This window comes from Rhamphochromis sp. 'chilingali', assembly GCF_963969265.1.
Source record: "Rhamphochromis sp. 'chilingali' genome assembly, chromosome: 13".
Lineage (NCBI taxonomy): Eukaryota > Metazoa > Chordata > Actinopteri > Cichliformes > Cichlidae > Rhamphochromis > Rhamphochromis sp. 'chilingali'.
The window spans coordinates 36,319,119-36,607,476 of NC_137940.1; the positions used below are offsets into that span (position 1 = coordinate 36,319,119).

The following is a 288,358-nucleotide window of genomic DNA, read 5'->3' on the forward strand; positions in this document are numbered from 1 at the left end:
CAGCTTTATATCTTCCCATACATTGTGGGAGCATTTATAATGAATCCCATTTGCATGCATGTGTGCATGTTTATTCAATTTTGAAGGTCACTATATTTTAAATCACATAAGGTACCAATCCAAGCACAGACTATGTCCTTTAATATTTTCCTAAATGCCCATAAGACTGAAAATATCATTTTTCATCCCATAAACTGAGACAATTCAAAGTATTAACATGTCAGTTAGGTCTGAACAGCACGGCTCATGGTTGGCAGGATAGGGAATCAAAAGGTTGAAGGACATAAGCAAAAAGAAACGAAGATAGTGGATCACACAAAGGGCCTTTAGAGGTGTATAAAGCTGTGCTGCTGGTGCTAATAAAATACTCTCACTGGTTGGAAGAGTTTCACTACACTAACTATGACTCTATGGTGACTTGAAATTGTCCTCATGTAAATGTTAAGACCTCAAGCTCAGCTGGCTTTGCAAATAAAAGCTTCACTGAGACTTCGTAACGAGCCAAAGAAGTCGGGTAACGGCAGTTTACAAGCCTCAGCCAAGCACAACAGGATGGGAAATAAAGCCACCCAACACAGCAATGCAGCTGCAGCTTAGCTATAAAATGGACCCATCTTTCTACACTCTCCTCGGGTAAAATGGTAGCATCTACAAATTAATAGCTCTTCTTTTGAAAAAAAAAAAAAATGAAAAAAAAAATTGGGGGTAGAAATCATTGTGCAGAGAAGGGCTTTGTCTTTGCTGCTGATATAGTCACAGATCAAGACACAGCTCCTTCCACATCAGACTTTTGTGCACCTTTTTAAGATGCTTGCCTTGTCATTCAGGATAAGCAACACCAATTGTTACAAATGTCTCTGGGTTGTTATCACAGCATCAATAAAGGAAATCCTAAAAATACTTGTAAGGTGGAGCAGCAATGAAAACGGAGACCATCCAAAGTGCATCTGGGACACTGGCCAAAAGTTTTCCCCAAGGTTTGTTAACAAAAGTTAGCACCTGTATACTGCATATTATTATTATTACGTATGCTGCATTACAGTGTTCCCCATAGATCTTTGAAACATATTTATCTGGCTTTACATTATGGAGTATATACCCAGTGTTTGGGGTAATCTGTCCTGTGCTAAACATGTAATACCAAAAGTAATATGGGAGTTTTAAATCTATCTAATAAAAATACACCAACTGGGGGTGAAACATGTAAAATTTTCAAACTTTGAGAAAGACCAGATGTCTTTTACCCATTTCTCAGGCACACCACTAGCAACAGGTGCAGTGGCCACTTTGTCATCTCCCAAGCAGTTTCCCTTCACCATCTTCAGTCTAATAACGAAACGGTTTAAACTGGAAGAGACAAATTATGCCTTCAGTCTGGGAGGATTTATGGAAAGGTTTCATTGATTTGCTGAACTAACCGAAGCCTTTTTGGTTTTTTTTTTTTTGGGTTTTTTTTTGGGTTTTTTTTTTTTTTTTTTTTTTTTTAAATGACATCAGAGACAGCAGTATGCGACATTACGTGATGGCAGAGCTTCAGTTCATCCTTTGTCTTTTTTTTTTTTTTTTTTTAATAAATAGGACAGGGGGAATGAATGAGAGAAAGAGGGGGAGAGAAAGAAAGAAAACCAAAGGGGAGAAGAGACGGTGAGAAGGGGGGGGAAGAGAGACAAAAAAAAAAAAGAACTCCTGGGTCACCTGTATGGAGAAAAAAAAAAAAACAAACAAAAAAAACAAACAGAGGAGACAGCAAACAACAAAGAGTAACATAATAATAGAGAAAACAAAGCACCATCACAATAAACTAGCTAGTCATAGATATCAATATTTACTAAATAATAAACGATATTGTGCAGCACGCAAGATAGACAGCGCACAGTGTGCTTTGAGGCAGCAGCCAAGAAAGCTTTAGTCCGCGTCTGTGAATACCCATGTGTGCATACCTGTGTGGATCAGCATGCTTGCATTCCAAAGGTTTCTCCATGTAATGATCTGCTAGGGAGTGTGGGGGGGCCACAGCCCCGTCCTCCAGGGTGTGAAGCGGGTATGGAGGAGATCAAAACTCCAGACATCCAGAGGCCCCCAGAACACAAGAGACCATGGAAGACCAACAGAGGGGCAGCCGCGCCACTGTTCCAGTAAGAGCTGAGGAGAGTCCCAGATGAGGGCTCGCCCAGCAGCCGCGGAGCAGAAGTCAGGGGGAGTTGCAGTGACGCGCCCGTGAGCTCCGCCGGCCCCCAGCTGTGCCTGAGTGACCGAGCCCCAGGCCGAGAGGCCGGGGGCACCCCACCTCCAAAGGGGCCCGAGCGAGCCCCAGGCCCCAGGCCCCGACAAGCGGCCGCCAAGGAGTGAGCCGGTGTGTACCCGGACGCCCACCCCCAGACACAAAGAACCACCAACACACCGACACCTGAGGGAGTCCGCCACCGGCAGGGGAAGTGGTGGTGGGTGGAGATAGGCCTCCAAACCTTGGAGGGCCTGAGGTGTCCCCAGAGAGGTGGCGTCTGATACCCAACCTGACATATAGACACAGACATACAGGCACACACAGACACAAACATCCATTCCCACCCTCATGCTCTCATATGCACTCACTCCACACTCAACCAACGTGGAGACAGACATAAAGAGACGCTGTACACACAATCACACTCCCCAAGCGTACTCTACAAACCGGGTCTAGGTACCCTTGCCCCTGGAGGGGGGAATTGCACCCAGACCCAGGTGGTGTTACCCTTTTCCCTGCGGTGGAGAGAGGCAGACCACCCCGACTCCGCAGCAGCAGGGAGGCCCCACACTCCAGACCGCAGTCGGACGGCCAACTCCTCCTACTAGCCCTCCCGCTCCAGCAGGCCGCAGAGAATGGGGGTGGGAGAAGACTCCAAACCTCCCTCCACCCGCTCATTGTAGTGTTGATGCATATGTGTTCTAAGGTGCAATTAAAACCCAGGAGGGCATGGAGCTACCTGCCAAGGAGCAGCAGGTAAGCGCATGGTCCCTCCTGCTAGCCCTCAATGACTAAGTGTATTTAAAATTGAGAGGTGGGCAACGACGTCAGGGGTGAGGTATACACCCTGATGGTGATTTGGACTCCGTGATTGTGCCCACCCCCAAGATCCTATATGCATGTGTAATGAGAGTGTGAATAATGTGAATGTCTAAGTTGTGGGATAAAATTGAGGCAGAGGCAGCCAGAAGGGGACGGGGGGGGGGGGGGGGGGGGGTAGCCTCCTCTGCACCCTGGTGACATACCCCCACTCCAAGGCCCTGTATGTGTGGGTGGTTGTGGAGGAGCGGGAAGAGGGAGGCAGCTGGAGATGGGGAGGGAAGGAAGGGAGGGGCAGGTAACCCCTCCCTGGGGCCAGCTCCCCCGCTGACCCCAGTAGGCACTCCCACCCTCCGCGACCCGCCAGGGAAGGGGGGCCCAGGCCCATCAGACCGGGGCCCAGTGCAGTAGCGCCCCCCGGCTCCACAGAGCCCTGGACAGTCCACCCAACCCCACCACAGAGAAAACTGCACCCACCCCACCATCCACACATCTTCCAGACTACATAAGACGGTAAACGCCCAGGCTGAGATCTTCCTCCACCTCTCCTGTATCTCCCCCTCCTGCAGAGAGTTCCTGAAGAGAAGAAAGCTCCTGCAAGATGTGACCATCGCCCCCACCAGTTGAAGAGCCCCCCAGGCGGCTCGACGCACCGGCGGCACCCTGCTCCAGGGCCGGGCCCCCATGCACCCACCCGCCCACAACCCCGGCAACACACCAACCAGGACCCAAGCCCCCGAGGCCCGACCCGGGCCCCAGCCCAGAGACGGAGCGCCCCCAGAACCTCACGCCCATCCCGGACCCACCCAGGGGCAGCCAGGTTGCCAGGTCAGTAACCCACGTCCGTCAGCACAGACCCTCCCCTAGCCCCGCTGCACGCAGCCGCGAGGAAACAGTCACCTGAGAGCCAACAGAGCCCTCAACCGGACGTGACCGCTACCCCGGGTTGAGCCCCCCAAGGAAGATGCCTCCGGGGAACCCCCCGACGCCCTAAGCCTGTCCCTACCCCCACACCAATCACAACAGTGAAGGCGGGACCAAACTATGACCCCCCACCCCCACTAGGTGATGGAGCTGATAAAAGGGGCCCAGAGCAATTGATCTAATGTGGTGGCAGAGGCTGTATCAAGACTAATGTAATCTAATAGATAATTTCTATATTGGTTAGAATTAAGATTATTTTTATTTTTCCAGTTCATGAGGACTGTTTTCTTGGCTATGCATAGGGCAGTGAAAACCATATGGGCTATATTCTTTTCTGAAGTGACATTATCTAAGCTGCCCAACAAACACACTAAGGGGGAAGTTGGGATGTTACATTTCAGACACTTTGATAAGTCTTCACATATCTCGCGCCAAAACTTTTGCACTGGTGGACAGAACCAAAGAGCGTGGATGTAATTGTCTGGTGTATTGCCTTGACAGTGTGAGCAGTTGTTGGAAGATGTAAAGCCTTTTTGTGACAGCCTTTTGTCTAAAGTGGATAAATCCGTCTGAATGGACTGATTTTTTAATTTTCATGAGATTAATCCAAACATTATTGGAGAAGTTCAAAAGTTTTAAGACTCCACCTATAATTATTTTGCAGCATTTGTGCGATCTCGCTGGCAGCAGAGAAAGAAAAAGAAGAGGAAAAAAAGCAGTACACAAAGAAGAAAATCATCGATAGGGTCTCACTTTACTGAGCTGGGAAATTTGCTGAACTTCTGCAATCAATGCTCTGAATGTGGGCTTTGCTATCAACCTCCTGAGACTTTTAAGATAGCGACCACGCCGTAGTTAAGTCCGGAGCACAGTACAATCACACAGTCCTTTCTTTTCTACAATTTAAGGAGGACTGGTTGACCATGAGGGACATGTTCTGTAAAAGGCTTGCTATACACGGTGGATTTGTACAAGTACATTTGAAGTGGGAAAGATCCCTGAGTCTAAAGCTATGGACAGATGAAATTTACACTAAGTGGAGACTGGAGCTTCATATGGCCCTTTTTCACTGCTTCATTTGAAATTTTTCATCTTCTCGCAGCCCTCACACAATATCATCACACAGTGCTTTACTATATGAGCTTTGCTCTAGGCTAGACATTTCCACTGGTTATGGCCAGTTGGGGCTGCTGTCAGAAATAAATTGGTTTCTCTGCCTCTTCTCTGATTGTTGAATATACGTGCAAAATGGTGAAAAGGACCAGGCTGCTCCGCCGTTGAGTTAGAGACAAAAAAATATATATATACACCTCACATTTACGTACCACTTATGTTAGACGGCTGACTTCCATTCCATTAAACTGCAGTGTAGCTGCACCGGAAAGTTCACCACATGATAATATGCTGACTTTGTTCGATCGGTTATTCACAAGGGGGGGGAGAAAAATATATGCAGCACATTGCCGATAGCTGTCATGGTTTTTTTTTAACAAACTCATCACTCCTTGATGATACCTTAAATGTTCCCACACATAAATGCGGCGCACAGCCTGTCTCTTTCTTTTAGGAGAGTTGTCAAATGCCATTAATATTCATAAATCTGTCAGTAGCTCTGCACATTTTAATTAGTTGGCATTTATTAGCAACTGGGGTTCTTAACATAGTGAAAATGTTGCAAATGTTGCATGCTTTCGTGCAAGGAAATTAACCTACAGCTGACATACAAGGTCGAGGCCCTTGGATTATTTAAAGCAGCAGAACACGTCTCTGAATATGTATCGCCACGACTGTAATCATTATCTTAGAGAAAACTCAGAACTAACAGAAGCCCTTGGATGAAAGTCTGAAAGAGGCTTGGCCTCTGTTTGTAAGCGCCATCTGAAAATGAATCTCTGTTTGACTCATAACTTTCCCCAAAATGAATTTTCTTGTTTGTTGTGTTTGGTGCCTCAGTGTGCAGTTTCATTTCATTTCAAGACGATTCTTTTCATTTTCCATCCTTTATGCATATGCAAAAAGCGACTTTGAACGCGACATGGTTGTTGGTGCCAGACAGGCTGCTCTGAGTATTTCAGAAACTGCTGATCCGCTTGGATGTTACCACACAAACATCTCTAGTGTTTACAGAGAACCTTCTGAAAAAGTGAAAACATCCAGTGAGCAGCAGTTCGCTGGGTGATAATACCTTGTTGATGCCAGAGGTCAGAGGAGAACGGCCAGACTGCTTTAAGCTGATAGGAAGACAAAGTTAACTCAAGTTACTCGTTACAAACGAGGTATTAAGAAGAGCATCTATGGACACATAACATGTTGAACCTTGAAGCAGATGGGTGACAGCAACAGAACAACATACCAGGTGCTACTCCTGTCAGCTAAGAACAGGAAACTGAGCCTACAACTTGGAAAAACGCTGCCTGGTCTGTTGTCTGTTGGTGTTGATTTCTCCTGCTATATTGGCACAAGCAACATGAATGAATGGATCATCCTATCTTGTGCTGTATCAATAGTTCAAAAACAAGAGATAACTAGAAGTAACTGAACATGATGCACAGAATTCAGTGGAGAATAGTCTAGACACTGGTTGCAGGTGAAGATGGAGGCTGACTGATGAGCGAGAGGCGGAGACGGAGAGGAGGTGGGTTGCACGGAGATGTCTGGAAGGGAGAATGGCAGATGCACAGGAAGCAGGAAGATCATGGGACTAGACCAGTGATGTCAAAATCAGCTTGACAGTGTAGGAAGGTGGGAGCTTAGATTAGCCGCCAACACTTGGGAAGCAGACAGATGAGTTACTACAGATCTTCCTTATTGAACCTGTGTACACTTTGGGCTCCATAGTACCAACTGGGCATTGTTTGAATACCATAGCCTACCTGAGTATTATTTCTGGCCAAGTTCATCCCCTTATGACACTTACACAACCTCCCCTTACACAACCTTTGAAGGCTCTTTCCAGCGGGTAACACGCCATGTCGCAAAGCTCAAATCATCTTAAACTGATTTCTCAACCAAGACAATGAGGTCTCTGTCCTCAAAAAGCCTCCACAGTCACCACATCTCAACGGAGCACCTGTGAGTTGTGGTGGGACGGGAGATTGATGTCATGGATCTGCACCAACTGTGAGATGCTATCATGTCAATGTGGACAAAAAACTCTGAGGAATGTTTCCACCACCTTGTTGAATTCATGCCATGAAGAATTAAGACAGTCCTGGAGGAACGGTGTCACCAACAGTTCAAAGCCCAACAATTATTTTTTTGATGAAAAATATTAAAATAAAGGCCTCTATACTGATTATAGCGTGCAAAGAAAAACATGTCTTTGTCATGTCTGGCAAAAACTACAAATGTAAAAGCTCGCTGCTGCTGAGCTACATGTCTCAGAAGCTGCGAAGATCTGAGCCTGCATGCTGCTTGTTTCAGCACTTTTTTTTTATTTTTTAGAGTTACTACAAAATCCCTGACAGTGACTCAGAGCAGAGCTTACACGTTGACAATAAGTCTGGTTTAATAAAGGGTCAGTCATGCATTGAGTGAAAGCTCCAGGGCTGTCCGTGTTGATTTTCCTAGAATGTATCCTTGGGATCTCAATCAAGCTGTGCAGCAAAGAATTAAAAGACATTAACTGACAACTGACGCAGTGCTAATGACAACCAGCTCCACAGTTCCTAGAAAGAAAGGAGTTACAGTACGTTTTACAAATTGCAAAAAAGAGTTTAAATATATGTTTTCTAAATTTGTAATTTGGGAATGAAACACTGTAATATGTTATGTGTTAATAAGAAGGAGATGGACAGGTGCACACATAACAGGCATGCAGTCAATCTTAACGCTTTACCCTTAACAAGGTTATTGATATTACTGAATAAACAAAAGCTACAGCATACTCAGATTTTTACACAAGTCCTAAAAGTGGAAACAGAATCCAATTAAATGACATGATGCTATTAGACTTTGCCATTAAAAAAAAAAAAAAAAGAGTAGTGCAATTAGATTAACCACAAATGGATTCTTTAATTCTTAGAAATGAAGAAGCATATAACAGATGGATATAACCTTGACGTGTATTACTTTAAATGGCCAAGACTTCTGTTCAGGTAGGTGGTGACTTTAGGGGGTCAATCACTAGTTTTAAGTGATATTTAAAACAACCGGAAGTTTAGTTTTTGAATAACATTCTTTATTAGAGTGACAGAAGAATTATCCAGGGTATGATCATCAGCATACACATAGGTCATTAGCTAATCGGCATGCAGTGCCTTTGGTTTGTCAGGCAGAGCCAACCAACCTCATAATGTCTGGTTTGTTTGATTGATTTACAGTAACGAGTTCAATTTCAGTTACTGCTAAATACGAGATATCAGAGGAAAGTTCAGATACTTTTGCACCTTACAAACATATGTTTTTAAAAAATATATTTCTTTCTTTTTCCTCAATAAATCAACAACCAAGTCCAATATTTTCATGTCATTTGTTTAAATTAATTGTCTAAGGTGAGTGAAACACCTGAATTCTGTGATTTGGATGGTTAAGTGGACACGTTTGGCAATAAAGTGCTAAACATACACCAACCTTTCTTGTAACTGTACTGGGCGAGGGACAATAACAGCAGCTGTCTGGTTTTCTTGCATTAGAGGTCAGATCAGGAAAAAAGAACCCACACAAGACTCTTTTACACACCATTTTTAAAAAAGGTGGATGAAGCTACTGTAATATCACTCATAGGTTAGTGAAGTCCTGTTTTAAAGCCTCAAGTTGTGCATTTCCACCATGCTAGTTCTTTTGAAACCAGATGTCAGAAGCTCAGGGTGTATCTGAAACCACCCAACAACCTGCGTAACAGCTTGTCTTTAACAAGCCATTAAACAATAAGCATACCTGGGTTTATTATCCAGCAGAGACCATATTGCATGAATTTTCCAGTTGTATAAATGAACATCATTTTGAATATAACAATGGGTTTTTAATACTTGGGTAGAAGTACTTTAGAGTTAATGACTGCCTTTACTGCAGGCAGTAAAGGCTTCAGTTGCTGCTTATCTGTGGGTCTCTCTGCATCCAGTTTCGTATTTAATAACTGAAAAGCATGCTCCATCAGACCGAGATCAGGTCACCGACTTAGCTTTCAGGATTCTAGCAGGACTGACATCATCAGTAAACACTTGCAACCTGTTTCCATTGGCAGCCATACTGTACGTGATCATACCACAGCAGTGCCTCCACCTCCTGAACAGTTAATCCAATACCTCTGCAAGCTGAAAGTCTGCACTGTTTGTTCAGTAGCAAAACTACAAAAACTGTCTTTATCCAACCAATTAATGACCGACTGAATGACTGTAGAACATTGTCTTTGTTTGTATTCATACAATCAGTAGAAATACACCAAAGTCTGTAATGTATGCAAGTCTACAAACTTGGCAGCTATCTGGAAATGCTTCCAGGCAATTAGATGTGTTGTTTTGGGGGTGTTTGAGTTATTTTGAAGCATTATGTAAAATAATTGCACCTATAGAATAAGAACTTAAATATTCTTCCAACTTTTCCTCCAAATGAGTTTTGTTTTACCCCCCCATATCATCATATGGATGTGGAATTCTCCCATACATTTTAATTCAGGACGCTCTCAGCCTCCTTATGCTATGTTGTACCCGGTTATGCTAATCCAGCTGATGTTAATTATACATTTACTCAGTGGCTTCCATGCATGAAATTCAATTAATTTGCAGTTGTTCATGCTATATGTAAATTACCTTCAAATGTGCTTTAAAATATTCTATTTTTTTTTAACTATTACACACCATTTATCAGGTTTCAAGTTAGATATGTGGAGTGCAACTGTGTGGTAGAACACACTTCCCCTCAGCAATTTACTAAAAAAAGGAAAAGAAAAGAAAACTTCCTGTTTTACTACAGAGAGCAGTTTGTTTACAGATCCTCTGAATCCATTTTCTTCAAATGTTGTACAACCATTAGTCTGACCCTGCTAGTCAGACAAATGGTTGCATCTCATTTGTGATAAATTATTTTTTATTTCACAGACGATTCTTGGCATATTGGTTTATTGAAGGAGGAGCGTTGCCAGTCTACAAGGAAAAGCAGTCGGACTTTGTGCTTTAGCCAACGAGGGCTCCTTGTTCATCTGCAACCTGGCTCCTCCAGCCTATCCCAGTGGCGAGAGGCGAGGTATGCCCTGGAAAGGGGACCAGCATATGGCAGGGCGTGATGGAGAAAATATTAGTAGTATGTAATCATATTTCTCAGTGTCAGCTGAGAGGACTTAATAAGCTGATTTTGATTATGAACTTTAACTAATGTGATGTTAGCATGACACTGGTCATCGTGTGCTTGTCAGGAGTTAAACTTGTCCTTAGCGCTGTGATGTACTTCCCCTGCTGTGCTCCACCTTCATTAGTCTTTATGATCCACAGCACAGGCCCTTCTCCATCTTCTTCTAATCCGCCCACCCAGATCTCAAGTTGCAGTGCTGTGAAAAAGTATTTGTCTCCTTCCTGATTTCTTTCTCTCTTTTGGCATATTTGTCACACTTACACGTTTCAGATCAAATGGATTTTAATAATACTGTTAATAAAGTAGCCACATCAGAGGGGTTTAGAGTGTCTTTGTCTAACGTTCAAATTTGTTTGATGATCTTAAACATTTAAGGGTGACAAATATACTAAAAAACGAATAAAGGAGGAGGAAGCAAATGTCTTTACACAGCACTGTACAGACTTCTCAAGTCGTCACCAGATCTTCTGTTTTGATTCTGATTTCATTCAAATATTGGCTTCTTTAGTCATGCATATGCACTCACATCATATTAGTTTTTTGCAGTTTATAGTGATAAAGCTTTGAGTTTATTCTAATGATCACTAACCACTGTTTTCAGTTGGTAAAAGCCACGGTGCACAATGCTATGTGGTAGCTCCATTAATAGTTATCTTAGATTTCATCACTGGTACACTATTCAAAATTAAATATACAATCAATGGCATTTGTATGCAAACTACCAACTACTTTCATCTTAAATATTCATTTCATGGACACAAAGGTGGTTTTTTAAAAGTGAATTCTTTTTTTCAGGCTCAGGGACTGTTGTTGAAGGCTGTCTTTGTTTTCAGGAAGCTGATGAAAGTCTTACATTCACTTAACTCGAAACAACGCAGCGATGCTTTGCTAGCTCCGCCGTCAAACACAAGAATTACTTAAAATGAGTGTGTAAAGAAAAAACCCATCTGCTGAGGAAAAAGTCAAAGCACTGACGCTAGCGTAACCACTTCTCCTTTCTAAAAATAAACCTCTTTCAAATAAATGTCCGCAGTGCAGATAATTGCTGTCAGTGCAAAGCAATTCTTCTCCGGTAAAGGTCACTCGATTCATATCAGCATGAGAGTCCATCGCTCATCAGGCAAGGCAAGGCAAGTTTATTTGTATAGCACAATTCAACAACAAGGTGATTCAAAGTGCTTTACAGAGACATTAGAAACAAGAACAAATAAAAAGCATGATTTAAAATTGAATAAAACAAGCAAATAAACTAACTAACTAATTAACAAACAAACAAACAAACAAACAAACAACAGTATATAAAATCAAAACAGATAAAATCAGAACAGTAGATAAAATCAGTAGTTAAATGTAAGTTTTGAAATTTAAGCTTAAAGTGTGGATTTGGTGCTTTATTCAAATGCAGCTGAGAACAGGTGAGTCTTCAACCTGGATTTAAATAAACTGAGTGTTTCAGCTGATCTGAGGCTTTCTGGGAGTTTGTTCCAGATATAAGGAGCATAAAAGCTGAATGCAGCTTCTCCGTGTCTGGTTCTGACTCTGGGAACTGATAAAAAGGGAGGGAGTATCACTGTCCCACCTTACCTGGCATGGGCCACACTGTGTTGGCATTCAGATCAAACACACTGGTTTCATCAATTAATGGGCCACGAATACCAGTGTAGGACCTCACCCCAGGAGGATGTTCGGTCCAAACATCTTATTACCAGTGAACAGGGTTAAAGAATCCAATAAATATATTTCCTGAACTACACACAGAGAGTTTCCCTCCAACTTTTTCCACCAAACCTTTCTTCTTACCTGTAGGGTTTCAGCATTTGATGTTGCGGACATCTGCTTAGCGGTTTCAAATACCTCGTGGGCATTCACCACTGTGCTTTCAAGTTGTGCCTACTTTGTATGAGGAGCGATGTACAAGGAACAAGTGTGGGACGAGGGGGATGAGGAAACCGTGAGCGGCGCTGGCATTGCGTGACATATGCCACTGAAATCCTCAGCTTGATATCCTGTACTCTGACACCCTGGGGAGCACAGTGTAAAGCAGTTATTCTAACACTTGATGTTCATTCAGGCTAAAAGTGGATGCAATTCTCCGAGCTTACCAAAACACAGTGGGGAAAAAAACATACAAAAAAAAAAAAGATTTGCTACCTGCCAAACTAATAAGCCTCAGAGAAACAAATCTCTTTAGTTCTAGCTTTAATATTCCATAGTTTCCTGGTTTCTAAGATGTCATTCCAAGTGCCTCCAGGCAAGTATTTCTGGAGCTGCGCTGCAGAACTGGCACCTTGGATATAGAGTACAATTTAGGGGCTTTTATGCATACATAAATTAATGAGGACCGTGGAGCTTCTATTGAGAAAGAAACCTGCGTGAGCATGTCCCCCGGTGCTGTGGCCGAGCTGTCAATGCAAATCACCCCTGGTGCTGGACTGCAGACTGAAAAAGAATTACAGCGTGAGGTGTACTTGCTGTTAGGCTCAATAGGAGGAGCTGTTGACTTAACGCTACAAGTCAAAGAGCCATCTGAGTTTTTTTTCCAGTGATATATCCAGATAAACTGTAGCTTATCTGGCGACAGACAAAACAGCAGTGCGCCAGGCTGCGAGATGCCGGTCAGAGAGTTTAAACTCCTCATCCAGGTCCATAACGCAGACGAGCTTAGAAGCGAAGCCCCTCTGTGCTCTTCTAATCCACTTCCTGAGGTAATCGTTTATCTTATTTTGGACCACAAATGTTGCACACACAGACAGCATCATCTTACCTGCTCGCTTAAGGGAGGCCATAATCATAATTAAGTAGATGAAGATGCCTTCAGGACGCAACATGAGAGGAAAAGGTAATTAAGGGTGTCTAAAGCATCATCATGTCACCCACAAGAACCTGGTTATCTCCTCACGTCCAATTATACCCATCTTACACTTATAAATGGATTTACAAAATCATTTGAAGAAATCCCCCCAGTATGACACCTGTGCCCTAAAATTTTAAATTCACACTAAGAATTTGTTCAAGCTCAACGTGAGCAGATGCCCAAGGACATCTCCAAATCTCTCTCTCAGAGGCTTTACAAGGTGGGAGCTGTCCTCCGGCATCGTCATTGTTGGTGAGTTAGATCACACCCTTTTCCCCTGCATACACCTTGAATCGAATTAATGAGGAGTCCCTCGCCGTGCCACAGCGATGAGACGACAACAATGGATGGAGAGCGGCATTCACCAGGGACTGCCGGTGGATTTAATTAGTCTGTTTACCTCCTCGTGTGATGCCTAAGGACCTGATGCACAGTCACAAGAACGTCAGTGCGTGCACGCTCGTGCACAAACAGCTGTAAAAGAGATAAATTGCAAGCGCCTCCAGTCTATCAGTGCGTAGGAATGGCAACTCAGTTGGGAGAAAACTGCAGACAGAAAACAGCTTCTGAAAAGAGAATTCGCCGTATTAGTGTTTTGTTTATGTCAGAGAGCGAGCCTAGTGAGTGAGAGCGAAGAGGCTGGTGTGAGGTGTGCTGGAGTTTGCCATCAGGGATGTTTCTGCTGAAATCAAGCCTTGCAGCGTGGAGAGGAAGTGTAGCGATGCACAACTCTGCGCAGGCAACGTCTCTCACAATCCCAAAGTGCACCATCACACAGACGGGAGGCTAAAAAGTACAGATTCACAGTTCCACATCTATCAGTAACATCATTATCATAACAAATAACTCTAGCATGCTTTTATGAGAAGAGAGAAGGCTGGATTTCCCTGCACATAAAAACATAACGTCCTGCATTACAGCACCAGCATTTCCTCTCCTTCCTAATCACGCTTGACAGAGGCCTACAGGCTAAGTGGGTTGGATATTACATACTATATTTAACGTGCAAACAGTTCCACTCCCATGACAGACAGTTTACTCTCCATCCATGAAACTGCCGCTCTTAATAACGGACACATGCGTACAGGAAGGAAAGTCTTGTAAGAGCTTGTAGGCAAAAACATTTCTCATTATTAATTCAGCTACAAGACGAAGTAGTATGCTAAGTGCATGAGTGCTAATTTTTCAAATGCAGTGAAAGCAGGAGATGGAGGAGGCCAATGAGAGCAAATCATGCGTAATAATAAACCTTTGTTTCCCAGAGCAACTGAGGAAGAGAGCATGCCGCCAAAAAGCCCAGTGGAGGCGTATTAAGAATGCTTGACTGGGCTTCTGGGAGGAACCACCAAGTCCTGGCGGCGAGAACTCTCTATCTAGCGAAGGTGGAGAAGAAAACTCCCCTCTGTAGAAAGAGTGTTGTATAACCACTTAATATATGGATCCAGGCAAGCGGAACACAAACACAAACATTTCATGTATGCCAGAATGCTCACAAACTAACTGCCTCACCAATTAAACATCATTAACATGATCCCCTAGGTGTGCTTCCTAGTTAAGTGCGATGTGGCTGCACTGTGCCTTTAGTCAGGCTGACAGCCAGGCTTAATTGGCTTCTGAAAGACACAAACGTCCTTCTCTAAGGTTCTAAAACCAGCTTCGAGTACAGCTTCTGTAAGAACAGGAAGACTAAAGAAATACAGCCCTTCAAGCAAGAGTGAGCACAAACTGAAGTGGACCACCTGTCTTGTTCTGTGCAGGTCTACGTATGTGTCTCCCAGGACTGATAGTAAGGGATGACAGGCATAAAGATATCTGAACAACTGCACCTGAATATCATATATCCACCCCCCATACAACCATCTCTGAAAATCACACATGTATATATAAAAAATAAAATAAAATAAAATTTAAAAAAAGGATTTTTAGCCAAGATTGCTACTTTTAACAGAAAAATCCCAAAAGGCCAAACCTGTGGGCTGTGCTCTGGAACATGAGTGGATTTTGTTAGAGGCCTAGAAACCTTTCTCTGGTGTCTGTCATGTGCTTACTTGTGTCTGCAGCAACATGAAGGACACAAAGCTGAGCTGTAGGCAAAGGAGCAGACAGTACCCTGTCTGGACAAAGTGATAAACACGCTTTTTGTTTCAAGTAAAAAATACTCCCTAAGGGTCATACCATGAAAAAATAAAATCAATCGTTGCCTCCCACCTCACCCTCTCAGAATAAGCCCATTTTTTAAAAACATGAGCACATCACTCCAGTGCTGGCCTCTCTACATTAACTTCCTCTCCAGTTAAGTTTAAGAATTGATTGTTTTTAAGGCTTTTTAACAGTCTTATTTGTTTACATTCAGCTCCCAGTTCTCTCAGATCCACTGGTAAAAACTCAGAACACCTTTACTCTCTGACCCTTCCAGCCCACTAACCCCTCATTTGTTCTTATGTATATTCAGTTCAGTCCAGTTCAATCTTATTTATATAGAGCCAACTAACAGCCACCTCAAGGTACTTCATGTCGTAAGGTGAAGACCCTGAAAGCCTCCTAATTAATGCTTGTGTGTATTACATACTTTGTTAAGCACTTGGTCAGTGAACACTGTTTTAAATGTGCTTTATAAATAAATTTAGCTTGCTGTCAACTTTTTATTTGTAGCTTTAGCATTTTTAATGAAGCCATGCAAATTTTTTACCTTTATTCTATGAAACTGCAAGTTTGGTGCTTTTTAATTCACTGTATTTTTCCAGGATTTCCGAGCTCTTATACCTTCATAAGTGTGTGCAATTTCCAGGACTGAAAGACACGCTTCAGCTCTGTTCAAATCTGCAACCAGCTCAATTTTACACCCACTCCAGCGTCACAATTTAAAGACAAAATCTTTTTTTTTGTGAGATGTTCCACACTGCACCAATTTTAATGTCCATGACGTGGGCTATTAGGAAATGGATTTTTCCCTCCAATTTTCTGATAATACCCTGGAGAATAACATGAAAAGTGCTTTTTTTTGGAGCAAACTTTTAGAGGGCACATCATCACATTTTGACACTCATCTTCTAGCCGTGATTTCATCTGCTTTAAAATTACTTTCTATTAGTCCTGGTTTTTTAAATGAAGAAAAAAAACGGCTCTGTTTAAGGAGTGTCATGTGCCCACACTATTAACAGGTCCTGAAATGTTTTTTCAAAAACCTTCTAGTTTGAGAACAGAACTTATTTTGCTGAATTAAAAACTTTATATGGGATGACCCTTCCCCAAGTATATGATATCCTCCTATTAGCAACCTGGAAATCTTCTGAAAGTTTTAAGACAGCTGAGGAAAAAATATTTGATTCAAATCCCTCAGGATAAACGGGGAGAAAGTATTAAACATGCAAAAAAAAAAAAGGGGTACACTTTCACTATGGTAGGTGTGGCTCTTCCTCACAGTTGCCCAAATTTACATCAATTCTGTGTATCCACATTTTTCTGATATTTTCAACAGTGTCAAAACGTATCAGCACTAGAACCAGAAGCCGGATCACTCATCACCCGAGTTTGTGAGGCTCTTTTTGGACAAGCTGACACAGCGGGCTTGTGATCTAACCTTTCCATGTGGATTAAACACGGTAAGATTAAGATACACTCTCAATATAACATGTTCAGGAATCGTTTCATATCATACTTTGCATGTAGAAGTTCCTAATCTGCAACCTAAACTGATCCTGTCTTGAGATCTGTGAGTAAACAGTGAGAAATCAGAAAGGTTTAGGTATTTAAAAACACATTTTTATGCTTTTCTACATATCTGTAATGGCATAGAGAATTGGTAATTCCTTATTATACTCCTTGGCTCAAAATAATACTTGAAATATGTACAACCCTAACCCTGCTAACCTTCATTGACACATATAAAACATATATATAAAAAATAAACAGACTCATTTATGTATACTCAAACATCTTTTTTATAATCAAAAATATCATCCAAGCATTTACAGTGTATTACAACAAATGATTCTATGTAACTGTTAACCGCCTTTACAGAAAATGAAGAAATATATCTATTTTTTGATCTATGTTACAAACCAGGAACAGCAAAAAAGAGAAGAGAGGGAGGCCAAAGGGTTTGGAGGATTGAAGTGTTCAGGCGTACCCTGATTACCTCCCAGTGTAGCCCTGTAGACCGGGCCCACACTGACACCACACAGAGCCGACTGTAGGCTTTGAAATCACAATGCCCTGCCCCTGTGGGCAAAAAACTACAGAATAATCCAGTGACTGTAGGAATTGGTGCTGTTCTGCGACTCGCGGGGAGTCATCGCGTCTAAAAATATTTAGCCGACATCGAGAAACTGAGTTCAAGCTCATGAAGACTGCATCACCAGGGCTTGGTGTCAACACTACTGTAGCCATAGAAATGCAGCATTTGCACGTCTCTGCCACCCACACAGAGTCCCTGAAATGCTGTTAACTTTCCTCTCTGATCTGTGCTCAGTCTGCTGTGTCCTCGTACAGTCCGGTCTTTGATAGCTGTGGACTTTACATGGTTTCTTTCACATGTCTACAGTATCTCAGTGTTGCCTTGTCCGCCTGTTTTCTCCTCCACAAGTGCCACCGGCCGTCTCTACGTGCTCTTGATGCCCTGAAAGCCGCAGAAGTTCCAGCGTTTCTCTAGACTGGCTCCGACACCAGTTAGCTCCTGTCTGAAGGTGCAGGGCAGCCGAGAGAGAAGAGACTCCACCTCAGTGGGGTTGATCTGCAAACACAGGTACAGATTATAAGCCCACATTGTCTAAGACATATCCATCTGCACCTGTGCACCACACAATCACATTAATTTAAAAAAAAGAAGGTATTCCTGAAACAGATCTTGCACAAATCACACTTGAAAGTAGTGAAACCTCTGGAGAACCAGCATCAGACCACAGGTCACATCCATCTGCTGTCCCACTAACCTCTTGTGACTTCACTCGGCTCTCAGAATTCTGTTTTGACTTTCCTCACATGAGATAAAACACTTACACAGTTATTAGAAGCCAGATGTTGGAGTTAAGCAGTGGAACTATTAATTATATCATGTCTTGATGGACAGCTTATCACTAAAATTAAAACCCCTTGATTTATTTTTTGATTTAAAATCATTTAAAAAATGTTTTAATTTAAAACTGTCAAAGTCTGCTCATGGCACTGAAGTAAGCAACTGTGTTTGAATCAGCTGGGACACGTGACTATGATCGGTTCATTGCTCTTGTTAGCAGACCTGAGGAAGGTCATTCAGGCCTTTATCTCCTCCAGACTTAATTATAGTGATGTGCTTTTTTTCAGGTTTTACAGGAAAAACATTAAGAAACTACAGCTAGTCCAGAGTCGTGCTGGTGGAGATAATCTATCACATTAGCCGCGTCTTTACCGTCCTTCACTGACTTAGAGGAGTTTAAGATTTTTGCTACCTTTGAAAACTTTGCGGGAGTGGGAACCTTTGTGCAACTCAAACGCAGCTTTGCCGTCTCCTGTCACTGCCGTACAGACTCATTAGCTGAAGAACTCAATGCTTGACTTATTAACCAACAAAAAGGGTTTTTTAAACCCCTTCTAACTACCAAACCTTTTGCAATACTTTAGTAGTTTTAATTGCAATCATTCTAACTTACTATTTTACAGATTTGTACCAAATTGCAAGCTGGTAAGTTGACGGGCGTCCATATGCCGTAAGAACATCTTTAATCAATCCTGGTACTGATTCTGCAAGCTTCCAAAATGTACTCAAGGCTCTCCTGGTATTTTAGTTATAATGTGGGAGACGCTGGCCACAGAATCTTTCTTAATCACCTGGGCTTAAATCTGGTGGTTGCACAGCGTAGCATGTGATTCATATCCCTTTCCTACTCAAACTATTCAGTGACTCATGGTATCCTGCGGATGGAGACATTGTCATCCTAGAAATGTTTCGACCCTAATGGAAAAGTTTCATTATAGGATGAAGGATAAGTCATTCAGAGCAGCTATTTTCATCTGTTACGATGGGCAGCGCGTCAAATTACGCATGCTAGAATAATAAAATCTCGACCTTCCCGTGAGTGTGAGACAGACTGCATTGCTCCCCATTTATAGGGACCGTCTTTCTTTACATGTGCGCGGCCTTTGGACTCTGTCTTCTAATGTAGAAGAAACTGAACAGCTGTGTGCTCATATTGCTTAATCTCACAGAAGTGCGCTGAAGTAGTTTCTAATGTTCTAGGCTTTTTGTCAGGAGAGCCGCGAGAAGTCCCAGATGCAGTGTCGGTACTCATTACGACATATTATGCAAGATAATGTGATCAATTTTCATGCGTGATGGCCATCTTTGTTCCAGACATCAACCAACACCCAATTTCATCTGGATCTGGTGATTATCGGGCTGATTTTGTGTAGTCTGCAGACTGCAAAAGGGGGCGAGTTAACCCCAAACCATGCTTTCTACGGCTTAACAGAATCTCTGGATCCCCTTAATGTAGCGCTCAAACCTTCAGGCTTGTCAGTCGTCTTTGAGCTAATTTTCAGTTATATTTGCACGACGCACATCAAACTCGGCACAGATGAAAAATATACTTAGCCCCTAATTATAACTTTGCAAACATTTTAGTCATACCCATTAGTGAGAAAGTGTACTCATGCTTTTCAATTCACTTTGTTTTCAGTGGAAACATCTTTTAAGGCAGGAAACCACTTTGGGAGAAAAATGCTCACCAGCCCTTGTTGGGTCACCCAGTGAGTTGTTCATAACATTCAGGCTTTATTCTCTTACACCTCCTCTACACGTTCAGTCACATGGGTGGGCTGAGGATCAGTCAGCCTAAATCCTGAGGTGACGCTGCCAAGATTCACTGTCCAAGCTGCTGTAAACATCCCACAGTGACTTGAATTAATAAGTAGATTGTTTAAGAGCTGCACTCATGTCAGGACGCATTAAGAGCCATCGTGGAGATAGGACTAGAGTGTCATTACACACAATGAAGCCGTGCGTGATTGTGTGTGTGGAGCGACCAGATAAGGAGAGAGGATTGGACTCGTTGTTGGTGAGTCCAGCCAGTGATATTGACAAAACTCTGTGGGCTGCTTAATGTGTGTAGCGAAGAGTCTGTGTGGGAACAACAGATGTACAGGCAAACTCAGACGCACACAGACAGACAAGCGTGGGCGTCCGCTCACATTAAAACACACTCAAGACAAAAAAATCCCCAAAAGGCATCAGAGAAGTCCGTCACACTCTTTGCATGTGTGAGAATGAGTCAGGCTGGTGATGAGCATATTTAAAGAGTTGCTACAGAGAACACGCATTTCTCAGGGCAGCCACGTCGATGCGCTTGAGACATCCGCATTTTTGCCAATTAATTCTACTAAATGATAAGTTGTCAGAAAAGGGTTTAATGTTTGCTCAGCGCTGGGAATATAAAGGGATAGGCTGCCATTTTTTCCCCCTGAAGGTCTTCTTGTTGGGGCGGAGAGGAGAAGTGGCCATTAATCTTAGTGTTGCTTTTTTGGAGGTGACACTGAAAGTTGGCATCTTGAAAGCCTCATATAAGTGGCAGTGAAGAGCGATAATGTGTCTAAAACGCCTCGTCGGAAAGATGGGGATGGAATAGCCTCAGCGGACAGAGTGGAAGCTGAGGATGTGTGAGGATTGGGCGGTGTCTGGCTTCAAGTGACATGAAGAAGGATCTACTTTTAATACGTTCCCGCATCAGGAAAAGTCAGATATGAGAAGACATGTTTGAAGTCCACATACAGAAAAGTGAAATTGTCAAAGTTAAACTTGCTTGAAAACCATTTTCACCACATTATTAGGTACACTCCTTCAACTGCTTTTTAAGGCAAATATTAAATCAGCCAATTGCACGGCAGCAACTTAAAGCATATCCAGTCATTTTTCTGATCTCACAAAGCTCAAACAAACTAAGCTCAACGAACTCATGCATTGGTGTCCTGAACATGTCAATGAGTTCATTGTACTCAAGTGGCCTTCACAGTCCCCAGTCTGACGTTTACTGTGACTGGTTATGTATTTGTCTCAGTAAAAGTGGAGTGTCTCTTTTCCAAGAGACCTTTCCAAAACCCACAGTTAGCTCACAACATTTTTCTATATTTAACAAAACATTATAATAATAATAAATACCAAGCTGTACGCATTTAGAAGGCAAAGAAGAATGAGCAGTGTGGAAGTTAGTTGTTAGATGTGTTGGTGTGCACATGTTGGCACTGCTGGAAAACACCACCAAACCTTTAAATGACCCAGCGTATATAGGAAGCCACTCACATGACCCAGGTGTCTTACGACATCAAAATGTACACATTTGAACTTACAGGGAAGCGTTTACATGGCTAATGAAAAAAAAACATATGTTAAAACAGCAAGCTCTCGGTTTATCCCAGTTCAAGTCAAAGACAAAAGAAATGTTGCTAAATACCAAAGGGGGCTAAAACACAGCGCTGTGTAAATCTGTTTGGACAGACACATGTTATCCTTCCTCTCACCTATCTCTTGGGGAGAAAACAAATATTTGTATTGTCAAAGGGCTCTAAAAGCAATACAGCTTGTGTTGATGGCACAGCAGGGCCTTGGCATACAAGCCCATACATCAGTCCTATACAGGAAAGAGACACGCTGCCAGTACAGGTGCATACAATCCACAGTAGAAGAAGTTTTGATTCGTGCGAGTCTGTTACCTTGGTGTCCAAACGCTGCAGGTATGAACAGATGTACTCGATGCTGGCTCCAAACGGGTGGACGTGCAGGAACGTTGAAATGATCCCTGAGGTAGAACAAACAAATCGTGGGAAGATGTTAACACAGAGCCATGTCACAAACCTCCTGTCACCCATAAAACGTCGATGAACTACACCAGTATGTTCACAACGCCGCTTTATCTGACTCTTTCTCCTGTCCTCTGACTGAGCTTCGAGTGGCGTCTCCCAGAGTCCCACTACTGTTAAGAGCCTCTTGTACATTGTGGCTCCAGATTAGAGAGAGTGTTTAATGGTGGCTTTGATGCCGTTGTCTCATCAAAGCCCAACTCTCCCCTAGCTCAAACATACCATCTGCTATCAGCTCACAGACAGGGCCAGGAGAGAGGTAATCCTCCACCTCTGTTTACAAATCACCTATGCAGCATTGAGGTACCCTGATTTGAAAAAAAGAAGCAAAAACAAGTAAAAAACAAACAACAATAACAAAACAAAGTGAAAGCAACAATGATTTCTGCTGGGTCAAACACCGAAGCAAAAATATGATAAGCATTAGAGTCTTTTTAGAGGAAAACAGTATGCCAAGACTTCATTTTTGTCACCTGCAGGAGGTCAATCGATACTTGAACACAAACAGCGTGCTCGTCTGGAGCTGCTCCACTGACAATGATTAAGAGACCGACTGAGAATCTAATGGTGCATTTAGATAGCACACCGAGTTAAAATTCACGATGATTTATTTGCAACAATTCGCCCACTACAATCGTTTTGCTGTCCATGCTTATTCACCTTAAAAATCAGCCAATAAACACCTTCTCCAACTGACAGCAGACGTTTGCTGGAGCAATATGCACCCACTCTCTGCGTCTGTGTGTAGATTACCAGAATGTGCTAGAGTCAGAGCTCATGATCATTACATTGATGAGACCATAAAAGATGACAAATGGTGATTTTCACTTCCAGAAAGGAACAGACACTGCTGCCATTCCTCTTATTTTACACCACATTTCTTTCTAAGAATTGTATAACTATTACGTCTGAAAGCTGACACAACTATCAAGCACCTGAAGAAACAAGCCAATAAATATAAACAACACTTGAACTTGATTAAAAGTTTCTGTAAAATGTTCCATGAGGCAAATCCAAAAACAGGTGATCGCTCTATAGAAAGGAAGCTTTGAAGCTACAGTCACACTAATGAAAACAGTGGTTGGAGACCGAGACACAAACTTGCAATATTGTTGCCAAACTCATAGATTAAAAAATGGAATTCAGAGATTCCTTCACAAAGAGTTAAAAAGTATCTGCAGGGTGGTGATTTACCTGCACAGTGACAGCCACTGTGGAACCTGGTCTTTCAATAAGATTATAACCAGAATGCAACCAGAGTTAAATCTCATAGTTGATCATTATTTGCCAACCTCAGCCAATCTGTCTGAGTGCGACTGCAGTCAGTCTAAGGAAGAGTGCAACTGTTTGGAGACATGTTGCCTCCCACCAGGCAACCTGTGCTATCGCATTTCAATCTTAAGCAGTCGAAAGCAGCTGGTCACGGCAACTATTTGCAAAAATGAAAAACAACGCAACCCTTGATTTTTACTTGTTGCAAGGAAGTCGTCATCCTTTTCCCCCCCCCCATAAGCCATAAATGCAGCGGTTGGTGCAGCATCCAGACTTCCCATGTTTGGTGTTTCTGAATCTTTATCCAAATCTTCCTACTTTCTGCCTTCAAGGCACTCTGACACTTTGTGTGCAGCTGCAGGGCCATGAATGCTGAGGGCAGCTCGAGTAAGGTGTGTGTTATAATAATAAACTCTGCATATAAGAAACACACATTTCTGGAGAAAGGGGCATTTGAATGTAACCAGGAGCCAGCGATCAAATGTAGCTGTAAGCTTGTGTCCTGGTAAAGGGCACAGTGAAAAGACAATTTACTTAGCATGTTTTGGTGAGAAACCAGAGCTCCCGGAGGAAGCGTGAGGAGAGGATGCAAACTCCACACAGAAGGGCCCGGGCCTGCCACTGAGCAGTTCATGGGTTAAGAAATGTCTCAGTGAGAGTGCTGGGAAAAAGCCAGAGTGTCAGCGTACCAACTAGCAGAGCTTCCCTCTCGGAGTGGACAGGACTTGGTGGATTCCTCTCTGTGGGACCTTCTTTCTCCTGACTGCAGGACACCACCGTCGACGCTGTGGCTTCCTACACGTGCACAAAACACACACACGGTTAGCATGAATCAGTCTGCAGACAGCCACTGGCACTGTTTGACTGAGTTATCTGGCGTAATGTAAACAAATTCAAATTTAGGCTGATGCATGGGACACAATAAAAAGACAATCATGCACAAATAAGTGCGACGAGCACACCAGAAAGTTTCACCACCAACATGTCAATCCAGAGAGACAATGAAAACGGGGATAATGAATGAGGAAGGGGATAATGAGGCGAGGGAGGATATTCAGCCAGCAGCTATATTTCTAATAGAGGGAAGCGTGTCTCGCACATACACAATGACAGGACAGAGGAGACGAGTTTGAAAAGAACAAATAGAGGGAGAGGGGAAGAGACTTGGAAGGCGAACGATCAAGCTGCTCGTTTCAGATCTCTGACAGGTGGCAGAGAAGAGGCAGCATAACAGAAGAGATTTTGTCTGTGTTTGTTGTTCTACATAGTACGGTGCGTACCATTTCCACTTCTAGTGTGGGATCTCTGGTGGCCTTTTTTTATCCATCCATAACACCCTGTGAGTGTGTCTTGGTGTGTGGGTGTGTAGACATACGCACATGTGCAAGCCGTTTTGACTTTATGACTCCTTTATTTCCTAGCCCACTTGTGTCTGTGTGATTTATTAAATGACACATGCAGTTGCAGTGAACTAGTTTGGCCCGTAATGATCTGTCATGTCATTGGAAGAGGAGAGAGGGGGAAATCGGGAGGAGGAGGAGAAGGAAAACAAGAAGAAGAAAGGGAGAATGAGGACAAAACTATGTGGAGGACTGAGCATTTTTCCCCACTTACGCTGCTTTGATTAGCGCTCTCCTCGCTTCCTCTGTCGTCTTGCTTCGACATCTCCAGCTGTAGCACATTAGAAACATATGAAGAATAACACACTGAGAAACAAGCCAGGCACCAATGTATGCAGACAGGCAGGAGGGAGGTCTTAAAGTTGTTTATTTTTAGAATAATGTCCAGATATGAGCTGATTGTGAAGAAACAAGAAAAGCTAAGACAGTAAACTCCATATGGATGTAATTAACTCTTCCTGAGTCAAAACTGGCACAAACAAGTCAGCTATTAAATATGTAACAGTGTGCGTCCTGATTTTTCTGGAATATAAAACAGCTCTAATGATACGTTAGTCCATCAACAGCAAAGTAATCCACAGCAGACCTGCTAAATGATCAGCTTAAAAAACAAAACAAAAAAAACAGCCTGTCAGGTGTAAGGACGGGTTTTCACGGATGTACAGTCTGTGTATTTAATTTGGATTGGTGGACTTGCTGGTGTGTTTCGGATCACTGTCCTGCTATGTTAACAAGTTGAGTTGAAAATATAAAAATTAGGAGCTTCAGAAGCTGTCAGAGTGTCAAACAGACCCACTGTAGCTCACAGACAGCTTTATCTTGTGAAAAGCAGTTACTACAAATAAAGTCATTTATGTCTATAAGTTATTATGGACTGTTATGGATTCTACATACACATCAATTTCTTTACTGATTTATAATCAATATTCTGTCTGGAACAATTTACTGGCTCTGGACCCAAACACAGCAGAAAAACAGTGTTTAATAAAGGCTTGCATTTGACTCAGGTGTGCAAAGCTCCAACGCCACAAGTTAGACTGTCAGATAAACCCGCCAAGCTTACAAAGAATACAATTAAATGGAAAGGACTCAACTAGAATTGGTTTTAGATTGCTACCCTTATCTCTGGCTCTAAATTATGCTTTTTATCATAAGGAATAATTGTGGGTGATGCTGAGTTTACATTTACAGTGTGGGAGGCTTCCAGTGAAAATAAACTATTGAGTTGCATAATGGGAAGTGCTTTCCTTATATTAGGTACTGAAAGTCTGAATATCCTGGCTTTCTCATGTATATCGTCTCACAAGTGGTAACTTGCGATACTAAGTCAGCGAAATGCCCCTTTACTCACAAAGGAAAGCAGCCGATAAATCCCAACGGAAAACTCTTAGTGACGACAATAAAATACATACAAAGAAATGATAAAGATGTTTGTTGTGATCATAATAATAAGGTTAATGGCTTCAATGACCTGCACTTGCATCGGTGAAGTGATATGTGGCGACAGCTCGCTGACAGTAAGGACAGTGACTGAACCAGTGAAGAAGAACTGATGGCATGAGAGATGTCCTCGGCATGACAAATCATCCTACATTGCCTGCTAATCTTCGGAGAAAGCAACGCCCCAAAATTGATTTCTCTTTCTCCCTTTAATGAGACTGTCTTTCATGATTCATGTTTGCCCATATGCAAGAATTTAATTAGCATATTTCCCAGGGCTCACAGTTGTGGAGGGACACATTTCTAATCAAACCCATCACTCTTAACAAGCTATTGACAACCCTGTCATTCCAGCTGATCGGAAGAAGAAGAGATCCGTTAACAAATGACTAACTCAGCTCGGCGTCGCATGAAACCTGTTATCTCCGAGCTAACAGACAACACACGCAGAGGCTCCCACATAGTTTGAGAGCCTTTCGTTTGTATTATCATCCAATTTAATAGGCGATTTAACCCGAGGCTCATTTTAATGACAGCCATTTCTCTCATTATACCGAGCGAGAAGGAACATTAACAAACATGAGCACTTTAGCACTCGGCGCATGGGACAACACCTGAAACATTAGTAAACATGACACAGCAAGCAGAGAAAAATGACCCATGAAAACTGAAATTATTTATAAGATTGAGGATTGTGCGTCTGTCAGTGGAAGAGTGTAGTAATACAGCTTGACACGAATCAATATTAAATGGAAAAATGTGTCTCAGTGGAAGAAGCACATTTAACTAATGTGTTTTTTTGGGGTAGGCAGGGTTGCTCGATGGTGGCAAAAATCCTTTTATCGTGATCAACATTCAGATGACCATTTACCACAATTACTCAGTTCGGAAAAATACTTAAGGCTTTCTGAAGGTCTTTCAAAGGTTTCACTCATTTTCATTCCAGTCCTTGTACCCGACTGCTTTCAGAGGAATGCTTTTGTTTGTTTGCGGAACCACTTAACATTGACCTGTGAATCACTCAAGCATTACAAAGGCACCTAACTCAAGGGATGAGCCAGTGTTATGTCAACACAGACGACTGAGCAAAGAATCAATTTGAAATTGCATCTTTAGGCACTTTGTTACTAGCAGTCTTTTCCCAAAAACACCAATGTAGATTAATAAAGCAGCAGGTGTGGCCACGTGGCTCCTATCTGGCAGGTAATATCCCCCAATCTGGTGACCATACTCTGACATCGCTGTTAGTTACAGCCTCTCTGAGAGAAAAAAAACACTGCTTTGTGTGATGCCGGTGCAGATGCATGACACAAAGGACAAAATGTTCAGGACTGAGAGCGCGTGACTGGGTAAGGCTGGTGGTCGGCGTGACATAAAATCGCAGCTGCAGAAAAGGGAAGAAACCATTTGAGTTTGGTCAACTGTGCTCAATGTGTTTCTAGTTAAAAAAGTGAATTAATTTCTTTGGTATTTTTGTCATGCGGGTGTTGTGAGAACATACAGTTCAGATGGTTAGACAGCCTGCCTCACAGAAGAGAAAAACCCTTAAAAACTGCATTATCTGGTGCAGACGAGGGCACGGTGAGATGGGAGTTGCTGCTGGCGCTGCCTTACTGTTAGACAAACAGGTTACAACCTAAAGGCTGAAGGTATTTATTTTGGCAGTAATCTTTTTGCTGGCATGGATGTTCTGCAGAGAGCTTTTAAAAACTCTGTTTACACCTAGGTATATTACTTGGATAACGATAAGGGCCTTGAAATACTCAGCATTGTTATAATGAGGCAGCAAGGGCAGGTTTTCATTTTATGATAGTAAGGATGTAGAGATAATGATTGAAGAGCCTGTGGAGACTGATTAAATGTACCCGACTGGGCAGGATGCTGTTGAGGGTGCGTGCGGAAAGTTGGCCTTATGGGAGTTATTTAAAAGAAAAACAAGCCTTGCTACGAGCGATCGCTGTTTTTGGTGAAATAACGCTACATTCTGGTTCAGTGTGCTGTCACCCACTCAAAGATGAGACTCTGGCTGACCAAGGGAGAGGTGCTTTAGAGGCACCACAGCCCAGTCTTCTGTGTAGTCCAGCTTAAACACTGAATAAGGTCTGAATTAAAAACTCTAGAAATGGGTACATGAAAATCTAAAGCCTCGTTTGATTTACATTTAGCTCATGTCATTTTCTCATAGGTCATCTTCTTGACCATGTGCAGAAACCATCTACTACAGATTGGTCTCTGTAAGCCTTGTTCTGATCACTTAAACTGTATACTATATGAATTCGCAGTGGAGTCCAAACTTTCCACGGCTTAAGGCGGCGCTTCAGGTGAGAAAACACTCAGACAAATCCCATTTTTCCCCCACTGGGTTGTGCATCGTGAGTTGGTTCCCCAGGGTGAGACTGTTAATGTGGACTTTTACTGTACTGTCCTGAGGTGTCTGCCAGAGAAGTTTCAGCTGAGAAAACTGGAAGTGCCACTGTGTGCTGGTTCACAGCGCGCAGTGAAAACAGAGGAGTTTGTTGGCTGCGCAAACACAATCTTCACTCACAACCCGCATCACTAGATTGCCAAATTTGCCTCCCTTCATCTAGATCCCGAAAATGAAAATAAAGCTGAAACATTCCCATTTTGACACGTTAAAGAGGAAGAATGCATAAGAAGCACTTCCTATGAGAGAGCCAAAAATAGCATTCCCACTTGAAAGTAGTTCAGAAGTGAACAAGATGGTGACCTTCAAAGTGGCACTGGCCAAATTTACAGCAGGTCAGGCTTGTGACTCGTGTGCACCTTCCTCTCTGAAGTTTTTGTGCACAGCTGTACAGATTTCAGTTTCTTGTGCAGGTCTGAGTTTGGCCCCAAAACAAAATGAAAATTTGTAAAGAAAGACTAAGTGAATACCAGGTTGTGATCTAGGTCAAGCTTTGCTGTGGACTGAATTTTTTTCAAACGTTTGATGTAGCCAGCACAGTCGAAGCACAAGCAGAAATGGTGCAACCGAATAAACAAAACAGAGGCTGAAACTCACCAGTTAGTTTTGCAATTAACGTCGACGGTCATATTTCTGCTCTACAGTCAGCTACAGCAACAAGCTGCCATTTGGACGAAATGATTTGGAGATGGAGAACAATTACATTCAGTCTGTTACCATTTACAAGGGGAATAATGCCACCAAACATCACTTAAGAGAAGGTAAAAGAGAGAAGTTCTTTTATTTTTTGATTATTATTTTATTATACTTTGATTTTCAGTCAACAAATCAAGTGATCAGAGCTGAAAGCAGCTGAAAATGGAACTACCTGGAAGATATGGTGCAGCTATAGTTTACTAGCTCAATTTGTTTCTATGGATGCCTGCAGACACTGAAAAATGTTTGAATACACAAATGACACACAGGCCTTTAAATGGGTATTAGTTAAAATGTTCTTTTGCTTTTTAGTAGGGCACATTACTATTACATAAACAGAGGGAATTCATAAATGTCATTTTACTGAACTACTTACAACATGAACGCTGCAACATTAATATTTTTTGGAGTAAAATTACAAATGAAAAACTTGATTATACCGTGGTTTAAAAAACGAATAAACACTCCAGGGAGGAAAATGAGAACGAAACCTCCAGTAAAAGTCAGAAATCTCATTGCAGTCTGTCCTTTTTTCCCCAGTTTTGATATTTTGAAGACCCCATTCATGCTAATGGTAAATAGCCTGTATTTGTATAGCGCTTTACTTGGTCCTAAGGACCCCAAAGCGCTTTACATATCCAGTCATCCACACATTCACACACCCATTCACACACTGGTGATGGCAGCTACATCGTAGCCACAGCCACCCTGGGGCGCACTGACAGATGCGAGGCTGCCGGACACTGGCGCCACCGGGCCCTCTGACCACCACCAGTAGGCAACGGGTGAAGTGTCTTGCCCAAGGACACAACGACCGAGACTGTCCAAGCCGGGGCTCGAACCGGCAACCTTCCGATTACAAGACAAACCGCCAACTCTTGAGCCACGATTCATGCTGAAGTGCATCAATTTCTTTTTTCAGACTTTATACATGTAACTGTGAGCACAAAGGTTCTCATGTATAGTTTGATATTTATATGGTTCAGCCACCATTGAATGGTTTGTTTGCAGTCAAGCACACTGGTTTTTCCACCCAATGTGGCCATTTTGGGATCCTGATGAGTTTAGAAGAGCTTTAAACTAGTTCAAAGTGATTTTCTCAACCCCAGACTACGTACTGCAGCATTCACATTGCTCGCTGTTTATTTATTTATGATTTACATCTTTAATTTCTTTTGTGCACTGAAACTTCTTGAAGGCCTCGGACTAATTTCTTTCCCATTAAAGTGCAGAATAATAACTGTTCTAACAAATAAACTCACTCTCCTATGAAACGCAGAATGGCAACACTCACATGTTCCCAGTGAAAGCGTGCATGTCTGTCACCTACCTGCATTACGTGTGCGTTTTGCAGGTTCTGGAGACCTTCCTTCAGGTTCTGCACTTGATTCTTCAACTGTTGTTTTTCCTCCAAACTCTTCTCCAGCTCGGCCTCCCGCTGTTTTAATTCTTCCCTCATTTTTAACAGTTGCTGTAAAAACAAAAAAGCGAGCACATTAAGCCACTAATGCCTTTGTGAGCTAACTAACCGTGACAATGCTAACCTCATAATCAACCTGCTCTGAAAGCAGAGGAACAATACGCCATTTGTTCATTAATATTTAGCATCTAATCCCCATACTGGTAATTGGAACTTCAGCTCAATACAAAAAAGCAATTAGATATGGATGTGAATTATATGATTAATAAACATTTTTACAGAAAGAAAAATTCTGCTCTCGTGCATGTGTCCAAGAGGAATCATTTTGCAGATCTTTCAGTCAAAAATGAATATGCATGAATATAGAAGAAAAACTCTTAATAGGGATGTTAATCGGAACGCTCATTTGGGTTTCATGCTTGCTTTGAGTACCAGAAGAACCAGTTTTGAGAAAGCTTTGAAGGCTAACACCTAGATTTGTGTCCAATTTGTCTGACGTTTCTTCCTGAACACAGATAAAAAGATCCACCTTCTGTGTTCATTTCAACACAAAGGCGGTACGCTTGTTGGAGGGGGGTCTTTGCAGCTAGAAATGTTCGCCTGCACTCCTAATCACTCAGTGCTTTTTGTCTGTTACACTATAATTCACAAGAATACGAGACAAGGTTGTCAGTATGTGCTGATATTTTTGTTTACTTTCTAGTCTGAGGGACTCTGCAATACAACGTGTGGACGCTGACAAAGGAGAGGTATCCCATTGCAGCGCCTTCCAGTTCATTTAATCCATTCACCTAATCTTTTCATAAACACACCACGGGATATGCAAGTTGGAAAGGTAATTACTCTCCGTGAGCAGAAATGAGCAGTGGGGGTTTAATGGATTTTTCTTCTTCTAAACATGAATTGATCATAATTTCCATTACCTGAGACACCCAGAGTGAGTCAAACTTTAGCATTGTAAAGGCAGATTTAAGGATTTCTGACAGCCTATGGCTGCTCATTTCAAATTTAGAAAGATTATTAAGCTGTCAGGTAAAGATCTAGTAGTTAAGATAATATTTCAGTGATCGTTTTGATCTTAATCAGCAGATCCGGTTCACAATGCTGAAACAGAATTAGAGTTAATTGAACTTACGCATGTCCTTGTTTCCCCATTTTGCTGCAGAACGACTCAACAGACCTTATAAAACTGTTTGCTGATCTGCTGTTTTCAAGGTCAAGAATAAAAGGCTCCAAAGGTAACCCATACAAATAATAAAAACTTTAAATGACTTAACCAATATAGTCTTAAAGATTATCTTCTTTACTTTTGGACAGCTTTCAGTGTGGCTGCTTTTCCCCCTAAAACATAAAAAAATACTAAAGCCAATTCCTTGTAGAGGATCAACAGCGGTGATGAGAGGTGTGTCCTCAGCTGTGACCCAGCATGTAGGCGTGTAGGGTCAGGAGGGTGATCCAGGGGATCTGGGTCACTTTGCACCTTCACTTTGTCCCCAGACTGTTCTGACTGCAATTTTCCACAATCTGGAAACCAGGTGGAAACTCTGCAGGCACTGTGGAGGCACAAGTGCAAGGGGACCAGAAAAAACACTTCTGTGTAGGGATGTAAAACATGAGCTGAACGAAAATGGGTCCAGAGGTGCATGAAAAGATAATGCTGCATGTGAGGATGCATGAAGTCAAATTATTTTTGGAGTTTTAGGAGCCTATTAACTAAACTTTGTAGACTTGAACCTGTAAAATGTCTGCACATGCTTTGTGACATTACTGACCACCTCAGCCTCCTATCTTTCAGAAAACTTGACCTCACTCCTTGACCTTGGGGTTGAGGTCTTTTTTTGCCTGTCCCGTTTGGGTCTTTTGCCATCAGAATTATTGTCTAAAGGCAAAGAAAGATGCCCAAATGTTTTAAAACACTTAGATGGGTTCTTTTCAAAGTAGGAAATGTAAAAAGTTATTCAGCAACTTTTAGATTGAAACCTAGTTCATGTCATTAAAATCCTAATAATGTTTTTTCAATATCTTTTTTTGATTAAATGGTCTGAAATGGTTTTAATAGGCTTGGGTTCGTTCCAAGAACATGCTGTTCGAATCGCAGCACATAGCTCTCAAGTTCCAAATAAAACCCGTTCTGACAGTGAACAAGTGTTCCAGTAAAAATATTTTTCAGCTGCTCTTCACAGATGCTCCAGACAACTGTGCTTCTCTACGTGCTCCCAAATAGCACTTAGCTACCATTTAAAGTGCTGGGTCATGGATAAATGACAGCGAAGGTTTCAGCTTGCATAGAAAATTCAACGAGTTAACCTGAGCGACCTTGTTGGTACAAAGTACCCAGTGCCGACAGGAACCAATAGGAGATTAAACCCACTGATGGACAGAAGGCTGGAAGATGGTGTCTCTGTATGCTTCTGTGTAGACAATAAGCATCACCTTCTGCATGCCTTGTAGAGCCTGCTGCAGGAAGCTGAGCTGCTGTGAGTGAGTGTTGTCCTCCTCGCTCCTAATTGGCTGATTTTTGCCTTGTTCTTGTTTTAGCAGCTCCACCTCGTTCCTGTAGGCGTCCAGCTGGCAGCGTAGGGAGTCGTTCTCCTCCTTTAATGCCTCTGCTTGGGAAACTCCTACATAATAAACACAGAGAAAATTAAATATTCTGGTTATCATGGATCGCCACCGGTCATTCCATGTATTCATTTAACACCCCTAACAATACAAATTCCAGTTGAGATAAGGCTCAGTTTTACTGTGTCACTCCTGATACGGTGCTCTTGAGTTTTCCCCGAGCTGTTTGTCCTCTGAAGACGTATATATTAAAACACAAAGAAGATAGTAAAGGTTGCACCTCTGACAGTGACATGTGCAGTCATGATTGCATCACTCCTCATTCACAGAGGCAACAGCAGGAGGTGACTATTAGAGCGTTGATAACAAAAGAGTTAGGACAGAGCATGACAGAAAAAGATGGTATTTATCTACAAAGCAGCTGACATCAAAGCTCCAGAAAGCTTGGTTTACATCCCATTATTTTACCCACTGTTATTTTATTCGCAGTTGGAGGATTTCTTTCACTTGGATAGGCATGAAATTTACATACCATATTCCTGATAATATAATGAAGCATTTTCTGTTTGCAACCACTTTGATTTGCACCTCTGACTGGCTTCAGCTACCCAACAATAATGGCTGAGGCACAAAGGCAGCCATCAAGGTCAGAAATAATGGTCAAAAACTGATATCTCAGAAATAAAGTTGAAGAAAAAGCTAAAGAATGTGTAGTGATGGGATCGTGTTACCTGCGACGTGTTATGTTTCTGATATATAATTGGTAAAAATCTAATTTAGTAATAAATATATCATCGAAATAGTACTTTGTGTTCACAAGTCAGGCTACGGTGATTTTTGAGATGTGGCTTCTTTTTGATCTAAACTGAACACCTGGAAAATTTCAGATCTGCTAAAATCCAGAGGCAGACACGCCCTTTGGTGCAGGTTTTGCCAGAGAAACATTTTGCCACGTCTGCACACAGACACATACAGATTCACAAGATGAAAATCATGCCAGCTAGAGTATCACGGCTGGCAACAACTCACTGCTATATCCTGGACTTCAGCTCAGGCACATTTACTTTTCACTGCCATCAGGCGACACCCAGCCTCACAGATCTATCTTTAACAACGTATGTAATTCTTTATCTTAATAATTCAGCCAAGGACTAAAATACATTTTCAAACAAACCATTGGGTTTAACAGTGAACTGAATAATGTAGTGTGCATGAAGTGTGGTCTCCCAGTGAGTTTGTCTGTTTTTTCATTCAGATAAAATAGATGCCAGGAGAAGATGGACTCAAGCTAGGGAGAGACCTAGGTGAGAAAAGTGACACAGAAGCTTATTGTAGTTTCCTTTCATGAAAGTAAACCGCTATGAAAGTCTATTTCAGTTAGCCAGTTGCTACAATAAGCTAGCCAATAGGTTCCACTGCTAGCAGGGTTAGCTTACATTTGCACACTGTTCAATACAAAGTACTGAAAGCAGTGAAACATCACTTATAATGTCTATAAAGAATTTTCCTTTTGATGTAATTATAAGAAAGGCTGGACCATGATTATTAATTCCCATCTTTAAAGTTTGATGCTTCAACTTTTTTTACTTCAATATGGACCTTTTGTATGCAGAAATATTTTTCTGCCAGTCACAGTTATAAGTTACACTTATGAACCTCATACAAATCCCAATTTAATCCCCGCTTATAGCAAAAGAAATACATACGATGTTTGATCAACTGAGAAAGTGCTGTGTCTCCAGGTTAACAGTGAGGATATCATTCAAAGACATTTTGAAATTGGAACCAGAGGCTCCTTCCCTTTCATAACTTGAATGACAGCGGCTTGGCAAGATATTAAAAAGAAAAAACAACTCGCATCACATTTTGAGTAAATCCAGACTGATGAACAAGTTCACTATATGAAATTTTATAGCTGACCCAGGGAGGAAAGCTTGGAGAAAACTTTACATTGCTACCCATAATGCTTTTCCTTATTTTCTGTGTAGTGCATGCTTACACTAAGCACTGCAGAACTTTCAAACACTGAGGTCAATATATATGAAAGTTATCCCTGTGAGCCAAAAGCTCGGGCTGCTCTAAATGTTTACTTTGAGGCATATTTTCTACTCTGGGCTCTGTAAAATGTCAATGACACTGGATAAACTGATATGGCCACACCAGGCCAACAGCACTAGCGGTGAAAGACGGCCCCAACAACTCCAAACAACTAGCAAATCAAAGAAACGCTGGGAAAGGAAAGAGGAAGGGAACGAAAGCAGCTTGTTTTAGACCAGTGACTGGCTGGACCAAGCTGAGGGGTTTGCACTAATCCACAGTATAAGATAAATACAGATTTTACAAAACTGTTACTGATGCAAAGCTACAATTTTAGAGTCCACGAATGAAAACAAGACTTTGGAAATGAGCATAAGGCAGAGGTGGTTAGTGTCCTCACAGGAGAAAAGGTTGCTGTAAGCTGCGGGCTCGCTTTGTGGTGTTTGAATGCTCTCATTGTTTCTGTGTAAGTTTTCTCCAGGCACTCTGCTTTCCTCCAGTAGTCCAAAGATGTGTGTGTAAAGCTAATTGGTGATTCTAAACTGCTGATCTGTCCAGGATATACCCTTATGTCAGCTGAAAAAGGGGCCTCCCCCCATCCCCCTTAAACCAAAGCAGAAAGGGTAGTTAAGCAAACAAGCATTGTAGGTCCCCTTTAGAAAGCAGACTGGGTAACCAAATGTAAATGATATTTAGCTACTTTTCAAGCATTCTAACACAAAAGGGCCCAAAGTCCAACAGTACAATGCTGTCAAGTTGGTGGAGCACTGTCACTTCTATATACCATGTCCAGGGATCAAACACCTGTAGTATATATTAATGTACTCAAAGCTGTAATAATACCAGAGTGTTCTAGCCAGTAGCTCTCATCTGGACATTTGACCTGACCTACTGAGTAAAGGAGTAGATTGGGAGGAGGTATTATTCCATGAGATCTGCTTAGCTCCAAAGATGTCCACTACTATATCGGTTCTGCTCTCCTACTGCAAGCCTTGAGCAGAAGCTCTTTGGGAAACTGCAACACACTGACTGGACTGGGGAGATAAGCCCCATCCTGTGTGAGTGAGTGTGTGCATGAAAGCATGTCTTGTTAGGTTTTGTGTGGGTGTTCACGAGTGCTGCCTGCAGTCTATCATGGAGGACCATTGGCAGTGTTAATGAACTCTTGCTGGGCGTGTGTGTGTGTGTGTGTCCACGCTGGGTTTGTGTGTGCTCTTTCCTACCAGCAAAATGAAGGTTTGAGGTGAGAAGTGTATTGATCTGAGAGCCTCATCAGCTTGGTGTGAGGAGATGTCAACTGCTTGGCCAGATTCTGTTACGTAACAGGCAAAGCTATCGACCTGCAGATATCCGCGAGTGTGCACGTAGGCATACACCTTCGGGTGTACAGTCATGCACAGAAGCGGCTCTTTTGCCTTCTATTCTGTACATGAGTCAGATGCGGAGCATCGATTCCCTTTTTAAGAGGCTGCAGTCATAACACAGGTGTTTTTAGCCGGGATGGTTGACGTGTAAACATGCCCGTTTGCTTAAAGGTTAGTGAGTGTGTGTGTGTGTGTGTGTGGGGGGGGGGGGGGGGGGGGTGCAACACTCAGCCTGTTAACACAAATACGAAAAAGTGTCACATTAACACCTGCCACCTCAGCCAATCCTGCAGCATTGAGCGAAATGACAGGTCTTTGACAGCAATGCTAATTAATGATAGCTAAACTGCAAGGCTGCAAAAGAGAAGGGGCTGAAGTGACGAGTGCATTTACATACATTTGCATGCTAATTAGAGATGCTGTCATATTAGCAAAAGGCAGAGATCAGGCTGATTAACAGCCAAGAAGAAACCACACATCTGAGACATGAAAAGAGGCACAGAACATGGGATGAAGAGGGCTCACATGTGGTTCCCTGCATGTTGCACCAATGACTACTATAGAATTATTGGGTTATTGTTATGGGGTTTGAGGGATTAGCAGCATCATTAACTTTTGTTGCTTCAGCAAACACAAAGAGTCTCCTTTGAGGGAGCAACAGAAGATTATGGCACTTCAGTGATACCCCAATCTGAAATTAGATGGCAGCTGGCAGATGTGGACAGATTGGCACATGTACATGCTCCTATGTGTACATTCACTGGGGTGGACTGAGGTGAATGACATTCAGCACTTATGTTCAACATTAACTCAGGCTAGCCTGCATATTGTCAGCAACTTGATGTAGTCTGAATGTGTTTTTTTATTCATGCAGGCATGTCAGGTGCTTGGGGGATGATTACTGTCGTTTCAGTCAAACAGAGCTGTCTCCCTCAGTTATTTAACAGTCTCTGTGCTGATCCTTTGGAAATCGTGATCAGTGTACTTCCTGTCAAGATGACAGAAGTGCTGAACTGTGGATGCATATGCATACCTGAGTCCTCAGAGTCCTTGCTGTCAGGGGCATCCTCCATATCATCATCAGACATCTCCATCTCCTCCTCTCGTCTGATGCCCATCAGCTGCTCGTTGTGCATGTTTCTAATCTCCTGCAAAACACAGTGAAAAGAGCGACGGGTCAAAACTGCAAAGACTCCAGAGTGATGCACATTTTAGCAGGTGCTGATCAGTAAACTCCTTCAAAGTTGACGCTAAAGGAAAACTGAGCTGCAAAGGAAAACTTTTAACATATTGGTACAGAACAAAGGAGTGCAGCTGCAGAGAGATAAAAAGGATGATATCAGAGCTAGGGCTCAGTTCCTTCTATGGCTCGGAAATGGGGTATATGGTAGCACATATACAATGAGACCTCACCGTTTTGTACTTGGAGAAAAACAGTACACATTAAAGCAGCCATACAAATGCAACTCTACCATCTGTCAATGAAATCAAAGCTCCTCAATTTCACTACACACTGATTCACAACAACAAACCATGATAAGTGTCTCGGTGCACATTGCGCCTGCTGCTGGTTTTTATGCCCATGTTTTATTCTAATTGAGGGCACATCTGGAAACACCAGCAGTAACTGTAAAATACCAATCTTCTCCATTTCATTTCACCCTCACAGACAGAATCGCTAATGACTACATCCATCTGGAGACCAGTAACCAGAAGCAGGTTTCAAAATGGTTTAAAGATTAAGGTCATACCACTGAAATGGAGTGGCTGTAATTGAGACAAAACCTTCCAGGTTTGTGCTGAGAGAAAGTCAAAACCAACAAACGAATAAACATATGGTCGACTGTTAATACTAAGACTATCCTACCACATCTTCATTGTTTGGTCTGTGTCTGGACCTTTATGTAACATGCTTGCATTTTAGTGTAAAATATACATCTCGAAAGAATTATAATGCACAGCTAATTTAGATGTACGATGCATTAGATACACGATTACATGCTCTGACAGGCCTAATATTTTAGCTTGTGCTGCAAAAGGGGTGAGGACTTGATTCACACATGTATGCAACACATATTAATGAATATAATAAAAGCAGTTGTTAATATGACAGCTGCACAATCATCTATAGAGCTCAACCTTTGTTGCAGCTTAACGGTTGAACTTTGAGGCAGCCGATTTAAAGCCAAAGGCATCGATCAATATCATCTCACCATGATACTCCTCTCTCCTGCGACTTCACTCATTTACAGCATTTAGCGATCAAAAGTGATTTAAACTTTGACCTCCATTTATTTGTGTTGTCCTCGGGATTCCCATACACTTGTTTGCCATACACCTAGGGGTCATTTTTGACCCGAGGACAACACAAGGGTTAAATCATTAAATATATGATTTATGCTTTAGAACAAAAGCAAAACATACAAGCCATCACTTAACAAGCCTGCATGAGCCTCTAGTGTCTTTCAAAGGAGTTTTTTCAAAGCACGATATTCTCTTCATGTATTACACACAACTACACGGACACATTATCAACAGGGTGTCTCTTAGGCAATCAATGAAATAAAGACAGTGAAACATGAAAACAAGTATTTACTGAAATAAATACAGAAAGACACATATGGGGAGTGCTGTGTTTACAAACACCATCAGTAGATAAAAAGTGCAAAATCAATGAAATAACAATTTCTAAGGGAGGGAGCAAAAAAGCCGCCCAAGCAGCCCAAGAGTAAATACATTTAAAACCATCTGTCAGCTGATGTTATCAGCCTGAGCCCGTGGCACAGGTCAAACAGGTACTCGAAACACACAAGCACATGTGGAGAAACAACCCTCTGTGCACAAGCACACATCCACTGCATATACACAAACACACCACATAAAAACAGAGAGACAGCTGTTGTCTGATTCTGCCTGTGAGCTGCAGCTCCTCAACAGCGCCGCCCGTTCCTCTATTATTCGCCTTTAGGCCACAGAGTGATACTGGCTGCCTCTGATGTTAAACTGTCCCCAAACAAACACACTTACTTACCTATTCTCTATACACTGGACAGCGGCTGCAAGCACTACAGCCTCTAAGACAGATAGGCAAGAACAAAATAAAACCATTATTTGATAGTAATGTAAAGAAATGATCAGCTTTAATGGTTAAAGTCGAAGCATCCACCTCTACAGCCACATGCAGTTTTTGACTTTTTAAACCCATTGTTTTGGTTCTCTGACCTTCACACACAATGTGTAGTTGCCTTTCACACTTCTTGTTACACGTCCATATATAACTAAAGGTAACAGCTTCCGGCTCACGCAGCTGAGTGCACTGTACCAACCCAGCAATATAGGCGTGGATGTGTTTCTTGTAAGCAATCATGAAATGCAAGTGCACTTTTTGGAATTGTAAGCATTCGGTGAAGCATAAAGGAGCATTGCCTCCTTAGAGGTTGATTTTTTTCTATACCTAACGTGAGTAATTGTTCCCTATTTATTTAATACATTTTAGAAGAGTTTTTTTTTTCTGCCTGCTGCAGGTTAAGCTCAAGTGCCAGACTGATCCAAAGCAATGAGCTGACAGATACTAAAACACCTCACAGTGTTTGAATGTACAGGGAGTAAGGGCACCGAGTGATTTATTAGGATAATCTATACTTGAAGACGCCTACCGGTTGCATATGACCTCGCTAGTTACGATTACTTTCCCCCAGGCCCTGAGCCCTAACAGCCAGAGATAAAGACTCAACTCGGGTTTATGCTAACCCAACAGCTAGAGTTGAAATTACTTCACTTATCGCTCACTTTGAGACAAGCACACAATGTCACGAAGTGTCTAAAACGCTTCTCAGCGATTGTAAGTGTAAAACAGCCTGAAGAGAAAACACTTCGAAGGATGTTTCAAACAGGGATGTTTCCTTGTATCAGGACATATTTAGCAGCAGTGTCCACCCACCGTGGTCTCTTTTGTTTACATTTAGGGTCATACTGTACACTCAAATGTATGCAAGGCAGGAAAAGAACAGAAAAAACCCCAAGGCCTGATGTAAACACTGTTCACAGCATAAGAGATTTGAAAACTTTCAATATCTAAGAGTATGTTTTTATATATGTACAAAAGTATGATTCGCCAGTGAGTGTATTGCTTAAGGACTGAGTGAGGAATGGCAACAAAACAAAAGGGTCTTTCCTGATGGCAGCATGTGCAATTAAATATGCATCATTCTGCTTTCTCTTACTCAGAGGCCTTAACATGAGTCATTATAAACACAATTTCCATGCTCATAATTCTGCAGTACATCTGATAATTGGAGCGACATTTCTGATTTGCACCACCACCTACCTTCAATGTGAAGTTTTTTTGCACAAGTTGACTGCTGCTTCTGCTATGACTTATTTTGTTATTAATGAGCATCTTAGCTGGGCTTTAACTTGCATCTTAAAACGGTTGTTTTTCATACTATGGTTCAAAGAAACTTACCAATCAGATATGCTCATATATGGTCCATTAGACGCAGGACTGCAACACATGCCAGACCCTCCATTACATACAACCCATCATCATGTCAATTAATGTTCCATTTGGCAGAGAGAGAAAATAGCAAGCAGACAGCAGATGACAAAAGTGCTGTTAGACTTGAAAATGAATATGCTTTTAGCTCTCAATATATGTCCCTCAATCATTTACTTCAGAGAACGAAAAAAGCCCCCCCAAAATCAACATCTTCTAATTTATTGGTGAAGAGGGCAGGGAAGGCTTGTACAGATTTACCTTTCTTCTTGAACACACTTAGGGGTGGAAGAAACAGACTCACCAAGCACCTTGTATCTCTTCATGGGGGAGGCAAGGCTGGAGGAAGGAGTGGAGGAGGAAAGGGCAGAGGTCTGGGCCTCAGTCTGTGCCTGGATCTCGCAATGACTCGATTGAGAAGGCACCTGCTCTGCAGCCTTGCTTCAGTCAAAGTACTTACTATTACAAGGGCTCTGCCCTTTCCTATTATTTCTTTATTATTACCATCACCTCTTTGGTATCAAACAACATTTTAAAGAGCTTTACATTGAGAAGGCGTAAAACAAAGTGGGATAATGACTAATTTTTTCCATAAATGATGTGATTGACACAGTTAAATCAAAATGTACCAACCTCTGCTTGTTTGCGCCACATGTCCAGATTCTTGCGCTGAGCTTTGGAGAAATGGTCCCATGCCTTTTGTTTGGAAGCAGCTTGGAATACAGACACAATCTGTTCAACTGTGGCAGGATGCAGGGAAGGACCAGTGACCACCCAAAGACAGAGAGAGAGAGGGAGAAAGAGAGAAAGAGAGAGAGGACAGTTGGGAAGGAGCAGAGGAGTGAAAAAGCGGAGTCAACTAGGGATGTAAAGAACTGTGTGTGTGTGTGTGTGTGTGTGTGTGTGTGTGTGTGTGTGTGTGTGTGTGTGTGTGTGTGTGTGTGTGTGTGTGTGTGTGTGTGTGTGAGAGAGAGTGTGTGTGTTCGTTCAGTGGTATATGCATGCGTGTGTTCTACTTACCAGCTGATGCCAGTGCATCATCCAATGGGAGAGTGATCAGATAGTTCCCACAAGCAAAAGTTCAATAAATTATACAATTTCCGCAGAGCGTGCTTGAATTATATGAGACAAACTGGTTTCTGCAGAGCAGTTGCTCTTTAGCACATGTCTACTCTTGACTTTAATTACCAACACGGCTCTATAGCACAAATTGATTATTTTAGTTCAAGCTGACACAAACATAACCACTGGATCACTAAACTTGGCAGTTATTCATGAACCCCAGAGGATAAACTCCCCTGAAATTTTCTGAAGGAACATCTTGTAGTTCTGTAGCTATCTTGAAATATTTCCAGGCACATATTTGGGAAGCTACTTCACTCAGCTTCTTACTACAAGCAAGCAAATTAATGGGTAATCTGCATTTAACAGGTATGGTATAATTAAACCGAGTGGCTTACGATTAGCCAAATACACCACCATGTCTAACAAATTTGAACATACCGAATTCAATCTTGACACTGACTGAAGAGTTACTCATATCTTCTTTTTTCCTGTCAGTTCAGGTGCTTTTAAATGCCAGTTGGGAATATCACAGGTTTCCCCAAAAATGTCAGCTTTCCAGTCATAATTACATCTTGGATGCTGAAGTTAATACTAGTTAAAAAAGACAAATTATAGTACCTCACATGTGACTTGAAGAAAGGAAGGAGTACAGTGTCTCAGAGCTGCGAGCATGGCTGCAGACTTATTGTTTAATGAGGGACATTTTGCTCAGCAACTGCCAGCTGCCAAAAATAACCAAGGCCGACTCTCAGTATGCTACCGTTGACCACAATGCAGCTCCACTGCAGACGTGGGCTCTCAAGAACCTTGCCCAAGGACAACAAGTTGTTCAAGTAAGAGTGTTCCTGATTTATTTTTCCTGTGCAAATGCCATAAGCTCCATGCCGCTGCTAAAACCTTTTACACGACTGTAACTACAAAGTCGTTTAAAGGGTAGAGACTCGAGTCTGGACTTTGAGTTTTTTCGGGTCATCGTGCCTAATTAGCACGAGGCAATAAGCCAGAACCTTTAACTTTAGGGTCTCCATTTACTCTGGAAGCGATGTGGTTGGGGACAGCTGCTCTGGGTCTAAATATATTCTGTGTCAGATTTTGTCTTATGTGCAGTACATCAACTGAGTGATTTTTCCACCACCAGCTACCCGTCTGTTGTCATGCAGGTGGTCATGGGTGGTCTGTGTATCTCAGAAGCCCTAACTCACGCAGAGGGGGAGCCAATAAGACCTCCAGTTAAGTGTGCGTTGGTGTGTGTGTGTTTGCAGAGTGGTGAGAGATAGCACAGTTCAAGGATCAATATCATCTTCCCAGCACCCTGTAATTTGATGGATCCAATCGATGGTCAGGGCAAAGAAGAGAGGCACATGTTCAGACAGGCTTTCAGGCCTGTGAGCATATATGGAAATATTTATACATTTTGTATACTACTCGTCTTCGACACGGCAGAAAGTCGGTCAAATACAAAATCTTCACTGTCAATTATCTGGAGTTTCTGGAGAAGCAATGTGCTTTTGAGTCTGTTTTTTTCAGGGCTTTAAGTAACACAACTTCAAATCTAGTGAGGTAGCAGCAGAAGCCAGTATCTCAAAACCTGGGCATATGCAATGTGACTGTATGCAACAATAGATACCACTAAAGATTAAGTGAACATGTTTTTGTTAAATTTGGGATAAGAGACATCCTGTAAGGTGACATATAGCTTCACAAACTACAATTTGTGGACGGCAAGTAGTAAAGCAGACAGACTTTAACTGTTATGACAAATAAAGCCTCCCCCACAGGCTGAGTTACAGTATCAGGAAAAAGCTAAGAATTTATGTTTGGCTGAAATAATTGAGAATGGCCAATACAAAACAACAATAACAACAACAACAACAACAAACAGGCCTGCCTCTCTTTCTGGTTTATACAAAGAACTATATACCCACCATCTGTGTTTTCCATGTGCATTGTTTATCTAATAAAAATGAAACAGCGAAACTAGCGACCGTCTCTAATGACGTTACGTTGTATTTAACATGCATGTGGTGACAAAGTGTTGCAGACTTTAGTGTAAATCAGCAGCTGAAGAGCTGAAGCTGCCAAAGGTGGGTTTCTCCATTTTATTATGCCTTTGGCTTTTTATCAACATCAGTGTGCAAAGCATTCCCTGTACATGCTTGCTCTCCAGTGTATTCTTGCAGAAAGTATGTTACTACGTCCATCCTGCAACCTTAACATTCCACTCCTGTGTTTTCTTCCAACAACAATATGAACCTTTCATTCCTCTGACTTTTTAAAGAAATATTTTGTATTATAGATGCAACAAAAAGGGAGCAGGAGCCTTACAGGGAACATTTCGTGGCGATCGTGGCTCAAGAGTTGGGAGTTCGCCTTGTAATCGGAAGGTTGCCGGTTCGAGCCCCGGCTTGGACAGTCTCGGTCGTTGTGTCCTTGGGCAAGACACTTCACCCGTTGCCTACTGGTGGTGGTCAGAGGGCCCGGTGGCGCCAGTGTCCGGCAGCCTCGCCTCTGTCAGTGCGCCCCAGGGCGGCTGTGGCTACAGTGTAGCTGCCATCACCAGTGTGTGGATGGGTGGATGATCGTGTAAAGCGCTTTGGGGTCCTTCGGGACTAATAAAGAGCTATATAAATACAGACCATTTTCATTCTTAGGAAAGAAATTAAACTTACCTTTAAGCCATGGTCCCAACAACAATTTAGTACAAGACAAGAGGGCAGCTATGACACTATTAAGCCTAACCTTTAAATCCGCAGTGTGTCGGTCAGTAGTTACATTTGTGTGCAAGCACACGGTCTGTGCATCATGTGAGAGACTGTGAACAATGTCATACTTACTTTTTAGTGGATTACAGTTCTCCAGAATGCAGGCTTGATTTGGATTCTTGGTGCCTTTGCCTAGCTTACAAACTATTTACATTCAATGTGGGTGTGCTATCCTAAAACTTACACTGAACCAAAAAGGATTTGACTCATGCCATCATATCCTCTTCCTGCATTGCACAATAAGGAGCTTACTTACAGTATATACAGTGTAAATATTGAAATATGCAAGTGTGTGTTTGTGAGAGACAGACTGTAGTAACTCACATTGAGCCAGTATACCAGCCAGAGCAGTCTTGAACTTGTCTTTGGCTTCTTCCATCTCTTTTTCATGCTGACTCTTCTCGCTCATCAGCCGGCGGATGTGGCTGTTGGAGGACTGGATCATGGAGTAGAAGTTGTTGGCGTTTCTGCGGTTAACTTCGCCTCGTTCAAGCCAGGTCAGGAGCACACGAACCGCTTCAGGAAATTTGCCGTCATCTGGGCAAGAAAGAGTAAGAGTTACGATTGACACGGAAAAGAAAAAACGTGCTGTACCCTGTACAGTCTCACGAAAGGAGAGGAGTAGGAGAGGAGTGCACCAAACACCAAGCATGATGATAAAGCAGAGACTTCTCACCTATAATCCCATAAGGCTGAAAATATGCTCTGCTTTCTGGTCACTAATAAATGTTTCATATAATAAACTGTGAAACGCAGGAACATTGTAATATTAAAAACATGTTCTCCTGTACTGACCATATACAAAATAAAAGCAGGGTTAATAAGAGCAAGGAAACATTAAAAGCAAGTGCCTCTGGATGAAAGAAAAACAAATTATGACACACAGTTATATATTTGGAAACAAATAACTTTGTGGACTTCAACAACAGCTAAGGGCAGAGACAAGCACCCATTTATAGGGATCTTGGTGAAAACCTCTATAGGTGTCTTGTCATTAAAAGCAGGATCTGAGTTATACAACTGCCTGGGAGAAACGGCTAAATCCTCTTTCCCCTTTGGAAAGAAAACCTAAATCTGAAGCAATAGTTGGGATAAAAGTTTTCACAACAGCAGCCCAAAGTGATCAGAAACAAATCCTTGGCTAGAACGGCACAGTGCTGGAGTTCTTCGCACCAAAGGCTGGGGAAGGGAGAGCTGAAAAAGACTCACGCAGATGGTTGAGAGGCACAAAGTCACAGCCATTATGTTATTAGGCAACTGTGACTGAGACCTGGAAGTGTCACTGCTCATTAGTGAAACAAGTTTATTCAGCCAGAAACTCGACAGAAAGCCGAGAACGGGAGAAAGAGCTGAGAAGAAAAAAATAGAGAGGATGAGCAGGGAGGAGAGTAGAAGAGAGAGGACGAGATAAGAGAGAAGCATTTGCTGAGGGGAGAGTAAACTGATATACTGTGTTTAACAGCCGTTTCGTCTTTTGAAAGCAAATTTGTTAGAACATCAGAATTACTTTCTCAGATTTACCGGCTGCAGTTTATGGCTGTTCCTGTAATGTCCTGCTCTGGGAAATCCCTGCAAGCACACACACTCGCAGTACTCAACCACTGTCATGACTTATTATCTACCTTGTCAGTTTTTGGATTGCATGAATAAAGACAGTACCATGAGGCCTATTTTTGTATTCTCTCAATAACAATGTGACAGAAGCAAATGATTTTCTTCCACACATGCGACAGGTTCTTCTCTTCTGCCAATCTGTGTTTCTTATGTTTGTGTTGTCATATCCTGCATGCTTTTCATTGTACATGCTTCACAGATTGCCAGCATCCATGTCTACCTTTGATCTTGTCTCCCAGCTGACCGCACTCGTGCTCAGAGTAGTGGACGATGGGAGGAGGGGATGGTGGCCGGAGGCGATCTTCTTCCATCTTGCGTCTGTGACGCTCCTCTCTGGCTAACATGCGCTGGCGACATTCCCACTCATAGAGGTCGTCTCTGGCCTGTGCGAAGTCGACGTGGAGGCGTCCAGTGTCTTTTTTGTCTGTGCTTGAACCCAAACGGATACGATAACCTAGGAAGGAAACGGAAATTGTAAATAAAAGAGAAATAATGGTCGAACGAAGTAGGAGGCGCTTAAGAGAAACTAATGTGGAGGAGCAGAAGGAGCAACAGTAAACGTACCAGTACAAGTGAACAACTTTGTGCACACAGTTTTTATAATGTGATGTGCAATCTGCTTAGTAACAGCGTGATCACAGGTGTTACATGTTAGCCTAACGATTTCAGAATTTAGTCTAAACCACTGCTACATTTTTCCTGTCTCACAAAGCCTCTGGTTTCATTTGTTACTTCACAGTTCAGAACACGAAGGGAAAAAAGTAGAGGGTAACATGTGACATCACTCGTCACAGAGTAACAGTTACGCAGCCTCCTGTGGCACGTAGACTGCTGCAGCAAAGCAATGCAAGGCATGAATGCTTCTAATCCCGGACATCTGTCAAATTCGTACGTCCTGTTTACATCAGTTTCTTATTAAACCGTGCTCATTTGTCTATGGTACTCTCCATTAGTCTTACACCTTCTACACTGCTCGAAAAACTGAGAAAAATGATTTAAGTTACACTTGACTGAACTGAAAAGCAATACATTTGAAAGGAGTGACACTCTAAAAAGGTATGTGTAGTCGGTGCCACTGGGGATTTCCTCTGAGCCAACAGTAAAACACTTTCCATTACTTTCAACAATGTGTATTTAGATCCAACAAAATCCAGTGAAGACACTTTTTATTGGGATCTACGAGTTGATTCACCTCCAGCATGCCCTCATCATTACTCTCTTTTTCTTGTTAGATCTCTTGGTTTGAGAAGATATATTAGCTGTAGGGTTTGTGGAGTACAGAAGGCCTGCATCCTTTTGGGAATACACAAGGGAGACTTAGAGAGGCCAATTACTTCTCTAGTGGCACTGAAACACCACAATATCCCTCATTACCCCCACTCTTCTCCACACTAGTTCCCACTTATCCCCACTCTCCCCTCCTTACTCAATTTCCACTAATGGCTGGTTGTGGACTGAAGTGAAATCTGGTCCATTTTGTGATTTAATTGCTTCGAAATGATCAAAGTGCATCCAACGTGTGTTTTCGGTCACACGTGTAAGAGTGTGTTTTCCAACTGAGCAAAGTAATGATGTGCAGAGTGATTTACTGACAGACACAACACACTCTCATCAAAGGAAAAATAAAAAGAGGGTGAAACAGTGTTGGATGCCAACAACAACAAACAAAAAAAAAAAGCAGGAAAAGAAATGAGCGCGATTTCAGGGTCTCGACTGTCTGCTCCCTCTGCTTCAGGCTCCCAGTCTACTACTGCTCCAATATTTCATATGAGGAGATCTTGGTGTGGGCTGCTTGAGTGGGTGTCATCTCTAGGTAGTGTTTGCACAGTGTGTGTATGTGTGTGGTATTATTTATGGGGGAACTACACAGCTCTGTCAACACTTTAATATATGGACCCCCACTCCCACATCTCACTGTAAGAGTATATGTGGACGAAATCGACGGGTCTCTCATTCAAACCCACACTCAGACATACACACACCTGCCTACCTACCTGCATGGACACACAATAACGCAGAGAATATTCCTGAATTGGGTTAAGAGTTTGGGGGGAGCAGGAACACAGGACAATGTGTTTGCTCTGAGAGATTTAAGATGTCTGTAGTCCAGAAGCTACTGTGGTAATATAGGAGCCTATAAGCCAATGATACATGGTTAGTAGAGGTTTTTTGCCTTCATGGTAAATGGATTTTTTTGGCACCTGTAGTAGAAAACTCCGCTTAGATCTCTTTCCTTAAGTGACTTAATAGAGACTAGCCAGTTTTTGATTTCTGATGGTGCTCAGTCTAATAAAGAAATACGAAAACATTTTTAATAATTGAATGCTCTTCTTTGTGGTATAGCCACAAAGTTTAACCTTGGGTGCTGAAGGTGAATTACAAATGCACTGATCTACTGGGATTTCCCTGTACCACCATCTCTAGATTTTACAGAGAAAGAAAAAAATATCCAAAAGGTCTTTGTTTGTGGGATTTTGAATATTTAACCACTTGATATAAACAAAGTACGTAGAAGAGCATCTCTAAACGCACAACACACTGAGCCTTGAAGCAGATGGGCTACAGCAGCAGAAGACTGCAGCAGGTGCCACTCCTGTCAGCTAAGAACAGCAATATAAAGCTAAAATTCACACAGACTCACCACAATTGGACAATGGAGGACTGGAAAAAAACTCTGCCTGGACTGGTGACTCTCGATTACTGCGGCAACAGTAGGGTCAGAATTTGGTGTAAACATCATCTATCCTGCCTTGTATCAGACTGGCGGTGTTGTAGTGGTGTGAGGTAGTGCTGGGCGATATGGAAAAAATATTTATCACGATATGAATTATTTTATATCACGATAACGATATATATCATGATATACCACCTGACCTGTGGTCATCTAGAAAGTACGCAGTCTGTAAACAGCAAGTGCCGAGGGTGCAGTCTTTGTTGTGAGTTACCGTAAAGTATGTCGCAAATCCGGGTGCACGTACAGCAGCACCAGGTCGCAAACCACAAGACGGAATTTCTTTGCAAAAATTATCATTTTTTTTATACTTTATCTTCTCTTGCATAAAGTTAAGAGCATGTATAGTGAGAAGACAACACTAATATATTTGCCACAGGCTACTTAACCCTTTAAGACCTACCATAGAACCAAGTCCGCCAGAGCTTATCTTTATGTTTTTACATGCTGTAGTGCCATTTGTGGGAGCATTTCAAGTTTCCATACATCAATACAACCGTTATAGCCCAAATATTAAAAATATGTATGCATTAAGTCCATAGTAACTATATAAATTGCAAAAATTTGTAGTGCAATAAACTACAAAAAATTTAAAATCGTTTTTGTTTTTTTGTTTTTACATATATTTCTAGTAAGAAAAATTTAAGAGGCTTATCCCTCAAAACTGTAAATACAAAAAAGTTGCACAAAATAGTTTCCAACCACGAGAAATTTATTTTGAGTGTCTTCATAGTTTTATTTCTGAGATACACTAATTTTTATATACTACAGGAAAAATGAAAATAAATATTATAATTATAATTTCTAAGCATCCCAGAAACGATACAGAAAAGCATAAAATCAAACATGACTTTTAAAAACACCAACATAGGCTTATAAGGCCCTTTCGCGGAAATGACGTCACTTCCGGTTTCGGGCAGGTAATGGCGGATGTGCGATAGTTCGTGCTGACGTATATGCCAACGTAGGAAGTGTTATGAACATCAGCAAAGCGTGTTTCTGGAATATTATGCTTTTGTTGCTGCAAGTGCTTCTTATGCAATGTTTGCAAAGCTATATGTGGAAGGAAATCGTGACCTAGGGCAAGCTGATGGCATTAGATGTAAGTACGACTCCGGTTTCACATGCAAAAAATTTTTTTTTCGCTACCTTACGTGGTTCCAGTTCTACAGGGATTTAAAAATAGTTAGGTAAAACGGAGTTTGCCTGCTCCGACCGGTTGTAAAGGGTTAACTATATATTTTATGTAATAATTTATAAAATTTGGGTTAGAAACGATAGAAGACACTTTTCTCTCGTCCACACGATACATATCGTCATATCGCCCAGCACTAGTTGGAGGGATGTTTTCTGGCAATCCATTGTTTCAACACCGCAGCCTGAGTGCTGCTGCTGACCATGTCCATCCCTTTATAACCACACTGTACCCATCTTCTGATGGCTACTTTGAGTAAGGTAACATGCCACGTCACAAAGCTCAAACCATCACAAACTGGTGTCCTTAAAATGGAAATTAGATCACTGTACTAAAAAGGCCTCCACAGTCACCCCATCGCAATCCAGGAAAGCACCTTCGGGTTGTGGTGCAACTGAAAAAATCTGCAGCAACTGTGTGATGCTATTACGTTATCGTCATGCTATGTTAACATGGAGCAGACTCTCTTATGAATGTCTCCAGCAGAATAAGGCAGTTCTCATATCAGAAAGAGGGTCAAACATGGTACCAGCAAGGTTTACACAGCGAGTTGTTTTAGCAAAGGTCTTGATATTTTCTGACAGTTGTTTTGTTTGTTTTTGGTAGGCATTTTACCAAAGCACTGAAGTGCTCAATGAAAACACGGATGGCAGCAGGACATCCACAAGCTCACTTTGTGATTCTTTAAGTGGTACTTGAACTACAGAAATTCACACCACTGCGTTTCATCAGTAAGGCCTTAAACAATAAATAAAATTAAGGCTTTAGATTTGCGACCTCTTACCTGACAGGAAGAGCGCCTTGTCCACAGTTGGCTCCTCCGCAAATCTGATATGGCAAAAGTTCTTCTTGCTTTTGCGTATGGCTGTGATATCGCCACACTGTCCAAAGACCTCCATGATGAGCTGCTCTGTGGCATTTTCTGGCAGACCACCGACAAACACAGTCTTACATCCCGGAGGGCGGTCTCTGGTTGCCGGAGGGGGCAGGTCTGTGACAAAGAACAGCCATGTGTAAGACATCATCAAGTTGAAATATAAATACGAGGCTGGAAAAACTAACAACTCTAATTAGTCGACAGCATTTCTTAATGTTTGCAGTTCAAAAAAGTCCTCTGCAATGTTTCTTAAACTTAAACACAGGCAACCCGAGAACAATTCGGGTAAAACACTTTATTTTGAGCATGAATTTTGCTCCTTGTGAAGATGAAAACAATACAAGCAGCGGTAACCATTGATTGGACTTTGCCAGAGAAAAGTGGTTTTCTTTAAAATTCATTGCAAGAAAAAAACAAAACAAAAACAAAGTAACAAACAGAACTATTATCAACAGCACTGCCTGAAAAATGAGGGAAAATGATTAAAAAACCTTTCATCACTTTGTAATAATAACATTTTGTTCAGCTTTTAATCGAATAGGTGTTTATTTTGTCTTTTTTAAGACATCTGTGTATTAAACATGGAGACAAGTCAAAACTATAGATGAAAATAAAGCAGAACTGCAGCCAACCATAAAAATAAAACCTGGATTATCATGTTGTGACGGAGTGACCCGTCTCAAGGCAGAGTCCGCTGAGTATGGCACCGCCACCATTAGATCGCCACCATTAGTTCGATTTGGCACCCGGGGCGGCGTATCTTTCTGACGACCGAGTAGAGGAATAAAAGGGGTGAGGAGCAAGTTGTGAGCCGCATCGGGGGTGGCTAGATTTTGGTTCCCACTTACTTGTTAAGGGCGTCGGTCGGGGAGACGTGCGGGGGGATCGCCAATCGTGCAGGGTGACGCAAGCCGATGGTATGGGGGTGTGGGGTTTAAATAATGAGTTCACGTGTACCCCGTGACACATGTACAATAAAAATATCCATTAAAATAAAGAGAAGAGAAGACCATTGGTGCTATGAGAAATGCAAAATTTTAATAAATAATTATAGCATAATAAAGGATCCCATCACCAAATAAGCAAGACTGACAAAAGCAAATGCAGCGTAATAGCAGGGCATTAATGAAAAATCCATTTTAGAAAAAGCCTCTACATTCAGACTGAGAATAATGAGGGCCAGATCACAGCAACATTAAAAGAGCAAGATGGCATCTGTATATAATACAAGCAAAAACCAAATTCTCAGGGTGATGCTGTGCATTTTCAGTGAAGTCATTCTAGAATAGAGCACTCATGACCTAAAAAAATTATGAAGCTTAATCATATCATTAATGAATAATGACCTCTTTAAGCAAGAGTTTTTTTGTAAGAGAAACTGAAAAATCAAACCCTCCCATCCATGAAAATGAAATTCTGTTGGCCCCAAAGTGACAGATCTTTTAATGTGAAGGGTCCCTCGCACTGCAGAAATCACTTATTCATCACAGATGAATGTTGACTGATTTAATCTCCAATAGCTACGGCTTCTCATCCATGATGAATATGATTAGCGTGGTCTACGAGAAGTGAACCAGCTAATCAGTGTAGTGCAGAGGATGCTGTATTTCTAGACGTCTACTAGGAAATCTCTGCAATGGGGCTGAACCTGGTTGGATACCTGAGATATAGGAGGAAGATTGGTCAGGATATAGGTGTTTTTAGTAGTAGATTTCAGTAGTGGCATGAAACGAAAAACAAAAAAGTATTTTTTCCTAGTAACAGCTGTTAAGAAAGAGTCTAGCAGCACCCTGAGTTTCCTATTCTGCCTTCTGGATCAGTCTTTAAAGGATTCATCTGTTGACACAAGTGCACACATCTAGAGTGCAGTCAGAAAAAAACTCCCCTCATATTCTCATTATTCTCATATATGCACTGGTGAATACAATTTCAGATTCACGTTACACATGGTTCATGTTTCTTTATATTTTGTTTTGTCATTCAACAACCAAACAGTCTTCCACTGATGCTTGTAAAGCAAGAACTCAAACTTTAATGAAAGCTCTGGATTCAATGCAGCACAGGATTTGATAAAAGAATGACGGAGAGGACGGCACGAGCTGCTGTGTTCTCAGCAGGGTGGCTCATCTCATGCTCAACAACAAACTAGACTGGTAGTGGACTCCTGATGCAGTTTCGGTTTTGGTAACAGTTTAGGATCATTATTAGCTACTATGAAACACTAATGCCTTATTCTCGATCAATAGCCTCCTACTTAACAATAAGGAAGAAAGTCGTCATTAATAAGTTATGTTCTTATATATGTTGTTCTATATATGCTCTTACTTTGTGCTGTACCACAAGAACAGGCATTCTTCGTTCTGCAGCCTCAAACATTTAAACATGTTATTTGGTTACGTTTAGACACCAAAATGACTTTTTGGGTTAAGTTTCAAGGTTAACATATTTACCTGAGGTTTTCTCAATGCTCTGTGTTGTTTTCTGTTCAATCGCTGATTACAGTGAATGATAACTGCCTACTAATCTCTGCAGGCAGGTTTGTAGGGAGATTAGCCTGTTAAAGATCATTCCTATGAGACTCACGAGAACTGATAACAGGAACTCAGTGGGCATTAAACATCTGGATTGGCTGTGCACATAGATAATCCTGCACAACAAAAAGCTCCGTCAGCTGAAAACAATGATTGTTTCGTAGCCTTGAACAATTGCAGCCTCTTTCAACTGCTTTTCAGAAAATCTCTGAAGTGGACGAGTATGAAATGGGATCGTTCTACGTGTAATGACTTCTTGTTTAACTGGAATAAACCCTGTATCATTTTAATGTGTTTACGGTGTTACAAATAGAACTTGTTAACTGCAGAAGTTGTGCACTATAAAGGATTTTATTATTACTTGGTTCTGGGGAGGCAACTTTATACCAGACAGTAGGAAGCTTTAATTCTGAGCTACTTGGAGACTATTAACACTTGGAGGTTTTGTAAAAGTTAACATCTTACCATATTTATTTTAAATAATTAACCACATGCTATTTGGGGAGCCTGACTATTCGCGAGATACTACTACCTTAGAAAGTCTATACTAAACAAAGCATACTGAACATGTAATCATGTAAAATTTCATTGCTTACTATTAACAACAAGTAATTACTGACTGACCTAGCAGATGCACAGCATGATCATAAGGAACAAAGGTGAAACAACTGGTTCATAATATCTAATAAAAAGCCAACCGGCTATGCACTTGGACAGTTTAAAGCCAAGCCTTGGTTTGGCAATAATAAACAATATATTGCTAACTGTTACATTATTTAGTTATTATAAGCACAACAATATACTACAGCATCATGTAACACACAAAGAAAAAAGTTAGGGGAAGGAAGTTTAGTTGTGAAAACATAACGATCCAAAGTCAGAGTTTTCTTTTGGCTAAAAAGCTTTATCAGCTCATAATCCCCTGCTGTCAGAACTCCTTGTACTTGCATGCAGCACTGTTAAGAGCTGCAAACAAACTTTATGTCTCTGAGCCGGAGCCAGCACCATCTCTTTCTTTTAATTTTTCCCCCTGTATCTCTTCTACCTTTACACACAGGCTCCAACAACCCATCCCTCCCCCTGCCTCTCCTTTTCTTTAAATGCGACCGTTAAAGCAAACATCGTCTGTTTCATTCCTTGACCTCTAGAGTTGGCGGATTAGACTAGTTTTTCAGTTGAGATGGACAGAAAAAGTAAAGGCAGAGCAGAAAAAGCTGCGATAGCACAGAAACGCTTTGTTGGCAGATGCAACAAAGACTTCCAAATTAACTGACCTTTTCGGTCCACGAGCGGCCGATGGAGCAAGGAGGACAGAGAAGGGAGAACAGGTGCAGTGCAGAAATAACCTAATGTGACATGCTGTAAGTTATCTAAAAAGAATACAATGGAAAGTCTTGGGTTTTTTTTTGGCCTAAATCTGTGAATTTCTGTGTATCTTTTAAAACTTAGCAGGAGTGAAATCATTTTGCAATCCCCTCGGCTGCCTGCTGTGCTACTGAATCGCACTGTTTATCACAATCGAACATTTTATGCAAACGAATTAGAAACAACTCTCTAGATGAGCTATTTGTGACTTCCAGATTACAGTAAATACACGATATCAGAGGATATCAAAGCATTTATGAACAGTGCATGTGATTGCATTTTATGCAAATATAATGAGCCAGTGAACCTGAGGCTAAGGAAGCATAGGAAGAGGATGGATGGAGCAGCTTTTGCAGGATCTTTTGTGGAAATCATTTGGGAAATCATACAACACAAATGACTAAAAAACATTCTGTGTTTTCGACAGTGCACACAAAGGAAAGCAGGAGAAACAGAAAATTGAGCAGACGGCTAAATGGAAGAGACAAAACAGAATTTTAGCAGGTTAGAAAGTACTAATAATATAATAAAGGACAAACCAGTGGCTCAAAAATTACCCTGTGATTTTCTCTTGTATTAGACCGAATTATTCTGCACATACAGTTTCATGAATGTGGCTGTAAAGCAAACAGACTGGCTAATTTTTAGTTCAGCCCTGTCCCAATGGCCTGCTCTTCATATGACCACCCAGTGGTTTGCTACACTGTCACAGGTTATTGTAATCCATCAGCTCGACTGACCAGACACCCTTTCATGGTCTGAGAAGATGCCACAGAGAGGAAGCTTTGTCCCTCAAAGGCCAACAGTTTACAAGAGTGTGGTGTGAATAAGGCACGGCGGGACCGCAGATCGTCATTTTGAGCCGTCTTTATTTGCTGCGGCTGCAGCTCACAGGCTGCCAGCCGCACATGAACCGCACCACAAAACACTCCACCAACCCCTGAGTCCCGTGTTTTAACACGGCGGACGTGATTGCGGATGCTGTGCAAGTGCGTCCGCACGGCCCCGCAGACCACACCCCACCACAAAAGACAAACTACAATCTACACACATTCAAGTACCTATGTTTAGCTGATTCTTGTCAGGGGTAAACTAAGCCATGTGCACGAAGAATTACGGTGAAAAATGGCACAACTGTCTCACAACTGCACACACTGCGATCTGCACATCAGTGTCTGTTTGCTTTTGTTTGGTTTAATCGGTTTGCTTACTACTGTCTGAATAACTGGTTGTTGCAAACACATGAAGCACTGGCATGTACAATGGGGCCCTGCTTATGGCGCGCAACGCTTGCGCGAAATGCATCAAAATCAATAATGAGCCAAGAAACTGGGAAAAAACAAACAAACAAACCAACCAAACATTTCTGAGCATCCTTCCTAAATATTTTATACTGTATGTGTTCATATGTCGAACTGGTACACACTGCAAGAATACTAAAATCTCTTTAAAGATAGCTATACAAACTCTTCTCTAACAACATCCTCAGAGGGTTGGATAAGAAAAACAGTTATCAAGCTTTGAAGTGGGTCCATAGGTCCAAATACTGGGAGCAAAGCCTTTGCAAACCATTTACAATACCACCGAAGCATTATACACAGCAAATTCAAAAGTGTTAAATGTTTTGGTGTTAATAGTCTTCTTGCAAAAGTAGAGTTAATTTTACTCTAAGCAGAGTCACATTCTTTTAATGTAACTCTGAGGTGTAAAATGATAGTAGTTAAAATCGAGTGTTAAAAATGAGTGTTTCTCTGTCAAATCTGGAGGTGTTACAATGGAAACATTAACTCTTGACCTCTTAACTCTGAACTCCTACAGGGGCTATGACACCAACAGAGTACATTCACAGACTCCGCCCCCAGCACGGCTCCAATCGAAGCTGAAGTGAAGCCGTTTCAGAACATTTTGCTCTACATATTTGAGTTGTTTGCCATGCTTGGTAAGTCATTTTTTCAAAGATTGTTTCAATTATTATTATTAGCTTTTACTTCTGTGGCTCTTTGGAGTTGAGACAAAGCTGTGTGAAAGGCATTAGCCATGTTGCTCGGTGATAGCATAATATTCTGTTTTAGCTAGCTGAAAGGTATTGTTTGCAGGCAAATACCACAGCCTTGAAAAAAAGCTTGCATGTGAATTTTCAGTCAAACTTTTGGTCAAATACACCTAAAACAATGTCTAGAATGTGAAATGTTGGTATAATGGTGCTACTGGAAGCCTGAAAACGATCGCCCATAAAAATAAAAAAACGAGCAAACAGCAGTAGCAGACGTCCTGACTGGATTCTACGTTAGCATAGATCCCTCCAGAGTTTTGTGCACACGGTTTAGGTAAAAATGAAAAAGGTTGAGGTTTTACATTTAGTTCAGTATTACCTGTTGCCTGCGTCTTTGTCTTTTGGGAAAATACTTTACACAAGTAATGGCTCAAAGAGGATTCCTTTTTTTTACTGTGCTGCAATTGTTTACTGGATTATTTGGGCCGTTAATTAGTGTCAACTAATTTTTATTCAATCTCCGCACAGGATATGCTTGTGAAGATGGAATATGGGGGAGAGCAGAAGTGCGCTGAAGTTCCACAAAGGGATGAATGAAGGACATGCATATTGTATTGAAGAAATAAGTGATGAGATGCTGTTATTTGCATTTACCATGTCAGACCTTTTGATAAACAAAATTCTAATGAAAGTGAGAACATGTATACTGTTACATCTTTCAGAAAATGTTTTGAAATTGTGGTGCACAGTTCAGAATAAATGTTTTTCAAAAACCATTGCATCTTTTTAGTAAATGTTTATTTCCAAAAGAAATTTCTAGAAGTTAAGAACAGTAAAATTCCCGCTTTTTAGAATGAATTAGAAGATAACTCTTACATAGTTAAACTAAAATACTCTTTGAGAGTTAATATATAAACTCTTAACACCAAGTGTTAAATTATCAACTCCAGACAGATTTGGTGTTTAACACTAAATCAGAGTTAACGTACCAACTCTCCAAAAAGAGTTAAATTAACACTCTCTGGTGTGGACCCATATAGAGACTTTAATAGTGTTGAAATCAAATCCGACAGTGTTAATTTGGACATGCTGGATTTGCTGTGTATAGTCGACCAGGCAAAAGAGGCAGTAGAGAAGGTGAACCAGTGATCAATGCTGAATTGAGAGGGTTTGACTGAAGTCAAGAGGGGGGACGCATTGAGAAGAAGGGCTTGATGAGGATGTACGCTGATTGTAAGGTTATGCACACTGAGAAGACAGAAGAGCGAGAACACACAAGAGCTGGGGGAGGGCTGAAAGGGTTGTTGTTGCTCAGCTAAAAGGTCAGTGAGCGAGGATGCTGCATGCGGTGTCAGGTTGAGTGTGTGCAGCTAGAGGGTAATGACTACTTGTGATGGACACCATATGCAACCTTGTTGCCAAGATGCGAGTACTTTCCTGTGATATTTGCTTAACGCCTCAATGCAGCTAATGCCAGTGTTTGCTTCGCTGTTACAGTTCAAACCGTGAGCAACATTAATATGGCTCTGGTTCCAAGCAGCAGTCCTTAGTTACTGTAACAGTGATTCATGCACATTCCATTAACAGCAAGCTTTATACTGGCTCAATGGTGAAGTATAATCCAACTGTATTATATGTTCTCTGGGTAAACACATGACAAAGACTTCAAATAACTTCATCTCCCAACGATTTGTCCCGGCCACCACTATTTTGCATCTCAAAGCACTTTTGACAGCATGCAGTATGAAATAATGATTCAGTGCTATCAAAATGTTCTCCTCTCACTCACCCGTCAGTTCTGTCATACTGGGAAGACAACACAGCCTTAGCGAGACAGATGCTGACAAGATCCTATTCTCAAAAATAAAACACCACTTTTTGATATGAAAGACTGGGTAAACTTTCTTGCCTGTTAAATAAAAGCTGATACAGTATCCGGTGCAACTGTGCATTTAACTATCTGACAGTATTGACTTAAATAAAGCGGTTTTCTACCGTTTTCTGCACGTCAGACTCTCTTTTTAGCTTCAGAGGTCTCCAGATATATCCCCACATGCCACGCCCAGCCCTGTCCTTTAGCTGACTGAATTTTTCAGTCGAGGTGAGATAATCGTCACTGACACCACATATAAAGACGTGAAATTAATAACACTGATCCTGTAACAATGATACCTTTCAGGCTTGGAATGTAATAAGCAGCAAGCAAACAGACAGGATTTCAAGTTTGTGTTGGAGACAGGAGAAAATGGATGTGTAAGAGTTCAGGCAACTCTGACAAAAGGCCAAATTGCGATGGCTAGACGACTGCTCAGAGCAACTCCAAAATGACAGGTCGAAGTTAGTAGCTTCAGAAAGGTTATCAAATGAAGGACAACGAGTGATGTGGAGTGATGGCTGGCCCGTGTGGTCCAATCACATACACAAAAGCAGAAGTAGTGTAAGTGTAAGATGTGTCAGAACAGAGTCCACTGCAGTTTACTGTGTAAAGGTGATCACTGCCCATGCCTTAAAGCTCCTACAAGAAATGTGAGCATTACACTTAAGACCACAGAACAACAGCAGGAAGAGACCAGGTTTGACTTATCATCCATCTTTTACATTATAGTGATCGCCAGATGTTCACACCACATCTGGTAGAAGGGTAATTTACATAGCAAAACCTCCCAAAGAAGAAACAAGACAAAGAACAGCGTTACGTTTGCAGTCTGTTAGATATGCTGGCCTTGCCTCGCTCCATAAAGATGTGTTGTCCAATTCCTCAAGACACCTTCAAAGGTCCTGTAATGGTCTGTTAAGTGCAAAACTCCTTTGGGGTTTGGCCTGATAGTCATTACCTTAAGGCTCAGCAACATATTTTTAATATTATTTCTCAATTAACAGTTTTCGGGATGGAAATAGAATGAGTCAAAGTGTAGATGAGATATTGTAAATAAACTGGCGACATACCACAACCTTGCCAAATACCTGAACTGGTTTTAGTCAGTTCCCTTAGCTGGAAAATGCGACCCTGACAGATACACCTGAGATCGACACCAGAACTCTCAGAGCCACAGAAACACAAAATCAACCCATTTGATAAGGCGCCAATTCTCACTGGGCATTAGCCATTCCTGTAGACCTCCTACAGAGCTACTTAGCTTTCATGAGAAGAATCAAGCTAGACAGCTTCTCAATTGTCTGCCTATTTTAAAATACCTGGCTTATAGATGGACTGCTTTTTTGTGACACTGGAATAAGTGACACGCAAAAAGATCATAAGTAGAGCTGGGGAGCAAAAAAGCGAGAGAAGAGTAAGTGGAGCAGAGTAGAAAGGCAGGGAAGTAGAAAGTAACAAGGAGGATGAAAAAGGTTACCAATTAAGCCTCATGTCCATGTGCCACCAAGGATTGAAAAGGTTTTGGGAAGAGATCATTTTCCACAAAAAGTTTTCACTCGCGCTTGTGAGTGACTGTGACAGGCTATAAAGTTGTTGGGTAATTTCTTGACAAGCTGATCCCTCATTTAGCCTCAGGGTTTGTAGGTGCCCCTGAACAAAGTACCTGGTTCATTTCTGTACTTGCTCCTGACAACTAGCTCGAAATATGATCCAAGGTGAAGTTAAACTTTTAATCTGCTTTTCTCTCTGCTCTATTTTGTCACATATACTGAGCCAAAATGCATACAGCAGATGCACAAGAATATCTTAAAACAGCTTTATGTGCGCCGTGAAAAACAATATTTGCCTAATAAAATTCAGGAGTGTGTTTTGTTTTGCAAAAGGATTGTAAACTAGTGAATGCTAATGTGGTAAGGAGCTTTTCTTTCAGTTCACCTTGAAGATGACATGTAGCACTTGTTTGAAAAAAGTCCCCAGGCAGAGAGCTTTATGCAGCAGGAAATCCGTAAAGCAGAGGTGGGATCAATCAAAGTACCCCCCCACTATTTTGGTTCCTAACTCAGAATAATTGGAAGGTGGCGGTGAGATAAATATAAACGCCACTCTGGGAAACACACATACCATCAGATTATACAAAGTGAGATTTTTGCCCTGAGAATTTCCACTGTGTTTGTCAGAATGTAAATGCAGCTTAAAGTGAACAGGTGTATCTTCTCTTGTACTGACATTGTTTATGACAGTGTAATACTAAGTCTAAGCAACATTTTAACAAAACCGTATGGGTAGAAATCCTGCAAAGCAATAAATCACCTAAACTGATAAATATGATCAAATCTTCAAGAAACAACTCAATTTTTTTCTTTTTTCTTTTTTTCATTTCTTTTGCATCTGCAGTAAAGTGAAAAAATAATTTTGGCGTAGATGTTGTGGGACTTCCCTACAGTTCTGCACATGGATCGAAAGCATAAGGACATTGAAGCACGAAAGTAGAATCACAAACAGAACAGACTGGAGCTTGATGTGGGTTGCAAAGTGGCTTGCACGACAACTGTCAGCAGGCTAAAGCAATGTAAATAAAAGGGCTTACTTAAGATTTTACCAACATGATCAGTGGTCAGCTGATGTCAGCTGGAATTGAAACCAGCTGATGAGATCAGCTGTTTGGTCTCAACTTTGTAGCCATCTATGCTCAATCTGAACTAATGTTCCGATCAATTTAGCTGAAGATGCTGTCCAGGACACTGGGAAATTATTAACAAGATTATTAATTAAACCAAATTAAAAAATAATGCACTTCAAAACCTGACCCTTCTTTGAGGTATTTTTAATTAAGGTGCTGCATCTCAAGCTCTAACACAAGCCGATGTCTGCCAAAGAAATGTGGTCTTTTTAGCTGTATTAGAAGAAAAGAGCCGGTGTAGGATTAGCATAATACTATGACTTACTGGGGTTGGGGGGGAACAAGGTGCAGCTTTTGCAGTGGATGATCTCCTTGACAACCGGTACGTCTTGGGAGAGAGCTGCAGGTACCATACCGAGGCCGGGCATCATTGGGTTCATGGGGGTAATTCCAGCCATCATACCAAGGCTAGGGTCAAAATCTGGAGGCAGGAGAGAAATATGAATGAGCTCAAACAGTAGTTTCCTTCCAAAGGGAAAAGGTAACACCTACACAGTAACAATAAACAGAGTTGCACTGAATAACCAACCTTTGGTCAGATATCACCTCAGCCCATACTAAATCTTTTAAGTTGCATTCACATTGCGTACTTATTCCCTGAGTGATTCTCTGTCAACAACAGTGACACACAAGCAGCCTACACATAATGGAATACACAGCCATGCATGAATAAATAATCTTGCAAACCACATGCATATTTCAAGAAGTTTTTACTGAGTCATTCTTTCTCTGTCACCCCTGTTGTTTGAATGATGAACTTACAGATAATGCAAGTGGGTCTACATATCAGAGCAGCTTTATTTACAATGCTGATTCACACTGGGGCTGGGAAACATGGACACATCTACTCTCATACTGAAACACAGGCAAACACTGCACTTTTTTGTGCATACTAGTCTCAATATGGAACTTTATAAAATGGAAATGATGCTCCTCACCACATCGTCCAATGTGTCAACATCATCTGCAGAGGATCTGGAGTTTACAATTATGCCGCGGGGTGAGTGAAGCTTTTGCATTTGTGCATGCACATGCAAGAGCGCTGCTCGCAAATCTGTCACAAAAGGTTATATGCAAAATGTGATGCTCGAGATACTGTATGTTTAAAAAAAGTGACACTAGTTAAAACTGTTTTACAGACGGTGACATTTACTGATTGCCAGACATGTTGGTCACCAGCGGAATCAGGAAATACATAAATTAACCAGCAAAATAATGAATCTGAGACATCTTACAGCAAACTAATTTCTGGGAGAATTTAATGTTTTTCCTTAGTTTATTTGTAGATATGCAGATGCGGTCCTATCAGTCAGCACAGTGGGAGGGTTCAGCAGAGCAGACAGGAGGAGTGTGGATCCCCACAGTGTTCGATATCCAACAAATTAAAAAGAAATTAAACGACATTTAATAACCAAACTGTGTAAAATATATAATGAACCATGAAATTACTAAAGAAAGTATTAAAACTCGACTAATTAATTTTCAGTGACAGATTTTTCAGAACTGTGATCATGTCACAGACATGTCAAAGTAAGGCTCTTCAAAAGATGATGTAACAGTTACTGTTTCTGCTGATTAATCTGCTTCTACTAAAATCAAACACCGACAAAGCAATACAGTTCATCTGACGTGTAACATCCTGCAGGCATCTTTCATCTACTCCTTAAACACTATTGTTTATCTTTCTTGCAAACAAAGTTAAAGTGACAATCTGGTAGCATGTTGTGCTTTTAAAATCAGTCTATTGTTAACCACATGAATGTGTAATGTGTCAGTCGTTTCCTTTTAATTACAGGTTAATTACTATGTACTACTTCTATGACAACTACTATTTTATGACATGGCAAGGCAATCAAAATATTTGCTTCTGACTTATATAATAGGCTTGTTCTAAAGGCAGCAGGTGTTAAAAGCTGTTGAGTTATCGTCTTAACTGCTTCTGATTTTTGATGAAAACCCAAAATGTCTTCGTCATCTTTAAACCATTTGCTGGAGGTCACTTTGTTCTTCTTGCTGCTGAAGACAGTCCTTTATAGCTGGGGTAGTAGTCATGATGCAGACTTAATTTGGGGACTATCAGATTCATCAGATGCCTCATAGGGCTGTGCCATGCTGTCCACAATGATAGCAGTATTTAAAAAAAAAAACCATGTCTGAGAGCAGTGTGCCAGCCTCTGATGACAATTTAAGGCCTAAAAAAAAAAAAAGGAGCTGCTTCAATAATATGCAAGTGAGGTGGCTACAAGAGGTCAGACCTCCAACTAAGCCCCATATTTTACAAAATATATAAGGAAACTCTTCCTGGTAAAGATGGAAATAAACCCGTTCCACCACTTAAGGCAAAAACACAGCATTGACTACAACCAGCCTATTGAGGCATGTGAGGAGGAGATACGAGCAGCTGGTGACTCAACAGGCAGTTGCTGGAGCACTCGCTAGTAGCAATCCAAATAACAAAAAGAACAAACAGCGGGGACTGATGCGGTTACGGTGGAAAAGAATGGCTTTAAGCAACTAGTTAAAGAGCTCAACACAAGATCCCACGCAGAAAATACTTCTGTTTCAATTTTACTATTCTATGCAGGCTCCTGAAGAGTTACAAGGTTAAGCTAGTATAACAACAATTAAAGTAAAAAGCTGAGCAGGTTTATTAAGGAAACACTTCCTAGGTTACCGTTCTGTATCACTATTGGACTATAATGCTACTGCTGGCACCTGCTGGCAATACAGTTGCACTTCAAACGAGCTGTTTGCTGTTGCTCATTAAAAAAAAGAAGGCTGGAAAATGACATTCACTTTTTTCCACTAATAAATGCCACTGCCTGCAAGCTGCAGTCACCTTATTTCAATATCATGAACATTATCACAGATTTCCTCTCACAATATAATCGTGATACATTTTTGAGGCGATATCGCCTGCCCCTAACGGGTAATAATGTAAAACAAAAAACCCTTTTGCATCTACCTTGGCAATTTAAAATATAAAACGGAGATGTCTCGCTTCAAATACCACGCTTTGATTTAATTAAATGCACATTAAACAGACATGTCACTGTAGTGTCAACCCTTAATATCTCACTTCTGTCATTGCCACCTCTGAGGTCCACGTTTCACACAGCATACTTAATGATGTGAACAGACAAGTCATCCATCCCACATGACATGATCACGGAATTAAAACTGACAGTTTGCTGGGATATTTCAGCTCCTCCTGACATGAAACATGATGCAACTAACTTTCACTGTCGCTGCAGTCTTCATGTAACTGCACTGTGTCGTTCTTACAGTACCTTTGGGTCCAACTCATGTTTATTGAATCCTGATTTGTAATCGGGAAATTTCAGCCTCTGATTCACCAACGCTTCCAGTAAAACTACATCGACGCATAACTTGCACTCACTTGCATCCAAATGTCAAATGTCTTTTCACGACTTGCTGCTTCCCCGCCTCTCTCTTACCCTCTTATACTTTCCAGGCAATTAAATTCCCCCGTCTCTTAACCAATTCGGAATTAACCAAGTTGCTTTGAATAAACAGTAAAAAAGAAAACAGAAACATAATAAATTAAAAAATGGTTATGGGGAAAAAATGCCATTATGAAAACAAATTAAGTCCTGTAATTTTATGTTAAATTATGAAAATAAATAAAATGTATTATATAGTAATGAGTTGAGTTTTAATTATCTCCTGAATAAATTTGCAAATTATTGCTTAATTACAGCCATTCATATTTATTTATTTAATGCTGAGCACTTTGGGGGCTCCATATACGATGAGTCACAGTTTACAGCAATGCAAATAAATCACTGTGATAGGGCCCACCACCAGAAAATAATAGTAGCATGTATTATCTGTGATCTGAAGTCTGCTCATTTGAATCTTCAATAGCAATAAATCCATTGAGGAAAATATTATTTACTGTTCTTCGGTCTGCAGCATTAAGTGGAAATAGATGGCTATAGATACATTTCCTCATAAGTGATTCCCTCTAAATCTACTGTAAGAGAGGGAAGTAAAGGAATTAAATGACACTTAGTGAAGGCGAATAAAGAAATATGCATATTATCGAAGGCTCAAAATAGGTCCCTTGAGCAGGGGAGGGTGTAATGAATATGTTGGGCTGATAAAAATGGCTGAAGGATAAAAAGGAAATAGAGGCTGGATACTGAAAAAACAAACCCCCAAAAACACGGCCTCAAAAAACTAAAATGAGCAAAGCGAGCTACATCAAGGGAAAATGGATGGATGTGTGCTGATGACCTCAGTCTCTAACCAGGTGTCACAGTGAGAGGAAACAGGTGATAAGGACCCCTGTTGCCAGGCGATTGATGAGTTCTACATGTTAAAGTGAAGAAAAGGAAGATGGAGAGCAGCAAGAATGATAAGAAAAGGTTGATAGAGGATGGGGTGGTGGTGCAACAGCCTGAATGCCAAACAATATGTCAAAAAGAAAAGATTCAGAACTTCAGGACTGCCCAAGCTCCACTGTCCCCGTTTTAAAACAAGGAAACATGCTGGTGAGTTTATAACATATTTTGATACAAATCAAACTAGATCTCAGCTCATATGGAGAAAACGATGTGGCTGCATCAGGCTGCAATTTCACTGCAGCGCCGTTCATGTTCCCTCTAGACAGGGTGAGAAAATGTGAGCCTATGAATTTATCCTTAACCATCAAATGCCTGAGACCTGAAGCACGTATAAAGCAGAATCAAGTGTAATAAAGACGATTATTTACTTCTTCCCAGAGATTTACAGCACCCGCAGCTTCCCTCCCCATCTCCATTTTTAACAATACAGGTCAAGGAGCACATTTCATCATGAATATAAACACACATAACTTTCAGACAAATTCTTTGTCTGAATTTCTACGAACATTATTGCTAAGGATTGTCTTATTGCATTGGAGTCACACTGGGTTAAATATGTACACTTGGGTTTTAAGGGGTATTTATTATTTTCTTCTTTTTTTGGGGGTTGTATGGAAGCCCCAAACGCAATTTCATTGTTCTTGACAATGACAATAAATAAATAAATACTAAATACTAAATAACATATTTCCTCCTATGCTACTTACAGTCTATTCTGTAAATGGACATGGATGAAAATTTAAGCTTTTGTTTTTAGGATCTGCTGTTTTGTCAGAATTTACACTTACATTAGATCTTATGCACCACTGTTTATGCCTGCTACAGAAAATATGTGTCAAAAGTCTCACTCCTACTAAGGTAAAATACCACTACTACTACTACTACTACTACATGTCCATACTGTAATGGAGATCATGTGAGCATATTTGGGATGCTGATTGCAGATATCAGATTAAAAAAAAAAGAAAGAAAAAAAAAGAAATTTGGCACACTGTAACTAAGATGGATATTAAAATATCCACAACCTGATAACTACACGCAATTATGTGCATTGTAAGACAAGAAAAGCAAAAAAAACACAAAAAACACAAAGAACACACAACCCCAAAAACAATACAATCTCACCAGACTATTACAAAATCATGACCAGCTGTTCCAACCACAGTGTAAATAATAAGCAGAATCTGTCACACAGTTGAAGGAGGAGATCTCATCGATCACACAAATCTAAGCTGGAAGACCACAGTTTGTGTGTTGTTTGCAAGCTCTGCTTTCACTCTTTGTTTGGTTACGTTCAGGCACCAAAACCATTTGAAGTGCTTAGAAAATATTGGTGGTTGCACCAGTATAAAAAAAACAACAGGATATCCAGTGTGCTCAAATGTGACAGGAAGTGGTGACCAAGTCTGTGGAGGTGAGACCGAGGGTGGGCTCACACATTGCCTTATCATTTCTACAAGCCTCAATCTTCTCTTACTTGTAGGAAAAAGAGAAAACAAAAACCCAGTCATTAATAACTGTGAACATGGCAACACTGCCAACTATTGGAGATAGTTCAACACAGCTCATCTAGCTAGCTTTGGTACACTTGGCTGGTAATCAGGGAAACACCACGTTCTATTAGAGTTTCAATTCTTTAAAAGTTTTTCCAGGAACGTAGCCATTAGTGTATGTGTTACTAATCTGCAGGAGTATTCAGCCAAAACCCGAGTTCAAGCTTGAAATATATAGCACATGCAGTGGATGAATCCTTCTTTGTTGCCAATTTTACTTTTGTGGTTTTCTTCTGTTAAAGGTTAAAGTGGACCGATTATGCTTTATAGCTAAAGTTTTAAATAATAAAGAGTGTCTGTCTACAAGTAATGACTTTGATCCAAAAGCTCAAAACACTTCCAAGCAGTCAGATTCCAACAGTTTTCTTCTGCTCCTGGATGTGTACGGCAATGAGACTGCATGTCCTTAATATGGTCATCTCAGGCACACAGCTCAGTCTGCCAGCAGAAGCGCTTTATCCACTCGCAACCATGTAAACCCTTCTGTTTGAGAGGAGAGGAAATGGCAAGGTGCTAAAATGGCTTGTTTCAGACGGTGGATGAACTGAGAGGCTACACAAAGGCTCACTAAGAGAGAGGAGGGGGAAAAGATTTTAAAATGTGAGCCATACAAAGCTACTAGAGCCCAAAAATAAAACACGAGGGTGGAAATTAGCAAAAACAGGCAGGCTTTAAATTGCTGTCGGAAAACACAGGAAAATGTCCCGTGTTTGAGGTTACTTGGGTCATTTGTCGGTCATCTGTTGTTTTCCTAAGTCATCCTAGTGGGGGAGAGGAAAACAACAACAAAAAGACAGGCTAATATATGCGGCATTTAAGAAAATCAATACAAATTTAAAATCAATCTGAAATTCCATTCACAGCTGGCTGTGTCAAGGTGAAAGAGGTTAATAAAGCCCTGTTCCCTCTAAGTACTAAGCTCCACTGTGATAATCATAAAAAGACAAGCAACCAAATAGCTCCATCGCCATCACCCTTCACACCTTTAACACAAAAACCACAGTAATGGCTGCCAAAACTTGTATTGAGAGACGAATTAAGGAGAAGGAAGACATTTAAAGGATCTTAGAAACTGAAGAATTAAAACAAACACTAAATTAAAGACAAATGAAGAGAAAAAATTAATCTAGGATTAATGATTCTAGGCCATTGTGATTTGCACAGTTATAAAAAAAGAATGTATAAGAGACGCGTGTGTGCTGCAGAATTGCTGCAAAAACAAATGATAAAAAATGATAAACTGTCTAAGTCATGTGGGTTAAGGCACAAACAACTGTTGCTCCCAGAAACAGAAACATCTTCACAACGATGTCAATTCAGCTTTAATAAACGAAGCTTCGGAAGCCTGTGGGTGTAACAATAATGGAATGATACTTAATTGCAAATTTACAAAAAACCGAGGGGCAGCACATGCAAAATAATGAGGACATGATTGGGCACAGCTATAAGAGGCTATTACTTACGTTTAATTCAGTCAACCAGTTAAGCAAAAGGAGCACTAATTCAGAGGCAAGCCCAGATAACAAGACCCAGATTTGTGATTCAACAATAGCACAATTGGACAAGGATGAGATGAAATGATTAGTCAGTTACTCAATCAGTCCAGCAACAGAATACAAGGAGACCATTCTGAACTAATCAATACACACAAAATATTTGAACCGTTTTAACAAAACAAGAAATTTAAAGAGACCGTCTTGGGCGCTGAGACTCTGGATTTGTAATGTAAACATTAAACATGGCTGTTTATTTGGCAGCGGACTAGCTGGACTACTACCGTCTAATATTCAAAATATAATCTTTAAGGTAAAAATGGCGTTGAGTGATTTTCAGTGCAACTTTTCTTGTGTTTAGAAAACATTAACATTTTTGTATAAATGATGCATATTAAACAGTTTGGTGGAGATACACGTCACACTAGCAAAAATAGTGTGAACTCATTGAGAGCTGAAGGAGAGGTCTCTCTGACTCGGTAGAAACCCCACAGAGAGACTTAGAGAGCACAAGGGTCCTCTTGTGTAAGAAAAACAAAAGATACCTGGGGCTGGGTCCACCCACACGTAGCCGCACATCTGTCTGATTGTGTTTACTACGCTTGTCTTTCAGCTTTAGTCTCTATTTTCTCCCAGTGTGGAAAACTGAAACGCACAAACATCTTCCTGCAACACCTCTTTCTTGTACAGTCACATGCATGAGTGCACACACAACGCTGGCCTCTGAGGTTATTCTACTCTCATTCATTTTCCTCTTGTTCTTCTTGATGATGTTCTTTTGATGTTAAACAATCTAGTTCCTGAAGGTTTGTTCAAAGTAATTACATTCTGAGTTGCCCGTAAATCAAGACGCGCAGATTTGATTATGTGAAGCTCCTGGCTATTAATGTCATCCTCCTCTTCCCTCCCCCGTTCTCCTCTCTGATTTCCAGGGTAAACGTCCCTTCTAGCAGAGTCAGCGGTGGGTGGTGGTGGGGGGGCATAGGCAGCTGCCGTGAGGCAGTGCTGGATAATATTCTTTAATGAGGCGAGCTACCCATGCCACCTGGAACCTTACCAGAGGCCGCCTCGCTCAATTTCTACCAAAAGTCACCCCCTTTACATTTTCATATGAACATCTCAGACTTAATTTCTTTTACTGCAACATTTCTTGTGAGCTGCAAGCTGCAGGATAGAGAGAAACTATCTACTTGCTGTTCATAAAAGTTATTTCATCTCTCTATTCGATTACATCCAAATAGGAATCAGTTCTCTTATGCTGCCCTCCAAAGTCCATTGTCTTCATCTGCTGCTTGTATACTCAAATCTCCATAAGAAATCCAGCTTTTAACAATATATAGCCTACAACAGGCAAACACATTTGAAGTAGATTGGTGAGAACGGTCAGAAAAGTCCTATTTCAGCAGCTCTATAAGTACTGTTCTATTTTTTTCCACATGTATTGTATAGTCGAGGTAGGGGAAGGCTTTGCCTCTCCGCTCTGTCCGCCTACGTGCAGCCAAAAACCTCTGGCATCGTCCCACTGCTGCTTCTGAGCAGTCAGCAGAAAGGGACACAGCTTTCAGTCCAGGGATTGGAAAACGCTTACGGCAAAGGAATGACTGTCATGTAATGTATTTCCTGATGTTAATCCAGGTGAGCTAATGCGTGAGAACGAGAGAGCCCAGATTCATATCCTATCATATGAGGAGTCCTTTTTAAATGAGTAATGAGGCATGACACTAACTTTTTATATATTCCACAGTGTGTACAGTGGTGCAGGGGTTCGTGGCAGCTGTGGGGAAAGAAAGAGGATGAGTGGGAAGCGACAGACAAAGGAACGTTTGTTTATTCAGGGAACACTTGTCTGTCCCTGGAGTCTGCTTATATATTCTCCAGAGTGTTTGAGCTTGTGTGTGTATTCATGCAAATATATGTGCATCTAAATTAATTCTGACAAACTTGCAAATACGTGTGTGTGAAGTGTCGAATGCTTTCCTAATGTGTGCGGCCAAGCCAGCATCTGCTGTTAGTCCTACAAATTTCTCTTTTGTCCAAAGAGTAGATTTGTCTCCAAATGTGAGAAACTAAATTAGCTAATCAAAGCCATCATTTGTGTGAAAACAGACATCTACTATAACGATTATTACAGAAGTCTTTTACTCGTCTAAAATGTGGTGCGAGCATTGAGCCAGTCAAAAGTTACTGGTTAAGCAAAACAGATTTAACCTTATAACCTTATAGCCAATAACTGGCAATTTATATTGACCCTAATAAGAGTTAAAATGTTACTTGCTGTGGTCACTCTAACAGTGTATTCATATTATTGGAAAGAAATTACTGCAATGGTTATTTCTTTGTAACTGGGACTTGATGGGCAAAGCCAAATTAATTTTGACCACTGTTTGATCTGAAAGACTATTTATATATAGCATATTTGTATATCCGAATCCATCAACAATATTCTGAGACCAAGAATAAAAACAACAATTTTACGTATATATGTGTTTATATTCTTTGCAATGTGGCATCAGGCACCAGCTGTTGGTTGGTGCACATATTAGTTGAATAGTTAATTCATATGAAAAACAAACAAAAAAAGAAAAAGAACATGAGATAAAGTCTGTGAAATATAGTGATCCATTACTGGCATTATTAGAAGTGCGAGACACTGAGCGACAAGTAATAATTATAGAATCTCTCTCAAAACAAAGCCTAATAACTGTGTATACAAAAATGAAGGAGACTACTTCGATTTTCTGTATCAGAAACAAACAAAGATCGGGAACTTGCGCAGGCTTCAAATCAGGCCAATTGCTCTGCAGAATGGCGGTTACACTATACTGTCTTAAATAACTAAAACCATCTTGGGAGGTCTGTATGTAGTGAGAAATGTACAGGGGTAACTCTATAGCCATGAATCTGGTTCTGCTTATACTCTGGATGTGTGGGACTAAAGGGAATACTTACGAAGGGAGGGGAAATACAAGGTGAAGCCCCTAGGAGGAGGACATGCGGAGGATATCTGTGTCAGATCTCAAAAATCTTGAAACCAGATGTTCTAGTTACTGTTTGCAACATTTGTTCCATTATCACAGTTTTCACTATTTTAGCTTTGTGAATGTTAAAGATGTCAACTTATCCACGAGCATTCAGCTCAGACGACTGCACCATGTAATGTATTTTTTTTTTCTTTTTTTTTTGCCTGTCCCATTTGGTTCTTTAGCCATCAGAATTGTTGTCTGAAGACCAACAAGGATACCCAATGGATTTATTTTGCCAAATGGATCATCGTGGCATTGCCGTATTGGTCCATTTGGTCGATCTTTGTTTTTATTATTTATTATATTTTATTTTCAGATGTTACAGACGGGACAGACATGAGTGAGGGATAGGAAAGGGAGAAAGAAAGAGGAAGGAAAGGAAAAACAGAAGGGGAGAGGGACAGTGAGAAAGGGGGGGAGAAAAAAAATAAAAATCTCCTGGATCACCTGTTGAGAGAAGAATAGAAAACAAGCAGAAAAAAAAACAAAGCAACATACTAAACACAACACCATCGCATTAATCTAGCTAAGTGTAAACAGCAGTAAATACTAAATATTCAATGTTGTTGTGCAGCACGCAGGACAGATGTGCTTCGAAGTAGCAGCCAAGAAAGGTGTAATTTGGGTCTACGAGCAGTGAACACCCGTGTGCATACCTGTGTGGATCAGCGCGCTTGTATTCCAAAGGTTTCTCCATGTAACGATCTGCTAGGGAGTGTGGGGGGGCCACAGCCCCGTCCTCCGGGGTGTGAAGCAGGTATGGAGGAGATCAAAACTCCAGACATCCAGAGGCCCCCAGAACACAAGAGACCAAGGAAGACCAACAGAGGGGCAGCTGCGCCACTGTCCCAGTAAGAGCTGAGGAGAGTCCCAGATGAGGGCTCACTCAGCAGCCGCGGAGCAGAAGCCAGGGGGAGTTGCAGTGACGCGCCCGTGAGCTCCGCCGGCAGCCAGCTGTGCCTGAGTGACCGAGCCCCAGGCCGAGAGGCCGGGGGCACCCCACCTCCGAAGGGGCCCGAGCGAGCCCCAGGCTCCAGGCCCCGATAAGCGGCCGCCAAGGAGTGAGCCGGTGTGTACCTGGACGCCCACCCCCAGACACAAAGAACCACCAACACACCGACACCTGAGGGAGTCCGCCACTGGCAGGGGAAGTGGTGGTGGGCGGAGATAGGCCTCCATACCTTGTTTGTAATGTAATGTAACCAGTTGTATTACTGCTGGTTATAAGAACAAAAATAACCAGATTAACAACTTGAGCTTTTTTGTTTTTGACTACAACCTCCCCTCTAAAATTCCCATGGCACTTTCAAACACTGGATCACTCCCCATGATGTTGGGGGAAGACTGACTGTCAAACTCCATTACCTCTGAGTCTTCTGAATTCCTGACAAATGAAAGGTTTCACCTTACTATTTGAACTGCTGGTATTCTACATACTAGATCACACTGCACACAGTCAGCAGAATAGCACGACTTCACTAAAAGTGACACTGTTAGAGTTCAGGACCATACACTCCAATCAATATTTCCTACAGATACAATAGACCCCACCTTCGCTGTCACACGTGGGTCAGATTCTTTACATTCAATTGTCCTGAAGTCTGGCCTTCCGATCAATAGAGTTTGCCATTTGTACTGGATGTGCGTTTCCTCCCCTGCTGAGATGCAATTTGCCCTGCTGCCTCTTCTCCTCAGATGATTTGTGTTATTTGCTTCCAGGACTGTTGTACTTCTCTGCTGAGCTGTGTGGAAAAGCTAGGCCTTGTCAACAACCTCCTGTACTAGTAGGCTCCAAGCTATCGTGTTCATTTACCCTTTACACTAAAACCTACCACACCTAGCTGGTACCTTGGGGCTTCAATGTGGCTGTAATGTGAGTAACTACTTCTTTGGCTTATTTTATTAGACCTACTGAACTAATATTAGCACAATGGCATAAGTTACATCTACTGCATATGTGCATGCGTCTGGTTTTCTAGTCTCTGGTTTCTTTCGGTTCTCTGCTCTTTTTTGGGGGGTGGGTGAGAGTTTTCTTAAATATCTCAAGCTGATGCTGGTCTGCACAATTCAATGTAATTTACATAAGCCAGAAAAACACTCCTTCCATCAATGCAGCAGGCTGTAGTTTGACATTTCCTAAACTAGGCTACTTATGGTGCACTGTTAGTCCATCAGGCAAGGCGCTGAACTCGTCAACTAGTGTTTCTTTTCAAAGTTCTGTTCAAGTACTACTTTGTGCACATTTAAAGATGGTAATCAGTTACTACAACCCAATTCCTGAAGAAAAAGGAAAAAATCAAAGTTCAGCATGCTGATTTTACAGAGGGCAGTTTTGAGTGTAATTTTTCTTTTTTCCACATCCACAAAAACCCTTTTAAACAGGAAATCAAAGAGTATGAAACCCCTGAAAAGCAAGCAGATCCCTCCTGTAGGACATGCATAAATGCAACAGATATATTCATTTATTCAGAATTGACAGAAGCAGCAACAGTATGGGGACACTGAATTAGTTAGGTAAATACAATGCAAACAAAAGGGAAAAAAATCAATCACAAAAGCCTTCAAGCAACTTCTAGGAACCATCCAGCACCAGTTGGAAGCAGACCACAAAAATCCTCTGCAGCATAAAGATCATAAATCATACAGTATGTACAACCTCACGCCTATTGCCCGAGTCCAATCTCTCTCTCTGTGTAACACAAACACACATCACAAAACTTTCTAATATACATAACCATTACCCAGTCCATCTACAGAAATAAAACTGTCATCATTGTAGATGTGCACTAGACTTTGAGAGGCTGCAGAGAGTTGAAGGCTATGCCCACAGAAGTCTGTTTATCCAGCTGTCTGTCTGGATAAACCCACTTGGCTGGAGGCAGGGAAAGACTCTGCAGTGTAGAAATACATTCTGGGCTCACAGTGGATGAAACAGAGGCAGACTTTAATGTCTCGGGAAAGTGGTCTGGCACAGGCAGTCCGTTTAATGAATGAACCTAGAACTGACATAAAAATCTCACATAACTCTACATGCAGGAAACATATGACAAAGTGTACTCGTGCAGAAATGCCGTCAAAAATCAAAGACAGACAAAAAGACCGAGAGAGTGTTCTCCCCATTGGTTAGAGGTGAAAATAAAAGGAAAAAAAGATGATGTACAGTCATGATGGGGAATCAATAACTAATCCACCTGGATTTCTTCAAAGGCAAAGGTGCCCTGGCAACAAATGCTGCATGACAGCATAAGTCTTTGATGAGTGTGTGTGCCTCCTGCTTCGTGTTCAGAGATTTCATAAGAGTTCATAATGAAACGGAAGAATCTAAATTTACCAAAAGAAACCTCTACGACAGAACTGAACAGTTTATGAAAGCTGAATGCACATATGTATAGTGGCTAACCTTGAGCTACTTTGTCCTACTGAGACAGGCAAAGAAGATGGTTGTGCTCAAGTGGATCCACTTGCATGTTTTTTTTCATGCTTTGAAATTAGTGGAAAATGCACTGGAGGAAAATGTAAAACTCCTTCTGACTGGAGACAGATGATAAGACAATTCGCACATTTCAGTATTACATATAATTATTTTTGTGGCGTTTATCTGGTTGAGAAAGCATCAATTTCCATTTCTGTACAGCCTGCTGACAGAATACTATAAGTTAGCTGTCAGCTGTGTATTTATTTATTTATTTTTAAATAGGGTTCGAGTCCAGATGTTCATTGCAGAGTAATTGAATAAAGTCTGAGTGTTTAAGAATTTACTGGGATGAACTCCGTTCATAAAGAGCAGATGAACAGCAGATCTTCTGATTTGGCTCAACCCATCACCCTTCTGAAATTTCTTCTGACATCTAATGTTTCACTCTAATCGAGATTTAAATGCTTTGAAAACTGAAGCTAAACCCACCACATGGCATTTGCCTGATGAAAACTCTTCCTAAGGTCGCGTGGGTGTGAACAAACAACACTTGACCAACATCTTCACTCCCTTGCTGGTTTATTGCACCTCTTGGAGTGGAATAAATTACACCTCCCTCTCTCAGCTCCATCAACATGATACTGCATGAAGTCAGTCAGCTCGCATTAAAGGCAATCAAAATGTCAACATGCAAGCTATAATACAGCTAAAATAATTTTAATATTAAATGAAAGCGTTATTGTAGAAGTCACACCCATGATTGCCTAACCAGTAAGAATGTGGTCGGATGAAAGCACATTGATCAAACCATTGATCAGTGTGCTACAAGCCTGGTAAAATATACCTAAGAACCGTACTGAAGTGTAATTAGCTACTTCCAGTTATACACTACCAGTAATCTTTTATGATGGAGCTGAACTGAGGCATAAGTCTAATGAGACAGCAGAAAACATCTGTGTGGGTGTGTCGGCCTCGAAGCCATTCTTTCATACACACGCACAAACACACAAACACGCACACACACCGTTTTCCTTCTTACCACATCAAAATCAGGTTGTAAGATCGACCTGAGGCAAACTTGTCTGAGCGTCTGACTAAGTTTAAAAGCAGTTTAATTGGCCTTTCTCACAGCAGACATTTTCCTTGGACACACAGGTGCGGCTAATAACACTAATTGCTGCATTCCATCTACAGGTGCGAGTTTCACAGATCTCATATTGTGCACCCTGGATTACTGGTACAGGCATCATTAGTGTTTTAGTTGTGTGCCTTTTCTGCTATGAATTTAAATTACTGCTCTGAAAAGGTCTTCAACTGCTGCAAATAAAGTTCCAAGAGAGAATCTCAGTAGGGGGCCATCAGTCCGCTTCACACATACACTTCAGCTGCAATATAGACTCTTGAAAAGATGTGTTTATGTCCACCTTCCAGCATTGGTTTTCATCTCAAATCTGTGTTGTTTATTCTGACTGAACCAGAGTCTGGTTTGTTTCCCCCTTGAACTGATTTGTTTGGGGAAGATCTTAAAACTGTATTCGTAGCTGGATGTTGACCAAAATGACCACCAAGTACACCAACTGACTTCGCCAGTTTAGGCTGAAAAGCTACCAAAGGTGGGTATGTTTTGCAGAAAATACAAACCTTATACAGTCAGTCTTCCAGCAGCTAGCTGGAAAATGAATTAAGGGCTGACCTCCTCTGTAAGCAAGTACATTGCTCTCTTGCCATTTGGTTGGACAGAACCGTCTTCAAGACCTCATCCCTGTGTTTACTTTCCTGATGCTGCCCCAGACACAGAAGGAACCAATAAGCAAAATGAATGTTTTTTTGGCTGACTCCGTAAACAGAAATCAAATCAAGGAAACATGTATTTTTCATTCTTAGTCAGCAATATGGAACTTGTCTGGGATGGTCAGATCAGTGTTAAAACTTTCAAACAGGCAAAATCTGTCTGGTTTCCATCTTTATGAGACTTTTTTGGTGTCACTTCTGACTTCTCTTTCTCTTTACTGGAAAGACTTCTATATTTGAAATACGCAATGCCTGCGTCTGTGTGTGTTTCCCTTAATATTTCCCGAGGAGTGCATTTGGAAGACAGTTCGCCTCCAAGTGCACACACACACACACACACACACACACACACACACACACACACACACACACACACACACACACACACACACACACACACACACACACACACACACACACACACACACACACACACACACACACACACACACACACACACACCAGCCTGGCATATTTCAAATATGAAAGTGCATTTCAGCTAAGAAGTGGGAAGTGATTTATAAAAGGCTTTAGGGAAAGGCTTTCAACTGAGAAGAGAGAAAAGACATGGCAGAATAACTCTTCAGAGATGGAGAGTGGGAGGTTGCTGCTGAACCTAATGTTATAGATAGCAAAGCAATCGGTAAGGCTGGACATTTTAGCGGTAGATCGGGACACAGTAGCTCAACCTGGCGCATACAAAATGCACTTTGAGGTTGTAAGAGTGTGGGATAAATGAGCAAATAAATGAAATTTCACCGTTCTAATCCCCAAAACGGAGAGGTTCCAAACAGTTGAAGCAGCTGCTTTTAAACCAATGACTGATTTTTTGTCATTGCTTGGTGCTGAGCGATAATGCAGCAGGTATAATACAATACATGCCTTTAGTGCTGATACTGGTGTATTTCATTAAAACAAAGGGAGAAACTATGAAAACGTGCGTGAATGTTCTTGTTTGATAAGCTGATACAGGTGTTTTGTTTTGTGTCCTAAGGACTAGTTCGGTAATAGTGTTTCATATGCATCCTTTAATGCATTTAATTAATGGAAAGCAGAGCGTACAGAAGGCCATCGGTGTCAGCGTGTACACAAATATATAGGCATATGTGAACCTGCATTTTATCAGTACACAGCCGCCTGAAAAGGCCGCAAGGAAACGTTAACTTGCTAAAGGTGGAAGACAAAGAATGACCGATTACAAGTCACCTCAGCATACATTTGTTTTTTAACAGTTCTTTTATAACTTGCATGAAGCACAGAGTTTGAAAACAAAAAAAGCTCCTTTTAACTGATCCTAGTGGGACTGAGTCATATCAGCATCTGTCAGACAGACTTTGCTTGTGTGTATGCCAGTTTGAAACAGATTACCAGCCTGCAATCCCATCTTGGTGACTCAGCTCATGCCGTTTAAAAAAAAGAAAGAAATATGCTTACTCTAAAATGACCAGCGTAGCCACACTGATGACAATCCACTTTGCTCCACAGCAGCAGTCAATCCACACTTGACAATGCAGTCAAAGAAAAAGAGCTACAAATCCACAAAGGCCCCACTTCACACATGAAATGTCATCTTTTTCGTTCTTACAATGACATTAAAATGCTGTGCTTGAGAAGCTTTGGAGGCGAACTCCAGGTAAAAAGTTAGATTTGCTTTCGTATAGCACTTTCCTTCCACGTAAAACGCTGTTGCCCATTGGCACATACATGAATACATCAGTTTGACGATCCCACACACTTAAACACTGATGACACTTCCACAAGAAGAAGCTGGAAATCTGACCAGTGAACACCTGATTACAGGTTGACCCGTTCCATCTCCGAGCTACAGCCGCCTACACGCTGCCTTTTCTTCTCCAATTTGGTTTAATAATCTCATTATTTTTCCTGTCTTTAAAAGGAAAACAACCAGAAGGAAAACACTGTAGCCATGATGAATAAAATAATTATCAAGGGAATGGATTAACAACTAGAGCTACATTTCTGAAGCGAGCACTTCAACATAAATCACCATTTTAGATGAGAAGAAATCAGGTAATTATGCCAAAAATGCAACTGCAATAAATGCAATAATTCAATTCAACAAAAACAAAACATACTTGGTGTTGGGTAACCAATATCTGGGAACTGCAGACAGCAAAATGATGTTTCCAACATGTGTAAAATCAAACTGATGCAATTCAACTGTGTTATATGAGGACAACTCCTCCCATATTCATATTTCATGCTACAGAGTCACATTTTCAACACAAGATTGGTTCTTATATGGAGAAATCTGGTACCTGGCATGAGTGGCTGTCCAGTTATTCCCATGGGAGGCATCCCCAGGTTATTCATAGCTGTCGCCCAGGCGTTGGGGTCTGACATCGGCATTGTAATCGAGTTGGAGTCCATTGTCATGTTGCAGATGCCTTCTGCAAAAGGACAAACACACACAAAAAGGGATAAGGAAAAGCGTCAGCATCAGTCAAGTGACTTTCAAATCACCATGACAAAAAGGTAACGGCAGAAGAAGAGCCATGTTGTGGTGAAGACCGAGGTAAACGACTGTTTTTAAGTGTGCAGCGCTGTCGTGGCATGTCTAGTTGCCAAATTGTTGCTTTAAGTCTGTGTTCTGTCTGAGGCGAGGAGAGGTGAGGCTACCGTGACCCTGCAGTCAGTCTGACCACAGTGATTTCAGCAGCGCTGTCACAGAGAATCTATTTTTCCTCGTGTTGTCGTTTGTTCAGTTGGTGCACAGAGGTTCAACAGCCTGGCCTTTTGACACATTCTGCCTCTGTGAGTGTGCTGAAATGGCGCCAGATGCCTTAGAAAGGCACGAGGAGGAGGGGGGGGGAGAAGGAGGACACTCGCACATATCAACACAAAAATGTACACCAATAAGTTCTCCAATGAAAGATCTGAGCTTTCTTTTGCAACCAGAGTAAGAAAATAATAAAGGCTAAACCAAGATTATCAAGGCGAGGAGCATAAATCCTGATTCTATCACACGTTTGCCAGGCAGTCTGCTACTAAACCTTGACAAGCTGAAAACTCTCCAACTTAGAAGGACAAATATGCACATTTCATCTCAAACAGACAACTCCAGATCTGTGGTTTTGCTTCCAAGTGTTGCATAATAAAGCATATTCTGGTCACCATAATAAAAAAAGCCAACATGAACACAAACCAGGGACCTATTCTCTCCATCTGCAGTCCATCCAAGAGCCCTAAATGCTTCTGAATTCTTTCCTCCGGTTGACCTTTTTCTTTCTGACAGACCTGTAAGTTGTTGTGGCTCCAGCATGAATGCTCTTCTTTCCTGATGCCAAATCCAACAGTCCTAATAATGAGAAGAGCTGTAGCCTGCACATACTTCACGCCTCAGAAGGTCTGTGACAGAGCTGACTATGGTGCTAACTGTCTGCTCCGCGTGCACGAATGTGTGCGTCTGACGAACAGCAACTGCTATATTGGTATTCCTGGTGTTCAGACACAGCTGGGAATGTGGAATAATGCCGTGTGCCTCTTTGCTTTCCTCTCAGAGCTGCTAATTTCAGACCCGTCTGCTGTCGCTGCCATAGAGAGGCCCGATAAAACCCACATTGTGTGTGTCGCTGTGATAATGCTGCTGACGAGGACTTCACAGGCTTGTTAACTAACACAACCCTATTAACTGGGGACACTTTTGAGGCGTTAGAATAAAGGAAGAGAAGAGTGGCTGTGAGCTCTGGTGAACAGCTGTGCTGCAGTTTACAGTACAGAAACCTGCAGTGCTAACACAAACACACACCCAGGGCTGACAGGTGACAGCCTCAACCGAACAGAGTCCTCTTGCCTGGTTAAATAAAAACTAGCTTACAACATGGTCTTTTCATACCATACAGACGCAGACTGTTACAGACTCAGTGGTGGTCTTTTCCGAGTTTCCTGTGATGGGTGGGGCTTTGAACAAGAGGGGAGAACTGCAGGAGGGCTTTCATTTTTCTTTCTAAATTTTATTCTTTTGCCCAACACTCTAAAAAGTACTTTTAAATCCTCACTAAAGGTCAGTGTACTTCTTGATTGTGGTGCTCACATTCAAACTATCATGCATTTGACTAGTTAGGTCAAAGAAGTTAAAGTATCAAGTGGCAGGTCAAGTAAATTCAGCTGCAGTAGCCTGTTCCAGTCTTTTGCTGCCCATCCTGCATCGAACCACCCTGCTATCCACTGTCTCGGAGACATACACTCTGTCCTTCATAAATCAATTATATTTTTCTGACTTGCATCCCCTGTATGTCAATATTTAAAGGAATTTTAATTTTGTTATGACCCTAAGGACAGGCCTTGGCTCCCCCTGAAGCAATCATCCTACACCATCGCATCGATGTAAGTGATCTTCGGGGAGAAACGGCAAACAGCTGCTGAAGGATCAACACAGGGAGACACATGTGTGAGCACACACCAAAAAACAGATAAACACAGTGCACAAGTTCACCTTGGCAGAAAAGAGGAAAGGGAGCCTGGGATAAGGGAGCCAATAACAGAATCAATGTTGGTAAATATTTTTAACTGAAAACACGGATTAGAGCACTTTGCTTTGCAGCCAATTGTCTGCATGGAATAAAAAGTGCCTAAATAACTCACAGAATCTAAGAGTATTCATCAAGGTCAAATGACTTGGGAAAACTTATAGCAACTTATATACAGTTTCAGCTCTTAGCTTAAGTAACATGTGTGCACCACATAAAGCTGAACATTTAATATCTAGGATGACACAAATGCCTAATATACCGAGTCCGGTTACGAGTGTCTAGCTTCAAAGACAGCAAGGCCTATTCACAGCATGTCCCCATGTCTTCCAAAGTAGTGACATCTTATCTGATTTGATTATTAATCACTAAATTATTATCCAAAAAGGTCCAAAATTCACAGCAACAGCTTGAACAACTTAGATGAAAATTGGGAAGGTCAAATTTCAAAAAAGCTATTTTCTTTTACTTTTACTGCATAAAAATGATTAACAACCGCTTTGTATTCTTACTGATTTGTTAAGCAGCAAAACTCAAAATGATGACTGCATGCTAACAGTAACAAATACTAATGGACATGCTGTGAAAAGACCAACATGTGTGCACCTCCACATCACTATGACACATGTCTGTATTACGGATTTTGCCAGTGGCAATTAGAGCAATAGCGATTTTGATTCAGCCGGGGTCCACCCGTTCCAAGTCTTTCCTGACACTCTCTGCGGGCTGTGACCAGCTTTTAGCTTCGCTAAAAGGTCCCCCAGGAGGCAGATAGGAAATTAAGTCATTTAAAGGCCCATTGGCCGTAAGCCCCAACAGCAGGCACAGGGACGCTGGGGGCCATTTAGTCAAAAATGCACACGGTTTTAACAGCTAACTACAGGTTTATTACAGCCCCTAGAGAGTGAACTCAAGAGGGAGCATAAAAGATACGGAGCAGAGACAAAAACAGAAAGAACAGGTCACTTAATAGATGTGATGCTGACGGAAGAGTAAAGTAGAAAATGGAACCGAACTTCAACATTGCACTAAATAAAGCACAGAGGACTGATGATAGTCATTACCACAAAGCAGGAACAGCAAAAACCCACAATCATGTATTATATTATTCCATTGCTGAACACAAAGTGGTTGAGCTGACAGATAAGCACATTTAAAGTTCACTGCATGTCCTCCAACCAAATGAAAAACCAATACCCCAAATATTTGTTCCACACTATGTTCTGACTTGTTAGTTTCAGGCAAAACATTGGAAGAGAAATCTGCCACTTTCCATCAAGAATCATGAGTACAGTAACATACATTTACAAGGAAAGAAAAAATGACTGCCCTAGATGCCTTTAATGCAGAAGACGCAATGTGCAGAACAACTGATACATCTTTAACCTAAACCTCTCCCGAAGTCTCCTGAGGTCTGTGTGTTTATCTGCAACTGTCTCTGAGTATGTGAGATAAATAATAAAAAAACTACTTCATATGTGAAAAATACTTAGAGCCTAAAACCACGAAGATCAGACTTACGCAATAGTAGAAAATCTCCTTTTGAGGACAATTTGTACGACTTTATCTTTGATAAATTATGAAAACCTTCTCGAAACGGATAAATCGGTTCATAAAGATCACGATTTTTTCAATGACTTACGTGACTAACATACACAGGCACATATACGTACAGAGTGTGTGTGTTTAATAATGCATGACTGCCCTTCTTTCTGCGTCTTTGATCTGTTAATTATGATAAAACTAGTAGGGGTCTGGTGATTAGTGGTAGCAAAGGCAAAAATGCCCAGAGTGTTATACTGCACTGCGTCTCACTTAGGACCCAAAAAGAGGACAACAAAGTGAAGACGTAAAGATGACAGACAAGGCCTGAAGACAGTCTGGCCTCATGGGGGGGGGGGGGGGGGGGGGGGGAAGGGGTCAGAAACTCCCTGTGCTGTTTCACTTTCAGTCACCTCGGTGTTTCTGATACATAAAATCATTAATGAGAGACGAGTGCTGAGAGAGAGTCTCAGATCTGTTAGGTTAGTTTGACGTTGCAATCATTTAGCACTGCTGGTGATGTCGAGACAGATATTTTTTTGTGACTGCTTATCCAACTTTTTCTTTCAGCATCTTGCACTTGTGTCCATGACTTTTTCCCAGACATTAGCTTTATTTGAAGAAAAATAAGGAGAAATATTATTTTACAGCAATACAAAAGCCAAACCGCCTTAAATACAGACGCTGTCTGTCAAATAGCCGACTACAAACTACAAGATTCATGGTGCTGTACGGTGACGTAGGAAGAAATTTCATCACCCGGCAAATGTGAATAAGAGGCAACCTCAGGCATTGTTCATTGTACAGAGGGCTAAACAGCCTTAAGATTTTAACCATAATGCAGTGCTGCTGAAAATAGGTGTTACAAAATACTCCCAGCAACTGACTGCAAATAAATTCATTGCAATTTGATGGCTGAGAGTGTATCTTTGTGTCCAACAGGTGACTGTGGGTTTAGTGAGGTGGTGGCAGCGGAGGTTGTCAAATCAAATTACGGACTCTAAAATTGGATTGGAAAAACTAACCCCAACACTAATTCTCAGCAGAGGTGAAATTCCAGCTCCACAAAAAAATACTAAGAGACCAATGCATATCTAATGACTAATGCATAATGTATATTATAGTCCAATCAAGCGCTCACGCTTATAAAGACTCCACTGCTTAATCAAAGTGCAGGAAATACTACTTTCTCTGCAGAATTTTTAAATAAAAAGGCATTTCCTTATAAAAATGTGCCAATTTTTAACTGATAAAGGAAAACGGGTTCGTTGTTCACTACAAACCACATGAAACTGTCGCCACAAAGCAAAGCACAAACAGTCAAACTGCAACACCCTTATGTACTGATGCTGCATAGATCTTCCCTTTTAGTAAACGGCTTCTTTTATATAATATCTGTAAGACTACGAAGTGTTGATCATGCGCTGACCCATAATAACGTAAGAATCACAGTTCAATATTTTCATTCTAGCTATGAATTACAGTTATTGTGCCACTGCGAGCACACTAGTGAGAGCAAAGACTCAACAAAAGCTGCTATTGTTGCTAATATGTTTGTAATAAAAATGATAAAACCCATGCTTTAATTCGCTCATCCCAACAAGTCATCCACGCTGAGAGTAACTGGATAATACTGCTGACATAATAAACCAACAAATTACTGCTGCTCTCTCATGACTCCAACAAGCTTTGCTCAGCAAGTACAGCTAAATGCCTAATTTCAATTCCCCAAATGAGTTTCATCGCTGGATTTGAAATGGCTCAATGCTGCTGTTGTGTCTTTTAAGAAAATATTGCATGATTAGACTGCGCTATGAAGCAAAGACGCCACACTAGCGCACATCGGGGGGGTTGAAGAGCCATAAACCCACAATATGACAAGTGGCAATGACTGAGAAACAGAAACAGACGCGGTGATGCACAGTGGACATCAGCATTCATCTCACTAAAAGAGGTCTTTCTGAAGACTTCAGTGATAGGCATATTACTTATAGTAAACAACTTCAATGTCTACTTCCTTATCTGGAGCTATTTTTATACAAATAGAGCAGAGGCCCTTGTGTTTGCGTCAATGTTGTCAAGGAGAAACATCCGTTCCTGGACGGGAGCATGGCTCTTCCCCTCCTTATCGGGTTGAGAGAGGTGACAGACAAGAACAGATTACTCCGACATCTTGGGGTGGGGTAAGAGGGATGGGAGATAAAAAGCATGAAAGAGAGAAAAAGAGAGATCACAAACAGAGTAGAAACCTGACCACATCAATATTATCAAGGCATTTCAATAATGCGATGGGGGCTGGGGCCTCTATCGGATGCTTGTAAAGTATCGTATGTCTCTAAAGCTGGCGCTTGGTAAGGAAATCAATGAAGACTCTCTTCCACACTTTCTTTGGAAGTTCCTGAAATGTATAATTTACTGGTTTGCATTGTTGGATGAAATTGTGCAAAAGCTTCAAACTCACAGTGCAGTTTCCTGCAGTGCTTTCCCACATACACAGGTGATTCTGAACATTTTGATTGGTCGAAATATGAAGTTTTATGCTAAGATGATACCGGTGGATGCATCTGTACACCACCAAGCAAAACAAGCTTCAACTTGCTGCACAATCAATTGTGTTGCAGAATCTTTGCTACGTCGGCTTCAGCCCTGGTAAGCAACAGCAGGCAAATGATTTCGTTGTTGCTTCCTCCCAAAGCTTCTGGGCTCTGCCTCTTCTCCCATACAATCCCCTTGACTGCTAGCTCCTTAATTACTGCAACACAAAACAATATCTGCCGTCCAATAAATATCAGACTTCTGAGGAGCCTGAAATAAATCAGAAACCATAACGCTGGCAAACATTTACAAACAGCTGCAGAACAATTCCATATCAAAGTTACCCAGGTCTGCTGCTGTAATGGTCCACTTGCCCAGTTCTTACTGAAACTAACATTTTCCCTATGTATTGACTGACGACAACTCTATGAAGGAAAAATTAAAAGCACTAGACAGAAAGTTTGGGCAAATTATACATTTTAGCTGGAAGGGTGCTGACCCTGTGAAGCGGCCTTGGATTGGGGTAGAAAGTGGATAAACGGATGGATTTATGGATGGCTGGGAATAAATACAACAATCAAGTTTTTCCCCTTCCTCCTCTGCCATATACCTCTCAGAAGAAGTCATTCTTTGGCAAAACATCAAATGCACTGTGTTACTTTGGAAGTTAACGCACAATCGATTATTCAGAATCTCTTTAATCATCACAACTGAAAACATCCTTAGCTGAAATATTGCTGGAAGCAGAAGAAGTGCTGCAGGCCTGACTGGACGCAGGAGTAAACTGATTGTAGGACTGACTTTAATGATGAAACAAAAACAGCTGCTGCTAATCTGTAGGAATGATGAGCTCTGAAAGACAGGAAGTCACTTTAATGAACATATCTACAGAGAAAGCTAACATCGTTCTGTCCACACTGACAACAGTGTGGATTTGCCCAATTACAGAGAAGCAGATTATTTTCCTGTATTTCTGTCACACCTGGGACAAAAACACGAGACAGCTGGGAAATCTGTGAGACTAACATTAGGAATGGAAGTAGGGCTGCGTCTTCCTTTTCATTTCTTGGCCTATTAATTTGAACATGCACAATGAATCACTGACGCGATATATAATGTAAAACTCTATTGCCAGCTTATTAATTTAAACATGAACAATGAACAGTGAAGCACTACATTAAACTGTATAAAGGCTGACGCATGGCATACGCAATGTTTGTGAGGTGCATTTCATTCCAGATACCTATCTGGCATTTAGACGGCACCCGTTAAAAAACACCAAGTCCTAGATCTCATTACTGAGTGGAAGAAATGGGTTCTCATTTTAATGTGCAAATGATGTACAGCGCCTATTCCAGTGTCCTGGAGAGGGTATGAGCGACAGCGGCAGAGACTATGAATCTGGAATATTTTAAGCTGGCCGAGCTGTCACGTCGTTAAATACTGATTTGCGAGTAGGTAATCTAATGGTACAGATGTGAAGAAACGCAGTAATACAAGAACATCAATCTCAAGGAGCGAGGTGTAATAGGCAATTTGCTCATTTCAAGTTGTGCAAAAGAAAAATGTGAAAATGGTATTAAATCCTCCGGGATCTGTGCCACCAATTTATGTGCTACACAAAGTTAAGTGCTTAAATAACAAACTACTTGAACCAGATGAACTATGCTTCACCCTACATGCATTTTCTCTACGCACAATGAGGGTTCATTACAACATCTTTTTACTTTTGTTCTCATATTTCCACAAATAGCGGGCAGGGCATATAATTATTTCCTCTTTTTAATTTAGGATATATGCAGTTTTACATGGAATGAAGCTTTGACATGATGGGTTTGCATTTGCCCAGTTAAAGTTATCATGTTATAACTTTAACGGCCACGGTGTCTAACGGTGAACTCACGTGTCACAGCTCTGTCTTAACCTCAGGTTAAGAGCCTTGGTGTCATCCTAGACAGTTCGCTTTCCTATAAATCTCACATCAATAACCTCACCCGTTATGCCTACTTCCATCTACGTAACATTAACAGATTGCTTCCTTCTCTTTCCACCCAGTCTACGTCCATTCTTGTACGTAGTCTTGTTACCTCCCGTATTGACTACTGCAATTCTCTCTTGCATGGTCTCCCCCAAAAATCCCTCCATAAGCTTCAACTGGTTCAGAACTCTGCTGCTCGCATTATCACCAGAACCCCTCCTACCAGCACATCACCTGTTCTTCAGGAACTTCACTTCACTTCACAGTTCCGGATAATTTTCAAACTTCTTCTGCTCACCTTCAAGGCCATTCATAACCTCGCTCCTTCTGACCTTTCTGACCTGTTAACCACCACCTGTTCTGCCCGTTCACTTCGTTCTTCTTCTTCTGTCCAGCTTACTGTACCTTCCTTCCGCCTCACCACCGTGGGAAGCAGAGCTTTCAGCTGCTCTGCTCCCAGGCTGTGGAACTCTCTGCCCCCTGAAATAAGAAACACTGGTTCTCTCCCCCAGTTTAAATCCCAACTCAAAACTCATCTGTTCAAATCTGCATATTCACTGTGAATCCACTGTTTGTTCATTTTATCTTGTGCTTGTATTTTATTGTTCTTATTCTGCCATTGTTTTACTAAGTGTTTTGTCCTATTGTAAAGTGTCCTTGGGTGACTTGAAAGGCGCTCATAAATAAAATTTATTATTATTATTATTATTACTGTTGTCACAGTGCCAGATTTCGATATCTAGGACACAACCTTATGCCTGATGTCATTTTTGATAGCACATGTGGAATGACAAAAAAATTAAGAAGTATTATTTATTCACTTATGCATTCTTTTTAACAATTAAAAACAATCAAACAATAACATCAGTGCATAAACGGTGGCACTATTTTTAAGTCATCTGATGCTGGGCAAAAAATAAAGACATACACTCATAACTGTAGGGCATCTCCAGCAGTATTATTATTAGCAACATTCTCTTTGGCAGTGCATAACAAGAAAGGACAGAGTTTTAGGCTGTCTCACGTAGTGCTGCTCTTATGACTTGGCACTACAGCTCCTTGCTGAGCAATCAGAGTTGATATGATACACACTGTACACATCTGTTTTCACATCTGGGACTTTAAGAGAAACACTTTTTGGACACAAATAATTATGTTATCCTGTTAAATTATGATAATGGCCTATTTATAAGCTTAGTCAAATCACCGCTTACTTGCCTCCAAGCTATACAAAATGCTGCTGCTGCCCAACTATCAACACCTCTTAAGCTCACATTAGTTCTACTTTGTATTCTTCACACTAGCACCCAGTAGATTTTAGGATTTACTTTACAATTCCTGTAGTGAAATACAGAGTACCACAGGGACAAGTTCCAAATTATTTCAGCTTCCTATTAAACACACTCGGGCTCAGAACTTGGTGGTTGTGACCGGGAGGGGCAGCTTTTCAGCCTGTGGCACAGAGTTTACTCTAACTTTGGTTAGCCGACTCTGTGGACTCCTTAAAAAAGCAGTTCGCTGCTTTCATATTTAAGGAGGTCTTTTTTGAGATACTTCTTGAGTCACTGTTTTCAGTCTTCTTTCCTTTAGTGTATTTTTATGGGGTTTTGTATTCCTGCTCACTTTTTTTAGCTTTCCATTTTATTTCTAATATTCTTAATCTGTTATTATTTTGATTGTACATCACTTTGTAACAATATATCTCTTCAAAGCGCTTTACAAATAATCTTTACCTACCGATTAATGTTACAGATGGGCAGGACTGCCTCCAACATTAGTGTTATTGTTTTATTAATTAGCCACAGCCGCTAGCTGCTACCTTTATGATAACTAAACAGATGGCTAATGTAACATTCTGCATGTCTGGCATAAACGAGTATTTGTCCCCTTGCTCAATATACGCCGGAATGCAAAGTAAGAACCACTAAATCCAAGCAACATGTTCTGCATGTCACCAGACTCCACAGATTTCCAGGCAGTTTAGAGTTCTTGGAGTAGCTGAGAAACAGGATGTTGTTCCGGTTGACCACACTCAGCGACACTGTGGCCTGGTCTGTGTCGGTTTTTCTTTTGTTTTTCCTGAGAGTCTGTGTTTGGGTGTCCAGTGGCTTAAAAGCCAAACACTTCTGGTAAGAATCATCAGGGTGACAGAGATGAATGTGACACATACTGTAAGGTACCAATGAGAGCAGTCACAGATCATGTACTCCTTAAACAGCGCCTCTGGTCAGACCAGAAATGCGCCACCCTGACTCTGTAACAGCGCTCTCTCTCTTCTTTTTATTTATTCTTATTTTTTTACTATTTGGTAAGCATGCACTGAAAGTACCAATACTTTTAATCAGATTTCAGATCAGCTTTTTCTGACGTGATGATAGCTGGGACAGGCTTCGATGACCTAAGTGAATAAGCGGTAAAGAAAACAGAGGAATGAATGGTAACAATTAAAAACTATTATAATGTTTGCTTGGCTGATTACAATGGGAAAATAAGTGAGACCTTTTGTGAGACGTAATTGGGGGGAAAGTCCTGGAGCGCTTTCACGAAAGCTTAGTACAACGCGTACGTGTCGTTAGATATTAAAAATGGTGTTTAACTTTCCTGTGACCTAATCTACTTCTACTTCACATTACTCTGCTCAAGCAGAAATGTCAATGCATTTAATGTATATATTATTATGGACATTGATGAAATAAGACACCCAGATTCATGTACATTTTAAATGAACTCTCTCATTCATTAATAATCGTGTCAAAATGTTACTTATGAGCAATTTGTATAACTTCGATCTCTCCTGCAGAGGCTGTATGTTCACCTGAAAACAATCACGTACACGGAGAAACAACAGTAGTTGAGCTTCATCTAAACTCAACATCAAAGGTAAGTCCATAAGGTAAGACAGCTGAAATAAAACACGACTTTAAACAAAAGCTGAATAATGCAACAGAGCTTTAATTTATACCACAGAGAAAACATTAAACACTACAGCTTCTTACTGTCTCGCACTGGTTCACAGACACACCAAAGGAGAACAGACCCAGCAATGAGTTTTCTCTGCAGAGTAATGCAGGAGCTTAGAATAGGTAGCTAAGCATCACTCTCATTACTATATCCTTAAAATGAGGAGTCAACATTTATGAATTTGTTTCTGACTTCATCTAGGTTCTAACAGGTCCTAAAGTTGGTAAGTATTAAACACTTACGTGCTCTGAGAAGAGCTCTGATATTGAATTCAACTTTTCAGTTAAAATTTCTGAAGTTTAAATTTTAAGTGCATGACTTAACATTAAATATTTGTATTGATGGCCTCTGGTTCAGAAAAGGTAGGCCTTGGCTCTCCACTCTTAAATTAAAATGACATCTGAACATCGCTAAGTCAACAATCTACTCTTGTAAAGGGAGGCTAACCCGGTCTCTGACACTCCCAGCTCTCTCTGTTTGCCACGGCCAACTAACTGAAACAAAAAAAAGTAGGTGCCACTAATCGGCATGTGAAAATATTCATGTTAAAATGCAATCATGCAGACCAATTGTCAGAATTTAAATTGTTCAAAGGAAATGTGTCAAATGTCTTTCACATACTGCATATCTGTATTTTGAAATTCTACAACTTCAAGAAACGCTAACGTTAATTAAAAAAAGAAAACGTCATCTTGGTGGTTTCTGCCTTGGCTTAGTCCCCTATAATATGTATGAAATTGTCTCTAATGACTAAACCATGATGCCAAATCAAAAGAAAGCAAAAACCAAGGATCAGTGAAAAATGCTGCCAACTGAGGATGGATCAGATGGCAACTTGGACAAGGGGGGAAGAAAAAAAATGGAAAGCCTCCAGTTTTAGGGGAAAACAATGCATAAAATCCCAATTGTACTACAGCCTGTAGTTCAAAGCTGGTTACATCTGATGAGAAACTGAACAGCTGTGCAGTATAATTGATCCCACATGTGATGTCAAGCACACAGTCTAAGGCAAAAAAACCCCAAAAACATCTCTCTGTGCTCAGTTATTGGAGGTTAGTGCTACTGCAGACAAGAGGCAGTAGTAAGCCTGGCATTCCTGGATGTACTATGAAACCTATTGACGTGCAACATGATAACCCTCTTGGTGATTAAATTAAAAATCTGAACCTCCTTCCGCTACTCACTGCACAAGAAGAGTAGTGGAAGATATTACTTTGAAAATTAAATTGTTAAAACAGAGCTACAATCAATACAATGGCCTCTATCATGGCCTTTGAGACCTTCCCTTCAGAATGCAAACACTTTCGCCTCTTTGTATTTGCCAGTCAGTGCCCTTTAACACTCTTGTAAACATCATCTCAACACAGAAGAGGGTTAAAAAGAAAGAACATACTTGATACTGGTGTTTACTGCCCTTCAAATAAAGCTTTCCCCTCTAACCCTGATTTATCTTTACTGCACAGACACACAATTAGCTATGGATCTTATTTATTGTTCTGAAACACAAGCTTAAAGGTTCCCCCACCCCTCCCTTCTTTAAACTGTTGCATGACAGCAGAGGAAAACCTAAAAACAAAGGTAGTGTCAAGAGAAATCTGCAGCCTTTTTTCCACCCTCAGGTTTCACAGGCAGAAATCTCAAGAGTGACCAAGTGTGAAGTTCAGAGGGCCTTATTAATCTCCTCAGTTCTGTCAGTGCTCATGTCTTTCATCATCCCAAGAGGATAAGCAGGAGAAAAGGATACCCTAAGTAAAGATTTATGTGAGTATTTATATAGAGCAGATATACAGTATATAATAATAAATTTGAAAAGCTTAAAGAAAATTTGCTAACATGCCAGGCAGCCAGAGGTAGACCTCGATCAGAGGATGTGAGTTAGGGAAGAGATTATGCTATAGATGAAACATAAAAACCAAACCTATAAAACATGTCTTCTCACGGTAGTACAGTTTTAATAGGTGAATATTAAAACATAACACACTGTGATGCATTAAGTGAATGCGGTGACCGCTATCCAATCAAAGCTTCGGGACTGATACTTTGCAGTCAGCCTGTGCCCAATTTGAAGCCTTTAGCTCATTGTTTAAAAAGTAGTCATTATGCAGCCAAACCCTCGGTTAGTACAAGAGACATGAATTGAATGTAGTTATTGATGCCTGAAGGACAGCTTGACAACTCTGAGAAAGAAAAACAAGTTGAAGCGCTTCATATAATCCCTTTTCTTTCTTCTTTGAAGTTTAAACTGTCAGAACTAGAGACCAGGGCCTGAGACAAAAAACAAAAAAAAGTTGTATGACTCATTCTTTGTTGCGGTAACAGTGCTTTAGGTCCCCATTGCTTGTTATGCCGTTCTTGGAAAGAAAATGCGTTTGATGGTCGTGGTTAATCAACAGCTGGAACAGTCCTGAAGCAAACTGTGAAACAATTACAAGCCTCTGACAGACAGTGTGTCTCCATCAGCTCAGCCTAAAGATAAAGTGAATGTCCACCGAGTTACCTTAAAGAGTCAGTTTTATATCGTTTCATTGGTATTTGTAAAATCTTTATAATTACATAAAGTCACTGAGAAAAAATTGTTCAGGCACAATTATTTCATAACTTGTTGACAGCGAAGGCTTTAAGCAACTACAAGTATTTGTATGATCGATTTCATTCAAACCAAACCATGTGATCACCAGTCTACTTACACGAATTTAAATTTGATGGCAAATAATTTGTTGTCAGTGGTTACCATGGCAATTATAGCTCGCACTCAGTCACTTACTCATTAGTGTAACTCAGGTGATTCCAAGTGTGACTATTATTGGCCACATGGACAGCTTGTTATTCTGGCTCCATATAAAGAAACACCAATAGCAATAAACTGAAACCGATAGTCAATAGAGAGCTGTGTGTAAGGAGATATCAGAGAGGCAGAGAAGGGCATTCAACACTGTTCTTGTTCAATTTTGTTAAATGGAAACGCTAAACTTTATTGAGTCACATTTGGTCGTTGACCTGAAATCGTCAATCAGAATTTTTAAAAAAAAAAATGTTTCCTTTAGGAGAAAATATAAGAAAAAAGTGCCTCATGAAACAATTTTTTATGTGTACATGGTCAACAATAAACCTTAAACTCGTGTTTTCTCTGCTGTTGCTAGGTAGAATAGTAGGCAAAGAAAAAGGTGTGAAACAAATCTTTAAGATTGACAGATAACAATTTACTGTGAAGCTGAACTCCAGTGACACTGGACGTCCTGGTGCCTGTGAGCAAAAGCATTTGTTTGAGACATCTACAAACAATGACAAACTCTGGGAGCTGTAGCAAGTTTCACATGGAAACTCTGCCTGGCAAAGTCGCTTATGTATATAAAGACAGAAGCATAATTACTTCCTGAAGATCAATCAAAAAAAATTATACGGACTGCAAGAAACTATGGCCCGCAGTTCAAGGAAGGCAGAAAGGAAGTAAAGTCAAGAGGAGTGTAGAAACTTTAGTCAGAGTTTTGAAAGCATTAATTACTTGGATTTTGAGGCTAAGGACACAATAGTGCAAAAATGTCTTTATCAGCAGTTCCAGCTCATACCCATGAGACCTCAGGCTACTTCTGCCAGCAAAAACATCTGCTAAATCTATGAGTATAGCCTGAGATATGTCCAAATAGACCAAAATTTCTACAGAAAGAAAGTGGCCCGGATTTAGCACAGTCAGCTGCACAAGAATGAGTAAAGACCTGGGATAAGGTGAAAAAAATGTGAATCTTTGTGACATGACTATCCCAGGAACTTGGACAAATTAAGTTCAGCGTTGTTAATGACAGCATGGACCTGTAAAGATTCATGGTCCAGCAAATATGTCCATCTGTGTAGACATTTTTGTTCGGATAGCAAACAGAGTGGTTTTCACCCTCTGCAGACATGCACCCGTGCAATCCTCCAAAATCCTAACTGCGCATCAGTGCATGTAGGTGACCTGTACACCTCCCAAATGCTGACCTGTTGACAGGTGGGCCAAATAGGGAAGTGAGTGACAATGGAATTTGCTGGAAACCGAAGAACCGATACAGAAGCTGTACCTTACATCAGATACTTCCCTTATAAGCTCATTCTTTGGTAACGGTGATTGTATCAAGATCCCCACAAAGGTTCCAGTGTCTATAAAACCAAGTGACCAGAGATTAAAAGCAAATAAAATTAGTTTTACACCAGCCCAAAAGGGATATTCATCTTCAGCTGGAACTGAACCAGCAACCTTTTGCTTTTTAAGTAAATGTGCTTCACTACAAAGCAGGCGAGGAATTACAAACCCCTCATCATCAGTGGCACGCCAGTGGAGAGAGTGGACAGTTTCCGATACCTGGGTGTCCACATCACTCAGGACCTGTCATGGTCCTGTCACATCAACACCCTGGTTAAGAAAGCCCGTCAGCGTGTCTTCTTCCTCAGAAGACTTAGAGACTTCCATCTGCCACTGAAGGTGCTCAAGAACTTCTACTCCTGCACCATCGAGAGCATCCTGACGTCAAACATCTGCACCTGGTTTGGGAACAGCACCAAGCAGGACAGACGAGATCTGCAAAGGGTGGTGCGCTCAGCCGAACGCATCATTCAATCAGAGCTCCCTGACCTGCTGTCCATCTACACCAAGCGGTGCAAGTCCAAAGCTAGGAAGATTATGATGGACCTCTCCCATCCCAACAATGGACTCTTCTCACTGTTGAGGTCTGGGAAGCGCTTCCGCTCCCTTAAGGCCAAAACAGAGAGAATGAGGAGGAGCTTCTTCCCCCAGGCTATTCGGGGCCTGAACCAGGTGTAGGACTGGACTCTCCCACACGTCACCACACGCACCACCACACATTTCCTATAATCCTATAATTCCTATAATTTATAATCCTTATCTTTATAATCTCTTCTGCTATTTGCACATTCTTTACTGTAAATTCCTAAATTAATTTGTACATTTTTGTAGTAAATTGTAAATATTGTAAAACTTTTCTTCTGTCATTTAATGGTCGGGCATTGTACAGCTACAAGCATTTCACCCCCATGTCATACTGTGTATGGCTGTGTGTGTGTGACAAATAAAAAAATTTGAATTTGAAATGTGTAATCCACTACAATATGGAGCCCCCAAAGTACTGGGACCTTTCCTTAAGATATTTTCACAATTAAAAGTTTTTTAGTTCATTTAATTGAAAAGAGAATATTGTACTCATAAATACACATTGATTAGTGTGTAATTCCATGTTCCAACAAAGTGATGTTCCCACAAACTGAGAACTAATGCATTGAAAATACACAGGAGCAGGCACTGTGGAAGCCCCAGTGTTGCCCTGTCATAATGAATAGGATTTTGCACTTGATTCAGTTGGCTCTGATCTACTGAAATCTAGTTGTGATATTTATACACTGAACCATTAAACATTCTTAATTGTAATTCTGGAGTTCTGGTTTTCAATCATTTTTATGCAAAGAGGAGTTTTGATATCACAGCTCCACCAGATCTTTATGCCATACTTGGCTGGTTTAGCAGAGATGCATTCCCTGAAACTGCACCTGCTTCTGAAATCGACCAACTGTTCATCAGCACAGAGAAGTAGCAGGGAGATAGTAACTGGATAACTTGGCTACAAATACTGCCCTGCACAGTTGTCTGTGGCATGTAGTTCAGGATCTCTTTGAATCTTGTTTGAGCTCTGTTATGTCTGCCATGGTCTACTTCAAAACATTACAGTTTACACACAATGTCCAAAAAACCTAGATACAGTTAAGGAATTATAAATAGCCAGACAACCTACCCTTGTCCTCATGGAAATGTGCATGAACAACCTGCTACCCCCAACACTTATGACAGATAAGTTTAATATGGATATGATTTCATAAGATAATGGCCTAGCAGCAGACAGAAACAACCCACAAAGCAGTTTGTACCCATTTAGATTTAAATAGTGCTCAGATGTTATTGTTACACAGAAATACAGCTTTTTCAGAATTACTGCAGCCCTTATCACAGCAATGACAAGAGCATAGATAAGCACAGGCAGAGACAGATTGTCTTTAAAAAAAGGCAGAGAAACTGCATTTTCATTCATATTAAGAAACGAATTGATAAGACGTATTTTTAGGTTCTTTAAGCACCTGCTCCCTGGTCTGCACGATTGCCATAGCCAGCGCCAACCCCAGATTGGAATAGAATCTCTGGAAAACAAGGTTCAGGCCCTGGATTTAGCCCTGTCCGCCTACTGACTGCTGAGTCGTTGTCATCTCCCCGTGCTGCTGACTACTGCAGCAGGTGACAGCATCTTATCAGCAGCTGCCAATTACAACATGGGAATCTTATCAGCAGTAGCCAATTAGAACCAGGGGACTTGCTGTGAGGAAATGTCAACAGCTCAGTGAACTTGCCAGGGCTCTTATCTGGCCACGCCTCTTCATCCAGGCAGCTTTCTTTGAGCTTGTCACTGTAACGACTGCCAGTGCAATGTTGTGACAAGAAGGGCTGGAGGAATAGCAGGGCTTCAAAAGAGCAAGCCTCCCAGAAAGACTCCACACTTCCTGAAAGCTGCAATATTTTAGTAGGCTTCTGACAGATGATGACTGGAAAGCTTCAGGATTCGTTCACCTTTCCCTGGGTGGGTGTCCACGCTGAATACCTAAGCTAAAAGAATATATTAAATATTTTGGAATGTAACTCTGCGCATGGGGTCACAGCCCGGTAAAGTTTGAACGCAGCCAAGGAATAGAATAATCTACCTGACATAATGCCAGGAAAAAAAAGTTCTTAAAATTGTAAGGGTAAATTCTCAAATATATAAAAAAAAAACCCCCCAAAAAACCCCAAAAAAAACAATGCTAACCCCCCCCCCCCCCATTAAAGCCTGCATTGAAACCTCAGTCTTTGAACTGTGCAGTAATGTTGCCTTGCTTTTTTTTCCCTAAGCAATAACTTTGTGTTTAAATAGCTTTATTAAAATTACTGGACAAAATAGACTAGCATGAGCTCCACATCATTGCCGTTCAGCTTAGCTATGCTCATGTTTTGTGCACATCCCACACCAAAAAGAAGTCTCACATCCTGTGACGAACACAGGTGCTTCTATACCTCTATCAAAAAGTAATTGAAATAAAACTGGGTTGTGGAACACACTGGCTTTAGATCAATTACTGTGTAAGATTAGAAAGACGTAGGGAAGTTCAAGAAACTCCAGTGGGGATCAATGGACGACATGCTTCTGCATTTCTGTTCCACAGCTGAGGAAAAGCTGTAACCAGAAAAGATGTTGCAATTTTTGTATTTCTTACATAAAATGATAAAAACGTCTAGATGTCCAACTGGTATTTCAGAAATGTTTTTACACTTTTTAACTTTATAATGTTTCTAACATGTTGTATGCCGAATTTGCACTGTTTTCAATTAAATATATAATTTCACACATTTTCAAATCATTGCAATCTTTTTTCTAATAGACATTTTTACACAGCATCCAATTTCCTGAAACCACTTTAAAAGTTTCTTTTTGCATGGTGAATTTGTGGTTTCTTATCATGTCACACCATGGTTACAGTAACTGAGTGTTCCAATTACAACGTTACAAAATAATCTAAATGATTTTTGGACTTTTCATTTTTTTAAAATATAGCAAAAATGTCAATTGTATTGACTGTGGAAAATGGTTATTCAAAAAAAAAAAAAAAATTGAAAGCTATGCAAACTACATTATACACCTGATTATTTCAGTATATAATGAAAAATATGTTGCAGGCTGAATCTTTGCTCGCCAATCTCTGTAAAGAAAGATTAAAAAAAAGAAGCTATCTTACATGTGTACATGTAAGTGCAATGGCCCCCTCTTTTGAATTACTCAAGGACAGATACCCAGGCTGGTACTGATAAACGAAACAAAGGCCAACAGTACATGATCAATACCGAAACAAATTAAAGGACATCACTTTTTACTATCACTCTAACAGCTGGAGGTATAGACATTTTTCTGTTGTATGTCATCAACTGCATCACCGGTCGTGAAACTTAATGGGAGACACATATTAGTATGGATGGGTTTTTAAGACCATATATAAAAGATTCTAGCAGACAGTGACCTCCACAGAGACGTGAAGCATTCAATAAATCATGGTCTGATGCGTTCTTTAGTAAAGCTCGGTGGATGGAGGTCATTGGCGTTATTTCAATAGATCATCTTTTTTCTAATGGAAGCATGGTTGACTAGAGCCATGAGAGATACCTTCCCTCGCAGAAGCACATAGCTCATGGCAGACAAAAAACCTGAGCTGCCTTTGTAAACCCCCTTAACTGGCTTGGAATAGCAACAACGCTGCAACAAAGACATTTTCAGCACCATATTGTGGTACGGCGTTACTGAACACAATGCCACTGCATACTCACAGCTGATCCCCAATAGAAAGGTTTAAAAGGAAAGCAAGGACAAACCGTGTTTCTGTCTGCAGTGAACCAACTTTTTCTATCAGGTCATGTTTTCATGCATGTATATTTTTTAAAGAACCACTTTTGGATGAGGTTCCAACAAACTCGTCGTGAAGAGAATACAGCTGACGTTTCTTTATCTGAAATCACGTCATTTTGACCGTGTGCATGCAGTGTCTCCACATCTCCTTCAGCCACTTGAAACTCTACTTTTTAGTTAGACAAAAGGAAACGTTCTAATAATCAAGTCTCATTGCACCTGCAGGAAACTGTCAACAGAGAAAAAGATAAAGGAAGGAAGGTATGATGGAAGAGTGGACACACTTGGCAAATGTAAAAAGGGGAGCTTCCCTTCCAGTGGCTTTGACAAATGACTCAAAACGCTTTTCCGGTCGATGCCATTACAACATAGTTTGGGATTTAACAACACTAATCATCTGGCATGCTGACTTTAGATTAAACCTATTAACTCCCTACCTGAGGGGGAAGTCAGGCCAAGGAAGAGAACGTCAAAAGAGTGTTAATAAAGCCAATGCCGCATTGATACAATCATCATCATGCTGCAATAACCCTACATCTTCCAGAACGCATATGAGAAGTGACACTTCAAAAACAAAGGTTTGATCACAACATGCAATCTGTGAAACTCTAGTCAGACAACAACCATGTTTTTCTCATATAATTGGATTAAGAATATAAATTGGCCACATTTCCAATATGAAAATGAAAGTCTTGTATAAATATACAGTACAGATTGAGCATGCACAACCTACGCACACAGTACAAAATATATGCAGGTAAAGACAAGCTTATGAACTCCTTAGCATATCATCTAAATCATCCACCCAGAGGATTATCGCCTCCATGTACTAGGAGAGGAATATGGGATGTAGTGAAAGAAGGAAAGGGAAAAGCAGCAGCGAAACCCTGGGCAGAGAAAGTCATTGTTAAGGAAGGGGGTTGCTTATGATAAGATGTTGAAAGTGCAGAGTATATCTGCCCCTCTTAGATGTCTGGGAGACTTTGTGAGAGAAACAGAAAAAGAGACACATCCAGAATTTTAGCAGACTTTCTTCTGATCCATCAGGCTTTTCAAACTGCAGACCAAAGGTACCTGCATGATGTAATCTTGAGCTCGTGTTGCCAGTTGTTGCTAGAGAGCAGCAAGACCGGTGTCTTTTAGAAATTGGAAAAGGTGACGAATAAATGAATAAAGATCACTTCACAAGTAGAAACTGAAATTTAGCTTTCAAAAGAGAAAAAGAAGTTCAATAAATTTGCAAATACTTCTGTAATTGCAGCTTTACTCAATTATTATAGGGGCTTGAGTGTTGAGTGAGTGACCAAAATTGCGATTGTATAAATTTCAATTAAATCTACCTCACTAAAGTAGAAACGATTTGATTCTTTCTGAATCTATTGCATGAATCTGTTCTTGGTCTAAACACACGCACCCTCATGTAGACACTTGTTTTCTTTACTTTTTTTTGAAGCACACGTATCCCTTGAGAAGAAGGGTAGTTTAAAGGCTTTTTTTCTTTGCTTACTTACATGCTGTACGTGTTTCTTCAAAGGAGTCCGAGCACGTGATCAGCCACAGTGCAGCTCTCCCGTGACATTTTTGTTTTTCAGACTTTGCTCAAACGTAACAAAAAAAGAGAAAGACCCTGGACTGTCTGTCAAAAAGTAATCCTGCTTTGGATATCTTCTCTCTGATGTTTTACTATGTTGTCTGCACCTGAAATGTCTTTCAGATAGACTACTTCACTTCTGAAAAGCTCTGACATCAATAACTATTCCTAGGCTGTGCGCACACTGGTACAATCATGCAATAATAACAGATGGGTGGCACTTTATGCGTATCGCTGAACAGGCCTTGTGATGAAGCTGCAAGGATGACGGAGTACACAACTCATATTCATGAGTACTGAAGAAAACAATTGAATAGAAAATAAATTAGCGGTGAACTGATTGTCTTTAGATTTTGAACCAACGTTTAGATAAACACAAAAACAACAAAAGAATCATAAATATGTCGTAAACCTCATGTTTCTTATTATATTCTGCGATCTAGCTGACCTGTTTTTTCCTGCTATACCACAAGCTATGAATCAAATAATAATAATAATAATAATAATAATAATAATAATAATAATAATGGAAACTTTATTGATCCCCATGGGGAAATTACTTGTTTTTCTCTGCATTTGACCCATTCACTCAGTGAAGCAGTGGGCAGCCCACTAAGCAGGCGCCCGGGGAGCAGTGTGTAGGGACGGTACCTTGCTCAGGGGTACCTCAGGGTAGCCGTTAAGTGGATTCGAACCGCCGACCTTCCGATCATGGGGCGACCACTTTACCTACTGAGCTATCCCTGCCCCAAATCCGATAATCCAAGATAATTTGATTGTTACTCAATAATAAGCATCTGTGCTCTGTGGAACAGTAACTGAGCAAATGATTCACCGCTGGGAATTTTTGTTTTGGACGAAGATGTTTTATTAGCGCTAGCCTGAAAAGGCCACACTTCAGCTGTAAAGCTTGTGTTTACAACTGTAATGAATATAAAATACCAATTTGTTTCGGCCAGTCACAAGCAACTTATGAAAACAGCTGATCCAGCTGTTGTGTGAATGGGTGATTGATCCAGTTTCATTGGCTTGGTGACCATCGGTTTGTCAGCCTCTCGTCAACCAAACTGTCAGTCCTTCGCAATCTAAATTATATTTTTAAAATGCTCTGATATTTGCTAAGATTCAGGTGCAAAGAGGTCCCTTCCTAACCGAGCAAATGCATAAGATAAATTCGTCACGTTACCCGAATCTCAAATTAGAGAAGCATACACAACCTACATGCCGTTATGAATCTAAGAGTCAGATGACAGCTCACATTTAGTCAAATAAATTAGGCTAATTTATAATTGATTAATTACTCATCTTTCTTTTTTTAGTATTACTTCTGAACCACTCTCTCGAAAGATGGTGGCAGGATGACGAAGAAGAGGCAATAATGTCAGGCAGTAAGAGGCAGCTGGTGTGGCTGAGTTAAACTGGCTTCAGGCTTAGAGGGGAAAAAAGACGAAGGAGAGGAGGAATGGGCGAAAGGCGAGGCGAGGCGGGGCATTAATAGAAGAGAAGTGGAGCTGTGGAGCGTCTGTGATGAACATCCTGCTGTGAGCACAATACCGGTTAAAACAGGGAGTTTCATTCACACGGAGGCAACGAGACAACAAGGAAAACTATGACGTGTCCAAACTGTATTTTCCATGTTTGCGCCCCTTCTTGTTTTGCTTAGGTTCCCAAGAAACTCAAGCTCTGAATGTATGAGCCAAACATACCACTTCCTGTATCATGTTCATCTCCGATTATGTGGTGAAGGAACACTGTGGTCTGTGTGTTCAACAGTCTTCTGGTACCATTTAAAAGAGTTTAAAAAACACACCAAAGGATTGTGTAAAGCAATTTTGGTTCAGCTGTAATAGAAACAAACCTCATCCACATAGACAGCATAAATAATTCATCTAGTAATCCGACCTTTCTGAGAGAGCAGTTATTCTTTGGTGTTTTAAGCAATCTCAGACATGTAGAGATCTGACAATCGCTGGTGGCTTCATGAAAAACACTCTAGATAAAACCTCTCAATTGCCTTTACATTTGTAATTGAACCATCTGAGCCTTTGAATCTCAGGCCAGCCCTCTCTGTTAGAGAAACATGCACTCAACAGGAGGAAATGGCAGCTTCTATTTCAACTAAATTGAGGATGGGGGTTGGAGGGCTGAGATACAGAGGAAGCGCTGGGTAGATTACAGCCCTCTTCTGGAGATGTACAACCCTCTTTTCAAAACGGTCGGGACACTGACGCAAGCAGCTTTGTAATTTAAAGTCTGTATTGTGCTAAATGGTAAAACATACTAAATGTTCTAAATCAAAGAGAACGTACAGGCTTTCTGTATTATTATTCCACATGTTCTAAGGTGCCAAGGTGTATGCTTCTTGTTCCAGTGTCCATGAAAGTTCTCCAGTGACCTGGGTTGGAAAAGGGAATGGATCGGTAGGGGATACATGCATGGCAGTTTAGCACCAAGACCATTTTATTTTATGGCCGTCATAGTGTAAATAATTAAAAAAAAATATAATTTGCCATCATCTTGCTAAAATAAGCAATGCTTAAGCTGAAAAAGACATCATCTTGATGGCAGCATATTTTCCTCCCAAACCTTTATATGTATATATAACGTTAACAGAACCCTGACAGATGTTCAGTTTACACATGTCATGTGCACTAATGCACCCCTATGAATGTCATGGATGCAGGCTTTTGAACTGTGTGCTGAAAACACTCGAGGACAGTTTTCAGCTTCACTTCTAAAATGAGCAGTGTTTCTGGATTTTGTTTCATGGGAGTCTTTTCTTTACAAGATAAAGTTCTAATTTGTGGATGTAGCTCTGAACTGTGTTCACTGAATCAGTTTCAGGAGAGCATCTGAGCCCACGCAACGATTTCCAACAAAGAAGTTTTTAATGGATGAAGATTATGGCTATTCATCACTGGTAGTCAGCCCTTGCACACATAAGTTTTTTTTTTCAAAATTCCCCAAATTTCATAATGTTTTAATGTGTAGTCCATATTTTTAATTGCTTATCCAATTCAGGGTCACCGGGGGATGTAGCCTATGTCAGCTGTTATAAGGAGAGAGGCAGGGTACACCCTGGACAGGTCGACAGTCTATCACAGGGCTAACAAAGACACAGTCAATTATTTGCTCTCAGACTAATTGCTGGCCAATTAAGAATCCCCAATTAACCTCATGTGTATATCGCTGGACTCTGGGAGGAAGCCAGAGTGTGCAGAAAAACTCACATTTCCAGCAACTCCACTCAGAAAGGCTGCAGCCATGTGGTAGATTCAAAACAAGAATGTTCTTGCAGTAAGGTGGCAGCGCACCATCACAACGCCCTCTTTTATTTACTGTAGATGATGAGGTCTTCACACTGTTTGCAGTCACATGTTCAAAAACACTTCTTAAACTGTGCAACTGTGTGCCCATGAATTCCTTCTGTGCTGCTTACGAAAGCCCATCCTTACTTGTGACAGACTCTGCCTCTCTGGGTATATAAAAAAAAGAACATCCCAATCACACTGCTGACCTGTTGCAAAATAATTGGTTTTCCAGCATCTTGATGCGCCTGTCCCTGTTTTAGAAACATGTTGCTGGCATGAAATTCAAGAGAAGCATATATTTTTTTAGTGTATTGAGTTTGGGGGAAAATAACTTGCCTGTTAATTGGAGAATCCATTAACCAACTTACTGTTGTAGCTTACAGTCTATAAAAGCATGTATCTTGCTGCAGCTTATTATGCTAATTTATAGTACGTCTCTGCCGAGATCTGAAAATACCTGTTACTGGCCAACGTTTTCTGTCATGGCCTAGATTTTTTTAAATCCTAAAAATAGAGCCAACTGGAGAAGAAGAAGCGTAGTTCTTTCTCAAAATAATGACGAAAATGTTTTGGGTTTATTGTCAAGTGTTGCCAATAAATGCTGTCTATTCCAGCTTTAGGAGAACCAATGCATTTAGCATGTTGGATAAAGCATTATGTTGTTTTTATGCAATAATACTCCCAAATCAAATATTCTCTCTGTATCAATTAACTGTTTATCAAAGTTTATACCAAAATGAACACTGAGCATTTTATGGGCTGTAGGTAGCTCACTGCTAAACTCTAAAATTTAAGCCTGCAGGGCATGTGCTGATTTCCCCGAGGCTGAGGAATGAAGAAGCAACTAATTGTTCACCTTTCTTGTTACACTGCATGAATTATAACACCGAGAGGACCATTTGCAAAGCAATGCAGGTTTTTGGGTTTTGTTTTGTTTTTTGCTTTGACCATGAACAAAAATGACAGCCAAATGAATATTTCTGTTTTTATACTTTCAGAGCTTGAACCTTGCTTAAGGCTTTACCATTAACTTTAGTGCAAGTCTAGAGACACGTCAGAGCTGAGCGCCTGCTGGCACTGAATTATTTAGGTCTCATGTTTGCAGGCTTTGCAAGATGGGGTGAAATGGCACTAAATCCCTGACCACTGCAGCTGAAAGAAAAGTGGCAGGGAGCAAGACAGCATGATTAAAAAAATATAAGGATGACAAATGGGAAAAGGAAAAAGGAGGACAAACATCAATTTAATTTTCTTGCTCGACGATCATCAGTGGAATAGATCTAGAAACTGCACGTTTACCTGGATCAGACGCTTTGTATACGTGGTCTTTTTGTTGGAACTGCTGTAATTAACAGTTTCCTAAATACTAAAAGCTGCTTGACATAACTGTGCAAGAACACACTGTTCACAGTGACACAATGGCACTCTCCGTCTTTCCCTCAGCAGGAGTAGAGATAACTAAACTGTTATTTTGCAAGTGAAATAGAAGAGTCCCAGAAGAATAAGGAGCTGAACATGCATTTCAATCACTATTCTCTCCTGGAGTTAAAACACATATACTCTGTAGATACTGTGCGTAGAGTATGTCTTCAGAAACTTGCAGCTGCTCAATCTAGAACAATCACTTCAGAACTCAGAAAGTCATTACACTTTAATTCCCCTGCATGGCTGCATGCATCCTGTTAATCTCTTAATGAGTTCTTTTTAACATCAATCTGTCATTAGTGTCTCCAGTCCATCAGCATCACTCTAAATCTTCTGTGTGGCCTTGGCATCACAAAGACTGACATCCCGCTGCAGATCTGCCCCCACCTCAGCACGCGCCATGCAAGTCAGCTTACCCGCACACATACACCTCTACAGGACAATGACATAGTCATATATCTCAATGGACTGTCATCCACGACAGCTTGAGTAGCCCATTACAGAATTTACTTTCCAATAGACCCTTTGCCTACCAGTGGTGGGTCAGTGACATCACATTACATCTTTTATACTCAAATCCATTACCCTCCCATGTGACAACCAAAAAGGGCCACAAAAAGGCATACTACTGCCTGTAGTTCTCAAAACTATTACAAAGCACTTTTCAACATTCAGCTTACTGAACGGAAGTTTATTTCTGGTGTTTTGGAGCTCCACACAGTCAGAGTGGAAACCATTTATCACGAGCAGGCCACAGTAGAAGACAGGGTGTGAACTACACGCTCAGACTTTGTACTGGCTAAATGGCATGACAAAAAAACGTTACGACATCGGGTTAGTCAACACTACTCTCCTTTATAGCGCTCAGCTGTTTATCAGAGGCAAAAATAAAGTGCTGTGCGATGGTTTGTTCTTCGTCAGGATTTCAAAACTTAAATCACTGTGGTTGCAAAACTACGTAGCACAAATACATCCGTCACATTATGTTAGTCAGTCGAGTCCAGGCATTTTTTTGGCCAGCGCAGATGACGAGATGAGCTAGGTTTACCGTTATAGCTCGGACACCTTCATTTTTTTTGTTTCTTTTTTACTGACTAGACAAGCTTCAGCAACATGAGAGAGATGCACCTGCTTCCACAGGAAAAAATAAATCTGTGTTTTAACATATCTTTATTGTAGCTAACACTTTGGTGGCTCAGGAAGCTACAAAGCACTCCTACTTATATTGAGCTTCCTGTCTGCATGTATTAACAGTGGGACATAGATTCATACATATATGGGCGTCCAAACCTTTGTGGACACGGGCAGGTGATGCATTTTACATCAGATAGATCCGTGTGGATATGCATACATCAAAAGGTACAATTTCAGCTTAAGGCTCAAGGAGACTGAAGACTGAATACAGCGAGGCACAGAAACTGAGAAACCTCTCCAAACAGTAGTTGTATAAATAGTATATATGAAAACTTGCTGAGCCATTTGATGGTTGTTAGGATGCAAGATTGTATAGATAAATCTGCACATGTCGAATATTTAATATATGTAATAAAGTTCTCTCTATAAAAGAAAGGTAGGATACATGTTTAACAGAAAGAAGTCAGACCTACATATATTTTAATAACATTTTTAACATTAATAACATCCCACTAGGATACAATAATATATACTGTCCATATAATTTTGCTGCTATATTTCAGATTATGATGCAGAAGCTGTCTGACAATTGTTACCACTACCTACCTGCGCAGCATGTATTTTTATTTTCCTTGGCTAAATGGCATTAACCTTTTTCCTGCAGAATCAATAGATTCTATTCAATTCCTTTCTCACTAAAGGTTAATGCATACGTGATTGGATCGGTTAGAGCACAGTTCTTTTATTGGCTAAAACAATGCTAGTGAAATGGCATTCGTGTTGAAATTTAATTAATTGATTTTCATGCAATGAAAAAAAAAAACCAATAAAAAGAAAAACATTTCTTTAATCTAGGCATTGGAAATGCGTCGGATAAAAATCACACGCATGGCCTTAGGTTTGAAAATATACCTCCCCTCTGATCACTTCAATATTTTTCCCAGTCAACCAACCTTGTTACAAGGGTGCTTGAAACCCAATCAGCCAAAGGGTAAGTGTTCTCCTTCAAAGAGCGTTTTCCACACAAAGTTATTTGTTACTGCAATGAGCAGACACACTGCTTGCAGCGGACATACAGATGTCAAACTATGCTAACTAAACTCGCCAATCCAAATAGTCCTTTCTTTACGAGTTTGTCCTCATGTCAGACATATTTGGGTTACATGAAAACACATTTAATTCAAAGTCCTTTAAGTAGGAGTGTTTCTTAGTATTGTGTTAACTCTCACTAACACACTGTAGACTGCATGAGATCAAGAATGTTAGTTAAAGAGTGCTGGAGGCACAGCGCTGCGATTGAAATCACACCTCATTACCAGAGTTGACAGGGCCTCCCCACAGCAGAGGAAACCCTCATTTTAAGGCCTGAAAAATGACAGACAGTCTTAAACAGAAATACCTTAAAAAATAAAATTGATTTCCATCTTCCCCTTCAGCTGTTCGGTTTTTTGGTAACTCAGTTTTAGTTTGACATCACAAAATATTAGAATGCCTTTAACTTTGGCTCTCTTTAAATCACACAAAACTGTTTTGGAAACTGCTCCACAAATTATGATTATCATTACTATTACATTAACATGCGCAACAGGCACGACATAATTCAATGTAACATGTGCAGTTGCTACTACACTGATATTTATATTCATTATAAAAGGGTAAAACTGCTCCACTACAGGAGCAGCATCATTTTAAAAATCTCATTCTCTTCGCCACCTGCAGCTTAAACACAGCAGGACTTGAGGGGAAATGGGCATCTCTGGCTGTGTTGCAAAACTGATAACAAACAGTATAGGGAAGATCCGTGCAGTGCGCCTGCTAACCCTAAGGCACCACTTATTATGGATGGTTAAAAGACAGGCACACGCACAGAGTGGGTGCACATAAACAGAGAAGACTAAGAAAATAAAGAGCAAACATGGTGGCTGAGTGTGTAGTCGAACTATAGAGGGAATGGTCGCTGGGGAAAAAGTGCGTTAGTGTTTCATTTAAAAACTAAATAAAGTATAACAAAATTTTACTGGGCACAGAGAAAAACATGGAGTTAGTCACATCGAGTCAGAGAGAGAAGTGACTCTGACAAACTGTGTCTATTTAAAGGCCGAGTCCACAGAACATCAATTCAATTTCAAATGTTACTTTTTGACTGTTTACAAGAGAGGAGTGCTCCATCCCCTATGTGTCTGTCTGCTTAGTGTGGCAATTTAACGATTTAAAGAAATGTCATCAGAAAAAATGAAATCTTTCCAAAGCAAGCCATCAAATCTGTGATGACTTCAATTTCTCATGTCAGTTAGTTCATTTGTTAATTCCCTAAATTTTAAATCAGTTAGTGAAAGACAATTCTGCTGTGTAACATTTGAGGGGGCTGCTGTATAATGCCACTAGAGTACCATGAATTGTACATGTAATGAGAAAACTCTTTCTATTTGAGTTTCTGAACAAGACTCAGTCAATACAGCTGTTAATGAGTCACAGTGCTTCAGAGGGCTCAAGGACCTGACCAGGTGAAGACAATCAAAAGCCAGACAGAATCCAACCCTAGAAGCCGATAAATTCACAGCTCCATCTGCTCTAGGCCACCATTTACCTGCTAGTCCTGCAAGGGCTCCAACCAAGAAGGCAGAAATAACAGACTCTCAGGTCATACCAGGCCAAGTCAAAGCTAATTTGTAGCCAATTTAATTCTGGAATAGCACATGGGGCAGCTAGATTTGTGATTTGTCAGTTTGGACTCAATGTAGTCCAACAGAATCACGTTAAAAGTCAAGAGAAGAAGAAGAAACTAGTTAAAGACAGTCTGACGCTGAATGGGTCCTTTTCAGTGAGAGACACCAACCTAAGACACTTCCAATGCAAAGACCCCTACACTTAAAGTCAATGAAGAAGTGTCAATACAGGTTAGACAATGGGATGAGGTCAAACATAAGAGGTAACCAGTGCTCCTCTATATCACCAAGTAAATGACAGATCATAAAAAAGAATTACTGGGAATTTCAACACAATGTGGGCTGCTCCTGTACAATGTTAGTGCGGTGCTGCAATAATGCTTCAGCAGGTAACTTAATATGGCAAAAACTGGTAAAAGGTATATAGCAATACGATCAGTCCTCTATATTATTTACAATCTGAAATTTACGCACACTCGTGATTTCTAAGAACTGTTCTTTTGATGATTAACAATTATTACTGAGTATTACTGTAATATACGAGATCAAATCTCCAAAAATAGACTATGTTTGAGCAACCTTTGGTTAGAGAATGACAAAGTAGCTAATGATCCATTGCAACTCACAGATTATTGTAATGTGTCAAGTACAGAAAGAAAGTGTCAAGTTCTGTTGTCACTGCTTGACTGTACGGCACAAAATAATGAGGACTTAAGTCCATAGAGGAGTCAAGGAAGCTTGCAAGTGTTATATCCGAAACAAATTAGAATCTCATTTCAGAAAATCTGACCAAGACTCTAAAAATAGTTGAGATTCCTATGAAAATGGACATCCACACGTAAAATAACAGCCACTTTTCCATTTTATACGATCTTAACCCTGGGCACAATTTGAAGGAAGATTCATCAGGTGAGTTTCACAAAGAAAAAAAATTGATAAATAAAAAAATCGGACGAATGCTGTAGGAAAAGCGGTGATTTTCCTACAGCATTCGTAGGAAAATGCTGTAGGAACACATAGCTGGATTTGCATAATCCAGCTATGTGTAGCACCGTTTACCCAAGACAAATTTCCCATGTGGGAGAATAAGGCTTATTCTTATGATTCTTGTGAACTGTAGAGCGTTGGATGGAGGGATGATGGATGCCTTACCACCACATCAGCTCATGGGCCCTTCAGCTGGATGAGAAAAATAAATAAATCTCCTTTTGCTTTTTTGACAGGCAGAAATAGAAATTCTCGACCAGGATATCCTCTGGTTACACTGGAAGCTCTGAAAAACTGTCCATTGCCCCTTGAGGCCACTTGCTGTTGAGTTCCCAGGCTGTAAAAGATCACATCCTTGTATTATGTAATACTGGAGAAACCAAGTTCTCAGAGAATGGCAAATATAAATATAATAATATAAATAACTTTGTGCAGAATTACCAAGTTACACAGAGCCAAAATACTGTAACCGTAAAACTATAACTCTATACACTGTTACCACTGTTGCTCTGAGCACTTTTTGAATATACTGAACATTTCTGCCTCGTCTAATGTGACTTAAACATGACAGCAGAACAATGCAGTAAATATTCTCAGTTTCTGCTGTGAATGCACGGTCATACTGACAGAGTGATTTCACATTAAACTAATGACATTATGACCGTAGGATACTTGGTTCTCACTGCTGTTGTGGGAAATCTAACAAGTGAGAGCTCATTGATCATGAAGAAACTGAAATCTAACAAAAGAAAAAGCTCCATGTTTGTTTACATTTGCACAACATGCTCTCTTCATAAACTTATCTGTATAGATCAATTTTAGGAGGTTTGTAACACAGTTGAGACATTTTTTCTTAATTGAAAAGCTGTATTAAGCCAACTTCTCTTAAGCCAACAAACTCCTGCAATAATACAAAGCATTGTGTTTTGGTAATTGGTGCATTTTCTAATTTAAGGCTTTTTACCGATCGCTACCTTCTTTTATTTCCCCCACATGTCAACATGTGGTGTCAATTTCACTACCCCCCCCCCACACACACACACACACACCCACCCCGCCCTTCTACAATCATCTAAGATACATTGCCCAATTAGAGTTTAGCGTGGTCAGCGAATTAAAATTAAATTGCCATCAAGTCATGGACTCGTTCATGTGAAGATGTGAGGAAAAGATGAAGAGTCGATTAAGACTGCGCTAATGTGAAGTATTAATTAGCACTGCCACGAAAGCAGAGCTCACAGAACAACACCTCTCTGTCTTAAGGGCCTTTTTGTTCTATTACTTACAAAGCAATTAATTAGTCAGTACTTCTTTAATTCTTTAATTAGAAAGTCCTTTTTTAATTTGACACATTACCAGGCAAACACCAACACTTACTCAAATTACTGTTTAATTATAGCACATCCTAACATAAACGCATGCACGCGTGTGCACTTTTCTCAGTGTGTCCCTCCCTGTGGTCAGTGTTTGTGTGAGAAAACTGAAGCTGTGTTGGAGCTGTGATTGGCAGCCTGTGTTGGCACGGTAACAGACAGTCAGTACACACAATCTCACCGGAGCATTTTTTTTTTCTGCTGCAGCTGCCTGACCTCCAAACAGGCCTGACAACCAGAGCCCGAGGACATGGCAAGGTAGAGCTGGGATAACGATATGTATCGCGATATAACTTTTACTCGATAGAGAAATTAAGCTATCGCGATAGACCTCGCCGCTCTTGTCCTCTTTAAAAAAAAAAAAAAAAAAAAAAAGGTCAGCCAATCCAAATTAAGCAGCGCAGAGCCGAACCAATCACAGCCGCAGCGTCACGTCGCGTGACTTGTTACGTACAGCACAAGTGCCAAGCCGCACGTGTGTTTGTTTGGGAAGCAGCCAGCGGGTAATGGAGCCAGCGCGTAATGGAGGAAATGAGTGTGCCGACTAGAAAAATCAACCGAGCGTGACCGAAGAGAAAACAGATGATGGTTCCAACGCCGGAGAGATTGTCGAACGGAAGAGCCATAGAAGCTCCGTAGTGTGAAGGTATTTTGGCTATTTCAAGTCTGACGAAAAACAGAGTAGCGTGCACTGTAAATGTGCCGAAAGCAAGTCTGGAAATACAATGAACTGGTGCATGCGTCACACTGTGCGCCACGTTATTGTTTCAGTGAAATGAATTTCTACAATACTGTTAATTCTACTCTCTGCAGTGTTTAAATGCTTACATATACACACAGTTACTGTCCCTCCACACATACGACTCGGTTCTGCTTCTATGCCCCAGCTTTGTTTACTTTTTCCCACCGAGGCTTCTAGACTTCTGATTGGCCAACATTTCTGCACGGTTAGGAATCTAGCGCCACCTGCTGCTTTGGCATGTTCATAGCAGCGTTTTCCTTCATTTCTGCCTTTATGTGTGGACGAGATTATTTTTTAAAACAAAAACGGAAAATCTCCGTTTTCAAAAATACCCGTGTACGTGTGGACGTAGCCTCAGTCTCTGACTGGAAGCGCTAATTCGTCATTCGGCTTTTGTCAGACTAAAGTAACTGTTAAAACTGTTTGAAAAGCTCAGCTATACAACAAGGAGAGATTGAGAATTTCCTTTTAGTTCTCAGTTTATTTGATATTGACAAAAGTTAGTCAGTTTTGTCTGTTCTTCTGTAAAACAAACTAAGATTTATTTTTAGAATTAATATTTTGTTTCTAAGTGGAATTGACAATTTAGTAGTCTGTTTCGTTTGTTCTGTTTTGAAACTTAAACGCTTTAGCGGCTGCCTTTTGTGTAGTTTGCAATATTTGCCTTTATTTATCTGAAAAAGTCTCATGTTCCTTAAGTACATCTACCCTGTTGAACTTATTATGGGAAATAAATATTTAAAAACAAGCTGCTGATTATTTCACATTTTACTTGTGAGCAACGGCACATTTAAATCTTACAAATATAGTTATTTGGCTTATATCGTGATAGATATCGTTATCGCCTGAAATGAAAAAAACATATCGTGATATGAAAAAATCTCATATTGCCCAGCTCTATGGCAAGGTAATCGAAAACAACAAAGACTGAACTAAGCTACTCTTTTCCATACTGCCGCCAAATAATAGGATTATGCAACAATTCACATTGCACTTATTTGATGTTGGTAGAGGAAGACGGAGGGGAGAAAGGTAAGAAATATAACTGTTGTATCAAAGCACTCCTAAGTGAAGGGGGGTATTCTCCATTTGAGGTTACAAACTCTTGCATTTAGAAATTTGACATGGCTGAGGGCAAAATGAGGATTTGAGACCATAGAGCAATCCTGCAGCAGTGGTGCAAAACTTGTGAGGTAGCTGCTGTTAGTACCTGGAGGAAGGCTGGCTCTCTTCCTCTTCTTGCTGTTTTCTGCAGTGTTTTCCAAGGGAGGACAGTCGGTCACCAGCTGTCCGCTGGAACCGTTGAACTGAAGAGGGTCGTTGTTGGCTGCTGGATCAAAAGGCAAAGCGTTGAGTCCTGCAAAACAGACAAAAACAAAAGCCACAATATATTCAATTAAATAACGACTCTTCGTTTATTTAAAATGATGTGAGATAAATGAGATTACAAAAAAGTGGACGACATATATAAAGAGTGTCACTAAAAATGCTCCCGTTTTGGGCCTGACACTGCAAAACAAGTTCAACTATCTTCGAGTCACACTGGACTCAAACCGTTTACATGCTAAAAGTTGTAAAATATATTTTTAAATGTAATCAGTTTAGACCATTGCTACAGTCAATAGCAGATGGAATAACACTTAAATTAATTAACCCTAATCAGGCTGATAAAACCCATTCTCATTGGTACAGCAATCTAGAAAGCCAACTGGGCTACACTGATAAATTAGTATTTCTGCTGAGATTCAAATAGCCAAGGTTTATATTGCTGTTAATTAAAATGTGCTCGCTCTTTAAGAAAACAAAACCAAAACTAATATGGGATTTTATTTTCTAGGTCTTCGTTTCAGTTGCTCACTTGCAGGCAAAAATAGACAACGATACACTGGATGCCTGACATATGAATCAATATTTTGTGCTTGCCTGGGCAGACGGGTATGTGCAATGCTTCCTTCTCTTCTAATCAAGGTCAGTTTTAACAAAGCCACAACCTAATAGTAAAAATAAGACAGTGTGGTGAAGACAGCTTTTTCCTTAGCATCTTTATTTCGATCATACGAGACAGTAAGAACACTTGAATGAATCTTTATTTATCACTAAATTATTATGAGATTCCCCCCCAAGTCCTAATGAATGTATCACTTATTCTGCGCTCTTTAAGAGCTGCATTAGTTCATAATTCAGAGCGGGGTCCTGGAGAGACTCCGTCTTAATTCATGAAAAATTCATGACACTTCTTTGAGCTCAGATTTGTTTTCCCTCCATGGCAAAACAGAGCAGAAACCCCACTTTACTGTGGCTCTATTACAGGTCTGAGAGACTAATCAGTTTGTATCAAACTCAGAAGTAGCTATAGACATTCATTTTTTATTTTTTTAAATTGTGCACTGAAACTGTTGTAGCCTTGTTTTTTAGCCCATCAAATACTCAAGACTTCAGGGTGATGCTCTAATGATGCAGCTTTGAAGTAGTGGTTTAATTAAGGCTTATACAGCTAATGAGGTTACTGATACCTTTGTCAACTGTGTCTCAACCTTTCATGACTATAATCTGTCAACAACAAGATTGACCAGTAGCTTTTATGTGACTAGCAACTGACATAGACAAAGAAAAACAGATAGATCAAGCCTCACTTTAAAAAGGAGAATAAGGAAAGTAGAGAACTACCAAATTTCCCCTTGAATTTTATAAATCTAGTGTGCAAACTCCCATTCTGTTACATAAACAATCAGTTAAAAACAAACATACAAACAAACAAAGAAAAAAACCAGAAAAAAAACATAGGATAAAGTCTGTTAGAAAGTTAATGCCATGCTTGCAATTCCAGCAATAAAACCTGAAACGAGGCCTTAAAATACTTTAAATCTGTGCATGGGAGATTTCTCAGATTTAGGCATTGGTATTTTCTGCACAGTCAGTCTGAGTAGTGTGTGTGAGCGTGCACGCACGCACAGAACCCTCTTAAGTCAATCTCTATTCAACATCCATCTGTCACGTCTTTAAAGATGACCGTCCAGAGAGCGAAATAAATGCATTCCTCTGCCAATGTTAACTCTGTCACCAATAAACAGCAACAGTTTACATCTGAAGAGATGAGACTTTTAGTCATGCGCTTGTGAGTTCCCAAGCGAAAGGCAAAGAGTAGTTATGGAAAAAGTGAAGCAGCACTGAACACTGACCACTAAGCTTCAGTGGTTACAGTGTTACTGCCCTTCCAGATGAAGGAAAGAGCGTCACTTTAGCTCACAGTGGTGAGCTTCTCCAACAATTTTACAAGATTTGTTCCTAAACGGAAAAAAAGGACTTGAAAATATGGTGCAAAGGTGAATGAAAATAGGCAAATCTGTGGCACTCAAATTGTTGATTTTATTTGATCTAGAGTTCATGACAGAATGCTCCAAGGACTTAAACATTTTTTATTTTTTTAAATCAAGTTCAGTAACTTATCTGGCTCTTGAATGATACCATTACTCTGGAATTAACTGGAATTGACACAATAAATCGGCCTCAATGAAAAAGATTTTGGCTGCAAATCTTCATTTCTAATCACACACTAGAATCTTGTTTTTGAAGTTTAAGCTCTCAAGAGGCCATTTTCAGAACCAGAAATTGGACAGTTACTCACACCAGAAATGTCTTGGTTTAAATGTGCAGGGTGGGAAGAGAATTTATGAGTAAAGGCGGTGAGTGTGTGAGCTTTGTATACTAACAATGTCTTTCCAGGGTCATCGCCCCTACTTGAGTCTGTGGGCTGATGAATGGCGTATTTAAGTTTCAACATCTGGCCAGGGCGTGTAGCGATGTCGGGGAGAATCACTCCCCAGAGGGAGAAGAAAATAAATGCCAGGAGGGTGGGAGGAGATGGACAGCAGGGCTGCAGAGTAAACCGAGGAAATGAAACAGAGACTTCGAGCCTCAGAACGGAATACAAAAGAAATATCACAAATGACTCTGGGCTGCTCGTCCAACAAGAATGAATTAACAACATGAGCCAGGAAAGCACAGGACCATTAGAATGCACAGTGAAAGTCAGTGGCTCATTAAAACACCATTGAACTGCCTTGGAATTGAAACAAGGTAGTACGTCTACATTGTGAGTTTCTTGGGAGAATGCGAGACAGTTTCTGCTGATTATTTTAAAGTTGAGCCAGGTCAACAAACAACACAAAAACAAAACATGGAAGTAACCAAGCTGGATCCAAGCAGTTACAACAATAACTGCTCATTAAACTCACACATAATTTACCTCACAATCTATGAAATGTGATCCATAATCCCACGTTTAGCCTGCTTTACTCATTTTCTTTTAGTACACTGATCAGCTTTGAGATTTTAGACTAATGGTTATACAAATTAAGGAATTTAGGAAATTAGATTAGATAAGACTATTTATTTCACAAATGCCCTATTTTTTAATTTGACACTGTTGAAAACAAGTTGTATCTTACATCTAGTTGTATCACACTTCATAAGTCACTGGGAGCTATGGAAATTGAACCTATGAGCTTTCAAGTACAAGACAGCGCACTGAGCTGTAATGATTTTCTTCCTAACACGTTTGCATAACTCTCTTGTAGCCTTTAATCGAACAAATATCAGCTAATAAACCAATTGGTGGATATGAATAATGCAGAGCATAAGGAAATGTGCATCAGCGCACCACTGCGAGGATGGGCATTAGTGCGGGGACGACCCAAGCAGCGAAGTCTTTAAACTAGAGCAGAGAAAATACAGAGACCATGTAGATTATTGGACATTCATCCATCTGAACAAGGCAAAGGGCAAGACGGTGGCACATTCCATTAACACAGTCCCAACCTCAGAAATAAATCAGCTTCTCTGACTAATCCACTGCATTACTAAACCCGAACTGTCAACAAAGCGTCTTTCAGCTCCACTGATTTGCATCGGACGTTTAAAGTGGCTGAGCACATTCGCCTATCAGATCAGGTGAAAAACAACTTTTAATCCTGAACATCACAAAAAAAGCCAGAAGAGGAAATGCTGCATAAAGATCTGTGTGTTTTTCTGTCTTGTTGAGATGGAGCAGATTCATGCACTTTGGTCAAAGAAACAAGAAAAACACCTTCCCCATACACTGCTTCCGTTTTGCAAGTTTGTGAGCTCACAGTTGGATGCATCCGACAGACCTAATGCTCTAAAAAAAGAAAACATATTCATGATACCCAGCTGTGGTGAGAAGCAAGGGGGAAACCCAGAGCAGTTGCCCCACTAGAAGCAAAACCAAGACTTCTTTCTTATTTTCTTTGGCTATTTCAAAAGAACCCAGCTAAGGTGGAATGCCTCCTGGATGGCACATACTGCAGATATTACAGACATTACTCTTAACTCCTTGGTGTCATCCCCAGAAGACTTGGTGGAGGCAACTGAGGAGAGGCAGGCTCGGGCAGCTCTATTCAGATAGCCAGCGGTGTACACACTGTATAGGTTGTCAGTTCATCACAGGACACCAAATGGTCATTTTTTTGGTTTCGTTTTGTTTAAACAGAATTCCAAGTTGGCGTCACAGTTTGGAAAGAGGTCACAGCTACAAGGTCCTGTATGGAAACTGCATGTTCTCCCTATGTCAGACAGCTTCTTCCATCAGGCCATCAGACTGCTGAACACGTCATAGACACCTCAGCTTCACTACTGGAACTTCAACATTATGCACTCCACACTGTATATAAATGCCACTTGTTTTGCACATATTCAACTCTGTATATTTTATATATTTTATTATTATTATTATTATTATTATTTTATTTTATTTTTTTACTATTTAATTTGTAAAAATGTGTATACACACACACACACACACACACACACACACACACACACGAAAATATTTAGTATACACATCCAGAAATGCATACACTATTATATATTGTACATATATTTATTAGTTTCAGGTTGGCCATTCTTGTATTTTGCTCGTTTGTGTTGTTGTGATTTGATTTGATGTCACTGTGAGCTTCACCCCACACTTCAAAGGTATTCATGGGGTTAGGTTAACTGGTGATTCTGAACTAGCTATTAGTGTTGATCCTGAGGCCGACTGGCAACCTGTCCAGGATGTCCCAAAACTATTGCCCTATAACAGCTGTGATGGGCTCGAGCTCCACTGAAACCACACATTCACATTTAAGAAACCTGGAACACAAATGCAACGTTGCTCGATAACTAAATGATTCTCTGTCTTTGTTCTTTGCTGGAAAGTTTTTAATGATGGCATTGCATTGTTTGACATTCAACTATTTTAACTGAATATAATAATAAAAACCATTTCTAATAATGCCGTGATATACAGTGAAGCTGCCAGAATGTTAAAGAAACACTGTGAGACAGGTTTGGCCATACTGTCGCCACTAGTTTTTAAAATCAATACACAAAATGCTTTAGCACTATAGTCAACACTATATTGTCTATATTGATGACACACTAGTGAAGCAGACCACGTGCATAATAAGTGCCAGGGTAGAAAAGGTATGAAAGTTTTATAAGAATGGCCTAAGAGTTCAGGCTCCATTACCAAAAGGCAACATAAGCATCGATATAATAATGCAGCCCACAAAGTGACTTTGTGGTAATATTTTGAATCATGCTTCATTGCACTTACTGCAAAGCTGGCAGAGTGTGGGTCAGAGTAATGTGACAGTCACAGGCTATAAGTCTCATTTCTGCTGGCAACTGGCAAGTCTACAAACAGGATCCCAAATTAACCTTCAGTCACCTGAAAGGGTAGTGATCAGCCACAAGACCTCACTTAGCACTCACTAAAAAGGGTTTGTGCATAGATCAGACACTACAATAAAATGAGATGTTACTCTATTCATATCCCGTCTTGTGTGTCCATCAGGACACATTCTGGCTCTGGACTCGCTGGACACGAGCTCCAAGCTTCCTAAAAAGGCAGCTGACTGTAGATATGAATAAACAAGGTGTCTGACTGATACGGCTTAGCAAAGGATGCAAAGAACGGCAAGCAGCTGTGGTATTCTCAAGAGACCATTAACGAAGCTTTTCACTTCCTGTGTATTTATAGCAAAGACAAAGAGCAGTTAAAACCACAAGCACTCCACACAAAGTGGGAAAAACAAATTATCATTTTAGGTACAACCGTGTTTTCTGACAGAAAATTAATAACCGAGGGTATGTTTCTCACCCTTTCCCCAAAATATTAACAACAAAATATTATTAGTCTGTCGCATACGCAATACACAGTAGTTCATATTTTAAGCGAGCTACGGCAGCAGTCAAAAACAAATTGTCACGTAATCTCCGAGACAAGTTTCCCAAACTCAAGCTTTAATGAAAACTTGGGTTTTGTTTTGAATTCGCACACCTGAGGGGCCAATTTTCCTCTGTCAGTTTGTGGTGTTGTGCGCACACATGAGTTGATCACCATGAATACTCTCGAGGTGTTTTAAGTCACGTTCTTGATCAGGAGTGACAGACTTCATCCAGGTAAAACCAGAGGCAATTAAAAGCCATTAAGACAGCAGCCTGGCCTGACGCAGCTTCAGCAACTCAAGGCGGGATGGGAGGAAGTCTGGCAGAAAATTGATTACGGTGAATATGGAGGGCACAGTGACACCGTTACCCAAGGGGGCTTCTACCAACTGGAGATTGTACGTGATGCTGTTATGGACGCCCGTTTCCATGGAGACCTGTCAAATTAAGACAGAAGATCTCCGCTGGGTAATCTATCCGCTTGGTTGTACACAGTCAGTGTGATATGTGCTCTATGGGACCTTACTGTACATTCTAGAAAAGCCCTTTTTTTACAGCTGAAGCTGACAAAGTTTCAGCATACAGACCTTGTGGTTGCGCACTACACTTACATTCCCTACAGATTTGGGGGTGTAGTAGCGAGATGCATGACACTTCAACAACATAGCTCAGAAAAAAAGACATTTAAAAGACTTTTTTTGCTAACTAGACAAAAATAAGACTAGTTTAAACTGCCAATGCAGTTTAAAGATGTACGGTAATTAGGCTATAGTGATCATAGCATCCTCCTAAAAAATGATATCTAGGATATTCAGCTTTTTGCATCTTTAAGTAAATGTCAGAGACACCAATCAGGGTTAATATCGTGATAAGTACGTAGAAAGAATTATGTTCTTATGGCTGGGAGTTTAGTAAAGGTCAATGTATTCCCTGATGTTGAGATGACATTTTAAAAAGATGCCAGAATATCTCATAGTGCATTTATAAACATCACCCATTTCTGCATGCAAAATAAACACTAATAATAAGTTGGCATATGGAGCTCAAACTGTGGCACAAAATGGATCAGGTTATTAGTGTTTAGGGAGGGAAATACATTTACGCGTTTGCCCATATTTGTGGTGCTCACTTGAGCTGTGCTTCAAACAGTCTCAAGTTTGCATTCAAATTGAGGAGTACAAGCTCCCTGTAATAATGTCATGACTATTCATTAAATCAGTAGCAAGTTTATAAAAAAAAAAAAATCCTCCTCAGACCCCCTCTGTCATTCTCCAAGCCTCAAGGGATTCACTGAAGGTTAATTTATTTAAATCTCCCATCCACTCATCTCTATTCCATTAAACTCACTAAGAATCTTTGGTTTGCAGTCTAATCCGCTTTCTGCTGTCAGAGGCCTATGCCCTTTCTGCAATGCAGTCAGTGCATGCGGTTGTTTGCGTGTGCACTCGTGCATGCGTGTGTGTTAACGAGACAACACAGCAGCTGATAAGGTCACGTTAGCTCACACACATACACACACGCTCATGCATGTGGAATGTCCTTTGAGACCGCTGCATAACATTGGTCAAATAAATCTAAAAAGGCGATGAAGTTAAAATGTAGGTTTCTCCCGAGAGACCCGTTCTTTTCTACTGTCCTCGAGGCCACAAAATGTCTAAGCCCTTACCATCTGTTCGCTCCTTTGAAAGACAGGATACTTTAATGCATGTGGGGCATGGCCACATCAAGCCATCAACAATTAGGCTCCACTACTAAGGATATCTTGGCTATGTAGGCAATTGCTGTATCATTACTACGGCGTGGCATGCATTACGACTGGCACTGGCACTCATATGCTAATGACTTTGGAAACACTCACCCTTTCCTTAAACAGCCGTCAACGCTATTAGCAGTCTGTCGGAAAACCATCCAGCCTATGGTGATGTGTTTTTGTGTTCCAGAGAGCTGAGTAATGAGACGCTCGCTGGCTCCAACACACTTCAACAATGGCACACGTAGAGCTGTTTGAGTTTGGACACTACTGGCTGAAAACGGTCACCTTTAAAGCATACTTGGCTCAACCCGCTATATGGCCATTCTGTGCCGAGGTCACATCAGGAGATTTGGTTTATTTTGTGAGATCTAAATATTCACAGTGATCTTAACTTGTGCAGTATGAAGAAGTCTGCCAGATCGCTCTCATTAGCAATGCACACTTTGGTTGGTGTCTGCCACCATGTACAGAGAAGATGAATGCTCCTTAATAGCAAGGATTGACTCATTCCTGCAAAGACTATCCCGTCCGTTCTGAAATCTTTGCTGCTCTATAATTTGTTTCAGACCCGAGTATATATTATACTTGCAAGGGAAAGGATAGAAACAGAGGACAGAGGAGATTTATGATGAGCAGCTGCCAGCGCTGACAAAAGCTTTTAAAAGCCGCAAGATGTGTCCTGCTCTCTAGCTTTTTGCCTTTGATTGCACAAGTCCAACTTTTCTCTTTCAGTAGCCTTTGTCCATGTAAAACTATATCACTTTTGCATATTGGAGGAACTGACCATTATCTAGCCTTATTAATAATTAAAAGCTAAGGAGAAAAGAGAATAAATTAGGCACAGGAAATGGAGACTAGGAAGAAATACCAGAGAAAGAGGTCAGAGTTTATTTTAAAATGAAAATCTAAGTAGTTCTGTCATTAAATTCCTGCATTGTTAATGTTATTGTTTGTCGCAAAGCCCCCGAAGAACCAAAGACCAGAGATCATCTCTCAGACAAAACTCTCTAAAGCTTAGAGACAACCTAGTACTACATCTCTTATTCAAGCTCACTCTCTCATTTGAATCATTTTCTGCCTCAATTTTCTGTACTTGCTTGCCTTAAGTAAAAGGGTCACTGGAGTATTTACTGCAATAATTTTCAAAGGAAAGTTTTCAGTTTCATTGAATACTGATGTAACCTAAGGCCATCGTGATGGCTTCCATATAGACAGTATTTCTTACAAAGCGGTTATAATTTGTTTCTTGATTAAATGCACTTGGAGAATAGTAATTAATCAAAGGAGATAGAGCCGATGTCTGTAATAATCCATAAAGAAAATGAATAGTGACAAGTTACTGTTTAAAAAAGGCAATACGTTCAAAATACAATGGAAGTTCGGGCCCTGCAGCCAGCAGTACACGAAAATGAGAATCATTAGCCTAAATCAACTTACAACCGTCCTAAAAAATTAGTTTCTTGACTCAGCTGGCGTCACAACTTCAGATTTCTTTGGAAACCATGTTAAGCACATTTTTGAAAAGCACACCCACACCTCATCAGCACTCTTCAGAACATCCCAGAGGCGGTACTTGGTTTCAAGAAGAGTAGATAAGAAGTCTTATTCCCTTGTGTGTCAATTAATACTTGTAAAAAGTGCTCCACACTTGTTTGTATTGTTTGTCTTGTGCGTGCAGCTTCCCCTCTCTTCCCTCTCTGAAATGACAAAATGAGTGCAACTGAATCGGTGTCCAACTGCATCAGACCCCCTGAGTGACAATTCAAGTGAGATCTGTCTAGCTCCAGAACAGCCCATTTTCAAAAGACAATTCTTTGCCTTTGATGCTATTTTGGGATGTAGCTACCGTACAGGTCTGAAGAGGAGAATTACCAGATGGCTACTTGTCATTCTCCAGGAGTCGGAGCTTTAAATGCTGGTCCAGCTTGCTCTCATCCTCAGAGCGGGGACTAATGCTGATCACGATCCAGTAGGACACACATTCTGCCGTTTTATAACCGCTGATTAGAAGCAATAGTAATTTTTACTTTCAGCTGTTACAACTGCCACCAAAAGACATAGCAGTCTGAGTCCTAGTTCAAAAACTCAACAGCTGGGAATTTCTTATTGCAGATCTACTGATCCATGGTATGACATGACATACTGCTAAATGATTTCACTTGCCACACCCCCTATGTAAAGATAATCCAGTAGTAACGATCTGAAAAGCATCTAGTTAAACCATAACCACAATATCACGTTAACGTAATCTGAATTTAAACTATGGCTTACAAGAACTCAAGTTTTATTTTTGTAGCTCTGGGAAACTGTTCCATTTAATATGAATACGGACAAAAATAGTTGTTCTGATCTATGACGGTAGCGACATTACTAAAAATAGGTTTGAAGGTGTCAGAAAAAAAGAAAAGGCAAAGTCATCTGACGATATGTAGAAATAAAAAAGAAAAAGTGTCTTTTTTCCATTTACAAATGACTTCGTGGGAACACTGTGTGAATGTCAGTCCCATTATGCCCATTTTTGTGGTTGTGGTGTCTTGAATCTCCCTGTCATACCAGGCTTTCTGCCTTTGTGTCCCTTCAGTACAGCATGAAACATTTTTTGGGCTTCAAATGTGGTTCAGTGACCTTTTGTACAAACTAATTTGCTGAAAACCGTTAGCAACACTTTGTTGTATAATTTCACTGTAATATTTTGTCACCATTTTGAAAAAAAAAAATCTATCTATCGATCGATCGATCGAGAGATTTGAGCCATTCCTCATTTCTTTAGTTTTGCTAAAAAAGGGAAAAAGCTCTAGAGAAACAACACCAAGTTTTGAGGCAAGCTTTCTTGTAACCTCCAGGAACAGTTCTCCAGGATTCCCGAAGGATTGGGGAGGCCAATCCATGACTGACGGCGTTCCATTGTGTGTTCTTCTATTCAGGTATGCTTCTACTTCACTGGCAGTGTGTTTGGGATCATCGTCATGCTGCAAAAATGAAGCCAATTCAATGTTTCTTAGATGGTATTGCATGGAGGATCAAAATCTGATGTACTTTTCTGTGTTCCTAATTCAATCAATCTTGACAAAATCCCCAACACCAGTGGGTGAAATGCAGCTCCAAACCACTGCAGGTCCTCTATGTTTTACAGATAGCCGTGGATGCTTACCGTCTACTTCTCCCTTGAACTTCTCCGTACATTTTAACAGCGATATGCTAAGAATATAACAGAAGTGTTTGGATTCATCGCTCTATAAGACCTGTTACCACCAATTTCAGTCCAAATGTGTAATTTGACATACTTCTGCCCGGTTCTTTTTGTTGCATCCTTCTTGACAGCCACCTTTCCACCGAGGCCATTTCTGATGAACTTCAGGGAACTGTGGATTTGTCAACTGAAGAGCCAGACACCTCTGTTCATTCCTGCATCAGGTCTTTGCTGTTTTTTTTTTCCTATTTCTTAAGGATATGATTTTCAGATACTTTCATCTGCAGTAGAGAAGTCTCTTTTTTTTAAGGTCTGCCACTTCTATGCTCAACTTGTCCAGTTTCTGATTATTTTTTAAGGACACACTACACACCAATGCCAGATAAGCCATTTTTTTGGCTAGTAACTCTTTGGGAATCACCTTGTTGGTGCAAATATACCGTTATATAGTCGTTAAGCTGTTTATCTGACATTTTCCATTGACTGGATGGGAACAAATTATCAGTTTTTTCCTGGTAGAAAAAAAATTCTTCTGAAAAATGGTCTCAAAATGAGTGAAAAAAAACAAAACAAGGTGTGTGTTTTGTTTGCCAACAATATTACAGATTCAAAGTCAACACCAGGATTCACAGCAGAGCAAATACATAAATAAATAAAATGCTATGATACTGCACATTTAAGTCATCCGCACAGTCTGGAATTTTTGTGCTGTTTTATCCTTACTCAGTACAGACGTTCTAACATTTGGAGCTGTGAATGCAAAAATAACCAAAACAGTATTTAGTCACACATGAGAGTGCTAATGGACCCTGTGGCAGAAAATGTCAGCACTCATTGTCTGAAGTCTCTTGTTGTTTTGTCACTGGCAAATGCGAGAGAAGGTGTTTGTGGAAAAGAGGGTTTTAGCGTGCCAGAAGGAATTATTCAGTGGAGCAAGAGAAACCTCATTCTGAAATGACCAGGGAACAAGTCAGGGAGAATCTCTTCCAAATGCTGCCACGCTGATATTTGAGGCACAAATAAAGAAAACAGCTGAAGTAGGGCACAAGAGCGCAAAACATCTTTGTTTTAATTTGGGGAGGCTGGGAGCTGTCGGGGTCACAATGGGTTGCACTCAGTCAAGTAAACACCCACTTAGGAACTCTGTGAGTTATTTGATTTATTCAAATGCCTTGGGTTTCCACTGATGCATGCTAAAGATAAGCTCTGACTCATTTAAAAAGAGAGAAACACTGTGACAAAGGCCAAAGTGAATCATCTTTTTAATGTGACCCCTGGTGCAAACTTCACTAACAAAATATGCCACCGCAGGAAGAATAGTAAGCATAAAGTTTTGTTGGAGATGGCAAGAGTACACCATTAGCTAGTGTTTTTCAGAAAGGATGTATACACCCTTTTATAAAAATGCTGGAAATAAGATAGATGATGGAATAAAGCCAATTTTACAGTAGTAACAGGTTTAATGTTGACGGCACTGCTAAATACTCAGCTGATGAGGACACTTTGTTGCCATCTGTCTTTACAAGAGGGGGGTAAATGTGTCACTTTGGCCAGCTGTAGCTGAGTGATAGTGGATGGCAGGCAAACTATTTGTATTACCAAGCCAGTTTGAGCAAAATCCACAATAATCCATAATGTTGGTATTTTAGCTACTAAACAATTTCTCAGGTTACTGGGCAGTTTTTGAATGTAGGGATTTGTCATTCACAACTTGAGATATGCTTATTCCTTAGGACTCCACATACCCCATAAATTACATTATTATCATGAACTTGATTACCATAAACCTTATAGTAATCAAGTTTAAATAGTGACACAACAGTCTATAGATCTCTAGGCTACAGAAGAAACTGTGTTGCTACCCACTGATGCTTGATCGGAGCTTTACTTTGTCAGATGTTTCTACTCATTGCTCATCTCCCTGGCCAACAAGTGGCTGGCATCTTTGCGCACAAGCCAAAACTTCTTTAAGAAATATTCCTTAAGTAGTTGTTGTAAAAACTGCCTGTAAATAAACCATGCTATCTGTTCATTTTCTCCCCAAGAGTATCAGCTCACCTTCCTTTCATGCACTTTGCAAATATAAAAACTTCACAACAAGTAAATCCTGTATTCTATGTAATTTAAGTTTACCAATGGAGAAAAAAAATGAGAAAAAACTATTGAGAGTATCAGCTTCAAAAAGTCTGCTTCATAAACTGTTCATTGCCAAAAACATGTATACATGATTCAGTTACAGCGAGCTGTCTGCCACACTTTTTTCTTTCATATGTTGAGTCAGTCGCTCTGATTTTTCTAACAGTACTTATGGGAAATGTGTAAACAATGCAGCTGAGGTCCATGCTCCGTCACACTCACCAGTCACTTTATGAGCTGCAACTGAGAAATCTGGAGGAATCAAAGGCTCTGCTTTGTTTGGACTTTGTCATCATTTTTTTTAAAACTGTCAAAACAGACGTTGTAAATGTGGATTATAAGCATGATTGTTCACCATCTTAAACACCATGTACTTTCTTAATTTCTAATGCGAAACAAATAAATAAGATTTCATTGAAAATTTCAAATGAAAAACAAATACATTGTAGTTAGGCCCAGACTATGGGTGTGTTTTTGCTCTAAAGCTTGGCTTACCAGGATAATCGCCTATGCCTGCCGGCTTGCAGCCTCCACCATAAACTGCCGGGGGCATCACAGTCCTTGGCAGCAGCAGATTTGCATGCCTCGGAGACCTGCACAGCAGCTACAGGGCGAGCAATGGCGACCCAAAGCCAACAATCAACTGACACCTTGTTCATGGACAACCAAAAGCAGACCAGGTGACAAGCTGCAAGCCAATCAATCAATCAGCTTTATTTGCCACATGCAGGTCGCCCTGCAGTGGAATGGACCCGCCCCCCGACCTTACACACACAACACAGACATCACATGGGGATACAGGTCGGAGATCGGTAACATTACAGAAAACCACTGAAATGTGCACGACAATGGGAAAGTACAAAGTACACCACTGACAGTCATTCTACAGGTTAATTACAGTAACTTTTCAGACTTTTACTTCTTATAGATGCCTTTGGCCAACAGGAGCTTTCGTCCCCTGATGTTAACTCAAGCTAAACTGCGAGTAGACGACAGTTCAGATTAATTAGTTTTATTCAGGTCCTCTTATACTATATTGCACTATATTTCACAAGTGTACCAAATAAGGTAGGTGGGAGTCTCTGCTCCACACAGACACAAACTTCCATGGCTCATCTCTAATTTCTCTTCTAATTCTGACCTAGTGCAGGAGGTGATTCATAAAAATGTTTCACAGCAGCCTTTAGAGCCTGGATAGCCTTCTGCTGACCTCTGAAGTCAGCTGTACATTCCCAGCTGTTTGCACATTCAAACCATCTCTCAGGGACCAGCTTGCTTTCGATAGTTTGACGGATAAACTGAATGACAATATTGCAAATATCCTCCCAGTATTTTTCCTTTTTTGCAGTGGCTGAGCCTCCCTAATGAATAATACAGATATGGGACAGGAAATGACCTTTGCAGACAGTAAAAGCGATAGCCATAGAGGAAATCAGGCAAAGGCAATTAGGGGTTTATAGATCACATTTATGCAACTATAGATGAGGCAACGAAGCCTAACAGAGAGCCTGTCAACCACTATAATGAATAAAGCTTCCCACTTCCATCTAAAACATACAGTGCATCCATTAACAAATCTAATACACTGAACATGTGCCTTAGATTATGTTAATGACAGTTAAAGTTACATAAAATAAAGCAGAAAACCCCTCCCCCTCAACTGGGAGACTTGATTTTAGCATTCATGCATATGTTATTTTGACATGTACCAACATCTGGCAAAAGCAGATCAAGGCACCTTGCCACACCTCAAAACTGCTCTGGAACAGCCTGCAGAAAAGCCCAAGGCACTGACCTCTTCTCCAAGTTCCCCAGATCCCAATCTGATTAAGCATCCACGGGTTGCGGCGGAACAAGCCTGATCCACTGGGACCTCACCCAGGAAGGATCCTCTGGGTGCCTGAGCTGCTTTAGTGGCACAAAGCGGACTGAAAGAGTATTTAGCAGGTGGTTTAAATTTGTGATTAATACCTTTATTTTCATCAAAGATAAACTTGCCAGGCTGCCACAGAACATTACTCGTGTGCTGTGCAGAATGCATTATCATTGAAATAGAAGAGGAGAAGCCTGATTTTAACTGGAGTGATTCAGTGATTTCAGACTTTCAATCAATTGCAATCTCCTTCTCGATCAATAGAGGACTCGTGTAAGTGAAGAAGCAGTTGCACGGTTCTGTCTACACCCAGTACTGCGTTTTATTTTCTTTCCATCTCTGATGCTTTTCTGTGTAATTCATGAATTATACATATTTGACACCAAGATGAACCCAAGTAGCTTTCTTCTCAATACATTCAATATGGCATTGATGTAAAATCAATGTATTATCAATCAATCATATTAATAGGGCTGGGTTGTAGTTCTAATTCCATGCAGGCACAACTGTTTCTTTTTCTGCTTTTCTTTTAATTCAAAGTCACACGAACAACAATGTCTATCTTGGGATAAATATTTATCTGCCATGATGAGGAAGGTACTTTTCATCATACAAAATAATAGCCATACACTTAGACTATTACACTTTAACCCAATCAGAATTTTTATACACGGCACTACATGCACGGGATTTGAAGTAAATGGGTTCGATAGGTTTGTTTAGTTTATAAACAGGGCTGCTGAGAAGGATGTCAAACAAGAGATTACTGAGGGGAAATTAGCATTGCTTGTTTTTAATGTGGAACATTAAATTACCTCAGGCATTCAAACAGGTGCAGCCTAAACTTATTGGGAAGAAGGCTCTAGATTTTAAAACTTGAATAGTAAATGGATTTTAGGGGATAGACAAGATAATCTACTTATGCACCAATGATTTGTGGAAGAATTACAGACAGATTAGCAAAGACTTTTCATTATATAGAACCTGTCTTAGTGAAACCCCAACATGGACAGACCTCTAAATACCTCAAAGCCTCCTAATATCAACACCGTCCCAGAGCAGCCGTCCCAGAGCTATTTCTGGATTCTGATGGACTAGAGCTGAACTCTGTCTGCATAAGAACCAGTTCCATACCATTGGTCTGAATTCCTCAGAGGTCCACGCTAAGCATTAATAAATGCTGGCACTGAGAGACTTTAAGAAATATAATGATTTCAATGATATGTTATCATCTCACGGCACCTTGCGCTTCTCAATAAAGGTGATTTTCAGCAGGCTGCATTTTGTTGCCTGCTTTACATCTGTGAAAGGCAATTATCCCCAAGTCCGTGTTGCATTTGGCAACTACTAAAGATAACTTAAAAGTAGCGCATATGGTTTTATCAGGTCACTCCAGAATACACTGATGGCATCTGGAGTTTGCAGATGCATGATGAAGCCATCAATCTTCAACAGTGACTGACCAGCAACCGCAAGAGACACACAGCTTCTTTATTCCTGTCCTCTAGGTTCCCAATGATTTTTTCCCCTGTCCTGTCGGAGTCATGTAATGAATAGTGAAACTGACTCCCATCCAGCGGGAATCCCACAGGAATCCCATAATGCACAGGATCTCCCCCCAAAAATGTCAGCTTCTAATCTCCATACTGTTCTGTTTACCTTTAAGCAGCTCCTGGGGATTAAGTTCTCTGCTAGATCCACATTAATGAGAATTTGTGTGACACGTCACTCATACAGAGAAGCCCACTTCACCAGTGCTCCCCACCTTGTTCTCGCCCATGAATCCCCAATTCAAAATTAATTTGCACTTAGAAAGGCATTTTCTCGAGTGCTGCTGAGGAGGCGTCTCTATCAGCCTGTTCTTTTGGTGGTGGTGTTAGCTAATGAGGGCCTGGTCAGGAAGCCAAAGCTGACAGCTCGGCTCTTTAAAAGCCTTTGTCAAAATATTGCTTCAGGGGAGACTTGAGCAGCTAGTTGCCCACAGGAACACTTCCACCATGGGCATAGCTCTTATTTCCTCACAGCTCTGTTTACCTGCAGGCTACATGTCCACCTCCTGTGCATCACAGGGCATACTCAGTCCAACATTTGTCAATAACAGGAAGTGAATACAGATTAAATGTGGAAATATCCAGGGACACAGAGACCAGCACTAAGTTAAATCTAAGTAATGAATGAAATAAAATTAAAGAAGTTTAAAAAAATGTTTTCCAATTCAGATTTTCAGTTTGTTTATCTTGTGCGCCTGCATGGCGACGCATGTATCTGAGTCATAGAAAAAATGTGTCACCTAATTACGACCATGAATAAACAAACAGAAATTAATATGACGTCAAGTTGGGAAACAAATTTGCTCTCACAACATACACAAAACCACCACAGCCTTTAAAGACAATGCTCAGTAATATTTTAAATAGCTTTTACTGTGAACAAAAACTAAGATCAAAATCCATAAATATTTCTTTCTTAACTGATCGGCTATAGCCATCTTCAGTAACCAGACCTATTTGTGTTCACAACAACACATAAATGAGCAACACTAGTGCACTGGTAACACACCAATCTCATATACATGACTTACTTAAAATGCATATTAACCCGTAGCTGAAAATAGTCCAAGAAATGCATTACTTCTGAGTGATACTTGCTTCTCCCATCTCTGCTTTTTATTAGACTTTTAATTTATTGACAGTTAGAAATGCTGATACTGATCCATTTATCACTCCTTGTGTGGTGCTAATGAAAAGAATCAGAGTAAAGTAAGTAGAAGTTGCAGTTAAAGAAAGAAGAAACTAACTGAAAAAAACAGAACAGTTGGGATAAAGTTATCAAAATTTGCACCTAAATTGAAACTAAATACTAGCCCTAATACTATAGTACAGTAAATAAATAAATACTTTGACTTTGTACAAGTATTATTTCCTTCTTCGGTTGCAGATAAATATTTCAGAATCACTGCATTACCATCAAGATGTGGACAACATCTTGTCATATGGTGAGTTACTCTGATTCTCTCCCCTGGGAAGAACCAACTGGCTTGAGGCTGAGTGCCACAGTGAAGTCACAAACCATAGCTTTTAACATGTGCAATAAACTATAAATAAACTTTAAGCACTCCACTCATGATCCATATAATATGTGGGTAAAACAAACAACACTGATAAAGTCTGACACCAAAGATGAAGGAGAAGTCTTGGCTGAAAATATCCCCGTCTATGCCATGCTGCCACACTATCATTTGTCATTAGATGTCTGGACAGATACCAAGTCTCGATATCCTCGTCCACCAAAGCGATGACACCATGGCCAAGCTCTGAATAAAGAAACATGGAGTAAGTTGAGCAAACAAGATGAATCCCTTCCATTAACAGAAGGACTGTGGGCACTCCTGCCATTCCACCATTAATTATTCTGGTCTTATGGGAAGATTAGGGTAGAGAAACTAAGCCAGCAGCCAGACTCCACTGAGTGGGCCTCCCCTGTTTAATTACCAAAATGGCACAAACAAATGAAGCCCCATAGATCTTGCAAGAGGATAGCACTGGAGGCTATGATTTGGCTGAGCCTGGCTCCACTCCTGTGTTTTCTTTGTTCTCTTCTGACTCTCTTTGTGCCATCTATCCATCCATCACTCATCAGAGCATGCAGACTGGAGACTGTAGTTGCACTGTTATTAATGGCTAAAATGATGACAGAGGAAAAAAGGAGAGAATACGGTGTGACAAGCGAGAGGGGGCAATGACAGACTATTTAAAACTATAAGAAAAATGTGCAAGTCGTTACCGAACTTCAGTTCCATCACGAAAATACTAAACAGTGGTCTTGCTCTTAGCAGACCCTCCTCACCCTTATACTTAAGAGCCCAAGAAATAATTAAACCTATTCCTAGACTCTAAACTTTGATCATTAGAAATTTTCACTGAACTTTTCTCAGTCTGGTACTAGGTTTAATCCACGCCTGTGAAACTTGTGGTATATATTTTACGCTTTATACACCTTTTTATTATTGTAGTATCCGTTAAGGTCAGCTGAAACTCTGGGTCAAGATCCAGAACATAATTTGTCTTCTTACTCTTGACAGACGCATTACATGAACTGACCTTTTCTTCAAGTATGGAATAAAACTTCAGTTCATTGGACAAAAATGACAAATTTTGCATTTTTTATTTTTATTACTTCTTTGCATTTAATTAACAATATATTGTTACAGTAACAAATAGTGAATAGAATTATTTGCTACATCCTCACACATAGTGACTTAATAGTCATTTTATTTCCATTCTGTAAATCTTCAATCTCTGAATGCAAACGCAAATAGGCGATTGACACGCTGTGCTCTCGATTCCAACAGTACACATTTCGATACAGACAGAGCAAACACACCAACAAAGCGCCCAAGTATGTGTGCGCAGTCACGCATTCAGCTGTCCTCACCATTCTTAGTGCTGACAACTTCATTCCAGCAGTGATTTGAAAGTGCAATTGTGTGTCGACTGGCAAGTAAAGATGAGCGCCGTGTCTCAAAGTTCCCGCAAACAATATTTTCTGTTTCTATGCAACAGAGTGTGACAAGCATGACAGTTTGCAACAGTGAAATAACCACAAAATAATGTGAAATTCTGAGTAGGAATAGTAAAGGAGAGTCAAAACATTAAAGTTAATGTAGCCCTGTCTGCAATTATTCGGGCTTGCAGTATAAAGAAAAAGTGTACTGTAATAAAAAATGGTTAAACTATAAATAGTTGATAAAACGTTTAAAAATCATATGCTTTGGTACAAATGTATTTCATTTACAGTTAAGAGTCCAATAAGTAAAAGGGTTTCATGATTTAGAGTTAATTTTCTGTGCACACTAAATATGTTGGGGTGTAACCTAAGTTTATTTACCCATCTAGTGTCAGTTATCTCAATATGGTATTGTCATTGGTTGTTGTGCTGACGAGCCAGTCAATGTCACTCTTCTCTGTTATGGGGGCGGGACAAGTGGTAAGGTTTGTGTGAATCTGTGGGAGCGGACACAGAAGCTAAGTCCGAAGAGAGAGATGTCGTAAGGCAAACGTGGTGTGGATTTTGCATCTAAGTGTGTCATTGAGGTCGACTACCCGTGGTCCTGATAGTACTTATTTGTGATCTGCAAGAGGTAAATGAGACTGTGTGCCTTGACATTTGTACTGTAACTATTCGTTATAGTGATATAATATCGTGATATGTGATGCTAACTAGCGACTTGCTAATTAGCGCAACTTACCGCGTTATGTGCTGTGATACCATGCTGTATGTTTAGCTCTGTGATTTTCAGCAAAGCATGCTAATGCTAAATCGTTATGTGATAGCATTTGGTATTGTAGCTCAAGTGTTTTAATGTGTTTAGAAGCCGAGGGACGCTCTGAAAGGAGAGAGAGGTTTCTGCCCGGATGGACCCTGCTGTTTCCTCGCCCCTGACTGTTGTTTTCTCACCCCTGGCTGTTTCCTCGCCCCTGACTGTTTTCTTACCCCTGACTGTCTTCACTACTGGTGAACTAACTGCCCGTTTCTGATTGCCCCACTAACAAACTCATTGGACTCGTGAGTACTAACTGGAACTAAAGTGCACGTATTTTGTTTATGGCTCAGTTTGAGTGAAGCGGCCATCAGTTTTAGGCCTCACCGCACCCGAACTTCGAATCAGGCCTGCAACAAGCACCGTGCTACAGGTGTAGTGTGGACAGGTTAAAGTGTGTGTGTGTGTGGGCCCACTGTTACAAATTTGGTTTAATTTGAGTAAGTGTGTAGTTAATCAAAGTTATTATCAAAGGTTGAAATTCATCCATTTTAAAGGTGTGAGCTGTTGTAACTGAAATAACAGTTGGCACCTAAGAAAGAGGTATTTTGTTTTGATAAATCTTTCATTGAAAACCCACGTAGTCACTTTTACAGTAATTTTGTTTGTTTATTTTAATTCAATTCATTTTATAAGAGTAACTGTTTATTTTATTCATTTCTTTTTGTCTAAATAAATACCCGGTGAGGGATTTAATTTGTGTAAAATACAGTTGTGGTGGTCCTTATTAGTTAAATTAGAGGGTATCAGTTATCATTATTAGTAGCACTACGAACCCAGGCCCAGTCTCATTGTACTATATACTCTAGCTTTACCATAGCTACGTGGGACCTGGGTTACATTAACATGTCACTAACACAAAATATACTTTAGTACTAATGTACTTACAAAAGTAAGCGTTTTTTAACTGTATCATCCTTCAGAGATTAGACTTCAACACTTTTCCTTAATTAACTAGAGCCGGACAAGTTTTTCTACACTGCAGAATTACTGTCATTATATTACATTCTGAACAGTCCAATCAAGATTAGACTGAAGTGAGGGACTTGACAAGCTCTTCTGCATAATGTATGACTCCTGCATGTACAATTCAAGAAGGTACTACGTGGGCGCTCTGGACAAAACTAGATACAGTATGAAATCAAAGCCAGAGACTTTTACTGTTTCATGCTTTTGCTTTTTAGGACTTTACATTCTTTAAATCTGGAAAAATCAATCCATTAAGGTAGCACATCACAATCAACTCATAAGGATGCAAAAATCTTTCTGAGGGGACTCAATCGAAAGATAGATTGTTGGTTACGTTGACAATGTTTTCCATTATCATCTTCCTCAGTCTAACCAGTGATTGCTTGGAGCGACATAATCACTCCCGACATCTCCCAGTGACACCTACTTGTGACTGATTCAAGTTCATCTGATGACACATCTTCGACATTTCTTTATCAAACTAAAACGCTCCATTGGACTTCAACAGGGAAATTTATCATTCTGCTGTCGGCAAATTCTTCCTGTATAGGCAGTTCAGGCTTATACTCAAAACACATGCTGTTGATTTATTGACATGACATACTAGACATTTCAAAATACAATACATCAAAATGCTTTAAAAAAAAAAGACGCAGTGATAAATTGCACAAACTCCTGCTAAATAATTAGAAGCAGAGTGATCCACTGCAGTGTACATAAGGAGTCATTTCTACTTCAAGTAATTATGGGCTTGCACATAAGATTATAAATATTCTTAGCCTGGAGTTGTTTCTTGAAAAATGCAGTGAGCTCAGGAGAAAGCCATCTTTTCACCATAGCCTACAGGATATTCTTCCCCTTTTGATACCTTAGAGAACGGGTAACCTAATACCTAATATCCAGGAGGTTACAATAAGCCCAGAAAATGCTGCGGGACCCCTGGTTTGCCTGGTGATGGTGCTAAGCTGAGCTGCACTGAGCCTCAACGAGTTACCCTTGGAGCCTGGTCCAATTTTCTCTCAGTGCAGCTTTGGTCCACAGACCACACTAACAAGCTAAAGCTTCAACGCTCGTCAAAAAGGGAAGCATTTGGGTGCTCACTAGAGGCCAGAAAAAATACAGGCCATCGGTGCAACCCTCAAGATGGACACAATAATTAATCTTCATATCGATCCACCTCTTCAACTTCTGTTGGGACAGGCACAGAAAGCATGACTGAGAACCTGCTGTATGTTTTAGCTTTCTGAGAGGAAGGCAGGGAAAAGATTCTTCTTAGCTATTCCTCACACCCAGTTTCAAACATATACACACACTTTATCATCAGCCACCCTGTTGCATTAGATACATTTGACTTTGCCTTCAAGGAAAGCAAAACGAAAAAGGAGGAGAAGCTGATGTTTGAAGAAATAAAGCACAACGAGGGGCAGGATAAAAGGAAAATACTACAAGAAGGCAGTAAGAAGGACAATTTCAATCAAAGAAAACGGGACACAAAGAAGCCATGAATCATATTTTGGTCCATTTCAATAAGCTATATAAAAAGCTATAATATTTAACAGGATTTCTTTTGGAAGAGCTGTTTTAGGAGCCACCCTGAAGCGAGGTTCAGATGGTCGTCCATTCACCACCTTCTTGTTCCTACCAAGCCTCCTCTGACAAACTGCCTACCAGCTTCTGACATATGAGCCATAAAGTCCAATGCCACCATAAACCTAGAGCCATGGTGATTTGTGAATTCAATTACCTCTCTGTCTGTAATGGCTGTATTCAGTGCCCTGCTGTTAAGTCAGCTGTTGTCAGCATATGTCCGAAAGGTCACAGCTTCCACTTCGAACACCACTAAGCATCTAGGAATGATTATGTTAATTAATTTTTGAATTTACATCAGCAAACAACGCTATATGAACTGTGCAAAGCCAAAAAGAGAAACAACTATCGATTTCTGGGACTGACAGAAAACAATCAACAAGTATTTAAAGATGTGTAGACATATCAAGCTACATTTCCTTAAAGCCAACATATTCCTGCTTTTGGATATTCCTTAAAAGTCTTTATCAACATTTGAATCAAATAAAAATTGTCCATCAAGCATCAATGAAGACACTGGTATCGACTTCTTTCATGTCTTAAATGTCTGACTGAAACAGCAGTTTCATGGGCAATCCTGAGGATTTATGACTTCACACAGAAGCTTTTCAGTCCTTGGACCTTTATCTAACAACTCTCACCTCATATCAACACCAATATTGCTCTCAAATCAAGCATTGAAATTGGCAATTTTTCTCCCTTATTAAAAAACCCCTATATTCCAGAGGTAACAGAGATGGGGTATGGCACACAGCAAAGATCTATGCTTACACTTAAAGCTGGCACTGAAAGCAGCTCCAGCTCTCTCCATCTCATCTGGATAGCCAAAACAAAACATACCTTGCTGCAGATGTACCGTATTAATATAAACCATTTTGCTTGGTATGTGCTTCGGTTACACTCCATTTGCTCATTTTTCCAGCATTCACTAAAACGCCTTTCATGAGAAGCATGAAAACTCAAAGAACAGGTGCAGTGGCAATTCACATGGCTCAAGCTGAACTGCTGAGTCCCTTTTTCACATTATCACAAGAATGTTTGTTGACACTTTGCCAGTGTGGTAACGGGTGTAATCTGAGCCTTAACCACACTAGAGGTGCTTTCTTAAATCGGGCTAATGAACAGCAGCAATGTCACTGTGTTTTTACAGAAAACGAGAATGATGTTGGAGTGAGAGATCAAATTTGGGACTCCTTATAGAGGACCTTTGTCCATACTCTGGATTATTTTTCTGTATGTTTGTTTCTTTAACTCTTCAGAAATAACAAGAACTCTACCAGAGTAACGCTGACTCTTTACCTTAACGATATCCTGACCAACTCTGCTTACGTGGATTACATATGCAATGTCATGAGCATTTATTTAACTTATTTAACCTGCAACATGTTGCATCAAATGATAAACTGTTGAGATTTTGGATATTTATTTCCCTAAAAACCAAAGTAAAAGGCCAGTAAAGGGTCTAATTGTGAACTTAATCCATCTATGTGCGCGTCCTGAATTTAACTCACACCAGTCATGTCGCTGACGTTCTTAGGTTCAACCAAATGCTGACCTCAACTGTCATTCCAATGTTCCAAAATAGACGGAGCTATAATTTAAAGAACCCAACTGGAAACTAAACCACATTCCTGGGTATAAAAAAAAAGAAAAAAGAAAGAAATATATTACACTGGTGTTGTATCATCCTGCCATAAATGCTGACCTTTCATAAAAAAGAAAAAAGCTACAGAACTAATATTGGCCAGTAAGATGTGCTGAGTACAGAAAAAAAAAAACCCTTGCATTTATCCAGCAGCGGGGGTCTGACTCTAGCCAGACTCAGTGCAGTAAACATGCAAGTACAGGGCTTCCTTTGAGCTCAAGCACCCGACTTTTCAGCTGGTCTAGTTCCATTTCAGATAGGGTTTCCCCCCCTCTCTTCTCTGGTGCTATGAAAAGGTTCTACACAGTGGGGACCTTTGAGTAAGTGTTTGTTGATTCAAAATGGAAAGAAACACCCCAAAGAAAAATTCACCACAGAAATGTCTCTTGCAAATGGAAAATTCCAGGGTTACCCCAAGTCTTTCAACTTGATTTCCACACAGGGTAAAGGCATCATGTAAACATGGCTTAGAATATAAAGTTAGCGAGTCTTTCATAGCCATTCTATCATTCCATAAAAACACAGTTATTACTTGTAGAGCTTCACCAACAAGCAAAATGCCCCTAAAAGACAGAATACAGAGAACCTCGGCTACCCTATTAATAATGCATTCTTGGATCCATTCTGGTACCATTTTGTTTTCAAGCTCCTTCCCCCCCTTAAGCCAATCCTTCTTCCCAAAGTAAGAGCCATATAAATCCAAGCTCTCAGTCTCTATTACAGTAGAGTGATGGCTGCTTTCCAGACAAGCAATCTCTGGACACCCCTGTTCTTTGGTCCAAACTGCTGAACCATGGTCTAAGCTATGGGGGAAATGTTAAACATATCGATGCTGTGAAGGACAGATTTTGGCCAAGAGGGTCAGCTCCTATACAACTGATTCACAGGACAGAAGCAAAAGGGACATAAATACCATACAACTTATTTTAATACATTTTGTCTCCTCCCAAATGAATCCACAGTATATGCAATACATTATTCTTACATTCAAAGAAAAACAAATCCAAATAAAATGGAACTGTGATATAGAAGTTACATTTAGTGGCTTGATTTATCGTACAATTGTAAGGGAGATGATTTATTGTAATACCATCTCTGAAGCAGCAGTGGGCACAATTAACTTCCAGGATGTACAACATTTGTGTCCTACATCCCTCTGGTGATCCATCATGGTATACATTTTGCTACTTTGAAGTATTTTGGGGTTTTTTTTGGCCCTGCTTGATACAGCAGAAATACCTTAAAAATAAATACTAAGGATTATTATCCAAGAAGTACCACATTACCAGGTACAACCATTTCAGTCAGAGTTGTCTTTTCTTATCTTCCATTACTATGAAATGATACATCCCAAAAGAGCTATCATTATTTGTCTTGTACCCAAAACGATTTTCCTCATGGACATGTCATGCTAATGACAAGTTCCATGCTAATGTGTAAAATAAATCAGCTTGAAATCCGAGACTCACTAGATGATCACCAGCCCAGGCAGAGCATCAGCCATTTCCAGTCCCTGACCAGTGAGTCAGTGAATCTATATAAACAACTTTTTGTGTATTTGTTAGGATGCTGCTGCCTAATGTTGTAAAGGCTTAACCGGTCAATTATGACTGGTGTGTGCACCTTAGTTCAGCTGTCCCCAACCCACGGACCAAAGACCAGTACCTGTCCGTGAGTTGTTCGGTACTGGTCCTCGAGAGTGAAATTTATGGTTTTCAGGGTATTTCATCTTTATCGTTATTTTGTTATGATTTTATTGTTAACTCTGTTTCTCTGGGTCTTTTCCCGTGTGTTATGAATAAATCATCTTTTTTGGTAGCGGTACTGGTTTTATTTTGTTGTATTTAACCGCAACACCTTAAAATATCCAACAAAATATTGTTGGACATAAACCGGTCCGTGGCGCAAAAAAAGTTGGGGACCGCTACCTTAGTTCACAAAGCTAATGCCGAGGTCCACAAACCAAAGGTTGGCCAATTAGTTCTTATAAGCAACACATATAACATATAAAAGTTAGGAACAATATAAATTTAACTTGAGTTACGTTGTCTGTTATTAATCACCGTTCCATATCTGCCATGTTTAAATCTCTTGGAATTTATCTTTCAGTGCATAATCTTTTGACCAGACCTTTGTTAATCCTACTGCTTTCTTCCCCCTTTATGCAGGCCATGTCAGTTCAAATAGTATTGGTTTGAAGGGTCTGAACTGATTCGGCACAAGTGAAAGTGTGTTTACATTTAAGAGCGAGCCATTGTGAAATATGGGTGCACATGAACATTATTTGAGTGACAGGATCCAATCTCTTTGTTAAATTTTGGCTTAGCCTACCAAAACTCCCATGGGATTGCAAATTACACAGAATTTTTGAACCACTGCAGAAGACGTAAGTGTTCAGTATAGGTTTTTTGAGAGAAGTCATGAAAATGTAGAAAAGTTGTACAGCATCTCCCTGGTGAACAGAATAATCCAGCTTCTTCAAACCACTACTCTCTTGTCTTCTGCTCAAAGGGACTGTCAGCTGGGTTTAAATCAGCAGCACTGCAGCCACAATCCCATCTCACAAACTTTAAATGTAGAATAAGTCTGATGGCTCACTTCATCTTTCATGTAGCTCCTGAACTTGCTGTTGCAAAGTCCTTACCTCCAATTTCAAGGTTCTCTGCGTGGCTGCTTATCTTGAAAGTGATTAGTAATGAAGAGCTCTGTCGGTGATAGCATTGGAGCCCCCGAGTTGGTTGCCTTCAGGCTGCCAAGCTCTCTTAGCTACTCAATACCAGATGGCAGGTTGAACTGCGGCTGCTGCCAACATTGCTGATCCTCACAGGAAACTTCCACAAGCTAATATACATTTCTTTAACCTGAACAGATTTTTAGCTTCACTTTAGCACTTCTGTTGTAATTCAGAGGCTGAACACTTAGACTAAGTTAAGTAGGATTCCTGGAGGGCACATACAAGTGAGCATTAGACACAGGAATTAGCAACATTCATTACACTACAGTAGGCTGCTACAGAGATTTAGGACCAGCAGTGAGGCGAACAATCAAGCCACCACACCAACAGCCTTAAACATCAGACTAACAGATGGTGCAGGAGTGATAGCACCGAATGAAAGGAAATAACTTGACAAAAGTAGCCAACCACCTTGTAAAAGGTGATATACATCATTTTCCTATTGGGAGCTTTGTAATGTGTTTCTAATGAATGGCTCTTGTTGTTTCAAGACAGAAAGTTAAGGATGAAACACTGTTATCCACAAATAAGGTTTATGGAAAACTTCTATGCATTTCTGCACTCTAAAACTTACCAATTAGTTTTAGTTATCAGTTGTCACAAGTAGCAGTATAACCCCAGGAAACAACAGCTGTTTAGAAAAACACCTAGGGTTAGTTAGGTCTCTCTAGATCATCCATATTTTTCACTCTTTAGATAAATGCAACAACGCCATCTACTAGTATTGGTAAATGGGAATCTTTGGGGGAGGAAAAAGTAGGCGCTTTTATAGATCTGTAAGCCAAACACATGACTACGTTTAGGGAGAGAAGGATTTAAACAGCTAGTGCAGCTGCATTTCTTGTAGTGTACTAAGGGAACATCAGGACATCCTTTAAGAGAAAACCCTTGAAATTCTGGCTGAAAATGAAACCAGTTGTTTCACTTTGACATGAGCATATCAAGGTCAAAATTCTGCACACACTTTTTTTTGGCCATAATGACAAAACACACACTACCATAATCTCACTGGTCAAAATCTAATAGCAGCCCCTGGCAAAATTTGAACAGTACAAATATTAAAAACTTACTGATAATTCTGTGAGGTAAAATGGTAACATTTCTCTCTATATATAAAAAGCCAGAATTCTAAACTATAAAGTTGCCAGCTTTACTTTTATTTATTCGATTTTTGACTGGATGCACACTACAGTGATACAGAGTACATGAAGTAGATAATACTGGATCCCAGTGAGGTTTTTCACCCAGTTCTACAAAATCCATAGATTCTTACCAATGAGTTAAAATGTTTTAGCCATATTAATAATGCCAGTACAAGCAGCACTACCCAGACTAGCTAGATTTGCCCAACAGACACCACCAAACACTTTACCAAAGCTTCTGAAGTGGAACTCACACTTTTTGAGTGCACAGCTCTCCTCATCAGTAATATGAAGAGCTTCCTACCTGTCTGTCAGTGCAACTCGGAGCAGTCAGGTGACAGAAGTCCAATGGGCCGGCTGAGTCAGGAAATGACTCTCTGAGATTATCGCATGAGTGGATGAAACTGAAGCCAATTGCTTTTCCATTTTAAACTGATATGCTCGTGATTGCCACAAACACTTCTTTCTGTGACACAAAGATTAATAAACTAGCAGGTCTCCAGTCAGCTGGCTTACTTTTCCAGGCCCAGCACACCTTAAATATAACAACAGAGTTTCTTAATAGTCCTGTGTAGTTATTATGGTATTTATCTTAGTTTCCCTTTTTTCACTTATAAGGCATGCGATTTGACTTTGAATTGCTAAGGCACAGAGAGAGCATCCTATGTGATGTCTACGTTTTAACTTACTAAACACAGAGCAATTTATGACGAGACCAAGTAAATTCCTGCTTAGTCAGGCTGTCACTGAAGTCGTTTTATTCACTATATCAAACATTTCCCAATCGTATAAGTCATATTTTTTCTTTTTCCCCGTCTTTTGTCACATTTTTCTCTCCGTCAGCCAGCACTGCTATAAGAGCTCCACTTAGAAACTGCAAATTGTCATGCAGCAACCAATTAAAATTTAAGAGTTTCCAAAGTTGCTAAATCTCCTGGCATTATACAGCAGTCCACTTTGTATTCAGTCTTAATTTGTTCTGCAGCACTATCATCCAATGCCAAAGAGCTGAAATATTTAAGCTGCTTCTCAAGCACTCTATGTACAACCTATAAATCCGGTCTCTCTGACAGATCTAGGGAGCAAAGTGCCTCCCCTCCCTCACGCCATTAAAGGCAATCTAAAGATGCTCTGCCAGTTGATCAGAGAGGACTAAAGCAGTGTGGAGGTAAATGGCTGTCACGAGGCCTGATGGACCTATTCTCTCCCAGTGGTCATAGGGAGGTACTCGACCTCCATCCACTCAATTTGATTCAAGGCATGTTTGTGCCTCTGGAAGGGGAGGAAATAGGAGAAGGGAACCGATCCTGTCTGTCTGTGCAAGATAAAAGAGAGTATAACGGAAAAATGAAACCCTCTAATTCACTGGACAAGAGCACTAGCCTCTGCCCCCCCTGAATCATTTGTTTTATTAGACTTGTGTTTTTTTTCATCACTGCATAGTGACATAAAATAACCACACAAAAAAACCACCCCAAAACATTTAAAAGATGTTTAAATAAAGGATTTCAGATTGATGGTTGCTCTTCACAGGTGTGCCAACTTTGCTTTACTCCTGCATATACAGTGGGCAACAGGAAACCGCTTTGTTTAGTCACTACGCTCACTGCATTCGGAAATACGGCAAATTAATGACACGAGACTAATCTTTGAGACAAGTCATTGCTCAAGAAAATTAAGATTAGAACACTCAACAACAACAACAACAAAGCTGTGGGACATCTGTGGCAAATTTACCCTGACTATAAACAGAGGGCTGGCAGAATAACGCAGAGTAAGCAGGTTAATGTGAGAGTTCAAACAACATCGCTGCTTAATTAGATCCTGTGAGCCCAGAGAAAATGTCCCATTTCAAACAGAGCTTATGTGTCGCGGGGATTCCGGGAATAAATGACACGGAAATCCTAATTGTTGGACGTCGCAGCAAAGAAACCAAACAACTTGCTTACCCTGCGAGATAGGCCCATCCAGTATAATGTCTCACCAGGCTCGGTGATGCTGCCCAAACACAACAGAAACCGGACTGAATGGCATGTGAAAATATGCGATATTCAACAGCAGTGATCCGGCGTCAGCGTGGATTCAACCCATTCTGAAAACTTCCATCAATAAAAAAGCATATCTGGTTAGTCCAGATTAGAGCTACGACTCCGTTACAGGGATAACTGTAACATCCGCACAGGGAAATACTGCAGGTCATTTCTCATTATAAAGCTCACCCGTTGTACATCAAATGCTCAGACACGCGAAAAAAACAACGCTACCACAGTGGAGACGGGCAGCACGGCTCTTCTATTGCGGTTTCAAAAGCTGGTACACGCCCGACAATTAGAGACTAAACACAGCTAGGAAATCTCCAAGCCTGCTTTTATAACTTCCATCAAATAACGCAGATGAGCGACAAAATGTGGCAAAACGTGCGCTAACTGCCGTGCGCCAATACACTGTACTGTAGCCTGCAGCAGAATAAGTAGATGGGGAGAAATAAATAACATCTCTGCTGTTAATATAACCGGGAGTAGAATAAAACTTGACGCGTGTATACCTGTGTACTGCAAGAGAAACATTGTCCACAGAAGGCGGTGTGCGGTTCCCGTCGGTCCTGTGCTGTAGGACGAAGTGTATGAAGTGGAGGAAAAATCCTTGAATGGAGACGGGGCTTGTTCCTCAGTCAGTCCGCTCCGCTCGGCAGACTGGACTGCAATGAGAGCAGCTAGTCGAAGCGGGACCTTTTAGCTACGGCAGGCGAGCCCGCCCTCACGACGCGCCCGGCTGGTGACTGAAGGGGAACACTACAGTTCGCCTCCGACACACGCAGCGTGCAGGCGAACTGTTCAGGTTGAGAGCGTGTCCGTGGGAGCTAGCGTCTCTGGCAAAACTCCCGCTATTCACCGTGCTATAAAGCCGAGCCCGAGCTATGATGGGCTGTCAAGAGATGATGATGTTTTCACGGAGAGCTGAAGCCGAACTACCCCCCCTACGGCAAGTCACTCAAAGCGAACAAGAGAAATCACTAACACGCACCGGCTGCTGAGCTGAATGCCAGATAGACAAGATGCACATTTCCAACTTTGCATTTAAAAATCTCCTAAAGGTTCACCCAAGCAATGCATGCGCATGAAAGCCAGGTAATCTGTCCCAAACTTTTGACAGCTGTGCTTTGAAGAAGGTGTCATTCTGCAGCTTGCCGGTTGGAGGAGGAGAAGCATAGAGATTACCGTTCCAGGGCCATACTTAGCACGCAGACTGGGTGAGAAGCATCTCTTCCATTGCTGAAGCTGCAGATAATCTCTATGATTTAAAATAAATACATTAAGAGAGCACTCGTCCAACTAGTAAGTGATTATGCTCTTATTAAAAATGTGCAGGTTTCCACTTGCTACTATAATCTCTGTAAGAGATTTTCAGCAAGTCTGTGATCGTGAGTAATTACACATATATAGTTTCTTTACTTCTACAGCCAGTCAGGTTTCTAAGGTTTCTCTGCGTCTCCATGATGGTTTCAGGAAAAAAGTGCATTTCACTGAAATGCTTCTGAAGATATGAAAAATAGTCTACATCTCTTTAATAAAGTAAAAAATGTCTCCACCTGTGTGTGTGCTTGTGTGTGTTTGTGAACAACCCCACTGAGGACTAGACTTTATTTAAAATTTCTACATTACCTGGCTTTTATATAGCCCTGAATATCTCTGGATAAATACAGACCCCTTTTAGAACCAATTTGTTATTACATAATTTATATATCATGCAAAGAGCTGTAAATATCCAACATGCACACCTGAAGTCCCCATTTACAAAATTATTATTATTATCATCATCATTATTATTATGGGCTGATAGGGGGACAGCCTATTATTACGCCTATGTATCATCATAACAGACTACAAATGTTTACAGATGTTCACTAAATACAAATCTGTAATAATTAACCAATTAGTCTAAAAGTAGGCTTTGTTAGCCACACAATCTGTGCTGCTAGCTACTGTTAATTTTACTGCACAATTTAAGACCACTTAAATTGATAATCTGATTGGCTCAAAAGTGCATGTGCGTGTTATTTTCTACTCAGTATTTAACTGCCATTTTATATGATCAAACAGCCACATGAATGCCCATTCTATGAAGTTTAGTTTTTAACATCAAAAAAGATGTTGTCTCTATTCACCATCTATTTGTTTGTCACTTTGCTTCTTTGTCTGGGCCTCTGAACTGTCACAATAATCATCCTCCTACCCTTCCAATATGAGCAATATAAGGCTGCCGAACAGCTGATTAGTTCACTTAAGTCTTATGTTTGGAGTATTATGGGCTCAGTGGCAGTAGCAGTCTGTTGGTCATCTACCTGCAGAGATCACCTGTTGTCAGATGGGGGCAGTGTTAAAAATATGCGCTACAACCGTTCTGCAGGTGCTGTTATTGGTCCATCGTCAGCCAGCTGCCGAGAAAAGTGAAGTTCTAACATACAAAGAGCTGAAGCTGCAGTCACTGTCTGTATGTTTCATACTGTAATTTTTCATCTTTGATGCGTTTGTTTGTTTTTTTCAAAAGCTGTCTCTGGCTTCCCTTTCAGTTGGGTTGCTTATTTATAAGGGGACATTTTCAACCAAATAGACACAACTGCGCTAACACAAATTTGATTTGATTCCTGCATTTTGTCATTGCTTGCAAGACAGGCAAGTGATGACAACATAGAGCCATCTGAATGGAGTTAAAACAACAGCTATGTGTGATCTGGAAGTCTACTAGATCTTTCAATTTTAACCCAATTTTGACTTGTGGGATACTGAAGTCTTTTAAACATCTAAGTAACAGAAAATTGCTGGATGGAGACATTCAGCTGATGCATTTCAAGGGACCCAAGTAAATGCAGTGTCCATTTTAAAATCACTTTGGATGAGCAGTTTTCAAATTTTGACTTGAAGAGGTTTTCTTTTAACTGCGTCAAATGACTTCAGTCACTCATTTTGCATGGATTAGCAGTTCTCTGGAAAGCTGCAAATGCACAGACAAATGTCTGTGTGGCTTTCAGTTCTTTGCCTTTTCCCCCAAGTGTTCATCAGATGTACTTCAGAGTTGCTGGGTGACCTTTCAGGATGTGAACTTCACTGTCGTTCGTATGAGCAGTTCCCCCAACGTAGCTAAAACTTCATGCTTTCATGCATGCATTTCATGCTACGCTTTCACAGCTTTCCGTGCATGTGAGAAATTTAGGAAAGATCATTAAAGTGCAGAAATAAACTACCAACAAATTCTCAGCCTCTGGGAAAAACTGCCATGATATTTGGGCAGAATTATTAAAAGTTAAGTGAACGCAAGCCTCTAACACAAGGTACATTTCAATGTGATTGTTAAACAGCTGCCTCAGATAGCATTAGCTGTGCTCCTCAGGTTCACTTAATGTGTTTTGTGTTTATTAGCAGCGACGTGTTTATTGAGATTATCCTTTTAGCTGTCCTCATTTTTTTTAACAATAGCAGACAACATATGTGCCTGCTGGCTTTCACACCCACCAAATGCCGATGATCTGGCATGATCTGGGTTGCACTAGTTGTTAAAAATGACTGAAACTTCTGCGACTGTAAACACTGTTTTGGTTTGATCAACACACAGTAATAAGATTAATTACCCAAGCAAAACAGCAGAGCAAACACTATTATGCTTCCATAATTAGCCACAAGCTGTGTACAGAGACATGAAAAACATCCATGAGAATGTTTCTGAAATGTATGACTGCAGTGGTCACTTGATCCTCTTATCCCTGATCCCAAACACTCCCCCTTGAGACAACAACATTACCTGCCCACTGTTTATGCTAGTAAGAATAAATAAATAAATGCAAGATTAAAACAGTGTATACACAACATTGTCATTCGTCGATCAAGGCTGGGGTACAGCCATGCTGCATGCGGAGCACCTAATCTAATCAAAATCTGCTTGAAATTTGATTAAGGTGAGGTACTACAACATCGTCCTTGTGCCATTCTTGTGGCAGGTCCCCACGTCTGCGACTGTTTCGATGCCAGTGCAGTGCAGGTCCTTCTGTACAGGACCATAACCACAGACTTTTTTGGCCAGTATTTAGTCCTGATATGTCCCCTACTGAGCACGCTTGGGACACGATGTTCATCAGAGGCAATCAGAACCAATGACCATTGCACAGCTGCAGGCTGCAATCATCCCAGAATGGAGACCATCTCCTTTTTCTGACTAGTACATTTGATTCAGCCTCTAATGGTTAACACCTGAGGTTTACTGTTCGTTTAAGGTGAAATCAACAGTGTGTTCATTTTGGAAAATTTCAAAAACTGTAACCATTTTTCCTGCCAACATTCATGTTGTAGCTGTTGTTTTAAGTACCAGTCACTTCAGCTAACGTGAAACTTACAATTAGAAAGATAATATCAGCTTTTGTTGAGAATGTTTTACTGAGCTGTCAAATCAGCTGCTAACAATAAGTCAGTACTGAGTAACAGCTTTTCTACTTTAGTTTATACCAAAGTGATCAAGATATCACACTGGTAATGCACTGGTAATATACAGCCTCAAAATGACCATAAAGCTATTGCATTAAATGCTTTCATTATAATAACTTCATATACATATAGTACTACTAATCCCTTGAGCAGGTCTGCTGATTAACATGCTTCAATTCTAATTTAAAGCCATTTTGTTGTTGTACGTGCAGCATGTGGTTTAAAATTGTCTTGGTGAAATATTCAAGGTCTTCCCTGCATGTATGATGCACTCAAGCATCGACATTGCCATTCCAGATGTTCAAGCTGCCAATATTAAAGGCTGCATTGTTACATTTCTCCAGATTCTGGTCTTCTGATGATATATTATGTACTTTAAATAATGAGATAGTCATCACAATTTTACACTGATGAACATTATTCAGAAAGTGCTGCATCATTTGTAGACGCAGTTTTCTGCAGATTGGTGAACCTCTGTCCACCTTTACTCCTGAGAAAATCTGCCTCTCTAAGATGCTCCTTTCATACCCAATCATGTTGCTGACTAGTTGCCAATAAATCTAATTAGTTAATTCCTCCAGCTATTTCGTTTTAGTACCAATTACTTGTCTAGCCTTCTGTTGCTCACTAACTTTTTGAGACATGCTGCTATCAAACGAGACTTCATGAACACATAACTCCAATTTTAGCCAAATTACATTGGCTCCCTGTTAAATATCGTATAGATTTTAAAATTCTTTTGTTCACTTTTAATATTTTGAATAATTTAGCGCCCAGTTATCTTTCTGATTTACTCCACTCATACAATCCCAACAGAGCACTTAGATCATCCAACCATAGGCTCCTAGCACAACCTAGGACTCGAATGAAGTCGAGAGGCGACCGGGCCTTTGCATCCGTGGCACCCAGACTCTGGAATAACCTCCCCGTTCATATTCGCACTGCTGAGTCTATCCAGTCTTTTAAATTACGTCTTAAAACTTATTTTTTTACTTTGGCTTTTGTTTCTGTCTAGTTGGCTGTTTTTAGCTTGTTGCGTTGTTACCTATTGTTTGTTGTCCTCTTCTATTGTTTGTTTTAACTGTCTCGTGTTTTTATTGACTGTGAAGCACTATGGTCAACACTGTTGTTTTAATATGTGCTATATAAATAAATTTTGATTTGATTTGATCAAACATCTATTTTTCGTGAAATAATAAGATGTGTCATTTTTAAAATCTGATATGTTTTCTATGTTCTTTTCTCAATGTGGGTGTATGAGCTTGGAAAATCATTGCAATCATACTATACTGTCAGGAAACTCAGCTGACATTCCCATCGGATGTTTCATACATGTCATGATTTATTTAATTAGTCTGTTTATGCTGAAGGTTCCTTACACCAAGTTTCCCACCTCTATCAAGAACAAAACCTTCTTTGTGATATCTGATTGGTTTTTTAATGTTTCAGTTGAGTTTTATTTGAAAATAAATAAAAAAACACTATAACCTGCAGAACAAAAAGGAGAAGCCTATTGCAGGACTGTTGCATTGCGTAGGTTTCGAATTGAAAGGCTGTATTCAGACATGCACATACACACAAAGATGCATGCATATACACAAGCCAAAATTGAGGTTGTATAGTTCAGGTCAATAAAAGCTAGATACGTTTAGGAAATAGCCACTGTGTCAAATGATTTTCCCTTCTGCCCTACCAATACCTGGGTTTCCACTGCCATCGCACAATCATTTCTAAGGTAAATAAAAGTATTTACCAAAGGCCAGAGTTCCATCACCCTTTTCCAAAACACAAAATTGCCCTCAATTTTCCATCCACTGTGAAGTCAGAAGAACACTATTCCACAAACAAGGTATTGGGCTCATTCAAGTACAGTTACGACAGTACGCACTACTACTCTCTTTCTTCTAGCATCAGTAAATATTGTCAGTGACTCTTTTAACAGCTTTAATGATTTCGCCTTTGACAAACAGCAGTGTTTTATCAGTATACAGTTATTTCCTGCCAATAAAATCCACAAATTCACCTGCTGCTGGATGTTGGTTAGGATATACCTCAAATGAGCCAAGTAGAATTCATTTCAAGTATGAGAAACACCTAAACTGTCACACCACATGACAGATACGCTCTGCAGGTACGGTTTACCAAGAATATAAACTGCAGGCAGCACAAAAACAACTTCTTACTGATTTCCTATTGTATGCAGAGTTATAGTCTCAGTGTTCTATCATTTTGTAGATAGAAACTCCACTTTTTCAAAATAAAACATATCCATCTTTTTCGTTTCACTTACCCGATTCATAGCCAGAGTGGGGTTAGAGCCTGTCCAGCTGTCGCTGGGTGACAGGCGGGTTACACAGGTCGCCTGTCTATCGCAGATCCAGTAAAGGTAAAGCTAGGCTGCTGACCCAGTACCCTGGTATGAATTACGCCGGCTATGTAACAATGGAAAGACTTCAGAACCATGTCATAATATGTAATAACAAAACATGTCTTTCTTGAGCATTTGGATTACAGCCTAGCCTTTGGAAAATATTGGATGGGTATGCTTCCAGCTTCAGATGCCAAAGTAGGTTAAGAAAAACAAGAGCAGAACACCTGCAAATTATACTGCATTAAAACTTTGGAGACATCTAAGAGATACTTTGGTGAGCATCAGCAGACACAAACACAACATTATCAGCGACGAGTTTCTTATTTATCATCCACATTTAGAGATATTAAAAATGCAAAACAACAAACTCACTCCTGCAACGAACACTCTCTGTTCTGCTGTCCACATTTTCACCAGAAAATGCTCGTCATAAATAAAGTGAATGTTTTCCAGGCAGAATTCAATTACCCCTGTCAGCCGGTAGTAATGAGTAACAGCCAGTGCATGCTCTCATTCAATTTTAGTGTCCGTACGGAATGATGTTCATCTGATGTCTTGATTTTTTTATTTTTTTGTACAATAATGTTCTTTTTGTGGCCTGCTTAGCGTAGCAAAACATCCAAATCAAACATTAATTTGACTCTGTGCCTCAGCAGATGAAAGCAGCCTCGGTTCGCTTTAATGGCTTCATGTGAGAACGTGTGTCTTTGGTGACATTCGAGCCCTCTTTACTCAAATAAATTGGTGGACTTGAAAGTGAGTAGTAATTTTGGCTAGAACATTTCAAAATGTCTTATGTGAGAAGACTTGACCACGTTTCTGAAATCACGAGTCCATATCATGCAGCTCATCTCTGTTTCATGTAATAAAGCAGAAATACATAGAACAGCTAAACCAGAGAGATCTAATTTCCTGCCTAATATATTTGTTTAGTTAACGGGGAACTCTTAGAATGAATTATTCAAATTCAATTATTACATATTAAACAGAAGCTGGACCTCATCGACAACTATCACAGTAACATTTCAACAACGGCTCAGAGAGACAAAGCCTTCTTCTTACAAGCAAGCATTAGTTTCACTCAATATTTCCCTTTCCACTAAACATTTATGACTATTTCTCCCATGAGATGTTGACACTGTTTGTTTGCCTCTATTGACTAATTTGTCATATCACACAGTCCTGTTTTCACATGGTAAGAGAGCTCCATGCTGCACCAACATGCCCTTTTCCAGTCAAAGAAGATGATTCAGGTAGCTTCAGTGAAGGAAAGCAGATGATATTTAAAAAGGTTTTGCTCAGCAGAACGCCTATAAGTCTAAAGTGACTGTTGAGATATTGGGTGTTGACCACGCTGAGATCAATGAATGGTGGGCTTGTAGCCCAGACACGAGAAAATGTCATTAACTCCACTGCTCTGTATGAAGGGAGACAGCCAGTGCAGAAATGTCTCCTGAGGATGGCGGACATCTGTGTCTTTTTGGGCTCCTGCTAGTTATCTCTGACCTCTATCTTCCTTAAATCTTCCCTTTCTAATTACCTGTTCCTTCTTCTCCTCCTCCCACCTAACCTCATATCCTTGCAGCCTGACTGATGGTTAGCTGATGATCATCTGGACAGGAAAGGTTAAGGTGACTCCCCTGCATAAGTCACGGCTCATTAAGTGAGCTCACAGTGTCCCAGTTCACATACTGGTGCATTTCTCCCTGGATGAATTTAATGAGTTGTGGAGGAGTAACAAGCCACCATGAAAAATATTTGGAGCTAACATGTTTTGAGAAGGAAAACAATGTTTGCCATCATTTTGATGATGATCAGAGACGAGGGAGTTACTGTAGGCGCCTTGGTGACATCAGCATCTGTTCTGGAAACTGGATTAGGCCAAATCCAAAAGGAGGGCAGGCCTTCCTCTGGAGAGTCTTCCCTCAGGATGAATATTGATGGAAGTGGGTCCCAAATGGATTGAAAACAACTGTTAACCCCTCTGCACTGCTGAAATGTTGTTAACAATGCTTCTAGCCCCACTATCTCCCACAGCCAGAGAATCCACTGACACAAACACCACTCCTGCATCACCATCATTACAGCCACAAGAGGTGATCGCAAATCACATTTCTCTGTTCTGCAACATTAACACGCTGCATTGAGATGCTGCAAGTCTTCTGACAGAAGCAAAATCACTTTATGAGAGCGAGCGGACCAGCCGTGCATGTTGGCAGCTGTGTTCCACAGCAAGCTTGTTGTGATTCCTGGCACCAAATGTACCATCAGCCTTGCACTGGAATGAAACTCCACTGCCCCCAAGTTAACACAAAGCCAGGCAATGTCTTGTAGCCAGACACCTCGCTCCCCAGCTTAAAGAGAGTATGGTGAGCTTAACACAGAAATGTGAAAACATTTCATCCATATTCTAAACATTTATCGGTTTGTCTGAGAAAGGACACGTAGACCTATAGATCCCTGCAGATATAAACGCAGCTCTGAATTCTAAGAGAGCCCTGCTTGAATGTTTGTATAAACCAAATTAAAGTTTTTCTTGCATTAGTCATATCAGTGAGCTTATGTCTTCTGATGAATTCATTTGTAATATATGTAGTTTTTTTAAACACAGTGCCAAAACAGTCTTGCTATCTTGAAGGTAGAGGAGGCATTTTGCCGATTTAGGAAAGTGCCAAAGCCTCGAACCTCCTATCAAGCTTTAATAGACTTTCAGTTATTTAATGCTAGTTAAAGTTTCATTCTTAACACACTGAAAGTATCTTTGCTGCAAGTGGGGAACCCTTAAGATGTTGTTGTAACTGCTAACTCTATGAGATACCTTACAGGGCAATTTCTTTATTGTTTGTAAGCTAAAATAACTTAGTAACCTAACTATTTCAAAGTGCATCTATTGCATCAAATTAAATTAAAATTATTATCAGTAGTTACAATTGTCAATCACAGGATTGGTGCACTTCCAAGGAAAAATATGAAACCACTAAAAAGTCCCGTTTAAGAAACGTGCAATAGCAACATTGTTTTTGTTTTCCTCCTAAAAAGAAAATTACCATACAAAGTATGAATTCCAAAATAATAATAATAATTGATTTTTATTAATACTTTAGTGTTTACAAGAAATGTCAAAATATTACATATTCAACTTGCTTTTATTTATTTCAGCCAAACGTTGAATGAATGCATGATCACATTCCTTCCTATTGCAGATGGTCATGCAGTGGGAGTCAGTGTGCACAGAATTTGATTAGCTCTGTGTGCACTGTGGAGACTAAAGTGAATGATCTACTAACAAAATTTTCCTTCCGTTTTTCTTCATATAAAGCTGACAAAATTAGGTTTCACCGTCAGATGACTGTGGGTTGGAGTTGGGTTTTGATTAATTAAGAAAGAGACAGAAAACTTGACATCTATATTGTCTAAACTGATCCGAGACACATTTAAACTGCAAGATGTTTCCCAATAAAGAGAAGATGGGATTCCTGGTTAAAAAAAAAGTGAAGAAACAGAGAGGATACAGCAGAGAGAGCGAACCAGACGAGCAGCATGGAGGGAGAAAGGCCAAGTATCAGACAGAGCATTCATTACCACCTGACTGACCTGCATATTGCGCTGTGTGAGAGTAATGGGAAAGGACACACTCATCGGCCAAAGCCCAGCAAGTAAGGTGCTTTTCACTCCCCCCTCTCTTTCCTTCCTCTTTAGCAATTCGTCAGTTTCTTACCCGGTTCAATTTCTATTTTCAGACAATGTACTGTGAGATCCCGGTGTTTTCAAAGACTCCATAATAGGGGACTGAACCATGGTAATGCCATGGCTAATGTAATGCATAATGGATCACCTGCTTCTGCAAAACAAAACTGCCCAGTTATTAAGTACTACTGTTCTTCTTTTTCTGTGTTAGGTACTTATGTTAGTGGCATACTTTGTCAAAATACCCAAAATATTCTGAGGTGGAATAACTATCTGTGTAGATATAGGCATGTTAGCAGCTTTTAAGGCTGTCCACAGGAAGGCTTTGAAGGAAATGTTAAATGCCCAAATGCTCTTAGTGGTAATTCTAACATGCTTATGCACAAAACAAGTGGAATGGTGATCATGTGTAGCATCTTAGTGTTAGCAGTGGGTAAAAAGCACAAAACAAGGTGGGAGTCTTGCAGGTGTTTAGTTATAAACCTGTTTTATTTATTTTTTGGTGTTTTAGATAGCAAAGTGTGGACTGACCAGCAATGCAGGAAACAGCAGGGGAATAACAAGCAGAGGAGGATTATCTAGCTGGGGGGCAAATCATGGACCTGTCTGTTTAGGGCATTTCATTCCACGTGGTGCCCTAGCCTCTCAGTGACTAGATCACAGATGAATCTAACATGATAGACAAAATGACAGCAGAAGATGGAAACTCTAGGGATCATGCAAATTATAAGAATTCATCATTAGGGGAAAACAGATATTTGCATTGAATTTCATGGTAATTCGTCCAGTACCTGTCGAGGCATTCTACTAGGTGACAAAAATGTCAAAATTCTCAAAGTGCAAAAGGAAAATTCAAGATTACCATGGTCAACAGTGTTCAGTATCTCACAATGCATATGTTATTATGGTTAAAAATAAGGGGGACAGTGTCAAGAGATGGAAAATGCCCTGCATGGTTCAACAATATTTAAGAGATAAAAACACTACATTCAATGCGTGGATGCACACGCATGTTTACAATTTCTTTGTTTCTTAATCCATAATTTGCATTTAAGAATTACATAAAGTTAAAAGAACAAACATCATTGCTGGGCTTGAAACAATCTGCCAACAGTGGCCAGTGTTGATCAGTTTGTTATAAGTGAACAGAGGCTTTCACTTTTGTTTCTACAAGCAGACAATGCACTCAGAAAAAACACTTTCTATATATTCCCGGGTTGTTAAAATTGACTTTTCAGTTTTTCATCCCTTTCAAGTGAAGGAATGTGAAAATATCTGTAGCTGTATATTGGAAATGCTCTTTCCTTTGGACTGCCTTAGTTTCTCTGCATAACAAGAAGTTACAAAATCAGTTCCTTGGTTTTCTGTTATTGTCAGCAAATTGAAAAATTGTACTTAAGCTAGATAGATATTTACATAAGTACTCCACTGAAGTAAGTTACTTTAAATAATTTAAATGTGACATTATGTTAAATTCACAATTTTTACGGTTCACAAATATCAGTACACATCTGTGCCACTGTGCTCCCCGTGTTCAAATCACAGACGTGAGTTTGAATGAGGTTAATCAAAAGCCTTGGCACTAAGTCTGCACAAAAGAACCAAAGTGAAGTTATATATAACTTTGGTTATCTCTCTCTCTAGTATGTTGGCATATATATATATACACACACACACTAAATATCAGTAGAAAATCTTTTACTCAGCTTGCACCGGTGCATCACGTTAGTAAATCTTGTCCCATAACTTTAAATGCTGAACTCAGGAGCTCAGAAAGACAACACAGTAAAAGTTCTTCTATAGGTACTACCCACGGGCAGCAGCATCCACTTAGACCTCTTACCTGCGACTCTACTTGATCTGTAGTCTTTGTACATTCTACAGGTGTAGCGTCGTCAGGTGTGATCTCAGCTTCTCTGTTCTTGTAAGCGAATCTGTTTTGTAAAAGAAAACCAAGGGTAAGAAAGGTCTGGTCAGCAGCCATTTGTTCCGCTCACAAAACACCACCGAAGAGTTTTTTACACCACAACTCCGCCACCCGACTTATTCATTCTGTAGTCGTTCAAGGACACCAACCGGGAGGAGCTTTTAGGAGGGGTCTAAAATAAAAAGGGTTTTGTCTTGAATAGAAAGAGAAGACAAACAGAGGAGACTGTAATTCATCCGCTTCTCCAAAAGGCACGACCTCCCTGCTTTGTGGAGCAGAAGCTCATCCGAGCCATAGAGGGCCTCTGAGGCATGGGAGTGTCCCATTGACTGCACTATTAACACTCAAACTGAGAGGATCAGCATAGAGGAAATACAAAACGCTGCACAGAGAGTTCTGTAACGCATTTCATTCTACCAAGAGAGACCCCGAGGGTGCCGTGATGACCAGAGTAATTGGCTTTCTCCACTATGATAATCTGCATCAGTCATGCCATGCCAACACACTCTCAGGCCACTGAGAAGGTCACAGCGATCCCAAACCTCCCTCCACACTGCTGAGCATAGCATCTGAATTCTTATAGAAAGACATTTATACTGCATTCTTGGGATGTTACATTCAGGTCAAGGACTTTCAGTTACAAATTAAAGTTCACTTTCAAATGCATCACAGTACACAATACTCACAAGATAACACCAGTTCTGTGTAATTCTGCGATACACTTCAAGAGAAACACTTCATATGGAGTGTGTCTGTGTTTTATTACCATTATCTATTTTCCTCTACGGGTTTTTCACTCTTCGGTAAGCATTAGTTAAGTGCCATTAGCTAAAAGTCATGAAATATCGATTCTGGTTTAGAGTCCCTATGTGTTTTAATAAAAAGATATTGACATTTGGCACCAGTGTACTGATAATGGCACAGCAAAAGGAAGCAATACAGTACATTGCTTATCAATATTTTTTCCCCAACAACACTCTTTGTATCCCTGCCCTGAAGCACGCTTGGCTGTAGCGTCACTGGTATCATCATTTAAAAAATGAGCATGAAACTATAAGATTCAAAACTAGCACAGCTGGGACTGTCTTGCTTACAGCCAGAATCAAGTTTTCTTTCAAAAGACGGAAGTTTCTGGCAATTCCATGTTGGCTTCATTTGTCAGCTCTGGAGGCTGCTTCTTGCTTAATAGAGCTGTGCTACTGTGACAAGCCAAAATGTACTTACTTGTAACCCAATAGACTACAAATTACATGTAATAAAAAAATAACTCCAGACTTTCACATAGAGTGCACAACACGTAAAGAATAAGCTACCATCATATGAAACGTTGCAGCTTTGGTAGGATTTAATGCATCGTGTATGTTATTGTCTTCCATATGTCAGGCACAGATAAGATTGTTCTCGTTCACTAGTACAGTGGGATATTGGCACACATACAATGACATCTTTGCAAGCCACAATAAAAGTCTCTACAAACTGAATTAAATGTACAAACTGTGCCATACCAGCTAAGCTTGGTGTGTCAGCGTTAAGGTATACAACAATATCTGGAAATTATTCATGTTTAACAAATCCTCACCAAAGCAGTCACCCTGATTTGGTGAGATTTCGTTAAACAATGTAATAAACTTACAATTTAACTGAGGCGCCACATATCACCTTATTGGTTGCTCTGGTTTTTAGCTCATACACAGCAACAAAACTGTAAAGCTCCACTGCTACTATCAGCCTGCATTTGTTTTGAATACAGATAGCAGAACAGAAGTGTGATGAGTTCAAAGCTCTTTCCCAGTTGAATTTGTATTTTTCTGCGATAAAACAAAATTCACTCATCAGCATGAATAACTCTGTTGATCGCCTATTATCTCAAGATTCACTGGAGAAAACCTGGTAAATATGATAACGTTAGATAAATCCTGAGAGCACAGGATATAGTGAAGTTATGTTTATGAATGAGTGCACAATTGTTTCCTTTTCTTACAAGGTTTCAATATAGAAAATAATACAGAGTTAAAAAAATGCTGGGGGAATGAGGGAAAGAAAAACATAATAAAAGCATAATAATAAAATATGTTACGTGGGATCAGGAATAGTTAAAAAAAAAAAGACTATAAAATAAACAAAAAAGAAGTACAATAAAAAGACAAAAGCCCATCTTTTGCATCAACATAATTGACTTAAATCCCTGCTTTACACATAATGCTTTATTACGACAATATCCAAATAAAGATTCAAAATAACTAACAAAGTACAAACGCCTGGCTTGCAATGAAATGTTACTTAATAAATGAATGTAAATTCAGGCTGTTAACCAGCAAAACAGGAAATATCACTGTGGAAAAATAAAAAATCATGCAACCTAATTCTGGTTCCTTTCATTTCCAAATGCAACCAAAAAGTTTTGCACATTAGAAGAAACCAAGTACACTGTCAGCCAAACTAAGAGATCAGATTATAAAAGAAAGTCAGGCAAATGAAAAAAATTATTTCCAGCTACTGTAGCGTAGCTATTAATGCTTTCACCTTGTTTTCATCCAGGCCTTGAGAGCCTGTCTGAGTGTGCAATCTTGGAAAAATGTGTCCATGCAGACATCTACTGTAGCAGGAAAGAACCACAAAGGCATTTGTGATCTGTGTGTTGGCAGATTTTGTCTGCAAGATGCACACAAAGACTTTAGTCAAGTTTGAGGATGAGTTTGGTCAGAAGCTTTCTCTGCACTGCAGCTGATGTGATCACACTTAACATATTATTACACAGAAATGTAATTGTAAACACATCAGAGTGGCATTTGGACCTATAGGCGTGTAATATATACATACGATGAGAATCAGCAAAACCGCTGAAAATCTGAGCAAACCATTAACCACAATAACGGTAACTGCAAAGCAAAATCAAGGCCAAGGAGAAAATGCACAATGAGGATGGAAAATTGGGTTAGCTGCTTTGTCAGCATGAGAATAACATTACCCCAGACTTACGAAGAATAATGACAGCTATTTAAATTTGGCAAAATAAGGGATTTCCTAATGTGTGGAGTTCCAACAAAAAACTGTTTTTGAAGTCCTCTGTGGGGACCACAAACAAATGGCATTCATCATTCTTAAGGCACCCACTTTCCCCTATCATATTTGTTATTATCAGCATTCGTCATTTTCCACATACTTCATTCTATAGTACGCTGGCTTTAGATGCTATCTTGGGCAAATTTGTACGCTAATGATTATGAATGAAACACAGAAGCTAGGAGAAAGAAGTTTCACATTTGCAATATCTAACATTTTAAAAAAGATCCAGAAAGCTTGCAATATGCAAACCTTCGAATAAACAAAAACGGGAAAGAAAGTGTTCTAAACACGGTTTGATGCGAACGGCCTTGCTGAGACACTGGACATTTCTTTACAGCACAAAGGCAACATGAATTGTTTATGAAAAAGTGTAGGAAGCAGTGCAGCACAAGCTGGTGAGTGTTTTACAGCTTCAAAATGCTGTTAAATTTGCTGCCTCTGTGTTTATGCTGCGTATGAATGGATTTTCACATGGATTTTTACTCACAGTTAACCACAGGTAACTCCTTGACACATGTAAAGGCCACACATCTGTCTCTAGGAGGGATTAGAGAATCCCCTCAGTGAAAAACGAATAATCAGAGTCAATTGGCCCCCTATAGTGATGGAAAAGGAAGATACCCCATAATAGCCTCGATAGGTCTATTCATCTTTTTTCTGCACAACAGGGAAACAGCAGCCTGGAAATTCACAAACCAAATCGCCCTCTGAAACAATTCACAGCCTTCGATTAATCATACCAACTTCACAAGAACTGATTGGTACTTCGCAAGTAACTAAATCTTTTATTTCCTGTAGCTGTCCCTCAGCCTGTGTGCTTATCTCTGTAATAAAGTACCTCATCTGCCACAGAGGGGCAACAAAATAAAGGCTTGGATGATTTTACATTTGTCTGAAAATCATAGAAATATGTCCACAACACAGAATAACACAACCAAGCTACTAGATTTACTATGATGACATAAACACACACAGAAATAGGTTGAAAATGTGCAGCTATTCGCTTGTGTATAAGTTGTCTGGTGTAGTACTGATGTTTTGCACAGGAAATCAATTTTTCCTTTCTTTTGTCTTGGTATGCCTCGTTGGGGGAAAACCCCCATCAATCATTCAATTATTGGACAGCTTTTCTTGCATTTCTCTCTTTTATGACAACCAGTGCTAGTTGTGTCTAGAAATAGCATTTTAACCTGCGATGCATTATCCACACAGTCACAATGTAAGGTAACGACATGCCCATTTAAGATAATGTGGGCAACCTGATGGTGCATATCAAATGGACTAAAATGCCATTAGAATAGGGTAGGCAACATATTTTGTTCCAAAGGGCCATACTGACTTACTACTACTAAAAGTAAGTGAACACTCACGTAATAGATAAATGAACAATTAATATTTTTTATAAAAATGTCCTAATGCTATGTCAACACTTCATTTAGCTTAGTCTTGCAACCTGATATGCCCCGGTCACTGAGGAAACACAATACATTGGAATGAAGCAAAACAGCAATAATAAAATCAATGTAATTATTCATCTCGAGACATCTTCTGTCTGTGTACCTGTACGCATGTTCATTATATACTAGTAATTAAGACGGGCTATATTATGAATTATGGTCTTTTTTTTTCTTCTAAAAGCAAGAAAAATATGTCGCTAAGTTGTCTTAATTTAGTTGTGTAACTCGGAGGGACACAAGCAACAAGAAAAGTAAATTCAATAATTTATGTGTATGCTATGATGTAAATCTGAGGGTAAATTTTAATCACAGGCGTCTAAGTTATTTAATCTAACATGCTTAAAATATCAACGATAAAACCACAGCTAACTTATGATCATATGAGGAAGAACTTGGTGATGGTATGAAGGAAGAAGTCCTTTTAAACAGGAAAAGAACTTCAAAGGAACCAAGCTTAGGGAAGGGCAGCTATCTTTTCGATTGGTTGGTGGGCGAGGTGAAAGAGAAGGTAAAGTGGAACCCAGGGCCTTCTTCCTCTAAGGCAACAGTGTGCCACTGTGCTGCATCATCAAACAAATATAGTAAATAAAATCCAGTGTCTTCTAAGCCTGGAATCTTCAAGAGCAGCTGCTTTCTAGACCTCTGTGGTCTGGTAGGATTGCAAAAGTTCATTTAAGTAGGGCGGCTCTCAAAAAGTTTTTTCACTGGACCCTTACATTGACTGGACATTAGACAAAAGGTAATAATAATAATAATAATAATAATAATAATAATAATAATAATAATAATAATAGATTGCATTTATATAGCGCTTTTCTAGGCACCCAAAGCGCTTTACGATACCACTATTCATTCACTCTCACATTCACACACTGGTGGAGGCAAGCTACAGTTGTAGCCACAGCTGCCCTGGGGCAGACTGACAGAAGCGAGGCTGCCATATCGCGCCATCGGCCCCTCTGGCCAACACCAGTAGGCAAGTAGGGTAAAGTGTCTTGCCCAGGGACACAACAACCAGGACAGAGAGCCCAGGGATCGAACCAGCAACCTTCCGGTTACAGATGCGATTCCCAACCCCCTGAGCCAAGTCTCCAAGCAGATGTAGCCTGTGGCAGGATAAATAAAGGTTGGTTCAAGGTCATCTGATACAGGTCTAATTACAAGACTGATTAAAAAGTAAAGTTTTAAGTCTTATCTTAAAAGTAGAGATGATGAACCCAAACTTGGAGGTGGTTCAACACCAGAGGAGTCTGATATCTAAAGTCTCTGCCTCACTCTGAACTAGCACAAGTAAGCCTGAAGAAGCCACAAAGCAGAGAACTACCAGGGAACTGGAGCACGTGTGGAAGGTAAAGTCCAAAGTGTTTGCAGTGGTAGGAGTTGTAACTCAGAAACTAGAAGAGTGTCCAGAATACACAGGAATTAAACACCAGTCAGTCCACACACAGGCTTGGTAGAAGAAAAGCTTTTCTAATTATACTATTAGGTAAGTAAATTCAGTCTGCAACAAATTTTCAGTGGTTTAAAGCAGCAGTCCCCAACCCCCGGGCCTCGGACCGGTACCGGTCCGTGAGTCGTTTGGTACCAGGCCGCGAGAGTTGAGGCTCAGGTGTGAAATGTCTGGTTTTCAGGGTTTTTATCGGTTTTCAGCGTTATTTTGTTATCGTTTTTATCGTTTACTCGGTTTTCGTGGTCTTTTCACGTGTGTTATGAATAAATCTTCTTTTTTCGGTACCGGTAATAGTTTTATTTTGTTGTATTTATCCGCGACACCTTAAAGGCCGGTCCGTGAAAATATTGTCGGGCATAAACCGGTGCGTGGCACAAAAAAGGTTGGAGACCGCTGGTCTAAAGTGCCAGGTAATGTGTCCTTGGGCCGGACAAAACTACGTTTAAATGCAATTCGGTACCGTGCACCACAACCACCCACTATCACCTCAATAAAATAATAACACCAACAACTGAAAATGCTTCATAAACTCAAACCTATAGCAGAGCTGTTTGATGGTATTTGCATTGTCTTACACAGTAAGTAGTTAATGAAGCAGCCTGTGAGTTTATGCAAAGACATATGCGGTTTTCTAATAGTCAACAGTAGATTCTTACTCAGTATCATGGTTTACACAGCTGATTTACAGTAATGACGAGGAAAATCTCGGCAGCTATCAAATGTGACTGCTGGGTTTTGGGACAGAAAGCAATTCACTGCATAAAAGAACTGCCATGTGTAGTGATGTGGCTGTTCCAGTCATCCTTTCTACAGTCGCAGTGTGCGTACTCTAAAATCAATCTTATTCATATTTTTAACTACATAAAATGACAATAGCATTTTATACTAAAGAATACAGCCACAAGTGTTCCCACGCTGTTGCAAACAATCATGTAGTACGCAGTATTTGTTTGGTAATGAGCCCCTGCTGGCATGCTGAAGAGATGACAGTCTGTCAAATCTTCCTACACACAGGGAAACAACATGTTGAAGAGATGGCACCACCGCTGTGCAGCAATATGTGAGTAAAAACAGCTAAACATACATTTTAAAAATGGATACCCTGAAACATTATGGCACTCATCTGTGCCCTGTGGTTGCACTTCTTGAAGATATGACTGTACATTTCGTTTGTCATAAATGTTTAATGATAATGGAGAAGCACCAGGTATGCACTGCAGCCATCTTTATACACTTTCTAACATGTAATGGGATTTAAATAAAAAAAGAAGAAGTTTAAAAATGATTTAAAATACTTAAGAAGTGCAAGACAGCCAGAGGGAGGAGAAAGGGAGGAAAGAGCAAAATCAGGGTAACAAGACGACTGAGAGGACGTCCACTGTTCTCCACAATACAACGATCGAAGAGGAAAAACTGGCTAGAGGTGGGGTGAGCCTTTTGTCATTCAGACAGGGCTTAGGCTGAAATCTTTGAAAGGGAGCAGGAAAAAAATTGCACAATGTTAACAGACATAGCCAGAGGACGAACACAATGTGATTTTTCTGTTTCCCTGTAAGCGTTTCTTGTCTCTGCGTACTCCAGCATCTTGTTCTTTGCATCTCTGTTTGTTTATGGAATAGTTTACTTAACCACGGTTGGTTTATGAGCAGGCATGATGCAGAATGCAGCTCCAACAAGACTCAATAGATATTTTTCATGGATTAATTTGGCAATTGTTTTCTCCAATTGCAATAAAACATTTTAGTTAATTAATTAATTTTTTCATAACTTTTTATCACTATATTCAGTCATGAACGACTGAATTTTCAGCTCAGTCATATGTTAAATCCGCCCACAGTAGACAAATATATAAGTGTAGAAAGAGGAGTAAAGAAACTAATGACACTTTCTCATAATTTGTCAACAAAGCTCTGGTCTCTGTGCCACAAAACTCCGTTAACTGACAGCTGTGCCGGTTGTTATGGGAAACAACCTCACTGACTGAACCGTTTCACTAAAGGCAGTCTTGGGAGAGGCTTTCGCTCCATAATTTACGAGTGGGCTGGGAGCCAGCGAGCGTTATTTAACAACCACAGACACGTGCTGTCTTTGCATTCACGGCCAATGAGGAGGTTGGGGAAATCATTTTCTTCCAGAAATGGTGAGCCCAGGATATAATTTATTAGTGCCAAAAAAAGCACCAATTTATTTAAAAAGGGGAAAAATAATCAACTGGAGAGGTAGAGACAACTGTTTAGGTGGCTAAATGATTACTTTGTGGATTAGTTTCTCTTTTACAACCAACTCTGAATGATATCTCAAGTGTGTGCCATTAGTTTTATCATGGTAATTAAGGTATGACAAAAGGGAATTTTGTTAACAAAATTAAGTGTAAATGACTGAACACCAGACGTTGAAATAAAGACGAGCAATGCTGTGTTGTTTCTAAGGTCTTTGTAATTACCGTTAGTCTCCATTCTGTAGACGTGACGCTTTTATTGTTAAAAAAAGATCCTTACAACTATTTTTCAACTGGTGATTTATTCAACAGAGTTTGACTGCAGTTCACGCAATTGGTTACAAAAACACACAGTTTAAAAGGCACAGTCAGTCATTTTTTAATGTTATTGAATAGGGAAAAGAAGTTGCACTCATATAAATAAATATTTATTACTATAAATTTTCAACAAACTGATGCAGTTTCATAAAGTTAAATATAATACATTATGACTACATTTTAAGTCCAGCAGCAAAAAGAGAGCATACCAACAGAAAGGTTTAAGGTTTCTTAATAACTAGTCTATTGTATTGCGGTCAGAGATGAGCTGACTCTTGTTTCAGACCCCTTTACAAGTACAGGTTCCTCCAGAGTAAATAGACGTGGACCTCTCACTCAGCATAACGACTGCATGCTGAGGTGAACAGCAGACTGACAGCCTACACTCACTACAGATGAGTGCCAGCCACATTTTTGATGTGACACAGAAGTAAAAGCACAAAATACAACGAAATATTTAACTGACACAAACCCATTTTTTAAATTCTAGATTAAAAAAAAAACACTGGCAAGTCATAGCCGATAAAGTGCACAGTCCAAATGTAATGTCTGAACCAAAATGGGTTTGTTCAACAGCGCCATAGCTGGACTGGCCCGGTGGGCCGATGATTTTTTTTAAAACATTTATTTATTTGTATAACAGTATAAACAATGAGAGGTGGTGGATTGGCCAGATGCTGGCAGATGTGTAAAAATAATTCAGTTGTTTGGTGGTGGCTATGGCGGAGCTGCCACAAGAGGCCAGGTGGATGAGGGAAAGGTGAGGCAGGAGCAGAGGCCCGAGGCGGCCGCCGGTCCGAGTGTCAGGTGAACTGAACTTCAGGTAAGAAGTTATGACCTGCAGTCTGTCTGGGTCAGATATAAAGGTGGAGTTTATTTTCGTTGTGCTGACTTTTTACCGTCAGTCGCAATAACTCGTACTGCGTGCTAGCTAGCATGACGTGGTTTCTATACAGCTGGGTGGTGCTATGTTACTGATAGTGAACTTTATTTTATTCATAAGGTTAGTTAGTAGCTGCCAACCGTCCCCTAAAAAACGGAATCGTCTCGTATTCAGAGAAAATATCACGCGTTTCGTATTGAGCTGAAAAGGAACACAGTTTGTCCCGGACTTCAGCTACAATGAAAAAGACACAAAGCTGGAGTTTTTCTCTGTCTTTACGCTGCAGCTGCCTCTTCTTCTCTCATTCAATCCTGAAACTGATCAATGATCAGCTGATTGTCTCTCTTGTTTATCGCCCACTTTGCGCCAGAAAGAGGAAACCAGCGGATGTCGTGCTAAACAACAGCAGCACGTTTAAGCTTGATCAGCTGTTGTTAGAATTTATTTAGTATTAATTTCTAGTATCAGCTGATGTTTGCTGGAGCCACAGCTGTAAAGCTGCTGGTCATGATGTCGGTTTGGATATGTGGTGAGAGGGAAACATGAAGATGAAACCAGGAGATGTCCTTACTGGATCATTAGAGCTGAACAGGTGATGGAGAAACAGGTTTACCTTTTAGGTGACATGAATGAGTTGAAGGGAAGTTATGAACTGTTTCTGAGAGACAAATAACCCCAGGATCCTTTTTTTTACGTAGCTGACAGCTGGTAACTGTGCAGGGGCGGGTCTAGCAAAGTGTTGCCAGGGGGGCAGGTAGGGCATTAACAGGGAGAGGGGGGCACAAAGAAATACTTTTCTTTCTTATTCTCATTTAAAAAGTCTAATTATCTGAATCTTACAACCAAAGTTTTTATCTGATGTACAACGTATAGAAATCATACATATACCAACAAGACAGTGTACACCACTGTCCCAACAGCGTTTGTTTTCATTCAAAGGCTTTATGATTTTTCCTATAATACCTGGGGGGCCGGTCTCTAGTCACAATGCCCGGGCCGATTTTTTGTCCCAGTCCAGCCCTGAACAGCGCCCATGAACTTTAATAGGGAAAGGAGGGGGAAAGGGTAATCTAGAGGTGATTTTTCCACACTGTACCTTTAACTGAAAAACCTATGTAGCAGGATACTGGTGGAAAAGAGCAGAGGTTTTGATTCAACCAGCTCCAAGTAAATACCAGACAAAAAAGCAGACTTGCATTTAAAAGGCTAGATGGTGCTCAGCTCTCCTTGTCACAAGCACTTAAATCAAGAAAGAAAGGCAGAAGCTAAAGCATGTGTAACCAGGGGAAAGGATGAGACCGGCAAAAACAGCAACATCAGGGATGTATCCTTATGTCTTTAACTCATCATCTGAATGCCTCTGTTAAAGACCTCACAGGCATTATATAATAACCTCATATCATTTGGAAAAATGCTTGTGAATGGTCAACAGCATCTGCTGAGAATGAAATTGTCAACAGAAATCTCTTCCTACAACAGCAAATTGGTTATCTAAAAGACTTTAAAACTAGAAAACGTTTGACAAACTCATCCAATAAACTGGAAATTCTTTGCGGCGGGAATGCCAATGACTTATTACCCTGAGGAGGATGCTGTTTGATATTACATTCTGTTAGCTCTCATATATTAATTGACATTAAAGTGTTATAAGAGGAAAGACCGACATAATAATCCACCTCCTGCATTACTTTTCATGCAGTGAAAGCTCCGTGTGCATTGTGTAACTTTAACCAATGCACTTTGACTGGGTTTATACCTGCTCCCTTTCTTCACAGAGGAAGTCTGAATTAAAATAAAGAATATATGAAAAACATTCATCTTTGTTGATGCAGTTTATACTGCAAGGATTCCACAATTAGCAAAGATCCAAATTTGGTTCCCACTTGTAGCATTAAAACAATACTATCAGTTCCCCTAATATTACTTATGAGAGGCATCCTCATTCAGCTAGTCCACTGTGTTCTCTAACCAGACCACAGCCTTTGGCTAAAAAGCTGGGTCTGTTCTGCTCCAAAATGCAGGCGCTTTTCCAACAGCTAATTACTTTGTCTCAACCCCAAAGCTGTCTCTGATAAGAGTTATGAGCTGCTTAGAACTAAAGGAAAACTGAGCAGCATACTGGCACATTAAGTGAAGAGATAGAATGAAGAGAGCTGCACGGCATGCCACTGGGACTATGGGTTACAATAATTAAGTATTTACATTTCGATTTATTTAAAATGAATCATTTACTTTTTTTAAAATTACCCTTAAAATGAGAAACAGCACTTATGACATGCAAATGTAATCCACATCTTAAGAAGTAAAGACAGACAAGTCATTCCAGCCGTCGCTGCCAGTTAATCAAATCAAATCACAAATCAAATCAAATCACTTTTTATTGTCACATCACATGTGCAGGCACACTGGCACAGCACATGCGAGTGAAATTCTTGTGTGCGAGCCCCACAAGCAACAGAGATGTGCAAACACAACAACACAAACGAGCAAAATACAAGAATGGCCAACCTGAAACTAATAAATATATGTACAATATATAATAGTGTATGCATTTCTGGATGTGTATACTAAATATTTTCCTACGTGTGTGTGTGTGTGTGTGTGTGTGTGTGTGTGTACACATTTTTACAAATTAAATAGTAAAAAAATAAAATAAAATAATAATAATAATAATAAAATATATAAAATATACAGAGTTGAATATGTGCAAAACAAGTGGCATTTATATACAGTGTGGAGTGCATAATGTTGAATCTATCAAACAAATCGCTCATGCTCAACTCTGACATTTTTTAACATAATCTATAAAAAGATGGCTGCATATGAACTCGAGCAGAATCTGTAGGCAAGGAAAAAGATCTCTAGTCTGCTTGAAGTCCAGATAATATTAACCAATAATGTATGAGCAAGCTCTGGCTTTGTGCATTGAAAACACTCTATGTTGGAAGCAAAAGAGGGATTACATTTTAGAAATAACCTGTGAACCATCAGTTAGAATCAGACTCCAGTATACAAAGCATATAAGAATAACTTTACATAGTATACTTATAATTACAGGCTATTCTGTGGTTTTGTGCCTTTTCTCCACATTAAAAGCCTCAACCAGGGTGGCCTTGTTTAACTCAGAGATTGTTTTTGTCATTAATTATATTTACTAGTACATTTTCATGCTACAGTATTATTTAGGCTGTTTGTGGTTATTGCAAAAATGTAAGTTTACACACTTAATCACAATGGTAATGTTTATAAGTAAAGTAAAAGTGGGTCATTTTAGCCCACTGTTGAGTGGCTGGTAGGCAACGATTGTAATAAGATTTTACTGTTGTAAAACAGTTACAGGATGCTTTCATATAGTGGTTTAGGTCCATTAGCTCATTCCCAGGTGGTTACTATATCTGATAAGAACCTTTAGGGTGCCAAGTCTTTGGGGAGTTTGTGGTCAGGGAAACAAGCAACAGTCAGACAAGGAGTTTGTGTATTATATTAAGATTCAAGATTACCTACCATCAATGAGTAAGAACTTTCAATAGCAGTGATCTCGGCGCCAACTACAGTAATTCTGCTTTTGTCATCAGTCAGAGCCTTATAGGAGATTTTCCTCTGCATTCATTTAAACTTAATGCGTAAGCATAATATACTCTTATTTGATGATAACATATTTTGTTGACAATTATATTCAGGGCCAACATACTGCAACTTCCCACAGATTTATTTATATAACCTAGAAAGGTAAAAACACTGCTTCTCCTAACTTGCAGTGCAAATTCCAGCTTTTGATTCTGTTATTTCATTGCATATATGTTTGATAGTTTTATGTCCTTCTTTCTATACTGAAATCCACCAAGTGAACTCCAGTGCCATTAAACTGAGATCACCAAACAAAATGAGTGTTGATCCATGTAACCGTTCATGCAGTCTGGCACTCTGGACATATGAAGACTCAAAATTCAGACACATTGGTTCGCTCATTATTTTTTCCAAGTTCAAATCTGGTGTATTACCATGAAATGCAAGCTGACCTTGGATAATTCATTCAGGGATTTGGGTTGTTATAAATGTAGCCTCCAACAGCTAGCCTCAAGCAGAGATAAGAAACGGGCTGTGCAGGTCTGGTAAGCACATTTCTTTTTAACTCCACACCCAGAGTTTCTTTTTTTTTCTTTTTCTTATTTTCAGCCTGTAGACATAACCGACACTGCCTCAAGTGACATGACTTGAGGAAGCTTATCAGATTTTACGCAGCTCCCTATAGTGTTAAAGAAGACACTGTTACGTTTTTCACATGCACAGCAGAACTCCTGCTTACAGGCTTTTCTGATCTCTGATGGAATCAAATATTTTCCAACCTGCTTGAACGGGAAAATCAAGCTTGCAATCCTCTCTATCTTCTAAAGAGTCCAGGCAATAAAATGCAACATCGATGCAATCAAACCTGCAACGCTAAATGAAACATAAACACTAAGCTTACCTTCTGCTGCTCGATTATAGTCGGTGACTATGTGTGTCTCCACTGGTTCATCTCTTTTTTTGGACTGTTTTAATATGCAACGTCTGTTTCTACCACCTTTAAGGCTGAAGTCTTAAATTCACTTGTGAAAGAATACACAGCAAACACAATCGCTTAGCTCATCACCCACAGTTATGCTCTTGCCCTGATTGTTTTCTACCATGGTAGACTAAACAGAAAACACTCTATTGTCTCTCCTGATGCTCGTGTTCCTTATTCCCAGCATGATGCCAGATCAAGGCTGTCTTGGCTGTCATTGTGTAATTATAATAATAATAAAACATATGATGCCGCTACATGATTCAAGCTCATAATGAGGGCAACTAAATTTCCCTGCTACCTGTTTGCTCAAACACTGAGCATATTGACACTCAGAAGACTGCTCATCTCCTTCTGGCCCAATTGACTGATGGATTTCCAAACTCTGCATCAGCCAAAGCTATTAAGTGGTCTGCTGGAGCGAAATGACTTTACTGTTCCCAGAGTGCAACATTAGGATCAGCAATTCCTGCCTGCTATTGTCTAGGGCCAATGTGACAGGGTTAATTTCTTGCCAGACAAGCACAAACATTTATGCTGACACGTGCAATAAATAACAATAATGGCAAAAAAAAAAAAAAAAAAAGGAACGAGCTTTATTTTCTATTTTTGCTTTTAGCAAAGATTTGGGGAGAGTATAGAGATCCATGCCAAAAGATTTCCACTGAACGAAAGCAAGCTAATAATTTCTCTCCCTTTTATTTTTTTTACAATAAGCCACTGACCGCAGAATAGGCATAATATAATTAAAACGTTAACAATAGCTGCTGGTAACAGATCACCCTTTTTCCAGAATGTCATATAAGGTTTGCATTACGAAAAAAGTTTGTGGCCAGTGGAAAAAAAAAAAAAGGTTTGCAGGACACCTTAAACGTGTTTTTTATATAATATAATTATATTAACATGTCTACATCTTTTCACAAGAACTATAAGACTACAAAATGAAAAAACAATTCTGTAATTAATGAAGGATGGCATGATCATTATCCCTCTACTCCAACTTTAAGTTTTGCTGCCACCATATTAAAAAAAAAGAGAGCATATATTTGTCTGAAGGACATTTGGTATTTTCTTTTTTATTGTTGCTTGATGTAGAATTTTACTGCTCAACAGTTCATTGCCTTACTTTAAAAATCAAAAGCCAAAAAGAGCACGTGACTAGTCTGGACTAGACAGGTGAAGACCAAGAAACTCACTCACAGAGATATGTAGGGGGAAAATAAAATCTTTATTACTTTCTAAATTTCTAAAACCTGTGTCTATTAGTTTTGGATATTTCTACAGAAACGGTGCATTCACAGAAATGCAAGTTATCATGTACATTAATGCACCATTATACACCATAATAGATTCTGGCTTTGAGTCCAACTTCTCTTTTTATCTGCATCAAATATGAAATTACTAAAGACAGGTTTCCAGTTTAACTCAATCCATTGTGAAAAATGTGGGCTCAAAGAAAGTCAGTCACTTTATATTCATAATGCATATGGTTCTCTCTTTGTATAGTAGTGCTTTAACTTACATTTGTGGATACAGCAACACACTGTGTTCACTGACAACGGCTTTCAAAAGCATTCCTGAGCCCGTGCAGTGATTTTCACTACAGAACGGTGTCTGTTTTAAATATAGTGCCGCCTGAGGGTTTGAAGATCACGGCCATTCAATATTGGTTTTCTGCCTTGTCTTCTTGTGTAACGTGATTTCTCCAGATTTTCTGAATTTTTGAAGAAATGTGCTATAGATGATGAAATCCCTAAATTCAAAGCAATTTTACATTGAAAATGTTCATCTTAAATTGCAGTCGTTAACAGACAGGCGAGGCTTGCGAATCCCTTTCCATCTTTCCTTCTGAAAGAATCGAGCACGCTAGGATGCTCATCCTATGTCCAATCATGTTACCGTCCTTCGGCCAATTTACTTTATGCAACACAATATTTTCAGTCTTTTCTAACCCTATTATCATTTTACGCCTGTATGTCACCACAATATATTTAAAATGAAAGATTCAAGACGAAAATGAATTTGATTCAGTGACGTCAACAAAAATAATAAATAAAGCTTTGTGGAATTATATCCATTTTTGTACACAGATGCATATTTTCAGGGGCTTATATGTAATTGGAGACTGAGTCAGAAGCTGTTCCACTGAAAGGTGTGCACTATTTATTCATTGTTTGTTTGTTTTGTTTTTTCAACAGCTTAGAGAGTTTTTTCCCCTTACCCAAGGAGAAGCATTTGCATTTGGAAGCAGTTTCTGTGTCGAGCAGGCCATATTTAGGCTGCATTAACAAATCAAATTCCCAAAATAATAAGCTTGCAAATCAAGAGTATGGTAGATTGTGACCAAAAAACCCATGAAATGGCTCAAACATACATGAAAGGCATTGGTGGTAACTGCAGGAAGCTTTCAATGATAAAGGGAAACCTTCACAGCATGCAGCAAAGTGGAGAACAGCTTTCAAATCTTCAATAAAGGAAGACGAGATAAAAACGCAGAAGATTCACCACAAAGTGCAAACATTCATCAGATACAACAACAGAAAGGCCAAATTAAACCTTGCCTAATAAACAAATAAACAAAAACACAACACAACAACAATACTGAACATTCTTTGACAGCTTTAAAACATGGCGCAGGTATTGTGGCGCATTGGGTTGTTTCCTGGTTTCCACAGGGTCACTCATTCAGACTTTCAACTTAATTTCTGGTCCCCAGTCCAGCATTTAGACAATAGAAATTGAAATCTGTAAATAAGACGATGCAGAATACACTGCATACTGTTAGACATGACCCAGTGATATCGCCACCAAAATAGTATCACCTGTAGGTGACGTGCTTCCATACTTCCATTCATTTTGTAATACAGAGAGTTTAATCACTGTATTCATCGTCTTCACTACGCGGTAGTAGAGAGCCAAAGAGAACAGTGTCTTTGGCTCTGTTAGATGTGGGTTGCTGAACAAAAGTAAACTGAAGAGTTAATGATTTCTTATTGTAAAAAACAAAGCAACATTCAAACGTTTAAAACTAAATCAGGTGACTATTACGAAGAAAGATTCTTCATTATATGTCAGTAGTGTCACAGTAATTGTATACTTCACATCTAGTTATTATGTGGACCTTTTTGGCCTAGTCGCCTGGGAGAGCAAGTCACTTCCAACACAGGAGTGCCAGTTCTGCATAAAGTCTTGGTGAAGTCTAACTTAGCAATATCCACAATGTTAATTTAGCTAAAACTGACAATGAGAAACTTTAGTTTTGTGTAATGAAAACCTTGAGCTTTAATACTGAATACTAATTCAGAGGCTGAAAGTATAACATCTAAGTGGAGCAAACTGTCAAGGGTTATTAGTCATACATCTTGTTTTCTTTTCTCTATTGTAGTGAGTGGGGTCTAGCTGCAGCGCTTCTTTGTCTGGAGGCCTTATCTGGCTGTGAAGCACCAAGCTCTGTGCTGCTGCCTCTATTGGCATGGCAGTGGAGGCGAGGCCTGCCATCCCAGATAAACCTCCCTCTGTTCTCCCAGCAGCCCAGCAGGCTTCGTGTTTGCTGCAGGTGTCAGAGAAAATGTTCCCATAGCTATTAGACTTTAGCGCTGCTGGTGACATGTTGGCACTTCTGATGGGACTGAAAATGGGTGAAAGTGTTGACAGACAGGAGATGGAAACGGGCCACACACAGAGGCAAAAGTTAGACTGGGATGGCTACCTATTAGAATTGAGTTAAAATGGGAAATAAGTGATAATTAGTATTAGAATTGCATTTCACCTCATAAAAGCATGTCTCACATAATAAGAAAAGTCCACAAAAGTTTACAAAACTCCAAATATGATTCAAACTGGAGAAATTCATCTAATGATTTCTGTATACCATAAAGGAAAAAGAAACTGAGGCAGACAGGTTGTACTAACCACACAGTAACGACGGTTGTTGTTGCTGCTGCTGCTCCAAAACTGTCACCAAGGGAAAACCTTGTTATGCTCAATATTCAGGTGCCATACTGTTTCCAGATGGCAAGCACTGGGTGCAAGGAAATATAATTGAATCCTCTCAAACTGTTTCTTTGAACAATTTCCCAAACACTAGATACAGGTACAGTAGCCTCACAAACTTTCTTTTCAGTTTATCTGACATGAATGAGGAGCAGTTTGCACTGTGAAAAAAGGGAATAAGAGAAAACCTGGTCTTAGGACACGAGAGCAGACCTACACATTTCGCTTTTACAGCTGTACCTCAATGAAATAGCTCATTTTCTTTTTACTATAAACTAAAAAGCTAGGTGAACACAAATGATGTTCTCCTTCAGCCATGTCGTTATGCCTATTTAATAAACAAAATATAAGGTGTCTCTTAAGTAGAGAAAACTTCACAAATATCTCTGAAGCCACCGCTGCATCCCTATACAACAACTAGCCCATCTGTGGGGAATATGGTCTGTGTTAATGTGGGGACAAACAACTGCCACGCAACCTTGCTAGGCAGAGAGCAAGTCTCTGAACTGGCAGATTAGACCACCTGGTCCTGCCAGACTGTCAGCCTATTTATACTCGGGAAAATAATTTACACCAGGACTGCCCAGAAGCATAGAGACGGAGACCAACGGGAGGCAGCTCTGTGACAATTCCAGCGTAAAAAAAGGAAGAAGGAAAAAAAGAGTCACTGTGTCCTGCTGCTGCAGTCTCATTCCTTATAAAGCTTTCCCTGGAGTGAGCAACAGAAAATTTTCCAGCTAAGAGCGAATACTTCTTCAGCCAAGAGAGACACCTCTCAGCATGTGAGAATTAAACAAAGGAACTGCTGTGTTAACATGACCCGAGTGTCCTGTCACCAGTGGAATCAGTGATGTGACTCTATTTTAAGGTTGCAATGATTTATAAGTGGATTTGATTAAAGATGTCACTTGAGAGACCCACAATATTACATGATGCAAGTTTGACATAAAACAAACAAACATCCTTTTGGTGACAGTAATGTGGCCTCCATACAGTAGAAGCTGTACAGAACTGCAATGAAGCCTCTGAACTAATGTCAGAGTTTCAAGCTGTAAAAACTGGTGTCAGTTATCAAAAAAATAGACAAATACATGAATACATATAACACAAGAAGGAAAAAAACTACAAAGGACAAGCAACAGCCTCTGGTCTAAAGTGTGGGCATGAATAAACTTTATGCAAGATCTGCTCTCCAAACTCTGGCAAATTCTGAAAGTAGTAAGGTTTTGCAGTAAACCACACTGCAATTAAATCAGGCAACGAGTCGTTTGAAAGCAAAACTTCCAAAGAGCTCTATTTTTTGCTCCTCCCGCGACTGACATTTTCCCATTAGTGGCACGGACACATAATTTGGTGGCACCAATATTTCATTTCAGAGAGCATTTCACGCAGTAATGAACATGTCACAAAGTGAAATTAATGTGTCACTGTGTTTAACAGATCCAATAAAAGTAAAGAATTTGAATCACTCAGAAATTACATATCAGACCCGTTATCACAGTTCATACAAGACCAGTGACAATTTATTCTACTGGTACTCTACTTAAATGTTCAATGTCATGAACTTAGCAGTCTCACTTGAAGCCACAACACACATTTGATTCTCAGCCACATTATCCTCCTAAGACTGACAGGCACGAGTGTGACATTGTGATTAGAGAAGAAAAGTCCTATTAGTAGAGCATCAGTGGAAGTAAACAAGCAGGAAATGGTGAACGTCTTCAGTTGTGCTGTCAGTCGACAAAAAAGCCCCTTGGTTAAAAAAGAAAGAAAGAAAGGAACTCAAATGTCTCTAAAGTTGTAAATCCCAAATCTGGATGGTGTATGCAACATTTTCAAAACAAATTTTCTTCTCAAATATGCAAGAAGCACCAAGTATGTTTGTTGGGGTGGCTCTAGGTCGGGAGGTAGAGTATGTCATCTAGAAACTGAACCTATGAAGTGCTCAGGTAGAAGAGCACTATATAAGAATCAGTCCATATACTCTATCTAATATTGCAGGGGTCTAAATACAGTTAGAAATTGTGTTGCAAATTCTCTCCATTTATATCCAGAAAAATAAATACTATGAAAACAGAAATATATAGATTGTTTTTGTTTAGGCTTGTTTACATCTTCTTTGTGACAAGAAGATTATCAAGCAAGGCTGTACAGTAAGAAAAGGAAGACGCACTAACCAGCATGGCTCTGCAGTGTTTTGATGTGGAAAAAGAACATTTTCCAACCCCAGCCCAACAGCTGCTCACAAAGCCGGCGATTTGCAGTGACCTGGCAACCAGAGACCATACAAAGTCAATGACGTTATGTGACTTCAACTGATGATGAACACTAGTTATGCACTGAGTGGATCCCAAGACAAAGAAAGCACCCCACTGAAGGGACTACAGATGTGATCCCATATATAACAGGGTAGAAATAGTGCATTCTAGCTAAATTTGAAATTCGGAATTTCTGAGTTTCTGAGAATATGTTGGAGTGGTGTTTTTAAGTGGGAAAAAAAATAAAATAAAAACAAGCATTGTGTTGTATTGCTTGTGCCATTTTTCCTTACTTTTCCGTCTTTACTATTGGAACACACTCAACTTGGGAGTTGCATCCCTCTCAGCTTCCGAGGCAAATGGACCGCGGCACAAACACTTGAGAGAGTTACCTAGACAACCGGAGCCTGGAAGGTTGCTAGTGACCAGCCGTGAGTTTAAAAGCGATGTGTTACGAGCGACTCACTCCTTGTGTGGACGCAGCTTTACCAAAGGCCTTGGTCAAATGCACTTTGGAGAAATAATTTTAGAAAGAACAGATTCCACTCAATGTACACAGAAATAACTCCTGAGCCACTGTACTGCTTGTTCAACATGGAGATTTATTCAGACTTGCAGGAGTGACAACACTGTCATGTCACTATGTCATTCCCCATAAAAAATGGCTGGATATGACAAGGTACTGAGATTTGAAACACAAAATGTGGCAAAGAAAAAACAACTATGCTGTACAATCACTGCCGACGATGTGCATTATATACTCTACCACGCATGGTTCAAAATGGGCATACTGGGCCAAACTACTAAGTAACTGATGTTTGTCTAATGTGTAAACTTACTCACAAACATTCAGAGAAATATGTCAGAAGTTTATTGTGACTGAGAGTCAGCCAGTCCTAGTATTCCTTCTTCAATTGCTCTCAAGAAAGCAGCTCCAAAACCTTTTGATGACACAGAAAATACGAAAATCACAGATACTGTATGTGCATTAATGTGTTGGTGCGGCAGAGAGTGCTGAAGTGTGTGTGTGTGTGTAGGTGCTTCAACAGCCGTTTCAGCCTACTAGAAATTCAACCCCCAGCCTTCTTTGTGAAAATATAAAAGGCTGGAGGCAGAGATGAGTTCAAGATATTGTAATTAGCTACCACCATCACAAAACTGCTGCTGTAGAAAATGTGAGAGAAAAAGACATTAGTGAGTTTCATGATGTGGTCACTGAAACAAAATGGTAATTGTACCATTTTTTAGACTGTATTACTTTGCCCACTTCTGTTTCATAGTTTGTGGTTACAGTATAACAAAAATTGAGGCTGGCACAAGGCAGATAGCAGGTCCTAATGGTGATGAAAACAGATCAACATAGAGGAGTTGCAATCAGTGTGCAAGACACAATACATTGATCTTACATGGAGGAAAAACTGCATACAAACACAAAAGTTTCATCAAGTAGATTCACATTTACCAATTCTGAGAGGCTGTGGATTTCATTACCACGAACAAATGTTATTCTATAAAAATTACTCCGTTAATATTGACGTGAAATTTTGATTATTCTAGCAATAATACCTGTTCTTTTCTCTGTGGGTACAGAGGTGAAAGAAAGCTTAATTCTGCGCCTGGTGGAGCAAAGTTGGTGTGTGTGTGTGTGTGTGTGTGTGTGTGTGTGTGTGTGTGTGTGTGTGTGTGTGTGTGTGTGTGTGTGTGTGTGTGTGTGTGTGTGTGTGTGTGTGTGTGTGTGTTGTTTGTATCAGAAGAGTCGATGAGACAGACAGAGGGAGATGGAATGAACCAAAGGTGAGAGCTAATATTAGCCTGCTGCTATGAATGGCAAGTTGTTTGGACAAGAAGATAACAACATAACTGCACGCCTGAAAAACACAGCATTTTATTTCTTGATCACCAAGGACAGATTTCTCTCACTAGTGAATTAGAAAAACTAAATACCTAAAAAAACCTCATCTTAATAGACAAGGTAAATCACTGGTGATCACACAAATAGTGTGTGTCTGTATTTAAGATTAATATTGTACTTATTTCAAATGTCCCAGATATGTGTGGTACTGGAACCAGCGTTAACACTGCTAGCACCACCAGCATTCCTTTCTTGGTGGCTGGTTGTGCAAAATGCAGATATGTACTTCTCTGGTTTAAATGCCAGTTTACTCTGACAGCCTAGATCTATCCATCCATTCGCTTCCGCTTATCCTTTTCAGGGTCATGGGGGGCTGGAGCCTAGCCTAGCGGTCTTAGGGCGAGAGGGACAGGTTGCCAGTCTGTCGCAGGGCTAACACATAGACAAAGACAACATTCACGCTCACATTCACACCTGGAGTTTCCAATTAACCTATCCCCACTAAGTACATGTCTTTGGACTGTGGGAGAAAGCCGGAGTACCAGGGGAGAACATGCAAACTCCAAACAGAGAGACCCTTGCCTGATGGTGGAATTGAACTTCTTCCTGTGAGGCAACTAGGGATGGGTACCGGTGTCCGGTGCCATGATGGCACCGGTTCTGACATAAACGGTAGTAACCAGACCGAAAAGCAGCGCACATTTCGGTGCTTTATTTCGGTGCTTTTTTTTCCTGAGATGTCATACACTTCAGATTCTAGCCAATCATTTTACGTTTCCAAGGATAGTAGGCGGGGCCAGGTACGTACGTTCTGTTAGAGCAGAGCTACAGATTAAAAATGTCCAAGGCGAAGCGGTCAAAAGTCTGGCTGTACTTCACAGCAAAAGATGCAAACTCAGCAGCAACAAGTGCTTTAAGCTGATACTGTGATACTGTCAAAGGAGGTAACACCTCAAATCTGATGAAACAACTGGTGACGCATAGCGTTTTTTTTTAAAGCCGAGAAATGCGCCGTATTTGATAGCTTGCTGCGAGACCTCACACCGAGCACATCTACTGCGGGTGTGGTGCCTGTAATCGGACCCGGAGTTAGCAACATCCCCCAAAAACCCGAAGAGGAGAGTCCTGGCCCCTAGCCCTGCCAGTGTAGCAGAAATGATGAGGATGATGATGCAGCAGCAGCCGTTCTTCTCTGCGTGAGTAGCTTCATGTTGTTCGAGTGTAATTTACGTTGAGTAGGCTAACCACGTTATTACATTAATGCATGTAAGGTGAACTAGCAAACACTGTCGTAGTTACATGCGGCTGTCTTCTTGTTTGATGGCAGATGCTCCCTTCACCCTGGCCAAAAAGGCTAAAATGACCAAAGAAAAAGTGGAAAACAGTTAAACATGAGAGGTTTAGGACAAAGTTTGTGTTTTTTCCATTGTTTAAGCACTGCTTCCAGCCAAGAGTGATACCATATATGCCCCATAGCTGCAGAAAAGGCTAACATTGTTATCTTTTTACAAAAAAAACAGCTGAACATGAGAGGTTTTTGGACCAATTTTGTGTTCTCCATTCTTTAAGCACCAGTTTGAGCACCGTTTAAGGACCGGCACCGTTTCAAAAGTACCGGTTTGGCACCGGTATCAGATAAAACCTAAACGATACCCATCCCTAGAGGCAACAGTGCTAACCACTGCCCCAAAGCCTAGATACAACTGCTTATTGTGTATGGTCAACATGCTATAGATGTTGTACTATAGAGCGCTAGTTAACAGAGCTATTGCAGTCTTACTCCTCAGTTGACTTATTTAGAGGTTCCCATCACACAGATGGGAGTAAAAGGTCTGCTGGGCCTGTGTCAGTGCTGGGTGGCAATAAATCAGTTAGAGGTCAACTTTTACAAAAATCTTCTAAATGCAATAATTTGAGAACAAGGTGATCTAGGTGGTGTTTTGAAATTGATACCAAAGATTTATCTGCTAAGAGGGTGATGAGTACCACTCACCCCAGACAGTATTTTATAAGTTGCTATTGGTGCATAAAGGTTAAAGAGGGGTCATTTTAGCCCATTTGGTACATGACTGCCAGGCAACATGATGATCTCATGATATCTGAAAAAACTCCAGGGGCCTAAGATGTGCAGAGATGTGCCAAGTTTTTCTTTTGCTGAACTCCTGATTGTGGAGGAGGAATTTGTGGACAAACAGATAGAGATTAGGTGTATTTCAGTAAGATAAGATTAATATCTGCAGCAACATTTCAAAGTCACTCAACTAGTAGCACATATGCCTTTTTGTCAAGCTACAAATTGTGACCACTATTAAGGTGTGTGAGCAGTATGATACATGTAAAAACAGATGTTCTTAGTGTTCAAAATAAACATAAATGGGAATGTTTTGCTTTGTTAGTGAAATCATTACAAAAGAAAAGCAACCTGTATTGTTCTCCCCCACTGTTGCAAGTCCCAGATAACAGCATAAAGAGATCATAGGGGATTTATCGGTCGCTTTTATTTAAAAGGAAGTGTTATTGTGTCACATGGATTGACACAGCAGTAATCCTCAACTATTACTCCTCCTACGTACCTTTCACCCGCTTACACTTGAATGTTAAACTGCAGCTATCAGAGAGCAGGCAGGGAAGGTAAAACAGAAGGACAGTAGGAAAATGCACATAGCACTTGATAGAAAATGGTTCATCAGGATGTTACATTACAAATTTCCAGTAATTTGGCCTGGTCTATAAAATTTCTGCACTAGTAACTCAATAGCAGGTAATATCCTCTCCATTTCAAACACACAGCATCATCTGGGATGCTCTCTATGTCAAATAGCTGTTTAGAGTAATCACCGGCAAGAGGCTGACGAACATTCCTAGGCAAGTATCACTGGCACTGAGTGCATGCGGTCATGTGGCCGGTACTGTGCAGGCTACTCTCAGCAAAAAAATTTGGGACAACAGTGTCAGTACTTTGGAGATGACTCAGATGAAAAAGAACAGAAAAAGCTCAAGTGGGAGTTTTTAGAGACAAGATGACCAGAAATCCAAAAATATCTTGCAGTGACAAAATGATCCCTGGTATGATGCAAAACTACCAAGCATGAAGAAAGTGCTGCTCTCATACAATCTTTCACCTTGAAAGCTTTTCCCAAAGGCCGGAGTGACGGACATTCCTCTGTGCCCAGTTAAAAACAGGAGCTTTGACCCATTTGCTTCCACTTTGGGTATTAAAGTAGGACACTATATTGCCTACTGAGTATCCCATGAAAATATAGTATGTGTAAAATTAGAATGAGGGCTTAAACAGCATCTAGCTAATTCAGCTAGCTAGTTCAGGATCCAATTGCCTTTCTTGGGGGAATGAATACTTCTGAAGCTCTGGTAGGCAGCTCTGTGGGAGATAATGGCAATGCTTGGCTTGGTTGAAAACTCTCTGAAAACTCTTATGTCTCTCTGGACTCAGAAGGCATTACTGACCACCACCACCAATTTAAAGTGAAGCAATGTGACTGAGTGTGTCATGTGGTGTGTCAGGTATAATTTGCTGTGGCTATGGAGACTAATAAATCTCTACTTTTTGAACATACATTATTTAATTACGATAACCTATAAGCAGCCAGCACAAACTATAACAAAATGCAATTGTCGCTCCTCCTTTTAGCATCTAGTGGCACTCAGCATGATTATTAATGACAGTAACAGATCATGTTAATGAGTCATGCTTGAAACAGGTAGCTACAAGCATTGTTGAATCCTCTGCAAATGAGTTTGATTGTGTGCTGGATGAGAATTGGCATCCGATGCATGGTCATTAACTGCGCAGTAGTGCAACGATCTTTAATTTCCTTCAAATCTCTTGTGAGTTTGGTGATTTCATTGCCAGAGACAAGACTTTCGGAACATTACAGGCAATGTTTGTGCAATTTTCAAATATATAGATAAACTATTATGATTTAATTTTTTTGGAACTGAATGGAAAGGAGCCAAAGACCACAACAAAACAATCAACAGAAACCAGAGAAAGGTTCACATTTTACACAATCAACTTAACTGGAGCCCCTGTTGCATATTTTATGTAGTCCAAATACATACACCCAACCTAACAACATGCTTTTGAACTGCAACGCAAACTACGCTGACTGGTTGAGATAAAGCTCAGATGTATTTCAAACTGCACTGACGACTGCACAAGAAAGCAGAATATAATCGAGGTTAGATAATTATTCCATGGCCAGAAAAGAAAAAAAAATACACTGCAGTATATTCAAATGAGCGAGGCTCTAATTGCATGTGCCCAAATGCACGCACAGAATCTAGTTCGGGAAAACTGTTTTACATTCAGCCCACATCTTCAGTAGTTAGGAGTTCTTAGGCAACAGGCAATTAGAGGAGATACCACTGCTCTTATCTGCTGCTGAATCTGAAGGCAGATTCCAGTAGTAAAAGCCTGAGAGACAAGCGGCACCTGAGCCTCTGAGACAGCAATGAACAGTATACATCCTGCAAGCAAATTAACGCCAATACCTTTTTAACCGCCAACACCTCATTACAACTAAATTACTAAAAACTAATTTACTGCTTCATATCTACTATGAAACATAAAGGAAGCCAAAACATGAGTACACAACAGGTGTTTGTGTAGGCAGGCTTGGCCAACATCCGTTTACAGTTGCCATGATGTTGAAACTACACCACAAAAAAGTTAACAAAACTGAAATAAAAACAGGATGATTTTGTGAGAATTTAAGATAGAGACATAACTGTTTGTCCAATCCATCCACAACTGGTTTAAGGTGTTAGTTATAAAGTTTAACACTATTTCTAGACAGTAGAAATTAGAGAAGTTAGAGAAAAATAAGATGAGAGGAAGAATTCGAGAGCTTTTCCCCCCAAATGTTAAACTGTTAAATTGTATTGAATTAAATATTTTGAACTGACTGATTTACAGGAACATCTACAAGAGAAACATAATGATAAAAATTCAAGGCTAGTTCACATTAACGCTTCTTTTAGCCTCTTTAGAAATATTTTCAAAATCTGTCAACTGCCCAACTTTTTAAACAGACTTCCATTCTATCACAAGTATCAAGAAACACTGAATCCTAATCTCCACACACAGCTGCGTGCATCGCATGCATCGCATGCATCTCCTATTGTTGCAGCATGATGTAATTTTTTAATGGTACTTATAATGAATGATTAGACTCCCTGTGCTGCTTCAGAGTTTTTGGTATGCAGACATCAACCGCACATTAAATTTGACACACCATTAATAATTTGGTTCATTTCAAAAGTGAAGATGATAAATTAAGAAGTCGAAATAGAAAAAAGAAGTAAAAAACTTTGCATCTAGGGCTAGGTATTGAAGTGGAAGTCAGAGGTTGCGGGCTCTGTGGACTAAACAAAACTAAGTCCTCAGCTATAGTGGGAAAAAGTCCATGTTAATATATTTCACATATTACCAGACAGGGCTTATAACATAAGTACACCAGTGGTGAATTGCTTTCTTAGTCAGTTTGATTGGCATGAGCTCTGCATGCCATGGAGAAAATACCTGCATGCTGCAGCCATTGAACAGCTTCTCTCAAGCACCAGGTCACTTTACCCTGGCCATTAGAATGCTGGAGCAGTTTGGATTCATCTTGTAGTCTGCAAATGAGAGAAAAAACAGTATTAGGCTTACACTGCTAAAATACTTGTATTATCATCTTACTACATGGCTCTAAATCAGTTTTAGAGCTAGGAAACTAAAACAGAAACCACACAGTCCATTCTGATTTAGAGCATTTTACTTTTAGAGTCTAACCTGCAGCCTAAGGCACCTTTCTCTGTAATGATGCTGCATAAAAGCTCATTTCAGTGAGCCACTAGGCCAAAACACAGCAATGTGAAGTCATCTACTTTTCCAGAATGCAGTGTATGGCCATCAGGGAAAACGATAGCAAATCAAATGTGCGCAAACACATATCACGTAGAATAAGTTGAAGCATGGACCTTGAAGCACTGCACTAATTTGCTGTCTGCCTGGTGAGCACCAACAAAGAAGAGAAAGCTATTTCTTTGATTAACTTTCCAGAGGTGTACATTCAGACCTCAAAGGAGTACGAGGACGTAAACCACTGTCTTCGCATGTTAAGCCTTCACCCTGGGCTTGTTTATTTGTATTTCATATTTTTACCTGCACCCTGTGGCAAAATACCTGCACTTACAAAACCCCTTTTATTGTTTTTCCATTGTGCTATTGTCAGTGTCAAGGCCTCCAGTGGAGCACTAAACACTAAATGATTAGCAGACAATGTTGCTGCAATCCCTGAACTTTGGAGTGAGAAAAAAAACCTCACAAAGAATATAGTACTGTGAAAAAGTATTTGTCCCCTTCCTGATTTATTTTCTGCATATTTGTCACACTTATATGCTTCAGATCATCAAACAGCGCCCAAGGGTACCACAAGCAGTAGAGTAGCCAGGGATGGTTCTCCTGAACCATAGCCTCCTGACTAAGAGGTGAACTTGCTGGTGTGTTTCTGATCACTGTCCTGCTGCATAATCCAAACGAACTTGAGAATCAGGGCACAAAATTGATGGCCAAACATTCGACTTCAGAATTTTGTGTTAGAGAGCAGAAATCATGGATCCATCAATTATGGCAAGTTGCTGTAGGTCATGAAGCAGCACCAGTAGTCCCAATACCACCACTATGTCGACTCTTGGTAAGACATTCTTTTTAAGAAATGTTGTGTTAGTTTCACACCAAATATAACACAATGTAAACTTTCCAAAAAGTTCAACTTTTTGGCTCGTCAGCCAACAAAACATTTTCTCAAAAGTCTTGGAGCTCATCAAGATGTGTATTGGCAAATGTGAAACAAACTTTTGAGTTCTTTTTGGTCAAGGGTACTTCAGCTTCAGGGTTGTGGGTGTTATAGATGCCACTGACTTTGTTTCTCTTGAGGTTCTATAGATCATGGCATAAGCCATAGTATTTTATATTTTTAGCCTATTCCACTTTGTTAGACAGGTTCTATATAACTGATTTTTTGATTCAACAGGTATGGTAGTAATCAAACCTGGGTGTGGCTAATAAAATTGAACCCAGTGTCAAACACATGTGAATTATTACAGTTAATTTATGATTTTACAAAGGGAAACAAGTACTTTTGGGTAATTTATCCATTAACGAAAATATCCTCATATAAAAATACTGGGGGCTGCCAGTGCTACCCTTCAGTCACCTAGTAACTGCACCTATGATATAAATTTGAAAATCCTTGGCGACTTCCTTCATGAGTTATCGCATTTCCGAGGTTTTCAGAAAATTTGACCTCTGAACTCCACTCTCAGTTCAAGGTCACTAAGATTCAGAACTCATTCAACATTTTTAGCAATACAAAAACTTTCAGTAGATGCGCCTGTGGTATGAATGTGAAAGTCATAGGTGACTTCCTTCTTGAATTGTTGCATTCACAAGGTTTTCAGAAAACTCTTGACCTCTAAGTCAAAGTCACTGAGATTTAAACTTGTCCGAGATTTTTAGTAGCCGTCTCATCTATGGTATCGATTTTAAACTCCTATGTTGCCCAGTTCTCTAGTTTTTTCCCAGTTGGGTAAAAGCAATACCCCAGTTAAAAAAGGGAAATAAGGAGGGGGGAAATACTTTTCAATGCACTGTAGATTTCTTAAGATAAATAAGAATCTGATCAAATCAAGGTTGTTTAAAAATATAGGCAAAGAATTACTACAATGTATACAGCAGCTCTGCAGGTCACTGAAATATGTAGGTATTTCCAGTAGTTTGAAAGTAGGAAAATAAAAGCACCACATACTATTTTGACATGTCTTTTTCATGCCCCCAACTTGCCGTCTCATTACAGTCATGACATCTCCAGACTAAACTACTGAGTTGACGCATAACCACAATGCTAAGCAGCTCCTACAGCAGACTGAATCAAACTAGGGTGTTTTTTGGCTGTTTTGTACGTAAACACAACAAATGTGTGGATGCTGGTGTGTCTGTTCTGCTGAGAGAAACCACATTTGGATTTTGTTTTGACCAATTACATCAGTAGGCTGGTTTAAGAGTAAATCTATGACCCTTTTAGCATTTACACTGCAACAGGAAAACAGTGCCACCATGACCATGAATGTGACAGCAGAAGGTAAAGATTTGGATAGCAGCTCACACGTGTTGAATAAAGGTGAATATAATCGTAAAAATGTTGTTTTTTTTGACCATGAATCGCCTGTACTTCCAGCGAAGCTTAGGAGCTAATCACGACTTAACTCATTGTATTACAAGGAGCCAACGCACTTTCTCAGTACTGCTATAATACGATGACTCTGGCCCTTACCAAATCTCCAACTACACCCAAGTCCACCCACACCCTCTCAACATCCGACTCACACTAGCAAAGAAACCATTAACAGTAATGAGAATCAATGGGGGTGTTAAAAGTATTGGCAGGCTACCCTAGGAGCTGCTCTCTGTGCCATCTTTATTAGTCTGAAAAGAGACCCAGCCTCTAGCCTGCCAGCTCTAAATAGGAGTGCATTGATCAGAAGGTCAGGCCAGGCTGAATCCAACCCTTTAATTGTCTGCGCCACTCCTCATTCTCATTCCAGCAGCTGTCAGTCGACTCCCAGGTAAACCAAGGCCAGCATCACACGTGGTAGTTCTTACAGAAGTGGGCCTTTAAGGCTCAGACAGAATGTAAGCCATAGGTAACAGGAAGAAGAAATGAAAAGTTATTTCTCATGACATATTCATCTTAATCAGTTGAGAGAAAACCACCACTGATCCCACAACACACACAAACATACACAGTATTACACTTACTCTCAGCAGATGAAAGCTACCTTTTAATTCACTTACTTGATGCATTTCTCAAATTCAGCTCAAGAAAGGCTTCCCATCACGCTGTACTTTCCTTTAACACCTTTTTACAAGACATATTATGTTCTTCTTCAAGTGATATAATCTCCTTTACGGACACAGTAACATTAAACCACTTTGTAAGACTGCTATGCCAGGCCCCCACCTCTACATAAACCACACTACAAGTGGCACTACAAGTACAACAGGCTTATAAGGTCATAACCTTCGAGGGATGACGATCTAGTATTAAAGAATCTATGCTATAGTCTTTGAATTAACTGTTAGCCAGTTAAAGGAACCATGGACACATCTTCCAAAATACAAAACAAATACAAGCACCCAGTCAGTGCCGAAAAAGAGATTCTGTGTCTCTCTATGCATTTGCATATTTGTGAAGCAGATAAATTCACTTCCTCATTAAGTTTAATTACCGTTTTAAAATATGGATATGGACTCATCAGCTCCTCCCTGCTAACCTCTATTTATATATTTTTAGATTAAATATATATACAAGTCTGACTCAGAAAATTCCTTTTAAGTTTTAAATATATTTTCATATATTTATAAGATGGATAAAGAAAATGAAAACATGACCACAAACTATCTCCCAAGAAAAAGTTTAAACGCTAACATTAGAAAGTTTATATATCAGATTCTAGCACTTGCCCCGACTGAAAAAAAAGATAGTCAAATCCTTTTGCACCTTAATCCAGATGTCTGGCTGCTTCAGACAGCGCTTTGTCAGAATTGTTTCCTGGCTTTAGAGCTGGAGTCATTTCAGATTTCTTGGCGACTAATCAGATGCCATCATTCATCAAAAAGTTGCAGTGACAGGGCCAAGCCTGTCTTTACAAAATTTAGCAGGGTAAGATTGCATTGCAGTTGTACAGTGATTTGAAGCTCTAGTGTGTGTCGAATATGTCTGGCTGTCAGCCTCCTACATATATTTCATTACAGGATGGTAGCAGAGGTAAATAAATAGGTTTACTTAATATGTTGCACTCCATAAATCCCACAAAAAAGCTCAGATAAAACTGAAAAAATTAAGACAAAACCAAGAACACAGGCAAGGCAAGGGCTTGGAAATCTAATTTTCATAGCGTGAAATATGTAGATGTCATTCATACTGCACGGCAGCCCGGATAAAGTATGCAATGATGTTGTGACCACTTTTTTGCTATAATCAAAGTCCTCACAGCTCATCACTACAACTGAAAATTTAGTGCAATCAGTAAGATTATTGCCTATCATCAGCAGTGGCTGATTAAAAGTGTGGCTTTCATCTTTATGAAAAACATGGCATTTGTGCAAGTAATTGGTCTGCCCAGAAGGATGGCCCACTCTGAGGTCATCCATAGATGATCAGGTAATCGGTGCAAAACAAAAGTGTTCAGCTCATGAATTACAAAAGTCATGCACGTCTGATATCTGAAAATATATAATCTATATAGAGATATAATAAACACATGACTATTTCCTGTGCTGGATTAACTGTAAAGTACATCCAGCACCTCTCTACTTGTCAATGTCATTGCAGCTTCCAGACTTACTCGGCTATGAAATTAATTTACTTCACACCTTTTGGAGACTTCACATAAGATCAGTATCCACTGAGATGTGATGAGAAGATTTAGCCTAAAGCCGGAATCCATATAGCCTAAATGACTAACCACGGGGAGTGATAAAGTGCATTGTCCTGAGATGGTTAGACCAATTTCAACAGCAATGCAGTGTGCCGGAGGAAAGAGGTATTGGCTGTGTACAGCAGGTCTGTGAACTCAGTGGAACCAGTTATCAAGCCATAAGCAATGCAGTGAAAGTAATACCAAAGCATACATTTAACCTGTGTCTGCATTGTATTCCCATTGCTAAATTTGCATTTATCTCCTATGCTACATACCTGTGTAGGCCTACAGCCTATCCCAGGTGGCAGATGGAGTATGGCTGAGGTCACTGCTCTATTTTCAAATCCTCCTGGGAAGCTTACAGCATATGCTCCCATACTGTCATTTAAGCTAGTTTATTTTAGCAGTGAAAAAGTAGGTGATGTTTGAAGTTAAGAAACAGATTTATTTTTAACAGCAATTTGAATGAAGTAGAGCAGACAGCAACACAAGATTGCTACAAGGGAGGTGACTATAATTAAAGTTACCATGCCAACTAAATGTCTTCATCTTTGCCCTCATCATATCCCTGCAGTGCACACAAACTTAAAATCAGAAACAGAACGTCAGTGACGTAGTAGTTCATCCACCTCAATTCAAATGTTTTGTAAAGGTTTTTTTAACCTGTCCCATCCTCACAATGCTTTCACAACTGCTAATGATCTTCTTGTGTATCTGATGTTCTCTCATTTTAATTATTTATTCATTACTTGGGTGTCAAATGCTTCCGTGCTGTCACAGCGTCTGGCACCGTGTAGATAAGTCGATATACATATATGTATATATCAGGGGTGCAACGATACACAAAATTCACGGTTCGGTTTACATACAGACAGACAGATATAGTATATATATAAGATAATGTGTTAATTATGACCACAGGACCATTTTCCAGTTTGCCTTAGCTCATCTGGTTTTTAACATTATACAAAGTGTTCTTTGCACATAAGTTAAAATTAAAAAAACAAACAAACTTTGCTCTCTGCATTAAAATATAGGGTTTCAAGGATTTGTCAGCAACTCCATTTCATTTCAGTTTAGAAGACAAAAAGAGTCTGTATTTTAGATAACTAGCATGTGCTACATATTAAAAATGCACATGGCTAAAGTACATAACTATTTAAATGTGAACTCTGCAGTTCTGTTACATAAGAAAACACAAATAAGTATTTCCCAAGTTCGTTAAACAGAGCAATAAATTTTTTAGCACCTCTTTTCTAAACGTCCGAACTTTATTTGGATTATTTGCTATAATCCAACCTGTTCTTAAAAAAAGTAATCTCGATCAAAATGATTATGCCAATTATAGGCCGATTTCCAAACTTCCCTTCGTGGCTAAAATTCTTGAGAAGGTAGTTCTGCTTCAACTTCAGACCTACCTGGATGAGAATAACATTAATGATAAATATCAATTGGCCTTTAAACAACACCACAGCACTGAATCAGCACTGCTCCGAGTTTTTAATGACCTTTTACTAATGGCTGACAATGGACGCCCCTCTGTCCTAGTGCTATTGGATCTTTCATCGGCATTTGACATGGTTGACCATAACATACTATTGGCGAGACTAGAGCACACTGTAGGCATCAAGGGCGCTGCCTTGGATTGGTTTAAATCTTACCTCTCCGATCGGCTCTCTTCGGTTCACTTGGCCACCTCCTCCTCCTCCGCTGTACCTGTTTGCTGTGGTGTCCCCCAGGGATCTGTGTTAGGCCCTACCCTGTTCTCACTGTATATGCTTCCTTTAAGTGTCATTTTTGAGAAATACCACATTGCCTTTCACTATTATGCCGATGACATCCAGATCTATTTTGAGCTGAATGATGATCTAGCTATGTCCGTGAGTAACTTTCGAGAGTGCATGTGTGAGGTCAAGCAATGGCTTCTGGCAAATTTTCTTATCCTTAACGATAAGAAAACTGAAATTATGATCTTTGGCAGTGACGCTCTTCGTGCCAAACTTCATGATGCTTTTGGTTTTCTCACTAGTTCTTTCCCTGACACTGTTAGAAATTTGGGTGTGCTACTTGACAGCTCATTTAAACTTGATAAACAAGTGTCTGCTGTCGTCAGATCTAGTTTCTACCAACTTCGCCTTATTTCCAAGGCCAAACACTACATCCCGCACAATGACTTGGAAAAGCTTATCCATGCCTTTGTAACGTCAAGACTAGATTACTGTAATTCACTTTATTATGGTCTCCACTCTACCCTTTTACATAGATTACAGACAGTCCAGAATGCCGCTGCACGCATTCTAACTAAAACTAAGAAGTTTGCTCACATCACTCCCGTCCTTGCTGATCTGCACTGGTTGCCTGTGAAATTTCGTATTCAATTTAAAATTCTGTTGTTTACTTTTAAAATTACTAATAACACAGGGCCAAGTTATCTTAAGGAACTCTTAAATTCATATCTTCCTACGAGGGCCATAAGATCTTCCTCACAGTTATTGTTGGTTCAGCCCAGATCTCGCTTGAAGTCTAGAGGTGATCGAGCGTTTGCTCTAGCTGCACCTGAGCTGTGGAACAATCTCCCGATTGGCACCCGGGCGTCTGACTCTATTCAATCTTTTAAATCACGGCTTAAAACATATCTGTTTGAACTTGCTTTTTCTACTAGTTAAATTCTCGCCTCGCTTCTAGTGAGTTATTCTATTAATGTGTCTGGTTGTTTTGCGTTGTCCTGCGCTGTCAATGTTTTCTATCACTGTGTTTGATGGTACAGCTTTACTCTGCTATAGCTGTGTGCTATAGTTTATTCTTATTAGTGGTCTTTACCTGTGAACATAATCTCACACTTATATGACTCTGACGTTATAGTGCTAATTATTTTATTATTTTATTGTTGCGTTGTCTATGTTCTCTATCACTGTGTATGATGGTACAGTTCTACTTTGCTATAGCTGTGTGCTATAGATTATTCCTATTAGTGGTTTTTACCTGTGAACATAATCCCACACTTATATGACTCCGATGTTTTAGTGTAAATCATTTTATTGTTTTATTGTTTTATGTAAAGCACTTTGGCATGCCCCTGGCTTTTTAATGTGCTCTATAAATAAAGATTGTTGTTGTTGTTGTTGTTGTTATTTCTGATGCTTGACATTATTTTACTTTGCATACAGAAAAAACAATTATTTCACAAAAAAAAAAAACATGATTCTAACAGTCAATTGTGTATCCTTTTTGCTGGATAACGCAGTCGCAGTCATTTGTTGAAGTTTTCAACAATTCTTGCACACATCTCCTGATCAATCCCAGCCCAAATCTTTCAACCTCCTATAGATTTAAAAGTCTTCTGGTATAGACTTTGTAAAGTAAGGGATTACTGTTGCAAAAACGGTAATTAACCGTTACTTTCCCGTAGGAACGCTGCGTTACTGCGTTACTAAAACCGTGATTTTTTTGCGAGAATGTCTCATGACAGTGACGTAAGCGAGCGCGACGTTAGTGACAACAGCTGTGTGCAGATCAACAATGGATAATATATCGAGTGCAGAGAGAGTATGAGCGTGCAGCGTTTAAAGCGTGGAAGTACTGACCTTACTTTGAGTTTGATTCCATAAAAAGTGACAAAAACATTAGTGTCCGCTGTGCGTGGGAAGAAAACTTCTTTTTACAGCGAAAAAACCCCTAAACTTCCAACAAGCACCGAGTAGCTACGACGTAATGGGAAACTCACAGAGAAACTCGCGGATTCTTCCACTGACCGCGGCACACCTGCACCAGGGTAACCCTCCGCCTACCCCACTCCTGCTTTACAGGGGAAAATAGAGCAACAGGACCGCTGAGTCTTTGATTTTATTTATTTTCTGCTGTGTTTTACTTGCATCTATTTGAAAGACTGAGTGTAAACACAAAAAATATTTTATTTTATGTGCTGGAATGTGCAGAAAATAGGTTTAAATGTTAAACTAATTTCTTCCAGTCAGAGAATGTTGCATAGAATTAAATTTTTGCTTGATGCATAAAGTTAAAAGATTAAAACTGATAAAACAAGTTTTAAAAACATGCTTTTCCATTTGATTACATTTTGTATGATGGATTATGCAGAAAAAGTAGAATTGGGCTAAAAGATCTATCGCTTTATCACCTATTCAGGGTGTAAATCGGGTTTTTAAAAAGTAACTAAGTAACTAATTACTTTTGAAAATAAGTAATCAGTAAAGTAACGGGATTAATTTTTGGGGGAAGTAATCAGTAACTAGTTGCTGATTACTTTTTTCAAGTAACTTGACCAACACTGGCTGTTTACTGCCTAAGGTTTTCTTGAAAAATCCTCACATATTCTTCTTTCGTTGTGTTTTTTTCCCTTCATCCCTTCAGCATAATACTCCTACCACCGTGTTTCACTGTGGGGACAATCAGTTGTTTGCCTCTTCCCGCTTTCTCCAAACATCCACTGCCAAAAGTATTCACTCACCCATTCAAATCATCCAGATTTCAATTACTTCTATGGCCACAGGTTTACAAAATAAAGAAAGTAGCTATGCAAACTGCTTCTACAAAAAAAAAAAAAAACATGGAGCTTCATGGAATGGGTTTCCATAACCAAGCAGCTACACACGCAAGCCTTACATCACCAAGCGCAATACAAAGTCAGATGGTGCTGGTAAAGCACACTGCTAATGGACTGCAACACAGTCGAGACATGTTCTCTTGATTGATGAATAACGCTTCTCTGTCCGTCTTTGGCAGTTGCCAGGAGACGATTAGTTGTCTGACGAGTAGTGTAAACTTTAGAAGAGGGGAGGATTTGGTGTGGGGTTGTTTTTCAGATGTTGGCTTCTGATCTTTCGTTTGAGTAAAAGGAACTCGTAATGGTTCAGCATACCAAGCCATTTTAGACAATTTCATGCTCCCAACTTTGTGGGAACATTTTGGGGATGGCGCCTTCCTGTTCCAACATAACTGCACACCAGTGGACAAAGCAAGATCCATAAAGAATGGCTAACTGAGTGTGATGAGGAAGAACCTGACTGGCCTGCACAGATTCTTGACCTGACCGAACACCTCTGGGATGAATAGGAGCGAGGACTGAGAGCCAGGCTTTCTTGTCCCATGCGTCTGAGGTCAGCGTCTGACCTCACAGGATGATACTGTGAGGAAGGACAGTTTATTTCCCATAAACACACTCTTAAACCTTAAGCCTTTCCAGCAGAATTAAAGTTGAGAACATTTTGATAAAAACTTAAAATTTTATTTGGAGGCAATTAATTTTGTCCTCATCTCTAAATCTCATTCAAGCTTGACAAGAGAAAGACATACACTACCTATACTATGCAAGATATGTACATAGTTAAATTAAACAGTAGTTTAATTTATTATCGTGCTCTTCTATTACCAGTTTTCACTATTTACTCACTTTAGGTATTTCCCAACAGACTGGTACTTTATGCACAGACCCAAAACGCACACAGGTTTATTGATTCGCTGAGATGACGCCTCGTCATCGCCTGCCTCTTCTTATCCAGCTGCCAAATTCGCTTGAGGCTAAATGAAAGATCTCATAATGAGAAATGTCACCTTTTCTCACCCCAAGTGGGACAAAAACAATTTGCTTCAAAACATGGAAAATATTCTCAACATGGTGAGCTAAGTTTAGTATCATGGCCTTGGGCAGAAAAGACTAGTCAGACAGATTTTGCAGATGGAATCAAAATAGTGCTGGGGCACATGGGAGGCTATAAAACAGTGAGGGCACAGTCTTAAATTCTAATAAATAACTAATACCAAATGAAGGCAACACTAGTAAGCCTCATTTAAGTAACATAAGCAGCATTTATGACACCTCTAAGGATATAATGGGAAGATCTGCTGATGTTAGTCAGATGCACAATAGCAAAAATGTTAGCTCGTGAGGTAAGCAAAAGTATTACATGGATATGCAAATAAACTCTTAAACAGTCAATTAATTTACTGGATGTGTAAAAACAAGTGAATCAAAGATATTCATGGTTAAAAGCAGTATACAGCATTTTGCTTCAATGGATATCTAGTCTGCATACAGTTAGAGTCACTGTTACTTTTTTTTTTAAACAGATGACCAAAGATGCTATTAAATAATGTTTAAATGAATTAACACGGTTGTTTCCCTATGAGTAAGGTTAAAACCTTTTTGCTGGGTGCCACAGTGGTTGTTTCTATGCAAAAAAAAAGTGTTTGTGTTAGTCTGGAATTGCAGAGATGTTTGGACAGAATTTCTGACAGCCTCTCTTCTCAGCTTGAACAAAATACTGAAGCTCATTTTCATGTTTTACAACAGCAGAGCTGTGGTGCACTTGTACTGTCTGGTTAGTTTGTGACTGACAGTTGGCTACAAAGCACTCAGACATTTTTTTTCTACAGTTTTACATTTAATCAAATCGCCTGAGGCCATCTAAACCTGTATACCTCATTAATATTCCTAAACAAGCTTTCAGCAACTCTAATGCTGCACACTGATAATCAAGGACATGACACACAGCTCATACGTGGGCTCTGAAAACAGAGGGACTGCCCACCACTCACAGTAATTTCAAGTAATGAAAATATTGACCATATGGTGGAAAGTGGGTGCGCTGTTATGGTAACGCATTTTAATAAAATTAATTAGTGCTGTGGACGGAAATTGCAGACATGTTTTTTTCCATGTGTTCGAAAAGATGGGACATGTAAAACAAGGGTCGTTTTCTTAACCTTCTTGCTATAGGCTGCGGTGTCAAAAAAAAGAGGAAATAAACATCAATATTTTATCCAAGCAAAGTAGAGGCTGTCAGAAATCCTGTCCAAATCTCTCTGCTACAGCAGTTTTAGACAAACACTCCTGTCTTCACAGATATTATACAAGATATGTTTTTATTTTATTTTTTATACAAGATATCTAATGTGAGACACTGGATGTCTTGTAGACATGGTTTTAACTTGTGTGCCAGTTAAATAACCCCACTGTTTAACCCTTATCAGCACAAACACAAAGGCGCACTGTCTAGAACAATATAAATGAAATAGTGCCTGGCAAAAATATAGATATCAACACATTGAATACTACTGAATTCTACTATTAGATATTTCCCTAAATTGAATGAATGGATGCAAAGTTATGACTCTTTTAAAAAAGGGGTAGCTCTAAATCCAAAAGCGGCTCCTGAAAAAAGACCTGGTTTCTGTGCTTCCGTGTGGCCTACCTAAACAGAGCACAAAACACAACACAAAGCACCATTTTTAATCTCTTTTGAAAGTACAAGATCATATTATGAACTGGCAAAGCTTAATCCGCAACTGGAAAACTAACCTACATTTGCATGCAGAACAGGCTTCTGACTTCAAAAGTAAGGTTACAGCATTTTTATTCAAGCTTGCCTCTGTTCCAAGCAGCCAGGGTCACCTTACCTAACATCCAAACATCCAACTTTAACTGAGCTGACAGATCTGAAATGTTGTGCAGACAAAAGCACATTCAATAAAAAAAGATGACTGTTAGCTTTTTACTTCATTTGTATATATAAAGAAAAAGACCTCGCAAAAACAAAGTCAAATGAAATGCTCCTAGAATATACAGTCACTAAATACATACATCTTGAAATACTGTCTGTATCTGAGACTTTATAATACGAGCTAAAGCAGTGAGTGGCAGGATTTGTTAGATAAGTGTAAGGGAGTTGTAGATGTAATATTATTAGCAAATCTTGCCCTACCTTTTAAAAACCCTGATGTTTCACTTTAGGTTACGCCCAAAACTTCACCTGCCTCTCCACAACCCTTCCCCAATCTTTTGTGTCTGTTTCACTTGCACATAAACAAAAAAAATGGTGAAGCAGAGAGCACAGGGGAAACAAAAAAATAACATTTTTGCAATCACAATTATGTATAATTTAAAACTAACTTCATCATCCTGTTTTAGCCAGTATTCAGCAATCAGTCATTGCAAATTGTGTACTAAGTTTGTCACAATACTACAATCTAAAACTCAACCCTGTTCATTTTCAACTAATTTTCCTACTTATAGGTTATGTTTACCAAAATAATTATTTAAGCTTAAGTGTAGTGGTTTTATTTGTTTTAGAAATGATTTAGATCCTTTCATCACAGATTGTGAAGGTAAAATATATTTTACTGCCTACTAATAATAGAGATTACAACAATAAATGTTTAATAAACTCCACTTTTCAGACAGCTTTTTTGTTAACGGTGCGGTTAAGATAACAGAAATCTGAAATACTGGAAAATCCAGTGGGCTCAGCTGTTTTTGTGTGTAGCTGGGATTCTGAGCCTGCATCTTTCGCTGGCTTTTCTAATGCTGCATCACATATATCGATGGGAAAGTATGGCACAGTGCAGCGACACCACAGTTTATACTATCTTCATAACAGACAGCATAAAACTGGAATTCCGTGAATGAATCTAAATCATGAGCTTAAATGCAAACTCATCTCTGCTACACTTGATGTAACCTAAATCTGACCATGGGTACCACAGTACCCTGCGCACCAGTCCAACACAGTGGTTTACTGTGAATTCACCACAAACTAACCTGATTAACTGCCCAGTATTTTCATGCAGCATTTGAATAAAACTAGTTTGTATTTATTTATTTGTTTTGCAGGAAGTTTCACAAAATGAAAATACATAATTTATCAAAACACATCATATACAGATAGGGATGGGTATCGTTTAGGTTTTATCTGATACCGGTGCCAAATCGGTACTTTTGAAACGGTGCCGGTGCTCAAACGGTGCTTAAAGAATGGAGAACACAAAATTGGTCCAAAAACCTCTCATGTTCAGCTGTTTTTTGTAAAAAGATAACAATGTTAGCCTTTTCTGCAGCTATGGGGCATATATGGCATCACTCTTGGCTGGAAGCAGTGCTTAAACAATGGAAAAAACACAAACTTTGTCCTAAACCTCTCATGTTTAACTGTTTTCCACTTTTTCTTTGGTCATTTTAGTCTTTTTGGCCAGGGTGAAGGGAGCATCTGCCATCAAACAAGAAGACAGCTGCATGTAGCTATGATGATGTTTGCTAGTTCACCTTACATGCATTAATGTAATAACGTGGTTAGCCTACTCAACGTAAATTAGCTACTCACGCAGAGAAGAACGGCTGCTGCCACCATCATCCTCATCATTTCTGCTACACTGGCAGGGCTAGGGGCCAGGACTCTCCTCTTCGTGTTTTTGGGGGATGTTGCATAACAGGCAACCCACCCGCAGTAGATGTGCTCGGTGTGAGGTCTCGCAGCAAGCTATCAAATACGGCGCATTTCTGGGCTTTTAAAAAAAACGCTATGCGTCGCCAGGTGTTTCATCGGATTTGAGGTGTTACCTCCTTTGACAGTATCACAGTATCAGCTTAAAGCACTTGTTGCTGCTGAGTTTGCATATTTTGCTGTGAAGTACAGCCAGACTTTGACCGCTTCGCCTTGGACATTTTTAATCTGTAGCTCTGCTCTAAAAGAACCTACGTACCTGGGCCCGCCTACTATCCTCGGAAACGTAAAATGATTGGCTCGAATCTAAAGTGTATCACAGCTCAGGAAAAAAAAGCACCGAAATAAAGCACCGAAATGTGCGCTGCTTTTCGGTCTGGTTACTACCGTTTATGTCAGAACGACACCGGTACCCATCCCTATATACAGATCAAATATGTGATTAAAATGATGACATTGCATGTGATCTTTAAATTTGCAGTTTATCAAGCATCACTGAGCGGTCCTTACCTTTAAATATAACCCCTCTTCTTCCTCTTTTGTCTTGTCTGTCTTCCTACACCATGCTCCATCTCTGAGTGAAGTTAACTCTCATTCTTTTCTCTACCTGGGAAACAGAGCAGCTGGACTTTAGCTAGAAACACACTGTGTGACAATCTGCACACAAACTCATTGTGTATTTGTTGATGTTTGTTGAGCTGATAGAAATGTTGAATTTGAAATGACCTCACACTAAAAAAAATAAAAAATAAAATAAATAATAATAATAATAAATATTAAAGTACAGATACCTGAAAATTCTACTTAAGTACAGTAACAGAGTATGTGTATGTTGTGACTTCTCTACTAAGAGAAGCCCACCTGGAACATCTAAAATATTTTTAAAGCAAAAATAATTTAGCATGTTGTATGAGTCCAGTCTGGCTAACACTTAATTCCGTTCATTGAGTCACAGCACTTATATCGATCCACCAAATCAACTGTGTATCTCCAAGGAATGAGTTAGGAAGGGATTAGCTCCTGGCCCTTGATTAGCATTTTTTGCTTACACAGCATGACACCATCCATCTCATAGCAGCTGCATTTATACCTATTTAACCTCTAAGAGATGTCTCCTAAGACCAACCCCCTTGACCTCATCTAAGGTCAAATTTCTCCAAAGTCCCCAAGTATTTTCTCAGTTCTTCAACCTTCATTAGTTTGAACAAGTCTATTAGGTCCATCCTGCTGCTACAGTCATATGATATCATGAAATGTAACAAAAGGCCTCCTCCTCAGCTTGGAGAGTTCCCATCACTCTCGTGGACTTGGTGTCCACATAAGTCTCTGTCCTGTGCTTTCAATAACTCACGCAGAAGCCGATCAGCAGAGCGGTAGATCAGGTAACACCAGCGAGGGTGCAGTTCTTATTTGTGCAAACCAAGGTCACTGAACCACATGGATGCTGGATCAATCAGACAGATTAATGAAGCACAACTTGCTGACATGACGAATATTGACACCCTTATTACATCTTGGTCCTGCAGTCCACAACACTGCTTATATAAATCTGGCCCAAGTAGAAGGAGATGGGTAAACTCCTGAACCTAATCCTTCACATGGTAAACACACTACAAGAAGAGCTTAAATAAGGAAATGTGTCTCTCCCTGTAATTTACTAAATCCAAAAATGTCACAGAATTAAAGCTCATGGTGTAAACGCAGGTTGCAAGCAGTTTGAGCTCCAGTATCCTCAAAAACTGATCAATATTTATAAGATGATCAAACAAAAGTGGATTATCAGGAGCAAGACCTAAACATTTAAATACCTAATGACTTTATTTATTGATTATTCAGTCATACTGAACCTAGTTTTTTGGTTATTCCTCAGTCACACCAGACTTGGGAATAACCAGTCAGCTACACACCCTTGCAACCACCAAATTTCCATAAAAACACTCCTAAACCTTGTGGAAAGCCTTTCCAGATGAACTGAAGCTGTCATGCTTGCAAAGGGTGGATCAACATCATATTAAATCCTATGGATTAAGAATGGGATGTCAAGCTCACATGCGTCTGAAGCCAGACAAACAAATACCTTTGGCAATATAGTGTGAAAAAATCCAGTAAAGCTTGTTTGTAGAAAACACAAAATCACAAAGGTAATTTTTCACTATTTTCCAGTATTTAATACTTCAAACAGATAACTAAAAAAACACCTGAAATAATAAGCTAAAAATAAACAGTAGTTATAACCCTGCAGCATTTTCAGCACACCAGATTGTGCTTTTGTTTAAACGTGTGCTATCACTCTTGATTACTAATTTTCCTTTTAATGAAAGAATTACCTAGTTAGTTACTAACTAGTCACTTGGTTAAAGGAACCACCCATTTTCATTTAAAAAGTCCACACAGTATAACAGGAAGTGCATAACGTTCAAAAACAGAATTAAGCCTCTGCAGTAGGTCTAATCCCATGTCACCTTGCTTTTACCTAAATTAACTGGTTTTCTTAAATGCTTAAAGCACCTCAAACGTCACATCTCTTGCCCAGATTCTGGTTGTATTTCTGACAACGGGGCCAGAACAAATGGCATCCTCCAGTTTTAATCAAAGGGAGGATTAACCTTTTCTATCAGCGGTGCCTCTCTTAGCAAAATAGGGAGTCGAGATTTAGGATTATACCTGTGAAGCCATACTTTAGCTCATTATTGGACTTGGATGTTCAGACCTGTATGACACCCCTTATATCACTGGCATTAGGTTACCATTAATGACTCAGTAATCCTTCAAATCTCTCTAAAGAAATGCACCTCAACATGAACCTCTGGAAATTAATGTATTTGTAGAGCCTTCTCAGGTAATGATCCTCCATATTTTTAGAGATAACCTCACCACTTACGAGCAATACCTGGCCACTTAAGATAAATACCACAACGTTGATTCTGATTTTTCATTTCAATCACACAGCAGACATAAAGCTGTTTTGCTGCATAGTGCCCACACTAGTTTCCTTAATTTCTACTAACAAAGAGCAGCTGTTTGCTTTCCACCCATTTTCTATAAGTTCCCTTATAGATCAGTTGCCAAGTTAAACTGTTATTATCCCAAGGCTTTACAGCACAGAGCAACAGCAAAGGAATATAAGGAAATAATACAAAATTTAAAGAGATCATAAGGACTAGTTATGGTCAGAATATAGCCTTTTATAGAAATTTGGCTGCATCACAATTACTGATTATGGATAACCATGGCAATAACACATCTGTAATTCTTCTTTCTGTACAGTTTCATTGGTACAGTTATGGCTACACTCTTTTACCACCTGCTTGCAATGAATGTATTCAATGTATTGCAGAGAGAATACTAACTAGGACTGAAAAGAGAGACCATATTTTCCCGTATTAGCTCCTCTTCATTGGGTCTCTGTTAAATCCAGAACTGAACTTAAAATCTTTCTCCTCACATTCAAAATCTTGATTAATCAGGCCCTACCATACCTCAAAGACTTCAAAGTACCTTATTATTCTAAGAGAGCACTTCACTTTCAGACTGCAGGCTTACTTTTGGGTCATAGTTTTTAAAGGTAGAACAAGAAACAGAGCAGTCAGCCACCCGGCCCCTCTCATGTGAAACCCAGTTTGAATTCAGGAGACAAACACTTTCCTTTATGATAAATCTTATAGCCAGGGCTGGATCAGTTGACTCTGAACCCTCCCTGAGTTATGCTGCATTAGAGTGCTGGAGTGCCTCCCATAATGTATTGAACATTTCTTTAGTCTTCTTTTTTGTTTCACATTTCACTTTCTATGTGTTTATACACCACTGCTGCATTTAATCATTGCTAATTACTAACCTCTGGCCCTCTCTTTGTTTTTTTGTCCTGTCTTTCTCTGCTCTCATCTTTCTCCTCAACCCCAAAACACCCAAAGCAAAGTGGCTGCTCACCCTCTGTCTGGTTCTGCTGAAGGTTTCTTCCTGTTAAAAGGACCCAACTTTAACTGTTCTTCATTTTTTCCCCTTCTCACTGTCACCAAGTGTGTGCTCATAGGGTTGCGTCTGATTGGGGTTTCTGTCACATATTTACCCTACAATATAAAGCACCTTGAGGTGACTGTTCAGAACTGGTGCTATAGAAATAACCCGTAATTGAAACGAATAAAGAACCAAGCAATGTTGGCTAATTTTAGGGCCAAACAAGGATCAGACAAATCTTAATGAAACCTTACTCAAGCAACATGCTAATCAAACTTCCCATGCTTTTCTAAAGCCTGCACTGGCTGCTGCAATAAACTGTTCTCTGCACCCAAAATAACTTCCTGAGCACCGCTGCAAATCACAGTAAATGGTTTTGACTATTACAAGACTATTATTCGCCTCTAGCGTTTATTTGGCGTGGAGAGGAACATTTTTACGGCACACGCTTTGCGTTCAGAACTCAGCAGCAGTATGACTGACTCGTATTTCACTGTGAAACAGACTTAGCGGTTGGACTTCCCGTGCCGATGCTCCAAAGACGCTTTAAAACATTACGCTTCCACACAGCTCGAATAAATACCAAGCCAACCCAGTTCATAAGTGGCAAAGTCAGCCAACTTAACGAGTTTACTCTACCAGTTTGAAACAAAAGCGTGGCTTCAGATAATAAAGTGCTCTGCGCGTTTCAAAACACATTATGTGCTTCGCTGTGAACTTCCAAAACAGAAGCTAACACGAACTACTGATGTCGGAAGTTAGCACCGGTGGAGTGAAAGAGAAAATGAGGGAGAAAGTATAAAGTACCTGTCTAAGGCGGTTGTCCTCTTCCATGCTTTCTGTGTTGTCGAAAAGCTTTCTATAAAGCCATGGAAGGCTTGGAAGTTTCTTTCTTTTGGTGTTGAGTTGGTAACCAGGAAAGCCTCTGGTTAGCAACGAGACCTGTCAAACAATGGCGGAGCCAAGTACGGCAAGCGGGAGGTCGACACGTGCTTTTCGTTGACGTTTAGTGTTTTGGAAGGTTTCGTTTTGCAGCTGAGCGTCAGGGGAGAGTGTCCCGTCAAAATAAGAGCACACCAAAGACTTGAAACTGTTAAAAGGTACCTGCATTGTTATATAATGTTCTTTTGGCGAGTTAAGCTTTCCTCCAAAACTGTTTTTAAAAGTAAAGACGTATTTAGCCTAGATTGTCCTGCAACTGAAGGACAATTTAGGTTACAAACAAACAAACAAACAAACAAACAAACAAATCAATAAATACTTTTTTTAATCCTTTAAAAATCAGAATTGAGCTTAATAAGTTCCTGACCATTAAGTTAATGATAATTGAATATTTACATTACTGTACAATACCAACTGTCCAATAAAGCAATATAGTAGGAAACAGAAATATATGGACTGTCCATGGATAACAAAAGGTCTGCAAAATGCATGTACAAAGAAAAATGCTCTATACAGAGAGTTCTTAAGAACGAGAACTAAAGATGCTGAAATCAGATACAAAAGATATAAAAATAGGTTAACTAATATACTTAGATTTAGTAAAAAGGAATACTATAAGAAGCAATTAGATATAAATAGAAATAATAATAAAAGATTATGGGAAATCCTGAACAGTGTTATAAAATGTGGGACTGGACAAAAGAACTATCCCAAGTATTTCATTTGTAATGATCATGAAGAATACAATATGGATGTTGTGGCAAATAGTCTCAATGAATTCTTTGTAACTGCTGGACCAAATTTAGCAAGAACAATCACTCATCCTGGGAAACCACAGGAAAAACCCGATACACTGATTGACAGAAATCCATATTCTATGTTTCTCACAGCCGTTGATGAAAATGAAGTTCTTGAAATTGTCAAAAAATGTAAAAATCAGAAATCTTTGGATTGTAATGATATTGATATGATAGTGGTTAAAAGAGTCATTGAGGCTATTATAAAACCATTTACATACATCTGTAATTTATCATTTCAAACTGGTCGATTTCCAGACAGAATGAAAATAGCAAAAGTTATACCTCTATACAAATCTGGGAACAAACACCATTTCACAAACTACAGGCCTGTCTCTTTACTACCTCAATTCTCAAAAGTTCTTGAAAAACTGTTTAAAAACAGACTGGAAAAATTTATAGATAAACATAAACTACTCACTGAGAGTCAGTACGGATTCAGATCAAGCAGATCAACATCATCGGCACTATTAGATTCAATAGAATACATCACAAATTCCAGAGACAAAAAGCAATATGTGGCTGGGTTATTCATAGACTTGACAAAGGCATTTGACACCATAGATCATGATATATTAATAAGAAAACTGGAACGTTATGGTGTCAGAGGGGTCGCTTTAGATTGGGTCCGGAGTTATTTAAGTGACAGAAAGCAGTTTGTGAAAATAAATGGTGGTTGCTCCTTATGTATGGACATTGCTTGTGGTGTACCCAAAGGGTCAGTTTTGGGTCCAAAATTCTTCAACTTGTACATTAACGACATCTGTAAAGTGTCCAAAGTATTAAAAATGGTTCTCTTTGCTGACGATACAAACATTTTTTGCTCTGGTGATGATCTGCAGAATTTATTGGAGGATATGACTAATGAAATAAGTAAAGTGAAGTTCTGGCTTGATAAAAACAAATTATCATTAAATTTGAATAAATCTAAACTGATGTTATTTGGAAATAGTAGTTTAAATACAAATGCAAAGATTCAAATAAATGGTGTTGATATTGAAAGAGTCAGTGAAAATAAATTTCTGGGGGTAATAATAGATGAAAAACTTAACTGGAGAGCTCACGTAAGATATATTCATTCCAAAGTATCACGAAGCATTGCAGTACTAAACAAGGCAAAACAGGTATTCGACAGAACATTACTTCATATTCTCTACTGTTCACTGGTTTCACCATACTTAAGCTATTGTGCAGAGGTCTGGGGCAATAACTATAAAACCACATTACATTCACTTTTTACTCTTCAAAAAAAAGCAATTCGAATCATCCACAATGCAGGTTATAGGGAACATACAAACTCACTATTTTTGCAGTCTGAAATATTGAAAATTGACGATATAGTGAAATTCCAAACAGCACAAATTCTATTCAAAGCAAAAAATAAAGAACTGCCAGGTAATATTCAGAGTATGTTTTTTTTTGAAAGAAGGAAGTTATAATTTAAGGGGTTTTTGTAACTTCAAAACAATGAAGGTACGTACTACAAGAAAAGGCTTTTGTGTTTCTGTTCATGGAGTGAAACTATGGAACAAACTGAATATGGAATTAAAGCAATGTCCAAACATAAAACTGTTCAAAAAGAGTTTGTCACGGCGGGGTGCGCCGATGTGTGTGGAAACAGGACCCAAAAGCAGATGATGACGAGTAGTTGAAAGTTTGAGCAGAAAAGTGATCCTTTATTAGATGACGGCAGGAGTAAACCAGGAAACCAAAGTAAACTGACAAAACACTAAGAAACAAAACACTAAACGGTACTGAGACCAAAACCTAAACTATGACTGTGATGGAAAATAACCAGCAAATACTATGACTAAGACTAATGATGAATAACAGATGAAAACCATAACTAAGACCGAGGTCAAAATAAACAGAACCAGGCTAGAACTAGGGCAGAATAAACAGACGACCCGACAATGGCATGAAGAAAACAAAAGGCTTAAATACAGACATGAGGTGATCAGGGGAAGTGGAAACATATGGGGAAACAGCTGACAGCCATAAACCTAATGACAGGACCAGGAGAGAAAAGCTAAATACAATTAACAGAGAACACATGACATTGTCAGAATAAAACAGGAAATACTAAAACTAAACATGACAACACAACTTAACTGACCTAATACGTGATGAATAAATACCAAACCCCAAAACATAGAAAACCCAGGAACAATAACCAATAACTGCCTAAACTAAAGGCAAAATAGGAAATAACACAAAAACTAATAACATATCAAAAAATACAAAGAAAACTCAGAGTGCTGGGTCGGAGACCCAGCCTGTGACAGAGTTATAAAAACATGATCTTCTCGATCTATAAAGAAAAGGAAAATATTTAAATTAAGTGAATGTCTCTATTTAAAAACAAACAAACAAACAAAAAATTCATGATGTGATATTATAGTATATAGTATATCAGAATTCTGTTCACTATTTTTATTACAAATTATATCAGTAAGGAAGCTGACTAAATATTCACTGATAATTTATGGCAAAGGGGTGGGATTAAATAAGTGTATACTTCTTCCCACTCCCTTTCAACATGTAAATTAATCAGAATGTTTTTTTGTATGTAATTTGTATAGTATTTTTTTTCTCTCTTATTTCTTTTCTAAATGTACTTGTATATTGTTCACATGTTGAAATAAATTACCAATCAATCAAATCAATCAATCACTCTCATTCTAAATAGTTATATTAATTTAAACAACTTTGGAAATCTACTTTGATCAACTTTCAGTAATCATACGTGTTTTTAATTTCAGTATTTATTATCAGATGTTTACTCAGATACAATATTCATATGAAAATTTTAAAATAATATCAATAACATTATAGGGCTGCACAAGGCTATGACATAAATGCGTAATATATAATAATATAATAAGATTAATAATATTCCATATGTTCTCAACATGTGTTTGTAATTATTGCTTGCTCCATATACATACATACATACATACATACATACATACATACATACATACATACATACATAATAACAAAACCAACCAAAACGTAGATTCATAACGTATTTTAATTTGAAATGCATTTAGTCAAGAATTCGGAACAAGAGAAAAACTGCACTTTTTTTCTTTTAAAAAAATGTATTTATTTGAAATGATATTTTGTAACCACGTTTTCAGCAACTAGGTTTCCATCTTGTTCCATCTTGTCCTGTGATAAGTGCAATTTATCTTAGTATTTTGTGCACAGATTACTTTTCAGATTTATGGGGGGGGGGACAGAAAATGTACTGAAGCTGTAGAATGGCCCTTAGATTTTCACTGCATTTTCTAATTATATTTGCTTGGGAGTTTAACCACCCGAAGAGGAGTTCACATAAGCAGAATTAGAATGCAATCGTATGGCTTTGAATATACATTTATAAAAGCATTAATTGTTGTCTAACAGAATAACACCTGGCAGATTAGAAAATGCTTTAAAGCAACATTTTGACCTCAATAGGACAATCGTCTGTTGTTGCAGACTTTTTTGTTCTTGACTTAATTGTTAAATATGCAAATGAATTATGTAAAAGTACTCATCAAGTGGATTATAATCTTGTTTGTTATTAGATGACAATTCTATTTGTGCTTTAGTTATGTTTTTTGTATTTGTTCAGTAATAGGGGATAAGAATATGCAAATAGCTGGATTCTTATCAATAGGTTATGCCTATTGCATATTGTGCTGTGATCCAGGAGAATCCCATACAGCTTTTTCTTTGTTATATAGAGCTTCAAGCTATCAAAGTCTATATTTATTATATATTTATTATTCAGGCAGTGTTCCCAGAACCTCCAGAAAAGGATTGATGGACTGAATTTTTGTCTTCGTTTTATGTCTTGGATGGATTTTCTTTTAATTAGGCAAAAATATGTATAATTCTAAGCTCCTAAAGTTGGGTCCACAAATCTTTTTTATCTGTTCCTTTTTATTTTAAAGACAGATCTGTCCATCTGGTGCATTTATCAGAAGTCGTTATCATCTCCTTAAGCTGCTGTTATTCATTTGTGGCTACTTAATAGATCCACTTTAAATTCCAATTCAAATTAATACCCAACCATTATGCAGATGGGTTTGATGAAATTTAAAGTTGAATGAGTTATCCTTGCAGAGGCCAGTTATTCTCTGGAATTCGAACGAATATGTGTAGCCACCTCTGCCACATTTACTTATTCAAAAAATCCTGAAGCATACATAAAAGTCTGTTTTTGCAAAAACAAAAACTGGAAGTGAAGTGGTCAAAGTTAGTTATGTGGTACATTAGTTGAGTAATTGCATTTTATTTTTTTCTATTCTACTTTTATAACCAAGCATTTTTAATACAATAAACAAACTTTATTAATTTGAGTTATACCCGTGCTTCACAGTTTCTAAGGGGACTCCTTGTGATGTTTAGGATGTCTTTATGTTTTCATGATTTCTTCCATGTGATTTCACCTTTAAATTTCTATTGTGCAAAGAGGTAACACTGTAAATAAATAAATAACTCATTAGTCCACACACAGAATACAAATGGTGTATAGCAGAACTTTATTGTAATCAGTTATATCATCTTATGACCCTTTAGAGCAGGGGTAGGCAACTCCAACTGGACCCAATACAGGTGTACCTTGTTTTTCACAGGACTGCAAGAGGTCATGAAAACATTTTTTTTTCATATGACAGCAGTATGCGTCTCAAACTGAACACTTTGATGTTAAATAGAGTGTTTCTACATAGATGTATTGGCCCTTTTAAGTAAGTCACATCACTATTTTTTCCACCAAATCAAAACTTTCCTCTCTAAGCTACTGTGAATGACAAGCTGGACTCTAAGCATTCTGGTTTGTCACAGGTTTATTTGCTGTCATCATTCGTCATTTTGTCCTTGTGGTATCTGAGCCTGGGATTTGCAAGGCTTACTTTGTCTTCATCCTAATCTTTAACAACAAAAAAGCTCAAACCTGATTCTTGTCACTTGCACACCACTTAAAGTGCGCCCTCATTGAAAGATGACAGAGTTATCTGCTAAATGTCTCGATTTTATCTTCAGAAAGCAGAGAAATGGACGAGTCACTTTAAAGTCTCTAATACCACCTTTCTTTTGATTAAGCAAATTATTTCATTTTGTGTGCAATTTCACTTTGCTCTGAGCTGTATTTCATGCCATCTCCTACTCCACAGCTTATTGTTACTGTTCTAGTGGCTAAGCTCTTTCAGAGATGCTGGGGCATGAACAAAGCCAGTGATATCTAGTGAATTCTCATTACAAGGGGATTATTATATGTGCCAGCATGCATTTCACTCCCACATCATTACGTGTTTTGGACAATTTAATGCCAATTACTCCATTGCTAATGCTTTTTTGCACCCACCCTTTCCCCTTAGGCTCGTGGTGAAATTTGACATGTTTTGACAACTTAGTATGAATTCATCTCGCTTGGTTTGTTTGCATGAGATTGCACTACCTGGTAACCACCATTTGCTCTCCATCTGATGTCTGTTGCTCCAGTGGGATGTGGCATGAATACTTATCATAGCTCTCTATGTCACATATGCGCCAGTTAAAGGGGGGAGTACGGCAAAGTGCAAATACTGATCTGAGGGACCTATTAATGTTTAATGATCCATTAATATTCCCAAATGAGGAATACTCCCTGTTAACATGTCACTCCCAGCTGGAGAGGGGGGCTGTTACCTGGTTCCCAGTAGGTTGGTTCAATTAGACACCACAGCACAGCGTCAGCTGCACAACATAAGGCTGCACTTCCACATATAGCTTAGTTTGTTTTCACTGTACTTTGTGCAGTCACTATTGTAAGTTTGTTGTCTTATTTGTAGACATTTGGGGAGTTGTCCCAAGAGCTTCTTCAGATTTTGTCATATATAAAAAAATTCAAGGATGCCTTACATAAGCTTTTTCTCCTTTTGTTTAGTATTTATTTGACCACATTCATTCATCAGGTCTTGGTGGATTTCAGATTTCGTTAAAAGGTTATAATGCTTTTTGCAGCTTAAGCTACTGAATTTTCATCATTAATCAATATTCTTTTCCTTACACGACAGAAAAAAATGACCCGGTACACAAATTGGCTTTGCTGCTGTTGATTTCAACATGATACACATGGAAATACATTCTCCTTAACACTTTCAGAGGTGAAAGTGGAGGGAAGAAAATAAGTTTATCGTAAATGCTGGAATATTCAGGATCCTGTGAATATTCTAAGCTTCACATCTGCCATGCTACAGCTCTGTGATGGTAAAACATCCGGGCACAAACATGAAAAACGAGATTACCTCCACAATATAAGCTGCTGTTGACCAAAGAAAACATGTCTTTCTCATCAACAGTATATGTGAGAACTTTCAGTATCAGCCCTCCTGCAGGCATCCAATCTCCTTCCAAGCTGCTGTCTGTCGTCCCTCCGCTAGTCTCTTCAGCTTTTCTCATTAGATTTCCTGCTCTTATGCATTCCAAGTATTTTTGAAGTGCATAGTGTGTGGAATGATGCAATGAATTCAAGTGGCAAGCCTGCACAAATCTCATCATGTCCAGGGTAATTCACATATGGAAAGTTTGGTATCCTAGCAACAGTCAATAAAGTCGGGCTTTGATTGGCTATTGCGTATGGCCGTCAAAACTTAAGAGTCAACGGGGCAGTCTTTTTATGAACTAATGAGAATTTGTTTACAAGAAATCAGAGGTTGTTTTGCTCATTCACACCTGCTTGTCGTAAACCAAAGAAATAATGGGTTTCTTGTCTTGAATGAGAGCTGAAGTGCATGAAATCTGCTGTACAGAACTGAAAGTTTTTACAGGAGTGAAGACAAAATGGGTCTAATCAGTTATTTGGGCTGGGTGGTGATTGCTGAATTAAACCATCTGACTGTCTTTCACACTGGAGGGTCACATTCATGGATAGGTTTCATCATGTGCCACTGCAGCTGATTGAGACTTGATTGCCAGTGTTCAGTGTGAGAATGATTTCATGGCAAATGTGAGCCCTCTGTGGATTTATCACACTCTCCACACCGAGACACTGAAATCTTTCAGCTTGGAATATCGAGGGAACTAAATTCATATCGCACCGCATGTCAGCACACATGACAGGATATGATGAGGCTGTAACGTTTGCAGGTAAAAGCCATAAGGAAGATTCTTCTAGCAGCAGTTCTGGCAGAGAGAGAGAGAGAAATTAAACATTATTTTTTGTACAGTCAGTTCAGGCTCTGAAGCGTCTGCTGCTTTCTACCTCAAAGGTACTAAAATACATTCCTTATTTTCCAAATAAAATTAAACTTGTCTTCTCCATGTGCTCCTACAGCATCATTGCCAGAGAGAAGAGTGTCCCATGAAGTTTAACTCAAAGTCCCAAGGCCAAGCTTACCATGTTTGCTCAAATTAAGCTCTGTTGTTAGAGTCATACAAGAACTCACAAATTTAAAAAGTTTAATTCCAGCCCACTCCTACAGAAGAGCAACTGAGCAACCATGAAAAAGTTTGACTTGCCAATTAAATCTTTTCCAGCTCCTATCCCCGTGGTATCCTCTGGTAAAAAGCAATCGCAAACCGGCTGGGCTGGTAAACATGTGCTTTGTGGATTTCACACTGAGCTGAATTTCAGCTTTTTTAGAGTTAGCTCTCACTGTCTGCTGGAGCTGCCACTATGCAATATTGCTCCAGTGAGCCAAGATATTTTTTTCAAATTGACTGCATTTCATATAGCAGTCCAAATACCATACTTTCACTATGCACCATCACTTATTTTTATGTAAAGTGTTCAGGAAAATAGGAAATGTCTTTGACAGACAAACCACTTTTTTGAAATATTATTGTTTTAATTTGGTGCAACTTAACCTAACATCAGTTTTCACAACAGAGCTAAAACTTGCAATTCACAAATGTTCGTACTAACCTTAAATTTCTTATTTTTTGCCATTATGTCACTTTACAAGAAACTATGTACACATCACCACTGTCCAGTATAAGAGTGTGGTCAAATATACGTAAACAAACGCCTTAACGACATTTGTAGTAACTTGCTGGTGGTTTAATCACTTTTCACATTTGCATAGCAATTTAAATATTTAAATGAGGTTTTAACAGCTGACTACGAAAAACACCAACAGATGTAGTTTGCTTTCATTTTGCAATAAAAGGAAGTGTTTTTTAAAATTTTAGTTTCACCATTATTTCCCTACTGTAAAAGCATCCTCTCTGATAAGCCCCATGCTCTCTCCCATTCCTGATCTAAACCACTGAGTAGGGAATCCCTGGCAATGCATTTCTCAGACAGCTTAGCCAACAAACCTTTGTAAAGCATGTGCAGAAGGACCGGCATGGCACAGTGCACACTAATGAGTTGCTATTGCTACGTATTAACACATTATCAAAGAAGCTGTTGCACTTTGCTTTAGAATTAATTGGCGTAACACAAATGGTTCAAAACACCATCAAATATTCTATAAAAAGTTATGAAAACGCCTATATTGTAAAGTAACAGGTAAAGGTAAGTACAAGCATCAAATTTTTACTCACTTCCCATCATTTACTTGTTTGAAGGTCAATAACAGCTGGAAAGAAAACTGTAAAGTCAATGATGAGATTCTTAGAATATCATATTACAATATTTAGCAACCACCTTATTTTCTTACAGTTTAAAATCAGTACTTTGAAGAACAAACAAAACACAACGCTATGTAAAGAGCTAACTCAGTTTGTTCTGTTTTGTGTTCATGAAAGAGAATTATTGAAGAGTATAACATGAAAGTTCACAGCAGCCTCTATTAAGGTCTCTCAGAGATTCAACTCTCAGCAGACTGCGTGCTCTACTTTGCTCTACAGACTCGACATATCAGAAGAATGTCTGTTCTGGTGAAATTTGCCACCATGAATGGAATGACCCATCGCATCATTACATCATTTACAATTGTGTAATTAATTCATTTTGCCCAATGTATCAGGACAAACAAACATTTCTTTGTGCATTTGTTAGGCATAACGTGTGTTTAATTTGAACAAACTAATCATATAAATGGATATGAAAAAAGATCTGTTAGTGTGTCAGATAAAATATTTAATTTTAGAACATAAGAGAATAGACATTTAATGCAAATCAGCACTTGATTTAGCTTATATCTGAAACTCATTCTTGGCCATGCTGATTTGATCATCAACTGATTGGAAATGGTGCAACTGCAGTTCAAAGCTTACACAACTGAATTTAAATGAACTGATAAAAATCAATAGCAGATTTAGTAGTGTATGTATTATTTTGCGGCATGTTCGAAGCAGTGAGTATTTACCATGACAGATTAGATAGTAGCTTGGCAGATATAGTGATACTGTTAAATAAGTGATACGAAAAAAATTATAGAGGACTGAATTGTAGAACCAATTTAAGTCCTTAAGCAGTGTGGCAAACTGTGAATGATGCGCTGATTCTGAGTGAGGGGCTGTAAGTTTCTGAGAATAAAAAAGCTTTTCAAGATGGAACTTCCCCCAATGCCTGAAAGACAAGGCTTTGATGAGGACACCAAGCTGAGAGCTCCTACCTTGACAAAAACACGAGAGATCATTATTTTATATTCAATTATCTGCAAGTGGGCTCTCGTTCCACCTACGCTTTGAAAAGACTTGAGGTTTTACTGGTTTATTAAAACTTAAGCCGGTGAAATAATAAATGGCACGCAGATGTGTAACAATCCAGTGCAGTAATATAATATGTTTTCTCAGGTTAAAATGTACATCGCAACAGTCATTATCATTGTTAAGGAATATGACGAGATTAAGCTGGAACAGCTGCTGCTGTGAAAAGTACGGAAGCAACCAAAATAAGATTCAGATAAGTAAAAATGAGAAACAATTCTTTGACAGAGCAGCTTGAAGATGCTTCAGTTGGTTTTAGCATGACGGAAAAGGAGGGATTTTATTGTAATTTCTGAATTTGAACAAACTATTTAACAATTTTAAAGGGATGTACTATCAGCCAAAGCTTTTTGTAAATGCGTATAAAAAATAATTTACTGTAAGTGAAAAAGATTAAGTAAGAGATTTCATTTTAAACATATAAAAACTGACTTCTTTGCAGTGGTGGTGGGGATTATTCACATCAAAATTCCACCCCAATTTGGGGTCATAGGGTAGATGGGTGGGAGAGCTAATGCATACAATAACCTAAAAAATAGCAAAGGCAGTTAATTTGTTTGATGATCAAGTTTAAAATGTGAACATTTTCACCATTGATTCCCTGATATTCACTCCCAGACATGTTTTTTGAATCACCCATTTTTTCAAGTAACTTCAAGTACTGGAAAAAAACGTTTTCAACTAAATTAAAGTTAATTCCTGAGCTGGCTATGTTTTTGGATCATTGTCTTTCTGCAGAATTAAGTTCTTCCGAATGAGTTTGGATGCACTTCTACATAAACTGGCAGTCAGTATGTTTTCGTAAATGTATGTGTTCATTATGCTACCACCACTGTGAATTACATCTCAATAAAAATGAATTGAACCTGTTCCACAAGCAGCCCAGTCCATGACAGCTCATCCAACATGCTTCAAAGATGTTTAGAATCACAAGCAGATTCATTCTTTAATCACTCTGAAAAACTATTGTGAGTCATGTTTGTACTTTTGTTTTTCCGATTCAAGATTCTTGATTTCTGATATTTACTGCTGATGAGTGATTTGCATCTTGCACTATGGGCTCTGTATCATTGTTCTCTAAATCTCCTTCAAACATTGTATTGTGATATTTCTTTGGACTCTGTGATATGTCATAGACTGTTATTTCACGGTTTTTCTTTATTTTGTTGGATAACCAGTTAGATACTTATTGCTTTACCTGACATTCCAAATTTTGGTACTGGCTGTGTAAAATGTTTCTGAAACACCTCTGATGGATTTTTCCTGAATGGCATGGTTTTCTACAATAACCAGCTCTCTGGTTTTCATGTTGGTCTGCCCTTCTTAACTTCAAATGAGTCTTCACAGGTGAAAACCAACTGAGTCTAGACATGGCTAAGCAATAACCCTCTCTGGTCAAACCAGCATTACTCACTATCCAAGATGTGCACGTTAACATCACTGAAAGAGTGGTCACTGGCCTATAGGGGTAAATATACTTTGGGGAAGAAGTTGCTTAGATGAGTCATGAAATGTTTCTCCAACTGAAAATGCTACATCCAGATGAAAAGAAACAACTTTCTGGAATCAATCTTGTATCCTCCTGAGACCCAGCCTATTCATTTATGTCCTCTGTAGTGGACAAACAAATCACCAATAAAGTTAAACTGAGAGATACTTCCCCTTGGTTCTTAGAAGGATTTGGCACACCTGGGTGAGAAGAACATCTGTCGGTCAACACTTCCAATTTGGCTCACTAAAGAAGAAAGGGGTCCTTTATTTATATTTGCTAAGTTGTATACCTCGGAGCAAATACTGGGGAATAGACCTAAAACACTGATCTTTCTTCTCATGTTCATCTTTTGGTCTCATGCTGAAATGTGTTCAGTGCAAAACACAAACAAATTAATTGCTGTTGCCTTGCTGCTCCAATGCTTTTGGAGAACATTCACACTTACACTTACCAACTAACATGCATGTTTAGTGATTAGGAAGTCAGCGTACCTGGAGAGAACCGACAAAGGCACGAAGAGGTCCAGCTCCACTCAGAGTTTAGAGTCAGGAGTTTGAACCCATGACATTCTTGCTGTGAGGCAACGGGTGTTATCCCCAGCACATTGGGCTGCAACAATGAAGAATATAGTATTGTGTATTAATTTAATAAAAAATGAAACAAAATGAAAAAAGGTTATACTCTATAATGACAATTACCAGAATAAGATGGGTCTTTTTTTTTTTGCAGCATGGTTAAAATAAATATGTCACACTACCTCTTGTTCATGTCTAATTGCAATGATCAGTAATTACTCTGGTATTTTTAATGTAATATTTCTATTTTCTCATGATGAAACATCCTACCTTATTCAGGCTGTATCTTCTTTATATTTTATTTATGGAACTAAGCTGGAAAGATGACTTGTATAATAGATATAGAAAAAATTAATTTTCCACTCTCTCTAGAGGGAGAAGTTTTTGTTTTTTCCATTCTTAGTAATCTTCATTGTATGTGTGATGCTCTGTTGCACCAGCTCACAACTTGATTTGCACACTCAGCAAAGGTGTTAATTTAGTCTTTAAGTGTAAAATTCAACCCTATTTTGCCAAAGACTCTATAATTCCTCACCCATCACAATTTATTCCTACCGCTTTCACGTGGTTTTGGATTACTACCCCAGGGCCACATAAGCTCTGTGAGTGAACAAACGCATCAACAACAAATAATCTGCCACTGGGAGATTTGCTATACAGGAAGATGCCGCAATCGAGTATTTCAACTCGCACATCAGTTTGAAAAATGTGTTCATTTCTGACAGACAGAGTAAATCCGATTATAGTTTGCTGTATCATACTCTCTATTAGATATCTGTGTAGAACAAAAGACATTGGTCAACTTATTTTCTGGGGCTATACTCATTTTATTCAATGGGACCCTCAGTGCATTTTCATCTTTTATATCACCAGACTTTTCTTTCTCTTAGAAAATTTTCAGAATGCTTTGTACTCTGTTTAGAGAAAATGTAATACTGACTGAGGTCATTTTTTATCCGTACACTGAGGAAACATTTCAATTAAATTATCTGGGAAGTTTGTGAGACCTCTACATTATGGTTTGTTGAGGAACATGACAAAAACTTTATTAATTTACAAAAACACACAGCTTTTGGCTTATGAATACATTTTTGGCCTGGTTTAAGAAAGTCAGCAGTGGCTTACCAATAGTATAAAAAGTATAGAAGCACAGACAGGGAACAGAGTGCAGATCAAATCCCTTGCCCATCATACATGAATCCCTAAACAACTTTCTACATCCTGTACAAAAGTAAATGGAAATGTCTTTTCCCTAATTGTAATTCAAGCAGCCTGTAACTGAACTGATAAAACAGATTTGTAATATCTATATAAACATAATTTCGAGGATACATTGCTTGTTATTCAACCACTTTAAAAAAATCACAAAGGTTTTTTAAGAGTTCAGGGACAGCTCAAAGCTACATATGTAATCTTTTCTTAACAGACTTTGAAAAGTGATAAAGTTTCTTTTCACTTCCTGAAGCAGCAAAATTATATTGCCAATGACAGGATTTGTTTCATTGGTGATTGCAGCACAGTGACCACAAGATGTTTGAATGTGTCTTGTCAGCAGGCTTTGCTTCATTAATCTGCCTGATTGATTCGGCATAGCTCTGTGACCTTGCTTTGCACTGTGTGACCTACATGCCATTTTCACCTGATCTCCCACTGTAATTGTTAACAAACAAAAGAGACATAGAGTGAAGCGAAGGTTAAATTTCAACTCAAACTGTTAATTATAACCAGGAATGACACTCATCTAAATTAATGAATCCGTTTTAATTTCTATGTGATTGTATTTGCTCAACTGGGTTAATATTTTACATTTATTGTGTTCAGTAATATTATTAAGACTTGATTTGTCCCCTATTTTGTAGCTATTTCCCACCCAAGTTCCTTTTAAAACAACTACCAAAATAAAGTTCACTGCTGAACCAGAAAATAAACCAACATTGTAAGACTGAATAAACATCTAATCTCATAATCACCTCCTCTGGATTACAGATAAACCCCTCTCTGTTTTATTAGGCCCTCGGATTATATCGTGATACTACATAGTAAGAAAATGAGGAACAAGTTAATTAATTTAATATTCAACATGACACCTTGATTATTTGGGCTTACTAAGCCCCAAGTTCCCCTTTTAGACATGAGTGTAGAGTATAAGGAGAATGTGATACAGCAGAAACCTGAAACATAAACATGATATACTGTCAGCATGAGTGATTTGATCTAAATGTAAAGTAAACGTAAATGTGCTTTACATTTCTCTGTAGGCTGCCCGCGGTGCAGCTCATGAGAGAAATCAATGTCAGCTGCTAATGTGTGATCGAGAGGCTTTTAGTGATGCAGAAAGCATGCACAGCACAACTGCTTCTGTAGAGGTGATGCATTATATTCTGAATCTTTGCTCTAAAATGCATTATGTGCAATATGAGTAGATATACAGTGCTTAACAAATTAATTAGCCCAGATTTGGCTTAAACCAACCCAATGGTAGGTTTATGCCACCGCTGCCCTAAATGAAAAGTATTGGTAATTATTGCAATCATTTTTATGTTACTGTAATGGTTGATCTACCAGCATGTGCAAACTATTTAACTGAAACAATATATTTATTACTGAAATACAATTACTGTTTTTATCTGTGAATTTTCAAAGCTAAAAATATAATAAAGCACATAATTCTTTTTTTGATTAAGATACCAAATTATAGTTATTTGCCTGCATTCTTGACTTCTCAGTGAAGTCCAGTGTGCCCTATCAATTTCAAGTATAAAACATTAATTCACACACTTTTAGTTAGTTTAGTTAAAGCAAACACAGCTTTAATGCGACGTACACCCAGAAATTTGTTTTAAAAAATCTGTCTCTTTTATACTACACGCGCGTACACACAGACAAGGTACTCTTTGTTCACATGTATGCCTGTGTAAGACGTCATATGTTAATGAACTTATGCATAGTCATGTAACCACAATAAAGAGCAGTGTTACGGGGGAAGCTGGCTGAGAGCGACTGGGGTTCGAGCAGAAAGAACGGCGCCCGTCACAGTTCTCTCCCTCGTGCACGAGATCAAACAAAGAGCTCTGCTTGGTGTCCAATGCTTTTTGCTGTTGTAATAGAATTATCTCGTTCCAACGGTGGGTCTGTGCCAGACAGAGCCAACAGTATCTATGTGGAGCAGAAGCATTTTTGAGCTGCATGCACACTTAACAACAACTGGATCTGAGGCACTCGAGACACCAAAAGTTGGGTTGACCCCTGAGCCCTATCCTTTGGATGCATTTCAAGCACAAATTAATGGGAGAAGACCAGCCAGGTAGGAGACAAGGGGCAGACCAAGACATGCTGCAGGGGTTACATCTCCGTTTGAGGCCGCCTAGGGAGACGTGAAGGCAGCTTGGTGGGGGCGGTCTGAACTGCTTTGCTTGCACTGCTGCAGCAGCAATCCTGACAAAGATAATAAGTAGGCCTACCCAGAAGATGGTTGGATAAAAAGCTCTCTGTTTTTTTTGTTCAGCAGTCCTTTTGCTTTGTAATTGGTTTCTTTTCAACGTAGCTACTTTCAAAGTCTGAAAGGACTGCATGTGGTAAACATTTATATCACAGGCAGAATAGATAGGCAGACTCTAAATAAAACCCATCACCACAAACTATATTCTGAAAAACAAGCAAAGAGTTGAGTGAACAGTTTATGAGACGATCTCAACAAACAGCCCCTGAACTGAGTGTCACAAGGCCCAAGGCCATTCATTTTTATTATAAATATAAATCTTTAAAAATGGGTCATGAATCATTTTTAAAGGGTGCGTAATCTCCTAAAACAGCTGGGCATTGAGCACTCTAGATTTTACGAGTGTTCCTCTAACTCATGAAAAAAGCATCTACAGAATCAGGTCAGTGTGTCTGCTAAGTCGTCCCACCAAGTATGCAGGACAGATTCACAGACTCATGAGTATAACTGTTTATCAGCTTCATTCATACTTTTTCTGTATTAAAATCTAAAGATCAGTGTCAAGCTTACTGGCTTTGTTGTGATGTTTACTAATTGATAATAAATCAAACTGTAAAGGTTCTTATTTGTTATTTTTGAAGGTGAGTGTTTTGTGTGAGACTGTGTCTTAGTCAATGTTATTGATATAGTTATTCTCATAGTGCCTATTTCTATATTTGCTACCCGCTGTTCCATTTTTCCTCCCAGTTTATAGCAGGCAGGGTTCAGAGATTTGTCAGAGCTGACCTCAGAACATAACATTTCCACTGCCTTAGGCTGTACACACAAATCGCAGCCCTGCAGACAGCATGTGAACGGCAAAGACATTAGTCCCATTTATTACCCATCCTGGCCAAAATAGTTTTTGTTCTTCACAACGAGAGTTCGGCAGGCATTTCCAATTACCAAAGATACTGTGTTGACCCTCGAGGGCATTTGGGAAGATGAAAAAAATGTAGATTTGAGGAGGTTCAATTCTATTCAATCAATATGCTTTTTATAGGCTGTGCAGATCTGTCAGAGGAGCAGCGGTATCTTTACCCTCTGCAAAACATCTCTGACACAGGCTGAATCATGGCATGATGTATGAGGATCAGAGCACATAGCGCAGGTTTCCATTTCTGTAACTTCAAAACCCCGTTTGATTTTCTAACCTCTGACCTGCTTCAGTTTCAAGGTATGATATATTGGTCTGCGACAGCCACTCAGCTCTGACTGTTAATGAAAATCTGCCCAGAAGGGTAAAACCTGGCGTTGGAGATATGTGCATGTCACTCTAATTAGTATCCCACTGGTTAGTAAGGAGGCCTTTTGATTGGATGATGGAGCGTTGACTGACTAATTGCCTGGAAGGGAAAGCTCTGATCCTTGCAAGCCAGACAAAATACTCAAGTGAGTCCAGGTGAATGATAAAGATTTGTAGAAGCAGACGTCATCAGACTGTCACAGAAAGACTGTTTCACTAAGATAAGAGTGAATGGGAAAAGAAGTAAAATGGAAAATTTCCTCTCACAATAGCATTGTATTTAGCATTATGGGCTCTCCTTCAGCAAATATCAAATTGGTATTCAAATTTATCACAGTCAAATATTTTGCTGTACTGCAGTCACAGTCTGCGTAAGAATGACCCAAGAAGATGTAGACCACAGAGTCTAATGTTCATAAACTGGCTTGATGTACGCAGCTGCATCATGGTTTGGGTTTTTTCTATTAGTTGTTGTAGGTTTGGCTCCCATTTTACTTTATGTTTCTCAGTGTTTACTGTGTCTCCTATTATCCTTCTTTAGACTGGATACAAAGGTTATCCTCTTTAGACTGCATATGAACAATAGTAGTGTGTTGTCACCCAGACTCATACAGTGGAAACAATGAATCCATACACTGAAGCATATGCTGCTTTATTGTAATTTTTACTCCAAATCAAACTATAATCTACTAAATGAATGCAATGTTCAATTTTTTTTTTTTTTAAAAAACCCACTTTTGTTTACTGAAGTAAATAAGTTAAATGAGCAGTACTTTAGATTCATCATCTCATAGAGGTCCATCCAGCCAAAGGAGTTGCATCCTATTGGCCATTAGAAATAATGCAGTTAATTATCTTCTGTTTCTGTGTATTTCCCCTTTTGCTTGCCCTGCTTCCTGTTTTTTCACTTTGTTCTCTATATATTTATAGCCTTGTATATCTCTCCCTTACTTTGTTCTGTGCTTGCTTTCTTCGTGCCATTTCTTTAGCCTAGTTTGTTAGCCTTCATCTGCTCCCCTGCTTCTGCTTAATTTGCTAACCTTGTTTTGCAACAGCTTAAGTTAAAGCCTGCTTTTTGTTTTTGTGTTGCCCTAAAATAATCTTGTAGTGTTAGCTGTATACAACTTTTAAGTAATTCTGTGATTTTTCAAATACATTTCTAATACTGTACATAGTCCAATGAAAGCTTAAATAACTCTACTATAACCGAGCAGCTGTTTAACTGAATAACAAGACACTTTCTTGCTTTACACCATAGTTTGATGAACAGACTTTGGAGCAGAGTGTTTTGCCCTTGTAGTGGCTCCTGGCAAAGAAAACACACAGGGCAGTCCACCATAAAAGCCAATCCAGTGTGTGGAATTTCTGCTAATGAGCTTATGGTGATTGGCAGTAAAGTTTTAAATTAAATATGCCACAAATTTTAAAACTAGTTATCTGTTAATACAACTTGACTTCCTGGATCATATACATATACACAGTAATAGCGTACTGTTGTTTTCAGTCTGATTCGCTATACTTTTTTGAGTTGTATTTGTGGCAATTCTTCATATAAATTACTACAAATGATAAAAAAACGGCATCAAGATGATCAACTAGTGTTCAACCTAAAGTTAGTCAAAAATTGTTATAAGAAAGGGTTTTAAATCGCCTGATGACTTACTTTAAGTAAATAAATAATGAAATAAGTAAGGTTCATTTATATAGTTCTTTTCAAGACAAAGATCAAAGATCACTCATAAAAAGCTAGTAGTAAGGTAAAATAAGAATGAAAAGATTTTAAACTGAAGTCTAAAGCTGACAGGAGCTGTTGCAAAAGTGTGGTGATGTGTTGAGATTTATGAGAGTGAACCTTACAGCAGCACTTTAGACAGATTGGAGGCAGTTAATAGATTCTTTACTCAGACAAGAAAACATGCATTATAATAATCTAAATCAGAGGAGATGAAGGCATGGAGAAGCATCTTCATTGCTTTTTGTGCTTTTGTGACACCAATAATTCTTAAATGAAAAACAAGAGTGGTTCAGAGACTTGATGTGAGCATCAAATTTCAAAGACTGATCACAAATGTCCCCAAGTTTCTCAGTGTTAGCTTTTATGTTGGATGAGAAAGAACCCAGTCACTGTCTGATGCAGGCAATAATCCTCTCAGGAGCAATAATTAGATGCCCTGCCTTGTCCGTGTTAAGCTGCAAAAGGTTATTTGCCATCCAAACTTTGATTGCATTCAGAGAGTCATTTAAAATGGATAACTTACCCAGTTTCTGAGGTTTAAACGAGAGGTATAGCTGAATGAAAAGATGATAAGAAATTATTTTAAAACTGCTCATAATGTGACGTAACGGGAAGCTTTACGATGAAAATAGCTGAGGACTTAACCCAGATCCTTGAGGAACGCCGCACAATGGAGCAGCAACACATGACTAAAAATTTACCACCAAAATCAAAAGCAAGGTATGAAGTGAAGCTAACCAATACAGGGCAGAAATCCCAGCCATGCACTTTCACCTATGTGTTAAGATCTGAAGGTGAGATGTTTCAAAGGCTGAGCTGAGGTAAGATTGAACAGTCACACTCATGTGCAGGCATCAAAAGATCATTTGAAACTTTAAGGACAGCTGATACAGTCGAATGTCATTTTCTGAAACCAGACTGGAACTGATCAAAAAGATTAGTTTTTTGTTAATTGCATCCCAAAAACCTTTGCTAATAATTAGCAACAAAAAAGAAACTTTATTATTTACTGGTGGGTAATAATGGGTCTTAGTTTGTTTTTAAAAATTAACAGGGATTGGACAATAGTAGCTTGGGACACAATGAGCAGTCAAAGAGATTAATAGGGTCAAAAACTTTGAGAAACAAAGTTGTGAGTAAAATTAGCCTCCATTGCAAAACTTCTGATCATCACAAGTCACCACATGAATAACATTTGCAGTAGAAAAAAGAAATGGCTACACACAGTCTTACTAGGCATCAACAGTTAACGTGACTCTTAACTTTGCATTAAAAACAGTATCATCAATCCAAAATTCAAGAGATAAAAACTCCAGCAAAACCAGTAAATAACACCTTTGGTTGAAGGGGAAACAGCTTTTAGACGTTACCACGAATTAGTGAACTCATTGCAAAGGCTTCATATAAATAGTTCAGTGTTATTAAATTGTTTCAGTTTAAGAGTCATAAAACGAAACCACGCCGAGTCTATTTTTTTATAACCAGGCTATTGACATAAATTTAATGATGCTCAAAAGTAAAGACATTTAAAAATGTAATGAAGTGAGGCTAGGGACATCATCAGCAAAGTAAACTGTATAATATTTTAATAAATACACTGTAATGCACTTAAAAAATAAACTAAAATGCAGATGGTGGCAATTACATTTCAAACTACATAAAGCAATTGACTTTCTTTTCAGGTTTTATTTTTCAGCAGGTATTACAAGTTTGACATTTGTCCACTTATACCTCTTGTATAGTAACACTGATGTAACGTGGCCAACCCAAGTTCTTTTTAAACTGATTATACGATTGAATGCTTGAATCACAAAGTAATAAGAAGCTTCTATATCATCGAGTAGCAAGAGGCATGTTGCTTGTGTTTGTGCTGATCACCATGGTGATCAAATTTACTAATATGTAACAAGTATACAAAATAATCAGTTTTCTGGAAAGATGGAAACATTTACAGATTGAAAAATGTTTGCAATGAAAAAAGAAAAAGAAAAGGCTGTTTAGCATGTAATATTTTAAATGTAACCTTTAACTTTAATTTGCACTTCTTATCCACATAGCTTAGAATTAGCAATCCCATTTTCTTAGCGATCAGCATTTAGCAAAATAACTGCGGTGCATTTCCCTATAAAAAGAAATGCCAAACTTGCATCTTGACACTCACTGACACCCTTTGACGTTGTCACCATCTGTAATTTAAATGCAAACAATGTTAACCAATTTTTAAAGCAGGTCTCTCTTTGTAATGATTGCATTTTGGTTCCTCTCCAGGCCTATTGTACTCAACTGTTGCCCACAACAGCTTATCTGTTTACATCTTGGTTGAGAGGAATCCTTAGAGAGCCATAAATCCTTTATAATTCTTATCAGTCTGCTTGTCTAGATGAAAGCAAACCTAAACCTTATGACATTAAACTTTTTTTTTTTACAGAAACAGGAAAAACACTTTCATTAAGAACCAGAACAACAGCATGTACAGATCATTATTCAAATGAATAAACACATCATGACACACGTTTCTATGCTAATTAACAGGAATAGAATGTGAATATGTGCCTGAAAGACAGATTTTTTGATGTTTGTCTTTCTGTTACTGCTACACATACAGATGCATACCAGCAATATTATGCCTCCCTGTTCCAGAGATGACACAGTAGGCACATCTGATCTTACTAACTGTACAATATTTCTGCCAATATTCCTTTCTCCAGTGAAAAGCTGAGTTTGCTGCAGGCAGCCACATGACTTAAGTCCTCCCATCAGAGCTGAATGGCCACTGATTTAAGATTAAGTCTGAGAAGAGGTGTGGAGCAAAGGAATTTCATACACCAGTAGGCCTGAAAACTCGGTTCTGACTGAGCAGTCAATGTGATTGAAGTTGACATGTGGTTAACTGTGCTATGCTAATCATGCGCAGCAAAAAGGTGTATTGCTGCGTCACCGTATGTACACCTGTTTGAATTCACTGAACATGGATGTCCACGAGCAGAGACACTCTGTGCTGTTCTTTTCTCTTGACAAATTTTCTGTACTTGACCTAAAAGCTGTGAGCAATTTAGCTCACTTTCTTTTCACCATAACGACGGAACTTACTGGCCTCTCTGTCTCATAAACACTATATTTTTCAAGCAGACAGCTGGTCAATGTTGGCTCTGATTGTATTTTTGCTGCTGGAATTGAGCCATCAGTGGCAGCGGTGATGAAGCATGAGCTGTTTGACATAAACTAGTAAAAGTGACAAGAAGATCATTACTGTGTCTTACCTTGGTCAGTTGCTGCTCGTAAATAAGCTGAAGGGCATTCTTTCAGCTCAGGCTAATGTCAGCCACACAGGAGGGGATCTGTCGCAATCTTTTAACATGATCACAGTCTCACTTGTGCCCCAGTAAAGTGAATCCTTTGTTGCTTACACTATCTCATGCTGGCATTACTTTTTTTTTTTTTTTTTGTATTATCACAGGCGGACTAACCTGTGGTTCTCATGGGCTTGTGTCACTCCCCTTGGGGGTGGTACAGATGGTGCTTATCCACCCCCACCAGTCCGAAACCTGGTTTTCTCAGCTAGTTTTTGATTACAAATTAATCTAAATCATCTGCAAAAATCCACCCTTACCCCAACCAACCCACTCATCCACCAACACAGTGGTTTGAAAAATCCAGGAGCTCTGTAACATGTTTTAACTGGTGTTTACACAGTACATTTCACACTGTTATGTTTTCAGAATATGAGTTACATCCACAGCGTCATCCATAAATGTAGAAGTAGCTGTAGTCTGTTTCACATTATTCAAATTTCTTTTTAAAAACAGACATTTTTCTCATTATCACCCATTACTACATTTGTACACACTTATTGCCACTTTGATAGGTACATCATGCTCTGCCTTCATTCTAAATGGCAAGGTAATTTAATCAATCCTCAGAGACTTTAGTCCGTATTAACTACACCGTTGCTATAGATTTGGTGATTGCATCATGTGAATCATTTTACTACATCCCAATGGTGGATTAAGATCTGGTGACTGTGTGTGTCATTTGAGTATAGTGACCTCATCACCATGTTCGGGAACCAGTTTTAGATTATATTTGATTATATTTGAGCCCCCAAGAATTGCTGCTTACTGACTATTCTTTCCTTTTTGGACTATTTTCTGTAAAACCAGGAAAATCCCTGTAGATCATCAGTTTCTGAAATACCCGGGCCAAGCCATCTGGCATCAACAGCATGTTTAAAGACACTGAAATCACATTTTTTTCTATTCTGATGCTGGCCACCTTGTCCATGTCTACATGGCTTTATTCTGTGCATTGGTGTCATGTAGTTGGCTGATCAGAGATTTGCGTTAACAAGCAATTGAACTGAAGTTTTTCATTTTTCCAAATGTAGGAGTGGATCGTTCCTAACAATGCTCCAGTTTAAGGATCATGGGTGATGTTATGTTAAAAATCATGTACTGGATTTAAAGATTATATACAAATGTTTCTATACCATCACTTGTAACACTTCCCTGTAGGACAAAAAATGTTTCATTTCCATTCTGATCAAATGTCACTTTAACCATGAGCAATGACGATTACATTTATAAAACACTGAAATGTTGAAACTCTTATATTTACTTTGCTCAACAAATATAGTCTTAAAAACTCTTGTTTTAAAAACCATGCTCTTAATATCTCCAGCTACAGGGGATTAACTTACACATTCCTTTATATGACTCACAGAGGATTTGTTGCTGCGAATGACCAAGCCCAAGGTTTATTTTCCATCTAAATAAGTCAAACACTCCACTACAGCTTGTTCTTAACCTACAACATTGCACATCTCCTAACAGACCTTACATCATATTTGCAGTTTATTTAATCTGTCTTTAACCGTTTACCGCAAATACTATCTGCTAGTACCATCTTCAAAATATCAATGTTAAATTAGGCAGAACTCATGTTAGCTAATGTGTTGGGTTATACTCCTCATTTGTTCATCATTGACACACTGTCTGAGCATTCAAAGACAATCAGGACAGAAAAATTATCCTCCCTGTATCAAGAGACAGAGTTAGAGCTGATCATCCAATGTGCCATCTGAATTCCATAAAGCTCCAATCCTCATTTCAGTCAGCATGACTCAGATAAGCAAAGACACAGAGGGGGGCTTGAGAAATGTCAGAGAATGACAATGAGGCTTTTGAAATTGCAGCCAGCCATCTGGATTAATGTGCAGAAGGGTTCGACCTGTTTTCCTCGCTCTTTGAGAGAGGGATGTAGAGGCTATAGCTGAGAGATTGACACATCACTGACTGTCATCTGTCTCTCATCCACTGTGAAAAGGACGAACACGCGAGACTGTCATGACCAACAGGAAACTCTCAATGTTCACCTTTCTCTGTGTAAACACTTGGAGCACATTAGACACAGCTGAATGTCCCTGAGCCCTCAGGCTCAGCATGCCAACAGGCCCCCTGCAGAGGAGGAAAAACATGAGACGGGAGCATTGCAAAGCGAGCATGTGATCAATGGAACACATTTTGTCTAGGTTATGTATGCACAGTGTTTATCAAGCTAACATCTTGGCTGCTATGTCTAGATGATTCTCTGTGAGCAATATGGGTTAAGCAAAATTATGTTGCTTTGTGATGCTGATCCTTGAATTAAGGAAGCTTCTTCAAGCGGCATAACTAAATTTTGGGTTATAATTTTAAAATTTCCACCTAATAACTTGTATTTTCGATGGTGGCGTGAACAACCTTCCATATGGAATCCATCCTTCACTTATCTCTGTTGCTTCTGCTGGATCTGTCAGCCAGTGCAGATAAAAGTGTTCTTCTTTATGCTACCACTAGACATCAGTTTACTCTGCTAAATATATTTAACAATAGAAACCAGTGAAACAACTATTAGCTTTATTAGTTTGTTGAAAACATTTGAATTATTCCAGCGGATTCATTTTAAATCCAAATCTTATCAAATGTTTCCTTTGTGCGTACACAGCACATGATATTTGTTTAGTATCGAGGGTCAAGGCCTGCTTCAGGCAGGCTTCCAAAGATGAATGAATAAATGTACAATTGCCTAGCAGGCTGATACAATGTATGCAGAATTTGATTTACATTTATCACATATTTGTGACACAGGAGAGTAAAATATATGCAACATCACCTCAGAATAATGAAAACAGCATTCTTTTAAGCAAATCTGATATTTATTGAACAACTAAGAATACGGCCCATAGTTCTCCATATTCTATCAGGCAATATCTTTTCTTTTCTTTTTCCTCTGGGCTTGATAACAAACCGTCTCCTCACAGAAACTCGGATGTCTTCAAACAGCTGAAAAAATATATAAGAGTGGAAAACACCGTCTGCAACAAGCTTTAAATATGGCTGCATGCAATTCAACAATTTAAAATGCTCACACAAATAAATGAGGTGAATGTTGTGGTGTGTTTTGTATTGCTTGGACTAAACGTGATTGCATATGTGTGTGCAAATCAACAGTCATGATTAGTTCTTTTCTCTAGTTGCGTGCTGTTTTCCATGTTTGGGGTTGTATTTAATGATGTGGATGGCTCCTGCATGCGAGTATGAATAATTAATCTTTTTACAGTTTCTTCTTTTTCTTTCCACAGATATATGTGTGCAAGCTTAAGTTGGTCTTCTGGACACGGATTGTTGTTGTTACTGTTTAATTGTTAACTAGATGTGTCAATCTTCTTGTTAATTAAAAAAAAGTCAGCGTCCTCATCAGCTGAAAATACATGGAAATAAAGAAAAATGGATGTTTTTTGTATAGCTGTCTACAGAAGTGACACGCTGTATATATTTAGTTTGTTTTTGTTCTTAACTTTACAGGAGAAATCATCTCAGAAAAGACAAATACTCAGGGAGAAATACACAATGGATGCAAAAGTCATTCTTAAATGGGCTTCTTTTAATATAAAGAACACAAACTAAAGATCTGAAAATGCCAAGCAGACTAATACCTGTTGTTTGCACAGGTATGGCAAAAAAATGCTCATCTTATGACCAATGATTACAACTAATAGGACTGCAGAGTTTGTGCTGGAGGTGATCAAATGTTTAGCTGTTTTAAGGCTGTTTTTGACTTCCTAAAAAGCTGTTTTCTATTTTTTACCAATCTGGATAGGCACTATTTTCCTTTGTGCACCGTCTCTTAAACACTAGTACTAAATTGCCATGATTGTACCTGAACTCAGTTACCAGTAGAATAATTTACAGCTGTTGAAGTGAGAACGTGGAGTGGCACAGTAAATTAGACAGCTGAATCCAATTGGAGCTGGTAGACTGAAAACCTGTGCTTTATTTTCAGGGTTGCAGAGGGGACACAGTGTGTTGCTTCTGGGCTGAGCTATCAATAGCTTTTACACCCACACCAATTTTTTTTCACTGCTGGCGGTGGCGAGTATTTATTTTAACTTCCTCTTTTGGTGCAGGACGGGCTGGCAAACTTGAATTTAGTTGTGAATTGCACTAGACATCTGCTGTTAAAACAGGGTATTTCTTTGCTTTAGCTTCTGAATACTCAGCTCCTGGACAGCAACATACAAAATAGGGCTTCAAACAAGAGGCCGAGTTTGTGACAGTGGTTATTACGTCATAGTGATTAGGACACAGCCTGGATTTGCACATATGTACTAATATCCAAACAAATCCCTTATCTCCCTTGGCATAGATGTTGCCAATATCAGTTGATTTCTAAAAGGAAGATAAATTAAGGAGCACCCTCTTTAAATCCACTGCAATTACTCTTCCCTACTTGTAATATGCTGTAGCTCTCCTTCCTTAATGTAATAAATAGCTCTATGTAATTCACTGAGCTTTGGAGCTGCATGTTTCATCCCCCCCCCCCTTTGGCTGTGATTAGTGACTAGTTAAAAGAGTGGAACATTGTTACTTTGGGGGGGATGTCGTACTTCTATCTTGAGTTTATGGTGGATAATACACAGTTGCTTGTATGATCGCTGAGTCCTGGGATTACAGCATCATCTCCTATTCATGGTCAAGGCTGACGTGCTGTTTAGTGTGGACACAGCTGGGCCATACTGATGAGTGACGTGTTTGCTGAAGGGATCTGGTTGATTGATGGTTGTCGAGCTGTTCTTTGTTTTGTAATGGGATCATGACGTTATTGGCAGATCCCTCTGTTCTAATGCATGCTGCCTAACTTCCATCCAAATTGTCTGGATGTGTGCCTGTCAGGCTGATCTTCGACAGTTTGGATTCGATTAGATTAGCCTTTATTGTCTTGGAATAATTTCTCACAAGGGATCAAAGACTGCAGGCCTATCTCCTTAGCGTAACACTTGCAGTACATAATACTAATTTGAAACAGCAGCAATGTTTAAAAAAAACAAAACAAATCCAAGTAAACAAGTAACACGGGACAAAGTATATTGTGTGCCATGCTAAGATGATCACAGATATGACTTTCCATTGTTTGAGATTTGTCTCATCTTAAGCATGATTTCTTTATATTTTGGTTGGTTTGCAGCGATTTATTAAAACATGTGCAAGCACACATGGAAACACAGTTTATAAGGCAAAAAGAACTTAGTTTGCAACTGTAAATGAGTCTCAAAGTCAATATTTGGTTTGACCAAATTGTTATTTCTTCAACACGGCCTGAGCTCTCTTAGACAAGCTTTGTTTTCAGGAAGACCGGCTTCTTAAAGGACATTCAAAACTCTTCTTTGGATGTTGGCTGCCTTTTGTTTAGTCCTCTGTCAAAATTCAACATGTTCCCACACGGCTTCAATAATGTTGAGGCCCAGGTTCAATCCATGATTGACAGTCTTCAAATGTGTGTTTTCTGTCAGGTAGACTTTTACCACATTTTGCCCACAGGTTTGGGATCACCGTCGTGCTGAAAAATGACCTCTGTCCTCTTCCATACATACATGGGGAGTCGTCACTCCATAAGACCTGTTGCCACTGATTTTCAGTTCAGGTTTTGTGTATTTGGCTTACCTCATCCTTTCCCCCGTTTCCCTTTCTTAAGAATAGCTTCTTCACAGCCACCCTTCCACTGATATCTTCCTGATTCTTAAGGACACAACTTTCAGATACTCATCATTTGTTGTACACTTGTCCTCTTTACTTGCAATTTTTAAGGACACATTTTACACCATGCCAGGATATACCAACTTTTTGGCATAATGTTATGGAGCTTATCTAGTTGTTAATTTAAAAATACAATTTTATGCCTGCCAAATTTAATTACATTTCATGGATTCAATTAAAGAACAAATTATGTTCCAATCATAAAACAGGTGACTAGCAACAAAGTTCCTTAAGACACAATTTAAAATCGATTCTTTGCTAAGTTGTTTGCTATTCCTTGAGTTAGGTGCCTTTTTTTTTGTAGTTGAATCATTATAATCATTACAAGATCTTCAGAAAACCTGAAGAACTCAAGGACATTTTGGAAAAAAAATACCAGAAAGTCTCGCTACTGGGAAGCAAAATGTAAAGAAATAAGGGCTGATGATTTTTTTCTTACCTTTTATTATATAACAATGAAAAAATGCAATAAAGAAAAGTAATAACTCAGACAGTATTTACAGCACAGACAAAAAGACTGTTAGTGTGTTTAAAATGACACATTTTTTTTGATCACTCCACAGTACATGTACCCAAAGTTTTACATCTGCTGACAACACTAAGACTGGTGCCCTCCTCACAGGTTATCATCAAGTACATGAGTCATTACTGTTGCCTCTGAGGCTGATGTAACAGGAATGCATTTTCAGTGAGATTCAGCTGAAACTCTGGCTACACTATCTCCATTAATTTCCCGTCTTTGAACCACACTACGGATGATGCCAACCATGCTCAACAGTATCCTTAAACTCTACGTTACCTTTCATCACTTTCATCACCAAAACAATATATATGTCTTTTGGATGTTAATAGATTTTATGCTAACTGTAATTCTTACTTACTTACAATTTCGATTTTCATCACCTCAAAGTAATTTTTTTTTATTAATTCCATTTTTGATTCCCATCCTATTGTTGCGCGCTGTTATTAGCTGGAGATTTTGGGGCCCCTCATAGTGACATGTGTTCATTATTCTAACACTGTCTGCAGATGTAGTTTTGTACTGATGTGACACCCACATGAGCATCATGTTTAGTCTCACCATTGTTTTAAGAAAACTCGCTTGTACTTTCTAGTTTCTAAAGTGGTCACTGTAACTTTCAAATTTTAACTTGTCTTTTGACCTACAAATATCAGCTCTAACATGTGTGTCAACTTTTTGGAGCCACTAGTGCAAGCTAACTTTGTTAACCTTCTAAATTATAAAAAAATCAATTTGCATGAATAAGTTCTGATTTGTATAATTTTTCTAAACATTTGGTTTATGTTGAACAAACAAAAACATATAAGGGGCTTCGGGTTGGGGTTAAAAAAAAAATCACACTGATGTTGTGGACGTTTCAAAATCGCATGTATTACATATGATACAAATGGCATTCAAGAGTACCAGTAAAAACAGAATAAAAGAAAAGCCATTAATTTGAGTAAAAACAACTAATAAAATCAGCTCCCAAAAATCAAAAGTGACAACATCGCCTCGTTCTCTGGACAACATCCAAAAAGCGAGGCCATCACAAGCTGAACTCCTAAAAATAGATAAAGAGGGAATTATCACTTTACTCTGTTTAAAGATCGACAAACACGGTAAAGCTACATTATTAAAATGAAACTGCATTGAAACAACAGCAGCCGGTGTTTGTACTGGGCTGTAAAATGAATTTGCAATATGGGAACATTTCATAGCATGCACCACTTGACTAAATTACTTTTTCCCTCCAGGTTTTCATTCTGCAATAAACGTTTAGGCAGACTCACTTCATTATTGTAAAAGTACCTGGAGGTGTTTGTACCTCTTTATTACCCTAACACAATATTAAATGTTATTAAAAATAATAATTAAAAAAAATACTACAAATGTTAAAGAACATTGGTCGAAAGGTTCGGTTTACCAGAGCTGCGGATATAAAGAGGACTAAACATCAGTGTGGACACAACAAACAAACTAGATAGAGTGTGAAGACTTCTGGCCACAAGCTATTATTGTAGCTGTTATTTTGTATAAGAAGACACGACACTGTATGACAGCAAATGGTATTTCCCTAAAAACGAGTGCTAGAACAGAAAAAACAACAAAAACAAAAATACAGTTTCCTGTCTCTCTGAAACACTAAGGATTACTCGTCCATCCATTAAAGCCAGCTTGTTATACACTTTAAATTGATGTTAAGTTCATAGTTTGCTTTAGACAGTTATGAGGAAATTCTTGCCTTGTTATTATGGAGAATATGAATATGAATATGCAAGGGTTAAAAGAACGTCTAGAGTATATAAAGGATTAATGTTGACCATACTGCTTTAGAGCCTGGTTTCTGGGTTCCTCCCCTACTTCTTACTGGCTCTTGAGGTCACTGGCTGAGGTCTGAGTCCTGCAGCCTGTGGATGCCCTCCAGGGCCTGTATAAGCTGGTTGAAGCTGCACTTTTGGTTCGTTAGAGCACCATGTGTTTTGAGAGCATTCTGTTAGGTTAGGTTTCTTATGGTCCTTGTTAGCTTGTTTGTCCTTGTTACACGTGATTTATTCTTTGTTGCAGTGTTTTGTGTTACATTGCCAGTGTAAGCCTGTTTTTTCCTCTTTTCTTTCTCCTGTTTTTCCTTGTCATGTTAAAAAGTTGAGATAAAGGCTTGTAACTTTTCTTTTGACTAAGTTAATTGATGCAATTTCATTTTCGGTTAGGGCGGTTTTATTTGTTATGCTGGCCTTGGCTCTGCCTGAAGTAAATCAATGCTTTCTTTTTAACATCCAGACAAACAAAGCTTTAAACTAATCCAAACAGTGTTTCTCCATCTCATTTTATGCCCTTCCCCTTACTCCTAGACCAACCTGGGGACATGACAATGACTTTAAAGGATAGTCAGAGTAGTTTTGTGAGGTCTAAATCAGCCGTCAGGATGATTGGATTGTTGTTGTCTTTGTGGTGGTGTTTCTGAAAGCCCTCTGCTGCCTTCTCATCTACTTATCTTACATACTGTCTCAGTGACACTGCTGCTAAGATGACAGAGACGAGCAGGCCTCTCCATGATGAAAGGGGTGCAGAAAGGGTGGTTTCAACCCCAGCAGGGTGGAGAAAGTGTATGATGTGTCGTCATTACTGCTGCGGGATTTCTGGTGGACATGGTGCGATCATTTGGAAGTCAATCCCTGAGCAGCCGGCAGGGCTGAGTTGCTTCTCTGCAGTTGGCCCAAATGGCTTGTCACTCACAACAAACTAATGTAGAGTCGACAAGTTGCTCTAATGTCAGACGGCCATAACCAGAAAATTAAAAGTGACACGAAATCCTAAAAAAATGACTGATCAGACTAAACCAATTAAAAATCGTCATTTAGCAAATTAAATAGTTGAGCAAAAAGAAATTATAGAACTTTAAGCTTCTTTATTTTTCATTCAATTAAGCCACGGGTGATGTGTTTTCACTGAAATTACATATATTTTAATGTGATTTGTCAAAAACGGCATTGGCCTGATGATAAATGAGTTAGTGGATTAATTATAGTTTATGTATTTTTAAGAAAAGCAAGTTGATGAAGCCAATCAAATCATCAAAAGCTCCCTCAATAACACATTACAGCTTGCTTTTACTTGCAACCAAATTTTTGTGGGTTAAATCAAAAAGATACCATATGTCAGTCTTCCAAACTAATTCTCAACATTAAATATAAGCATATTATGCAAAATGGTGAACTTTATCTTCAACAGGAAAACTGACTGAAGGTTAAATTGAGTGCTTCTTTGCAAGATGACTGCTTGGCTTCCCTTGTAAGTCACTTCTTGAATCTTTGAGGGGCCAGTCATTTGTCTGCTCTTAAAAACAGAGAGAGGAACAAAGGAGGAGATCTGGGGAAATGCATGTCCTGTCTTTTTTGAATGTCAGTTAGAAACACAAGTCCCCTATTGCAACTCCAGAGCCCGTTCTGCAGACTAATAGTAACACTCAAAACATATCACTGCTCTCATGTGCATAAGCATACTTCTTGTTTTAACCTTGTAGTGTGTCAGTTAAGAAATGAGACATTAACTGAGCATGGTGGTGAAACTATGTTTCTTTGATGGTGGCTGAATGAAATTGAAATGGCTATGAAATTAGTGAATTATTAGCTAGAAGTATAGCTTCGCTTCTCTATTACAGCAGTTTTGATCGATACTAATCGTCTTACATGAGATGAGCAAGGTTTCAGCTGCACTATTGGCCTGATGGACACAAAATAGCAGGAAAAATAAAGCAGATATAGATTCAAAATGGATGACACATGCGTTCATTGCTTGTACTTTCTAGTGATACCCTACACTTGAGTGAAAGGTATCATCTCTGTGTTTCTCCATGGATAAACACTGACCTGTGTCTCCAGTGACAGTAGAATGGCTAGAGCTTCTTGATGAGTCACAGAGGCTGCCGTTTAAGAAACAGAGTGGGCGTCTTTGCTTGACTGATTACAAAATGGAAAGTCCAATTGAAATGATTCCCAGAGGCAGATTGTTTTATATTGCTGCGTGATCTCTGTAAACAAGGATTTTTGTTTTTGAATTCGTTTTGGCACGAGCTTCCTTTGTGTGATTAGCGTAAAGGATCCAATTGCTGAGAGCTGTTGTGGTTTTATGAGTGCTTCTGTACCCTTGGGTGATAGCTCAACCACAACATGCAAACTGTACAACAAATTAATAGGAAATGGCTGATTTAAAGCCTGAAAACTGGCAAACTTGTTCATATGAGTGAATGTCATTCAGGCGCATCCAGTAGTTCGAGACATGGATTTCACATTACAGCTGCAGAGCAAGGAAACAGGATTAAGGAAAGAAAAAAAACATTTTAGATTAAAAACAGTAAAGTACAAATCAAGATTTACACAGTAATGAAAAACAGGATTATGGATTTGTCACACAAGAAAGCGGTACAGTCTGTATCTAGTGGAACACTGTTCAAATACTTACGGCGTGTTATCAGTTGATGTCGTATAATAAGTGCATGTTTGTAGCTCTTTTCCCTTCTGCTCTTGGTTGTAAACAATGCTTTTGACAGAAAGCTTTTCCCACATGGCAGCCGATTCCCAGAGCCAGCCAACCAGGATGTATTACAATTATGATTATATTTATTTAAATGACAAACAACCAAACTTGTTCCTCTTTGTCCTGTAGAACAAAACACAGCACTTTTTAAAACACAGGACAACGTTGTTTGTGCATTTTCCGTTCAAGGGATAAGGGTGAGGCTGACAAAGATTAGGTTTGGATTAGGTACAAAAAAAGGCAATTTCATATTCACAGGAGAACCTCATTAAAATTAACCATATGTTTATGAAGGAATATCTACAAAATGATTTACAGAAACCGCCTCAATATTACAGTAAATAGAAAATGAGCTTCGTACGTCAGACTTCTTGTGTGAACACATTTATGTCCTCTTCTTTTGCCGGGCAAAAGAATGATAGAGGGAAAAACAGGCTATAAATGTTACTTAACATTTACAAAGTTGCAACAACAACACAATGTGACATGATTAATGTATAGTTTAGACAAAGTGCTGAAGCACTTTATAATACAGCCTGTGACTAAGGGTCTAATTTCCCTGTAATTACATGGAATTTCAAAGCATTTTATTTGAAAGTATAATTGAACTATATTTACCTACAAATACTTAAAGATAGGTAAGCCAGTTTTTTACAGGAACCAAAGAAATAATTATAGTGTATGTACATTTAAGTATTATCTAAGTAAATTTAAGTAAAGTGGAATTTCATTGTAATTTTGCTGAAAAACAGATAATATATCCATGTATTGCGTCATAAATGGATTAATCTGGCCTTTTTACCTCTTTTACATCAAGACAAGCCAAAAAAATTCATTATTGCCATTAATTTTGTGACAAATACTCATCGTACCAAATGCCCTTTTTAAAGTTAATAAATACAAACTTTTATTGCATTTTATGCTGGGATGCACTGCTCTTGTTCCTCTTGTCTGTCACTCTTCCTTCACCAAAAACTACTATTCAAGAGGCATTGTGGCATACTTTGAGTGCCCTAGATAGGGTTTTGGAATTCTTACTATGCACTTAGATCAGACTAACAAAAGGTGAATACGCTCATCGACTATTTTGTTACATACATCTGTTTAAGTTTTATTTACACAAATCTTTAATCAATCACATGCTAGCAACTCATTGTTTTTGTAGAACTGGTCAAAACAAGCTGCTGAATCTTAAACCCAGCACTGGAATGTGGAAGAAAGGGGATTTCAGTGACTTTGAAGGTGGCATGGTTGTTTGTATTTCAGAAACTGCTGATCTGCTGAGAATTTTCCACACACCCATCTCCAGAGTTTACAGAAAAAAGGTCTGAAAACGCTTAAATATTCAGTGAGCAGCAGTTCTCTAGGTGAAAAGGCCGTGTTGATGTCAGAGGTTAGAGGAGAGTGCTCCACGCTGCTTCAAGCTGATAGGAAGGCAACAGTAACTCAAATAACGACTTGTTAGAACCAAGGTACACAGAAGAACATCTCTGATTACACAACACATTGAATCTGTAAGCACTGGGCTACAACAGTGCAGGACCACACCAAGAACATGAAACTGAGGCTACAATTGACATGGACTCACCTAAATTGGATTATAGGAGATCGGATAATCACTGGCTGGTCTGATCAGTGTCAATATCTGCTGCAAGATTCAGGTGGTAGGGTCAGAATTTGGCATTAACAATATTAAAGCACAAATCTATCGTACGTTGGATCAACAGTTCAGACTGCTGGTGTTGGTGTAGCACTGTGGGGCATATTTCACACTCCTGGCACCACTGGACTTCATTTAAATGAAACAGCCTACCTGAATATTCTTGATGAATCAGCTCAAACTTTCTTGAACATGAGAATGAGCTCATGTGGAGGCTGGAGACTGCCCTCCACAGTCTCCAGAACTCAGTTTAGTGACTCAGTATCAATAGAGCGAGGAGACTTGCATCATGAATGTGCAGCCAACAAATCTGTCAATATGGAATCATATTAATATGGACCAAAGAACGACATTTCCAGAACCTCGTTGAATTAATGACGCAACGAATTAAAGTAGTTCTGAAGCCAAAAGGGCATTCAGCCCAATGCTAGCAAGGCATAATAAAGTGTCTGGTGAGAGTATATCATATTACAGTATATGCTCAGCACTGAAAGATTTCTTTTTTTTTTTTTTTTTTTTTTTTTTCTTTGCCTGTCCCGTTTGGCTCTTTTGCATCAGAATTGTTGTCTAAAGGCAAAGAAAGATGCCCAACGGATTTACTTTACCAAACTGACCATCCCAGCCTTGCCGTAATGGTCCATTTGATTCACCTTTTATTGTTTATTTTATTTTCACTTACTGAATACGGGACAGACTATACTGGGGGAAAGAAAGAGGAGAAAGAAAGAGGGAAAGAGAAACAGCTGAGAAGAGGGACGGGGGAGAAGGGCAAAAGACAAAAACCAACAGAACGGGCAGAGAAAAAAAAATGCATATATCAATCACCTGGATCACCTGCTGAGAAAGAAAAAAGAAAGCAAGCAGAAGAGAACAAGCGTAATAGAATAAACAACATCACAATGATATATGGGAATATGACAGTAAATACTAAATGTTAAACATTATTGTGCAGCACATAAGATCAACAGAACACAGTGTGCTTTGAGGTAGGAGCCAAAAAGGGTGTCGTTTGTGGGTGTGATCACCCGTGTGTACACCTGTGAGCATGGACGCGCTTGTTTTTTGTTTTTTAAAAGGTTCCTTCATGTAATAATCTGCTAGAGGGTGTGGGGGGGGCCACAGCCCCGTCCTCCAGGGCGTGAAGCAGGTGTGGAGGAGATCAAAACTCCAGACATCCAGAGGCCCCCAGAACACAAGAGACCAAGGAAGACCAACAGAGGGGCAGCTGCGCCACTGTTCCAGTAAGAGCTGAGGAGAGTCCCAGATGAGGGCTCACTCAGCAGCCGCGGAGCAGAAGCCAGGGGGAGTTGCAGTGACGCGCCCGTGAGCTCCGCCGGCAGCCAGCTGCGCCTGAGTGACCGAGCCCCAGGCCGAGAGGCCGGGGGCACCCCACCTCCGAAGTGGCCCGAGCGAGCCCCAGGCTCCAGGCCCCGATAAGCGGCCGCCAAGGAGTGAGCCGGTGTGTACCTGGACGCCCATCCCCGGACACAAAGAACCACCAACGCACCGATGTCTGAGGGGGTCCGCCACTGGCAGGGAAAGTGGTGGTAGGGGGAGATAGGCCTCCAAACCTTGGAGGGCCTGAGGTGTCCCCAGAGAGGTGGCGTCTGATACCCAACCTGACATATAGACACAGACATACAGGCACACACAGATACAAACATCCATTCCCACCCTCATGCTCTCATATGCACTTACTCCACACTCAACCAACGTGGAGACAGACATAAAAAGACGCTGTACACACGATCACACTCCCCAAGCGTACTCTACAAACCGGGTCTAGGTGCCCCCGCCCCTGGAGGGGGAACTGCACCCAGACCCAGGTGGTGTTTCCCTTTTCCCTGCGGTGGGGAGAGGCAGACCACCCCGACTCCGCAGCAGCAGGAAGGCTCCACACTCCAGACCGCAGTCGGACGGCCAACTCCTCCTCCTAGTCCTAGCCCCCCTGCTCCAGCAGGTCGCAGAGAACGGGGGTGAGAGAAGACTCCAAACCTCCCTCCACCCGCTCATTGTAATGTTGATGCATGTGTGTTCTAAGGTGCATTTAAAACCCAGGAGGGCATGGAGCTACCTGCCAGAGAGCAGCAGGTAAGCGCATGGTCCCTCCTGCTAGCCCTCAATGTCTACGTGTATTTAAAATTGAGAGGTGGGCAATGATGCCAGGGGTGGGGTGTACACCCTGATGGTACTTTGGACTCCGTGATTGTGCCCACCCCCAAGATCCTATATGTATGTGTAATGAGAGTGTGAGTAATGTGAATGTCTAAGTTGTGGGATAAAATTGAGGCAGAGGCAGCCATAAGGGGACAGAGGGGGGGGTAGCCTCCTCTGCACCCTGGTGACATACCCCTACTCCAAGGCCCTGCATGTGTGGGTGGTTGTGGTGGAGCGGGAAGAGGGAGGCAGCTGGAGATGGGGAGGGAAGGAAGGGAGGGGCAAGTGACCCCTCCCTGGGGCCAGCTCCCCCGCTGACCCCAGTAGGCACCCCCATACTCCGCGACCCGCCAGGGAAGGGGGCCCAGGCCCATCCAGACCGGGGCCCAGTGCAGCAGCGCCGCCCGGCCCCACAGAGCCCGGGACAGTCCACCCAACCCCACCGCAGAGAAAACTGCACCCACCCCACCATCCACACATCTTCCAGACTACATAAGACGGTAAACGCCCAGGCTGAGATCTTCCTCCACCTCTCCTGTATCTCCCCCTCCTGCAGAGGGAGCTCCTGAGGAGAGGAAAGCTCCTGCAAGATGTGACCATCCCCCCCACCAGTTGAAGAGCCCCCCAGGTGGCTCGACGCACCGGCGGCACCCTGCTCCAGGGCTGGGCCCCCATGCACCCACCCGCCCACAACCCCGGCAACACACCAACCAGGACCCAAGCCCCCGAGGCCCGGTCCGGGTCCCAGCCCAGAGACGGAGCGCCCCCAGAACCTCACGCCCATCCCGGACCCACCCAGGGGCAGCCAGGTTGCCAGGTCAGTAACCCACGTCCGTCAGCACAGACCCTCCCCTAGCCCCGCTGCACGCAGCCGCGAGGAAACAGTCACCGGAGAGCCAACAGAGCCCCTAACCGGACATGACCGCTACCCCGGGTTGAGCCCCCCAAGGAAGATGCCTCCGGGGAACCCCCCGACGCCCTAAGCCTGTCCCTACCCCCACACCAATCACAACAGTGAAGGCGGGACCAAACTATGACCCCCCACCCCCACTAGGTGATGGAGCTGATAAAAGGGGCCCAGAGCAATTGATCTGATGTGGTGGCAGAGGCTGTATCAAGACTAATGTAATCTAATAGATAATTTCTATATTGGTTAGAATTAAGATTATTTTTATTTTTCCAGTTCATGAGGACTGTTTTCTTGGCTATGCATAGGGCAGTGAAAACCATATGGGCTATATTCTTTTCTGAAGTGACATTATCTAAGCTGCCCAACAAACACACTAAGGGGGAAGTTGGAATGTTACATTTCAGACACTTTGATAAGTCTTCACATATCTCGCGCCAAAACTTCTGAACTGGTGGACAGAACCAAAGAGCGTGGATATAATTGTCCGGTGAATTGGTTTGGCAGTGTGAGCAGTTGTTGGTAGACGTAAAGCCCATCTTGAACATCCGATGACCTGTATAGTGCACTCTATGTAATATTTTGTATTGAATTAATTGAAGACTGGGATTTCTAATTAGATGAAAGGTTTTTAAGCAAATCTGAGACCAGAAGTTTAGGTCTAAGTTAACTGATAAATCCGCTTCCCATTTTGCAATAGGAAGTGATATTGATTCATCTGTTTTAGAAAGCATTCTGTATATTTTGGATAGTAATTTGGGGGGTTTAAGAGTAAGAAATTGAACCACACTTGGTGGTGTTTGTAATTCAACTTGACCCGGTTTAAATTTCTTTTTTACTATGGATTTAATTTGTTGATATTCTAAAAATCTTTTCTTGTTGATCCCATATTGTGTAACTAGTCCGTCAAATGAAATAAATTCTGTTCCTTCTAGTATATGTTCTAAATATTTGATTCCTTTATCACTCCAATCTGAAAAGTTTATCATATTATTGTTTTGTAATATGTCAGGGTTGTTCCAGATAGGTGTACGTTTGCATGGGATTAATGAAGACGCCGTCAATTTTAGAAACTCCCACCATGCTGTCAGAGAAGAGCTGATGTTGATGCTTTTAAAGCATTCATGTCGTTGGATGTTTGAGCTGATAAATGGTAGGTCTGAGATCTCTAGATTATTGCAGAGTGCTTGTTCTACATCTAGCCAAGGTTCATCTAAGAGGGTGTGTTTTAGCCATCCTGAGATAAACTGAAGCCTGTTGGCTAAGAAGTAGTGCTGAAAGTTAGGCAGTTCTAGTCCTCCTTTATCCTTGGTCTTTTGTAGTGTTTTTAAGCTTATACGTGGGGGTTTATTTTTCCAAAGGAATTTGGACATACATGAATCTAGAGATCTGAACCAATCTTGTGGCGGTTTAGTTGGGATCATTGAGAATAAATAATTTATTTTTGGTAAGACCATCATTTTTATAGCGGCAACCCTTCCCATGAGTGATATGGGTAGAGATTTCCATCTAGCCAGATCATCTTCTACCTTCTTTAAAAGTGGGATATGGTTTAATTTAGTTAGATCTGCAAGCTTGGGAGAAACATTAATACCTAAATATTTTATATTTCCCGATTGCAGTGGTGTAGAAGAGGAATTATGGAAGGAGCAATTAATCGGTAGGACTGTAGATTTTGACCAGTTAATTGAGTAATCTGATATTCTTGCAAAAGAGTTTATCAATTCAATCACCCCAGAGATATTGGTTTGTGAATTTTGGAGAAAGAGTAACACATCATCCGCATAAAGGCTGATTTTATGTTCCACGTTCTTGCATTTTATGCCCTTAATTACTGAATTCTGTCTAATTGCTGCTGCTAGTGGTTCAATAAAAATTGCAAACAGTGAAGGGGAGAGTGGGCATCCCTGCCTGGTGCCCCTCAAGAGACAGAAGCTGGAGGATGTCTGGTCATTTGTTCTAACACAAGCTGTTGGGGAATTATATAATATTTTTAACCAGTTTATGAAAGAGGATCCAAAACCAAATTTGTGTAAAGTTGCAAATAGAAATTTCCAGTTAACTCTGTCAAACGCTTTTTCTGCGTCTAAAGAGAATATTGTAGTTTCTAGGTTTCTACTGTATGAGTAGTCTATCAAATTAAGTAATCTACATGTATTTGTTGATGAGCGCCTACCCTTTATGAAACCAGTTTGGTCAGGATGAATTAAGAGGGGGGTTATTTTCTCCAGTCTCTTTGAGAGAGCTTTGCAGATTATTTTAAGGTCTACATTTATAAGGGATATTGGACGATAGCTTGAGGGATATACAGGGTCTTTGCCTGGTTTTAGCAGGAGATTAATGTTTGCAGAATTCATATTTGATGGAAGTCTGCCCTTTTCTTTAATTTCCAACAACGTTCTGTAGAAAACTGGTGCTAGAATCGACCAGAATTCTTTGTAGAATTCTGCAGGAAAGCCATCTGGACCTGGAGCCTTATTATTGTGCATACTTATCAGGGCTTCCTGGAGTTCACCTGGTGTCAGTGGTGAATCCAGTGCCATTGCTTGAGTGTCCAATAATTTTGGAAGAGTTATGTTGTCCAAAAACTGATCAATTTCTTTTTTAGATGGGTTTATTTGTGGTGAATACAACGTTTTATAGAAATCCCTGAAAATGTTGTTTATTTGTATCGGATCATATATTGTGTTCCCAGATGAATCTTGAACAGCACATATAGTTGTTTTTTCTTTATTTATTTTTAGCTGGTTTGCTAGAAATTGACCGGATTTATTACCATGTTCATAATTTTGTAGGCGTAGTCTTTGTACTAAGAATTTTGTTTTTTTTTATCAATTATCTCATTTAATTCTAGTTTTGTTTTGCGTATTTTGTTCAATGTTTCCTGATCTTGGTGGGACGCGTAGGCTTCTTCTAGTGATTTGATGTTTTTTTCTAATTCCTGAATATTTTTGTTTTCTTTTTTCTTTTTATGTGATGAGAAAGAAATTATTTTACCTCTCATCACAGCTTTCCCTGCTTCCCATAGAACAGAAGCTGATGTTTCGGGAGTGTCATTATAGTTCAAATATGAAGTCCACTCTTTTTTAAAATATTTAATAAAGTCTTCATCTTTAAGTAGTGATATATTAAATCTCCAGTTTTTTCTTGGCGTAGTATTATTCTTGTGCATTAGTGTTAAAGATACAGGACCATGATCGCTGACAGCTATAGGGTGAATCTCAGTGTCTGAAATGTCGTTCAGCAGTGAGCTGCTGACCAAAAAATAATCCAGACGAGAGTAGGAGTGATGGACATGTGAGAAAAAAGTATATTCCTTACTGGTGGGGTGAAGGGAGCGCCATGCATCGCAAAGACCAAAGTCACTCATATACTGTTTGATTATATTTGTGGACTGCCAATTACGCTGAGTTCCCGCTGTATTGAGCCTATCCATTTCTTCATTAGTCGAAGGTTGAGGTCGCCTCCAAGAACAAGTGTGCCATCTAAGTGTTCAGAGAGTGCACTGAAAAAAACCGTGAAAGAATGAGGGATCATCAACATTTGGACCATATACACTTGCAATACATAGCTTTTTATCACGTATAGATAGTTTAATGATTAAGAATCTGCCCTCTGGATCTATAACTGTATCGAGTACTGTGAAATTAATATTTTTATGTATTAAAATTGCTGCTCCCCTTTGTCTAGAATTATAACAAGCTGAGAACACATTAGGAAACTCAGGTGTTTTAAGTTCATTCGAACCTCTAAGAGGTCTGTGGGTCTCTTGTAATAGGACAACATCTGCCTGTAGTTTTTTGAGTTGGTTAAATATTTTTAACCTCTTTTCTCTGGAGCCAGCTCCATTTATATTCCATGTAATGAACCTCAGTGTACCCATAGATGTTTGTGTATAACTAGGGATGTATGCTGTGTGCGTCGCTTAGACAGGTGGAGAGAATACGTCACTTGTTCATAAATAAAGAGAAGGAGAGAGAGAAAAAATGTGTGGCGAGATGCTCCCTGAGTCTGACTTTGTGTATGCATAGTTACTAATATGAGTAGGCTTGGTTTAAGTGTGTGTGTGTGTGTGTGTGTATCTTATATGACTGTGTGCGCTGTCTGACTGATGTAAATGTGCTGCCGTTGAGCGCATGGTGCGTATGTGTCGAAATAAAGGATGTTTGTGGATGAGTGTCGAAGCAGGTGATCGAGGCAGTGAAAGGAATAAAGAAAGAAACCAAGGACAGGGGTGAGCAGCATAAAACCAAGAGGGGGAAAAGAGGAGGAAAAAAAAAAAAAAAACGAGAAGAAAAAAAAACAGAAACAAAACGTAAACATTCCAATTAAATCACTGACGGAGAGTGACGGTGTTAATTCTGCTATGAAATCACACTTTAAGATGCGATTTGATACCGGTAAGTTAAACAGATGTTAATGCAAGTTAGTGTGAGTGGATAGGGAAATGGTGTAGCTGATTCTTATCTGGTGTGAGGTTAATACAGCCACGGAGTGATGTTGGGGTCGCGGTGGAGCTGTCCGTCCACGTACAGCCGGTCCACAGCGATGACAGCGCGGGAGCCCTTCTGGATGAAGCCGCGTCGGATTGGGAAGAGGACCCTGCGTCGTTCCAAGATCTCTTTGGGGAACTGGTCGTTCACGCTGAAGTCCGTTCCTTTTAATTCCCTGCCGCGGCTTTTCACATGTTGCTTTTGTTTGAAGTGGCCGAATTTGGCCACGATAGGACGTGGTCTCCCGGCCGTAGCCCGAATGGGGCCGAGGCGATGTACCCGATCGAAGACAATGTTCTTCACAGTGTCCTCCGGCAGCTTCAGGTGGGTTTTGATGAAGCTTTTTACCGTGGTCTCCGCGTCCTCTCCAGCGGCTTCTGGAATACCAGAAAATACCAGATTATCACGCATGCTACGAGCTTGTAGATCGATAACTGTTTCTTTTATTTTTTTATTTTCTCTATTGAGCTGGGTAACATTATCTGTGAGACATTTCACCGACTCCCTTAGCGTGGCATTTTCAGCAGCAAGCGTTTCCACCTGCTGCTGGCTGTACTCCAGGGATTCTCGCAAGCATTTAAATTCTCGGTGAAGAATCTCCACCAAGGACAGCCTTGCGTCGAAACTGGACAATCGCTTGTCGATTGACTCCAATATGTCGGCAATATCTTTGCCGGCTGGCGATGTTGAGCCGGGGGAATCTGCCGGGCGTTGTCTTTTCGACGACGGCGTCTCAGCTTTGGCCGGAGAAGCTGCACACGGGGTCTGAAAGATTTCTGATACAGCTAGATCAACTCACACTGTTAAACCAATTTTTATATTGTCTCTCTTTGGCAGATCAGATATTTAGTTTTCCTAAAAAGCAGACGCTTCTTTTTAGTGAATCTAATATAACAGGTGAAAACATATAATAAATATTTTTGATAAAAAGGTTCTATCTCCATTAGCATTTAAAAAAATGGAATAAAAGGAATAACGTATCAGAAGAATCATTTGAATCAGTTCCACTATGGGAAGTTTTGGCAGTGAGTGAAGCGTAGAACACAAAAACACAGAAAAGACAAAAAGAAAAGCAAATTAAAGTTAAGTGCTTGAAATAATGGTGATGTTAGAACACAGCAATAGACCATAATACCATATGAGATATGCTGAGAACCGAAGTGCAGACTTGAAGTGCTTATTTAAAGTATGAGTCTGGAGCAGAGTGCGATCGCTACGGGTCCAACGGTTCCAGGGTCACTATCAGTAGTTGAAGAGAGATAGAGGAGAGCTCATCATTCAAAACCCAGTCATCCATCTCTTCCTACTGCAATCCCTCAGAATCTATCCATACCTGCTTCTCTCCCCCTCTCTTTCTCGTTCTGTGGCATTGCCAGGTCCTGCTGAGGCAAGAGACAGCGTTGTGTATTTGGGGGCTTCGAGCCAAGAGGCCTCCTAGGGAAATTACCTAGAGCTTGCTGGGCATTTAATGAGGTTCACAATGATTTATGGTGCCTTATGTACCGAAAACAGAATCAGGGACCTGCATATTGGCTTGTTACTGATTAATTTCACACTCTAATTTTACCCTGGATACATTTCAATATCATATTGACATCACTGTGATGTCTTCTACTTATTGCTTTACAAGAAGGGAAATTAAAGTTCTATTAAATTAAACTCATGGATGCCTGTTTGAATGTTTTGCCGTTGTTTATTTTGTTTATGTTTTGTTATATTGAACATAGAGGTGAAAAGATTTGGGATCAGATAAACACCAATCCTATATCTGCCATGCTCAGCTTTATTCTGCCTCCCTTTACATCGTTTTTTTTTTCTCTTATGTATCATCATAAGTCAATATAGTCTAACAAGGCTTACTGACCACTTACCTCTCACATACACGAGTAAATAATTCAACAGAATAATTCATATTGACACAACTCTGCCCTTACTCTCAAGTAACAGTATTTCCTAAAAGTGTGTTTACATGCATTCAGCCATCAACAACTTCTCAAGAAACCACTGTTTCTTTTTTCCTTGTTTCTTCACCATGAAACCAAGACAAGTTCCTTGTTTGTGTACAAACTTGGCAACAAACTTAATTCTTAATTCAACATGCAACATTACCATAATGATTATGGTCATTATGGTAACGTTGCATGTTGTGGCATTGAATTGTCAGTTGTTTGCATAGATAGCTCAGTAGGTAGAGTGGTGACCCCATGATTGGGTAGGTCAGGAGTTTAAATCCACTGAACTCCTGACCTTCCGGGGGTTTGAGTCCACTGAACGGCTACCCTGAGGTACCCCCGAGCAAGGTACCATTCCTACACACTGCTCCCCGGGCACTAGATTGGTGGCTGCCCACTGCTTCACTGAGTGAATGGGTTAAATGCAGAGAGGAATTTCCCCACAAGGATCAGTAAAGTATACATTAGTATACATCCTCAGCCTATAGTGGTTAATTGTTTGATGTCATTTGCACATTGCTTGAGAGTTGTCCCCTATTTGGACATGATAAAAGCATTGGTTTTGAAGGAAAAGTATATATTTCCAAAATGGTTGGTGAGTGGTTCCTAGAAGTTGCAAACTATCTCCAGTTGAAATTGGCCACAAAGAGGTTGCTGGACCAAAAACCGCATTGCCACTGTCGTCTGTAGTTCGCATAGATGATGCCGATGCTAACTATTAGCCAAGCAATAGCAAAACTTGAAAAAGTGCAAACTGGTAGCTGAGAGCTTTAGCTTACAACCAACATGATTCATAAATACATACTCTACTACTCTACTTTGTGCTCTCTTTCCATTTTGTGCAAATTTTTCAGTTTCACTACCATTCAGAGAGAAGATATTGAATATTTGTAGATAGGTCAATGAGTTCTATGCAAACTACAGATGACCGCAGCAATCTGCTGGCAACCAAAGCGACTGCAAGGAGATTTTTGCCAGAAGGAGTGGGGGTGGACCCATTTTTGCCTTGCAACTGTTTGCTGCCTGTGTGACTGGGGCTTTAGCAACCAGTTTCCCAGCAAACACCAGCAGTCACTTCATCGAGGGTAGCGCATTTTCGCTTACCGGTCTCTAGGTCTGTGTGACTGGGGCCTCATTCACTTGCCCTTACACTGTCACCATGATTGTCACATGCCCAAATGGCAGATAAGATAACATCTATGAGGTTAGCGGTGACGCGCCTGCAAAACTTCAATAGCCAGTCAAATTGTTTCATATCTAGCTAGTGTGTGGTTGTCACTGGTGCAGCTTTGTATTCTACATCACAATGGATGAGAAGTTGATTAATGCAATGAGTACCAACCTTGCTTCACATCAACAAAGTCACAGGTAGCTAGCTAAGCACATTGCAACTGCTAATGCAAGCTCTGATAGATTACCTTGTGAGTGAAAGCACCAGCAGATAACTCCAGCAAATGATGGGTGGGCCAAACATCAAATGTAACAAAACACATTGTGTGTATCTCTGCTTTAGAACGCTATATAACTTGCTGTCCATTTTTATTCTGTTAAGGTTGTCAAGTAATTAGTGTATGTTCTTTGAGAAAGAGCATTTTTCAAGTTTTATCTCCAGCTGCTATGTCATTCAGACCGATGACACAAGGGTCACTGGCTATATTCGAGCTGCAAATGAAACCAGGCAGTCAGTCTTGTGTCCAGGGGGAACAATGGATTATCTAACATCAGGCCTGCTCCTTTCCCTCTCAATCTAAACGCTAACAAGTCTATCTTCGGATCAGTTAATAACAAGGCACTTCTCTGTTGGCCAGATCTTTTGGTCTCTTTCAATTAGAGTTCCTCTTATTGACCCCAGATTTGAAAGGGAGTCTCCCTTGTGGTAAATCCAAGCCAGCAAGTCTTTCATAGCAGGCGAGGGTTTGTTGACTAAGATTATCAGTAATGTCTGCTGTGTGGCAGACTGGAGGGAAAAAAAGCATCATTTTAAGAGTTGAGGAATTTAAAGATGAGAAGTAATTTTAAGTCAAAATTATAGCACTGACTGAAAAGATGTAAGAGTGGCTCTGTGAGTAAAGAAAATAATAATTTCATCAGCATCTTGTGCCTGTCGCCATATCCTTTCCTCTAATTCTCCTTTCCAAAAAACAAGCAGACAGATCTCAGTATGGCTTGTGCAAATATTCTCACAAGCTGTTGTCAATAAATGTTTGTTGATGGTTCTTTTTTTGTTCACAAAATCATAAAACTAACAAGGAAAAAAACAGATTTGTATGAACAGCCACAACATTAAAACCAGTGACAGATGAAGGGAATAATATTATCCAGCGTTCTACTGGGAAGCTGTGAGACTTTCTCATGACGCATATTTCTGAAAATGTCAAACTCTTCCTTTAAGGATTTATGTTCTGATTTATAGTTTAGGGTCATAGGTATCTTGATTTGCAGGGTGAAAATCATTAAACTACCACAATGAAAATCCTTTGGGTGGCCCATGAACACACTTGTGCTATAAATACTAGCTGTCAAAGGACCTGCCACAAGTATATCTCTAACTCTTACTTTTCAGCCACCCTGGATCCTCTGCTATGCTTTCCTGTGATCGCTGTCCAGCACTGAGCCAGAGGGAAAACAGAGACTGTACAAGTGTCCAAGTTTCAGGCATTAGTCTTGTGCACTCTGCCAACACGGCATATCTCTCTCCTTTGCCCTTGTGCACCTCTGGGACCCGTAAACAAATACATCAGCATGCACAAACACACGAGCTGGGTGCATAAACATGTGCACATGCACAAATGCATGCAAGCCTCCCACCTGTTCTGACTGCTCAACAACGCTGAGCTCCTGTTTCCTGCTCTGCTTAACAGACGTGACTGCCAAAATGTTCTCATAACCACACTGCTGCTTCACTCTGTCCAATATTGCAGGTATTTAGATTCACTTAGCTCATATGCTGCTCTTTACTGGATCATATTTATAAGACTTTTGAGTCTTGTGAGATTTTATTTGACAGGGGTGACAACTTTTTTTGGTGTTATTTCCGTTTCAGCGAAAAAAAGCCCTTTTACACAAGAAGAAAACTATCGATTTATTATCATTAAGGTATATTCTGTGTTTTCATTGATCTAAAGGTTACGCTCCGTCTTCCACATTTGAACTTGAGAATGTTGCTGATGGACAGCCAAAGCCAGACAGCCTGACACTATCTAAAACTGCCATGGGTGTCTCGAGAGGTGACAGAAAGTAAATAGACTCGTGTCGCCCACCCAATAAAATCTCATGTAGCACCGACACTGCCCACTGCAGCAGGCACCCGACTCACTCAATAACTAATTACACTGTCTTTAGCCTGTTTTCCCTCCTTGCTACCTCCAGCCTTTCGTTTTTTTCAAAGGAGAGCCAAGGAACAGGATGTCTATTAATTAAAAAGTCTGAGTAATGGTGGCTCCAGCAAATACACTTTATTTCACTCTGGGGCTGTGGTTAAGGATTTTAAATGAACTTGTGTACACCACATGGGTTCAGTTTATTTCACTGAAACACATACAAATGATTCCCATATTCAATTCAAGTCTAATTTAAAATCTTTTATTATGACTTTTATTTATTAATATGCTAATAACTTACATAACATGACACGCAGATTTAAAGTGGACGTTTTAATGCTTTGACTTATTTTCTGGGCTAGTAAAGTCAGGGTGGATGGCCCGATGGGATTTTCTTCTATTAATTCAGCACATGGAGAAAAAATAAAACCCACTGAGTTAGATTTATTGTCAGTAGGTCGCTATGTTGCTTTGGAGCTATCGTATTAGTCATAATAAAGTCTCTAGACCATAAAAATTATGGATTCACTGTATAATGTGTTATATACTGAGGACATTTGTTTTTAATAATATATCTACAAACTAATACTGTTATTCATTTATCTTAAGTTCCAAATTTGGATTTGGAAATGCTTTCACAGGCCTTACATTACTGATAAGCAAGCTAATTTTTAATCAACAGTGTTGTATTAGGGCTAATGTAGCTAACATTTCACATCAAAAGAAACAAATAAGCATTCATTATGACATATTTCATAAACCCACTTTCTTCCACTTATCTGGGGCTGGGTCGTGGGGTCAACAGCCTATGCTGAGGTGGCCAGGGAAATGGAGGTCTGGGCTGGTCTGCATAGGCTGCTGTTCCCAGGACCCGGCCCCTAATCAGCTTGTCTGGGGGAACACCAAGACATTCCCAGGCCAGCCGAGCAATATAATATCTCCAGTATGTTTCCCGGGGGCTCCTCCTGTGGGACATGCCAGGAACACCTCATCCTTGAGGTGCCCAGGAAGCATCCTTGCCCGAACCACTTACACTGGCTGCTTTCGATGTGGAGGAGAGGCGGCTCTCCTCGGAGCCACTCCCGGATGGCAGAACTCCTCACCCTATCTCTAAGGGAGAGGCCAGCCACCCTTCGGAGAAAGGTGATCTTGTTCTGTTCATTACTACCCAAAGGCTGTGACCATAAGTGAGCACCCACTGGATTCACCAGTAAATCAAGAGCGTCGCTTTTACGTTCCACTCTCTTTTCACCACGACGGACCGGTACAGCATCCGCATCACTGCAGCTGCAGCACCAATTTGTCTATCGCTCTCCCACTCCGCTCTCCCCTCACTTTTGAACAAGTAAGGAGAGAGCGAGATAACCCCCGAGATACGCCCTGGGATACTTAAACTCCTCCACTTGGGGCAGTTATCTCTCCAGTGTGCTGTAGACCGTCAACTGGTTGAAGCCAACAGAACCACATCATCTGTGAAAAACAGAGACGAGATTCCACCCAAGTGGAAGCCTTCTCACTTGGTCATGCCCAGAAATTCTGTCCATAACAATTCTGAACAGAATCAGTGACAAAGGGCAGCGCTGGCGGAGTCCAACACCCAGAGGAAACGAGTCCGACTTATTGCCGACTATGTGGACTAAGCTTTTGCAACAGTTGTATAAGGGTCGAATGGCTTGTAGCAACGGGCCAGGCACCCCATACTCCCGAAGCACCTCGAACAGAATGCTCCGAGGGACACGATCGAATGCCTTCTCCAAGTCAAAAAAAAACACACGTAGACTGGTTGGGCAAACTCCCATGCAACCTTGCGTATCTTCGAGAGGGTAAAGAGCTGGTCCAGAGTTCCACGACCAGGAAGAAAACTGCATTGTTCCTCCTGTATCTGAGGTTTGACTTTGAGGGTGCTCCCAGGTGGAGCACCCTCAAGCACCCCACCCAGGGACTCCAAGAAGGCCGGGTACTCTAAACTGTCATTTGGCAAACCGACAACAGTCAGGACCTGTTCCCCGTCCAGAAGGTGCAGGGAAAAAAATCGACCTCTCAACCTCACACACTAGCTCAGGCTCCTTACCCACTAGAGAGGTGATGTTCCATGTCCCAGTTGCTAGTCGTTGTAGCCATGGATTAGTTCGGCAGGGTCTCTGCCCCTGGCTGCTGCCCAGCAGCCACTGCACCGATCCCCATGCCGCCTTGTGAGGTTGGTGGGCCGACAGGAGGGCGGGTCCGTGGCCCCTCTTTGGGCTGTACCCCCGTGACCCCATGGACTGAGGTCCGGCTACCAAGCGCTCACCCTCAGGCACCCTCCCCGTGCCTGGCTCCAGGGCTGGGCCCCAGTAACCCTATCTCAGGGTCCACTGTTCACACTCATAAGGGTTTTTGAATTGGACTTTGTCTGGTCCCTCACACAGGATCAATTTGCAATGGGTGACCCTACCAGGGTGCAAGCCTAAATAACAAATGTAAAATAAATTGTCAACCAAAGATTTTGTTATGATCACACTAGATTTGTCATCTTATAGCTGGCTATAGGCATTGATATGGGGGAATACTTGATTTATGTGCTTTTGGACAATAGGAACCTTTTCACAAATCTTTCAGGAACATGGAACTATCATCTTTTTGGGGGAAATTTCTAAGCTCTTGGACTAGGGGCACAAGAAAACCTTTTAAGTGACATAAATGTATAGTAATTGGTGAATATGTAAGATGTTGCTCTGGCACTGGCAACTGAATTAAAAATAATTAAATCGATGTAACCGTAATTTATTAAATCAACATTAAGCTCTGAAAATGGAACATAACATTGAGAAATGGACTGATACTGTGACGACCACTGCACCTGCCTTCGTTTTGCCTACTTGGGTCTTGTTTGCAGGCATTGGAGAGGCGGAGTTCCTGTTCACAATTAGTGACACTGGCAACACCTGGGCCCAGTGTGCCAGGGTTCCATAAAAAGCGTTTAGAGCCTAGTTGTGCCACTAGCTCAGGGGTGTCGAACTCCAGGCCTCAAGAGCCGGTGTCCTGCAGGTTTTAGATCTCACCCTGGGTCAGCATACCTGAATCACATGATTACTTCATTACCAGGCTTCTGGAGAACTTCAAGACATGTCGAAGAGGTAATTTAGCCATTTGAATCAGCTGTGTTGGATCAAAAACATCTAAAACCTGCAGGACACCAGCCCTCGAGGCCTGGAGTTCAACACCTGTGCACTAGCTCATCCCCCTGCGACACCCTGTTGGACTCTGGTGCTGTTGGTTTGGTTCTTGCATTTAACAACATTACATACTCCATTTTCCCACCCTTTACACCACTGATGGTACTGACTACACACACCATAGTTTGTGACAACAGGTTTCTTTTTTCTGTTTTATTTACTTAAAATAAAATAGTTTGAAAGACATTCCTATGCATCTCTGGGTTTTTGTCATGGCTGTGTGGCCTGATTAGTGACAATACTGGGCTTATCAGAATTTATATTAGACAAAGGGAGTGCCACACAGTTATGACTAGATGAAGTGAAACTGAAAAAGAAATGAAAATGAAAATACATGAAGGTAAAAGACCATATCTAATGTGTTTGTGAAGAGCTGCACTAATACAACACAGGTGTTCCATCTATGAAATGCGCATTTGAGGTACAATGGTGCACAGCTCATCAAGCTGCCATCAACTTTTAAACAGGCTTTTGATAAGAAGCCTGAAATAAAGTCTTTGGTTAAACACAACTGTTGTACATCCTCAGATTGTTATAAAACAACATACATAAGAAAAAATCTCAACACATGTCAATGTCAACACTTTGGATTTCAGCTTCAGAAACTATTTTGTGAAGATCACCTTGCTGAGCAAACTATGTAATGTTATCCATCCATTCATTTCAGGGTTGTGTGGGGGGCCGGAGTCTATCCTGGCTGTCATAAAGGGGACGTCAGGTACATCCTGGACAGGCTGCCACGGTGCCAGAAGGGGTAACAGAACAAACAGCTATTTCATTCACAGTGTTGGAGGTCACACAGGCACAAGAAGAAGACGCAAACACAGAAAGGGCCCACCTGGCTGGTGGTTTCAAACTCTGCACCCTCTTTCTGTGCTTGCAAAGATCATCCCGTTCTCTCCTGCTTTAGGATTATTTTTAAGGAAAGTGAGGAGTTACTGACTTCTGGACTGACCTAAAGAAATTTTACCCCTGTTCTCAGCTGCATTAGTGAAGGGATAATTTAAGTTTTATATTGAAAATATAACTTTCAGTGAAACGTTTTTAATTTTGTCCTAATTACAACAGATTAGACTGTTACATGGTACAGTATAAATAGTAGTGTATTTTACCCAAGAAGATGCATATCCCATAATAATAAATTCCAACGCATCTTTTCTTTCAAGCCAAATGTGAGCAAAGTTTTAGCCAGCACTTCTGCCCAGAGTGCAGCTCACGTCATTAATGTTTCTCCTCTTGTAGATGTGGTGACAGCAGGCAGAGAAGAAAATGCTGTCACTGCTTTTCTCCTCTGGGAAAGCCTCACAGGGAAAAGATGGCAGAAGGTTATCAGAATCCACATTAGATTGCTTTTTCCTTCACCATAGTAACCTCATACAGAGCCCCCCCTCCCGGATCTCCTTGTCAGTGGTGTTGAGGAGTTCTGGTGCAAATTATTGTCTTGGGTATAAATAGGCTGACAGTCTGGCAGGGCCAGGTGGTCTGATCTGCCAGTTCAGTGTCCTCCTCACTGCCTGGCACAGCACTGTGGCTCTGAAGTGGATGTTTACCCCACATTCACAGTGACCTCAGTTTGTCCGCAAATGGCACAGTTCCTTGGCAAGCTACGATGATGCAGGTCTTTTGATGAATAAATGACTCCAGTGTGTCCGAATATGCATTCCTTCTCAGAATAAATTAGTTTTGTGACATAGAAAAATAACTATAAGTGTAAAGTAGGTAAACTTTCTAACTCAAAGTTTGAAGGGCTTTAAAAAATGTAAATAAATTAGTTTTTCAATTTTTCTAAGAAAAATAGCACCTTATGATTAGCAATAGTAATTTAATGTAATTTTAATCTTGTTTATGTCAAAGATTGTTGTTCAGCCTGACCTTTTTTGATTACCCTCATGATTGCACAAATAATCCAAAAAGGTCATATTTTGATGAAGAGAGACTGTCTGTTTTTAAAATTCCCTTTCAGGTGCAGCTAGTTTCCTGTTTATTAATAGCATTAACACTTGTCTGGTGCACACGTGTTTGTCTGCATGATTCTTACTTTTGGATTTGTGGTTTAGAGTCATGCTTAAGTACTCAGCAAGTGGACAAAAACAGCAGGAAACAGAAGCCAATGAATAATGAAAAACTGCCCTCTGGTGAATGTGGATCAGTGTGTTGTTGCAAGGAAGATAAAATTACAAAGTCTTATGAAATTGATTAGGGTTTCCTGTCTGGTCCTTCTTCTCTGTTCTGTCCTGTTTCCTAAACTCTGGTTGTGGCTTCAGTCGTCCTCCTTTATTGTTTGTCTCACCTCAGTTTGTCTTTCATCATTTCATTACACAGTGTATCTGCTATAACTTTGTGTAATCTTAAAATACTGTTTCCTACATAACTCAATTCTGTCATCTGAATGGGAAAAATACAATTACAGCCCAGCTATTATTTCCACATGGGGACATTTTCAAAGCTGAGATAATTCACTTCCAACCAGCAGTAGTTGACTGCAGATCCACAGTTCTAGAGAAAAGATTCAGAGCTACAAGCGGAGCACTGAAAGCATTTCAACGAGGGGAGATTACAATGCCTCCAGCAGGAAGAACAGGGGGAGGGTTTATCTGGGAAGACAGGCCCTCCCTCTATCAACATGCCAATAGAGACAGCAGCACAGAGCCCAGTGCTCCACAGCCAGATAAGGCCCCCAGACAGAGCAGCACTGCAGCTAGACCCCACTCACTACAATGGATGGGGCAGAGCAGAGACAGTACGTGACCAACAGCTCTGACAATCCTCCCCTCTTCTCACCGCCCGTGCTGTCATACAACTCCTGGTAAATCAGTTTTAATTTCCCCAAAGACCTGAGCTATTTCACAAAGTGCTCATTATTATTGGATAATGCACAGGTTTTTTTTTTAAAAAGGTATTGCATCATTGATCATAATTCTCACCCTGTGTGGATGAAGATCATAGAACTTACTGACCAACCAAAGCAGTTTAAATGAGTGAGTTTATTAACCTTTTTCCGATCTAGGATATATTTAACAACACTCTACGGAAAAATGATATTAGAATTGTGTTTCTATGTTTAGCATTATAAATGTGTCAACTGTTGTAAACAAGCTGCAAATGATCTTTACAAAACTGATGCTTTAACATATTTGCAAAACCTGGCTTATTAACACATTCAGCAATCAGTGAGCAAGACTTGTACTGACTTGCTGTGATGTCCTTGTCTAGTTATTTTCTGGCTTTAGTTCTGGTTTGGCATTCCTGGTGAAATACCTTCCTAGTTACTTAACAAACTGCTGTGATGAGTAAGTGATGAGTCATGTTACAGTAAACAGTACCAGCAGAATGAGCACATGCCATCTACTGAAACCTGTCTTTGGTGGAGTTCCTGCAAAAGTAGGGGTCTTTATTGTATTAGTGTAAAGTCTAACTTACAATATAAAGCGCTTTGAGATGACTGTTGTTGTGATTTGGTGCTGGATAGGCTAAATAAATTGAATTGCAAGATTTTCTTTAAGTTAGTTGAGAAAACCTAAAACCCTCAGTCAGATATGAGGTTATGATGATGGTGTTTATCAAATTTCTCCTTCATGCTCTGTGTGCACCCACATAAAAGGCAGAGAATCGTCATCCTTCTGAATGCATGAGTTAGTATATTTATTTGACTGAATATTCTGTGTAGGGGTGCAGAACCTTCCTGCTGTGAAGTGTTAACTTTCTGCTTGATGGTAGCTTTTCTGAAGAGCTGCATCTGTCACTTAAAATTGGCAGATGATGTGTATGTGAGAGTGAATAGTTTTTTTTTTTTTTTTAGACCTTTTTAAGGTGGATGCTGCTTCTTACCCGCTGACATCTCTAGAGTCCTTTATGCTAAGTTTGAATGAGGACTAAACATAAATGTACATATAATTGCTTATTTTCTATAAAGTACACTGGATGCATGTTAATTCACAGGGTGTACAACCCGTGCTACTGTAACTTCACAGCTTTGTTTATTAAAGCTATGCAGGACAAAAAAATCATAGAAAATATCAATAACAAATGGTCCCTTTGTGGTTACTATTACAGATGATTTTAAACTGAAACATACAGGAGCCTGCTCCTGAGAGTGTTACCATGGTGATCTAGCTACGATAAAAGACGGCCACCTTCATGACTTTGAGCTTCAGGCTCAACAAACCTGGCTAACCTATTAACCTCCCTTCATAGCGCACCTCACAGGACCACAATTTGCCATGGTGACACACACAGACACGCACACAAGGTAAAACTATCCTAACCATGGTGCTGAGGCTGGTGATGGGCTGAATAGTGCTAAAAATTAGTCACAGAGCTGAGGGCAACTGCAAAGTGAAGTCTTAGTTCAGTAGATTTTTAACTACAATTTCTTCCATACTGTATTGCAATATTCTGCCCTTTCTCAATATTTTTTTCCAATAAATTGGATTATTGCAGTTTTAAAGTTACACACATTTTGTGGCTTAGGTTTAACTCAAGGTAATTGTTCCACTACTTAATCCTAATCATGGTGTTTCAATTAAATCGATGAAAACTAGACAAATTAAATCACGATAATTTTACCCTATTTTGGTTCTTCCTTTCTTGTAAGGAAACAAATTAAATATATTGAACATTTATCCTTCACTATCAGATGTCCAGCTTTAGTATTTCCTCTTTGTTTTAAAAATACCAACCTGACACAGAAGATGTCCAGCCACCCCGGACCACCAAGGCAGTGTGTCGTGATCAGGCTGTGCACAGGCAGGATGAGGACCAAAACGCAAACTCACGGGAAAACAGGACTGAACTCAAAATACAGCTTTATTGCTGACAAAAGATAACAGTGATACAAAATAATATGAAACTGAACTGGGAAGTACTAAGGAACTGACTTACGAGGAAACACACGGAGGGCCACACAGTCATGAGGGAGAACGCGACACTGAACTGTGGGAGACGTGGACATAAATGCACAGAGGGTAAACGAGGGAAGTGGGAGCACACGGGGAACACAGCTGACACAGATAATCGTAACGAGACAGGGCAGGGGTGAACACAACATGACGCATACTGACGAGAGACTGTCAAAGTAAAACAGGAAGTACACAGAGGTTCAGACAGGAGGAGAAAGCACGGACATAACGGAAAACATGGAATAAAACACAAGGAGGGGAAACAAGGGTTCAGATACATAAAGGGGCACACAGGAGGTAACCAAATAAGGAACATCTTAACTAAACAACCTAGGAACCAAGGCATAAATAGAGAACAAAATACAAAACACACAAAAACTAAGAATACTGGGCCAACATGGCCCAGGACCATGACAGAGTGGGTCAACGACCACGCCAGAACATCCAGCCATCCACCCTGGAACCAACAAGCAGCATTTATAGATATTTCTAAGGGTCCCTCTTTTTTGCTCTAATCTGTTTCTGTTTCCTAAAGTCTGGAAGTTCTATCTTTTGGTCTCTGTAATTCTTTGGTTCACCTCAATTTGTCTTTCCTCATTACATTACACAGTGTATTGGCCATAACATGCTGTTTCTTGCATAACTCAATTCTGTCATTTGAATGGGAAAATTACAATTATAGTCCAACTATTATTTCCAGTTGAGGACATTTTGAAAGCTGAGATAATGCACTTCCAAACAGCAGTCTGTCTGACTGCAGCTCCACAAGTGGAGCACTGAAAGCAAATTATTGATTCAGGATCACTTTTAAGAAGAAGAATCATTAGCGTTGGCATTTGCAGGTCTGAAAAGCATACGATACCTCACAAAACATGTGCTTTTAAGGCATGTTTATGGAGTTATCAAGTATTCTGATTCACTGGGAGACTGATTACACCCACAGATGGGTCACAGTGTGTTAGATGCAACCCCATCAGTGTTATTTGACCTAGATTCTGCAAGTCTTTGAACCTCCACTGGATGATTTTGCAAAGAGAAACTTTCTTGTTCTAGTTCACGGTGGACACCATTTGTTTGTTGGAATATGGTGTTGATTTTGAGTTTTCTTTTCAGTGATTCAGTTAATGTTGCCGTGTTCTCCTAAAGTGGAGTACTGAAAGCAATTTATTGATTTAGTATCATATTTAAGAAGATGAATCATTGGTGTTAGCGTTGTATGTGTATGTGACACAACTTGCCCTTTTATGTCTGAAAAACCTTGCCTATGATTTGAAGAACTGGTATATAAATTCACCTATGAATCACTGATCCACTTTCAGAAAACAGACAGACCACAGATGGGCCCCAGTGTGTTAAACGGAACCACTTCAGTGCTATTTGGCGCACACCCTGCAAGTATAGGCCTCCACTGGAAGATAAAAACTATTTACAAAAAATGGTAGAAGTCAATGTGTTGTAAAGCACTAACATTTGATATATATTTCACTCCCAGCAATTCCTTTAATGTTTAACTTCGTCAGGTTTTTCCTTGCCTTTCACCTTTCTGTTTCAGATCACACGCTGCACAAATTAAACAATTTGGTTAAGTTAGAAGGTGGTTTAGTGTTTTCATTAAGACATTTTTGTCCGCTTGCAATGGAAAGGCCTACAAACACCAGCCTCACATATTATCAGCTTATAATTATGTTATACATGCTTCCCTTAGACAATATTGTTGGAAAATACTGAATATATTTTCATTGCTATGCAGATGACACCAACTTCAATGCAGTCACATAAGACAAGTCAGTTAAACTACAGGCCTGGATGACCTCTAATTTCCCACTTCTAAATTAAAAACAAAAACACGAGGTTACTGTACTTTGCTTTAAAAATGTATTTCCTCTGGATGGCATTACCTTGGCTTCCACTAACACTGTGAGGAATTTGAGAATAAGTTTTGATCATATATGTCCTTCACCATGCATGACTATGTTCTTTCATCTGCACAATATTACCAAAGTTGATTTCTGTTTCAGAGTAATGCTGAAACAGAAAAACTAGTCCATACATATGTAACTTCAAGGCTGGACCATGGCAAATTATTATTATCAGGCTATTTTAAAATCTCCCTGAAAAGCCTTTAGTTGATCCAAAACGCTACAGTGAGAGTACTGACAGGGAATTAAAACTTACAACAACTTTCCCATGTTGCTGTCTGTGTTTATTGTGCTATGGTGTGTTGATATCTGTGCATTCCTGTATTATCCTTTTGTGTTGCACATTTCGATGTTTTTTTCCTCGCTACCTGGCCTGACCTGTCTCCCCAATGTGATGTTTGTGTTGTATGTACGGTCGGCAAGGTCTGTCATCTCGGTTGTGGGCAAAAGACCTGCAACTGACAAATAAAGGCTATCTCACCATCATCTCAAAAAGACAGAGCATATTTCCTCTATATTCCGCTCTTTTCATTGGCTCCCTGTTAAATCTAGAATTCATTAAAAAATATGCTCCTCACATACAAAGAGTTGAATAATCAGGCCCTGTCATGTCTTAAATATCATTGCACCGTATTATCTCAACAGAGCACCTTGCTGTCAGACTGAAGGCTTGTGGTTACTAGAATTTTCAGAACAAGAGCCTCAACGTTCAGGCCCCTCTACTATGGAAGGAGCTTCCAATCTGGATTCAGGAAATGGAAACCCTCTCTACTTTTAAGATTATGCTTAAAACATTTATTTTAACAAAGCTTAAAGCTAGAACTGGATCAGGTGACCCTGAACACCCCCTTAGTTCTGCTGCTATAGTCTCAGGGTGCTCAGTGGCTTCCTGTTATATACAACAGATTTCTTCTCCACACTACGGAAGAGGATTAGAGCCACTGGAAAAAACAGTGGCCACGTCTTTTTTTCTTTTTCTTTTCCAGAATTCTGAGAAAATAGTCAGAATTCTGACTTTTTCCTCAGAATTCTGACTTTCCCCCCAGAATTATGGAAAAGAAGAAGAAAAAAAGAAGTCCTCTTCCATACAACACCCATCTTTTCATTCCCCATGTCTTTATAGACCTCTGTTTCATGTTATTAAGCAATATTCAAAAGCAGTTGGTATTCTGTAAAAAGTGAAAAAGTGATGCTGTGAAAAATGTAAATACAAACAAATACAATGATTTGCAAATCTCATAAACCCACATTTTATTCAGAAAAGAACATGGAAAACATTTCAAATTATTAAACTGACACATTTTACTATCTCATGAAAAACACATTTTGAATTTGATGGGAGCAACAAATCTAAAAAAAGTTGGGCTATGATTAACTAACACATTAACTAACAAAGATGCTGAGTGTTACCACAGTGTACCATCCACTCTTCGTTTAACAATAGTCCTTAAATGTCTGAGTAGAATGGCTGCTAGACTTTAAAATAAGAAACATTGTCCCTTGGACCCATTCTTGTCGAATATAGCAGCTGCTCAACAGTAATGAGTCCTCTTTGTTGTATTTTATTTTGATTTTTCAAAAATATTTAAAAATGATTTTTTTTTTAAATCAGCTGAGTTAAAAAGCAGTGTGTGACATGGTTAACAATATCCAGAGGGGGAGATTAAAATATGAATAAAAAATGAAGGTGGAATGTTGGCAAAACTGCTGGATAAGCTTATTACATTCAGTCATTCTCATAGATGCTAATGTAAAAGTGCTGCTGAGCCTGCAACTGCTCAACTTACCAGTTTTATTAGACTGGACATGGTCAGAGTTGCTGTCCTCTTTCCATCATGGTCACAGGTTTCTGTTAAGGTTCACAATTGAGGAGGGAGAGTACAAACCACCCATGGTCCAGAAGGTCTTGGTCAAACAATGATTTTAATGAACACACGTGTGGGAAGATACTCTGTACGCCGACAGCAAGTGATCTCCGACTTAATCAAAGCATAAACAGATATTTTATAGCATCAGGGTTTGATTTACTGACGCCCCTTCATGCGTCACAGATACATTTTATACATAGATCAGATCAACACCACAATAGCTTTTCACCCAGAAGATCATCTTCTATTTTCATGGCTGGTACTTTCCGTTCTTGTCTTAAAGTGAATTGTTCCTCTTTCTTGCCGAGACACGACTAATCTCTCCTCTAAATAAATCTAACTCATGTGTGTGTATGTGTTGACCTCACATGCTCTTTGTGTCACCTCTTCACCTACTGTCTGTGTCTCGTCCTCAAATGCTCTTTCTCAATTCACCTGTTGCACTTCTGACCTTTCACTAGACCAGAAGCTCACTGAGACTATGTGTATGTCTTCTACTAAATAAATGTTTTAACCAAGAACTTCTACTAAAACCTTAATATGAAATGACCTGATATATAAGTGTTTTGTAAGCATGTACTGCAATTCCTTCTATGTTCTAGTTTTCCCTCAGCATGGATCACCTAGACACTCTCACTAGATGAAGCTTAAGACCATTAATGAACCTGAACATCAACTCAAATAAGCACAGATATGCATTGTGTATAAAATAGTCATAACTGCTTAAGGCCTTCTTAAAGCTATCTGTTACATTGTTAAAGCCTCGTCTTAGCCTGCTGCTCAAAATAACTTCCACTTCTGCAAAACTCTCCAAGCCTGTTTCCTGTCCTGTTACTTTTAGCCTTTCTGAAAGACACACTGTTCAACCCCTGAATGCAATATAAACTCCAGATTATATTATTAATGCAATGGTAATGATGACAATTATTTAACAATAGCAGTAAAATAATTTCCCTGCTCCACACTCCCTCTCTCGACCTCTGGAACACCAGAGGTCGCAATACATTGTGTCCTCGCTCAGACCCCCTCTAGCCGTCCTCTGGCTCAACCAGCTCCCATTCGAGAACACTCCATGTGTAAGCTTTGGTTTTCTCGGTCCCTCTCTGGTGGTTCAGCAGGCCTCGAGATCTCCAGGATCCTCGCCCCTCCTGTGGTCGCCGAAATCGATCTTCTGCAAAGGAAACAAAACACCTTTTCCTGCCTCTCCCTAACTTATCCTTTTTGGGACTCTGTAATCAAAAGCATGATCCTAATTATGTTCTTAACTTATTGACTTGTATTTATATATATTCTTCAACGTCCTATGTGTTAACTTCATTTTAACCTCACATTTCCTATGTTATCACCTGTTTTTGGTATAGCCTTTTATTTCATTTTGCTCCTTTTAATGTAACAATACCTTCTAATTCTAATTTATCAGACTTAACCAAAATATATGCTTTCCTTCCTCTTTGGTCCTTCTTTAAGTTCAGTCAAAAAGCTAAATGAATTTGAGGCCTTTTGCCTGGACTCAATACTGTCATGTGTGTTTATGGACTCTGTGTCTGTAAGCGTGTGCAATCCTTCAATAACTTCAATAACTCATATCAAAAAATGCAATATGTATAAAAATCATTTCTATTTACAAGCTCTCCCCTTTATCCTAAAAATACCTCCTATGTTATATCTGTATGTGTAAGCCTACATTATAACCACTACTTCTAGAAATCAAAAAGAAATCAAAGCTGTTCTACTCCTTCAACCCTCACTAATTTTCCCTCTAAGAATTATTCACAGCTTTGAAAAACCGGCATTGTATCTTCTAAACAGGATTCAGTTCTGTCATGGTCCTGGGCCATGTTGGCCCAGTATTCTTGGTTCCTTGTATTTTTGCTCCTTATTTAGGCCAGGTTTTCTGAGGTGTCCTGTTGTGGTGTTCCCCAAGTGTTTTTTCCCTTTGTGACTCTTACCCCCTTGTGCCCCTCCTGTCTGAACCTCTGTGTACTTCCTGTTTTACTTTGACAGTCTCTCGTCAGTATGCGTAATGTTGTGTTCACTCCTGCCCTGTCTCGTTATGTTTATCAGTGTCACCTGTGTTCCCCACCTGTGTGTAATCTCCCTGTGTTCTTTGGGTGTATTTAAGTTGTGTCTTCTGTTATGGTAGTTGCTGGTTCGTCTGTGTTGTTTCCCCTCGGTCTCCCTGCGTCTCTTGTGTATTTCCCCGGACCTCCCTGCATCCTCGTTTCTGGTTTGTGTTATTAGCTTACCCAGTTTAGGTTTCCGGTTTCTTGTTTTTCCACCAGTGCTGTTTTGTGCCCACCGTTGTAAATAAATATTCACCTGCACCAGAGCTGCCGCCTTTTGGGTCCTTTTCTACAACTCCACACGGCTTGCCCCGCAAACCGTGACAAGTTCACTTTAATCCTTTAACCTTAACTTAAAAATAACAGTTTCAGTTTTACCATATCCAAATGATCAAAAACCCCAAAAGTCCTAAAATGATCCTAAATTATTAAACAATTAAATTAATACACCCTAAACCCCCCTTTATCTTGATACATTTCATGTGTCAAGATACTATACAAAACTTAAAAATGCTCAGTATTGCCCACTCATGTTCCAATCTATATCTTACAAATAAACTTAAAACAGAACAATTATCAGTCATGTGTTTCTACAATTAATGGTAACTGAGTTACATCAAAATGTTTCCCCTTTAGCATTTGGCATTCTCCCAACAATATACTATAATCCCATAATCTAACCCCAGTCAACAAAACAAAACAGAAATTTTCTCTGGTAAAAGCAAATTTGTCTGTCCACATGTATTCATCCACACCTTCATCCAGTCACACATTCACATGCAGTCACACCATATATTTGCTAATAGTGGAGCGTCCCGCGCCAGATTCTCCACCCTCAGCAAAATGAGCTCAGTCATTTTTTATTTTCCATAGGAAAATATTTCTTTATGCTTTTGGACTGGATTGACTCGCATAAAATCCTTTTTCCAGGGACTTACGACCTGAATAGTCCCCAGGTAGCTTTCTCCTCAGCCAATTGTAATCTGGAAAGCCCCCTTATATTTGCTCCTCCCGAGAATTTTCAGCGCCGTTATTCACTGTTGCAGGCCTGCTTAAAACAGAAATGAAAAAAAAAATAGAGCTGATTGTTAGCTCATAAAAACAAAACAAAATCACCTGGCAGGTTTTCTTTAAGTGCACTGTTACAAAATAATGGGCCCAATTTTTAGACATGTCCATGTTTCCTAAAACTCCCTCTATTAAAAACAAAAACAACAACAACCCGAACCTTAAACACACAAAAGTTTTGCCACCACATAATTTCACCTCCTCAATACACCGAAAGTCTCATTAAAACCACACAATTTGCACACAAAAACCACCCCCTTATGCTCTTTAACATACTTAAATTCAGCATAAGACCCCCTTACAACAACATATCACTAAACTATAAATTATTTCCTACCCAAGTCTGCACTCCTCTTGTCTGCCGTGCTTCCTCTCCTGAAAGTCACTTCCTCAGTCACACACACACACAGGAAGTTCCTTCGTCACCACTCACTCCAACTAATTTGCATACTGAGTCATCTCTCAATGAGTTGCTGTAACAACAGAAACATATGTTTAAACATTCCCAACTCATTAAATCATTTTATTTCTTTCTACAGTGATCACTGGTTTTGATCACTCAGTACGAGAGAGCACTCCTAAGTCACTCTTTTTAAAACTACTTTAATCACTTTTTTGTTTTCATAACTCCCTTTGTCATATGGCTTCTTCTATTCCTCAATTACAAACTCAAATGCATTTTATTAAACATTCACACCATTGTATCATTCATACAAAATAGCAAGCTGTTCTTCATTGCATATGTTTGTGTTCTTAGCCAGGTTTAATCAGTGTCTATGCATTAAACTCCATGAGCTTGTCTTGTCTTTATAAGGTTAATGCATTTTCTGTTTGTGTGTGTGAATTTGCATATGTTGCTTTTGCAGTGTGTCAGACTCCTGCACAATTCTCCACTCAAGCCGTCAGTTTCTTTCCCAAATTTGCTAACCCAAATTTTAAGTTCCCACCTTATTAACAGCATTCCTGCTCCTCAGCCAGAAGTTAGGGCCCACTTGTCAGGTTTGTGGAGACATGGCGCTGTGAACAATTCAACCAGAAACTTGCCTTGGCATGTCCAGTCAAGTTAACCTACAGGTTTCTTCCGACCGCTGCATGGGGAGAATTGATCCAGGTCTCTTTCGCCCCTAAAGAAACACAACTGAGATATTTTCATTATTATCATAAGTACTTAAACTACCCGTTTCCCTCTCTCTGGTCAGAAATCCCAACTTATGTCATGTATATACGTGTAAGCAGGTCTTCATTGCTTTTCCTATGTATTTTGTTAATGTTCAGTGAGTGTAAGCTGCTTTCTTCATTGCCTCTATATGTTATAGTCAGGTTTAATTCATGCATCTTTTCCCTGATTTCTTAATTCAAAATTATCTCACTTCTGATTCTTTCCAAAAATAATTTCACATGTAACACTTTGTGTATGTGTGTTTTCTATTGTTGGTTACCTCTTTGTTTGTGACGGTGGACATCTCTAAACCATCATGAGTTCAGGGTTTCATTTCAATCCTAATTACACCCTGTATTCTCACAGTCGAAGTCGTCCAGCTTCGCCTCTCACTGGTCACTGTCCTCTTCTCTCAGTGTCCTTTTGTTGTCTTGAATTCCAGCAAACACAGTCTGTTTCTTCTCTGTTTCTCTTCAGTATTTTCCTTTTGGATCAAGTCCCAGCCTGGCAAAATACCACATTCAGTGCCTTTAAACAGTCATGTCACACTGTTCTTACCAGCCTGCTGTCCACCGTGCATGTTTCATCACGTGGTTTCTTCTTTTCTGTCGATCCTCTCAGTCATCTCTTTCAAGATTACTCCAAGCATGGCAAATCTGACAATCAGTGTCCAGTGCTTTACCACCGTTCATTATCCCACTGTTCAACTGCCCAGCCTGTAATTTACAGTACATGTTTCCACCTCGTGGTTCCTTACATGCTGCTGCTGGTGTCGTCAGTGTGGTTTCCGTTGCACTGTCTTTTGCCTGCTATTAATTCTTCTCAAGTCCACGATGTTCTGTTGGTCTTCATCAGGAGATTAACTGTCCTTTGAGCTTCTTCTCAGGATGGGGACAAGTGCGAGGTCAAGCTGTAAAATTTTAAGCCAAAATCTGGCCTGTTTTCTCCCAATTATGCTACTCTAGTGGTTTTGGCGCCGTACTCAAAATTCCAGGTTGAGAGAAGTCCACCTTTATTTATCTGTAATCTGTGTTGACACACTAAAACATACAATTAATATCCTTTTCATTTCTTTTCTCAAAACCTCCATTCGCTTTATCTGCCTAGAGTTTAACTCATCTGTTTCTCTCTCTGGGTGCTCACTCGTCACAGTCACTTCCTTTTATGCGCATGTAACTTCCTGTCACACACACACACAGCTTCTCAGAGCAGCTCAAGCTGCTTTTCTGTTTCTGCAGGCTAATCAAACTTATTTTGTATTTACAATCTACAAACCCTCTGTAATTCTACTAACTTTTGATCTAAAATGTAGCATCATTCACACAATGATTTCATAATCCTCTCACACACACCTTTTAAATAAACTAAACTCTTATAACATCACTCATGCATCTCTTAAATTAAAAACACTTTCAAACTTTAAAACATCCTACTTTACATCACCAAAGAAATACCTCTCACACCTTTATTCATCATTCAAAACCTTCTAGTCACCGCCTTCACACACTTAAAGTGTGACCAGAGTTGAGGAATATAACTCAAAACACACTTTCCTAAGAGTATTTTAGACATGCTTGTCATAATCAAAAAGAGCAAGTCAAAAACAAAAAACAAACGAAAAATTGGAACCTCCATTAATTCTCACCGCACACACAAGAAATTAAAAATAAAACACACCAGCAACTAATGCTGGAGAAAAGTTACTACTGAAAGTGATGTGTTAGTCTTAAGTATATACAGTGCACTCAATATATTTATATATCTACATCCAAACTCAGTCAATTACTATACATCCACTACGGCAACTCAAAACTTTATTTATAGTCCTCTAATAAACATAAATGGCATTTTAAACACACACTCTACAATGTTTGCAGCAGTATTTGTAAAACCAACCGTGGCTTAAACAGTTCACTGCTTACTCATTTGCATTTTCACTCACACACACACCGTCTAAAAATAGCTCCAGCATTGCCTCAGACTCCTTTCACACAGAGATCTCTTATTTTATATTACAAAGACATCTTATATTTACAACCACTGTCAGATCTGTCAGCTTTAGCGCCTACACAATTTCGACAAATTTAAAATAACCGCCCAGCGGATAAACTCCCTGAGTTTTTTGCGACCAATTAACCAGTATCAAGACTTTAACTGTTTCTGGCCTCATCTCTAAAATCCCTAACCCAATTTAAAAGCGTCAACCAACCCAAACTTTGCCTGAAGCTCTAATTTTGGCGTTTCACAGCCAAGGCTTACCCCAAAGTGTTAAGTTAAAGTTACACGCCCGAAGTCCAACTTCTCCTGTCCAAAAAAGCGCAGACTACCGTTCCAAACGGTAAGGAGACTCTAACTCCTAGTTATTCTGGAGTGCCCCAAGCTCCACAGTGACCAACTGACTATCCCTCTTCGAGGACAATGCCTAAGCGTCCTTGGCATTGGCAAGCGTTACCTCTGAGCACTGCGCTTCCTAGCAGACTCGAACTGCCGTTCTAGAATAATTTATAATACTTTGAAACAACAATCAACACCCAAAACAAGTGTATAACTGAGGCAGATCGACCCTGATGGACAATGGGGACTCTAACCCACAAATTGACCAACAAAGGTCTGACCTAATGACCAACCAGGACTTTAACCCACAAAATGACCAAATACCCTACCAAACTACTTGAGACTCTAACTCAATTTCTTTGGGACTTCAACCCAGTATTTAACTACTTGAGACTCTAACTCAATTTCTTTGGGACTTCAACCCAGTATTTAAACTTTTCCTGGCAGACTCTAACTGCTTTAGCAGACTTTACTGCTTTCATTTCTTCTTTCTTCTTAGCAGAACTCTAACTGCTTCAACTCATGAGATTTTCATCAAAATCAAAACAGACATCCACCAGTAACTTCAGTGAGTAGACTTAAATCTTATCATGTCCAATTTGGCACACTTTGGAAATAATTCAACAGGTAGTGCCTTACCTTTTGGATAAGCCGGCTTATGCCCACTCACTTCGACCACTGGAATTCATGTCTGCCCGTCAGACCACCTCAGAGACCACCAAATTTCTCCATCTAAACCTCCAATCCTCCCTCCTCAACCACCGGACGAGCCCCCAAATGTTAAGGTTCACAATTGAGGAGGGAGAGTACAAACCACCCATGGTCCAGAAGGTCTTGGTCAAACAATGATTTTAATGAACACACGTGTGGGAAGATACTCTGTACGCCGACAGCAAGTGATCTCTGACTTAATCAAAGCATAAACAGATATTTTATAGCATCAGGGTTTGATTTACTGACGCCCCTTCATGCGTCACAGATACATTTTATACATAGATCAGATCAACACCACAATAGCTTTTCACCCAGAAGATCATCTTCTATTTTCATGGCTGGTACTTTCCGTTCTTGTCTTAAAGTGAATTGTTCCTCTTTCTTGCCGAGACATGACTAATCTCTCCTCTAAATAAATCTAACTCATGTGTGTGTATGTGTTGACCTCACATGCTCTTTGTGTCACCTCTTCACCTACTGTCTGTGTCTCGTCCTCAAATGCTCTTTCTCAATTCACCTGTTGCACTTCTGACCTTTCACTAGACCAGAAGCTCACTGAGACTATATGTATGTCTTCTACTAAATAAATGTTTTAACCAAGAACTTCTACTAAAACCTTAATATGAAATGACCTGATATATAAGTGTTTTGTAAGCATGTACTGCAATTCCTTCTATGTTCTAGTTTTCCCTCAGCATGGATCACCTAGACACTCTCACTAGATGAAGCTTAAGACCATTAATGAACCTGAACATCAACTCAAATAAGCACAGATATGCATTGTGTATAAAATAGTCATAACTGCTTAAGGCCTTCTTAAAGCTATCTGTTACATTGTTAAAGCCTCGTCTTAGCCTGCTGCTCAAAATAACTTCCACTTCTGCAAAACTCTCCAAGCCTGTTTCCTGTCCTGTTACTTTTAGCCTTTCTGAAAGACACACTGTTCAACCCCTGAATGCAATATAAACTCCAGATTATATTATTAATGCAATGGTAATGATGACAATTATTTAACAATAGCAGTAAAATAATTTCCCTGCTCCACATTTCCTTGCTGATCTACTAAATGACTTATTAACAAGCTTTTCCACCATCCATCCTCTCTACATCACACATAGTGGTCAAGCTGATTACCAAGAGGAAACTCTTTTGTTATCATGCTAATTTAGCGAATCTCATTTTCTTCCTAGTGCTAGCTGTGTTTCCATATGAAGCGTGGGTTATAACTGATCTCGGAGCAGTGAAAGCAGACCAGCAGCAGCTCTCTGATCTCCCTCAGTTTACTGTCTAGAGCAGGGGTGTCAAACTCAAACACACAGTGGGCCAAAATTCAAAACTGGAACAAAGTCGCGGGCTAACGTTAATATTTATTGAAATATATTTATTCCTCCAGATATAAGAATGAATTTTTTCTTATGGACTCAAACACGTTTTGCTGAAAAACTGAATATGGAACAAGCAAAGCTTAATACTAAACAATATATATATATTAGCTGTATAATACCAGTAGGCCAGCTCTGATAGTAATTTGGTATGGCTTCGCAGGCCAAATGTAATTAGGCTGCGGGCCAAATTTGGCCTGCGGGCCAGAGTTTGACACCTATGGTCTAGAGGTTCATCCACAATTCGCAGACCACCAGAAACAAGCGGCTGGCCTCTCAGCTTGCCCAGCTCCAGTCATTACGAATGGGAGATGGACACGTCCTCAGAGGCAAAAACAACTTTTCTGTGCTATGAGATAAAGTAAGCACAACAATGAATAACCTGGGCATAACATAAGGTGCAACAACCCCACACTAACCACACCCAAAGAAATGGTCAGCAACACAGGAACTGAAAGTGCTACATAGCAGCTTATTAGCTTCGGTAGTGAGCAATGCCAAAACAACAAACAAAAGTCTCTATTGTTCCCTACTTCCCTATCCAAAAAATAAAGAATAAATAAAAAGCAAACAAAAGACAACTTTCTAACCTAAGCTCCTAACCAATAAACAAGAGAAGGGACTCAAAAGAGGCTTCTCACTCCTACTACTGCAGCAGTGCTCAATTTATGCAGTGTAATATTCACAACAACAAACTGGTGGCCTGCAGTAATACAAAGCACACAACTTAGTCCGTGTTACTCACTCGCAGTCTTTCTGATCACAGATACAAACAGAACGACTAACAAAGACGCTGAGTGGTTCTTGGCTTTGGAGGAAGGAGAGGGCCAAGCTGGCTGTCAGGTGGTGGTTATGAGGCTGCTGTCCATCTAATCATCCAATCCAGATGCAGGAAACCCATTCAAATCAACCACTCAGCAATCAACTGTCTCAGCCAACACACACCTTGGAGGGAGGAGAGAGAAAAGCACACATGGACACACACTCTGATGGGAGTAGCCAAACACAAAAACAACAGACATGATTCTGGTTTATAACAAGGAGCATTTTTCTGACATTGTTTCACAATTTGTGGATGTCGTGTTTTGGTTGGTAAACCAATTAGTAAACTTCTGCACATCTTTACTTTTGAGACATTTTGGTTCTCTAAGATGCTTTTTTCATAAACGTGACTGACATGTTGCCAATTAACTAAACGAGTTGCAGAATATTCCTGCAGCTGTTTATTTTTAGTTCCACTTGTCTTTCCAGTGTTTTGTTGCAACCTTCTTTGATTTTTGCTTAAATAGTACAGACTTATTTAAAACATTTGGTATGTTTTCTATATCCTATTGAGAACAAAACATGTCTTTATTAGATTTGCAAATCATTGTTTGGTTTTCTTTTATTGCCTTTCTTTTCTTCGTATTTCACTCATTGCAAACTCTATTTTGCTAGATATAGTGTATTTCAAGTTGTTTTCTCAGTTTTTCTTCTGTCTTATTACTTTTGAAGTAGGCCCCTTGACTGTGGACGAGGTCTTATGGGAAATATCTCTATTCAGTGTTGGTAAATTCAGTTCTGTGTTTGCCCAACCATGTCAGGGACTTAAAACACAAAGGGCCTGAATTCCTTTGGGGCCATCCCCGCCTGTCACTATAAATACATAAATGTAAAGACAGACTTTAACTCCTACATCCTACTATGACCATGAATGATGTAGAAGCAGGTAGAGCAAGTACTGATGAAGGATCAGAGCAGTGTTACATTTTCCATGTGCCTTTGATATTGAGCCAATGGCACGATGCCACAGAATCATCAAATCTGATTTACTGCTATCATCTCGAAGTAGGAAGAGAATACAGTAATCCAAAAATCTGCAAAAAAACCCAGCATGAGCTTACAGATTTCAAACATGATAGATTAGGCCTGTAGCAGATTCATAATAAAAGAAACTGTTACAGCAGCAGCAGAAGAAGATGACAAAAAGCTCCTCTGAGTGGAATTCATTCAGTTTTGGTCACTTCTTCCATCTGAATTCTGTGCTGATAATGAGGGGGAACAAAAGACGTTGTTAGGAATGGGATTCGTTGCATTTCTTCCTTGTTATTTGTTATGTGTGTCAGCATATACGTGTTTGTGCTTGTCTGGCAAGAAATTAACTTAGTCACAGAGGTCTGAGACAATAGCAGGCAGGAATTGCTGAGCCAATTGCAGCACCTCAGCAACGGTAAAGCCATTTCGCTCCAGCAGACCACTTAATAGCTTTGGCTGATGCAGAGTTTGGAAATCCATCAGTCAACTGGGCCAGACGGAGATGAGCAGCATGCTCAGCTACACAACTAGTAGGAAAGGAAACAATAGGCCAGTACTCATCGTGAGTGCAGGTCTCTCAGTGTCAAGACCTCTCACACAAATTTTGAGATCTCAGATTGCAGCAGGGAGACAGATTTCTGCAGAATCTCTGCATACATGAGCACCAACTCTGAAATTCATTCAAGAGGAGGAAATGAAAAAGCATTTTACCTTCTCTGAATGTGTAAAATGTAAGTTCTTTTTCTATCAAACTACTGCACTGTACTTGAGATGACTGAGCACTATACCTGCTGACTTTTGAAACATAGTTGATGCATGAGACTAAAGTCATTCTCGTTTTGTGAAGTTTGGAAGTTAACATTAAAGTGAATATAATATGATTTTCCTGAACTGTGATACAGTATTGGTAATACAATTTTAAAAGTTCACACTAAACTAAATAAATCAAATGAGGTAAATGTTAAACCTCTGAGCTAAAAGTATTTATTTCAGTTTCTTAATTACCTGAGGTCATCTTGGAAAAACATTTCTTTACAAGGTTATCTGCTCCAGGCAGTGCATGCACATGAATACAGTTTCCTCAGTAAATGTATCTACATATTCTTAAAACAAGGTCTACTTGATTTTATAGGCATTTAATGTATTCCAGGAAATAAAGCAACAGTGCAGGCAGATGGAGTTTAGCAATGGCAGAAATTGGCACCTGAAAGCATTTCCCACATGTATCCGTATTAAAAGAGTCATAAAGAAAAACACTGCACATGCATTAAAGGAAGTAAGTGCAAATGGGGTCATAGACATAACTGCCAATAGTTAAATCTTCATAGCTCTTTATCACAACCCCCCCTCCCCAAAAACAAATAAAAAAAACATATTTAAATGAATATTTTAGGAGGTTTTGCTGCTTATAATTATGGTGTAACAATATGGGAACACTTGTTTAATGGCTACATTGTTTTATTAAATAGGAATTATATAATTTGAAAACAAATTTGATTTTGAGTTAAGATGTCTTCATGCATGCTTCATGTCCAGTCAAGTAAATCCCAAAAGGTTGATTCTGTTCAAATGTTTTGACAGTCATCCAAGGATTTTCTTCAGACTTCTTCCCCAACCTTATAAACAGTACATTGCAAAATGTTACTGTGCAGGTAATATTTTGGTAGACATATATATGTATATACAGAGAGGTCTTAATTAATGGCCTTTGATCTCCTGTAAAAACAAGTGCTGGGACACTTGTTGTCCCTTTTGCTGACAGAGCTAATGCCTGAGGTGGAGTATATATGCGTGTCTTTGCTTCTGCTTGAGCTATTTGTGCTGATACAGGAAGAAATGCATATTGCACAAGGGAGAGCCAGATCTGCGTTATTGTATCCTGCTGGTATTGAGTAATGTCTGAGTAGTCTGTCATGTCAACATGCTGAAAAAATAGGTTATCATCTTGTCATTGTATAGACATAAAGACATGTAGGACTAGAAAAGGAAAACAAAAGGCTTTGGGTATAAAAAGCATCATAACACTGGGTAGATTTATGTGCTTCTAAATGGCAAATGGCGTGACAAATGACTTTCTTTGCTTCCATTTACAACTCACTGAGAGTGCAGATTTTGGTGCACAACTTAAAGTGGTCATTAATCTGACAGAAGTGTTGCTTTGAAATACGGAGTCTTCTTCTTTCAGTTTGGAGATGCTCTATTTGTTATGTGTCTATAGTCCCATAAAGTAAGAAGTCAAAATAATAAGTAGAAAGTTGCATGCATGTTGAAAAACAAAAAAACAATTAATAAAGAAACTCTATTGTATATTTAGACTTAGAGGCACATTTCATTTTCATCTCTGGTACAATTTGCTGTCCAAACCACACTTCTCACAGAGTAAACAAAACATAACAAAACAAGTTTCAGATGTGTAGTATGTGACATACAGCTTTGCTTCCTTCAAATGGCAGGAATCAGTTATTACTCATGCTTTGTCTAGTAAACTAGCAAATTACTTTGAGGCTTTTTGAAAGTTTTCCAATTGACTTTGAGATCACTGGAGAGGAACCTCACAGTCTGTGAGAATAAAAGACTGTATATGCCATTCTTTGTATTCTTTGTCTATGTATTACTTTCTTCCTTGGCCCAGTCTTCAATTAAATCTTGAAAACAATTTGAAAATGTCACTGTTACTTTTAATAGTTGTCATACTTTCTGGAGTTTGAATTTCTAAGTCGACGTGGCCATTCAGCAAAATGTTAGATTTTGCTTTGTATAAAAGGGGTGATGGTACAGTTCGTGTGCAGGTTTCAGTTGTTGTTATATGAAGCAGATTAAAAGTTATCTGAGTGTCAAATGTCAACGGAGGTCAGATAGATGCTGACCAAGTGAAGATGATATGTTCTTTCGATGGTAAGCAGACTGGAAAGTGTCAAAAGGTAATGTAAAACCACCTGCGAGCATTGCAAAAACACTTAAAAAATAAATTTATTGATTTCTGACTCATACATCATTATACTGCTCCAATGACTCAGCTCTGTATCCTCAAACTTCCCAGCTAATATTGAAAAGTGCAGGTCAAATACATTAACCTCTTCGGTAGTTATGACTAGGAAAGAATGATAAAACAATGATTAACAACTTGCATAAAGACTGAAGGTAATTATTTGAAGAATTAGGCTGTGCAAGTTATGTGTGAACAGTTCTGAAGCAATTTAAAAGTGGGAGACTTTCTTCATATGCCACCCCATGCTCTAGAAAAAGAAGAAAGTTCAGAGAAATAAAAGTTGTTTTGGTGGAAAAAGAGTTTAAAATTTTTAAAAATATGCATATTGTTGCAAAAAGTGGCACTACATGATAGATTTTTCCTTATAAACGCTCTAATTGAATCAGTGCAACACAAAAACCGAAATGATTAGCCAAACATCCAACAGGCCAAAAGCCAGCTAAACAGCATAACAAACATCATGACTTACACTGGCTATAGCTCAGAGAAACACAAAATAAAAGATGACAATAAGCAGGACTCCCTTGTTTAGGAGAAGTATAAATAAAAAGCCAGTATCGATGTGCAGCGCCAGTACCAAACAAAGCTGCTATACACAGTCACTCAAATGAGAAAAAAGTTCATGGCCTCAGCATCAGTTCAAAATCAGGATAGATGGTCATTAGTACAGCTCCACTCAGCTGTTGTCATAGTTGTGCTCACACATCATAAACAGCTGTAGTGTTGCTCAGTGCTAGCAGAAGATATTAGCATCGTTAGTAAAAGATCAGATGCCACAAATGGCAGCACCCAGCTTTAGTTCCTCATCATAATGATAGTGGCACTAACTTTTGCAGACCTTTAACAGATTCTTCTTTGGTTAGAACAAAAATATTCTATATAAAGAAAGATTATGTTTTCTGATTTCAGTTTAACATAACACTAGAGACAGGGCAGTGACGCTGTGACAACATCTAGAGACAAATGTGTAGTCCTGGACTAGTTGCTGGCAGTCACTAAGTGACATTTGTCTACAGTTTAAAAACAGGGTGCTGCACCAAAAAACCGTTTACTAGCAGATTGCCATGGTCATCCATATTACATGAAAGATACTCACTTTTCTACATATGTTCTCTGTTTGCTCTCCAAGCTGCTGTGAAACTTGAAAAAGTGTGAGGCAAACAGAGTAAAGGCGGGGTTTACTCCTGCAATCAACACACCTCATCAGACCGTGACCTGCACTAACAGGTCTCTGAGCCTGTGTGAATGGGGCTTTAGTGTCACAGCAACTGCCAGCAACCTCTAAAGGCCCCTTGCCGCACAAACACACTGGTGGTTCCCAGTTCGACTGAGGCCTTAAATATTGTGGTACATGATGTTACTTAATCAATATAAAAAGATAAATAAAAAATTACAATTTGCACTAAATCAGTCACTGTCATGGTTTACCCAGGCCTTTGGATCTTTTTGAATCTGCTTTTCCTGGTTTGTTTTCAGTTTATATTGTATATCTTGAGTTTCTACATATTCCTGTATCCTTTCTGTTTGGCTTGTCTCTCTGTGTCCTGTCCCTGTGGTTGTCTGGTTTTCCCATTTGGTTGTGTCTAGTTACTCTTGTCTCCGTATTTGTTTATCTTTCTGTTTGTCTCAGTGTTTGTTACTTGTTGTCTTATTTTGATAGTCCCTAATCTCGTATGTATTATGGTCTGTTCAGCTGTGTTCACCAGGTGTGTCCACTCTGCCCTAATCTTCTCAGTGTCTAAACCATAGGTGGGGATCTCCAGGCCTCAAGGGACAGTGTCCTGCAAGTTTTAAATATCACCCTGGGTCAACACACCTGAATCAGATTAGCCTCTGGAGAACTTCAAGACATGTTGAGGAGGCAATTTAGCCATTTAAATTAGCTGTGTTGGATCAAGAACCCATCTAAAACCTGCAGGACACCGGCCCTTAAAGGCTAGAGTTGGACAGCCATGGTCTAAACCCTCGGCTTGCTTCTGTTCTTTGTTGCATTGGGGTCCTCTTCCTGCCTGCCACAAAACAGTTGCATGACATTCCCACTGATAAACATCTTTGAGTTTACACTGGTAACCAGCAACTGAACATAGTGAAATACTAAGCACTAGGGGTGCAACAATACACAAAATTCACGGTTCGGTTCGACATTTTTTTGATACAAAAAAATGTTCATGCCTTTTTAATTTGTCATTTATTAAGATTATAAATATATATTTTAACTCAAAAGTACAGTTTTTAAATTTAATGTTGCTGAAACAACAAAGTAATAAATAAATAAATCTATCTGATGGAGAAATCCCTCATCTTTGGAAAAGAGAGTTTATTACAGAGAAATGTCTCTTTCCAAAATAAAAGCTATACTATAGCTTCTTCTGGGCTATATTCTCAGCAGCATATTAAACATATCAGGTCCCCATAAGGAGAATCCTGTGCTAACAGCTGTCTAAATGACTCGGGTAAAGTTTGTAGCATGCATGCTTGTTGTTTTTGTCTGCTTCCACTTGTCTTTGCACGAGGATGATGTCGGAGTAAATGTGCAGTCATATTTGTTGTGTTCCCACTAGTGCTGTCAGCGTTAATCTGAAATGACGTTAACGCCACAACACGGCAAATCTCCGTTAACGAGCTACCGCGGATCGCCCTGTGCGTGGTAGCTGGACGGCCAACACGTTAACGAGCAAACTGCGCTAACGCAGTAGTTCCCACCAGGTTCAATTTGCCATGTTGCAACGAGCTTAGCTTCTGTCTTGCTAGCTTGTGCTGCGCTCAGTGGATCTGCGCTCGACAGTGCAGCCTAGGCGGAGTAGTCGAACGCAGATCCACTGAGCTCTCAACACAGACAGCATCGTCAGAAGGAAAGTTGATAAAATAAATTAAAAATTTTGTATTGTTCGATACATATGCGTACCGAACCGAAAGCACTGTATCGAATGGTTCAATATCGATACGAGTATCGTTGCACCCCTACTAAGCACCTACAAAGCCAGACACTTACTACAAATGGTATTAAATGCTATTTCAGAAACCCAATCAGAGAGAATATTTGACTTATTTTATTCAGTTGATCTGAAACAGGGCTCTAAGTTACTGCTTATATTGCTGTATGTCAGCTCAATTGGTAATTGGTAATTATAGTAATCACATCCATTGTGTCAACTTTGTGAGGTGAGGACATGTTAGTATTAGTAAAAACAAATCTATTTTAGATTGTCACTTATTTGCAGTACCACTGTATTAACATTACTACTCCAATGCAAAGGTGCAGTCACACACACAGAGTAGAAAATAAGAAGGTTTGTTATTTCCATTTACGGGTTTGTTCCCAGGAATGAATTTTAAGAGCTTAATGAAATTAGAGTTATTTGTTACAATAATTTCTTTGGGTATAATCTACATTTGTTCCTCTTTCCACTCAGTGAACTTGTAAATTCACAGACAAAACACATAACCACATAATTTCCGTAGGGATTAATAAAGTATTCTGATTCTGATTCTGATTCTGAAAGTGGGCTGGGGAATTATGAATCTCTACAAATCCAGCAGCCAATTTGAACTGTGTCCATGCATGTCAAGTTGCCCTGGGGGTCCATTATACTGCTTGCTGGTATTCAGACCAACAGTCTGTAATTACATTTAACAATACCATCTCATGGCCCAGCTTCTGTGACTGCCCTCATAAAATGCCAATTCTATCTAGTGACAGATCTCAAATTCACTTCTAGCAGAGACCCGGGAGTTTAAAATATATAACCATCAGCATATATTGCACCAACTTGTTTGACTTTACCATGATAAAGAAATTCAACTGTTTTAACACATTGTGTTCATTTACTTTAAATGCAGTGTTTGTTTCCCTTTTCTTTTTTTGACGAACGCTTGTGTCAGCAGTTCAAACTGACTGCTTAGTATTGCAGACATATTGCTACCGATAACACTGATGACCTCAGGTTGAGCAATCAGCCTTGATGATAGTGCAGGGCAATATGAAAGAATTGGTATTCATTGTGTCCATTTCAATGAATTATTTATGGTTTGCTTGAAGCTACGGCTGGTGTGGAGAGGAATGACTGCAGCAGGTTGAGAGGAAAACACAAGAATGTTATAGGGAATCCTTAACTTCTTGCCTCTCATTCTCATGTTAGGCTCGTTGGGCAAATATTGAAGCAATGTGACTGCACTGGGTTATCTCAATTACTGTTCTGACTAACTGACAATGACCAGACAAGTTTTAAGCCAATAACCTTCATCAGAGCATATGGTGTGATGTGTAGTCTCTTAAAAGTGAACTGCATAAATTAGAAAGTTTTAAGCCCAATTTAATATTAATTGAGATTTAAACAGTGCACATTACTCAGTAGATGACACAGATGCACTTTAATATGCATTTAAGCTCAAAATAATGATTATGCTACAAGAAGGCTCATAGTCATTAAAAAAAAACATGCTTACGTTATAATACCCATGAGTTTAATAGTGCAAAAAGTCTGAAGGAATCTAATCATTATCGTCATGCAGCTTGCACCAGAGGTTAGAAGACATGTTAGCTAGCTGGAATATATTTTAATGGCATTTGATTTAGATTCACACAGACAACACAGGACACAGTTGTGACTATATTTACAGCGATTATCAGTATGATACCTCTTCTGATCTGATTTAACCAAAATCTTCATATTCTAATAATCTTTATTATAGGTATAGTTAACCCTACAAATGCATAATAACGAGACCTTAACTGACAACAGAATACATTGTCTTCTTTTATCTGATTGGCTGCCCCTCATAAACAGAAGGTTTCAATAGCAGAGAGGTGGGGCTTCCTTGCTCTCCTCTTACTGACATCATGTAGAGTTAAAATATTAGAATAGTCTATAGATGTAGCTTTGGTTCACAGGGGTTACTTGAAAAATGTCATGTGAAAAAATAAAACTTTCACAGGAATAAAGAGAGTAAGTAATCAAATGCACTTGATCAACTGATCATTAGCAAGTGTAAATAACTCTATAAGCGCAGATGTTTTGGCATATCTAGAGCTTTCAGGAGTATGCTGGCACAATGCCTAGAAAGAAAGATATCAGCAATGATTTTAAAAGGCAAAACTGTTGCTGCTCATCAGCCAGGAATGGTTATTTGGAAGCCCATGAATCTACATTGAGAAAAGTGGAAAACACTCACTCTCCCTAAAGGGTGAAAATTAACCACAAGGTCTGACCACAGCAAAACAGCCAAGAGCTACATCTTAGACTCTCCATGTCTTAGTTAACATCCTAAATGTTAAAGTTTATAACACAACATGTGTTATAAACAAAAACAAGTATGGTTTGATTGGAAGGGTTACCTGGAGAAAGCCTCTTCTCTCTAAAATGAACATGAAGAACATGGCAGCACATCTTACGTTTGCAAATGTGAACAATCCAGAGGCATTCTGGAACAGTGTTGTTTGCACAGATGAGAGCAGAGTGGGGATGTTTGACCAGAATGTAAAGTGTCAAACACTTTGTGTGTCACGGGTAAAGATATGAGGTCAATCTCAGTCCATACGTCCATGTGCAAGCACATTTCTCCCATACTCTGCAGAGGGCAGTGACGCATACTTGTGACATCACTAAACATTAACTTAGGTTGTCTTAAAGAGACACCACACAACTGTGACTGTTACAGTATCTTGAAGTCACTGAATGTACCAGGAAGTCCTCTGTATATTAAAGTATTCTGGAGTCAAATGTGAGCTGTCCAACAGCTAAAGCTTTTCCAAATTGTGTCATGCAACAGGACAATGATTCCCCTCAGGCAGCTCTACAACAGAATGGCTGAAAAACAAAAGAATCAATGCGTTGCATTGGCCCAGTCAACGTCCAGACATAACCTGATTGTAATGCTTGCTAGGAGCTTAGGACAGTCATGTACAGATGAATGCATGCAAACCTCAATTATCTGAGGCAACAGTGGTAAAGAGTAGGGGACCAAAACGTATTGCTGCTAAAGGTGGTTCTACAAACTGCTGAATTAAGGGTTGCACTCAGTATCTGTATGTACTATATATGAAAAAGAATAAGAAAAGTTCAATTTGAAGAACATTTTCTATTCATTTAGTTTTCACCTGTCTAACATTTATAAATGGTTACATTTATAAATGGTTACATTTAGGGACTTTAGTACCGACGTCACAGTAGAAATGTCCATTTTAAATACACAGTTTATAGTTTTAACCAGTGTTAATCTACAACATTATCTATTTATATTACATAACTCAGAAAGAATTTCATGCAGCACCATATTACTTACTATAACATTAGTTGTGTAATCAGACTCCTGATTGTTTTTGAGTGGAAACTGTCACAACTTGTGAAAATAGCAAGCTCAGAGAGAGAGAAAATTTTGGTCCCTGGTCTCACAGGATATTGTGATCAAGAACTTGGCGGGAGAGTGCATGACTAAAATGTACAAAAGATGAATGTCATCTAAATTCAAGATTTATTTGAAAGAATTTGTTTAACTCGATGAAAGCTTCAAGGTTGAAAATGAACTCATGACTTCAGCAAATTTATCTGAGGTAACATCAACAGCCGCACTCAGAGCAAGAGAGATATTAAACATGGTACACAGACCATTCTGTAGATGCAAAATTTCATTATCCTCTCAGCTGCCACCTCACTGTCTCGCTCGTGCAAGTAATAGCACAGGTGTAACTTAAATGTAAAAGTACGTCCGGTTGTTCTCATTAACATCTGGTTCTGGTACCTGTTTTATACACTATTTTAGTACGTTTAGTGCAGAACATTTTATATTTAATAGGTTTCTGAATTTAAATATTTTCTGATAGCTCTGAGTTAACCCAGAAATGTGTTGAAATTGTTTTAACAAACAGGTCAAGAGCACAGTATCAGGTTCCAGAGTTAAGGCATTTTAATTAATTCAGTGTGAATTTGCTTTTGAAACTCTTGTTGGTAAAGATATGTTTGCCTCTTAGATGGTTTATGTCTTTATTTTTGTTCAACAAAACGCCCACGATTAGCCTCAAAAGAAGCCTTGTGCTTCTTATTCAGAGCAAGTAAAAGTAAATTAGTTTACATTTATTGAATTCAGGGTAGATTTAATTGTTTTTCTGCGTTACACCTAATATCACTTACATTATGCACTGCTATGAATAAATTAATGAATAAATAAAGGAATGAAAAAATAAATTAAAGCAAGAAATGCAATCTAAAACCCACCTGTAAAGCGCTATCCATCTATTTGCTGCTGCTGCTGCTGGTTTGGTGGTATGCAGTCTAAGTAGAGTCCCCCTGAGCTTTCTCTCCCCAGCCAGCACCTCTAGCTTTTTTGAGGGTGTTGAAGAGGAGAGAGGGAACTCAGACAATCCCAAGCCAGTCGAGAAACATTCATCTCCACTCTGTCCTGGGTCTGCCCCAGGTCTCCTCCCACTTGGACATGCTGAAGAACATTAATTAAGAGGCATCCAGGAGGCATCGTAACCTAATGCCTAAACCACCTCAACTGGCTCCTTTCGATGCAGAAGGGCAGAGGATCCACTCTCCCCCCTACTAAATGACTGAGCTCCTCACCTTATCTCTCATCTCTCAGAGAGAGCCCGGACACCCCTTGGAGGATGCTCATTATCTTATCCTTTTTGTCAATACCCACATCACCTATTCAGAGATGATTGTAGGAACAGTCTTGCTTTTAGGTGGCTCGGGTGGCTGTAGCTCAGGAAGTAGAGCAGGTCATCTACTAATCGGAGAGTTGGAGGCTCGATCCCTGACTGCTTCACTCTGCATGCCAAGATATTACAGTTTTTTTCAGTCGCTAACAAGCGTTTGTCCAAACAGTTGTCACATTTGCAAAACTCTAAACACAATTAGCACAGCATCGGTCTGTTGTGGCCATACCATTCACACATTTCATGTCGTGTTCACCCAATATGCAGTCAGTGAACACATTTCCACGATGCTTACATTTTCTTAACAGTCAAGTTATACCTCCCAACAAAATTATGGACTGTTTTTGTAGTATCTACGAATGTTAACACACAACATCCCACAATAGCAAAAACAATATTCCAAACCTTAGATACAGTATAAAAACCTCTGCTTCTGCAATGATATCAGTACAAAAACAATATCAATATCAAAAATATATCTCAGCTGATAATAAACAAACAATTGAATAATTGACACACAGCTGATTTATGTTGGGTAAATTGGGCCAACCACAGCTTCTTCCATTCTGGCTTAGACTCAGTGGGGTTTATAAGGCAAGACCTTGAGGAGTGATGTTTTTGGAAACAAAAAAAAGACAAATACTGTAATTTCTGGTCGAGGAAGAGTAAGAGCAAGGGGCCCAGGGAGAAGAGCAGGCCCAAGGAGAGGGCAAGGTAGAGGTGTAAGAATGCGTGGTGGTGGCATTCCAAGGGCTGCAAGAACAGTAGTCAGTGATGAAATTCGTGCCACTATCATTGACCATGTAATCAACCATGGTCTTTCACTAAGAGAGGCTGGTGAAAGAGTGCAGCCCAATTTGAGGCGGTCAACGGTTGCCTCCATTATACGCACCTTTCAACAAACCAACAGGTAAGTATTGCATTTTACATGGATTGTTTCTATTCTCACTTGACATGTCAACATGGTCATACAGTAATGCATATGTTGAATTTTTTGTCTTTCTAAAGAATGCAACGTCTTCCACCCTCTGGGGGAAGAGGAAAGCTCCTCAGTAATGATCAGGAGCTTGCCATTGTGGAAATGGTTACTGCAAATAATGCAATAAAACTGCGTGAAATACAAACCAGAATTGTGGCGGACCATGAGATATTCGACAATATCGATAGAATCAGCCTCACAACCATTTCGCGGACATTGTCCAAACATAGAGTGCGGATGAAGCAGCTCTACACTGTTCCCTTTGAGAGGAACAGTGAGAGGGTCAAGGAGCTACGACGACAATATGTCCAGGTACAGTGTATATTCAATCCAATGTCCAGTTCTATAAGCTTTGCACTTTGCAAGTAGGTAACCTACACAATACTAGGTTACAGTACAGTATGGTATACAGTAATAACATGACTTACATAAACTTTGTTTCAGAGAGTTATGGAATTGGAGGCCAACCAGGCCCCTCATGAATTCATATACATCGATGAGGCAGGATTCAATCTGGCCAAAAGGCGTCGACGTGGACGGAATGTAATTGGAAAAAGGGCCACAGTTGATGTGCCAGGACAGAGAGGGGCAAACATTACCATGTGTGCAGCAATTGCAAATGCAGGATTACTCCTTCACAAATGTCAGGTTGGACCCTATAATACAGAGCGCTTGCTTGCCTTTCTCAATGATCTCCACCAGCGCCTGGTTCCAGAGCAGGGTCAGGAGGGTGAAAACATGAGGACCTTTGTAATTACCTGGGACAATGTGGCTTTCCATCACTCGCAAGCAATAACAACATGGTTTGAAGTCCACCCAAGACTGGTAAGTCTCTTCCGTCCACCCTATTCACCTTTCCTCAACCCCATAGAGGAGTTTTTTTCTGCATGGCGGTGGAAGGTTTATGACCATCAGCCACATGACCAGATGTCCCTCCTTGAAGCCATGGATGCTGGCTCCAGGGACATCACAGTTGACGATTGCCAAGGGTGGATCCGACATACCGGGCGGTTTTATCCCAGGTGTATCGACTTGGATAACATCAGATGTGATGTTGATGAAAACATGTGGCCTAACCCTGAAGATCGCAGAGATTAGATGCAAATTTTTTGCCTTTTTTTTAGCCCCCCTCCCCCCCTTTTTATCTTGGCTTTTTGCTGTTGTTTTTTTGTTCAGAATGCTCTTGTGTGTTTCATGGATATTTTGTTCACTGTAAGCAATACTGTAAAACTTTCTCTGTCCTATCATACCGTGTTTCTACTGTACCTCCTGTGGTAAACAGTAAAGAAACAAAAACTTGTTTGCTTTTTACTGGAATGCTTTTGAATGTGAACATTACTGTACATGTGGACATACAGTTACCAACCAAGACATTTCTGGTGTCAAAATGGTGGATTGCATGTTTCGCATGCAAATACCTGTAAAACTGAAACATAAAAGTCTATGCAGTTTTTGTAATGTCAATGATAGCCAGTATTTTGAAACAAGGTGTACTTTGATTGACTGCATGTACCTTGTGAAGTGAAAACAAGTGTTATTCTTTGACAGACTAATTTCATTTTGAGTCAGATTTATAGTGTTTTTGTACAGTTAGTGTGTGCAGAGAAAGATGTGTTCTATTTTGAAATGAAGAGTTAATATATATTTAACAAAATGTATTTTTGAGAAGAAAATTATCCATTTGGCCAATTGTGTTTTGTAGGTGTGAGTCTGTGTTAAGAGTTTAGAAAAAGTATCTGAAGTATGGGTAGGCGCTTGTTAGCGATTGAAAAAAACTGTAACCCCAAGTTGCTCTCTGTTGCATCCACTGGAGTATGACTGTGTGCGAATGTTAGACAGAAAACACTTGTGGAGAAAAAGCAAAGAAAAAAGTGCTTGTGTGAATGGGTGAACAAGGCAAGTTATATGAAGCTACTCAGGTAGAGTAGAAAAGTGCTACATAGGAACCAGTCTGTTTGCCATTTCAGTCATAAAGCCTTTTTGATTTTGATTTGAGAATAATATTGTATTTGCTAAATGATTATTGAAAATGTTTCCCCCTTTTTTTTTGCATGTGTATGGTAATTCCTTAAAAACTGTCAAATCTTTCCTATAACGTACTTGTCACTTCAGAGACACAACCCAATTCCCTTCCACCTTCTAAAATGTCCTTAGGTCCACGGGTCTGTGGCTGCCGGTGAGTGTATGCATTAAAAAGAACACAGTGAAGCACTGTGTAGAACTTCTAAGGTAAATAGGTTCTGTAAGTGCAAACTATTTGGGAAGATTCAAAATGTTTAGCAGCTCTGGATTTAAGCACTCGAATCGAATAAAGAAAATGCATGATGTGAGTGCTTTAACACTCATTTATGGAGACATTTTACTTTTCTAAAACCAAGATATATTTTCTTATCTCAACAAATCTTACCAAATGAAATTGTAGGAGATTAGAGAACTAATAAAGAGAAATAAAAACCACATGAGGATAAAAATGAAAATTATTTGCCAGTTATATAACATCGTTTCTCTCTCATTTTGCCTCTCTTTTGGTTTTGCACAGTGTTTAGTCACTGCAAGCTATCTAAAGTAATTGGCAGGCACAGGTGTGAGCTAGATTCAGCACAAGCCTGCTTGCAACTCCACTGTCCAGAACAGCAACTATTGTGTTGATACTGGTGTAAGCAATCACTCACATAGTAATGTTAAGGTAGTAGTGGCCCTTTAAGCACCTCCTTTCAACAATATCACTGGCTTACAGCTGCAGTTATATGGAAAGGAGGTTTCAGCATTTAATGAAAAGAAGTAATGATTCATTGTCCAGAACAGTCAATGTCAGAGAAGGCTAATTGCTTCTCAAGTTAATGGCAGCTTTCAGGTGAGGGCCCCTAAATGAAAAAACTGGTTAAAAGCACACTCCACCATGGATATGAGGCCAATTTCCTCTTGACTCTGATGTCAGGACAGGGCGGTCCTTCATTTTCTTGCAAATGAAGTTGGAAGCCAACCAGCTTTACTGCATATGAAAGATTAAAAGTTTACTTGATTTTCTTTCCCTCTAAGCAATCACGCTGCAATGCTGCACCAATACTTCTGAAACCAAAGCTGTCAAGCAGTGCTTCATTTTTCCCTTTCTTCTTAAGTTGGTGACAATTATTTATTTTCTACCCTTTTCTACTCTGTTACTGCGGGGAATTCAGGCAGGTGCTGCCACACTGCATACTTTTCTGAGATGCTGTGTAATGTATGTTTATATGCCTGTGTGAAAATGAGAAAAGCCTTGGAATGATTTCCCCATCTTACTGCCTGGAAATAGATGCAAACAGAACACATGGCTATAGGCTGTTAAACAAGGTGAATTGGCTTTGCAGCATTCTCATAAATAATGGGAGAGAAGTGCTTTTCTTGACTGCAGGGGAGCTGTTTGGTCCTGGATGTTGAGATTTGCATCCTTAGCAGCGACTCCCAGCTGTGGTGTTGACATCAGACTTTGTACAAGGCTTACATTTGACAATTT

General features: G+C 39.8%; 2 protein-coding genes and 1 long non-coding RNA gene across 13 annotated transcripts in view; 2 read left to right on the top strand and 1 right to left on the bottom strand.

Moving 5' to 3' along the window:
* Positions 1-17,046: 17,046 nt before the first annotated feature.
* Positions 17,047-203,297, bottom strand: enox2 (ecto-NOX disulfide-thiol exchanger 2). 11 transcript variants are annotated; one of them, XR_013973864.1, is made up of 19 exons: positions 203,138-203,297; positions 198,887-198,983; positions 184,201-184,295; positions 176,726-176,816; positions 113,788-113,934; positions 79,660-79,791; positions 62,001-62,156; positions 51,198-51,404; positions 46,708-46,941; positions 45,198-45,410; positions 41,680-41,786; positions 37,585-37,699; positions 33,022-33,209; positions 30,499-30,639; positions 24,822-24,878; positions 23,897-24,002; positions 22,158-22,243; positions 21,789-21,874; positions 17,806-17,841 (listed from the first exon to the last, which is right to left on the bottom strand). XR_013973864.1 is itself a non-coding variant. In XM_080901320.1 (18 exons), exons 3-18 carry the CDS (start codon positions 184,204-184,206, stop codon positions 17,710-17,712), a joined length of 2,118 nt encoding a protein of 705 aa, XP_080757446.1. In that variant the 5' UTR covers positions 184,207-184,295; positions 198,887-198,983; positions 203,138-203,297; the 3' UTR covers positions 17,047-17,709. The 11 variants fall into 11 exon arrangements, 10 of the variants coding, with proteins under 10 accessions (XP_080757446.1, XP_080757451.1, XP_080757449.1 ...); XM_080901320.1 differs by lacking the exon at positions 22,158-22,243 and having other exon boundaries at positions 17,047-17,841; XM_080901325.1 differs by lacking the exons at positions 22,158-22,243; positions 176,726-176,816 and adding an exon at positions 156,534-156,624 and having other exon boundaries at positions 17,047-17,841; positions 203,138-203,296.
* On the top strand, positions 133,608-134,315 carry LOC308408888. Its single transcript, XR_013973866.1, has 2 exons — positions 133,608-133,902; positions 134,134-134,315. It is a non-coding gene; the product is annotated as an uncharacterized lncRNA (long non-coding RNA).
* Positions 203,298-284,275: 80,978 nt separating the features above from the next.
* LOC308408804 (uncharacterized protein) overlaps positions 284,276-288,358 on the top strand; it is a gene marked incomplete at its 3' end in the record, with an annotated part of 7,047 nt that continues 2,964 nt past the window's right edge. The window contains exons 1-3 of the mRNA XM_080901212.1: positions 284,276-284,796; positions 284,895-285,177; positions 285,310-285,690. Of these exons, the coding sequence (XP_080757338.1) occupies positions 284,615-284,796; positions 284,895-285,177; positions 285,310-285,690 (846 nt within the window). The 5' untranslated portion in view covers positions 284,276-284,614. The remainder of the gene's footprint in view (positions 284,797-284,894; positions 285,178-285,309; positions 285,691-288,358) is intronic.

Excerpts from the sequence above, each read along its gene's own strand:
- enox2 (XM_080901323.1), bottom strand. Across the intron at positions 46,942-51,197 it reads CAAGGCGCTCTTCCTGTCAG|GTTATCGTATCCGTTTGGGT; the intron begins GTAAGAGGTCGC and ends TTTCCTTCCTAG. Across the intron at positions 45,411-46,707 it reads GCTGGGAGACAAGATCAAAG|ATGACGGCAAATTTCCTGAA; the intron begins GTAGACATGGAT and ends TTTCTTGCCCAG.